At 41.8% G+C, this 284,069-nt stretch overlaps 13 protein-coding genes and 1 long non-coding RNA gene across 33 annotated transcripts; 7 read left to right on the top strand and 7 right to left on the bottom strand.

Annotated features, from left to right (window-relative positions):
• Positions 1-1,333: 1,333 nt before the first annotated feature.
• Positions 1,334-6,656, bottom strand: EIF2B4 (eukaryotic translation initiation factor 2B subunit delta). 4 transcript variants are annotated; one of them, XM_020983820.2, is made up of 13 exons: positions 6,551-6,656; positions 5,976-6,019; positions 5,182-5,317; positions 4,795-5,001; positions 4,490-4,572; positions 4,191-4,282; positions 3,859-3,973; positions 3,576-3,652; positions 3,167-3,269; positions 2,815-2,942; positions 2,435-2,612; positions 1,824-2,004; positions 1,334-1,583 (listed from the first exon to the last, which is right to left on the bottom strand). In XM_020983820.2, the coding sequence occupies exons 1-13, from the start codon at positions 6,552-6,554 to the stop codon at positions 1,384-1,386; spliced, it is 1,548 nt and encodes a 515-aa protein (XP_020839479.1). In that variant the 5' UTR covers positions 6,555-6,656; the 3' UTR covers positions 1,334-1,383. The 4 variants fall into 4 exon arrangements, with proteins under 4 accessions (XP_020839479.1, XP_020839478.1, XP_020839480.1 ...); XM_020983819.2 differs by lacking the exon at positions 6,551-6,656 and adding an exon at positions 6,363-6,541; XM_020983821.2 differs by lacking the exon at positions 6,551-6,656 and adding an exon at positions 5,468-5,585 and having other exon boundaries at positions 5,976-6,001.
• A 73-nt stretch (positions 6,657-6,729) lies between these two features.
• On the top strand, positions 6,730-12,843 carry SNX17 (sorting nexin 17). 2 transcript variants are annotated; one of them, XM_020983823.2, is made up of 15 exons: positions 6,731-6,901; positions 7,394-7,468; positions 8,908-9,025; positions 9,574-9,638; positions 9,895-10,005; positions 10,105-10,195; positions 10,352-10,439; positions 10,651-10,720; positions 10,915-11,007; positions 11,144-11,347; positions 11,529-11,654; positions 11,850-11,927; positions 12,085-12,159; positions 12,243-12,284; positions 12,369-12,843. In XM_020983823.2, exons 1-15 carry the CDS (start codon positions 6,839-6,841, stop codon positions 12,480-12,482), a joined length of 1,413 nt encoding a protein of 470 aa, XP_020839482.1. In that variant the 5' UTR covers positions 6,731-6,838; the 3' UTR covers positions 12,483-12,843. The 2 variants fall into 2 exon arrangements, with proteins under 2 accessions (XP_078005921.1, XP_020839482.1); XM_078149795.1 differs by lacking the exon at positions 9,895-10,005 and having other exon boundaries at positions 6,730-6,901.
• Positions 12,844-12,929: 86 nt separating this feature from the next.
• Positions 12,930-17,607, bottom strand: ZNF513 (zinc finger protein 513). Its single transcript, XM_020983817.2, is given in 5 exon segments — positions 12,930-14,109; positions 14,215-14,802; positions 15,931-16,102; positions 16,104-16,117; positions 16,472-17,607. Coding segments are annotated over 5 exon segments (1,935 nt in total). The 5' UTR covers positions 16,809-17,607; the 3' UTR covers positions 12,930-13,285.
• An 85-nt stretch (positions 17,608-17,692) lies between these two features.
• Positions 17,693-53,631, bottom strand: PPM1G (protein phosphatase, Mg2+/Mn2+ dependent 1G). 2 transcript variants are annotated; one of them, XM_020983816.2, is made up of 11 exons: positions 53,247-53,325; positions 50,773-50,896; positions 24,494-24,563; positions 23,274-23,359; positions 21,888-22,020; positions 20,870-21,285; positions 20,172-20,315; positions 19,552-19,786; positions 19,060-19,189; positions 18,650-18,752; positions 17,693-18,354 (listed from the first exon to the last, which is right to left on the bottom strand). In XM_020983816.2, the coding sequence occupies exons 2-11, from the start codon at positions 50,806-50,808 to the stop codon at positions 18,148-18,150; spliced, it is 1,560 nt and encodes a 519-aa protein (XP_020839475.1). In that variant the 5' UTR covers positions 50,809-50,896; positions 53,247-53,325; the 3' UTR covers positions 17,693-18,147. The 2 variants fall into 2 exon arrangements, with proteins under 2 accessions (XP_020839475.1, XP_020839474.1); XM_020983815.2 differs by lacking the exon at positions 50,773-50,896 and having other exon boundaries at positions 53,247-53,631.
• A 23,140-nt stretch (positions 53,632-76,771) lies between these two features.
• NRBP1 (nuclear receptor binding protein 1) lies at positions 76,772-90,835 on the top strand. 3 transcript variants are annotated; one of them, XM_020983810.2, is made up of 18 exons: positions 76,772-76,927; positions 80,956-81,185; positions 81,508-81,630; positions 81,849-81,950; positions 82,439-82,528; positions 82,712-82,752; positions 83,083-83,177; positions 84,796-84,879; positions 85,058-85,116; positions 85,262-85,360; positions 86,806-86,938; positions 87,231-87,336; positions 87,876-87,926; positions 88,025-88,160; positions 89,607-89,660; positions 89,749-89,812; positions 90,129-90,184; positions 90,270-90,835. In XM_020983810.2, exons 2-18 carry the CDS (start codon positions 80,976-80,978, stop codon positions 90,372-90,374), a joined length of 1,608 nt encoding a protein of 535 aa, XP_020839469.1. In that variant the 5' UTR covers positions 76,772-76,927; positions 80,956-80,975; the 3' UTR covers positions 90,375-90,835. The 3 variants fall into 3 exon arrangements, with proteins under 3 accessions (XP_020839469.1, XP_020839468.1, XP_020839470.1); XM_020983809.2 differs by having other exon boundaries at positions 76,772-76,931; XM_020983811.2 differs by lacking the exon at positions 76,772-76,927 and adding an exon at positions 77,392-77,410.
• Positions 90,836-90,987: 152 nt separating this feature from the next.
• On the top strand, positions 90,988-92,613 carry KRTCAP3 (keratinocyte associated protein 3). Of its 2 annotated transcripts, none has more exons than XM_020983814.2 (7): positions 90,988-91,097; positions 91,212-91,396; positions 91,482-91,541; positions 91,681-91,869; positions 91,969-92,103; positions 92,228-92,334; positions 92,488-92,613. In XM_020983814.2, the coding sequence occupies exons 1-6, from the start codon at positions 91,070-91,072 to the stop codon at positions 92,327-92,329; spliced, it is 699 nt and encodes a 232-aa protein (XP_020839473.1). In that variant the 5' UTR covers positions 90,988-91,069; the 3' UTR covers positions 92,330-92,334; positions 92,488-92,613. The 2 variants fall into 2 exon arrangements, with proteins under 2 accessions (XP_020839473.1, XP_020839471.1); XM_020983812.2 differs by having other exon boundaries at positions 92,485-92,613.
• A 53-nt stretch (positions 92,614-92,666) lies between these two features.
• On the bottom strand, positions 92,667-137,805 carry IFT172 (intraflagellar transport 172). Of its 4 annotated transcripts, none has more exons than XM_020983805.2 (48): positions 137,540-137,801; positions 129,227-129,370; positions 128,885-128,997; positions 128,373-128,412; positions 128,026-128,091; positions 127,461-127,540; positions 126,866-126,953; positions 125,987-126,201; positions 125,198-125,321; positions 124,712-124,807; positions 121,240-121,401; positions 120,753-120,806; positions 120,379-120,482; positions 119,903-119,988; positions 117,398-117,510; positions 116,213-116,380; positions 115,363-115,499; positions 115,060-115,167; positions 114,511-114,595; positions 114,104-114,196; positions 113,707-113,784; positions 113,259-113,507; positions 112,445-112,523; positions 112,132-112,252; positions 111,499-111,643; positions 110,563-110,652; positions 109,805-109,902; positions 107,587-107,722; positions 107,385-107,501; positions 107,006-107,148; positions 104,961-105,054; positions 104,784-104,848; positions 104,399-104,579; positions 104,054-104,163; positions 103,727-103,868; positions 97,600-97,698; positions 97,294-97,403; positions 97,116-97,179; positions 96,943-97,029; positions 96,640-96,756; positions 95,683-95,793; positions 95,414-95,533; positions 94,193-94,288; positions 93,973-94,032; positions 93,773-93,871; positions 93,297-93,450; positions 93,088-93,179; positions 92,667-92,835 (listed from the first exon to the last, which is right to left on the bottom strand). In XM_020983805.2, exons 1-48 carry the CDS (start codon positions 137,576-137,578, stop codon positions 92,746-92,748), a joined length of 5,262 nt encoding a protein of 1,753 aa, XP_020839464.1. In that variant the 5' UTR covers positions 137,579-137,801; the 3' UTR covers positions 92,667-92,745. The 4 variants fall into 4 exon arrangements, with proteins under 4 accessions (XP_020839464.1, XP_020839465.1, XP_078005918.1 ...); XM_020983806.2 differs by having other exon boundaries at positions 116,213-116,314; XM_078149792.1 differs by lacking the exon at positions 120,753-120,806.
• A 3,359-nt stretch (positions 137,806-141,164) lies between these two features.
• On the bottom strand, positions 141,165-144,738 carry FNDC4 (fibronectin type III domain containing 4). Of its 3 annotated transcripts, none has more exons than XM_020983803.2 (7): positions 144,314-144,738; positions 143,950-144,120; positions 143,753-143,868; positions 143,287-143,491; positions 142,717-142,806; positions 142,015-142,136; positions 141,165-141,773 (listed from the first exon to the last, which is right to left on the bottom strand). In XM_020983803.2, exons 2-7 carry the CDS (start codon positions 144,050-144,052, stop codon positions 141,738-141,740), a joined length of 672 nt encoding a protein of 223 aa, XP_020839462.1. In that variant the 5' UTR covers positions 144,053-144,120; positions 144,314-144,738; the 3' UTR covers positions 141,165-141,737. The 3 variants fall into 3 exon arrangements, with proteins under 3 accessions (XP_020839462.1, XP_020839463.1, XP_078005917.1); XM_020983804.2 differs by having other exon boundaries at positions 143,950-144,102; XM_078149791.1 differs by lacking the exon at positions 141,165-141,773 and adding an exon at positions 142,399-142,482.
• Positions 144,135-186,612, top strand: GCKR (glucokinase regulator). The gene is given in 23 exon segments (XM_020984270.2): positions 144,135-144,338; positions 144,612-144,820; positions 157,185-157,299; positions 157,301-157,321; positions 157,866-158,021; positions 158,226-158,294; positions 159,582-159,650; positions 160,028-160,101; positions 160,205-160,268; positions 160,469-160,522; positions 161,216-161,310; positions 164,195-164,300; positions 166,162-166,280; positions 167,195-167,293; positions 167,584-167,681; positions 168,090-168,166; positions 168,810-168,906; positions 169,085-169,133; positions 169,135-169,174; positions 169,269-169,352; positions 177,013-177,162; positions 184,188-184,322; positions 185,718-186,612. Coding segments are annotated over 23 exon segments (2,355 nt in total). The 3' UTR covers positions 185,889-186,612.
• A 4,781-nt stretch (positions 186,613-191,393) lies between these two features.
• LOC144455857 (uncharacterized) lies at positions 191,394-196,829 on the bottom strand. The gene is made up of 2 exons (XR_013484664.1): positions 195,247-196,829; positions 191,394-191,969 (listed from the first exon to the last, which is right to left on the bottom strand). It is a non-coding gene; the product is annotated as an uncharacterized LOC144455857 (long non-coding RNA).
• A 16,462-nt stretch (positions 196,830-213,291) lies between these two features.
• Positions 213,292-223,301, top strand: SPATA31H1 (SPATA31 subfamily H member 1). The gene is made up of 6 exons (XM_078149157.1): positions 213,292-213,432; positions 213,671-213,716; positions 215,274-215,334; positions 215,439-215,534; positions 215,862-222,466; positions 223,264-223,301. The coding sequence occupies exons 1-6, from the start codon at positions 213,292-213,294 to the stop codon at positions 223,299-223,301; spliced, it is 6,987 nt and encodes a 2,328-aa protein (XP_078005283.1).
• ZNF512 (zinc finger protein 512) lies at positions 223,245-251,491 on the top strand. Of its 5 annotated transcripts, none has more exons than XM_020983797.2 (14): positions 223,245-223,345; positions 224,136-224,194; positions 237,931-238,112; positions 238,748-238,843; positions 239,136-239,219; positions 240,322-240,446; positions 240,810-240,896; positions 241,402-241,500; positions 242,104-242,271; positions 242,854-243,048; positions 244,653-244,754; positions 246,622-246,684; positions 247,801-247,899; positions 249,387-251,491. In XM_020983797.2, exons 1-14 carry the CDS (start codon positions 223,316-223,318, stop codon positions 249,705-249,707), a joined length of 1,710 nt encoding a protein of 569 aa, XP_020839456.1. In that variant the 5' UTR covers positions 223,245-223,315; the 3' UTR covers positions 249,708-251,491. The 5 variants fall into 5 exon arrangements, with proteins under 5 accessions (XP_020839456.1, XP_020839457.1, XP_020839455.1 ...); XM_020983798.2 differs by having other exon boundaries at positions 237,928-238,112; positions 238,754-238,843; XM_020983796.2 differs by having other exon boundaries at positions 237,928-238,112.
• A 1,618-nt stretch (positions 251,492-253,109) lies between these two features.
• On the bottom strand, positions 253,110-257,724 carry CCDC121 (coiled-coil domain containing 121). The gene is made up of 2 exons (XM_078149790.1): positions 257,138-257,724; positions 253,110-256,002 (listed from the first exon to the last, which is right to left on the bottom strand). The coding sequence occupies exon 2, from the start codon at positions 255,981-255,983 to the stop codon at positions 255,027-255,029; it is 957 nt and encodes a 318-aa protein (XP_078005916.1). The 5' UTR covers positions 255,984-256,002; positions 257,138-257,724; the 3' UTR covers positions 253,110-255,026.
• Positions 255,624-282,767, top strand: GPN1 (GPN-loop GTPase 1). Of its 3 annotated transcripts, none has more exons than XR_013484663.1 (15): positions 255,624-255,715; positions 257,932-258,080; positions 258,223-258,316; positions 262,697-262,740; positions 263,311-263,373; positions 264,914-264,951; positions 266,777-266,855; positions 267,301-267,395; positions 268,461-268,506; positions 271,055-271,201; positions 273,901-273,983; positions 274,729-274,768; positions 276,674-276,764; positions 280,604-280,686; positions 281,073-281,160. XR_013484663.1 is itself a non-coding variant. In XM_078149788.1 (15 exons), the coding sequence occupies exons 2-15, from the start codon at positions 257,955-257,957 to the stop codon at positions 282,160-282,162; spliced, it is 1,140 nt and encodes a 379-aa protein (XP_078005914.1). In that variant the 5' UTR covers positions 255,624-255,715; positions 257,932-257,954; the 3' UTR covers positions 282,163-282,767. The 3 variants fall into 3 exon arrangements, 2 of the variants coding, with proteins under 2 accessions (XP_078005914.1, XP_078005915.1); XM_078149788.1 differs by lacking the exon at positions 280,604-280,686 and adding an exon at positions 282,077-282,767 and having other exon boundaries at positions 281,073-281,180; XM_078149789.1 differs by lacking the exons at positions 255,624-255,715; positions 257,932-258,080; positions 280,604-280,686 and adding exons at positions 262,342-262,396; positions 282,077-282,767 and having other exon boundaries at positions 258,270-258,316; positions 281,073-281,180.
• Positions 282,768-284,069: the final 1,302 nt, after the last annotated feature.

Raw genomic sequence — 284,069 nt, 5'->3', positions numbered from 1 at the left:
TTGTATATGTGCCTGTGTTCTCTCTCAAAGAACATGAGCTCTATCTGGGCAGAACTGTCTCTTTTTTTGTCTTTGTATCTCAAACACAACACAATTCTAGGCATACAGTGGGGATTAAAAAATGCTGGCTGGTTGACAAGGGATAGTCCCTTTTAGTAACTCCTTACAAATACTTTCTTTTCTTGAAAGAAAATCACGTCAAGGCTGGAGTGAGGGGAGGTGGTTCCCTACTATTTTCAAATCACTTTAGAAAAAAAGCCTGTGGCATTTGAAATTCAAGACTTTCCGGATTGTTTCTAGGATTACTCCAGTGATATTGAAATTTACTAGCATCCCTTGTTTTCACTGGCTTTTTGCCCACTTACTGAGTACACTGCCCTAAACTGGAAAAGTACACCTGAGGCCTGAGTGCCCCTAAATATTTCCACATAATAAAAATTTTTTTTTGGCTAGGCAATGGGGTTAAGTGACTTGCCCAGGGTCACACAGCTAGTAAGTGTTATGTGTCTAAGGCCGCATTTGAACTCAGGTCCTCCTGAATCCAGGGCTGGTGCTCTATCCACTGCGTCACCTAGCTGCCCTCACACATAATAAAAATATTAAGGCACAGAGCTGAGAAGCCCAACATAAAGCTATAAGTACATTATCCCTATAGGGGATGGGGATGATAACAGTAACAGCAAGTTATTTCCCAGATGGTTACAGAGCTCTTCACAGACACTCTATCTTATGTGGTCTTCATAAGCCTATGAGCTAAGAACTGCCAGTATGATCGGCCTCAATTTTACTTTTAGGGGAAAGGGACTGGAGAGGCTGCGACTCACCTAGGGTCACCCAGACAGTAAGGAACAGAGGCAGGAGTCAAGCCTAGTTCCCTTGACTCCCAATCTAGTACCTCTCCCAATACACTCTATGCAATGCTCTCAAGGCTGTGATTCCTTAATGTGTTCACTGGATACATTTAAGATTTAAGCTTATTCAAGATACAGCTTTAAGACTGATCAAGGCTGGAGCAGCTGAGGGATCAGAGTCTGGGTCAAGCCCTATTTGGAAACACAAGCTGCATGAGAAGGAGGTGCAGCTGAAGGTTTACCTCATACAACACTGCCCAAAAAGCTGTTCTGACAAGCAGTGGCCATAACCCAGCTCCAGATTTCAATGGTTTTTGATCCAAAAATAGACTTTTCCCTTTACCTTCAAGGACAGACCAGTGGTACCTAAGAGGCACCTATAATGGTAAAAAAAAAAATTCCCTGGAGTACTTGGACTGACAGGAAACCCCAGTATGAATGGCTGTGAAGGTTACAGAGGAAATACAGAGAAGGAGGCAGAGTTGCTAGGGGGAGAGAGGATATCATTTATTAACCCTAGCCATTCTACACCTCACTGGTCACCACTCTTGACGCGTAAGACAACAGGCACAGAACTGCAAGGAATCATTCCTAGCTCAGTGATCACTAGGTCCACCAACTCTGGAGGTGTCACATCATACACCAGATTCAGCAGACGCAGAGACCGGTGTTTCTGCCAGTTATCCAAAGCCACATGGTCTCCTCGTTCACACAGCAGATCATCAGGATCGTCTGTGTAAGAAGGAGTGTTATCAGACCTTAAGGAATGTTCTCCACTGTACCCCCCCGGAAACCAAGTTGTCAATCTTCATCCTTCCTTCACGCTTCTTCCCCTTTATCAACCAGTCTGCCCCCCAGCACACCCTATACCCCTCCTCACCCAGCATGGAATCTTCTCCAGGGGTGGGGAACCTTCAGCCTTGAGGCCACAGATGCCCCACCCCTTTTCTAGGCTCTTCTCTTCCCTCTTACCAAGCTCATTTGAGACAAAGGCATCAGTTTGTACACGCTCGCAGAACTTGTATGTCTCACAGCAGACCAAGACAGGTACATTATAAGCACGAGCTACCAGGGCCAGCTGTGCCGTCCCAACCCGTGACATCACAGACCCGTTGGCCAGGAGCGCATGAGCCCCTAACAGCACCTTAGACACCTGAAGTAGGAGAGACCATCATGGCAAATGTCAATGAAAAAATGAGGTTCCTAACAGTTCCCCAGGGTAGCAATGCTAAGGCAACAATCAACAAGTCTCCATGACGAGTCTCCTGACGTGAAAACTGTGCCATCCTTGACCCACCAACACTAGAAAGCAATAATAAATTCTGCTGTTTTCATTGTTGATTGTTACTGGTTTCATGTGACGCTATGCCAATAGCTGACTATATTGTGGCGTGTCTTATTCATTTTTGTTACCAATTCCATTACTAAGACCACAGAAGCCTACTAAAGTCATTTCCTGTACAGCTCCTACCTTATTTCTTTCCCAATCTTAGATGATCACCTTAGATGATCATCATCTTAGAGGTTACATGGATTGGTACGTAGTAGCCAGGAATCTGTTCTACCCCTAGCCCTGTCCTTACCTCGGGGAGCACATAGGAAGCTGCAGGAATCATCAAGTAGGAGGCAGGGACCCCAGCGCGGACTAGACAATGTAAAGTACGCCGTCCCTCAAGCCGTGGTCGACTATCCACTACCACCGCCCGAAATCGGCGGCCATGAGCCCAAGCTTCCCGAAGAATGAAGGATACTAGGGATGAACTGGAATAGGGGGAAAGAATTCAACTACAAATGTCATTATGCTAAGGTCAGTTCTTATAAAATCCCAGTTAGCACCATACCATTTTTTAATGAGCAAAAGAGCACTGGGCAAAAGAGCAGACTTTTCCCCAGTACATATCACCACCCTACAAATTCCCTAATGACATGGTCCCTCCCTTTATCACTTGATTTGGAACCATACCATCCATACACCAGGATCACATCCCCATTACTGATCTTCTCATAGGCTGAGCGGGAGATTGCCTGAGCTGCCAACACAATCTTCTCTTGCACATACCGGTCCATGGCTTTTCGGAGTTCTGACTTTGCCTAATCAGAGGGGAAAAGGATGAGGAGGTGAGAATGCACACACTGCCATCTTTGGAATGTTACATTGTTCTTGCAGGTAAGAACCAACTCAAAGGAAACACTGAGGGTTCCAGGAACATAAGCCTGAACCCTTGTCAGGAGCAAGATGGCCTCTGCTGATTTTCCCTGGAAATCCTTAGTTATAATATGCCAAGTCTCATCAAGCCCCAGCCCCTAGTCATTACCTCCTCCTCTCGTTGGGTGCTGCTCATAGCTGTGATCTCTTTTGTAAGGAACTTGATGGCATTGCACATGCTGGCTGAGAGTGGACGACACTGATTCAAGAAGCTGGAGGAACACAGAGGGCACAAATCAGTGGGAGTGGAGAGACCAGATCAGGGAGGTGGAGGGACAGAGGAAGGAAAAAAAGAACGAGAGCCATTAAGAAGGCAAACAGACAAAAGATGGCTGAAATTAGTGCTGGTGTACAGGGAGGTGAGAGACCAAAGACATTCTGGCTGAGAAAGGGACCAGAACCCAGAAAACGAGGAAAGAGAGTGGAGGCAAAGAAGAAACATAGAGAGGAAAAGGGAAAGTAGAAAGTGGCATGAGGTAGGATAGGAGTAAGAGTGAAATGATGCTGCGGGTCATCACCTGATATAGGGTTTGAGCTTATTAACCAGATCTCTGGAGAGTTCTTCATTAGGAGGTGTGGTATAGTCCTGAATCACCTGGGGAGAACACAAGGCCATATGGGAAGTGAAGGGACTTGAGAAACGGGAAGCCCTGGAGACACACTTGAGTCTCTCTGGGTAAGTGTTATGGTAGCTATGGGGGTGTCATCCCCTAGCCCTACCCCACCCTGAGATGGTAAGAGATGAACATGAAATAATGTGAGAAGGGGAGGTGTCTAAGGATGAAGACAAATGAGGCCTACCTGCTGGAAGGCACGAAGTAGGGCGATGCATCTGGCATTGGAGCCACTGATCAGGCCCTGGGAGTACTGCAGGCCAAGTCGCACCACAGCTGGGTGGATCACAGAGGATGGGATGCTGAGAGGATGCGGGTGTCATACACTTTGCAGGGGAGTTTTAGAAAACCCTCCAATTTCTGACTCATAAGACTGACTTATCTTCCTCTGTAGCCCCCCACACCCCCTTCCCCAAATCCCAGACCCTTTCACTTCCACCCAGAATTTTTAGCCACTTTAAAATTAAGCTGCTCTGACTCCTTCTGTTTAGAGTTCTGCTGGTTTCACAGAACACCTACCTCATATACTGGGTTAGAGGAATACGGCGGCTGTACTGGTGCAGATGGGAAAAGAGGCTGACTTTGGAGCCATAATCCTCTCGAGAAGGCACCTGCAGAAAACAATAATGCTCTTTTAAAAGGGAGATTCACACACCATCCAGGAGCAATGGAGGAAATCATGTTGGGGAAGAGGTGTGAAATGATTTTCTGCAGCAAACCACCATGCTCATTCTGCTCCTGATCTGTCCTCTGCCCCAGCCCCTGCTCTACAGGACACCTCCCTGGGTTCTGTCTAGCCTTCTAATTATAATGCTTACCTGTTGCCGCTCAGGTTTCTTAATAAGCCTCCTTAAAGCTATGGTCTCATCCACCTGAACGTGCTCTGGAGGATGTTTTGCTCCTGCAGGAAAAGCAAAAGGGTTTTTGTTTGTTCTTGTTTTTTAAGGACACACAAGTGTTAGGTACATTGTTCCTAATACACAAAGATTATCAAAACACAAAAGTCACTAAGGGGTGAAAAAAAAAACAGTAAAGGCTGTTTTATTCCTAGGAAGCCTAGGATATTGGTGGGTTCTATCAAGAGGAAAGGGAGAAATAGAAATTCTGAGGTAATGAAAAATACCTAAGGGGGTTTCTCCAGCTGTGTTAGGGCGGGACTGAGTAGATGATCCTGTTGGCTCCCCCTTTCGCCCCTGCTTTAGGGCCCGCTCAGCTTCCTGCTTGGCTCTCCGCTCAGCTCGAAGCTCTGCTTTACTCCGGCCACTTGGAATTTTCTCCCCTGAAGATCCCAACTGACTACCAGGGCTTGGAACCTCTCTTGGTGGGCCCACTGGAGCCAAAAGGAAGACACTCAAGAACAGGACAACTGGAATCCCTCCCCAGTCCAGTATTTCTTCACCCCAGATTTTCCTCTCTCATAGTACAACTTCTTCCTAGGCTTCCTTGTCCCATCCTCATTCTTCTTGCTAGCTCAAAATGTACCCTCCCACTAGTCTCATACTGTCCCCACCTTGACACTGGCCAGGGGATACAGTGGGAGCAGACTCAAGTTCTGACCCTTTGTCCTCCTTCCGCTTCTTCTTCTGCTGCTTTTTCTCCTTTCGAAGCTGCAGTTTCTCTTCTTGGGACATTTCCTTACCCCCAGCCTGAGACACAGAATTGAATGCTCACTCTCTCCCTCCACCCAGCCTTTCCCATCCCCTCCATAACCATTCCCACCTACCATAAAAGTTCCCAGGAGGTAGATAAGGTTGGATATAATAATCCAATCCTCTAATTCCCATCTCCTTACTTACCATATGTCAGAGTTCCACAATGACCTCTTCACTACCGTCAAGAAAGGATCCCAGGGCTTTAAAGGTGGTAGGGACCTTAGGGATTATTTAGTCTAAACTCATTCGACAGATGGGGAAACTGAGGTCCACAAAGAAGAGACATCATAAGACTGATTGCTGGAAAGGAACTTAGATGCTATCTGGTCAGGGGTTCTTAACCTAGGATTTCAAGGGATCCAGCAAACTTGGATAGGAAAAAGAATTTATATTAACCTTCACCTGAAATTTAGCATTTCTTTCAATCACTTAAAACCATTCTGAGAAAGTGTCCACCAACTTGCCATGACCCCCCCAAAAGCCCAGCACTCGTGCTCTGGTCCAACCAAACCACATGCCAGAGGATGAATCTAGGGATCAGAAAAGCTTAGGTGCCTTGGCCCGGGTCACCCAGGTGGCGGAGATAGAATTCAAACCCAAGTCTTCTGACTCCCAGCCCCGGGATGCGCCCCGAACCTCCCAGTGGACTTACCCCCGGCTTGCCGGGCGGCTGGGCCGTCATCGTGGACACTGCTCCTGAATCCGAGAAAAGGGCGCACAGTGAGGGTGGGGGGCCGGGCCGGGCCAGCGGGGAACGCTGCCCCGGGCCGGGAGCTGCGGGCGGCGGCGGCCGCCGCATGGGTCTACCCGGGGCCTGGAGTAGGTCTGCGGGGGCGATGCAGGCAGGCGAGCAAAGAGGGAGGGAGGGAGGGAGGGAGGAAGGAACGAACGCGGTCGGCCGGCGTGGGGACGCGACGCCAAGGGATGCGCTGCCAGATCAAAGGCCGGGGCCGGGCTGCGCCGCCCCCAGCCCAGGCCACCCCGGGGGCCAGCTTGGGAACGCTCCCCTTCCCCGCCTACACCTCCCCGCTAAGCTCACCCTCCAGAACCGCCACCGCTGCCATACGCAGCCCGGACTCTGCCACAGCCTCGTCTGGCCAGGAGCTTCAGACCCTAATTCCCTAGACCCCACTCGGCGCCGAGATCACAGCGCCCGCCCAGCTGGAGTTAGGAACAGTACACGGGAGGAGGGCGACTACAACTCCCAGCACACGCTGAAGCCCTTACCCATGGATATCCGAGTCCGGCAGCCACCGCGGCCAACCACTGACTACAATTCCCGGTAGGCATGAAACCTTTGCCTTCCAAGCCTCGGACCCAGTGTGCATCGCGGGCATTCGCAAACTACGATTCCCAGCATGCATCTGGCACCGCCCCGCTCCATTCCCCTCCCCACCTCCCCCTCGGCCGAAAAAATGGCGAGTGTGGCAGCGGGGGCGCGCTGAGCAGCGGAGACGAGCGGAGGAGCAGCGGCACTAGGAGTCCGGAGCCCGGCTGGGCTTCACAGCCGGGAAGATGCACTTCTCCATCCCTGAAACCGAGTCCCGAAGCGGGGACAGCGGCGGCTCCAACTACGTGGTGAGGAGAGGAGGGGCGGGGCGGGGCGGGGTTGGCGAGGAGTAACGGGCCCAGCCCTTCGGTCACCGTGGTACGCAAAGCCCCTCTTTCCTCGCGGGGCCGGAGGCCCCCGGTCCTCTCGGCCGCCGTCCTTCGTTGTGGGGGGGGAAAGGCTGACGCGTCCCATTGCGGCTTCCGTCCGGCGCCCCGAGATTCAGACAGCCTCTCTCGGATGGACTGTGGTCAGACAGTTCATCAGCTGACCCGGCCTTCTTCCTCCGGGTTTGGTCGCCGCCTCCTCCTACGCGATCTTTCGTGCCGCGGTGCACGCCGAGGCTCCCGGCCTGTCAAGGAGACCCCTGGGGCCGGGGGTCCGAGCGCATTTTGGCTCTTTGCCCGCGGGTGACCCGCCGCCCGGGGGGAAGGGTCTGCCAGGGCGTGGCGCCCGGGGAGCGGGGTTGGCGCGGGTCTGTCTCGGGGGCTCAGCGCCGGCACCTGCCTCTGTCTCTGCAGGCCTACAACATCCACGTGAATGGAGTTCTGCACTGCCGGGTGCGCTACAGCCAGCTCCTGGGGCTGCACGAGCAGGTGGGACTTGACACTTGTACTTAGCTGGCCCGCCGCAGCAGCATCTGCCCCTTACCCACCCCTCTGCTTTCTAATGGGCAAGCATCGCGGCTGTGGGCAGTGCCCAGGCCAGTCCCATCTGACCTCCAGCCCACACCTTCCTCTCTTTTCTAGTTGAGCTTTCCTTGTTCCTCTTCCCCCATCATACTCGAGCTTCCTTCTCCTGCCTCAACCCATGTGTAGAAAAATTTCCACCTCCTGACTGTCAGACTTCATTCGTCCCAGCTTACAAATTGCACCTTCAAGCTTAATAATCATCCAGAATCATCCAGACTTTTTCCAACTTCAAAAAAGGATTCATTACCATTCATGGGATTGGGTCGGTGTGCTGTCTGATCAACAAATTATGCCTCAAAACTTAAAGCCACAGGATTATAGAGTTTAGAGGTGAAAGAAACCATACTGGCCACTTTAACATCTTCCTTTTATAGAAAAGACTGTGACCAGGGAGGTTGTGTCTTACTTAAAAGTCACATAGGTAGTAATAATAGCTAACATTTATAAAACATCTACTATGTGCCAGGCACTGTGCTAAGCTTTACAGTTATCTTCTCATTTGATCTTCACAACAACTCTGGGAGGTAGGTGCTATTGTTATTCCTATTTTACAGATGAGAAAACTGAGGCAAACAGGTTAAGTGACTTGCCCAGGGATGCACAGGTATCCACTACATCCTTGCAAGAACTGGAACCAAAATCCTTGGTCTCAAAATTTGGCAGTCTTTATAATGTTAAATTAATTAATCTGTTAAAATCTCTATTTATAACAGTGGAAAAAGCACACAGCATTAGGAGTTGAGCTTTAAAAGGTCCAAATCCCAAATGTTCCACAAATGATGTAACTATGCGCAGGCTATTTTGTCTCTCAGGTTTGAGTTTCGTTATCTACAAAACTATTAAAAAAAATAAACTTGTCTGGAATACCTTTCAGTTTAACTAAACCTCTCTTGTTTGTCAAACTTAACCATTAGGTTGTAAACCCTTTAAATTTAGGGACTGTGTCTGATCACTAATGTGTTCCTCTTAAGTTTTCCTTGCCTGCTGTTATGTACTTTGTTAGGGTTCAGTTAATACTGGATCTTAAGCGACTTAGTTAAGGGACTTTAGACTCTTGTCTTTCCATCCAGCTTCATCTTGAAGGGCTGACTTGTCTGTTATGAGAGCAAAAGATAGGGGTATTTTTTCCTTGGGGCAGACCTGATTCTCTTGAGACATGCTCTTCTAAAGGAAGAAAGGTTTCTTCTCCAAGTAGTCAGGATTTTTTTTTTTATGCAGGGGAACAAGTGACTGGAAAATCAAAGCATGAAAAAATGAGCCTGACTGATTAAAGAGCCCAGTAGAGCCTATCTTACTTGCATCCCTTCACTTCTTTGTGGAATTGCCCTTTTTTCTCCCAACAGCTTCGGAAGGAGTATGGGGCTAATGTTCTCCCTGCATTTCCCCCAAAGAAGCTTTTTACTCTGACACCAGCTGAGGTGGAACAGCGAAGAGAACAGCTAGAGAAATACATGCAGGCTGGTAAGTTGTGAGAAGGAATGTTAGGCTGGCTGGTTGGAGAAAGGTGAGAAACAGCTAGGGCAGGATGGTCAAATAGGGCTGGCTGTCTAGAAGGTTTCTAGTTCACTTCTAAGTCCTTAAAGTCACTTGTTTGCTATGGTATGCAGAACCAAAGAGAATGCTATGTTGAGAAAATAATTTGTTCCTTAACATTTTAAAGAAATACTTAAATAACTCTAAGTGATAATTGATATAAATTGGGAGACAGAGAGGGAAGAGATTTAATTTGTTTCTTACCAGCTTTAGATTAACTCTACTATTGTTTCCATAGCTCTGTAGATTGGACCTAACTAGATGGCAGGACCAGCCAAGGGTGGGGCAGGTGAAGAATTTATGCAAGGAGTGAGTGAGTGAGGTGAGGCCAGCTGAAGGAGTTAGCAGGTTAATTAACATCAGTCCAGGAAATGGAACTAGGGGTGGGACCAATCAGGAACAGAACTGGGATAGCCAAGGGTTGTGGGAGTCAGAACAACTGGTACATAGTTGTAACTTCCTCTACCCCCTTACAGTTCGACAAGACCCATTGCTTGGGGGAAGTGAGACTTTTAACAGTTTCCTTCGTCGGGCACAACAGGTGAGGAGTTGATTGGGACTGAGCTACATGGGAAAGAGCATGATTTAGAGGACTGTCATTTTAGGAGGGTAGGCAGAGGGCAGTCAAAACTAAATACAGATTCTGATCCCATGTTTCTGGGTAATGGTCTGTGCTCTGGGGAGGAGATTAAGGCAGCCTGTGTCTTTCTGTGGGACTAAAGGAAAGCTTGTGAAGTCTTACCCCTAGGGCGGGGTCTGAGCTTTGCAAAGCTATCTAGTCCTGTATTTATGTCCAGGAAACGCAGCAGGTACCTACAGAGGAGGTGTCCCTGGAGGTACTACTAAGCAATGGCCAGAAGGTGCTAGTAACTATTCTGACTTCTGACCAGACTGAAGATGTCCTGGAGGTGAGACCCCTTGCCTCCTCCGTTGTCTCCACTGGACTTGCCTTGAGGATAATGGAAAGCTAGCGTGTAACCACCTGTTATTTTTGTCCCTCTCCCCAGGCAGTAGCTGCAAAGTTGGACCTTCCAGATGACTTGATTGGCTACTTCAGCCTTTTTCTTGTTCGAGAGCAAGAGGATGGGGCCTTCTCCTGTGAGTCATTGGTCATTGCTAATACCTTGTGATAACTAGTCCTGAATACCTCCCTCTGATTCACAAGACCACAATGTTGCATGGTTTCAGGTTTTCTTTTCCTGCCGATCGTCTGCCTTCAGGAGTCTCATGTTTTCCTCTTATTCTCTCCCACAGTTGTGCGGAAGTTGCAGGAGTTTGAGCTGCCTTATGTGTCTGTCACCAGCCTACGGAGTCAAGAGTATAAGATTGTGCTTAGGAAGAGGTCAGGGATGGCCTAGTGCATTGGGGCAGCCTCAGGTGTGGGTTGTTAGGGCATGTAAGGGACTGAACAACCTAGGAAAGGGGTTAGAGCTGGGGCAAGTTTCTTAAGCTTTCTCCTATACCTGTGCCACCCCACTCATCCCAACCGTTTATTGGAATTTCTTTTGCTATGTCTTAGCCCCATTATAATTTTTTTCCCCTTGGCTTCACAGTTATTGGGATTCTGCCTATGATGATGATGTTATGGAGAACCGGGTTGGACTGAATCTACTTTATGCTCAGGTAAACTGAAAACTGTCCAAGAAAATTGCCTTCATGCTCCACATGCTTCCACTTTCCACTTGGAAAGCCCACCTTGATCCCTTTGAAATGAAGTATAAACTGAGACCCATGTGAATGAAGAAGGCAGCTTGTGTCCAAGGCTCTGGCTTACATGATATTTCTCCCCCAACTCTGCACTCTTGTCCCATCTGTAGACGGTTTCTGACATTGAGCATGGCTGGATCCTGGTTACTAAGGAACAGCACCGGCAACTCAAGTCTTTGCAGGAGAAGGTCTCCAAGAAAGAGGTACAGATAGCGTCACTTGTCTCTGCATGCTCCTTAATAACACTCACAAGCTGTCCTCTCCTCACTGTCTCCCTTTAGTGTAATTATCTTGAAGCTCTTGTCTGACCCTTTCTATTGTACTTGTGCTCCATTTCAGTTTCTACGGTTAGCACAGACCCTGAGGCACTATGGTTATCTTCGGTTTGAGCCTTGTGTGGCCGACTTTCCAGAGAAGGGTTGCCCTGTGGTAGTGAGTGCAGGCAACAGTGAGCTGAGCCTTCAGCTTCGTCTGCCTGGTCAGCAGCTTCGTGAGGGCTCCTTCCGGGTCACCCGAATGCGGTGCTGGCGAGTTACTTCCTCTGTGAGTTGGGGTTGAGACACATGAGGGACTTCTTAAAGGTAACTCATATAATATGCTTACTGGAGGGTCTGATAGTTATTGGCTTAGGAAATGAGAATGTTAGGGATAAGATGGGTTAAAATAAAAAGAGGGAAGGGAAATGTATTCCAGGTGAGCTTTGCTCTGTCCTCCACACCACCAGGTGCCGTTGCCCAGTGGGAGCACAAGCAGCCCAGGCCGAGGCCGGGGAGAAGTTCGGCTGGAACTAGCATTTGAGTATCTCATGAGCAAGGATCGGCTGCAGTGGGTCACCATTACTAGCCCACAGGTGTGGACCTCCCCCAGCTTAGCCACAGACCTCCCACGTTATGGCCTTTTGTTATCTATTTTGTGCATCTGGGTCTGGGAAGTCAATATACATGAATATGTTTCACCTTTCCATGTCACAGGTGGTTTTTTTTTTTAGGGTGGCTTGGGTATTTTGTAACCCCTTGTCATTGTTAAACTCTGCTCTTGTCCCTAGGCCATCATGATGAGCATCTGCTTGCAGTCCATGGTGGATGAACTGATGGTGAAAAAATCAGGGGGGAGCATCAGGAAGGTGAGAGGTGAACATATTTGTGACTTGTACCATCTCATTCCTCCTTCCCTTGTGAGGTGTTTCATGGGATTAGTTGGAAGGGGTTGGTACGGTTTCATTCTGCTGTCCAGTCTGTGCATCTGTGTCAATAATTGAACCGTTTATTATTCATCCACAGATGCTACGAAGACGAGCAGGTGGAACCCTAAGACGCTCAGACAGTCAGCAAGCAGTAAAGTCCCCACCACTGCTCGTAAGTATTACCAGCCCTTTAGTTCTCTAGTCTTAAACTAATGTTGCCTTTGTTTAGTAATATTTCTAATTTGGTTTCCCCAGGATTCACCTGATGCTACTCGGGAGTCAATGGTCAAACTCTCAGTGAGTTCCCAGCTCAGGGTGGGGTGAAGTTGATATTTTTGGAGCATCTTCAGCCCTCTGAGCTTCCCCTTATCCTTATTACAGAGCAAGCTGAGTGCTGTGAGCCTTCGAGGGATCAGCAGCCCTAGCCCAGATACCAGCACCAGTGATGTCCACGGCAATTATGCCTTTGAAGGCATTGGAGATGAGGATCTGTAACCTTCCTGCTGCTTGGATGACTCCTCCAGTTCCCATGGAGGAATGTACAGGAACTTGCCCTGTGCCTGTGTCCCCCAGGCTGGGGGCCCCCTTTACTCTCTTTTATCTCCTTGCCTTCCTTATCAAGGCCAGTGGCCTCCTAACCACCTCCTCCCCTGCTCCTAATGCCAAATTAGCATTTAGTATTTTTGCACAAAGCCCTATGGACCGTGGACACTTGTCTGGAGGATGGAGATTCCTATGCCCCTGTGCTGCTTTTAATCCCTGGTGGGGGAAGGGGGGGAGGCAGGAGTTGGAAAGAGCCTCTGTGTATAGTTTGGCCCTGCTGCCCCATTATTAAACTCAGCCTGATTGCTGCCTGCTTTTGGCGTTCCCCTCTTACTTGGCCCTGCTTTCTTCCCCAGAGGAGCTCTTTGTGCCCAGCTCTGCTACCACAGCAGACATGGCTCCGTTAGTGTTTCCTTTATTATAAAGCACTGAAATAAGTTAAATAAAGAGGTGGGAGCTGGGCAGGCCCCCAGCCATTCCCTCAACAGCCCCTAGGCTGACAAAGGAGGTGAGGAGAGGGCCCTCCCCACTGCACTCGAGGAGTGTTGAAGGCAAGGCCTCCTGGTCCATGTGAGGGTCCCCCCTCCATGGGATTCTAGGCTGGTCCATGTAAGGGTCTGGATTAGTCTGTATGGAGCCCCTGGCCAGCGGGGGGGGGGGGGGGAGAGAAAAAAAGGGTTTGGGAGGACAGGCCTCAGCCTCAGTCTGTGTAGAGCTGGTCCATGTGGAGTCCAGTGTTGGGGAGGGGACCTGTTTCACGGTGAATCCGTGTGGAGTCCCCTACCACTGGTGGTGCTCAGAGATGTAGGGCCATGAGGACTGAGGGCAGAAGATGTGCTGTGGGGTGGTGCCCACCCTTCTGAGGCAGGCCCTCCAGCCCCTCCATGGCCATGCACCTTCTGATGGCGCTTGTAGTTGTCCCAGTGGCCTGTAGTATAAGCGCAGGTCCCACATCGAAAGGGCTTCTCTCCTGTGTGCCTGAGCATGTGGCGCTTCAGGTTCATGCTCTGATTACAGCTGTAGTTGCAGAGACTGCAGCGGAAGGGCTTGTCACCCGAGTGGATTCGACCGTGGCGTTTGAGGTTGGCCAGGTTGCCACAGGCATAAGGGCATAGGGGGCACTTGTAGGGCTTCTCCCCCGTGTGTACTCGCTGGTGCCGCTTCAGGTTGTCCAGATGGGCCGAGGCATAGGGGCAGCGGGCACAGCGGAATGGCTTCTCACCACTGTGTGTCTTCATGTGCCGGGCTAGGTGGTTGGGGTAGTGAGTGGCGAAGGGGCAGAGACTGCAGGCAAAGCCCTTATCTCCAGGACCACGGGGGCCCCCACTGCCTCCCCCTCCAGCTTCTCCCCGCATGCAGCGCCCACACATGGCGGCACCCAGGCGGCCTCCCTCACCTTCCCCTTCCTCCAACTCTTGCCCACAGCCTCGACAGGCCCAAGGGAACAGCAGCTCAGGCAATGGCTCTGGTCCAGTACCTCTCAGCCCCTCCCCCTCTCCCCGCAGCTGCCCGCAGTCTGGCAGGAAACTGGCACCACCTGGCGGCACATGGAGGCTCAAATCTGGAAGGAGCACAGCATCTGTGGGGAGAAGGTCAGAACGTGGGCTCCAGGTACTGAAGGACCACTTGCCCTTCTGTCCCAGGTTTCTTGGTCCCTGAGCCACCCTCCCTACCGGCCCATTACCTTCTGGTCGATGGGGCACTGCCCCCTCCTGCTCCGTGGGGCTGGGAGGCCTGGGGGGTCTTGGGGCACAACACCGGAAGCCGCAGGTCGGGCAGGGAGGGCCAGGGGGGCCTGTGTGGGTGCGCTGATGGCGCCTCAGGTTGCCCAGGCTGCTGCAGGCAAAGGGGCAATGGGGACAGCGGTACGGCTTCTCACCAGTGTGGGTGCGGGTGTGGCGTGTCAGATTGACAAGCTGGGCAGAGGCATAGGGGCAGCGACCACAGCGGAATGGCTTTTCCCCACTGTGGGTTTGCATGTGCCGCTTCAAGTGGCTAGAGTAGTGGGACACGAAGGCGCAAAGCCGGCACGAATACAGCAGCCGTGGGGGAAGTGGCGGTCCCCCACCTGGTCCTCCTGCCCCACAGCATGGTCCTTCACAAGCAGGCCCCCCACACAGTTGGCAAGCTGGGCCTGGCCTCTCACCCCCAGCCTCCCCTTGGCCCCTGGCTGGTTCCTCAACCTCACTCTCTGCGCTCAGCGCCCGGCCGCCCCCAGATTCGTCGTCACTCAGTCCATAGGGCAGCCCTGGCCGGGCCCCTAGAGAGTCTCCTGGCAAGACAGACACAGGAGGGGATGTCAAAAGTGGGTGGTGGGAGGCCTGTCCCCTCTTAGTTTTCACTTTCCCGTTTCATCATCCAGGAGAACTCACCTTTATTTCTCTCCTTATAACTCATTTCATCTATTTCTTACTGGGGACAGAGAAGATATTCCCTACTTGTTACCCTATGGTAACCCTTTTGAATTTTCCCTAGAGAATTAAATTCACTGTCAGTGACTATTTGGCAGGTAAATGAAAAAGCCCCCTTTTGGTGTAGAAACCAGCCTTGTCTACTCTGAGCAACAGCTGGGTTGATAAAATGACAGCACTGTTTGGTCCTTTCCACAATAAAACACAAACATAGGTAAAAACATAACAAGGAGAAAAAAGAGGAAATGTATAGAGAGAAAAATCCAAAATGTGATGAGATGCCTACATATGCTCAAGATGAGCATCTAGGAGGAGTCATAAAGGACCAGAAGCTGAAGAATGAATCATTAAAATATAATGAGCTAGGTTCAGTTTGTATCTGAGTTCTACTGTCCTTCAAGTATATATAACTTAAAAAGCAAATTTCAGGATGGCAACAATGCAGTGAAAAGGAGAAATATACCACTTTCCATGTGCACAGAACTTTACCAGAGTCCCTCACTCATTTTCATAATACCTCTGAGAAATAAATAGGGCTATAAAAAGTAGGGTTATAAAATAGGAAAGAAAAAATTAAATAATGGTTAAAGGGCAGGGAAGGTGTAGTAACTGGACCAAAGGTCAGGAGAGAGAAAGATTCTGGTGGTCAGAATTGGCCAGGTGAAAGTGGTATTTAAGGTGCCAATACTGAGGAAAAGGCTTTCAGGCCATGAGCACCCCAAGCCTGGGGCCAGATATCAAGGGGTACAAGCTAGAAGACTAGTTGCATGGAAAGACATATGAACAGACTTAACAAGTGTGGTCAGGGTCTTGCCAAGTAGTGGATCAAGTAAAACATTCTGGCCCGATTAAGTTCTGGACCAGGACAAGATTTTCTTTTCTGCTCGCTGAAGATTAAACCCAAGTCTAAACGTGTCCATTCCTGGTCAGCAGAGCTCTGACCCTCAAACCCTAACCTGAGCAGATGGCCGAGCAACCCTTAAACCCACCTTCGGAGTCCCTCTCGAAGCCCATGAGCTGGTCACTGCTGCCGTCACCTTCACCTTCTTCCTCTTCCTCTTCCTCCTCCTCCTCTTCTTCCTCTTCCTCCTCAAACTCCAGATCCTGGCCTAGCAGCAAGTCACTCTCCAACACCAGGGCCCCCGGCCCTTCCTCCAGGGGGGTCTTCCGTGTCCACTACGGAGAGACACAAAGCTTGCCGGCTCTGCCTCGGGGGCAGAGGGACTAAGGGGGAGCAGGGAATGGGGCATACCCACCTTCACCCAAAGCAAGGGCACCTGCCCCTGCCTGCCACCGTGCCCGGACGGCTGCTCGGGGAGAGGGAGGCCTGAGTTCTGCTAGACTCCAGCACTGCCCACTACACACCGGGCTCCGAGGGTTCGCCCTGTGCTCCTCCCCCCCAAGTCTTCGGGCCCCCCCACCCCTGCTCCACCCCTCCCCCACCCCACGACTGACCCCTCCTCCGCCCCGCCCCAACTCCCCTCCCCCCCGCCCCTGAGCTCCTTCCCCCCTGACCCCTGACCCCCTCACATTTCACGGGCTGTGGGTGGCTTTGCTTCCTTCGGGGCATCGTGACCGGCTCCAGCCCGACGCGCCTCCGGCCCCGAGGCCGCCCCGCGCCCCTGCCTGCCCGCCTTGGCCCGCCCTCACTCCCGCTCAGGACCCGCGGGCCGCCCCCATGCAGCGGCGCGGGCCCCGGGCAGACCCCGGCCCTGGCCCCGGCGCCCAGCTCAGGCCGCTCCCGCCGCCGCCGCCGCCGCTTCCATTCATGGAGCCCCCCAACCCCCCTCCTTTCGGAGACCAGCTGGTACCTCCGTATTCGCTTCCGCTTCCGCTGCCGCGAAGCCCCACGGAATTTGTAGTCCATAGAAAACAAAAATCAGCCACTTCCGCGGCTCAGTTGCTCGGCCCGGAAGTAATTGTGACGAGGTGGTATGAAACTCAATCAGGAGCCGGGTGTCTGATGCTTCCCCACCCCACCCCACCCTCACAACCACTTTAAGAATGTCTGGCGCCCTTACCTCGAGCTTAACTGCCCAGGTTCTCCTTGGCCACGGAAGGTGGGTAGCGAGACTCTGCTTCTGCCCCGCCCCTACCACCACCTCGCGTCCCTAGAGCATGGGCGTGGCTTTCTTCTCCCTTCTTTCGAGACTCCCACCTTCCCGTCCTGTCCGCTGCAGAGCCTGGTACCCTCCTACCCATTTCTCCGCACGGCCCAAACGGAACCCTTCTCTCCTCTCTAGAGCCTCTGATGCCCGGCTCTGCGCTTTCTCCGCTCCCCCTCTCAGGCACCCCGCTGGCTTCCTTCCTGCTCACCACCCCCACCCCCGGGCGCGCCCTCACCTCGGATCACGGCATACAAGCTTTTTGAGTTTTTTTGGCCCATTATAACATTACTGCCCTTAGTACCTTTAACTTTCCAATCAAATTAACTCTTCCCTTCTCCCAAGTGTCCTTTTCCTTTTTGCCTCCATTCATTTGGACCCCTTTTTATCCGTGCATGTAGCACTCCCCCCAGCATCTTAAAATCCTCTTCGAGGTCCAGATCAGGTAGCCCCGGCCCCTCCAGAGCGCCTCATTCCTGCTAACCTCAAGTGACCCCTCACCCCACCGGGGGTGGGGGCTTCCTCCCCTAGTAAGACTGGGCACCGCTCAGTACCCTGCGTAAAGGAGGTGCTCAATGAGTTTGCTGAATTAGGCTGGAGAGGATTCTACCTGGAATTCATTACAGTAAAGAAGGACACCACAGGGCACAGTTGGGTTTTGGCCTTTAGTCTGAAAAAGTGTTGATTGAAAGTGTACAACAGAGTGGGTGGAGGCAGCTGAGGGACCAGGGAGCCGCCAATAAAAAAGGAAGTTCTTAAATAAAGTGTTCACAGAGTAAAAACCAGAACCACCAGTCCTTCCCTCCAACACAACAGCACAGGCACATTAATGGTGCCTTGCACAGGGTCAAGGCCTCCAGCTGGTGCCATGCTCCACCTCTCCCACTGCCCGGTGAGGGGGCCAGTTGGGGGAGAAAGAAGGGGCTCCCGCAGTGTGCTGTGTGGAGGAAGAGCCCTCTTTGGAATGGGCTAAGCAAAGCCACCCCGGATCCCCCTGCACACCTCATTTCCACTGCTAAGGCTAAAGGAAAAAGACAAAACTCAGTCTTAAGTCCGGTGGGCTCAGAAAACAGTCCGGGTGGGCAGGGGACGAGATAGTTGCTATTCCTGTTTGGCTTTCTTGCTGTTGTCACTGCTGCCGTTCTCCCCAGTGGCTTCGGGGGTCACAACCTCCTCTAGTCTTCTCTTGCCACTCTCAGGCAGGGGTGTTGCTGTGCTTCGGGGTTTGAAGCAGATGATTATGCAGGTCATGTTGTCACACCCAGTGCCATCCCCGGAAGTGTCAGGTGCCAGGCACTGATCCAGCAGCTGCAGGAGGAACAGGTTACTTCAGTCATGGGGTGGAAACCAGAGGCAGAACCTAATAGTTGGTAATAGGACTGGCTCTGCTCAGTAGGGATGAAAAGGAGTGGGAAAAGGGCCTCAAGCTTCATGAAAAAGCTGTCACTTGCTGGTCAATTAAGAACTACAGACAGGAAAGAAAAACTTCCACTGGATGGTTTAAAAGTTTTGCATTAATCTCCATGGTTTAGGCTGTAACAGAGACTCAATTTCCATTACATTTAGAGGACCCTCCCACTTCTCTCCAGGGTGCTCAGCTCACCTCTTCTACGATGGAGGAGAGCAGCCGAAGCTCCCCATTTTCATCCCTCTGGCTGATCTTGGCCTGGATAAAGTCCACCACCTCCTGGCTGCTCATCACATTCCTGTGACCAAACACAATGGTCAGAGCACTGCCTAGGACCCACCAAACAGAGTAAAGGACCCAGTTTGGAGAAGGTCCAGTCATGTTACCCCAAGTCATTCAATACTTAAAGAAACTACCACCTCAGCCTCACACTTAGAGGTTTTGACTCATGAAGGCCTATTACCTACAGCAGCTCAGGGAATATAAAACTGCTTAATGCAGGCAATTAAATGACAACACCACAAAAGCATCAGGCCCAGAGCAAGAAGTTAGAGGGAGGTCTATGGCAAAAGACCTCTCTTCAGGGCCTCCCACCCCTTACTCACCAGATGCCATCACAAGCAATGACCATGAATTCGTGGTCCTCATTGAGGGTTAGCACCTTAATGTCAGGCAACGCAGAGATCATCTGCTCTTCAGGTGGCAGGTTCTTATTCCTCTTATAGAAGTGGTCACCTGGTGGGAGGATGAATTAGCAGAAGTGCTGCCATCTGGACAGGGAATTGTATTAAAGGCACATGCTACTCTCAGGCTTTGGGAAGTCACGTGGTACAGAGGAAAGCGCTTTGGGTAAAGAACCAGAGACTAAGGCCTAGTTCCAGCTGCCGTTTAACTGTAATTTAACCTTTCATCCCATTTGGTCATCTATAAAATAAGGATGATAAACCTATCCTTTCAGTTACAAAGAGAAAATTACATACATACTTTTTTATATACAAACTGTTGCCAAATATTAAGAGCACTATACAGATATCACCATAGGCTGTCTTGGAAGGGTGGAAGCCCCAGTATCACTCCCCCCACCCCAAGCCTCTTACCAATGGCTCTAGATAGGTTGAGGCCCCCATTGACTCGTCCATCCATGGTAACTTTGCCACCAGCATTTTTGATTCTTGCTAGCTCCAGTTCATCTTCAGGCTTATGGTCATAGGACATATCTAGGGCTTTACCAGCTTCAGATACCACACATCGGGAATCCCCTGCATTTGCCACGATCAGCTGCTTCCCCCGAATCAGAGCCACCACTGCTGTTGTACCACTGTCTGAGCCAGGCTTATGAGAAGAAAAAGGAAAGGGTCATGAGGACCACCATCATCATGGCCTTTCTCAATGATGTTCATCCAAGAAGTTCCTCCCCAGGCTTCACCCTCTTATCTCCAGCCAAAGAAGATACTGGAGGCTCCTAGGATAGAAACTGTATCCACAGCTTTAATAAATGGAGCCTAGGTGAAAGATCTTTCCAAGGAAGAACAACCTCCTCACTCAAGGTAAGGATTCTACAGATCACCATTTGACTAACAATAGAGACCCTTTGACCAGGGCTCCCATGCTAAGACACAGATGTGATCCCCTCTCCCCAAAATCAAAGCCTTACCACACATGCCTCTGCACAAAAATTTGCTACTCCAGGCCCACTCCCTGCCTCCATCACACACACCTCCTCTTTGCCTTCCATCCCAGGCAGCATCATCTCCTCCTCCTCCTCTTCTTCCTCATCCTCCTCTTCTGCCTCCTCTGTGTCATCTTCATCATCCTCGTTAGCTTCCTCACTGCTGTATCCATCCTCATCTTCACTGCACTCCTGCCACAAGGATGATGCCATAACTGCTGAGATGAGGTTGAATCTTTTCTACCCTAAAGCCCACCCATCTACCACCATCAAATCCTACCTAGCCACACTCTCTCCAACCCCTAAAAAGTTGCTACTTACAGGACTGGGGTGGGGAAATTTCAGGGTGGGAAGGGCATCATCCTGAACTGGGTTTAGCTGTCACGAAATGGGAAACCCCAGGGAAGGCCAGAGATGTCATCCAAAGGTCCTACAGTCACCTCCCCAAAACAGCCAAAAAAAACCCCAACCTCCCCAAAGAGAAGGAAATGCCCTAATACCCCGATTATCATCTACCTTCTTGTTTCCTCTCTGGGAGATGGTTGGGCTTCTGAGGGCCAAGACTGGGTCTATCTCTTATTGCCTCCACCCAGGAAGAGAGTTGATGTTAATTGTGATGGTGGCTCAAGGAGGCTAAACCTTTAGGGGAGTGGGGAGGATGGGAGGGAAAGTTTGAAAAAGTGGGGTGGGGACAAGACAGTCCCTCTGTGCAACTATAGCACCTGTTGGCCCTCACAGGCCCTTACCTCACTGTCTTCCTCTTCCTCCTCTGCCTCATCTGACTCATCCTCACTGTCCTCAAAGAACTTGGACTTAGCAGCACGAGGTGGCTTGGCGGGGGTGGAAGAGCAGGAGGGGCCAGCCTCTCCAGTGGGGGTGATAGGCTCATCGCCCTGGACTGCCTCAGTCCCACGTTCCAAGTTGGAGGAAAGGTCTGTGTGGGCCTCAGCTATGGGGCCATTCTCCTCCACAGGGGATTCCCCTGATGGCTCCTCAGGCCCTGCCTCCCCATTGAGGCCCTGGGACCCTGGTTCCTCACCCAACCCAGTCCCAGCCTTGATGTGGGGAGGGCCCTTGTGACAGTTCTGCCCGTAGCGTGTTAGAAGTTCCTCAATCGTCATGGTGGCCTCTTCATGAAGCAGGGCTGCCTCCTCATTGTCCACTGTGGGGAACAGGCTAAATCAGAGCCCCTTTATGCCATTTTCCTTGTGGAATCATTCCCCACTCTCATTCAACAGACCTGTAGCTTAAGATTCTAACTTTCCTGTCTCAACAGTGTGCCTAAGGCTCCTCTCATTATCTGGTCTCAGAGAGAAGCTCTTTTCCTATATACTACTTGGGAAATGCACTAAAGGCTGGCCTTTCACACCCTCCCCATTATCAATTTATGGTACCCTCAATCGCCCTTTCGATAGAAATACCATGGAGAATGACACCAGTCACCCAGAAAACTAAGATACTGCTCCATGCTTAGGAAACAGTCTTTTAAAACATGCTGGGCTGCCTCAATTCGTGAAAGAGGTAGACAAATCTAGGATGTAAGGACCACCTACTATGAGCCCAGAAGAGTCCACAGGCCACAAAGGACCACTACCCTAACCCACCATAAGCATAACCTAGGGACGGCACATCATAGTGAATGGTGAAGACTTCTTGGGTCCTCAGGAAGCCAACTTCCCAAGCATCTTTCACTAGTATACTATGCACTCAATCGGCATTGATGAATGGCTTTTGAAATAAATGACACCATCAAATTCTACTCACCATCATCCTCATCAGCCACCTTTTCCTTTTCATCCTCATCTTCAGGGGGCCTTCCTGCAATCTGTGCCAGCTCTTTAATGACCTCTTCTGTGGTCAGTTTGGCATCAATAGCCAAGAAGGCATCTTCTAAAGCCTGAATTTAAGAAATGTGAAGAACACAGGGAGATGAAAAAAAATTTGCAAAGCCTAAATCACACGTTCTCAAACTTTTTGATCTCAGCATGCCTTTACACTCTTAAAAACTGAGGATCCCAAAGACCTTTTATTTATATGTAGGTTATAATATCTATCAATATTACCATATTAAACTCACTAAAAAAAATTTAAACTGATGTTTAAAAACAATAAACCCACTGCATGTTAATATAACGTTTTAATAAAAACTGGCAAAACAAAAAAATTTGGTGCTGTCATTGTTTTACACATTTTTGCAGATTTCTTTAATGTTTGGCTTAGTAAAAGACAGCTGGATCTTCATATCTACTTCTGTTTTCAATCTGTTGCAATATGTTTCTTTGGTTGAAATATATGAAGAAAATCTGGCCTCACACAGATATGTAGTTATATTAATAAGCAAACGGTATCCTAGAATTTATTATGAAAAAATAGTTTTGATGTTGTACACCCCCTGAAAGGGTCTAAGGGACCCCTATGGGTCTTAGGACTATACTTTGAGAACTGCTGGCCTAAAGAACTGCCTACAATGCTACAGTACACATATAAACATGACATATTATATTCTCTAGTATCTGGATTAAGGTCCCAGGGCTAGGATTAAATTCAGAACTTTGCAAAAGATCCCGAATAGAGGGGGAAAATAAAGAGGCTAGATTGTAAAAGTCCAGAGGAGAAAATAAAATAACTACAGAACTAGTTCACAGGCAGGAAATAAAGAGGTAAAAAGGAAGGTACCAAGCCTTTATTAAGGACTTATTATGTGCCTGGCACCATGCTAAACCTTTACAAATATCTCATCTGATCCTTGAAACAATCCTGGGAGGTGTTATTACTATCCCCATTTTACTGATGAATAAACTGAGGTAAACACAAAGGTTAAATGACCTGCCCAAGGGCCAAACCCCAAGTAACCACCTACCTGAATGGTCCTGAACACAAAGACAAAAAAAATGTTTAGCATTTATTTAGTGCCTGTTATGAGCCAGGTACTTTACAAATACTATCTTATTTGATCCTCAACAACAACCCTGGGAGATAAGTACTATTATTATTCCCATTTTATAGATGAGGGAATTGAGGCAAAGGTTAAGCGCCCACGGTCACATAGCTAGGAAATGTCTGAGGCTAAATTTGAACTCAGATCTTCCTAACTCTAGGGCCAGTGTAATATCTACTTTGACACTTAAAAACGTACACTGGGGCTCTTACCTTCTGTAGTTTTCCTTCTTTGTATGCCTTCTGATCTTTGATGATCTCAGGGAGATATTTGGCACAGTATAGGGCAACTTCTTCCCCTAGAAGAAAGGTGAAATCACTCAGAGCCTGTTTCATGGCTCTCTTTGAGGTATATCCACATACAGACAGTTCTCACTTTACATAAATGGACCAATCCACAGACCTCTCTGTAAAGAGATTTTTATATAATGTGAATTTGCCCAAAGATGTGGGGAAGAGAAAGAGAGAGGAAGATGACCAGTACAAGGACATGCTGAGGCTGAGGATAGAGAAGTGACAGCAGGAGGAAGAACTCGAAGTGTGAGGGCCAGCCATGTAGGGGCCTGACCAGAACCAAGAGGAAGACCACATTGCGGGCAGATGCGTGGAGGTTGGACAGACAGGAGAGGACAGGCAACACAAAGGAGCCAAGGACAGATGGAAGACAGACATGTGGAGGTTAGACACACATGTGTGGAGCACAGTAAAGGTCTCCTCTCTCAGTGCTGGAGGGCTCAAGCCAAGCCCCCACAATCCTGCCCAGTAGCAACTTTTCCCTTCATCTGTTCTGCTTTCACTTGCAGGGTTTTTGGGTTTTGTGGTGGTGGTGGGGGAATGGGGGGGTTGGGAGGTCACAGGCACTGAGCTGAGGGGCAGGAGCAGAGAGAGCACAGTACTGTAAAGTTAACAAAGGTATTTTTTAGGGATGTGGATTTCTTTCAGAATTCTTTAAATCCAATTTGCAAAATTATGTAAAACAAAATTGTCTGTACTTCTTTTTGTATACCAAAGCCTCAGCCCAGAGAAGGAAGGTAACTTGGAGGAGGCCACCTGAATAAAAACAAGGTCCAGTCAATTTATAGCATACTGAATCATTGAAGAATTGTTAAGAAGAGAGGGCAACAGCAATAGCATGAGCTACACATGAAGGAAAAGATAAAGACAGCTGAAGAGACCATGGAACCTAGGCAGACCACGAGAGGCAGCTCCCTATATGACCTGCTGCCAATGTGAATGAGCAAACTCTAGGTCTGATCACTAGATGCTCAAGAGGATGCACAGCTTTTAGCAAAGAGCTTGGGGCTCTTGTGCCCCAAGAGCACACAGATCTTGTCACTTTGAGAGCTGAGAATCCTAGAGTCATATGGGTCTGTTCTTAACATAGAAAAGTGTCCCAGAATCTTGAATGAGACAATCTGCCAAGTTATGCTTACCTCCATGTCCATCGTAGACTGAAAACATGGCTGTCTCACTGTCCAATTCAGGAATACAGTTGTGGGCATCCTGGGAGAAGAACAAAGTCAGACTAATGTTTCCAAGACAAAAGTTACTTCCCTTAAACTTTCCTCTATCACCTCAGGTCTTGAAGATTTTCCTCAGGGCACAATCTCATGAATAAACCCTTCCCTGGATAATACAGGAAGACTAGGTAGGGTAAGTGGTTGGTTTTTATTTTAATTTTTTAATGGTAGAAAGAAAGAAGAGAAATGAGGTGGCTACCATACTATGCTAGCAACATTAGCCTAGTTACTTTACCCTTGGACATCCCAGTCTTGAACAGAGTTAGAACCACCTCTCGTTGCTGGGCTTCAAAATGAAGCCTTCTGGACTTGGGATTCAAAGAAAAAAAGTACTATCAAGAAATGATGACTCCCATTTAACCCCCTACAGCTTTCCTAAGCCAAAAAAGGGACTTTAGAGACTATTCAATCCAACACTTCACAAATAAGGAAACTAAGGATCAGTAAAGCTAAAAGATTTGTTTAAGGAACCTAGCAAGGGACAGAGATGGGTTACAACCTAGGTCTCCTGAGTTAAAGACTCTTAGGTGTACTTTCAGCCATGTCCATAACAGTCTGATTTCCTACAAGGCTTCCTTCTAGTCATATTCCCATCGTCTCTCCTATCCTTCTGGACCTCCTGTTTAAGACAGAGATAAAACTCTGAACAGGAATTTGGACAAGCACCAGAAAGCTTAACACAAAATAGGCAGAAGAAGCTCTCTATTTTGAATTGATTCAACTTTAAGATTTCTAGAAACTGTTTTCTTCTTAACACATTGCTGAGGTTTTGATAACTGTTTTCCCAAAAGACAGATATATGGGATCCATACAATACCTTTTGATGCCATCCTATTCTATTAATCTCTCTATCCCCAGTGCGTACAAGATAAGCAATACATACACACTGGTAACTCAGCCCTGCTTTCTCCTCCTCAAGCTGCAGTCTTCTCTTTCTATTCAATGCCAAACTTATTCAAAGAAGTTTCTACATTTATTACATTTTCCCATTCATTTCATTCCTCAAAACCTTATAATCCAGCTCCCTGTCCCAACACTCTACTGAAAATATCTTTCCAAGGTTACCAAGTGATCTCTTATTAAAAGATCACGTCCTTTATCTAGGCTGCTAATCTAGTTAGCTTCCCCCAATACCAACTCCTTCCTAGGAACTAGGTCAGGGAACCTTTGGACTTTTGTATGTTGTAGCTTAAATGATGGGATGAAAAACAGATGTTCAGGCCCTCAACAATACAGCTTCTGAAAGTGGCATTCCTATGATATTTGGAGAACTCCAATGAAAGATGGGAGACTGACCCTGGAACTGCATGGGTAAGCCTAATTCCTCTTGGACAATGTAGATTCTGGCAGAGAAAGGACAGGTGAGGATAACAAAGGGACTTTACACACATAGTTGATTGGTGTTAGAAGCTCCAGAACTGTACTCCAGGGAATCTACAGGGGATTAGGTCAAACAGTCTTTACTCAAGAATGTTTACAGCAAGAATGAGAAAATTATTAGAAAGTGATTAGGCCCAATTTAGATCTAAGAGCAGGAAAAAAATGAAGAACCTGAGTGTTAGAATTGGAAATCCAAGTGAGAAGAAAAGAGGATCTAGAATGGAAAGGGTCTTGAAAAGAAGAAAAAGAGAAGCCAGAGGGGAGAATCTTTTCAAAGACCGTTTTAAGGAGACTTCCCAGTATTATTTCCTTTGAAGGAAGCCAAGAGCCTCAAAGGGGAGAATGGATAGTCTCCAAGCCAAGAAATAGGAAAGAAAACCTGGGTGGTTTCTTTGTAACATACCCAACACAGGCAGCTGCAGGTAGAGAGGAAGCTCAGCCAGAAATTGTGGACTAGAGATCACAAGATCAAAATATTCCCAAGCTTCTGTTTATAGAGCCAGCCTAGAAAAAGGCTTTTGATCAGGGAAGGTTTCTCGAATTAAAGCAATTTTCAAGAAAAATGTGACACCCAAAAGGAACTCCAAGGACAACATCATTCTACCTTCTTCAGTTTGAAACAGTGTCCCTAGTGAATTTATATGATGTTCGTTGAAAGCTACAGCACTGGAATGGCTGAGGACAGAGTATCAGCTAGAGAAGGGGGAGCTTGGGTATGACAGAAGTGGTAGCTACAACTATTTGCCAACTAAAGGCAAAATTGAATGCTATAAACCCAGAGGGTTTACAACTCATTTCTCTCCTTCCATTAAGTCTCTTACCACAGGGCAAAATAAAATTAACTATTGTAATCACAACCACATCAAGCCCTGCTCAACAGCTAGAACAGTTATTCCTATGTTGGGCCCCAGGCTGCAAAGGAAGATGTGAAGGATGCTGAAAGTGTAGAAGAGGTACTCAAAGCAAAAAGAAAAATAAAAAACAAAACAACACAAACACAGACCTTAAGTTGTGGGGTAGGAGAACTCGAGTTAATCTCTTTAGATATGCCTTCTAGACCCAGCTGAAAATCTGCCCCTGCCAGACTGCAGCAAGGAAAACTTGAGTCCCCAAAGTCAGAGAACCTCAGCTAGTAACAGGGAAGCCTATGATATGATGGTAAGAGAAGAAACAAACAGTCTGATTTCCCACACACACACAGGATTTTCACTCAGCTGAGAGATATGCCACTGCAAAGCAGTCCAAAGACATTTCTGGAGGGGTTCAGGGGTCCAAGAGTCAGTCACACCCTGCTTTATAAAGCCAAGAAGAAATTCTATTAAGCTCACAACTGAACCCTAATCCTTCAAAGAGACTACTTTTGGAATAAGGGCAGACCCTTCATACCATTAGCCTAATACCACGGCAAGCACAGGGAAAAGATGTGGGGGTACCCCTGGAACAAATAGATAAGGTAATGGCCACAAATTTGAATGGAATATGAAGGGTGTAACCCTGCCTATTCTAAATAAATGAATAAGTCTCAACCTTTCCTGTGAAGTTTCCCCCAAACAGAAGGGACAAAGAGTTCTATCATTAGGGGCCTTCTTCCAAATGAGGATATAACATCTATGTCCAGAGAGGTTATTAACTAAGCCTAGCCCCCAAAAATACACAATCCAGTCACAATAATATACCCCACACTAACTATCCACTTAAGGGAAAAGGTTTCTTTAGGGCCCAAAGTCCAAATTCTAAATTCCAAACAGGCCACTTCTAGGAACAGGATAAGTTCAATTTGAAGAAGTTGAGCCAGATTCAGCCATGTACTTGGGAAGATGCAAAGGGGCCAGGTTTATATACATGAAGTCCCCAAAAGGACTCAGGAAAGGCCCCAACACAAGGAGCCCAAGTAATTCCCTGAGAAGAGGTCTTTATGACTTTGTATAGGAACGGACAGGAATTGATTGTAATCCAGAGATACAGAACAGGAAGAAAGATGGGACTGCCATATCAGTAGCATAAAGCAAGAGTAGAAGGTCACTTTCTCTATCCCTAGAACTCCAGGACTCTGCTTAATCAATGAACATTTATTAAGCACCTACCCTCAAGGAGTTTACACTCTATTGGGGAAGACAACATGCATATATGTGAAAATAAAAGGAATATATACAACCTCAATACAAGGTAATTTAGGAAAAGATCAGAGGAAAAGGACTCTTGGAAAATATGGTATTTGAGTTGAGTTCTGAAGGAAACTGGAGATTCCAAGAGCAGAGAGAACATTCCAAGCAGGGAGAATAGCAAAAAGGCACAGAGATGAAAAACTGACTAAGTAAGAAAACAGCAATTAAGCCAGGATAGTTGGACAGTAGAGTACATGAGGACAGTAAGGTAAAAGAAGTCTGGAAACCTAGGAACAGGTTGTAAATGTCAGATAGAGTAGTTTATATTTTATTCTAGAAGTTTATATTTTATTCTAGAAGTAACAGGGAGCCACTGGGGTTGAATAAGAAGGAAGGTGACCTGGCTAAATAGGCACTTTAAGAAAATCACTTTGCTATGCCCAAAGGGCTATAAAAATGTGCATACCCTTTGACCCAGAAATAGCACTTCTAGGGCTATATCCCAAAGAGACCATACAAATGGGAAAAGGATCCACATGTACAAAGTATTTACAGCAGCTCTTTTTGTAGTGGCAAAGAATTGGAAATTGAGAGGATGCCCATCAATTGGGGAATGGCTGAACAAGTTGTGGCATATGAATGTAATGGAATACTATTGTGCTATAAGAAATGATGAACAACAGGCTGATTTCAGAAAAACCTGGAAAGACTTATATGGTCTGATGAGGTGAGCAGAACCAAGAGAACATTGTACACAATAACCCCCACATTGTGTGATGACTAATATTGATAAACTTAACCCTTCCAGAAATACAAGGATCTAAGACATCTCCAAAGGCCTCCTGATGGAAAATGCTATCCACATCCAAAGAAAGAACTATGGAATTTGAATGCAGATTGAAGCATACTATTTGCTATTTTTTCTCTTCTGTTGAGTTTTGTTTCCTCTTTCTGGTGGTTCCTCCTATTGGTTCTAATTCTTTCTTACAACATCACTAAGGTGTAAGTATGTTTAATGGGAATGTATATGTATAGCCTGTATCAGATTGTGTGCCATCTTGGGGAGGGTGGTGGGGAGGAAGGGGGAGAAAAATTTTAAACTCAAAAGCATATGGAAGTGATTGTTGATAAATCAAAATAAATTATTTTTTAAAAGGAAAGAAAATCACTTTGGCAGCTGTGTGAAGTACTGACTGGAACAGAGGGGACATGAGGTAGGGAAAACAAGTAGGGGACTGATGACTCCAGATGAGAGCAAAGTCAATGAATCTACAGTTGTAAAATTAAGTTGTTCCTATCTGGAAGGTTTTTTTTTTAGATGAAATAAAATGTCCTACTTAACATGTGAAGTAACACTACTAGAATTACTCTAACAATCTCTGTTCTGGTCAGGAGGGAGCATAGCTTATTGGAAAGAGCAATGAAATAGGAACCTGGAGATCCAAGTTCAGTCCTGCCTCTGACACTTCCATGTGACTTTGAACAAGTTAAAAGTTCCTTAAATCTCAGTTTTCTTACCTATAAAATGGAGGGAACAGGGGAGAGAGGAGGGAGAGAAGGTGGGAACTAAATGATCTCTGAGGCCTTTTCCAGCATTTCATTAATTTCCCTGACCTTATTTCACATCAAGGAGAGGAAAAGCAGCTTGAAAAACCTCCTGCTTTCTAGAATGAAAGAAAGGTAAGAGCACAGGCACTTGAGAAAAAAAGTTTGACTCGTACACTAGTAGCAGTAAACAAATGGATAATCAGTCAGTCAAGAAACATTTATTAAGTGCCTACTATGTGCCACGCACTGTGCTAAGTGCTGGGGATACAAAGAAAAGCAAAAGATAATCTCTACTCTCAGAGGAGTTACCAATCTAATAGTGGAGGTAAGCAACTCTGTACAAACAAGCTACCATGTACGGGATAAACAGAAAAGAATTAACTGAGTGAAGGTACTTGAATAAAGACAGACTGAGAAAGAAAGGCTTCCTGTAGAAGGTGGGATTTTAGTTGAACTGTAAAGGAAGCCAGCAAAGATGCTGAAAGGAAGGATGGCAAACGTGAGAAGGAATGGAGGAGAGCCAAAAGCCTGCAGCCCAGAGATGGAGTGTCTTGTTCATGGAGGACAGTGTCACTAGATTGAAGAGTATGAGGTGGAAGAAAACTGGAAGGAGGGGTGGGAATGTTATTAAGGGCTTTGAATACCTAATGCTTTGTATTTGATTCTGGAGGTGACAAGAGAGCCACAGGAGTTTACTGAGTAGGGAGATTACTTGATTGGACCTGTGCTTTAAGAAATTACTAAATGGGCTTAAAGATTCTTAAAATCTAGCCACAGGCTCAGATTCTTATAATCTAGTCAATAGCTCACTAAAGTTCAGACTCCTTAAGAATCTGCCCAATATGAAGGATGTTCTAATAAACCTTGTCTTTGGCTGAAAGAAGGCTTAGGTTGAATTCTTTCAGACAGAACACTCGTGTTCTAATTTGGGGATCCCAGCACCCCTAAACCTCATTATTTTGGTGGTCCATACAGGGAAACTGCCTAACCCCAAGTTCTTCTCCATCCAAGACTGGAAGGCATGTAAGCTTCTCTCCTCCCCCTCCTTTCCTGCTCTGCAGTTAGGGTTGCTCTCCAAGCACCAAGGCTTGGAGGTGCTTTTTAGGCAGACAGTTATGAGGCTGTCTCACACGGTTCAAGGCCATGGATCTGGGTACACCATCCATAAAGGACAAGGACGGATGACCTATCTGGAAGTGTATGCCTAATTCTGTCAATTCTCTCGGTGCTAGGGAACTGGGGAAAACTGTAGTTGCTTTTTGGTTCCCTGAGGCTTTCTTATTCCCTTTCTGCTACACCCCTGAATCCTCCTTCATGGAGGTTACAGGGAAAAGTTAGAGCAGCTAAAAATATCTTGGCAGATTCTGGAGGTTTTGTGATTGATCATTAAGGAGTTTTGAAACATCTCCTTACAACTTTGGTTACTCCCTTCCCTGTCATAGGAGAAGAGAGTTTCCCCCTTTCCCCTTCACCTTTGATTTCACCCTCCCCACCAGGGGAAAAGGAGGGGGCAGCAGCTACTGCATGGGCCCCACTGCAATGGCCTTGGGGCCTAGGGCAACCTCTGCCTGGAAGCATCACCCAGGTTCAGCACATCTGCAAGGTAAAGAAGCTAGGCTCCAAATTTGGGTAAGTATGCTCTTTTAAAGTTGTAGTTTTAACTGTTAATGCTGAGATATTGATTCTCTGTGTAAAGTAATTTGGAAATGCATTTAACAAAACTGAAGTCACCAGTTGGTAATGAGTTTGTTTCATGTTTCAAATTGGTGAACTTTTTGTATCAGTCATGTCAAGCAACTTTTCATAATTTGGTTACCACTAAAATAATCTGGCTATTGTTGGTCATTGTTTTAATGTGTAAACTTGCCAAAAAGCTTGTTTGGGTTTTGTCTTGCTAAGAATTTGCAATTATATAGGAATAATCTCTAATGATTGGCTTTTTATACCAGGACAAATTTAAATTTGAGATGTAAATCCTGGAAAAGTTTTTCCTAAACTGTGATTAGTAAAACTTGCTGTTTGAGTAAAAGCTCATGGGATTTTATTTTGAGTTGTCTGATGGGTTCACAATCCATCAATAACCAGTAATCCACCATCTGAGAGAAATGCCACAAGCTACTCAGAGAATGTGAGTGATACTGGTGGGAAGTCAGCATTGGGGAAAGCTGAGAAGACAATTTTAGCTTCAGTCTAAGATGGGATCCTCCTGGCTCAGTTTCCTCATTATGTTCCTTTGAAAGGGAATATTACCCACCTGGCTATTCCTGAGTCTAGCTGTGAGGTGGATTTGATACTACACAGTTGGAAAACTGAATTATCTGAATCCAAAGAGTTAAGGATGTTTTATCCTCTCAAAATTGGGCCCTAAATCTAGTCCCTGCTTTATATCTGGGCTCTGCAGTCTTTTCTGTCAGATTTGTACCTTCCAAACTACAGTCCATTCACCTACAGCTGGTAGCAAACAGCAGGCTTGGGAGAAAGCCAATGTTTCCCCATCGTTCCTTGGATGCAACCTGTGCTCAGTTCTGTCAACCTCCTCTTTGGGACCCCCTCGAAGCAGGGACAGCTTTATGCCCCTTACCAGCAGGAAGCAGTTTCAGAAGCCAAGACCTTCGCCCTTTACACCAAAAGAATTTGGGTCCCGTTTGTTTGAGGGGGGAATGATGAGGATGGGAGCTAGACCCCAAAAAGGAAAAGCCCTGGACTTTTCCACAGGGGCCAAATCTCTGGCATTTGCCTGAGACTACAATCCCATCAACTGGCCTTTCATGGTGGCTGCACCCAATCTCCCAATTCTGTTACCCTTAACCTAGCCTAAGCCTACCTCCCTATCCCCCCCCCCATTTTCCACCCTTAATCCTAGCTAGGCTCCATTCTCCCTTGGCCACATGGTCCAGGTCCCCAGTGTTCTGTTCACCTCAACTTACTGGCCACTCCCATCCAGATCTTCTTTAGACCCCTCCTCCAGTCACCCCAAAACTACTTGGCCACTCCTAGATCCCTCCCACAGTCTTTCTGTATATAAGGTCCATCTTGTCTCCCATTAAGGTAATTAGATTCTTAAAATCTAGCCACTATTCAGATTCTTACAATCTAGCCAATAGCTCACTAATGTTCAGACTCCTTAAGAGTCTGCCCAATATGACAGTTGTCCTAATAAACCTTGTCTTTGGCTTGAAAAAAAAAAAGAAATTACCAAATGGAGGATAGATTGCAATGGGGAGAGACTTAAGACAGGCAGACCCATCAGCAGGCTATTGCGATAAGCAAGGTGTGAGGTGATGAAGGCCTACACCAGGGCTGTGGCAATAAAAGAAAGGGGCATATTCATGAGATGTTGCAAAGGTGAAATCAAAAGACCTTGTAACATACTGAATACGGGCCGGGGTGGGGGGGCAAACCGGAGTGTTAGAGATACGGAGGAATCAAGAATGATTCCTAGGATGCAAGCCAGGGGGGCTAGGAGGATGGTGGTGCTCTCAACAGTAATGAGGAAGTTTGGAAGGAGGAATAATGCAGGGGGAAAGTTCCATTTTGAATATTCTGAGTTTAAGATGTTGAGTAAATAACATCCAGTTCAAGATGTCTGAAAGGCAGCTGGAGACGCAACACTAAAGGTCAACAGAAAAGTTAAGGCTCAATATTGTAGAAGGAATTAGTACTTAACTACAAGTTATACTAAATGACTTACGATATCCTTTCTAAGGATGATCCTGTAGATTCTATGGTGTTGATAGGGGAAGAGGCAATCCACTGTCCTTTTGATAATGATGTCCAGTATTAGATCTTATCACATTCAAAAGCAATGCTTTCAGTGATCCAAAACAGCTATGAAAACCCATTATCAACATCAATATTTTCTTGTGGTTTTATATACTTGTGGTTTTGAAATCACAAATATCATGCCCTTAGAATAAAAACTGCAGATGACCCAAAGGGCAACTGAAAGACACATACCAAATGTAAGTAGGTGGCAGCAAATTACAAATAATGGCCTGCACATGAGAAGTTTTAGGCTTAAAAAACCTCAATGATGTAATTAGGAAAAAGGAGAAAGGTCACTTAGTGAAAGTGAAAGAAAACATAACCCAAGTACTACACTGGTATCCATGAAATATTAAAAGAATCAGAAGAAGCATTACTCAAGTACACTGAGTATAACCTTTTGAAGGTTTTCATGGACATAGATAACCCTGAGAAATGATGAATGAAGAAAACAAATAATTACAAGAAGACATATGAAATGATGCAGACTCAAAAAGCAAGACCAAAAGAACAATGTATTTACTTGACTCCAGCACTGTACTAGAAGATAATATCAAGCAGCAGCAAAACTACTGACAAACAAGTACAATGGACAGAATGGTACCACACCTTTTAAGTAAAATTTTTATTGATAATATTTGTTTTCACATTGACTAAATTTCTCCTTATATCCCCCCTCCATTCTCCTACTAGAGAAGCACCCCACATAACAAAGAAATTTTTAAAAGAAAAAACCCAGCATAATTCATCAACAAATTTAAAAAACCATTGAAAATACATGCAATTTTCCACATCCATAGTAGCCTTTTGTTAAGGTTACAATATACAATCCTCATTTCTTTTGTCAACTAATACGTAACTGAAGAGTATGGCTAACAAACCAGATGAAGGAATTGGGATTCAAAAATATTTTTACAAGCTAGAACATTGGGCCAAATCTTGAAATTTAACCAGGATAAATGTAAAGTTTTCAACTTGACTTTTTAAAAAAATTAACTTTACAAATATAAAATGGAGGTGATACAGCTAGCTAGCAGTTCATTTGAAAAATATCTGGAAGTATTAGTAGACTACAAGCTGAAACAAGTCAGGCGTAATATGATGTCCAAGAAGGGAAATGCAGATTATATTAAAAGGTATATTGTTTAGGATTAGATTACATTAAAAGACAGTGTTTCAGACTAGTGAGGTTAACAGTTTCACTGTACTTTGCACCCATGATCACACATTCAGAATACTGTGCTATTGTGTTTCTGATTTGGCACTGTATTTTGGAATGACGTTGATAAACTGAAGAGTATCCTCTAGATAGGACATCACCAGGACAGTAAAGCCTGCTTTTCATGCAGTAAGAGGATTGGTTGAAAGAAATGGGGATGTTTTTGGTAGATAACTTCAAGTATTTTGAAGGGCTATCATGTAGAAAAGGGATTAAACATGTTCTGCCTGGCAGAGAAGGGGGGGGGGGAATGAAACACTGTAACAGCCCTGAAAGACAAATAGAATAAATGTTGCCAAGTTCTAGGAGAGATGTTGGCAGTATGGCTCAGTAATTAGCCAGCCTTAGAATCAGGAAGGCCTGGGCTGAAGTCCTGACTGACACACTAGTTGTTTTGGCCCTGGTCAAGTCACTTAACTTCTCAATGCTCTCAGGCAACTCTCAGTTATAAATGAGTTACCAAGTTACTGTGTGGGACAAGTGAAAGTTTCTCATGTGAAATGTAAGCTGTGCTCCAAAAATGTAGTAAGGCTTCAGCATGAGCTGGGGCTAAGTCTCACTTTCATTTTTGGGGAATGGGGTTGTGCACCAGGTGCCCACCCCCTCCCTTGTTTTGTAACCACCCCCTCTTTTGTTTTGGACCTTATCTTCACCAAACAAATCAATCCTCTAGCTCCCAAGCTTGTTTTGAGTAAAATGTATCTCTTGGGTTCTAAACAGAGACTGTGAGGTCTCTTGCCTCAACAGATGAGGATAAAGTGATTGAGACAAACAAGTGGGGAGAGGGGTTTCTTGGAGTGATTTGTCTAAGACTATATATACTGTTTGCTGCTGTTTGTGCTGGGCCTCACTACTCCAGTCAGCCCTGGGTAGGTGATGCCCAACTCTGGAGCGAGACTTACTAGAATAAAACTTTTGTTTTCTACCTGGAGATACTTCTGAGTTTTGGGGAAGTGGTCTAAATCCCACTCATTACTGACTGATCTTCACAGGAGGGGGCAAGGCTGAGGAAGGTTAAGTTTCTATAACATGAGCTTCCTACACATGTGAAATCCCAGACAAAAAAAGTTTTAGAAGTGATCATGAACACTTGTAATTTTGGTGGGAATGTTCTAATCAAAGAATTTTCTTTTGTGAAAGCTGGTGAACTAAGTATCAGGAAGAATTATTCTCCACCCCCTCCCAACAACCACCACCACCATAAAAAAAAAACACCACCACAAAAAAACAGAGGGCTTTCCCCTTATTACTCTTCTTGGAGTTAACTCTGACAACACTGGAATGTGGACCAATCATCCAAAGCCCACCAGTAATCAGGAAGCTTCCTAATTGACTCAGTAAGACCAAATTATGAAATAGGTGAATGAGTTTGGTTCAGAGCACCCAAGGTGGGCAGAATTCTAAACTGGCAGGTGGTGTTTTTAGGTAAGGGTTAAAATTCTTTTTATGAACCTTGTAGGAGTGGGAGTAGAGTAGCAGCATGCTGAGGCTTGGGTTTATGGCTAGCAAGAACAGCTAGCAAGACTTCAGAAAAACCTGGAAAGACTTATATGGTCTGATGCTGAATGAAGTGAGCAGAAACCAGAGGACTTTGTACACAATAACAACCACGTTATGCAATGACTAAGAATGTTAAACTGAACCCTTCTCAGCATTACGAGGATCTAAGACACATCTCCAGAGGCCTTGGGGATGGAAAATGCTGTCCACATCCAAAGAAAGAACTATGGAAGTCGAATCGCTATCACTTATTTTTACCTTCTGTTGAGTTTTGTTTCCTCTTTCTGATAGTTCCTCCTATTGGTTTTAATTTTTACTTACAACTTCACTAATGTTAAAATATGTTTAATAGGAATGTAAATGTAAAGCCTATACCAGATTGTGTACCATCTTGTGAAGGGTGGGGGGGAGGAAGGGGGGAGAAAAATTTTCAACTCAAAAACATATGGAAGTGATTGTTGATAAATCAAAATAAATTAATTTTTAAAAAAAAGAACAGCTAGCAAGCTAAGACTAGTCTAGGCAGAAATTTTTTTAATACATATTTCTAATTACTTGGCATATTATTTCTGAATTGAAATTGTATTTTCCCTTGTAAATAAATACCCCTCAGCAAAGAATTGGAAATTGAGGAGACATCCATCAACTGGGGAATAAATGAACAAGTTGTGGTATAAGATTGTAATGGAATACTATTGTGCTATAAGAAATGATAAGCAGGATGATTTCAGAAAAACCTGTAAAGACTCACATGAACTGATGTAGTGAAGTGAGCAGACCCAGGAGAACACTGTACAAAGTAGCAGCAATACTATATGATGATCAACTCCGAATGAGTCAGCTATTCTCAGCAAGACAAGTCTGAATGCAGATCAAAGCATACTATTTTTCACTTTATTTTTTTGTGTGGGTTTTTCTTTCATTTGTGTTTTCATTCACAGCATGACTAATATGGAAATATGTTTCACATGACTGCATATATATAATCTTTATCAAATTGCTCTCTGAGGAAGGAAGGGAGAGAGGGAGGGAGAGAATGTGGAACTAAAAATTTTAAAAAACAAATGTTAAAGGGAACACTGAAATTAGAGGCTGGATGCAGCAAATCTTTGAATCCAGGGGCCTAATGAGGCCCAAGCATCAAGATCAAGACACTTGATATCTAGAGCCAGGGGTTTAACTATTGGTGACTGTTTAGAAGTTAGTAAAGAAAAACCCTGGGATGAAAAACAATTGTCTCCTAGATTCCTAGTCAGGGAAGGGAATAAACATTTATATAGGACCTACTGTGTGCTAAGGGGCTAGACAACTATTGCATTTGATTCTTACATCTCTGCAGAGGTAGATGCTGTTATTATGCCCACTGTACAGTTGAGCAAATTGAGGCAAACAAAGACTGACTTGCCATGGGGCACACAGCAAGGAAGTGTCTGAGGCTGAATTTGAACTTGGGTTTTCCTGACTCTAGGCCCAGCACTCTATCCACTGCACTACACCTATGGGAGATGATTAGTTCAGGAAACTGATATGATATTAAAAAAAAAAATCTAAGGCTCAAAGGCGAATCCTCAACATCTCTTTAACATCTAATCCAGTGGCATTTTCTCAGTCTTCATTCTTAGATTTGTTTGACCACCTTCTGACACTACAGTATCCACTTGAAGACTGTTCTTCGGCTTTCCTTTTTCCTTCTGTCCCCTAAATGTAGGCATATCTCCAGATTCAGTCTTCAGCCCTCTACTCTTTATATACTACCCTTTTTCCATTACAAATCTTATCCCCCAACTGCTCTGCGAATTACCTCCAAGTCTACAATTCCAACACAAGCTTCATCCCTGAACTTCTGTCCCATAGTATTCGCGAAGTCTTTGGAAATCTCAACCTGGGAGCTTCCATTATGACCTTGGATTAAACTTTTCCTCAAAATTAGATTCTATTTTGATGGTCAGAAACAGAAATATCCATTTTTCCACTCACCAAGACATGAAAGCTCCAGAATAATTTTTGAATCCTTCCTTATTCTTTCTCTCTTCCTACTTTCAATCAATGTGAATCCTCTTCCCTCTCGTGTTCAGTGGTACTATTTTTTTCTCTTCTGGTTCTCCTCCATGTTAACCATTTCAAAGGGTCTCTTTTACCAGTTCATTATCCTCCTCCCACCTCCTCAGTATGGGTGACCTCTCTTCTCTCTATAAACCTTCTGTAACCTTATTCATTTCCCTATCTTCAATGATCACCTATATGCAAATTATCCCAATCTTCATCTCCTGCCCCCATCTCTTTCAGTCCCCACTGTTTGCATGACATCCACACCTGAATATCCTATTGGTACTGATATGTCAAGTCCAAAACTTAATTAATCATCTCCTACAACTTCCACATTTCTGTTGATAACATCATTTTCCTTGCCACCCAGACTAAAAATTATCAGCTTTTATTACTCTGTTCCCTCAAACCCCACAGTCAATTACCAAATCTTTTAAATTCTACCCTCACATCTGCTCACAGACCCACCCCCATATTTCCAATCCTACTGCCACCACATTTGATGAGGCCCCCATCACTATTCACCTGGAGTACTGTTAACAGTCTTCTAATTCATCTACCTGCCTTCGGATTCCCCTTTTTCTAATCCAATCTTCACACAGCTGCCAAAACAACTTTCCTAAAGAACAGGTTATTTTCTTGTTCAAAAATCTCCTTATTGCCTATTATAGGATAAATATAAACTCACAGTATCACAGAATCTCAGGACTGAAAGGGATCTCAGAAGCCCATATCTTTTCTGAAACTATCTATCCAACCATATCTTTTCTGAAACTATCCAATCATGGGAGTGGGTAGGTGTTTCATTCTGAGTTTGTCTTTCATTCCTCCTTGAACAAACTTCCAGGCCACAGAATGTTAAATCTGTGAGGGACTATGTGGTCCGCTCACTTTACAGGCATGGAAACTGAGGCTCAGACAAAAGCAGTATAGGTAGATAGACACAGTAATGGACTTGGGAGTCAGGAAGATGGATTTCTATCCTGCTTCTGACACTAACTGCTTATGCTAGCATATAAGGCTAGCTTCAACCTACCTTTCACATTACTCCTACATATACTCAACATTTACGGTCAAACTAGACTACAACTGTTCCTGGATTAAACCAGTCTCCCACCTCACACTTCAGGATCTTTTTCTTCCTTCAAGATTCACGTTGGCTGACACCTCCAATCTGGAACATTACCTAATCCAGGAGGTGGGAACCTCTGGCCTCAAGGTCACTTGTAGCCCTCTAGGTCCTCAAGTGCCATGCCCTGACTGAATCCAAACCTCACAGAACAAATCCCCTTAATAAAAGGATTTGTTCTGTAGAACTTGGATTCAGTGAAAAAAGGCCACATCCAAGGACCTAGAAGCCCACAGGTCCCCCACCCCTGAATTCCCTTCAGCTGAAAGTATCTTGGCCCTCAAATTTTTCTATAATATTTTGAAATTCTTCTCTGCCCTCTCATATTCTACTTATTATATATTTATCTATATACACGTCATTTCCCACCCATCTGCCCCAGCAGATTTTAAGCTACTTGAGAACAGGGATCACATCATTATTAATCACTGAATCCCCAGTGCCTAATACGTAGGTGTTTGCTTATTAAAAATTTGTTGATGTTAATTCTTCCTTTGTAACCTCTTACATACTTCCCTCTCCTCCTTTCCATTCCCAATACCATCACCTTTGTTTAGGCATTCATTAGCTAACAATAATATTGCTGCAATAGTTTAACTCGGCTTCCAGTTTCCAGTCTCTCTAATCCATCCTACATATAATCAACACATTAACCTTCCTAAAACACCCATTCAAAACACTTTCCCATCCCCTTACTCATGGCTCCCTACTCTCAATATCAAACACCCTGAACTATCATTCAAGGCCTTCCACAATCTAACACCTACCTACCTCAACTCATCCTAATTTCCTATTCAAACTTTTCACTCATTTCCTTTTTTTTTTTTTGGAGGGGGGAGCCCCTAAGCAATGGGGTTAAGTGACTTGCCTAGGGTTACACAGCTAGTAAGTGTCTGAGGCTGCATTTGAACTCAGGTCCTTCTGACTCCAGAGACAGTGCTCTATCCAGTGTGCCACTTAGCTGTACTTGTATTGTTATTTTTTAAAAGTAAAACTGCTATATAGGAAGCAAGGTAGACAATAAATGAAAATCATTCTATCTCTATATTTCCAATCCTAGACACTTTCATTACACTACAGTACCTCCAAGACTATTTGCCCTTGGAATACACATACAGAAAAGAAACCCCAAATAACAAAAACAAAAACAGCAGGAGAGTCAGGGCTTTTCAGAAATATCATACTGGATGAGATCTACATGACTATAATATTCAGTGCAGTAGAAAATAGTTTTACTCCCTCAATCAAAATTCAAAAAGTTAGGGAATATTTTCCCCAAACATCTCATTTTCCCCATCAAACGATTCATTATAGATTTACCATTCTTGCATTTATCTAAACTTTTTTTCTGAATATAGTTGTATTTTCATTCTGAATTTCCCCTTCTGATAATACATTTTATAAACTTACTACCTGATATAATAGGTCAGGTAGTACGACTTCCTTACATTTGTATTAAGGCTATCCTCTTTTAAACCTCAAAGGCTGTTTTCTTTATGATATCAAACAGTATTCATTCTAGCCATAACGAGACATGCTAAAGGTTGTTTGAGAGGACAGAAAAATTCTGGGGAAAAACATTACATTTTATTTTCCTAGGGACTTTTTGTTGTCATTAAACACATTCACATAATATCAACAATGCCCTAAAAAATGTAGGATTAAAAAAATCTTTTAAAATCATAAATATGTTTCAAATGTGATATCTACATACTCTAAATTATTTCTAAAAGATTTTTTGGTAAAATATTGCATAGCTATACAGTTAATGCATCTTTATCTGACTATGTCCACCGATCAAACATTTTTTATCAAGTGAGCCTGAAAATTTCCTACTTACAAGCATAGAGGTAAAATGAAAGACTTCATTAAGAAATTGCAAGAATGTTGTCAGCCAACTTCTATTACTATAAATCTTAACTCTAAAGTCTTTGGACTCTGCAGATTCAAAAGTAAAAATGTAAATGATGCTAGCTCTGCTACTGAAGTAGAATACACAAGCAACTTGCAATTGGAAAGGTCTTTTCAAACATGTTAGGAGAATAGAGAACATAAAATCAAAGTCTGACAGGACCTCACACACCATCCAGTTTAGATGCCAACAAGAATCTTCTCTACAACACACCAAAAAACTGATCACACAGCCATTGCTTGAAGACCTCTAGTAAAGAGGAATATACTCTTCTGAGGTGGCCCATTCCAGGATAGTTGTAATGGTTAAGAAGTTTTTCCTTACATCAAGCCTAAATCTGCTTCTTTGCAACCTCTACCCATACTGAACATCTTTGAAACCACTAGATTTTCCTAACTAAGAAAGTAGTCATGAAAACCAGGTCATAAAATATCTTGAGTACATAATTCACATGCTCCTAGTTCTGCCTGCCATTTAAGACTTTTCTAACATATCCCAGGAAGCTAATTATTGGGATAACTTCATCATCATGCAAAATCCCTCTGCCTCTCATTGAAAGGGGTGGGGGATAGGGGTGTTTGAACTCCAAATCTCCATTTAAGGAGATATCTCAGCTCAGACATCTCTCCTCATTTCTCACCTGGCTGCATTATTTTGGGATTTCTCTGACTGACTTCTCCACATGCACCCAAGTCAGATACCTCCTCCCTTGGTGGTCATATCACACTGTTGATTCATGTTGATCAAGCTTGCAATATCCACTAAAACTTCCAGATCTTTTTCTGATGAATTACTGTCTAATAATGCCTTCCCCATTTTATATGTAAAATGTTTTTTTTTTACTCAAATGTATTCAGCTAATTAGATTTGGCCAGTGGACCAGAACACTTTTTTTTTCCATTTCTGACTCTGTCATGTAATATTCTAATCTAGGTAATCTAGATGAGGTCCTTTCCAGCTCTGTAACAACTGCAAATCTGATAAGCACATGCTGATAAAAAGTCACCAAGGATTGAATCAAGCAGAGCTGTGGCAGTTTCCACACTTCTCAACCCACAAATGCCAAAGACAACTTAGAAAGTCAGTAGGAAAAGTGAGTGATTTCGATGAGAGAGAAGCTCGGTCCCAGCCCCGAAGCTGTGGCTGTGGCTGGGTCTGGAGCTCTGGGTCCACCAACTGAGGGGGAATCGAGTGGCTGAACAGAGGGGGATATCAGGGATATCTTTGCTGCTGCTGAGGCAGGATTCTCTTGCTTTGCCCGTGCTTCAATCTGGATCACAGTTCTGGGTGGTGGTCCTGAGGAGAGGAGGAGCACTGGCACGGTGGAGCTTGTAGTGGCAGTAGAGAGAGAAACCTCCTCACAATTCCAAGGCAGAAAAGACCACTTGTGGTCACTCACAGACCACAGCACAGGCCAGGAAAGGAGTAAAAACACTTTGCCCTTGATCATACCACCTTGGAAGAACTGAAAATTTACAGGTCCCTAGAAGTATCTCTGAAAACAGATGCACCCCTGAAGCCTGGGACAGTACATTCTACACACTGGAAGCAGACCTCTACCTTAAAGAGTTTATAGCTCAAGTAATTAGCTGGGATCATGAAAAAGTCACCAATAAAAAAAAATGTTAAAAACAGCACAAGACCAAGGACAAAACTCTGGGGGACAGGCCACTGGAGACCTTCAACGCTGACAGTCAAGTGGTGGTCTGGCCATTCGGTAAGTCCTAAATTTATTTTATTGTTATTTAGTCCACATCTCTATTGTCCATAAGAAGAGCATAAAAGACTTAAATCAAATGCTTTGCTAAATCTAGGTAAATTATATCTACCAGCATTTCCCTAATCTGCCTAATAAACATATCCAAAAAAGGAAATACTTAATATGACTTGTTCTTGATAAAGCCAACATGAACTTTGTCATGATTGCTTCTTTTTCTAGATGTTCACTATCGCTTCAATAATACATTCTATAATTGTGTCAAGGATCAATGAAGTTTACTGGCCTGTAGTTTTCCAACTCTACCTTGTTCCCCTCCAATATGGTTTGGTTTTGTTTTTCAACTGGGAAAAGGTGAGACTTTCTTCAATTTTGCTGTACTTCTTTTCTCCAGTATCTTTCAAAGTTTACAGACAAAATCTCAGTAATAATATTCATCAATTCTTGCAGTCCCCTGAAATGCATGTTATCTGATCAACCTGAATTCTTCAAAGGCAAAGTCAAGCATGTTCTTATTTTCTCCCCATTTGTTTTGGGGATCAATTCCCTGCATTTCTTCTGTTCTTTCCAAAGATGCTTTGCACATAGTTGACACCTAATATTTGTTGAACTGAATTATTAAAGTAAATCTTCAGGCACTGAAATCTAGCTCAGGATACTAGCAAGTACATGACTCCTACTATACTGTAGCAGGGCTTCTGCATGGCAGTTTCTGATTCCTCCTGCTTCTTGCCTTCTTCAGATTTCTCCATCATAGGTCATATTTGGAAATATACCAGATCAAGAAATAAGCATGTGAAAAACCCAAGAGCTGTGTCACAATTTGGGAAAACTTTAAAATTATGTTTGTGAAAATGATAAAAATAAAGCATCAGAAGATGGTCAGAAAAATAAACTGATTAGGCAAAGTTGCATGAGGCAAGATAAGCTTCCCCTTTCTCACACTATTTTTTCTTTAAAAAAGTTATGGCTGGGGCAGCTAGGTAGCACAGTGGATAGAGCTCTAGCCTTGGAGTCAGGAGGACCCGAGTTCAAATTCGGCCTCAGACACTTGACACTTACTACCTGTGTGACCCTGGACAAGTCATTTAACCAACTGCCTCACCAAAAAAAGCTTACAAACTCTATGTGCAGCCTATTACAAGACTGTGTGCCATCTTGGGGAGGGAGGGGGAGAAAAATTTAACTTAAAAGCTTATAAAAGTCACTGCTGATAAATCAAAATAAATTAACATAAAAAAGTTATGGTCTGTGTCAGTTTCACTAAATCTGGAAAATATTATCTTGTTTCACTATGATGTTAATGGTTTATTCTGTTCAAGTTTTGCTTGCCTTTTCCCCCCAGATCTGAGATTTTATTTAGATAGGAAGCAACAGGTGTGGAAATGCTATCTATGCAAGTTAGCAATTAACTTGTAAATTACAATTTTATTAATTTATTTTGATTTATCAACAATCGCTTCCATAAGCTTTTGAGTTTTAAATTTTCTCCCCCTCCCTTCAAACCTCCCTCCCCAGTGCACTAAATTACAATTCTAGAGAACTGCTTGGGAGCACTGAGAGATTAAATAATTAGCCCACTGCCATATTAACCAATATGTATCAGAGACAAGCCTTTGAACCAAGGTCTTCTTGACTCCAAAGCTAGACCCTCTATACACTCACTATGCCAGACTGCCTCTGATTTTCAAACTGGCAAAAATTAAGACATGCTAGATTCCATCAAAATCCTACTTTGAAGGGGCAGCTAGGTGGCACAGTGGACAGAGCACCAGTTCTAGAGGAGTCAAGTTCAAATCCGGCCTCAGACACTTGGCTGTGTGACCTTGGGCAAGTCACTTAACCCCAATTGCCTCAAAAAAAAAATCCTTAAAAAAAAACAACCCTACTTTGATGTCCCATCATGGGGTGATCCCAGTTCGTTATGATAGAAGAATACAAGAGCTAACAGATCCAGGAAGCCTCAAATATAGGTCAGTGACAGACTAGGTCTGAAGATATCAGTCTAGACATTCAAATGCTGAGGCCTATCACCAGAAGTTTGGTCACTAAGAATGTTATTTTTTTGTCAACCCATGAAACAAGGAAAGTACAAAATATTCTTCATCGTGCAATCCCTTTCCTTTTTGTAGTAATAACAGCAAAGGAAAAAAGGGGGGGGGGAAGACCCAGAGGCTGTTAAGAATCCATTTTTAGATCTTCCAAAAGAATTAATTTGAGGTATCTACCACTGAGTATTATTAATTATATAAATTAAGGTGATGGAAACAAAGGCTATCAACAAAACTGTTTAAAGTAAATTCTACTATAAACTTTGTAATAAATATTTAAATAATTATTCTTTTAAGTTTAAGAGACAAAACACATTTTTATAAACAAACCAAGTTACATGCAATAGTTTTACTGTTCCTAAAGAAACAAATTACCTAGAGGAGAAAAAGAGAAAGCAAAAAAGAAACTTTAGAAAGGGACCACCAGTACACCTGGTAAGATAATGGTGATGATATGGCCACACCATATCCCTAATTAAGATAGCCTATCAGTGCCTCCTGGACTGTTATCCCGGCTTCTTAGTCTAGGCCTCGTAGCCATCACTGAGGGAAGTAGTTACTACGGAAAAGGGACCCATTTTTCTAACCCTGAAATATCAACCTATGACTAACTACTACCAATGGACACATCAATCCAAGAGGCCCAGGAATTGCAGCCTCTCCTAGAACAGTAGTCCTGCTTCCAGCCCAGCCCTCTTAGACATCATTCCCATAAGCAACTCCTGTGGAGATATGACCTGACAACTCCTTTGGTGAGCACTGAAGCCTCTTCAGGGGTCATTTCTACTGAACACCTGGAGAAGAAAGTTCTTGACACCGAAGTCCTTGGCACTGTTAAAATGTTCAATATCAGAAACATACGATTTTGTCAATAGGAATAACATTAAAGAAGATGCAATACTATTTGCTTTGCCACTGTACCACGAGACCTTTCCATCTGACTTTTGGCTGAAATCCCTTACATATGTTGTTTCCATTAGAAAGTGAGTTCCTTGAGAAGAAAACATCTTGCTTTTCTATTTGTATACCCAGTATTTAGCACACAATGCTTTGTACTTAATAAATGCTTTTCATTCACTCACTCAGTAACAACTACTTTGCCCATAGTGTTTAATAAATGCTTCTTCATTAATAAGTAACTATTGCGTGCAAATCACTAATATTAAGATTTTACAAATATAAAAGACATGCTCTCTTGCCTACAAAAAAACTGTATCACTGCTTCTAAATAAAATGTTAAGACATTATGGTAGTTGAGTATGATGGAGTACCTGTGTGCTGTAAGAAATGATGAAGGGATGGTTTCAGAAATACCTAAGAAGATTTATGTGAACTGATGCCAAGTGAAGTGAGCAAATCCAAGATAACAATCTACACAGTAATAGCAATATTGTAAAGACAATCAACTAAGTGAAAGACTTAGTGACTTTGATCAACACAATGACCCACCACAACTCCAAAAGACTCACAATATAAAATGCTGGCCACCTCCAGATAGAGAACTGATGGATTCAGAGTGCAGACTGAAGCATATATTTTCTTCCCTTTTTCTCCCAGAATATGGCGAATGCAGAAATATGTTTTGCATATATACTGTAAGGATGATCAACTGTGAATGACTTGGAATATTTTATTGATCAGAATAGCTAAGACAATTCCAAAGGACTACCTCTAGAGAGAGAACTGATAGTTTCAGTAGACTGAAGCATACTTTTTTTCACTTTTTCTTTCCTTTTTTTTTTTGCAACATGGCTAATATGGAAATATGTTTTGCATTATTTCACATGTAAAATGTTTTGTGTGACTATATATAAATTATATAATATATAATATTATTATACATAATATTATAATGTATAGTGTGTGTGTATACATATATATACATATATAAATAAAATGTATATTGTATTTCTTGCCTTCTCAGGGTGAGGAAAGGGGTGGAGGGAGGGAGATAATATAAAATGGAAAAAAAATTAATGAAATATTTTTATTACTGCATTTCAACATAAATGAATAAATGAATGATGAAATGTTGAGAACTCTTCTTAGGACAACAGTGAGAATGGAAATGTCAAGACCACAACTGAAAACCCTGCAGAGTCAACACCTAATGTAATAGCTCACTGGGCAAGGAACTATGCTCTCTATGAGATGCCATCATGTCAATACAACCCAATCACTGTCTTCCCTGATGCCTCCTCAGCTCACCCAACCATTCTTAAAAGTGACTATTAAAACCTCCGTGAAGAAAGTTCTTATATTCTGAGAGTCTTCAGATCTGCCTGTTTGCCAAAAACTGAGGCTACCCCTGAACGCTCCATCTGCACTGTCTTCCGATTACCTGTGGTTCTAGCCCCACCCCTCTAGTCCCTACCTCTACCTTTCACCTTCACCTAGCAACACTATAACTCTTCAATCCAAAATATTAATATTTAAAGGTGAAACACGACAATTTCTAATGACATAGCAAACACCATGATTTAACATTTTCAGAAAGTGTTAAATATTCAATAGGTCACAGAAGGCAAAGTTTACAGAAGCAGCTAGATGGGCCAGAGAAAGCACTGGATTTAGAGTTAGGAAGACCCAAGTTCAAATCCAGTCCAAGGCACTTAACTAGCTGTGTGACTCTGGGCAAGTCACTTAATAGCTCTCTGCCTCAGTTTCCTCAAGCGTAAAATGGGGATAATAACAGCACCTTCCTCCCAGGGTTACTGTGAGGATCAAATGAGATAATATTTGTAAAGCACTTGGTACACAGTAGCACCTAACTGCTTACTAAATGTTTATTTACTTACTTCCTTCCCCCCCCCAGAGGATCTTTTATAGGTTACAAGAATATAGACTTTATATGTCTAGCAAAAGCAAATAAAGTCATCCATTAAATAGGAATCAATGTTCAGTTGGAAAGTTCTACTTAGCAATGACATTTAAGCTTGGTTCCATGGATTTGTGCCTCTAGAGACAACATGCTTGTTAAAAGTAGCATGTGGGGGCAGGTAGGTGGCACAGTGGATAGAGCACCAGCCCTGAAGTCAGGACGACCTGAGGTCAAATCTGGCCTCAGACCAAATATTGACACTTACTAGCTGTGTGACCCTGGGCAAGTCACTTAACCCCAACTGCCTAAAAAAAAAAATAAAATAAAAGTAGCATGTGGAAATGGGAGATAACAGACCTGGAGCTTCTGTCTCTCTGCAAGTTTGTGCACACAAATCTAAGTCCTTCAGGACCTCTAAAAGTACAAAAGATAAAAGTTACCTTAATATAACTAAATACAGAGAGTTGTGAGAGGCAAGGGAAGGATTAAGAGTCTGGAAATAAATTGTCCAAGATGTCTCAGAAGTCTGAAGGATTCCAAGTACAGTTTTCAGTGGTCTGAAAGATCATGAGGAAAAGATACAGTAAAAAGAAAAGGTCTCTTAAAATTTTCTAAAAGTTTTAGACCCATCTCTCTCTGAAATATGGGGAATACAGGAATCTATTACAGGTTATAACAAAAATGCACTGTTACATTTTAAAAGTTGGTTTGATTCTTCCAGACTAATTATATAAATTGAATGCGGTGTAGGTAAAGAGTGGGTTCCAGTATGGTTCAGCAAAAGTAGGTGCTGCTCTAAAAATTTCAGCTTCCAATGCCCCAAGGGGCTCTTTTAGTTATCCACAGTATCCCTTTTGCTATCACACATGAATGTCACAATATCAGAAACTGCTGTTGTTGTTACTGTTCAGTTGTGTCCAATTCTCCATGACTTCATGGAACATATCATGACATGGGGTTTTCTTGGCAAAGATACTGGTTTGCCATTTCCCTCTCTAGTGGATTAAGGCAAACAGAGGTTAAGTGACTTGTCCAGGGTCACACAGCTAGTATGTGTCTGAGACTGGATTTGAACTCACATATTTCTGATTCCAAGCTCAGCACTCTATCCACTGAGCCACCAAGCTGCCTATTAGGTACCTAAAATTTTCCACCATCAGGACTCACACATTTTTCTATCAAATCCTAGAGTCATATCTCATATAATACACTGCACATCTGAAATTAACTCTTGCACCAAAGTTAATGGTTCAACTATTCCAAACCTTCCATTCTAAGGACAAAGTGTTCTCAGTGTAAAAGAAATCATGTTGAACCCTATAAGATACAGAATCAGAGAATTCTGAGCATCATTTCTAGGAAATCCCAAAAACATCAGGTCTATAATTTTACTAGAAGGCACAGTGTCCTGCAATCAAGACCACTCCAATTTTAATCACATCATAAAAAACTGTTAGCCAAAAAAATCCTAGAGCAGTTGTAATATTTTCCAATCTTACTCCAACAGACTACTAATGAGAGCCCTCAAAATGCTTTGAAAAAATTAGGCATGTGATAATAAGCCCAATTATCTTCCACTCCTGATTACAAAGTTCTACTCAAACCTATATGGTAAGTGGTTGAGGAAGAAGGAAATGGAGAAAGAAGCACTTGGCTCATTTTCCTTGAGCTAATGAAGAGATGACTTCAGTATTTTCAGAGAAAATTTTGAAAACTGTCTTTCAATGACTTTTGTCCATTTTAAGTTGAACATTGAGGCCATTTCTTTAAAAACTCTCATACAAAACTATTCCAGCTTAGTTTTAGAGGGAACCTGAAACCTGCAAAGAAAATACCACATCTGTCATATCCTCAAGTCAAACTAGATCCCAGGCTACTCTGTCTCCTATCAGCCAGTTATTACCACTGCCCTGTCTAAAAAACTACATCCACGTAGGGTTCTAGGATTTTCAATTCAACAAACATTTATTAAGAGCCTACTCTATGCATTGTACTGCTGTAAATTAGAGAGACAAAGACGAAAAACCAGTTTCTGCCTTCAAAAAGATCATAATGCTACAGATGAGAAACTAAGGTACAGGGTATACAGGGTATATAAAAGGCAGAATTATGAGCCTAAAGCCCAGAACCATCCTTCCCCAAGTATAGAAGATTTCTTCCTTTCCTCATTTTGTCCAAATCTCTCAAATTCAAGGTTCTGGAATGTGAAGTACTTTGTACTACAATTCAGAAGCCTCCTAACTCCCAGGACAATGCTCTAACACGCCACTGTCTCTCCCAAAACTAAGTCCAATGCTTTCTGGCTGGTCATGCTTTTTAAAGCCTCAGGAAAGTCATTTTCCACAACCAATCATTTTAAACAGTTTCTATTCATCTGCCTGTAGGACCTGACACACCTTTCCCCAAGTCAGGGTAAACTAAGACATCCACTGTACCAAACGATTCTAAAACTTCATCTTGCAATAAATGTCTTCTCCAACCCCATCACATCTCCACCAAAAATATACAAGTCCTTAAAGATCTTATCATTTCAAAAGCACAGATTTGGAGCTTCATAGCTTTTTCCTCTCTTAGTTTTAGAGATTTTAAAGGGGGGGGGGAAAGCCAGTTCAATTATACTATCCAAGGTTCTATAGTTCCTTCTCCACAAGTCCTTTGGAAAACCTCAACTTTTGTTTTAGAAAGCCTTAAACCTGTTTTAAAATCACTACATCACAAATATAACAGATATCTACAGAGATATTAGAAAGATAAAGATTCCTGGGCCAAAAATCATGAAAAGAATAAAGAATGTAAAAGCACCCACAGACTCACCATTAAAACTTGCTTTTAACACCAAAGGTCAAGACATTCAGAGCCATCTTTGAAAGCAATATCTATCCAATGATCTTTAGTCCATCAGAAGTTACAAAATCTAGGCTACCCATCCATCCACTCCCTACCTCCCAACCAGCCACCCTTTTCCCCGACCACCAAATTCACACTCTGCTCCCACACACCTCAACCAGCTTGGTCTCAGGCTCCCTCCAAAGCATGATGAGACAAGGGAGGGGGAACTCCCTGTTTGTTGTGTCTGGATTACACCTCCTCAGTCAAGGCACCTTGGTACCACAGTGAAAGAGGCTAGAGAAAGGCAGGGAGAATAAAATGTGAAGGTGAGTGTGACAGTTGCCACCCCTAACTCAAGAGAAAAAGGTACAGTAGCACATCCTGTCACACTGGGCCTATACAACAAGGATTTACCAAATGTTGTAAAGTTTATTAGGCTAATAAACTTCCCAAATCTAAACCAACAGGACCAAGCAGGTTAAGTAGGGACTTTTATTAATTGGAGGTGTTAAGTCATGGAGATGTAAGCTTTAAAGTACAAAAAATGTAAAATTCTTTTTAGCAATAATGTACTAGGGTCTTACAGAGTATATATCCAATACAGAAGGCAATTTAGGAAGAGTTTCATTAAAGATATCCACGCATGTGAAGGAGGAGAGTTTGGGGGGGTTTTTTAAAGCATATTAGAAAATTCAAACACCTTCAGCAGTCAGTCTCTCAGAGGGAAAATTAAATCATGGGCATTTTAGCTAAAAATCACTGCATGATACACAGACTTTTGCTGATCAGCCTCTGGCTATACCATAACTCATGGACAAAATGAAAAGGTCTAGTAGGAATACTGAACAATGTTGGCTTAGATGGAGGAAGTAGATCTAGATCCAGACAATTCAGTTAAAATAAGAAACTAGAAATATTATTGCCAAAGAATGGCAGCAACTAAAATAGAAAGAAAAGCTGAAGGAAAAGACCACTTCACATATTTAACACAGAGAGAAAATGTATGGAATGAGGAACCCTGGAGGAAAAGTCTTGCCATACTGCATATATATCTCAAATAGATTATAAAACCATAACAAAGACTCTCAATGGAAAAAATGTAGAAATGAAAGGAACCTCCCCAAATCACCCAACCCACACCTTCCTTAAGGCAGGGCTGACCTTTAAACCACCCCAAAGTTCCAACTTGTGCATCCACCATACCCACTACACTGTGCACTGTGGGGACTTACACAAAAATAGAGACACTGTCCCCGACCTTAAGGGACTTATATTACTGGAGGAAAGAAACAGTACAAAGATGCCAGCCCATTCAGTCCCCTTTAGCAACCTGGTCACACAATTTATCAAGACTGTTAGTTATAACAGCCAAAGATACTATTCTACTACAGAATCTGAACCTAAAAACAAAAACTGTTTAATTCCATGCTGCCATTCTAGAGCTAAATCGGGGGAAGGTGTGGGGCAGGGAGAATCCCTAAGAGTAATACCTACAGAACATGTCTTGACAGATAAAAAACACCGGTTTTAACCCCTGTTGCCTTAATCCATTGTCTCATTCCAGTCTTTCATTTAAACATACTCCCTTCTTCCCCCCTTCCACCCAAACCTCTCTTCTTGAACTAGGAGATAAGTCATTAAAGAAGGCAGAAGTGCTAAAGAGCAATCTATCTTTATTCTCGTCCTTTCTTTAGTACCAATATCTGATACCCTTCTCTGTGTTTTCAAACATAACTCCAACTAAACTTTTTCTTTGCTATGTCCATTGTCCTAAAGGAAGTAAAAAAGGGTTCCTTACAAAAATACAAGAGAAGAAAATGCTCAAGTATAAGTCACAGAAAAGAAAGTTGATGAAAGCAACTAAAGTTTGTTAAGAAAGGCACAAATGACAGCAAGTAAATGCACTATAAGCAGTTGACCACTTCAAAGTTAGCAGCTGACCACGACAAAGCTAATTTTTGAGGAGTTTAAGAAAGAAGAAACACTGAGCTGGAAGGAAAGAGATCAAGACAGTTAACTTGAGTATGTTAAAAGACTGAAAAAAAATTTCCCTGGAAAAGATCTCTCTCTCACAAGGTTCACTCTTAACGACAGATTCTGGAAGACAAGCTTGGGGCCTTGGAATTAACACCATAGAGTGCCAAGCAACAGCAACTTGGGAGTTTGAAAAATCCAAAACAGAATGCTTGCTCAGCATTCCATTTAGGCGGCCTCCCCACCCAAACTAGGCCTTCTCATTTTGTATGTACGTACGTCTGAACACACACACATGGACACACAATGTATAGTACATGTCAACGCCGTCGGGGTAGGGGGGAGTCACCTTTTCCTCCCTTCCCTTCACCCCTCAAGGGAAGCCAGGCGGGAGAGAAGGGCTGATAAAACTCGAGTTCACGCGGCTCACGCCCAAAGTGCGGCCGGCCGGCCCTGCAAAGCCCAGGAGGGACGGGAGCGAGCTGGGGGTGGGGGGAGGCATGAGGCACGCCTCCGTGAAGCCCCAGGGCCTGCCCCCCCCCCGGAACTCTGGGGACCCAGAATGTGCCTCTTCTACTCCACGTGAGGTCAGCACCCGCACTCCGCCTCCCATCTCCCAGCGGTTGCCCAGCCGGCAGAGTCTGCCTCCCTCCCTCCCTCCCGCAATTACCTCCATCGAGACTCGCCAGCCTTGCATGGCCGAGAAGCCGTAGGGCAGCGGCAGGCGCGGGGCGCCGTGTCCCCCCGGGCCCGCGGTGCCCTCCCCATCCCCAGAGCTCTTCACCGTGTTGGGCTGGGAGAGATACGCGCCCATCGCGAGGTCTGAAGGCCCGGCAGATGGGCAGGGCGGGCGAGAGAAGCCGTGACCCGTCCCGGCGCAAGAACTCCGGGGGCACACGCTGCAGGAAGCGGATAGAAAAGAAGGCGTGTCCAAGGCGACGTGCCGGCGAGAAGCGCGAAGCCTGCGAGTGACGACGCGGCCGGGAGCTGGAGGAGGCGGCGGCCGCGGTAACGGGACCAAGGGATCTAAGGGGGAGCGGAACCGGAAATAGCGCCGGGAGGAGACCCCGCCCAACCAGACGGGGCGGTGCTTAAGAGTCATTTCCTTAGCAACTGTGCCCCGCTCCCCCGCCAGGGACAACAGCCCCGCCAACGGAATTTCCCGCGAGACTCCCTCTGCCGACCACGCCCTCTAACGGCCGCAGGTTCCCAAGAGGCGGGGCCAAGGCGGGCTGAGGGCTCAGGGTTTGGCTGACGAGCCTTCGTTGGGCGGAGCCGTGGGCTGCGGTCACTTCCGCAGCGGGCTCGCCTCGCGCCTGTCTCCTGCCCTCTGTTTCCCTCCCTTCCCCCTCTCTCCCAGAGGGACAATAGCCCGACTGGTCGTACGACTCACTTCCGCTTGACTCTACTAGACTGGAGTTTAGACTTAAGGAATGCAAACTCCCCGAGGGCAGATTCCTCCTTTTTTGGGGGGTGAGGGGGAGCTTCTTTGTTTCTTTCCCCCCACTGCCCCGCATCTAACACAGTGCTAGGCATGCGGCAGGCATGGGAAGTCAAACGATCTAAAGTCTTATGTTAAGCCCCTTACATCACCTGAAGAAGAATCCTGGAAGATCTGAGTTTAAGTCCCATTCCTCACACACTCTAGCTTTGTGACCCTGGACAAGTAACTTCTTAGGGCTCCGGGAACCCGCTAAGACAGGGGTCTGTAACCGAAGATCCACTGTCAAAGAGGTCCATGGATAGATTTCAGGGTGGTGGTGTTTTTTTTCCACTAACCTTTTATTTTAGGCGCTTAATAAACATCCTGAGAAGGGATGCATAGGCTTCAACAGACTTTCAAAGGGGTCAGCAATGCAAAAGGTTAAGAACCCCTGCTTTAAGATTATAAATTGCGAAAGTGTTGCAGAGGAGCTTCGGTAGCAGAGTTTCCTCTTCGGGGATTCCCTGCATCAATTAAATCTCCAGCCCAGGCTACCGCACATACACAAAAATTCCGACATTATGAATGGATGCAGATGCAAGCACTCGAGTAGCTCCGAGGGAGAGCAGGACAGGAGTACAGAAAAGCTGAAACCAAACAGGCAAAGGAGAAGTAGGTCTAGAAAATGAGTCAAGGGAAAAAGAAGGAAACTAAGAAATGATATCACAGATTAGGGAGATGGAGACAATGAAGAGAGATTATGGAAAGAAGGATAATGATAATAGATGGGAATGCATTGTGATATACTCCACTCACTGGAAGGTCCTTGACGTCAGGAATACTATTGTAGTAAATTAGCTGTATTTTATGAGGCAGCTAGATGGTGTCCTGGTTCTAAGGCTGGACCCAAAATTGAGAAGATCCGAGTTCAAATTCTAGCTCAGACATTTACTATCTGTGGTGCAATGAATAGAATGACGGGCCTGAAATCAGGAATACTCATCTCCCAGAGCTCAAATCTAGCTTCAGATACTTACTGTGTGACCCTGGGAGAGTCATTTAATCCTATTTGCCTCAGTTCCTCATCTATAAAATGAGCAGGAACAAAGAAAACCCTAAATGGGATCACAAAGAAATGGCCATAACTGAACAAAACAACCATGGACAAATCATTTAATCTCTGTTCTACTTCAATTTCCTCCTCTAAAAATGAGTTTAAAAAAATTTCAATATAAAAGTTATTATGATATAACCTGTGGCCCAGAACTTTAAGCTCCTTCCCCTGGCAAGTGGGGGGAAGACAGTGAACCCTAGGAGTATAAGGTGGGCTCCTTAGTGCCAGCTCAGATGTATGGTAGAGAGGCAGGGTGTCCCTGCGACTCCCTCAGGAGTGTTACCTTCTCAACCCTCTCTCCCAGGCTAAGGAAGTAGGTGCGATTGCCTAGAAGGCTTTGCTCAGTCCTAGGCAACAGCTTATAGTTTAGCAGAGATGTCAAAACTCCCAAGTCCTGCCAAAGCCACACTGAAATGTAATTGGGAAATATTTAACAAAAAAATAAATAAATAAATTACAACATAAGATAATGTTAATTTGTGGTTTTCTAAGTCAATGTGATGCCTTCAGGGATTCTTTTCTATTGAGTTTGACACTGCTTTAAGGCAGCAATTGTCAAAGTGTAGACCCTATGGGTGTCTCTGATTCCCTATCAGGGGAGTCTTCAAGGTTAAAACTATTTACATAATACTACTAACTATTAAAATTACTATTTACACAATAGTACTATTAAAATGTTCTTCCCTTTCCCTGCTATGTATCTGTGTGAGGCTGTATTTCCTTCATATATTTCAAAACAACATTTTACTACAGACTGAATGCAGAAGCAGATATGAGAATCCAGTTATCTTTTGTTAAGGCAGACATTAGATTTGCAAGAATACATAAAACAATGCTACTCTTCTTTTTTTTTTTGTTTTGGAAAATATAGTTATTTTATGTATTAACATGTAATGGGTTTATTATTTTTAATGAATAAATATTTTAAGATTTTATCCATTTTAATTTTAAATATTGTAAATATTGATAGATATAATCTACATAAAAGCTCTTTGGGGTCCTCAATAATTTTTAAATTTAAATTTAAAATAGTCCTGAAACCAAAAGATTTAGAGTTGGGAATCAGTAGAAGCTGAAGAGAAAGAAAGACACATGGAAAGGGAAACAGCACAGTTTTTATTAGCAATACTCACAGATAGGGAAGTCATAGGGTTGTCCGTATGATGTGTTTCTGAAACTGGGCTCAGGCACAGACAATCTTGAAGACCCCTGTTATATGTATTGTTTTAACTAGGTCAAGCAGAACCTTGAATTTCTCTGAGAGAGAGAGAGAGATAATGACTGAGAGGCCCACAAGTGAGGTGTGATTGCTTGCCTTGAGGTCTTTCAGTCTGTTTAAGATGAATTAGTGTTCTGGAGGTTAGCATCCAAGAGCAGGGATAATCAAGGGTCCTCATATATATGTACTTAGTACTCTGGGTTTACTATACCAGAACCAGGCCAGTTACCTCTCTACCCTCAGGGTTCTGGGTGTATCCGTGAGGCTTTGGAGGGTTTCTTCAGTCCCAGTCTTACGCCTCTGTCAATCTTGGGAAGTAGATACAGCTGCCTAGAAGCTTGAAACAAACACCCCCCTACCCCATTCCAAGTATTTTCCCACTACTTGTTAGCCACCTGTTGTTAGCACTATACTTTCATTTAACCAATTAACATCAATTTGCTTTTACAAAGGGATATTTATTTGGAAACATATTAAGAACAGAAGTACAAATATCCTTACTTCCCAAATGTGCTGGGGGAAGAAGGCGGAAGGAGAGACATACTCTCCCAAATAGGTGTCTGGGGAAAATGGATTCAGACTTAATACAGTTTCTACATAGCATTGGTCACACCAAATGTAGTATCACTGCCAAAATGAGGCCTCATTTCAACTAATTCAGGGGCAAAGGGGGTGTGGAGCAATGATTCTAAAGGTCACTGCTCAATCCTTTTTAGGCTGGCTGCAAAACTTCAAATGGACTAGACTCCTAGACCTTGAGTGACTCACTCTCCTGATCTTTTGAAACTCAGAAGGTTGGGAACCTCTAAATTAATCTTCTTTACCTAAAATGAAATGTCATCTCAAAGGGAGAGGGCCTTGTGTCTCTTGTTTCACTGAAACACCAATAACCAGGAAGAAGTCAACCAAAGAGAAAGTCAAACCAAGAGCAAGTAAGGACTGACTGACTAATGCCTTTTCAGTGATGCTCTTTTCCCTCCCCTATCCCAGTTCTGGCTCTACAGTCACAGCCAAACAAGAGGCTCTTTCTCTTGATGTGGTTAGCGGACCAGAACCAGTTACAGAACATTTATACATATTATGGTCTCTCCAAGTTACTTCCATTATACATCATCAACATTCTCCAAGAAATAGGCACCCCAGCCTCTTCCATGTGGGGAATTGCATTAACAGCACTTTGTTCATGGCCGATATTCCCTTACTCATACACTAGTACTAGATTCAATCTTGGAGACCACCCTCAAAATATCAACAACTTTTTTTGCCTCACAAAATTACAGCTGAGCTATTTAAAACCCTAAAAGATGATACTGTTTGAGTGTTTGTTGCATTCAATATGCCAGCAAATTTGGAAAATTCAACAATGGCCACTGACTTGGAAAAGGTCAGTTTACATCCCAATCCTAAAGAAGGACAATGCTAAAGAATGTTCAAACTACTGAACAATTATACTCCTTTCACACACCAGCAAGGTTGTGCTTAAGATTCTGAAAGCTAGGCTTCAGCAACTGATAAATACCAAATGAGCAGGCTGGCTTTCGAAGAGGCAGAAGAACTAGAGACCAAATTGCCAGCATTGGCTAGATTATTGAGAAAACAAGGGAGTTCCAGAAAAAACATATACTTTTCTTTCATTGACTATACTAAAAGCCTTTGTGTGGATCACAACAAAATGTGTCAAGTCCTTAAAGAGATGGGAGTACTAAATCATCTTATTTGTCTCCTGAGGAGCTTGTATATGGGTCAAGAAGCAACAGAACCAAATATGGAACAACTGATTTGTTCAAGATAGGAAAATTAGTACAACAAGACTGTATGTTGTCACCTTATTTATTTAATTTATATGCAGATTACATCATTCAAAATGTCAGACTAGATGAATCAAAAGCTGGAATTAAGGTTGTGGTAAGAAATATCAACAGTCTCAGTTATGCAGATGATACCACTCTGATGGCAGAAAAAGAAGAATTAAGTCTCTTAATAAGTGTGAAAAAGGAGAGTGTAAAAGTTAGCTTGAACCTTAACATTAAATAAAGAAACTAAGATCATGGCCTCTGTCCCCATCACTTCCTGGCAAATTGAGGGAGAAGAAGTGGAAACACTGTCAGATTTTATCTTCTTGGGCTCAAAGATCACTGCAGATGGTGATTGCAGCCATACAATTAAAAGACACTTTCTCTTTGGAAGCAAAGCTATGGCAAATCTGCACAGCGTACTAAAAAGCAAAGACATCACCTTGCCAACAAAGGTCCATGTAGTCAAAGCTATAGCTTTCCTCTAGTTCTAATAGATCTAAGCAATTTTCATTTATGATTTCTTGACATATAGAATTCAGACTTCTTTTAAAAAATCATGGTTTTCAGGGAGTCCAATGACTCTCCTTGACCTATTTTCCACGTCAGTTGTTTTTGATAGAAGATTTTATATTTTTTTTCTATTTTTTCAATCTTTTATTTGTTCTACTATTTCTTACTGTATCATAGTGCTCACTCCTTTCCTCTCTGGCCTGTGCCCCTGACTCTTTGAATTTCCTTCTTCCTCATGATCCAACAATGTTTTCACCTTGGAAGATTATTCTGTTCCTGGGTTCCCTTCTTCTGACCAGTCAGTTCTTCCCAGAACTTTGATTTTAAAGGAAGTGCCTAAGACAGACATATTTACATCTTTATTCCATTCTGGGCTCCATTCCTAACTCTCTGTACTTCTTGTATTTTTTTTAATTCAAATTTTATTTTATTTTCAGGTCTACATTCTCTCCCTTCCACTTTCCTCCCTCCCCACTGAGAAAGCAAGAAAAACAAAACCTATTACAAACATGTATAATCAAGTAAAACAAATTCCCTCATTGACTCTGTCCAAAATACACACACACACACACACACACACACACACACACACACACACACACACACACACACATATATACACACCCCACTCAGAACACTGGCCATCACTATTTTATCTGGAAGTGGATAGCATGTTTCATAACAAGTTCTCTGAAATCGTAGTTGGTCACCATGTTGATCAGAGTTCTTGAGTCTTTCAGAGTTGTCGTTACAATATTGTTGTTATTGTATAGATTGTTCTTCTGATTCTGCTCATTTTACTTTGCATCTGTTCATATAAATTTTCTTAGGTTTGTCTGACACCATTTTATTCATCATTTCTTATAGCTTGATAGCCTTCCATCACATATATACGCCATAACATGTTTAGCCATTCTTCAATTGATGAGCACACCCTCAGTTTCCAATTCTTTGCCACCACAAAAAAGAGCTGCTATAAATATATTTGTACAGATCCGTTTGTATAAGTCCCTTTCCTTTTTCTTTGATCTGTTTGGTGTATAGACTTACTAGTGGTATTGCTGGATCAAAAGATATGCATAATTTAATGGTTTGGGGGCATAGTTTCAAATTGCTTTCTAGAATAGTTGGACTGATTCACAACTCCATCTACTTTTTATTAATGTACCTGTTTTCCTACAATCCCTCCAGCATTTGTCATTTTCCCTTTTTTGTCAACTTTGCCCATCTGATGGGTATAAGATGTTTTTAATGTGCATTTCTTTAATTATTAGTGATTAAGAGCATTTTTCATGTATGTTTTGATAGCTTGGACTTATTCTTCTGAAAACTACCTAATCACGTCCTTTGCCCATTCAATTAGAAAATGGCTCCTATTCTTATAAATTTGAATCAGTTCCACAAATAGCTGGAATCTTTGGGCTTATAAAATATTAGGCTACTGTGCTTGTTTGCTTTTGTATATTGTGTACATAATTTGTTCCACTGATCAACTTCTTTATTTCTTACCCAGTATCAAATTATATTAATGATTATAGGTTTGAGCTTAAGTACTTTTAGGCTCTCTTCCTTCCCACTTTTTTCATTAATCTCTTGATATTCTTGACCTTTAATTCTTTCAGATGAATTTTAAAACTATTTTTTTCTAGTTCTGTAAAGTCATTCTTTAGTAGTTTGATTGGTGTGCTGTTAAATGAATAAATTAATTTAGCTGATATTTTCAACATATTGATTTGGCTCACCCATGAGCAATTAACATTTCTTCAACTCTTTAGATCTGCCTTTATCTGTGTAAAGAATGTTTTGTAATTGTGTTCATATGTTACATGTCAGTAAAAAATGTCCCAATAATTTAAGCTGTCCAAAAATGGAATTATTTGCTTTGGGAGACTTGTATATCATGTTACATGTCAGTAAAAATTTCCCAAAAATCTGAGCTGTCCAAAAATGGAATTATTTGCTTTGGGAGACTTCTCCCAGTATGAATATTCATGGTAACAACTTCTTAGGGATCTTATAAAGGGCATTCCTTTCATGTTTGGGATGGACTAAGTGACCTCTAAAGTCCCTTCCACCTCTGATCTATGATCCTCTAATGAAGAAAGAGATTAAGGACAAAACCTCCTAATACCTATATTGAAAGACTGGAAAAATGAGTCAACAAAGAGGCCGACAAGGAGCGGTTAGAGTTACAGGAACTGAATTAGAAGAGTATGATGTCTCAGAAGCCAGAGGAGGAGAGAATATCCAGAAAAAGAAGATGGTCAGTGAGTCAAGAAGGATTTATTAAAGGCCTACTTTGTGTCCTTGAAACATACAACTATGTACAACAATCTATGTAAAGGATAACTTGGAGAAAACCAATGAAAGGACAGCACTAGCATTAAGGGGGATCCAGAAAGGCTTCTTGTGGAAGGTAGGACTTTAGCTGAGACTTGAAGAAAGCCAGAGAAGCTAGGAGGAGGAAATGGTGGGGAAAAGAGTTCCATGTTTAGGGGACATCAAGTGAAAATGTCCAGAATCAGGTAATTGAGTGTCTAGTTTAAGGATCCCCAAAGAGGCCAGTGCCATTAGATCCCAGAGTATGTAGGGGAGGGGATAAGTGTAAAGTATGAGACTGGAAAGGCCAAAGGAGGTAAGATCATGGAGGATTTTAAATCCAAACAAAGGATTTTATGTTTGATTCTGTAGACAATAGGGAGCTATTGGAATTGATTGAATGGATGAGTGACATGATTGAACCTTCATTTTAGGAATACTAATTTGACTTTTGACTTGAGAATGGACTGGAATGGGGAGAGACTTGAGGCAGCGACACCAACTAGCACTGTGTTAAATTCTGGAGATTAAAAGAAAGACAAAAGATAGTCCCTCCACTCAAAGGGCATTCAAATCTAACGGGGAAGCAATATACAAACAACTATGTGCAAACAGGCTGTGTAAAGGATAAATTGGAGGAAACCAACAGAGGGACAGCAGTAGCACAGGTCTGTTAACTATACTATTTTAAAAATAATTGTAATGGGAGCCTGTCCTATAAGAGTCTAGCCCTTATGAGCATGCACAGAGTGGTCAGCTTGATGCAATGCCCCCATTGGACTTCAGAGAATATTTAAGTATTCTGAGTGTTTATGACCTACTCATTGTACGGTGAAGCAAAGTTGTTCTATTAGCTTCTGAGCTGGTCCTAAGTATATCTACAAAAGGGCCCCATGATTCAGTCTTGTTCTCTTCCCTTCCTGGCTGCATTTTTGTGAAGACACAATAATTGGTGCAAGCCTGGGTCAATATAAGCCATGACTATATGGCCCAGCTGTGGCTTATGTCCCTGTTACATGTATTACAAATGGAACAGACTAGGCTGTAACCTTGTAATCTTGGAAAGGTTGTGAGAACATCAAGGGTCCAGGAACTGAATTTATGCCAAAATTTGTGGGTGGTTGTCAGAGGACCACAGTTTTCAGAATCTAGCTTCCCTTACTTACCTGATAGCCCCAGCTTTCCTGACAAAACTTCCTGGTCTGGGACCATAAAAGATCCCAGCTAAGGGAGGCCATTTGGGGCCTTTCAGATTTGATGGATGCCTGAGATCTTGTGAGTTATTATGTCCTGATGACTTAATGACCAGAAGAGGGCCATGTCCAGAGAGACCAAGTGTCACTGTATCCTTCTTGCAAAGTCTGGCTGCAACAGGGCAAAATAAACCTCCTTTGTTAAATGTTCAGTGATTTTCAAGTACCACATTTCATCCCAACATTGAACCTGAACTAAGAAGATGGTGGAGTAAAAGCAGTGTCTTGCTTAAGCTGTCCCCCAAACCCCTCCAAATACTCATAAAAAATGGCTCTAAGCAAATTCTAAAGCAGCAGAACCTACAAAAAGACAGAGTGAAACAAATTTCTAGCCCAAGACAACCTGGATGATTGATCAGAAAGGTATATCGCGCTGGGCTGGGCAAGGAGTGCAGTGCAGTGTGGGCCCTCAGACCTCAACCTGGAACAGACCTCAGAGGACTGAATCTCGGGCAGCTATGGCGGTTCCCAGACTCCTCAATCCACGAATGCCAAAGACAACTTAGAAAGTCAGTGGGAAAAGTCTGTTTCTGCAGTGCTGAAAGAGGAATGCAGGGTCTCAGATCCAGTTCCCCAAGAGCATGGCCCTGGGTGGACAGCTGCCTCCTGAGCTTCCAGTCCACAGACTGAGGGGGAGTCCAGTGGTTGATCAGAAAGGGATTGCAGGGATCTCTTTGCCAGTGCTGAGGCAGGAATCTCTTGCTTTGCCTGTGTTTAGATCTGGGTCCCAGTTTTGGGCGGTGGTCCTGGGGTGAGGAGGAGCGCTGGCATGGTAGAGTTTGTAGTGGCTGTGGAAAGCAAACCCTCCTCACAGTTACAGGACAGAAAGGGGTACTTGTGGTCACAGGCCAGGAAAGGAATAAACACCTCGCCCCTTATCATACCACCTTGGAAGAACTGAAAATTTACAGGTCCCTACAAGTATCTCTGAAAACAGCTGCACAAACCCCCGAAGCTTGGGACAGTACATTCTCCACATTGGAAGCAGACTCTTACCTTAACAAAGAGTTTAAAACTCAAGTAATTGGCCAGGATCGTGAGCAGGCAGTGCAAAAAGAGTCAGACTATATTATCTTACTTTGGTGAAAAAGAAGATCAAAATATACAACCAGAAGAAGACAACAAAGTCAAAGCCCCTACATCCAAAGCCTCCAAGAAAAATATGAATTGGTCCCAGGCCTTGGAAGAGCTCAAAAGGGATTTTGAGAAGCAAGTAAGGGAAGTAGAGGAAAAACTGGGAAGAGAAATGAGAGTGATGCAAGAAAATCATGAAAAACAAGTCAACAGCTTGCTAAAGGAGACCCAAAAAAATACTGAAGAAAATAACACCTTAAAAAATAGCCTAACCCAAATGGCAAAAGAGGTCCAAAAAGCCAATGAGGAGAAAAATGCCCTAAAAAGAAAAATTGGCCAAATGGAAAAGGAAGTCCAAAAGATTACTGAAGAAAATACTTCCTTAAAAATTAGAATAGAGCAATTGGAAGCTAGTGACTTTATGAGAAATCAAAACACTAAAACAAATCCAAAAGAATGAAAAATTAGAAAACAATGTGAAATATCTCACTGGAAAAACAATTGACCTGGAAAATAGATCCAGGAGAGAGAATTTAAAAATTATTGGACTATCTGAAAGCCATGATCAAAAAAAGAGCCTAGACATCATCTTTCAAGAAATTATCAAGGAAAACTGCCCTGATATATTAGAACCAGAGGGCAAAATAGAAAATGAAAGAATCCACAGATCTCCTCCTGAAAGAGATCCCCAAAGGAAAACTCCTAGGAGTATCATAGCCAAATTCCAGAGTTCCAAGGTCAAGGAGAAAATATTACAAGCTGCCAGAAAGAAACAATTCAAGCACTGTGGAAACACAATTAGGATAACACAAGATTTAACAGCTTCTACATTAAAGGACCACAGGGCATGGAATATAATATTCCAGAGGGCAAAGAAGATAGGATTACAACCAAGGATCACCTACCCAGCAAAACTGAGTATAATTCTTCAGGGGAAAAAATTGTCATTCCGTGAAATAGAGGACTTTCAAGCATTCCTGATGGGAAGACCAGAGGTGAAGAGACAATTTGACTTTCAAATACAGGACTCAAGTGGAACATGAAGAGGTAAACAGGAAAGAGAACTCATAAGAGAAGTATTAAGGTTGAACTGTTTATATTCCTGCATGGAAAGATGATGTTTACAACTCATGACCCTTTGTCAGTATTAGGGTAGTTGGAGGGAAAAAATTATACGTATGTAGATGATAGATCGATAGATGGAGGGCACAGGGTGAGTTGAAGATGAAGGGGTCATATCTGGAGAATAAAATTAAGGGATGAGAGAGGATTATACTCAGAGAAGAAGAAAGGGAGAGGTAGAATGGGGTAAATTTTCTCACACACACACAAAAAAAGCAACAGAAAAGAACCTGAACTAAGAGGGTGCTGACATTAGATACATGCCTACAGCAGCAGCCGAGCCCAGTGAGGAATGAAGCCCTGAGTTACCTGTTACACCCACTCCAGTCGAGGATAAACACTGAAATGTTGTTTTTTGTAAACAAGAGGGACTCTTGTCCATCAGCTATACTGGACTGGGAAATAAACTAAGTGGGGGCTTTGTGGTGACCAGTTTAAGTTTGAACCCAATTCACTATCCTTAGGGGCTGAGATGGAATAGGAGAGAGTATGTCCCTGGAGTTGGGGTTGGGGGGAGGGGAGAATATGTTTTGTACTTCTTGCTATATGTTCTCAGTAAATATATATTTATAAAAGCTAATTAATGTTGACTGGTTAAAATTATATGGAGCAGAAGGGTAAAGAAGCAGGAAGAACTACAGAGAGCTTCCCATCAAAACTTCTCCAAGCAGATCTAAAAAATACACCAGACTGAATTCTGCTTGGGAAATCCAAGGAAAAAATCAAAGTGAGTAACTTTTCCAGAGCAAGTTGTCAAAGCGAGACAGAGAGGTCTGTGGATATTGGGGATGGGGTCTAGCCAGTAGTGCTTCATTGCAGGGAGAGGCTGCCTATGTATCCAGGCAAGAGGTAGTCTAAACCCAAGCAGCTGCCAACTGGCAGCTTTGTTATTTTCTACCCAGGTTGAGGTCACGGATTCAGGGTGGACTGAGGAAAAGATCTACATCCTGGAGAAGCATGCCAGGATGAGAGCTGTTTTGGACCCTAGCTTGTGTGCTGAGAAAGGAAGTTTGGAAAAAAGCATCAGCAATGTGGCTCTGACTCCAGGAGTGAGGTACCGCACAGTGAGAGGCCTAAAGTTTTCCAACTTGTGGCCCCATGAAAGTGAGTATTGCCCCAGTGTTTGCTTTTGTATTTTAAGTAAACGAGATTTATCTAGTGGCTTCAACCTTGTGAGTTTTGAAAGGTCAGAAGAACAAGCCATCTGGGCATCTGGGAAACAGGGAGTTTGGGGAGTCTAGGAATTGAGTCCATGCCAAGTTTTCCAACCAGCTTAACATTGACTCATCCCCGCAGTAACTGAGGATGAGCCCTTTATCTAGCAGTGATAAATTTGGATGTGAATTTAGTGGGACTGTGCTAAGTCTGAGCTCACTCTCCCCCGAGACTGAGATGGTATAGAGGGGAGTATACCCCAAGGTATCAGAGAAGGAATGTTAGTACTTTAGTTGTTGCTACATCTTCAGAGTAAACATCTTTCCTTTGTAAAAGCTAATTGATGTTAATTGGTTCAGGGGTTTGGGGTTCTAGTCATCCTCTTGGTCAATAGTTGGGGAACAAAACTGATGGGAGCCTGAGCCAATTGTATTAGAGAAGAGACATTGCAAACCCTTCAGGATACCCCTAGAACCCTGAGGGGGAGATGTAGCCATCCTGATTCTGGTATGGTGAGCCCAGAGTATATATCAAGAAAAGAAAGTATGCTTCTATGAAGATTTCACAAAAAGAATCATCCTTTGTCAAAGCATGTGTTCTGATTCTTAATTCAGAAAATACAATCAGTGCAACTAGGCTGAGGAATCAATTCTGGTTGTCTGAACTGCCTCCTCTTTTTGCTAAATAGTCTCCAGTTCTTTTAATCTTTCTTGTTTTCATTACATTATGTTTGTTTTTCTAAGATGGATAACTTTTCTTAGCTCTGCAAAGGTCTGAAGGACACCTTAGCATAGGTATATTTTTCTGATGAGTAGTCCATTTAGGCAACCATATGATAAAATTGGAAGGTCATTTATTGAGTACATAATCAATTCAACAAACATATTAGAGGGTATTATGTCTGGAGCACTGTGTTAGGCGCTAGAAGAAATTAAAAATTTTAAATTCCATCACCTGATAGACATTCTATTTTCTCTGCCTGGAGTATTCTCCCTCCATACCACTTTGAACCACTGGCTTCCCTTGAGATTCAGCTAATGTAATGTCTGAGTGTTGTTGCAAGAATTTTCAGAGTCCTTGCCAGCCACTTCATGAATAAGTTAGCATAGGTTACATATTGACAGGTACACTGTAGTTTATTTATCCACCCAAAAGTGTGACACACACCCTCAGTAGGTGATAGACATGTGTGTCTCACAACTCCACACATGGCCTATGTAGAGAGTATCTCCTCCTGATCTACCATGACCCAGAGAGTTTGGGTCACATCAGGTAGGTCCCATAGGAAGACTTAGAAAAAAGTTCTGCGTAAGATAAGGTAGGACACATAGGAAAAAGTACATTTTTAGGGGGGAAAGTATGCTTAAATTGTTACAAATGCCTTTAGCATAGCTATTTATACTTTACCAAAGAAAACAGTATCTTCTTCATCAGTCAGTTCATTAGCATTTTAAGCTCCTACTATGAGCCTTATTAGATAGGATAAAGACAAAGGAACTATTCAAAGTCCTATGAGTTTTCTTTTGTAACTGTAAAGTGATTGAGCGAAGGGAAGTACAGAAGTTGTTCAGTCATTTTTCAGTTGTACCTGACTTTTTTTTTTTTGGCTAGGCAATGGGGTTAAGTGACTTGCCCAGGGTCACACAGCTAGTAAGTGTTATGTGTCTGAGTTTAGATTTGAACTCAGGTCCTCCTGAATCCAGGGCCGGTGCTCTCTCCACTATGCCACCTAGCTGCCCCTATACCTGACTCTTCATGACCCCTTTTGGAGTTTTCTTGGCAAAGGTACTGGAGTGGTTTGCCATGTCCTTCTCTAGCTCATTTTACAGATGAAGAAACTGAGGCAAACAGGGTAAACTGAGGCCAGATTTGAGTCAATCAGGGCAAGCCTAGGTACACCCCCCAGGTATCCTGGTTCTGATAAGATTTCAATACAGGGATTGCTGTAAGATAACCCCACACTCCAGAGAGAATGAGAGAAAAAACAGAAATAAAAGGAGACCCCACCGGGAAGGAATTGACAAAAGGCAAGAAAACAGTGCTCAGAGAGGAGGCCTGGGCAGTTTCTGTGAGACATAGTTGGGAGCAGGGTCAAGGTAAGTAGAGGGGGAGGGGGTGGGCAGGGCTTTGGAGAAGCCTAGGTAATGCCATCAGACCTAGAGCCTTAGTATTCAGAATGAGGCTCTCAACTGAAAGCACTCAGAACCAAAGTTGTTTTGTGTTGTAATGAAGCTACAACCAAAAGCAGGGCTAGTACTAGTCTTGTTCATTCATTCAACAAACATTAAGCTTTGCTAATATTTGTAAAGCCTTAGCATAGTGCCTGGAACACAGCAGATGCTTAATAAATTCCTCTCCCCTCTAAGCACCTCGTAGGGCCAAGCATTATACTAGGTGCTAGAGAGACAAAGAAAAATGACACAGACTTCTAGAATTGTTACAGTAGAAATTTCCTAAGGATTTTGTCCTGAGATCCACATGGCTCACTATATCTAGGTGGTGATTGATTTTAGGCCCTGAAATGCCCAGAGACCTCCAAGGTTAGTAGAAGCAAAGGTGACCAAGGTATCCCCCTCGTGGTGGGAGAATTTTCATTTTCATATCATGATTCTCCTTGCCCTCTCTGACTCTCCCTACCCCTTCTGTCAGGATATGAGGACCATACAATGCTGGATTACATTGTATCCAAAGACCCTAGACTCACTCATTACCAGCACAGAGTCAGCATGGACTACTGACCGTTAGGAAAAAGATTAGGAGAGGCAGAGACAGTACATGCTCTGCACATTTGCAGATAGTAGGACTAAGAAAAATTCACAGGAACTTAGGTTTGGTAACATTCTAGCATCAAGGAAAACTCTTGCTTGTCCTGACAGTTGATTAAATCCAAGGAGTGGGGTTATCTTAATAAGGGGAAAGGAACTTTGAATTCACCACTCTTACAGACGGCTAATCTTACCCACTTTGTATTGAATCTTTTAGTATCAATTTGAATGGAGATATTTTCTGATGTCCCTTATTCTGATGGGTATATCCTGTTCAGGGTTTGCATCACTATATCCACATGCAGAATTGGGGGCTGATTCCAAAGGCTGGTGAAGTGAACAGACTCTCCTTCCTATTCCCAAACATTTAGTAGGTAATGGTCTCTAAATGAAAAGTTATGGGGACATCTTACCCCTGTACTATTGAAAGGTGAAAGCAGGGCAGCTAGGTGACGCAGTGGATAGAGCTCTGGCCTTGGAGTCAGGAGGATCAGAGTTTAAATCTGGACTCAGATGCTTGACACTTACTAGCTGTGTGACCCTGGGCAAGTCACTTAACCCCATTGTCTAGCCAAAAAGCAAAAAAAAAAAAAAGTGAAAGCAAGATAGAATGAGTGCATATTCTGATGAGATTTTTTGGGAAGAATATGAATTATTGCTTATTTTGTGAAGAAGCTTCTCTTCTGGCTTTGATCCTTGTCAAGGAAGTCTTTTTTTGTTTGTTTTTGTTTGTTTGTTTTTTATTAGTTTATCAACAATTACTTCCATAAGCTTTTGAGTTTTAAATTTTTCTCACCCTCCCACCTCCCTCCCCAAGACAGTGCACAATCTAATATAGGCTATACATATATATTCCTATTAAATATATTTTCACATTAGTGATGTTGTAAGTAAGAATTAGAACCAATAGAAGGAACCACCAGAAAGAGGAAACAAAACAAAACAGAAGAAAAAAAATAGCAAATAGTATGCTTCAATCTCCATTCAAACTCCATAGTTCTTTCTTTGGATGTGGATAGCATTTTCCATCATGAGACCTTTGGATGTTTGTTTGTTTTTGAGTATTTTCTTTTTCCCCAGTTACATGTGAAAACAATTTTAGCATTCATTTCTAAAACTCTGAGTTCCAAATTCTCTCCTTTCCTGCCTCCCCACCCCACTCACCATGAAAAGGCAAGCAATTCAATATAGGTTGTACATGTGTAGTCATGCAAAACACTTCCATAATAATCATGTTGTGAAAGACTAACTGTATTTCCCTCCATCCTATTCCCTGTTTATTCTATTCTCTCTCTCCTTTCACCCTGTCCCTCCTCAAAAGTGTTTTGCTTTTGACTACTCCCTCCCCTCATCTGTCCCCCCTTCTATCACCTCCCCCTTCTCTTATCCCCTTCCCCCCTACTTTCTCTTAGGGTAAGATAGGTTTCTATACCCAATTGAGTGTGTATGTTATTCCCTCTTTGAGCCAATTCTGATGAGATTCCTCCTCACCTCTCCCCTCTTCCCCTCCACTGTAAAAGCTTTTTCTTCCCTCTTTTATATGAGATAATTTAACCCATTCTATCTCTCCCTTTCTCTTTATCCCAGTACATTCTTCTCTCTCACCCCTTAATTTTATTTTTCAGATATCATCCCTTCATATTCCACTCACATGTGTGCCCTCTGTCTATATATACTCCTTCTAACTATCCTAATAATAAGAAAGGTTTTATGAGTTACAAATATCATCTTTCCATGTAGTAAACAGTTTAACTTTAATAAGTCCCTTATGATTTCTCTTTCCTGTTTACTTTGTCATGCTTCTCTTGAATCTTGTATTTGAAAGTTAAATTTTCTATTTAGCTCTGGTCTTTTCTCAAGAATGCTTGAATTTTTCTATCTCATTGAATGTCCATTTTCCCCCCCTCATGGATTATACTCAGTTTTGCTGGGTAGGTGATTCTTGATTGTAATCCTAGCTCCTTTGGCCTCTGGAATATCATATTCTAAGCCCTTTAATCCTTGAATGCAGAAACTGCTAAATCTTGTGTTATCCTGATTGCAGGCCAACCATACTTGAATTGTTTCTTTCTGGCTGCTTGCAATATTTCCTCTTTGACCTGGGAACTCTGGAATTTGGCTATAATATTCCTGGAATTTTTCATTTTGGGATCTTATTCAGGAGGTGATCAGTGAATTCTTTCCATTTCTATTTTAGTCTCCTGTTCTAGAATATCAGGGCAGTTTTTCTTGATAATTTCTTGAAAGATGATGTCTAGGCTCTTTTTTTTTTTTATCATGGCTTTCAGGTAGTCCAATAATTTTAAAATTATCTCTCCTGGATCTATTTTCCAGGTAGTTGTTTTTCCAATGAGATATTTCACATTGTCTTCTATTTTTTCATTCTTTTGATGTTGTTTTATGATTTCTTGAGTTCTCATAGAGTCATTAGCTTCCATTTGCTCCATTCTAATTTTTAAGGAATTATTTTCTTTACTGAGCTTTTGGACCTCCTTTTCCATTTGGTCAGTTCTGCTTTTTAAGGCATTCTTCTCCTCATTGGCTTTTTGGACCTCTTTTATCATTTGGCATAGTCTGTTTTTTAAAGTGTTATTTTCTTCAGTATTTTTTTGTGTCTCCTTTAACAAGTTGTTGACTCGTTTTTCCCATGATTTTCTTACATTACTCATTTCTCTTCCCAATTTTTCCTCTACTTCTCTTATTTGATTTTCAAAATCCTTTTTGAGGTCTTCCATGGCATAAGACCAATTCGTATTTTTCTTGGAGACTTTGGATGTAGGAGCTTTGACTTTGTTGTCTTCTTCTGAGTGTGTTTTGATCTTCCTTGTCACCAAAGTAAGTTTCTATAGTCAGAGGGGTTTTTTCCCATTGTTTGCTCATTTCCCCAGCCAATTACTTGACTTTTTAACGCTTTGTTAAGGTAGGGGTCTGCTTCCAGTGTGGAGAATGTACTATTCCAAACTTCAGGGGTTTTGTGCAGCTGTTTTCAGAGATACTTCTAGGGACCTGTAAGTTTTCAGTTCTTCCAAGGTGGTACGATCTAAGGAGAGGTGTCTGGTCTGTGAGTGACCACAAGCACTCTTTTCTGCCCTTGGACTATGAGGAGGAATCTCCCCTTCACTGTGGCTGCAAGCTCTGTTATGATAGTGCCCCCTCCTTGCTCCAGGACTGCCACCCAGGACTGCAACCCAGATCCAAGTATGGGCAAAACAACAGAGTCCTCTGCTTCAGTGCTAGCAAAGAGACCCCTGTAATCTCCTTCTGACCAGTTGTTCCCTTACTATCTGTGGGCTGAAAGCTCTGGAAGCAGCTGCTGCTGTTCCTTATTCAATCACTCCCAAGGCTTGCTGGAGCCAGGGCTGTGCTGGTGTAGGCTGGACTGGGCTCCTTTCTCACCCAGGTCTGACAGACCTTTCCTGCTGACCTTCTAAATTATCTTTGGTATCTGTGAGCTGAGAATTCTGGAAACTGACACTGCTGCCAGTGACTCAGTCCCCTGAGGCCTGCTCTGGCTTTGCTGGAGCCCAGTCTGTGCTGGACTGTGCTCCCCTCTCAGCCTAGTGCAACAAACCTTTCCTGTCTACCTTCCAGGTTGTCTTGGGCTGGAAATTTGTTTCACTCTGTCTTTTTGTGGGTTCTGCTGCTCTAAACTTTGCTTAGAGTCATTTTTTAAAGGTATTTGGAGGGGTTTGGGGGAGAGCTCAGGTGAGTCCCTGCCTTTTTCTGGAGTCTTTAATCTTCAAATGTTCTTGAATATTGAAAAGAGTTAATTGGTCAGGTGGCCTATGCCTGAGCTAGTGTACAGTTTCTTCCTGAGTGCTAATTGGTCAGAGCACAGAAGCCTAGCTCTTGGACAATTTTTTCCATATTCATGCTTAGTTTTTTAAATTAATTTTAACAAGCATTTATTATCCCTCCCTCCAACTACTGCCTCTGAATTGATAGCAAATATATATATATATATGTAGTCTAGCTTAACAAATTCCCAAATTGACCATGTCCAAAAATGTATATGGGGCAGCTTGGTGGTGCAATGGATAAAAGTACTGGGCCTGAAGTCTTTGGAAGACTCATCTCAGTTCAAATTTGGTCTCAGATACTTACTAGCTATGTGACCCTGGGCAAGTCACTTAACCCTGTTTGCCTCAGTTCCTCATGTGTAAAATGAGCTGGAGAAGGAAATAGCAAACCACTCCAGTATCTTTGCCAAGAAAACCCCAAATGGGGTCAAGTGTAGTGGGACACAACTGAAACAACAAAACACCACCAATAAATAAATGTATTTGTCCTATTTTCTGTATTTTAAGTCCATTACCTCTCTGGCAGGAATTAGATGGTATGCTTCATCTTTAGTACTCTGGGATCTCAGTTAGTCATTGTTTTGATCAGAGTTCTAAGTTTTTCAAAGTTGTTTGTTTTTGTGGTGTTATCATTATTGCATAAATGGTTCCAGTTCTGTTCACTTCACTCTGTATAAGTTCATAGAGATTTTTCCAGGCTCTTCTGAAACTGTTAATTTCATCATTTCTTAGGGTTCAATAACATGTCATTACATTCATATATTATAATTTGTTTAGCCATTCTCCAATAGGCCCAGGAGGACATTAGCATAGCAAGAAGAACAAAGTTGAACTTGAAATCAGAAGACTTGGGTTTAGGAACTTATTTTTGTGATTGCAGGCAGGTGACAACCTTTGGAGACCTCAGTTTCTTCATTTACATAATGGGGATAATACTTTCATTGTCTAGTACCACAGGGTTGTGATGAAAGCACTTTTAAAGTCATAAAGCTCTACATACACATGAGCTATTATTATATGGATTTTGTACTGTATATTTTGTGGGGAGGGATGGAAATTGATGACATTTGGGCAGACTAAGGACAATTTAACAAACATTTACTGAGGACATAGTATTTCAAGGCCATATTGTGTGGGGGGGGGCACTCTCATGGTCCTCTGATCAAATTGGTGAGTTTCTTAAGCAACCTGATGAAATTGTAAGGAGTACAGCCATTGTTTGCTTTTCTGTGCTGAAAGGAGAAATATTCCTGCCTAGGAACTATTGACTCCTGACACGTTTCTGTTTCAGTTCAGAAACATCCCTGCATTAATACAGGTGCATTGAGCAAATAAGCCAAAGGAAGAAAATTGACCTTTTTGGGTCAAGCCTTTGGGATCAGATCAAGTTTGTGTGACACCAGGGTCTTTGGCTGTGGTTCCTGAACCACAAAGTTACACAAAGACAAAAATCAAACAGTCCTTGCCCTCAAGGATTTTCCAATCTACTTAGTAGGGCACCTGAATTTCTCTTAATTACTTCTTTTTAAAAATTGATAGAATGTTTTTATATCACCTTAATTTCTGAGTGTCTCCCCACACCCAATGAGCCATCCCCTATATCAAAGCCTGTTTTTAAAAAGAAGAAAAGGCAGTTCAGCAAAAACTTTTCATATACAAATGGAATCCAACAGTATATTAAATTTTTTATTACCCATAGTCTCTCACTATGGTGGCAAAGAAGAAGGGTGGTACATTTTCTCAATTCCAAATAAAGCTAGTTCATTATAATTACAGAATGTTCAATTTCATTTTTTGGTTCTTTTTTATTTCCATTGTTGTTGTCATTGTGTATGTATTTTCCTAGTTCTTCTAACTTCAGTGTAAGTCAGTTCATTCATCTTTTCATGCTGCTGAATTTTTCATTTTTTTATAGCACAGCAACATTCCATTACATTCCTGTACCACAAATTGTTTAGTCATTCCCAGGTGAAGGCCATCTACTTTGTTTCTAGTTCTTTGCTATCACAAGAAGTGCTGCCACGGATATTTTGGTATATGTGGTACCTTGGCTTCAATTACTTCTTGTATTATTTTCTCATGATGAATTATTAATTTTATATCCTTGTTTGAAATTTGTGATGTGAAAATAACACAGGAATTAAAACATTCTGTTGTGTGTAGGATTAGGATTATGGGCTCATGCATGGGTGTCATTAATAAGTTCCATCTATCTAGAAGATTGAAGGATTATAGATTTAGAGTTGTCAAACTATTAGATCCAACCTGCTCATTTTGCAAATGGAGAAGAAACTAAGGTCCAGGAATTCAAAATGATTTGCTTAGGTTCCCATAGCTTAGGTTTCCCTCATTTCAACTCTATTCACTCTCTACTCACTGTGCCACTTAACACTACTCTTGCTAAGTAGATGCTAAATTCACTCATTTCTATACTATAGAAGGCATGTATATACTGTCAACATGAAAATATAACTAATTTAGAATGTATTCAGTCTCTGGGAATCATTATTTTACATTTCTGTACTCCTCCCCCAACCCTCCCCTTCATTTCTGTGTCTCCTTGTCCCACTCTAGTTATAACTCTTGCCCTTACTGACCTCTAAACTAGTGACTCAATTAGGGATTGTTTCCTCCCCTCTTCTGCAGCTTAGAACTATCACGGTGTTTTGGAATGCACTTCCTTGCTCCCTAGGTGGGGGTCAGAGCATGTCACCCATCCCTACTCAATAAACTCCAGTGGTTTCCTCCAGGATCAAATATACAATCCTTTGCTTGGCTTTTAAAGCCCTTCATAACCTAGTCCCTTTCCTTCTAGTCTTCTTACACTTTATTCCCCTCTACATGCTTCACAAAGCTAGTGACACTGGCCTCCTTGCTATTCCTCACACAAGATACTCCATCTTTAAACTCAGTGAAATTTTTTTTTTGGTGAGGCAATTGAGGTTAAGTGACTTGCCCAGGGTCACACAGTGTCAAGAGTCTGAGGTCAAATTTGAACACAAGTCCTCTTGACTCCAAGGCCAGAGCTCTATCTGCCACCCAGCTGCCCCTGAACTCAGTGAATTTTCATTGGCTATTCCCCATGCCCGAATGCTCTCCCTCTTCACTTCTGCCTCCTGGCTCCCTTCAGGTATTAGCTGCAGTCCTACCTTTTTCAAGAAGGCTTTCCTGGTACCTTCCTTCACATACACGTAAATCCTTAATAAATAACAATAAATGCTTAATAAATGCTTGTTGACTTGATTTAGACATCCTGTTTCAATGGTGGGGTTTGGTGACTGAAAGTCTTCTGACTCTTGATAAAAGATGTGGTGGAGTATTAGTTTTTCAAAATTAATATTGCTGGGGCAGCTAGGTGGCTCAGTGGATAGAGCACTGGCCCTGGAGTCAGGAGGACCTGAATTCAAATCCAAACATAACACTTGCTAGCTGTGTGACTCCGGACAAGTCACTTAACCCCAATTGTCTCATGCAAAAAAAAAAAATAGTGCTGTTAACAATTAGTTCCCAGCCTTTACTAATCGTGCCTAGTTTCCTCAGATGCAACAGTTTGTGCAGAGCTGATCATACCATTCCTCTCGTTACATTTTCTTTCCTCTTTCGAGACAGTGTAAGTTTCTGTTAGACACATTTTCTCCATTCACATTTTTCTCCAAAGTGTTTACTCCTGTAACCTGTGCTTTACTCACCTACACAGTCTGTGTACACTAACTGGTCCTGTCCTGGGTTTGTGTACCCGGGTAAATGCTGTAAACTTCCTGTGCCTTAGGTTTTGGGTTGGTTTTTTGTTTGTTTGTTTGTTTGTTTTGGGGGAGGGGCTCTTTTATTTGCACTTCTTTACATATGTTGTCTATTACAGGCTGGTTTGTAGGCATATCTCTAGTCCTGCTGTTTACCAATGTTTATCTTGCATTTATTAATCAAGACACATTAAGCGCTTACAAAGTGCCAAGCTCTGTGCTAAATGATATAGATACAACGACGAAAATGAAACAGTTCGTGCCTTTAAGAAATTTACTGTAATATCCTCTAATCCTTGACAGACCGCAGACCCCCTCAACGGCTTCCCTGTCAGAGGAGTTTAAGGCAACCTTGGAGGTCATCTGGTTCAATTTACCTTATTTTAACAAGTGAGGAAACTGAGGAAAGCGAGAAAAGGAAAGGCTAAAAGCCGAAGGTCACCCGTAAAGCAAGAAGCAGGGGCGGGATTCGAATTTAAATCCTCTTACTCCAAATCCTCTTCCTCTACACCGCGCGGTCCTATTGGTTGCGTCCAATTTCTTTTGTCTGCCTACCTCTTGCCACATCGCCCCCCGAAGGAAGTAAACAGTCTTCCTGCGGTGGAATCCGACACCAGCTGACACTCGGCGAGGGGCGGAGAGAGGGAGGAGCAGGCAAGGCAGGGCGGGGGGGGAGGGGCAGGCCGCCGGTCCAGACGGACCAGACCAAAAGGCTAACTTCTTTGACTGGAGCGCGGAGGGGAGAGGAGGAGGGGAAACCTCTCTGACGTGAAAAGGAGGGGAGGTGGGACGAAACTGCCTACGCCTCACACTGACTGGCTAGGAGGGGCACCTCCCCTCCCACTGTCGTCCACTTAGACCAATAGAATTGCAGCGTCGGCTCAGCGCCGCTAGCCAATTGGTTCGGATGAAGAGGGCGGGGCCCAGAGTTCGGTTGAGCTGTGGAGAGCTACTGTGAGAGAGCTGCGCCTAGTCTAGCTGAGCCCAACTGAGCAGAGCCTCCGGAACCGGAGCCAGAACCGGAGCCGGACCTGCAGCGGAGGCTGAGGGGACCGAAGCCCGTACGTGAGTGAGCCTGAGGAGGGGCGAGAAGGGCGTGAGGGGGAGTGCGGTGGGGGAGCTGGAGAGGAGGTGGAGGGGCCAGGCTAGCTGTCCGGCCCCAGTGTGTGGCCCCCGGGCTTTTGGGCCTTCTCCCTGGCTCCGACGTAGCGGAGCGGCCCGTCCCCAGGCCCGGGAGGGGCAGCTCGTCTTGTAGGGAGGGCCAGCGGCTGCAACGGTTGGTCCGCGGCTGTAACTGGCCTACGGGGCTTCGGGGACTGAGGCCTCGAACCATTGGTTGACCGTGGGCGTGGCCTCCTGCCCGCTGACAGCCCCGCGTGACGTGGGACGGACGCCCCGGGCCGCCCAGCCCCGCAGTCTCGCCGTCCCGCGGCCGTTGAAGTGGCAGCGGGCCAGTCCCGAGACCCGCCGGTTCGTCCCCTCACTTCGGGGCCACCAGTTCCGCATGTGTTGGGGGCCAGCTTTGCCGTGCGCACCCCGGTGAGGTCAGCTCCGGACGAGGGGCTCTTGGTGGCAAGGGGCCTCCGGGCTTTTGTTGGAGAGGAGAACTCGGACCTGCCCTAGCTTTGCTCTCTTGGCGCCCAGCCGGCAACACTCACCTAAACAGTGGCTGTCCAACGCCATAGAGTTGTGCTAAGATTTTTCGGTAGCAATCTCTCCATTAATAAGCATTTATTAAGCGCCTACGTTGTGTCAGAAGCTTGGGGATTTACGATGCAGGCACTCTGGTAGAATTTTGCAGCGGTTCTTTTCCACTCCTGATCTCCACCGCCACTCCCCCTCCACCCTGTTTTGGTGAGGATGTGGGTAGAGGGCAGTATTGAGGTAGAAGTCTATTCTTCCTTCCTTGGCCCGGCTGGGCTTCTTTGTGGGGGCCATCTGCAGTCGTCCTGATCTATATAGCTTGCCACTGGACCCAGATGGCCCCGGAGGAGATAATGAGGCTGGTGACTTTGCACAGCCCCTCCCTAACTTAAGTCCAGTTCACTTGCAAGTCGTGGCATCACCTTCCTATCGTGGCCCTCTTAGAGAAGGAAGGACAAACAACAACAACCTGGCAGGGGTTCTTTGTATAGTAGGTCAAGGCCATGACCTGGGTCCCCTTTCCGGTACAGGTATTCTTAAGTGACTCCCTGGAGGAGGATCTCAGATCCTCATCCCAGCTGTTCATGCTCTCCCCCTCTTACCTCCCTCCCCACTTTTCTTTGCACTTAATTTTTATATATTTTCTGTGTGTATTTATAGTTTCCCAAAGAGATTATAAACTCATTAAGGAAAGACTCAGTTCCTTTTTGTCTTTGTTATCACTATAACAGATGTTTTAATAAATGCTTGTTGAATGGATTGATATTGATACTAGAATCTTGGATACCACATCTAGAAAGAAAAAATCTATAAGAGCATGGTTATCATTACTGAGGCATTGGCTATGACTTTTCATTCTGTCTTGCTTTACTGTGTTAAGCCGGAGGAATCTACTTATATCCTCATTGTCTCTGTGGGTTTCTGGCATGTGAATTCTGTAGGCAAAGAGTCCTTTTGATACCTACCTGAAAATCATACTTTTCTACCATTACTCCTCAAGCAGTAACTTAACTGTTTTGCTTTTCTAGAAGTAACTGGCCCTTGAAAACTTCATAGTAACCAATCATGTTTATTGCTAAGAATGATTTTAGAGCTCATTTCTAGAAAAAGATTCAGGCTTAACAGAGTAGAGTAGGTCTAACTAAGCCAAGGATTTGAGAAGTAAATTTATCAAATTTTGCTAATTAATAACCCCACTGGAAGGTGAAGATAAGTTGTTTCCTATATCCTGAGAGATAAGATCACTTATAAGAATGACTCATAAGGCTTTCCTTATCTTAATCTTTTCAAAGGTGAAAGTGGGAGAACGTGTTCATTTTTAAAGTTTCATTTCAGAGAAAGAGGAAAGAGAATGATCCTTCATGCCCAAACCCCTGAAGAAATCAGTCACTTGGGGTAAACTAGACAGAAAAATTATACAGTCCCTAATAATCCTGACAATGCTCAGCTTCTGAAAATTCTTCCTTATTTCACCTTAAAGGAATGATAGACAAAGAACTAAATAATGGTATTAGGAAGAGTATCTTTGTTTTACTGCCATTTTTGTTAGTTTGTGATATTAAAAAGAAAGGATATCAGATTGGGATTGAATATATATTCATAGTGGTCTGCTTTCTAAAAAGATGTGGAATAGATTCAGTCTAGGCTTTTAAAAATTCATAACCATTATAAGCAGTAGCATATTTGCTTTGTGGATAGCACTTTCAGTCTGTACAAGTTCTGTGTCATCACTCTGGGTCTACGTTCTTTTCAATGTTTAATTTCAAGGGTATGGAATCTATTTAATAGTGACTATTTTCTCTGGAAAAGTTGAAGTTTAGAAGTTAGGAATCTTTTTACTGAATAAGTCACTTTCCTGTAATTTAAAGTTAGGTATCATTCATATTTTTTTTAGGCTATTGGGGTTAAGTGACTTGCCCGGGGTCACACAGCTAGTAAGTGTTTAAGTGTTTGGTCTGAGGCTGGATTTTGAACTCAGGTCCTCCTGACTTCAGGGCCAGCGCTGTATCTATCCACTGCACCACCTAGCAGCCCCTAGTCATTCATTTAACAATTATTTTTATTAAAACACTTAACTGTGTGCTACTTTTAGCACTGGGGATTACAAAGACAAAAACAAAACAATCCTATCCCTCAAGGAACTTACATTCTATTTGGGGGAAACAATATGTAGACAGAAAAGTAAATTATACTATCCTACTGCTGGTGCACATAGGAACTAGGCCACTATGAATTTTGAAGCATCGTATGAATTTCAAAGAGAAACCTCCATATCTCATTCAGGGATTCAGAGGATATTGATAGTTGGAATTTGTTGAAGCATTTAGAATGGAGACTTATGAACATCCCCATGTACCAAAAAACTGGAGACCATATGCTTTGGGGTGGAACACTAATGAATAGTCAAATCTTTACAAGGTATTTTGAATAGACAGGAAATAGATTTAGCTCTACACCTAGATCCTGAGGTCCCTGAGTAGGCTGTTCCTGGCCAGATGTACTGCCTGAGGTTGACATCTCATTGGATATGTGAATGATGTGATGTTTTTGAGCAACACCCATGTATGCCACACTGACATCACAGGACAAGGTGAGGTCATCAGGGATGAGATCATTGAACTACCAGTCACCTGGCTTTATGGATGAGTTTCTTCATGAACTGGCTGTACTAGTCCTTTGAGTGGGAGACATATTTAATGAGAGGACCAGCCCTAGTTCTAGAATACTAATATTATTCCTATCTAGAGAGTTGGAATAGGGTGTCCCAGGTCTGTCCTTACTTAGGGCAGGGTGAGTGGAGTTTGAATGGGAGCATTATATTGCTGGATCTCTCTATACACAATGGATATCACCTAGGGTGCACCTCCAGCCTCACTCATGAGACTACACTCTAATTGCCCATGAGACAGTAGGGCTTGTTGCCTGGAACCATCATCCCACCTAGGCTAAGTAGAGTGTGAGTGACTGTAACTAGTAAGGTTGATCAGTCCTGTCTTTCCCATGAAATCTCATTAGTGAGCACAAATAAGTAGAGGTGAGGGTGGTAAAGAAAGTTCCAGAAGATTTTATTGCTCTTGAGAAGAACTCAAACCCTACCATTCTGTCACTTGATTTGGTTTGAGGAGTCACTGATTGAGTGTGGAAGATAAAGCTGCTATAATCCTTTGTGTATTGCTCTCTGGATCCCCATCCAAATTCAGCTGCAGTGACAGCTCCTAGCTTTTCTTTTCTAGTGTTATAAGAACACTTAAATGGCTTAGAAAAAAAGGAGCTTGAATACATTATGGAGTAGGATTGGTTTTAACTTTGGAATTAGAGTTGGGAAAATTAGGGAGGACTATGTGGAAGTATCTGCTTTTTTCCTTGATTTATGGGGGAATTGGGATTTGTGGAATAAGGTGTCTGTGGATCTATTCTTAGAGTTCCCACTTCACAATCTTTGCAGACCTAAGTGTTCATTCCAGCATGTCAGAGGGGGAGACCCAAACAGCACCCAGCAGTGGTTCAGATCCAAAGGCAGAATCCTCATCTTCAGCCCCAGGGTTGACTTCTGTGTCACCTCCAGTGACCTCCACAGCTTCAGCTGTTTCTCCAGAGGAAGAGGAAGAGAGTGAAGATGAGTCTGAGATCCTGGAAGAGTCACCTTGTGGGCGTTGGCAGAAGAGGAGAGAAGAGGTGAACTCATAAGGGTGTTTTGGAGAATGGTGAAGGGAGGATAATAGCAAAAAAGCTGGGTAAAGGAGTCTCATAGGACTTGACTAAATAGGTAGGATAGATAGTTAGCTTACCATAAGTGGAAGGAGATGGATGTGTAGGTTGAATGTGATATACATCTTTCCCCCTGTGTGGATGAACACTAATAAACAAATGATAGCTCGAATATGTATAAGTGCTGTGAGGTTGCAAAACTTTTTACTGCTTTCCCAACTGGAGAAGGTATGTTTAGGTTGGTGTGAAGCTATTTTAACTTCTTCTCATTTGGAGTTGTCATCACCAGGTGAACCAGCGGAATGTTCCAGGCATTGATAGTGCTTACCTAGCAATGGATACAGAGGAGGGTGTGGAAGTTGTATGGAATGAAGTGCAATTCTCTGAGCGAAAGAACTACAAACTTCAGGAGGTGCGTGATAGTGAACAGAATTGAGAAGAAAGAGGGCTTGAAGGAAAGTGTCTTAGCATCTGTGGAATTGGTGTTGGGGAGCTGGCTGTGGGGAGAGGGGATAGCTTTGGAATTAGGACAATCTGAGGAAGAGGGTGTGAAAAGTGAAGAAAAGAGGTAGAGTGTAATAATCTATAAGATGGTTTCCTGAATTACACTGTACTGTCCCCTGCCTGCAGGAAAAAGTTCGTGCTGTATTTGATAATTTGATTCAGCTGGAACATCTCAACATTGTTAAATTCCACAAGTATTGGGCTGACGTTAAGGAGAACAAGGCCAGGGTAAGAAATCTGTTCCTGAATTCTCCTAACCCTAGTAGTGCAAGAAGATGAGCAGTTCCTGTCTCTTTTTCTACCTCTACAGATGAGAACAAGATAGCTTGGAAACAGAACTGGGATCAGTAGGTGTGAAGGTGGGGAGGGATTGAAAGTGAGGAGCAGTTCTGTGGAGTGGGAAGCAGGGCCATGACCTCCTTACCTATTATTTGTATAAAGATGAGGGCTTTTCCAAGGCCAATAGTTGTCACTTTTGCTCCCTATCCTCCCTCCCACCCCCAACACAAAAAAAGACTTACTTCTCTGCAATCTTTAATTGCTCTTCCAAACCAAAGGAGCAAAAACTCAACAAATGATTTAACAAAGATAAGTGATTTTATTTTATTTTTTACCTGGATTGCCTTCCCGTAACTGATTTGTAGACCACAAAATAGTGAGGAATTCTTCCTCTCATAAGTTTTCACTGTGCTTTTTTTAAAAAAATTACCCCTCAGGTGATTTTTATCACAGAATACATGTCATCTGGGAGTCTGAAGCAGTTTCTGAAGAAGACAAAGAAGAACCATAAGACCATGAATGAAAAGGTGTGGGCAGAAAGTAGGCAGAGAGCTGGGATGGGTTTGAAGTTTGGAGAATGTTATATTGACCCTGGTGTTGGTGGGGGGTGAGACATTAAGTATGGAGGGGAGAGAGAAAGGTCCCTGGTTTGAGTTATTAGGGATAAATTATTGGGTTACTTCTTATACCTGGTCTGTCCTGTCTTCTAGGCTTGGAAGCGGTGGTGTACACAGATTCTCTCTGCTCTTAGGTAAGTTGTTCCTTGTTAGTTTCAACTTGTAGATTGCAAGGCATTGTTCTTTGCCTTTTCCCACTTCCCATTAGCTATGTAATCCTATGTCTGGATGATAGTGGGTCATCCTTAACAAATTATTTTTAGTTCTCCAGGCATAACACCATCTCCTACCTCTTTTATAGTACTTTTCCAATTACCTAAAGCATTTGGCATGGTGAAAAACCCAGAGTGTGGGGGCACCTTGTATAATAACCAGCAGGGCTTTTCATGCTAGGTCCTTTATTCCCTGGGTTGCCCTTTCCCTAGTTTTCTAGTAGCCCCTCTAACAGCCCAGTGCCCCCACAGCTACCTGCACTCCTGTGACCCCCCAATCATCCATGGGAACCTGACCTGTGACACCATCTTCATCCAGCACAATGGACTCATCAAGATTGGCTCTGGTGAGGGGGAGGCTGAGGTTCAGGTCAGGGGAGTGGCAGGGGAACATGGGAATTATGGGCTAAGGTGAAAAATAGGAAGAGAGCAAAGAAAACTCTTGAAATGGGGGAAAAAGGTACAAATTAAGCTGGAAGGTAGATCATGGGTAGGATAAGCAGAGAGAGAGTCCATTTAAGGGAGAATCATAATGTAATTTTGAGCTAGAGCTTTTTTTGGCGGAATTAGAGCCTCAGCTTGGGTGGGTGGAATTTAACAGACAGTTTGGGAAAGACTAGGTAATGAGGGTGGTATCTGTTTAGAATGGGGAGGGGCTGGTATATACCTAGACAGTGGGGCCTTGCAAGCCCTGCCAGAAGAGGTTCCAGACTGTGCCTGCTGTGAGTGCTGTCCACGTGCTATGTATTTGTGTGCAGTGTATTGCATTTCTGTGTGCCGTGTTGGTGTGCTGTTTGTGTGTCCATTCGTCTGGGGCTTGGCCGCTCCATCGCTCATGACTTCTCTCTGTTTTCCTCCCTCCCGCTTACGGGCTGCTCTGTTCCCAACAGTCTTTCATAGGATTTTTGCTAATGGTGAGAGCTCTCTCTGCCCCACCTGGGGTCTGTCTGTGCTCCCCTTGCTCCCTTTGGGGCTGGTGACCCAAAGCATGCAGTGATGGAGCAAGCACCTATTCCCTACTACCCTTATGCCTGCTTAGTTACTTCGCCCGCATTAGTCATGTATTTGCTTACCCTATTCATAACTTGCTTATTCCCTGTGGACTTTGTGTGGCTGGCCACCTACCCCTTACATTCCTCAGACCCCCTCATCAGGTTGGTCCCTTCTAAACCATGCTGTGCTCCCCAGCTTCTCTGTGACTTGTGGCCATTGTCTTCTGACCTGAGTGACTCCAAAAATGGGCCCAGCCCTGGTTCCTCACTCAGTCCTGTGGCAGGCAGGATCTTGGGAAATTGGGGGAAGGGTGAAGGGCAGAGGGATACTTTTGGGGGCCGGAGTATAAGAAATAGGCTAGGTTAAAGGTGGGATCATTATTCAAGGTTGTCAGCTCGCTTCTGGACTTCAGTTTCTTTGGAGTGTCAGCTGAGGGGGAGTAAGAAGAAAGCTATACACTTTGTCATGCATTGGCATTTCCTGCCTTTTTTTTTTCAGCAAAACTCTCAAGGTCCCCACATTGACACAAAGGGAGCAAAATGGGCTTCCTACTCTCCCATGTTGGCAGCTTAAGCTAGAAACTACAGAACAGTGGAGTGGGTGGGAGGAAGAAATCAAGGCACAATCAACACCAGACTTAGAGAACATTGAGATTTGGGGGTGGGGTGGACATAGGCAAGTTAGCCTATTATTTTAGGGAGGTGGGAGGGCCCTTGGTAGAAGGCTTTTCCTTAGAAGACCTGACCACTGACCAACCCAAGGTCTCATATGGCTGTGATGCCTTTGTGTCTATATTGTCAGTGGGGACAGGACCAGTAGGACTGAGAGAAGGGGATATACCTGTGTGATAGTTCAGGGTAGGTAGGTAAGTGGACTGGGAGTGGGACTCAAAAGTGAACGCTGGGATTTGTCTGGGTTGGAGCTGTGCATTCTTGATGACCACCAAATTGAAGATGCATTTCCCACTCCCAGTGGCTCCTGACACCATTAACAATCATGTGAAGACTTGTCGGGAAGAACAGAAGAATCTACACTTCTTTGCCCCCGAGTACGGAGGTGAGGGATCTTATTCCCTTGTACTTCCAGCCCCTAACTTCCTATCCCAGAAGCCCTTTTCCATTTGACTTATTGGCATACAAGAAGTAAGATTTCTAGTCCTAGTCCACATAGAGAACAAATTCGGGTTTCCTTTATCCTTCTATTTTATCCATGCTGAGCTTTGTCTCTTTCTCAGAAGTCACTAATGTGACAACAGCAGTGGACATCTACTCCTTCGGCATGTGTGCATTGGAGGTGAGGATTCCATAAGGGATAAGATGAGGGAAAATGGGAGGAGAAAATGGATGAGGGTCAGGCAGTCTCCTGAGGCCTGTGGGTAATATTGTAACATGTAGGTCTTTAGGCAGCATCTTTTTTCTGTTTTGTTACACTACCCCAGATGGCAGTGCTGGAGATTCAGGGAAATGGAGAGTCGTCTTATGTGCCACAGGAGGCCATCAGTAGTGCCATCCAGCTCCTGGAGGACCCACTTCAGAGGGTGAGCAACTTCAAGATCATTACTCTTAATCCGTTTTCTGCCCCAGTCATGGGCATAGCTTTATAGCTAGAAGAGGCCATTTCATGTGACTCTCTCATTTTACATATAAGGAAACTGAGAACACTGGTAAATTGACTTGCCTAAATTCACATAGGTAGTAGGCATCAGAGACAGGATTTAAACCAGGTTCTCTGACTCCAGAGACATTGTGTTCTTTGATAATAACTACTAATAGCAGTCTTTTCACATAAGCACATTTATGAAGTGCTTTAACTTGTATCTCATTTGATCCTCAAAACTAAGAGGTAGATACTGTTCTTATCCCCATTTTACATATGGGGAAGCTGAGGCTGAGACAGATTAGGTGACTTTCCCAGGGTCTTCCACCTAGGTAAATGTCTGAGGTTAGACTAGAACTCAAGTTTTTCTTACTCCAAGTCTATCACTCTAGCCACTGTACCACCTACTGTCAGCTTCCTATTTCCAGAATTCCTTCCCATAATTCTGCTATTTAGTGTACCTACCCACTTGGATAGATCTCACACTGTCTTAGAGTTTAATAGGAAGGGTGTGCTTTGGTAGATGGAGAGGAATAATGGCAGAGATGAGGTGTGGAGGTGGACTAGAAAGGAGCAGACATAGAGGAAGGCCAACCATGAGGAATTCAGTAGGTGAATGGTATATAGAAACCAGAGATGAGGAATATAAGGATAGACTGATGTGATATGATGTGATATGATTGATAGATTAGAATGTGGATCAGATAGAGAACCAGGGATAATTTCAGTGTTGAATAGTGGCATTGGAATGAGGATGTTCAGTTCAGCCAACACAGGCAAGGCAGTGCCTGCCAGAGATTTAAAAAGAAGTTTGCCTTTTAGAGGAAGTCTATATAAGGAATAGCATGGGATTTGATTAATGGAATTTTAGGACAAAAAATATTGATGTTAATTCAAGGTCTCAAGATTGGAAAATAGGATTGGTGTCTGACCAATATAGAGAAGTTGGGTAGGGAAACTACTGAAGAAGACAGGCTTTTGTCTCATAATCTATTTCTTTTTCTAACCTTTACCAACGTCAGTTTCAGTTAGATAGATGGATCAACTATAAATAGACCTTTGAACTTGGTGCTAAAAAGATGATTGGAGATCTTAAAGAAGATAAGTTTTCTATAAAAGGTGAAAACCAGCTAAGTGTAGATCAAGAAGGGATCTAGGAGAGGAACATGAAATAGCAAGAACATTTCTAAGAATTTGAAAGGTGAGATTCATAGAATTTGGGAGTCAACTAAGAAGAATGAGTTTATTGAGGGATGGTGGAGGAATGAGCTTTTGAGACTTGACTGCAAAGGGATATAAGAAATGGAACTTGTTGAGAAATCTTGGGGCTGGAAACCAGAAAAGAAGGGAGCGTGAACAGACAGCCTAACTCCCTCCGTTCTTCAGGAGTTCATTCAGAAATGCCTGCAACCTGAGCCTGCTCGTCGACCTACAGCCAGAGAACTACTTTTCCACCCTGCACTGTTTGAGGTGCCCTCACTCAAACTGCTTGCTGCGCACTGCATTGTGGGACATCAACGTAAGTTTTGCTTCGTTTCCTTTTACTTTAGTGCCTCTATAGCTGTGCCACTATGACATCATCATGACTTTCTCTTCTTCCCCCAAGGGATTGTTTTGTTCCACACAACTCCTCATCTCTACCCATAGCATTATGGGGTCCCAGTATGTGACAATTTAATACCACCTTCTTGCTCTCCCCCCAAGTTTGTTATCCTTATGACTCTTTTGGGGAAGAAAAGCCTTTTTTGATGTCTTTGCTTCTTATACCTCCTATAACTTTCCACTCTGACTTACCTGTCCATGTCCTTCAGACCTCATACCAGAAAATGCTCTGGAGGAGATCACCAAGAACATGGACACCAATGCTGTCCTGGCAGAAATCCCTCCAGGACCTGGGAGGGAACTTTATCGAACCCTGTGAGTAACTAAGGTGTTGAAAGTAGTTTAGCACCAAGATGTAAGATGCTGTGTAGTGCTGTGGTTACAAAGATCAGTACAACAATTTCAGACAATGGAATTTCCAGTCTAATGAAACAAGAGAGGAGAGACATATACAAAAAGATTTAACTGAAATGAGAGAATAGAAAGGACTAGGTCCATGTAAAGGCACAATGAAAGATTTGAAGAGAGAGAAATCATTTTCACCTCTGGGTGGGTATGAGAGAGAAAACTTCACGGAGGAAGGTAGCAGCTGGCTTGGGCCTTGATAGAAGGGGCCTCAGAGGCACAGAAGATTGCAAGGAAGGAATTCATTCCAGGTGTGGGGGATAGTGGGAGTGCATGGTAAATAGGCATTCTATTTTGCCTACAAGCTGTCTGAATGTCTCTAAATTGTCTAGTTGGGTTTAGGTGTGGAGGCTAAAAAAGGGATTTTCTAAGTATCATGAAATGTTTCACAAAAATAGTTGTATTTGAGTGAATAACTTTGCCTTTCCCTTTTTTCCTTTTTTCTCAAGGTATTCTCAGTCACCAGCTCTGGAACTGGATAAGTTCCTTGAAGATGTAAGGTGAGTGGGGAAAAGACAGTATCTCTGGGGAAGCAGGGCCATGGGGAGCCAGTCAGACCTTCTGGAATCCTTGTTTAATATACTTAATCTCACTCTAGAAATGGGATCTATCCTCTAACGGCCTTTGGGCTACCTCGGCCCCAGCAGCCCCAACAAGAGGAGGTGACTTCACCTGTAGTGCCCCCATCTGTGAAGACTCCAACACCTGAGCCAGCTGAAGTAGAGACTCGAAAAGTGAGGAACAGCCAAGAGTACATGTGTGGTATAGTCCAGGGCTTCTTAAACTTTTTTCCACTCGAGACCCCTTTAGCAATTCTTAAACTGTAGGTCTTTTTTACATAAATATATATATATATGTATATATATATATATATATATATATATATATATATATAAAATTTATTTATTTTGAATTATTAACAATCACTTCCATAAGCTCTTGAGTTTAAAATTTTTCTCCCCCTCCCTCTTTACCTCCCGCCCCAAGACAGCTATATATATGATATAGGCTATACGTATATATTCCTGTTAAACATATTTTCACATTAGTGATGTTGTACGTAAGAATTAGAACCAATAGGAGGAAACAAAACACAACAGAAGAAAAAAATAGCAAATAGTATGCTTCAATCTGCATTCAAACTCCATAGTTCTTTCTTTGGATGTGGATAGAATTTTCCATCATGAGGCCTTTGGAGATGTCTTAGATCCTTGTATTGCTGAGAAGGGTTAAGTCTATCAACATTAGTTATCTCACAACGTGGCTGTTACTGTGTACAGTGTTCTCCTGGTTCTGTTCATTTCACTCAGCATCAGACTATACAAGTCTTTCCAGGTTTTTCTGAAGTCAGCCTGTTCATCATTTCTTATAATAAAATAGTATTCCATTTCATAGTATTCCAGTTCATATACCACAGCTGGTTCAGCCATTCCTCAATTGATGGGCATCCTCTCAATTTCCAATTCTTTGCCACCACAAAAAGAGCTGCTATAAATATTTTTGTACATGTGGGTCCATTTGTGTGATCTCTCTTGGATATAGCCCAAGGAGTGCTTATTGCTGGGTCAAAGGGTATGCACATTTTTATAGCCCTTTGGGCATATAAACTGTAGGTCTTGACCCCATATGGGGTTGAGATGGTCCAGCCATTGGATTTAGAGTTACAAGTTCTAGGTTTTAAATCTGGCTTTGCCACTTATTGTGACTTTGGGCATGTCACTTCATCTCTATGAAACCTCAGTTTCCTCATCTCACAGAATGGTTTTTATAAGACTCAAATGACATTTAGGTAAAGTATTATATGAATGTCAGCTCTTCTATCTGGAAGGTAAAGGTGATTTGTGAAATAGAAATATCTTTGTATTTTATAAGAAATTAGAGAATCTCAATTGACATGTTAGAATTACAGATTTTCCGTTGTAAGGTACTTCACAGCTCATGTAGTCTAACTCCAAAGCCCATTTTGGATGGCTCTATAATCATTAGGAAGTTGGCAAGCTGTAACACCCCTTCTTCCTAGGTCTGCCCTTTTGAGGTTTTGACATTTTTATGTATGACAGCCCTTCACATACTAAAAGACAGATGGCCTATCTCCCCTGGAGTAAGTCATATGTCCCGGGTAAGGTCCCAGAGAGAGGCTTTCAGAGATAAAGAGGCTGTCTTAACACTTCTCCCTTCAGGTGGTGCTGATGCAGTGCAACATTGAATCAGTAGAGGAAGGAGTCAAACACCATGTGAGTCCCAGGGGACAGAGCTGCTGGGGACTAGGGTAGGATGAGGGGCATTGGGCTTCTTCCCTTTCCTGACTTTGCTGTATTTCAGCTGACACTCCTGCTCAAACTTGAGGACAAATTGAATCGGCATTTGAGTTGTGATTTGCTGCCGAGTGAGTATGGCTTCCTTTTCCATCCATACCTATCTTCTCCCAGACTCAGGAAATGGAGCTGTCATCTTTGCCTTTTGAGAGATTCAATCCTGGGTGGGAAAGGTGGCAAGGTTCATTCTGGGTAAATGGGAAATACTACAAAGGCATCTTTAGCCTCTTATTGGGATTATGGGAGGAAGGATAACTTTCTCCCCAGCCAGTTTAACCAGTCTTATGCTTGAGAAATTTTAGGGTTGCATGTTCTTTGGCCCTCATAGACATGTTTTCAGTTCACCTCCATAATAATGTCTTAACATTTTTTCTCTGCCACTAATAGATGAAAACATCCCAGAATTGGCTGCAGAGCTAGTGCAGTTGGGCTTCATCAGTGAGGTGAGGTTTTCTTGCCTTTTTCCTGGAGTCATTTTGACCTATCACCCCCTTACTTCAGACCTCACCTTGGCTTCTCCCTCTTCAGGCTGACCAGAGTCGACTGACCTCTCTGCTGGAGGAGACTCTAAACAAGTTCAATTTTGCCAGGAACAGCACCCTCAACTCAGCTGCTGTCACCGTCTCTTCCTAGTGCTTACTCTTATGCCCTGGGCTGTGACTGTCATCAGACCTGCTGCAGCCCCTTCTTGCCCCCCCTCCCCTCTGGGAGTCAGTATTACCCAGTGGAGCTCCCTCTCCCCTTATTATTTAAGAGGGAGGTGGAAGGCTCTGGTTTTGAGCATCATCACTCCCCTTCCCTTTTTCTTCCTCTTCCCCTGCACTTTGTTTACTTGTTTTGCACAGAACTGAGCCGGGGGTACTCAGCTGCTCTTGCGCCTTGAGGGGGGCATTAGAGTGGCTGATTTGCCTTCAGGCATTTCGCCAGCTTCCCTGAGCCTGCCCAGCCTGTGCTGGAAAGACGTTGGGGCAGAGGAAGCTGATTACACAATCCCGCTAGGGAGGACTGGTTTGGAGAGGTGGGAGGGTGCTGCAGTGTGGCCCCTTGGGGCTGTGTGACTCAGTTGCTGCTGTAATAAAGTCTACTTTTGCTAATGTCTGCGCCTCTTTCTTCGCGCCTTCTCCTAGAGGGGGCGCTGTAGGCCCTCAGAGAGCAAGGGGCGTGGCTGGGGCGCGGGTAGAGAGAGGGGCGGGACCAGAGAGCAGGGGGCGTGTCGGGCGCAGGTAGAGGGGCGGGACTAGAGAGCGCCGGGCGGGGCGGGGCGAGGCGGGGCCAGGCCAGGCTCAGGTGTACAGGAAGGCTGACTGGCCGGCGGCGCTCCAAGCAGGATGTGCTGTGGCCGCCGCTGCCAATTCGGTAACTTCCTCAGGGAGGGGTGGTGTGCTTCCTCGGCTCGTGGGCTGCCGATTGAGCTCCCTCTCATCTTGGGGCCCTTCTGTACCCCCCCCGCTCCTGGACTGTCCTTTGCAGATGCGGCCCAGGGTCCTCGCCGGCTCATGCGCACCGGCCTTGCCTTGATCCTGGTGGGCCACGTGAACTTGTTGGTGGGAGCAGTGCTTCACGGCACCGTCCTGCGGCACGTGGCGAACCCCGGCGGAGGCATCACGCCCGAGTACACCACGGCAAACATCGTCTCCGTGGGCTCGGGCCTTCTGGTGAGCCGCGAGCCGGGCGGGCCAGGCCGGGCTGGTGGGGCCGGCCGGCATCCCGAGCTCACCTCCGAGCCCTTTGTCTCCCCAGAGCGTGGCCGCGGGACTCGTGGCGCTACTGGCCTCCAGGAACCTCTTCCTGGCTAAGCTGGTGAGGCCGAGCGGGAGAGGCGGGGCGGGGCTGGGGGCTGCCCGAGGCCGAATCGGTGCCGGGCCCCATTCTAGCGGCGGCCGACTGGCCGCCCCGTGTGGGTGGGGGGAGAGCCATTAACTGTCTGCCCCGCCCCCAGCACTGGGCCTTGCTGGCCGTGTCCTTGCTGAACCTGCTCCTGTCTGCCGCCTGTTCCCTGGGACTGCTCCTGGCGTTCTCGATGACTGTGGCCAACGGAGGCCGACGCCTTCTTGCCCAGTGCTACCAGAGTCTCTCCGACCCATTGGCAGCCGCTGACGACTGCCCTTTCGACCCCACCCGAATTTACGTAAGCGTCTTCCAAAGTCTGAATCCATCCTTCCATTCTTTTCCCAATGCCCAGCTCAGAACGCTTCTCTGGCCGTTCCCCCTCCCCTCTGCCTTCTAGGAGACAGCTCTGGCTCTCTGGCTCCCGTCTATGCTCATGGCTGCAGCCGAGGCTGCTTTGTCTGGATACTGCTGTGGGGCTGCACTAGCCCTTCGGGGATTCCAGCCCTGTGGGGAGGAAGGACTACTGCAACAGGTAAAAAAAAAAAAAAAAAAGGAGGAAGGAGCTGCCAAGAAAGGGCAGGCAGGGGCGTTTCTGAACTCAGGAGTTGATTCAGAACTTGGGCCTAGGCCAAGGCCCTAACCCTACTATTTTATAGCTTCAGGAACTAGAAGAACCTGAATTCCCCAAAGGGAGAAGGCAAGAAAGTGAACAGCTTTTGGAGCAAGAAATCCAGACATCGAGGAAAGTCTGGGTTTAGGACAGGTAAGGAAAAAATAAACTCGGGGCTGAGTCTCGGTAGAATTATATATGTATACACTTTAGGCCACCCTTGTTTTTTTCTACCTCCCATTCTGTTTTTGATTTTTTCACCCCACCACCCCTTTACCAACATTAGTTTTCCTCTTTCTCCAGCAGTTTGTGTGATTGAAGCTAACAAGCCCGGGGTGACAATTATCTTTCCTTCCTAAAACCACAGGAAAACTAACCCAGAATGTGATGTAAATAATTGTAATAAAGGACCTGCTTTCCACTTGCACTTAATTAATGATTTGTCTTTGGTTGCGTAAGGATGATCCTAGGTCAAAAAACAGTGATCCAGATTACTCTCAGAACTTTAATGTAGAAGAAGAGTAGGGCAACACACAGCCTTCATGCTTTCTCCATTGCTTCAGATCACTGAAAGGAGAAGCTGGTGCTGGGTAACCCTCCACACCACTGGCTAATGAACTTGAGGACATCTTGGCATACTGGGCTGTGGGAGGTCTGTGGGGAAGAGTAAAGGAAAACTCGGTGAAGAGAATGTCTTGGGATTCCTGGTAGAGGGGAAGGGATTTGGCAAGAAGTGATCCTATCTAACCCCAGACACAATGAGTAAATTACAGCATTCTTTCCACCCTCCCCTAATGCCCTCATCTTGTTTACTATATATCTAGACCACCCAACCAGAGTTTCTGACATAATTCTAAGCTTTTGTTCTCCCCACCCTCATCCACATTTCTAGTCTCTCCCACAGACCTTGATGGCCATAAGAAACTTATTCCAGTTGTCCTTGTTGGCTGCTTTGCCTGGTCGTTTAAATTCAATCTTGTTCCTCAGGATTGGATACCCTGGGGTGAGATAAAGAGCAGTTGGTTTTTCACTACCTGTTTTCTATACCCATCAGAAACAAGAGCACAGTGGAGGTGCCTTTCCTGTTCTTCTCCCATACAAAGGTGGTTCTGTACCTGTAATAAGGCAGGGCAATGCCCGGACGCCAGTACTTGCTGCCACCAGGGAAGCCTCATAGGCACCTCGTTCATCTCGAGGTAGAACCTGCTGTAGCCGCTGGTCCATTGAGACTGTGAGCACCCAATCCCGAACTTCTTCCCTTTGGGCTTCCTGGAAAGAACAGAACTTTTCACATAGGAAGGGCATGGGAGGCAGAACTCAACTCAGATTACATAATGGCACAGCAGGCCATATTCTGGCTACAAATCAGGGGTCTTTGCACAGCTTTCCCTTTCTCCTGATCACACTTCCACTTAGGGAAATTAAGGAAGCTCTCAAAGCAAAATTCCTATTTCCCCTATGCTTTCTGTCCTCTCTTGGCAAAGGGGAAATATGTTAACATTTACCTGCTCATAAAAGAAGTGGAAAGCTCTTCTCTCCCCAGCTGAACTCTCACCTGACCAATCAGGCTTTTCCAAGCCTGAGCCCTTACCGGCACATGTTGCTTCGCTGGTAGTGGCACCTCAAAGGGGATGTCTGTATCCTGGAAATCTGAGTGGTCAAGGGCATCCAGAGTGCCTTCCTCTATTGCCTGAAGAAGTCACAGGAGGAAAGTGGTGAGACTAACCCAGCACTGTGAGCTCTCTGCGCATGGTCACCTACTCCCCTGGGCACAGCTGCCTCTTGACTTACATCTGTCAGATCCAAGAATCGGTTCAGGAAGATGAATGCCATGTTCTCCCAGCCTACTGCCTGGGTAGGAAGTAATAAAGGTAAGGAGAATTTAGTAACCAGTTTCCGGTTACTAGGAGCTTTTACCCCTCAGTTTTCCTATTTACCCCATGTCCCTTTGCCTTACTCTACACTCCTAAGCTCCTGATACTTTGGCCACATTACTCACTTCATCACTCACCTTGGCAGCTGTGCCTGCCTCATAGAAAGCCTTGTCTGCAGGAATTAGTTGAGTGTGGCGTAAGAGGGACACGGAAAGCCGGGCAGCCACTGTCTCCTATGAATTACGATTTAAAAAGCAGTGAATTAAACCAAGGGTGCGGGCTTTTACCAGGGAGGCAGCTTCAGGGAGATGAGTGACACAGAAAACACAACTCTATGGAAACATTTAATATTTAACTTCTCTGGACCAGTTTTTTCTCCATAATGAACAGGTTGGACAAGGTTCTTCTAAGTTACCTTTAAGTTCTAACATTCTGTGATCTGTAAGGTCCCTTTCAGTTTTATGAGCCTATGATTCTAAGTACATAAAGACAATGTGTTGACAAATATACGATGTATAGTGTGAGATGAAGAGTGACAGATCATAGGAACTGCATATTTGGATACAACATAGCTGGAGAAAACATCAAAGAGACCATTACAAGAATAGGAGAGCTAGACCGTGAGTAGAGACACTGGGGATGTGTTAAAACTGTCTTCAAATGTCTGAAGAGTTGGCAGGTAGAAAGAGGGAGAAGACTTATTCTGGGCAGATAGAGGACAGAATCAGTACCAATGGGTGCCTATTTGGCAGATTAAAACTTAATTATGAACTTTCTAAAACTTAGAAGAGGCAGTATTATGGAGCAGAAAGAGGCCTAGCTTTGCACTGATAGATCTCAATTCTAACCTAGGTGTGGACATTGACTAGCTGTGGATTCAAGGGTTTACCTGATACCTGACTTCTGGGAGACTCAGTGCCCTCAGCCACCTAGCTACATTGTTATAGTACTGTAAACATTAAAGTGCTATATAAATGTGATTTACTACTTAATCACTAACAATTAGAGGTGTCCAAAACTGGAATTGTGTGCCTCAGGAAGTAATGGGTTCCCCATGACAGAAAGTATGCAAGTAGAGGCAGGCCCTTCTGAAGGAATGGAGGTAGATGCAATGACCTCTGAGGGCCTCTCTAATTCTAAGACTCCATAAGGTAGTAACACTAGTCCAAGGCCAAAAAAGACCCGAGACATTCACATTCAGTTATCCAGAGTACTCCTTTGTCACGGTGGCTGCCAGGCAACAATGCTTCCTGTATAAATCTAAGAAGGTGCTACGGCAAGAGCTTGAAACCTGCTTGCATTCTGATGAAGCCTTGAACATGACTTCTTGAAAGGAGCATTATGCCCCTCCACCTCACCAGCTGCTTGATGCTTTGGGCTGCAGAACGAGTGGCATAGTAATGAGCAATCAGAAGCATTGTCTCGAATTCTTCATGGGCTGCTGAGTTTGCTTCACTGGACTTCACTAGGTTTTCACACTGGGGAAAGAATGAAAATAAGTGATATCCCAGCCGAGTTTGGAGGCCGAAAGAATACAAAGGGATGAATGATATGAACGCCGAGAAGAGGATGGAGTAGTTCTGTGATGAAAATGTGGCTCTGTAAATGAAGGCCCTGGCTCCCTCACCAAGTTGAAGAGGACATCCCGAAGGTCAGCCCAGCTGTGATAGGCCTCGGCACTATTGGTTCCAGGGGAGCTCACCATGTCTGTGAAGATCCTTTTGTAAATGTTGAAGTTCTGGAGATTATTGGGGTGGGAAAGAAAGAAAGGAATCTTATTAAGAAGTAAAAGATTGGAATTGGAGAAGAGATTTATTGTTTGGGAGGGGGGCACTAAATGAGGAACAGGGTGTATATGTGTGTATATAGGGAGAGAATGGTTTTTCAGGGGCAAAGGAATATAGAAGAGGGAAAAAGAAATGTTGATAATAGAATGATAATACTATGAACTCATGTTTTTATAGCATTTTGTGGCTTACAAAGCACTTGCCTCACAACCTAGTGCAAGTATTATTATCCCTATTTCACAAATGAAAAACTGAAACCCAGAGACTAAATGATTTGCCCAGCTAGAAAGTATCTAAGCTGGGCCTGGAACTCTGGTTTGCTGACTCCAAATCCTGCCTCTGAAACCAGATGTGGGTTAGTCTCTGCACAGCCATAAGCTTCTGGAGAATATATGTGCTGACTCTAGTGAACTGAGATAAGACAAAGGAGAAGAGGGAGTGGGTATGATGTTTATTTCTTTGGGGAGAAGTTAATAAGACTTTGGGGATGTTTCCAGTAGCAATATTAGCCTCTGAAACAATGTTCCTGATGGATCAGCAAAGATTCGATGTTAAAAGTTTAAAGGATTTCCCAAAATATGGGTGGGTTTCAGCAAAGGATGCCTTTCTAAGGGAAGTACCATTTCTTCTAGAATATGGTAGATTCTAGGCAGGTGTAGGACACTCTTGGGTGAAAGGAGGTTCTGAGAAGACAGTGTGGGTTATCTATGGGATAGTTATTATCCCCCTGCTGAGTGGGAAGGGTCCACAGGAAGAAAGAGGGTTTCTGTAAGGTTTCCCCCAGGAAGAGGCAGTACCTGTGGGTTGGCAGGTGCTCCGTGCTGCACATAGAGGGCTAGCGCCTGGGCACAGCCACCCTCTCGGATCAAGTGGGTCGAATACAATGCCACGTACTTGTGCAGGATCTTGTAGTTCTGCCCAGAGAGGAAGATGGTGGGGAGAGGTTTGGGACCAGAAAGATTTGGGAGGAAGAACATGGGTGTATTTAGGGGAAACAAGGCAAGTGTGGATCAGCTGTAAACACTGAAGCTTTGCAGGCAAACGGAATTGGGGGAAAATGGAAGCAGAGGGCTAGGGATGGGGTGATGGAACAAGTTTACCTGCTTGGTGGCTGTGTCAATGCACTTCTCCCATTGACCCTGCTCCACATACAAGTCCAGAGCAGCCACAACATCCACACCTACAAGCTATTGGCAAATTGAAGAGAAATTTTTCAATGGGATATGAATTCTGTCTCCTACCCCACCAATTTTGGCATTTTCTGGCAACTCACTGAGTCCACTTTGCCCTGGTTCTTCAGGAACTCTTTATATTGCTGGTCCACATAGTCCTCATACCTAGGGAGATGTGTTTCAGTTAGCCTTTGGATTGCTGGAAGCCACACCCCATTCCATTCTCATCCTTAAAGAAAGTGAAAGGTTTCTAAGTAAAGGGTGAGGTTTTGCATTTACCGGGGGTCTAATTCTTTGGCCACCCGCTTGGCCTTGTTCCATTCTTCACCTTCCATGAAAGCATCAATTGCTTCCTTAACTAGGTCTAGGTTCAAGTAGAGCTCTGCAGCCTACAAAGGTAAAAATTACATATTAGAGATTATCTGTCATCTCTACTCTTAAGTAATATATATTCCCTTCTTTCCCAGAGTCATATCACTAGCCCATCATTTTCTTAAGCTCAGGCATCTCCACCTGTGCTCTATCCCTAACCCAATGCAACCCCTTTTCTTTGTACTCCTCTCTGTTTCCCAGCACTCTGCTCACCGCATTGTGCTTCCCAATTCCGATCAACTGGGGTCCTACAGCCCGAACAACTTCTAGACTACGTTGTGGGGGCAGGAACTTGATGGAGAGTTCAGCTGCCTGGAGGAAAAAATGAAAGAGGGAAGCAGGTAAAAGAGAGCCAGATTCTGGTACAGCTCCCACCAAGTTTATTTCATAGACTATAAACAGACTATTCCTATAATTCTAGACACACAAATGCTCCATCTAAGCCATTTCTCCTAAGTTCCTCTGATGCGCTCCCTTCCATGATGCTCTTTAAAGCCTACCCACTGATTCATAATAACCTTCAAATGACCCAATGAACCACCTGTTTTTCTAAACTCATCCCAACTTTCTTCTCTCATTAAGAATCTTCCACTTTGGACCTCCAACCATCAGTCAACAAGTACAAAGAAAAGGCAAAACTCCCTGTCCTCAAGGAATAATAACTGTGTAGGTACAAGATATGGGAGTTTTGGGAAAGGCCTCTTACAGAGGTGAGATCATGATGTGAGCCTTGATGGACACCAGGAGGTAGAGGTGAAGTAGGAGAGTATTTCAGGTGTGGGGGACAGCTAGTCAAAAAGCAAGGAGTTGGGAATGGAGAGGAAGAACTGCAAGATCTGTATTTCTGGATTGTAGAGTATATGGTAGAGAATAAAGGGAAAGACTAGAAAGGGAGGAGGGAGCTGACTGTGAAAGGCTTTACAAGCCAATTAGAGGTTTTATATTTGATTCTGAAGGTAATAGGGAGCCACTGGAGTTTACTGAAGTGGGGGAAGGTGACACGGTCAGACCCCTGCCAGCAGGGAACAAGGAAGTTCACTTCAAGATATCTTGATATTTTTGGGCTGCAGAAAGGACAGGACAAACTAAATAATAAAAGTTCATGCTTTCATGTATAAACATTTGTGTATTTGAATGTTGGGTCTGTTAATGATCTTTTAGTTTATAATAACTTTTTAAATGAAAGTTTGGACTAGACTATCTTCAGTAACTTCAGGGCCTCCACCAATCCAATCCATTCTCCTTCATCCCTTCATAAGCCACAGCTGCCACTCTTCACTTCTAGGCAGTCTAATTAAGTCACTGTCGAATGAAATTGACCAATCAAGAAGCATTTACTTGGTACCGGCACTCTGCTTGCTGCTGGGTATGCAAAGACAGACTCTGCCCCATTTCCCTCACTCCATATACACATATAGAACCTTGTAGCAAGGAGCTTACAACCTAACAGTTAAAGACAAGTATGTTAATAACTAGAACACCAGGGAGATGTGGTAAGTATAAAAGGAGAGAGGTCCAGGCACAATACTATGAAGAAATCCGAGGAGGAAGAAACCATTTTGAGTTTCAGGGCAGAGCAAGAAAGGAGTCATGGAACCTGAACTGGGTCTTAAAGGAAGGGGCCCTCAGAAGGCTGAGGGAGCTGAGGTGGGGAACCCATTTCAGGCATGAGGAACTGCAAAAGTAAAAGCAGAGGTAAGAGAGAACAACAATGTGGGATGGAAAGTAGCCAAGTTAGGCTAGACTGCAGGAGTACTTGACTACAGGATTTTATTTAGTAGGCAATGGGTTTTTTGAAGTAGAGGGATGAATGATGTCAGAAGGTAAAGAAATTCATCTGGAGGAACAAAAGGTCAAGAATGTCATTCACTGGAAATAATGAAAAAAAGTGGAAAGGAAGGGAGCCTATTAATACCAGATATAAAAATATACTACAAAGCTGTAATCATCAGAACTCCTTGGTAATCGTTAAAAATAGAGAGGTTGATCAATGGAACATATGAAGTACTTAATATATAGAGGCAAATAAACATAGAGGCATAGTGATGAATAAACCCCCAAACCCCAACTACTGAAGTAAAAGCTCACTACTCAGCAAAAACTGCTGAGATAACTGGAAAACAACCTGGCAGATACAGATTTAGATAATGGGTTCTTAACATGGTATCTAGACTGTGGACAAATTTCGTGGGATGCTATAAATTTGAATAGGAAAAAAATCACATCTTTTTTCACTAACCTCAATTTTAGAATTTCTTTCAGTTATGGAGAAGGGAAGGGAATAAGCCCTTATAATGCCTATATGCCAAGTGGTTTTTACAGATATCTCATTTGATCCTCATAACAACCCTGCAAGGTTAAATACTGTTTTCCCCATGTGACAGCTGAGGAACCTGAGACATATATTGGTATAATGTTTTGTCCAGGGTCACATAGCTACTAAGTATTTGAAGACATATTTGAATTTAGGTTTTCCTGACTCCAGGCCCAACACTCTGTGCACTATGGCACCACCTAGCAGCCTCATGTTTAAAAACATTATTCTGAGAAGGGTAGTTACACAGGCTTTACTGGATTGCCAAAGGGGTCTGTGATATACACACAAAGTTAAGCCTAGTTTAGACCAGTATTTCCCCCATATGTCTAGAAAAATTTCAAATGCATACAAGACTTCAATATAGAAGGTCACATCATAAATTGGAGGAGAAAAGGAAGAAAATACCTAGGGCAACGATGGGCAAGGGAAGAGTTTATCACCAAATGGCAGAGAATGGATCACAGAAGATAAAACAGCCAATTTTGATTACATAAAACTCAAAAGCTTTTGCCCAAACCCAACCAATGCAATTAAAATTTGAAGGGAAACTGTTAGCTGGGGAAAAAAATCTTAGTATCAAGTTTCTCCGTTAAAGGTTTCATATCTAAGATACATATAAAGAACAGATTCAAATATATAAGAATAAGAACCATTTCCCCAATATGGTCAAAGGATATGAACAGGCAGTTATGAAAGAAAGAAATCCAAAGGGGCAGCTAGGTGGTGCAGTGGATAGAGCTCCGGCCTTGGAGACAGGAGGACCTGAGTTCAAATCCAACCTCAGACACTTGACATTAACTAGCTGTGTGACCCCGGGCAAGTCACTTAACCCCAACTGCCTCATTAAAAAACAAACAAACAAAAGAAGAAATCCAAGCTATTAAAAGCTCTCTAAAAAATGTTCCAACTCAATAATAATTAAATGTAAGTTAAAGCAGTTCTGAGATTTCTTTCTCAGTTACCCAATTGACAAAATCGACAAAACCAGAAAATGACCATTTTTGTAGGGGCTGCATGAAAACTGGCACACTGTTGATGGAGCTTGTGAATTAGTCTATTTTGAAGACAATTTGGAACTATGTCCCAAAAGCTATTAAACTGATATCCATACTAGTCTTATACCCCGAAAGGGACCTACATGTGCAAAAATATTTATAGCAGCTCTTTTTGTAGTGGCAAAGAACTGGAAATTAAGAGAATTCTCATCAACTGTGCAATGGCTGAACAAGTTATGGTCTATGAATATAATGTATTGACTTAAGAAATAACAAGATAATTTCAGAGAAACTTGGTAAGATTTGTATGAAATACTGCAAAGTGAGTTAAGAAGAACCAAGAGAAGCATTTAGACACTAATAACATCGTAAAGACAGATAACTTTGAAAGACTTGAGAATCAATATAATGACCAACCAACCATCATTTAAAAGGACCCACGGTGAAGCACGCTATTTGTCTCCTGACAGAGAAGTGATGGATAAAAGGTACAGAACAAGACACATGCATTTTTGGACATGGCCAATGGGGGAATTTGTTAGAATGTTTGTTTTCCTCCAATTTGGTGGTAGAGGGAAGGGAGCTGGGATGAAGAGGAAGGGCTGTTGAAAAATGAGGAGGACATAAAAAAGTACCATTAAAGCATTTTAAAATAAAATGAACAGAAGGAAAGCCAGAAAGAAACAGGAATTTTCAAAGTTACATGTTGCATTTATTATAAACTTAAAATGCAAAGCATGCTAAATATAATATGTATGGTTTTATGTACAGTCCTCTTTTTCTGTTCTACTTTGTAAATGGAATGCCCATTTTACTTGGTTTGAATGATGGATCAGACTGAAGATAGGTTAGAAACAGAAAGATGGATTAGGAGTCAGTTACAGTAATCTAGTGACACGATGAAGGCAGGAACCAGGGTAGTTGTAATGGCAGTGTAGAAAGACTGTCAGAACAAGAATGGACAGAACTTGACAACTGAGGAGTTGAAGGGAATGGGAAGAGTCAAAGATGACTCTAAACTTAAGAGCTTGAGTAACTGAAAGGACAACTGAATCCTATTATCAGGGCAAGAAGATTTGGAGAGGAAGAAAAAGATTAGTTTGGTGTAAGTGAGACTGAGTTGCTACCAGGGCCTCTTGGTAGAGCTATTAAGAAAGAGCTCTGAGGAGAGCTTGGGGGCTGAACTACAGATTCGGGTATCATCTGCATAGAGGTGATATCCAAAGCCAAGGGAAAATATGATATCACTAAAGGAGAGAGCATAAAGTTGAAAAGAAGAGGGCTTGGGCAGGTACATGTTAGTCCTCTCAGGTCCATCACCATCTCTCACCCAGCTTGTTTTCATACCTACAACAAGCTCCCTCCCTCTCCTGCCTGCCAATCCCAATCTATTGCTTCCATTTTTCAAAGTTTAAGGCAATATTCTTCCAGGAAGCCATGCTCTAAGTTAAATCTACATACAAATGGACAAGAATACTTTCCCAGTGTAGTAAAACTCTCTCTTGTGTATCTTCTATTTGCCAGTTTAGGAATGAAGGTTATCAGAGCTGACCGGAGGGAACATTATAATCGGGGTAAAGTTTGTCCCTTAGCTTTCCTTTTAATCATTCTTTTCCCTCTCAGGGATATACCCCTCTCACTCCTTCAGGTTCTCGGTGTCCTGCCTGCTTCCTCACATCACTGCTCCTCCCCTCATCTTATCAAACAAAAAATTATTTTGTAGTAATTTTGCAATTGTTGATAGATTTCTTGTTGGAACTTGCTTCCAGGCAACTGCATTTTTAACATTTTATTTTTAACTATGGCATGAAAGGCTTTGCCCCAGCTGAGGACACTTAGGGCAAGCATAGTAGTATAGTGGAAAGAATTGGGGATTAGAATCAAAGGACTTGGGTTCAAATTTAGCCTATGCCGTTAAAACTACCTATATAACCTTGGGCAAGTCATCTAGCCTTTCTGGGCCTCAGTTTCTTCATCTGTAAAATATATGAGTCAGACCAGCTTATCTCTAAAGTTCTTTCCAAATCTCAGTGTATATGGTACTATGATCCTAATAATTTCAGGCATCAGAGAGCAGGTGGGGAAAGTATTTTGGAAGGCAGGAGCACAGAACCTCAGAATTGGAAAAGACCAATCTCCAAAGTCCAATCTCCTCAGTAATGTAAGTGACACAAAGAAGGCAGAAACCAGGGTGGCTGCAATGATAATGCAGAAAGTAGTTAATGGAGCCAGAAACAGAATAGACAAGGCTTGGCAATTGAGGAGTTCAAGGGAATGGGAAGAATCAAAGACGGTTCTGAAATGAAGAGCCTGAGTAACTGAAAAAACAGATGAAGGCAAGGAGCAGACTTGGAAAGGAAAAGGAAGAGGAATAGATATTTTATATGTAAGGACATTAAGGCCCAAAGTGGTGAAATGCCACTGGTTATACAGCAAGGATTCAAACCCAGGTCCTTCAGTTCCCAGTCCAGTGTCCTTTCTATTATACTTCCTGTTACTTCTCAAACCACAGCCAAGCCACATGTATAGTACTAGATTTACTCTTTTTATAGTGAGTGCTTGGCAAGAAAGAGAAGCCAGAAGAGAAGGTTTGCTGTCCTTTCAGGTGACCCCCTGACCCTCTAGAAAGAGCCAAGAACTGCCTGAAAACCTATTCCCAGAAACTATTTAGGAACAGTCTGTGTTCTGCCATCACCAGATCCTTCCCGTAATTAGCTCTCAAATCTTTGTTTAAAGGATTTGAATTAAGAGGAGTGCTCCTACAGTACACAGAGTCTATCATGTTGTAAGTTAGCACTTAGTTATATATCCTGCTTGCTCCATGTCTGAGTTTGTTAGTCTCATAACTCCAAATGGTCTGTGAGTTCCTTGAGAGTAAAGGCCATGTTTTTTATTCTGAGTCCTTTCCAGTGTGTGCCACAGTAAATATTTTCTGGAGAACAGGGGGAGAAATGAGGCCTCCATGGAAATACCCTAGGGGTAGCTAAAGGAAGAATGGGGAGGGAAGGGAGGGTCTGGAGTCCCTTACCTTCATCCAGCACTTCTCTACAAGGTTACTGGCTCCACTGGCACCTCCAGAGTCACGCACTTTGAGATAACAGTCAACAGCACGGCTGTACTCACCAGCCTGCTCCCACTGCCGGGCCTGCTCCACCAGTCCCTCCATACCCCTACAGAAGGGAAAAAGGAGTCCATAGATAAAGAAAGGACATGCATGAAAGGGGTAGGAGTGACAGACAATGTGAGGATAGGGTGGCTGAATATCTAAAACCCACAATTGCCATAGCTTCCTGCACACCTCTAGGTTCCTTCCCACCCTGGCCTTCCATTTTCTGGTTTCCTTAATGGTGTATACCTGGTGCCCTTCTTGGTGGCTTCCCGTTCATACTCCTCCTGCAGTGCCTCCAGCTGCCCAGGTACATAATCCTTACAAATTCGAAGAGCATCACTCCAGAGCCCAGCCTCCTGTTAACAGTGTGTTCATGGGGGTTTCACGATATTTTAGAAGATAGGAAGCCAGTTACAACTGCCTTGCATCCCAACACTCAAAGCTCCTTCCTACCCACCTGATTTGTTGTCCCAAGTCTCTTGGTCTCTCTCCTCTCATTGCTCCTGTTTCCAGGCTTTCTCTGAAGTCACTGAGTATCTAGGCCTTTCTACCCTCCACCCTCTCTCTTTGGCTTTCTCTCAAGTTCTGTACCTTGTAGTAGTTGAGGGCCAGTCCAGGTCTCTGGGCTCGAAGCAGCAGCACTTCAGCTTTCTGAAAATCTTTTTCCTCTAAGGCTCCCCGGGCCTGACCGACTAGCACCTCAGAGACACTGTCAGGGTCATGAGCCTCAGCTACCCGTTGAGCTGCCTCCCAGTCCTGGTTGTGGACAAACCTGTGGACAAACTCAATATTATGAGTTTAAAAAAGAAAAAAGTACAGGGTAGCATCATTTGAAAAGATGGGGTATGTGGAAAGAGGTGTGTGAAGGGCATTGAGTTTAATGATATTAGGTATGAATGATGATCATGGTGAAGGAAAAGATCTTGGGGGTGGTTTCTGGTGGGAAATGTGAAGAAGTCCCATGGGAGTTACTTACATGAGGACTGCCTCTTTGGGCTTCCCTGCTCGGATGAACTCCGCTTCTGCCTCTTCAAACTTACCCTGCTCAGGGAGAGGAGAGGCCACACCAGTAAGAAGCTTCTAAGGGTCAGAGTCTTCCATTGATATTAACTTAAGGATGCAGAAGAAAGACTCTGGGACCAGGGGACCATACCTCATCTTCCAGATACATGGCATATCTTAGGTGAATCTCAGGGGTTTTGTGCTTGAGGGCAAGTCGAGCAAGTTCAAAAGCAAAGTCAAACGAGCTAGAACAAAGATGAAAATAAAATTTGCCTATTTCAATACTTACATTTGCCAAAGAAAAACAAAAACTGAAAAATAATGGTGAGTGAGATAAATTTAAAAGTAAAGATTGAGAAAAAGATAAACAGTTGGGACAAACACAAGAGAAAGGAGAAGTGAGGTCTTTGGCATTTTTGACTTTCCAGAGAGCCCTTTGCTCCCCAGGAGGAGACAGAGGTGCACAGGCATTTCTACCAGATAAAGTGTGCTGTGCCTAAAGGACTGGAACGAAGAGGAAGAACCAAAAAAGTGGATAAGAGAGTATATATGAGAAAGGCTGGTTAGGAGAGGGATCATCACACCCGATTCTTTTCTTCCCTTTTTTTCCTCCAAAAACGCACTTGATTTATTTAGCATTAGTTTATATAATCAATGTTTTTACTGGGATGACCTCAGTAAACTAATGCAGACTCTCACTCTGTTATCTCCTGAGGCCCATCAATATTACCATGAAACATGACCTGCCTTAAATCAAGTGACCTAGAAATGAATCAAATAGCCTGGCATTCTGACAGCTTCAGTTTATATTAGTGTTATTCTCACTTGCCGAAGAAAATCTCACTTCAGATCCAATGGAGACAAATTTTAGGGTCCCAGAAGACTTAGTATAGAGCTGACCTTGAAGGCTGATCCTCATCATTAAATGGCTTCCTTCATTGATTCCTCACCCTACCACAAAAGGATGTGCACTTCATTTGTGTCAGAATTATTAATGCTATCCCATGCCAGTATCAAATTTAGTTCTAAGACAGACACAGAGAGGTACCTGGAGTGATAGAAACCCATGCTTGCATCTACACTAAACTTCTTCCCTTCCCTTAGAAACAAAGTTCCTTTAGGGAGGAAAAAGGAAAGAAAGCAGGGATAGTTTTACTGTGCTGCAAAAATCCAAGGTCCTGTGGTTTGGAGGAGACACGATGGAAACACTATCCATTTTACCTGGCCAATCCTGAGACGCTCCTTCTATTTGTACTTTTTGGCTACCATTACACAAATGGGGTCCCTTCCTTCTCCCTTCTCGGTTACCTGTCCATTGTCCCTCACCTCAGCCCAACTCTGCCTGGTACAAATATAGGACTCTATAAGAACATGTCTTGAACATGTCTTTCACAATGTACAGGGAAAGATCACTGAAAGAAAGCTAAATTCTGAGTAACTGAAAGACCAAAAAGGATCCTGGAAAACAGAAAATGAAATATACACCTCCCTCCTCCCAGCAGAAATGAGTGAGATACTACTTGGGCGGAATGTTGTATTTGTTGTCATACAAGGTCCCTGTATCAGCTGTTTTTGCATAACTGTTTTTCTTTGTTACAAAGGAGGATTCAGTTTCAGGGGGCAGGGGCAATTTTCAGAAATTACTATGATGTAAAAATAAAATGTATTTTAAAAAAACCTTACTTTTAAGGCTGAGGATAGACTTTTCCCCATCCCCAACCCATCCTTAGGCCAATAATGGGTTGGAAGAAGTTGACTGAATTTTGATTTGAACCCCACAAAATGAGAAGAGAAAATACTCGCTTTCTTCCTGCTCCTCCTAGAATTCACTCCAAAGACCTCTTCTATACTCATTTCTTCAAATCTAGGTTCCAAACTTCTTTTTCAGATTCATGGACAGTTTTTGTTTTTATTAATTATTATTATAATTAACAATGATAATAATAGCTAACATTTATTTATAGAGTTCTTTAAGGTTTACAAAATGTTTTATAAATATCTCATTTTACCCTCACAACTACCCTGGGAAGGAAGGGACTATTATTATCCCCATTTTACAGGTGAGGAAACTTTTATAGCTGGTGGTATCCTAAGGAAATTGTGTCATACCCTTGAGGCAGGAATGGGAAGGGGATGCTCCTATGGTATATAAGACCACTTCCAATGAGAGATGTGAGAAAAGGTATAGGGTCTCACCAGTTATCAGCAGCATGGTCAACGGCAGCTTCTAGGAGTCCTAGTTTGTTGAGTAGCCGAACAGCAGCCTCTCCCCCAAGACCTTTTGCCCACAGATAGGCCACATGCTTGTGGGCATTAGCCCCTCCATGTGCTTTTGCCACCTGAAAGGAAGAGCTACCCAGTGATCCTCCAATCCAAAGGCATGTGGCTGCTCTATAGTATCTGATCCTCACCCCATGTACCAGTGACATTCCTTCCCTGTCCCATCCTCTGATTCCTAATCTCAGATCTGCCTCTGATTTAGGATACAGATCCTTAGGCAAGAATCAGAAGAAATTAAGCTATTTATGAAGCTGACAATTACTGGATGGTGAGGAGAAGCAAATCTGCTCCTTACCCGGTAAGCTTCCTCCCAAAGCCCACTAGAACGGTACATATTCACAGTTGCCTTCCACTCCTGGGCTTCTAAATAGTGATATTCAGCCTCCTGTAGCCGTCCCTCAGCCTCCAGCTCCTGGGGAACGATAAGCCAATGTAGAGAGAAAGGGAGATAGGTAGAGTTTAAGGGAAAGATGGATCAGGATGGGGAAATGTCTCACCTTGCCCAGATGCAGATGGGTGTCACTCAACAGGTCTGGATGGTGCTTCCCTACAAGGCGGATCATGTCATCATACAATTTGTGCTTTTTGAACATAGTAATGGCAAGATCTGGCTCCTCCACTGTCACGTATAGCCTACGGGTAGTGAAAACATTCTTTACCCCAGATACTTTCCCTTAGAACCATCCCCAAGAGATGAGCAATAATAATACAGCACTTTTACATAGCATTTTCTAGTTTACAAAATATATTCATAATCAACAATGAGGTAAACATTCCCACTTTATAGATAAGGGAGAGAAGCAGAAATAGCAGACATAAGAAGTAAAGGGTAAAATCAGTTTAAAGAAAGCTTGACAAACTAATTAAGTAAAGTCATTCCAAAGACACTCAAGGATGAAAATGGAAAGAGGACAGAAACAGAAAAAAAAATAGAAAAGATCTGCAAAAAACATTACAACTGTTCTCTCCATCAAGGATAGTGGAACCCCATACTTGGACCCAAACCTCCCTGAGGTGCTGACAGAGAAAATGCAAATGGTACAAAAGATAGAATAGCAACTGAATTGGATCAAATATAAAAAGGATATAATATATACAAATAGATATAAATATACATGGATCTGTGTGATAAAATCATGAGGGCATTGAGGGGCAAATTTACAAGGTAACTAAAGGAAGGGAAGGTGTGGAAAAAAATCTAGGGCCTTAAACTGATACCAAAAAATAAATGAAAAGATCAATTACTACCATGCCTGATCTTCCATCTAAGGACATTCTTAATAAGGGTATTAGTAGGGAACAAGCAGGCTCTGGTGAATATTTAACAGTGCAGCATATATCTAATATCTCATAATTGACTGAAAAAGTATTAACTCAGAAGAACCAAACACTTTTAGGCTCTTTTACAACAAAATATCTCCCACCCACCTATCAAGATGGTTCCATGGAAGATGTAACAATAAGATAACCCTGTTAAAGACCCTCTGATAAAAAAATGTCAGGTAAAGCACAGAAGAAGGAGATGCATGCTCTGTAATGGAGGAGGGAGCCCCAGCAGATGCTGAGGTCCTCTAGATGCTGTGTGGGATGATACTGTATTGACTGCATAAAGTCCTAGGATGTAGATATGTAATCACTCAAAGGAGTTTGGCCTATCCATCCATATATAAAAGGACCAAATGGATGAAGAATAAAAATCCTATTGAGCTTGTCCCACAGTGTGTATCTAGGAGGGCAGTCCAGATGGACAAAGAGCTGGGCCCAGAGTTGAAGAGGAGGAGGAGAGTGGGCTAGGTTGCTATGGAGACACTGCAAAGCACTTTTATTGACCTCAAGTTTCCAATAACAGTAAAGGCCCATCTTTCCAACACGAACATTTTACTTGTATTTCTACATGTAAACAAGACCTGGAATACCACTGCCATTAAAGATGGGTATCACACAGAGGGCAATAGAAAGGTATGTGATAGGTGTGAATAGGCTGTAATACATAACCAGGGAGGAACTTTGCAGACTAGGAGTAAAGGATGCCATCAAAAAATGATGAAAGAGATGATGAAGCGGGTCATATGGCAGGAGTGAGGGCTGAGCAGCCTCCTGGTGTGGGGAGAGAGCAAGGAAGGCCTCCACTATGCTGAGTATACTCCTTGTGGCAAACTTTTGGAAGGAGATGGATGAGTCACATAGTATGGTTAGGCATGGACAGGATGTGGTCTGGACTGTGAAAGGGGACTCCAGAATCACTGAGATCATGGATCTATCCAAGGATTTGAGTAGAGATGGGAACTGAGGCACAATGAGGTGACGCTGACTTGCCCATTGTTACAGGGATATTAAATGTTGGAGGCTGGAATCAAGCTTAGGTCTTTGACTATATCCTGTTGCCTCCCCTGAGATGGGACACTAGACTTTTTCTCCTTAATGCCTCCTTCCTTTCTTTTCCTTGAGAAAAGCGTAAGATGGAAAGCTAGACTCTGAATCAGGAGACCTGGGATCAGATGCCTCCTCAGACACTTCTCTGTTGAATGACCATGGGGAAGTCACTTAACTTCTTGCCTCAGTTGTCTCTTATCTCATATGGGGACAATGATATCTGTACTGCCTATCCCAGAGGAATGTTGTGAGGGAAGGCTTTAAAAAGCTTAAAGAGCTACATAAATGTGACTTGTTACTGTTATAATAATTTCCTAGTCTTGTCTTTCTTTCCCCCCTTACCTCTCCGCCTCTCGGTACTTCCCTTGCTTCTCCATCTCCTGAGCTTGGGTAATGTACAGCACGGACACATCCTCCGGCCTCATGCATTTCATTGCCAACTGTTCAGAGACACAGAGCCATAAGTAGTCCCTTAAGCCAAAAGGAGCCATCTGACTGGCATGCTCCCCCTTGCTACTTGGGGACAAGGTAGACTAAAAGGTATATGGAAGAGATGAGAAGTGAGGCCTGGCTTCTGTGACTCCCCAATTCACAGAAGAGGGATGACAGCCCTTCCCTAAAACCATTACAGGTTTGCTGAAATCCTAATGCTACTGTCATATGGAAGACTATTTCAAGGAAGATTATTTCAACCTTTACCTCTGGACTATAAAGACTAGAAACTCTTCAAGAGTGAAGAAAGAGAATAGAAATTTCCTTTTTCTTCTGCAGATTGGTTCAGAGATTCCCTGCATCACTGGGGAGTGTGTGTTCATTCTCTACACCTTTGAGATTGGAGCAAAGTTGAGCAAAGTCACCCATTGGAACTTGGGATTTCAGGAGGGGGAAGCCAACCCCTACAGCTCCCATGGCTTTTCTATCTTTTCCCTTCAAGGTAATAAGGACAGGAAGCCAAGCTGGTTTCTTTACTTAATCTTCTCCCTGCTGGAGACTAGATGATAACCTTGACCTAACACATAGAGTACTCTCAAACTAACAAGGGGCACTGTCACATGCCCAGAGCAACCTGACCACAATGGCAGTCCACCCCTATTCTTCACCTTGTATGCTTGCTCCCAGCGTCCAGCCTGGGTATACATGTCAATGGCATCCTTTGTCCGATCTCCTTTGGTGTATAACTCCTCTGCAATCTGGAAAGGAAAAGAGAGGAAAACATAAACAGTCAGGGCAAAGATTTGGAAATAGCTGATGGGAAGAGAAAACTGAGCTAAGAGGGTATGGAATATAAGCTAGGCTTAGGGTGGGAAACTACTAGGAGAGACTGAAGTTTTCTTACATGATACTTTTAGTGGAGGTAGAAAGACAAGAAGAGGTTACAAGGAGGTTACAATTGTGTATGTGTGTAGCACAGAAGAGCACTAAACAACATGAAGAGAAGTACAAGGGGAATTCCCCTTATATTTCTGTAGTGTAAAGCAATACCCTCTCATTTGCAGGGGAAGGGGGCTAAAGTCTCACTTTATATTTCTTGAGGGACTGTAGAATTCAGCTTAAATAAAAAGAAAGTATGGAAAGAACTGGACTTGGGAGTCAGAAAACATATACCTAGACACTGATTCTACCACTTATAAGACCTTAGGCAATCTACTTAACTCCTCTGGGCTTGTTTTCTCATCTGTGAAATGTCTCACAGAGTTATGTAAGGATCAAATGAGATAACACACAAAGCACATTGTAAGGAATCACAAAGTGCTACATAAACATCTTGGTATCATTATGATGACTATGGGTTCACTATTGATTGACTGTTCCTCTAAGGCTAATAATAATAGTTCATTTCTACAAAGCTCTCAGGTCATGGTGTGGGGGTTTTTGTTTTTTTTTTTCTGAGAGGAGTTTTCTGAGCTGGACCTCCAAATAAGCAGCACAGGTTGAGTAAGGACAGAGTGGCACCATTGCCTCTCAGAAGTACTGTACTTTGTGAGAGGTTCTAGACTGTGCTGCTGGCCTTGTAATGGTAGGGGCTGACTCCTCACCTCATACTCCTGGAGGGATGCATAGTGTTGGGCCACGCGAGGATAGTACTTGGATGCAGTAGCCTGGTCCTGCAGATCTAAGATATAAATTGCCTTCTTCCACTGACGGGCACCAAGAGCAGCTTCAATTGCCTTGATGGAGCACCTGACATTTAGGAAAAAAGAGATGCTATCAGATGAGGTGAAGAAAACATGTTCAGATATGAAGATAGACATAAGAGAGATAGTCAAGGACTCTTCACCATCTAAACTGCCACTATGTGTGGAAAGAGGCTATCAATAGACTGTTCTGTGACTTCTCAAACCAAAACATCTTTCTTGGCTACGCTTTTCTATAAATCTGATTTCCCTCAATAAAAATGTGAATTCCTTGAGGGTAAAGAATTGTCTTACTTTTGTGCTTGTATTACCAGAATTTAGTATTTCTATTACCAGTAGGTGCTTAATAAATGCTTTTTCATTCATTTATTCAGGTTGAGGATAGAACTGTATGCTGACAAGCACAGAAAGAAATATTCCAACCTGTGCTTTTTCTTGTTCTGCGACCTCAGCACTGTGATGTCCAATTTAGTTGCCCCTGCAGAGCTCCTATCTCCCACCTGCAGCCCTACCCTCTTGGCTTCTTCTTCATACCTGGCTTCAATATAGTGATTGATGGCAGCATCAAGCTGCTTCTGTTGCACCAAATGATCCCCCCAACCTTCTTCTAGCCGCACAACCTCAGCTGGGAATGCCATGCGGGCCAACTCCACCGCTGCCAGAGACAAAGACAAGAACCCAGCTTAGACTTTCAGGGTTCAGGCCATAAAACAGAAGAAGAAAATGAGGGCTAGGGGAGGATGGTGAGAAGTGGAAGAATGGGGGAGGACTGTACACAGAGTCAATCCAAAGAAGAAAATATGGGGGCCCAGTACATGAGCAGTTATATAGTGGAGGGCACTGTTACCTTTCATGAATGCATTGCCCTTACAGTAGCACTCAAGGGCCCTCTGTGGATTCCGGATCTTCTCAAATAGATCTCCTGCCTATTAACATATACAATGTTACAGGGATTCAGTCCATGTATTGGAAGAGGCAGCATGAGGAATGAAGGATTCTGTGACTACATTCTAGTGATCCAAGATCTTATCCCAACTCTGGCATTGCCCTGGTGTGTGACCTGAAGTAAGTCATTCAGGCTAAGTTCCATCTTGTGTGATATTTAATATTTATTTGCTGTCTCTCACAGGGTTATGAAGACACATGGGATAATACTGATAAAAGCAGGTGTAGCTGGTGGTGTGATGGATAGCGTTGGGCCTACAGTCAGGAAGACCTGAGTTCAAATCCAGCCTCAGACACTCACTAGCTGTTTAACTTTGACCTCTGTTTAAAAAGTCTCAGTTTTCTCAACTGTAAAATAGGGCTAATAATAGCACCTATCTCCCAGAGTTATTGTGAGAATCAAATAAGATAATGTTTGTAAGATGCTTAATACACTATCTGGCACATAGTAGGCACCATATAAATGCTTATTATTATTATTATTACTAGGAACATGTTAAGATGAAATACCAAAGCTATTATTGTTAAAAAAAAAATTACCTCCCCCATCACAAACATCAGGATAGAGAGTAAAAGAATCAGGACAAGGAGGACTTGGGCTATCTATTATAGAGCTCTTTGGTGAGTGCAGGAGCATTGGGCCCCAGGAACCTAGTGTTGATTACACTAGGTCTAATAAGGTGTCAGACAAATAGGGACTAGGAAGTCTGTCTTACCCTCTCAAACAACTCTCCTTTGATAAGAGCTGAGGTGATGTGTTCCACTAGTTCAGTGTTTGCCAGCAGTTCCTCTCGAGCTAGAATCAACCGAGCAGCTTTGGCAGGGAGTCCAGCCTTCAGGTAGAGGCTGATGGCAGCCAGCCCATCTCCCTGGTTTTCCTGTAATTCACCAGCCCTTTCTTCCTGCTGTGTATCCATCAACCACTGATAATAACCCCGGCGTAGCTTCTCCAGGGCAGGGTGACCCTGCATGTAGAAGAGAGAAATGGTGAAAATTGGTACACGTTTCTGCCCTCATGATCCGGGATGCTGCAGATCTCTATCAATCTCATTAGGTTCAACCACACCTCTACTTTCTGGTCTTGTCTACAAAAGGAGAAAGTTTCTGAAGTGAAGTAAAAAGGGAAATTTACCTCTAAAGAGCTGTGGGAAGAGAAATTTGTACCTTGGCCTCAGCCACAGCAATGCATTCATCCCAACGATGCAGTTCTTGATACATGGCCATAGCTTCCTCAACAGCATTCTGAGAGATTCCAGAGGGAGAGGAAATGGGAATATGAAGAAGGTATGAGGATAACTGACCAATCACCTGACCCTCTTCAGCTGGACTGGCCCAAGAGTTGTCACAAGCAAAGGTAATTAACTTGGACTTTCTATCACACACATTTACAAAGCCAGCATTAACCACACATTTTCCCAAAACTCATTCCTTCCAACCTTTAGGTGAAAGCAGTTTGTTACTGTTGCTTTTACTTCTCTACCACTATTTCCTCACCACATGTGAGTTTTCCCCCCATCTCTCTAAATTGTTTGTCCACATCCATGCAAATCCATTCTATTACCTGTTCCAGAAAGATCATTTCTGCCAATTTGTAGTTCTTCTCCAGCATGGCCAGACGTGCTCGGACCTGATAGAAGTCAGTTCCTTCCCCACCCTGCCAAAGAAAAAGGAGACTCTAACCACAAGTGTGTGCAAAGAGGAAGCATGGAAGAGGAAGGAGAGTGTAACTGGATGGCAAAGAGAAGGGCTACAGGGTATTGGACGCTAAGGGATCAGGGTACTGAAAATTGTGAAAACTTTGAGGCTTAAGGGCCAAGAGGGCTGAGGAGCTACCCAAAATAACTGGTTGTCTCTTAATGAGGGGGTGGTAAAAAGTAAAGAGATGACCAGAAAGCTACAAATCACAAAGTTAAAAAATTGAAGAATCACAATTGAAAGACTGAAAGAATCAGAAGGCTGATAACTTACATATTCTCTGGACACCTGGTCTGCAATCTCATTGGTCTCATGTAGAAACCGAGCTTTTGCTACATGGCCCAAAGCAGAGAAGCACCTGGAAGGGGGAGTGTGGTAAGGTGTAAATCTGGGTGGGGATGACAAGGGCTGCAGAGCTAGTGAACAATTAAGGAATGCAAAAATGTAATAGCAGGAATGGTTCCTACCCTCAAGAAATTTATAATCTTAGTCTGCCAGGATCCTAGGAGGGGATGCACCAAGAAAAGACTTTAAGGAAGGACTCAGGAAGGCAGGATTGGAACGCAATTGTACCTACTTTGGTCACCTACTGCCCCAGTCAAAACTTTCAGTATCTCAATCCAACACTCTGACTTACCTTTCTTCTTTTTTTTTTTTTTACATTTTTTTTCTTTTTTAGGCAATTGGGGTTAAGTGACTTGCCCAGGGTCACACAGCTAGTAAGTATCAAGCTTGGTTTGGTCTGAGGCCAGATTTGAACTCAAGTCCTCCTGGCTTCAGGGCTGGCACTCTATCTACTGCGCCACCTAGCTGCCCCCTTACCTTTCTGCAATATGTAGTTGTCTCACTTCCAGTGCCAGTTTGCTTAATGTTTTCCACATTGCCTCTGTTTCTGGGGTCATTTCCAGAGTCTCCAAGAAAGCGGCTGCCCTAGAAGTGGCATGAGGAATGACCACAGGATTAGAAAACACAGGACACTGGAATACCAGAGCAGGAAAATTGGCCCTTGATGGCCTTCCCTCTCCCTGAGCCACTCTTCCTCAGGTTTAGCAGTACCCAAATCCGGTTCTTCTTTCTGCTCTGGTTTCAACCCCTGCCTCCCCGTGCCCTTTCCCATCCCCTTACCGGGTATAGTTGCCATCATCAATGGCGGTCCCAAATTCGATAAGCCCTTCATCCAGTGTATAGGCAACAGTCGTCACACCTTCAGTTACCATCACCTCTGTCTTTCCCCCACTCCGTTCCAGATTCACGACATCACCCTGTGGATTCCCCCCAAGCCAGGTTCTGGATTAGTATCTCTTTTTTGGATTAATCTCCTATTAAGAGACTAGGCCCACCCTTGCCCACTCCCATTTTTTTTTCACTCTTGAGCGAATGATACAGTAATATGATTTTTCTGGGTCTATCCCAAGGCACAGTATTTCAATATCTATTATGTGCTATTAAGTCCTTGGGCTAAAGTAGGATCCAGTAGGCAAAACTGGACTGATGCCTAACAGTAATTGTGCCAATCAGCTCTACTAGATTTCAAAGTATAAGCCAGGATATTCTCTACTCTGTACACCTAAGCTAATTTAGAACTCTTCCAAGATTTATAATTAGGGAGGTGGGCAGTGCTGAGGGAAAAGGGATCTGAGATAGCCTGGACCAAACTAGTATTCCACCAAATGAATCAGAACATATATGGAGGTAGATCTGGATATAATTTACCTAGGTAGGGTTCTTCTAAACTACAAGTAGACTCTCCAAATTGGCTTTGTCAGTCTGAGGAGCATGCTGCAGTGGCTTGTAGTGAGGCACAGACTACTATGTGCGCCATACTAAGGACCCTTGCTGCTTCCCTAAGGCTCTCTCCATACCTCAGCTGAAAATCATGAAAACTATAACTAATGTGTATCAAAATCTGAATTAACACAATACTAGGTTGTCCCTGTCAAGCACTGTGGTTGAAATTTTCCAGGCCCCACCATACCCTAATAGAAGACATGGTGACCCTTTCAGGTGCTTCAATGTTGTACCACACACACAAGCTATTCCGGTTCTGAGCTACTAGCACATCACTTCCTGGAACCCACTGCACATAGGAACAGAAATTCAGGATCATAGTCTTGGAGCTGCTTTCGATGTCATACAAGTGCAACTGAGGAAAGGATGGGTAGAAGAAAGAGAATCAGTAGGAGATACAGTGAAGGTCTCCCCTAGTGGGAACAATAGTTGGTAAATAATTGAAGATTTTTTTGTGAACCTGTGATTGTCAGAGGTAAGGGTGCATCTAGTCAGGTACATACCATCCCTCAACTCCCTCAAGCGGCATCCCTTTTCATCCATTCTGATATGAAATATTCTGGTTCTGGGAAACCAGGGAGCCAGAAAGGCATGCAGTATGCATGCCTTTTAACACAGCACAGGCCTCTTATGAGCACGGACCCGCTCTATGGAAGCCAATGCTGACAATAGGCTAGACTGACACTTCCAGATCAGCCCCAGAAACCTGATGGCTCTAGAATCACAACAGGTTCTGAGCTGTAGGCTGAGGGACATGTCAAAAGATCTGACCTTTATGATTTGTCTTTCACTTCACTGAAACACTGTCAGACTCTTTTTTTTTGCTCTCTATGTAGAACTCTGACATCATGATGTTATGCCGCACTGAGAGTCATCAAAATAACCTTTAATGTGTGAGTTCATAAATTAATGGGGGAACAAAAGGGGAATTGTCCTAACAGTTACTTTCGCTATTGCATCAATGTTGAGGCAGGGATAGATGAAAATCAGGCAAACAGATTAGGATCTAGAAGGGTAGGAAGTTCCCCAAATCCTAAGAGAGCTGTATGCAGTACATGTACATGTATTCCCCCTTTCCCACACCTCCCTTTTGCTGCTACAATATAGTGCTACAATAATGGCAATAGAAGCATGGTACTGATCACTCAGGCACTAAGCCATCCATTGCTGAGTGGTTAGTTTATAGAAGAAGCAAGAAGTAGTCATCACCAGGTAGCAGCAACGGCAGCAGCAGTAGGAGGAATTCAATGGCCCTGCCTGCCTTGCTAGACCCTCCCAATTCAAGTATTTCTAGCAACATCTGCACCACGCCCCCTATAAACGTGCCTGTGGCCACTGCCAAAGTGACCAGTCCTGGAGCCCAGTGTCTTACACGAAGTTTCCGGTCCCTGAAGAGCAACTTGTGTCCAGTCTCATTGAGCTCCAACCAGTCCACACGGCTGTCATGGCTGATGGTACCAATGTTGTAGCCACCAACCAAATCCACTGCAGAATGGAGATAAGGGGTCATGAAGGGCTTAGTGATACCATGGGACCAACCGCTGAGTACCAAAACAGTTTGGAAAAGGCTTCAAAAGCATAAGGTGGCCTCAGGAATTTTGCATTTTCCCAAAGTATATCACATGGTGATGTGACATTATTTTGATGGATGCTTAACATGCTGACGCTGTTCTGGAATTTAGGAGTCCAGTTCAGGTCTTTAGTAGACCCAAAGGGTTCAGACTAGTCCAAAGAATATAATTCATATCTGGGATTCTTGGAGGTTTAGAGGAAGGGAGAATTTTTTGTACATCTGGCCTCACTCAGAACTCTAAATCAGAAGAGGGCTGAACCAGGAGGAGCTCAAAAGAGATCAGCAAGCATGACATATGGTGACTATAACTTCAAAGGTGCTGGAAGACCTCACTGAGACAAACTAAGAGAAACCTCAGGAACATAATCTCAACTTAGTAGTCACCTCATTGATAAACAATTTATAAACGAAATGTTCTTCAAGTTTATGTTCATATGAAATATTTGCTTGATCAATAAGCTGAATTGTATTGTTATATGAGGATTCAAAGAAGCATAAATAGATGTAAGGAAGAAGGGAGAAAAACATTAGGACAAGAAAAACCAGGTGGGACCACTTATGCATTGTGTAATCAGTGGCAAGTCACTTGGCCTCAACAGTCCTTAGTCTCTTCGTTTATAAGGTGAGCATACTAAAACTTCCACCGTTTCCATCGTGGGGTTGTTGTGCAGGAAGCACTTACAAACTTTACAGTAAAACAGGAAACATTTTTGCTTTAGTGCAGCTAATACAATCATGTCTGACTGTCCCATCAAGGAACAAAACAGAGGTGTGCTGTCTTACCATAGTAGAAGCAATAGAGATAATGGCATAAACTGACCCTGAAAGTCTCAGAAGAAAACTAGGGACCTGCCCAGACATAATGTCAAGAAAATATAACATTCCCTCATCTCTCACCATCTCCCTACACATCCATTTGTAAGGATTCTGTGGTCCTTTTTCCTCAGGATGAATTTAGTGCTGGGTTCTTTAGTCCCCAGATATGAAATTAGCTCTTGTCACTCTGACTGCATTCAAACCTCTCAGAGTTTCAAAATGTGAAATTAGATGGGTGGACTAAATGATTTGTAAGACTCATCCAGCTCTAAAAATCACTCAAAATTAGATCTGTCCCACAGTGAAATAGGCTGTCTTGGGAGGTGGTAGGTTCCCCTGTACTTGAGGTCTTCAGGCAAAAGCCAGAGGAGCACTTGTCAGGTATGTTGTGGAGGGGAGCATAGGTTAGATTAGATCTCCCTTCCAACTCTAAAATTGAGTGATTCTATGAAACCTTAGCTAAAGATAAACTGGCAGCATGGAGCATAAGTATGGTCAATCAGGGTTTGGAGGTGATCAGGAAGGCCATGGCATTTAGATCAGGCAAGTTAGATGGCAAATTGCTTTTCAGGGTTGTTAAGACTCCCTTAATAGAGTCCCAATTACATGACTTCTCCTTATATACCATTAGTTCCTGCCTTTTATTAAATGTTTAGGCTAAAGACCAATTAATGACTAATGGAGACAAAAGGACTAAAAAATAATGAAGTATCCTTCTTTGTATACTTTACTTGAAGGCCAGCTAGCTGGTACAGTGGATAGAGTGCTGGGCCTGGAGTCAAGGAAAACTCATTTTCATGAGTTCAAATCTGCCCACAGACACTTCCTAGCTGTATGACCCCTAGGCAAGTCACTTAACCCTGACTGCCTCATTTTTCTCATCTGTAAAATGATCTGAAGAAGAAAATAGTAAACCACTCCAGTATCTCTGCCAAAAAACCCCCCAAAACCAACAAACAAAAAACCCAAAACACAAATGGGGTAATGAAGAGTCAAACAAGACTGAACAACATACTTTACTGAAGCGGGGGGGGGGGGGGCGTCAGGGGTTGGTTCTAGACTTGTAATTTCCTCAGTAGAGGGAAATTAATGGTGAAGAAGCTATCTCTAGGAATGCAGATGGGCACATTTCAGCAACTTATATTCTAACCTAAATTGCTTAAGGTCACTGAGAGGTTAAAGTAACAGCCAATATGGATTAGAGTTGGACTTTGAACCCAGGTCTTCCTGATTTTGAGGCTGGTTCTCTATCCATTATATCATGATGCCTGAGATACAGATGTGTATAAGTAAATATTACACTAGAACAGACTATGATAATAAGAATAATTCACACTGACTTAAGTGATTAGAGAGTTTTAAGGTTTGCAAGATAGATAATGCAAAGTATTATTATCCCCATTTTACAGATAAAGACACTGGGGTCCTGAGCAGTTAAGCACAAAGTGGGTGTACAGTAGGTCTATTTGAATTGTGGAATGCTCTTACCGATTGAAATAGTCTTAATGTCTATGAGATAAGCCAGCTTCTTGTTCTCTTCCATTCCCCGCTGACGTCTCTCATTGATACGGACACTTCAAGAAAAGTATTAGGGTACAAACAAGATTTATGTTCTTGGCATCTTAATATTGATTTTTATTTTTTGTTCAGATCTGTGATTTCAGTGGGGTAGGAACTCCTTTTTCAATGAAGATCTATACCTTCTTAGCAATATACAATCAAATGGAGTTACCTGGGACACTGAGAGGTTAAGTAATTTGCCCAGAATCACAAAGCCAGTATGTATTACATTTAGAAGAACTTGGAACTAAGGTCCTGCTCACTCTAAGGTCAGCTCTTTAACCAAAACCCCAAATGCTCTCTATCATTATCTCTCTAAGTTTTTGAAGGCAGGGTATGTCTGGGTGTTGGTCTCACTTGAAGGGATAAGAGTCACAAGTCAGAGTGAAAGGCATGTGTGACACCTGATGAGGTGGGGGTTCATGAACTCAGTCCGCACAGAACCCAGGATGTCATTATTCCCATATTCCACCAGAGTCAGCTCCCCAGCATTGAAGATCATGCAGACCTGGAAAAGAGTGAAACTAACATATTAATCAAGATTTCATTTCAGAAAGAAAAAAAGTGGTGGAACGTAGCATCTTAGAACACTGATTCTCCCACTAAGAAGCTCATGATTTTCTCTTTGCTTCACTCCTCTACTTAATCAGCTCCCTCTCCTACTATTATCTTCTCTATTCACCACCAGGTTTCTTGAGAAGGAAGTGAGAGAATGGAAAAGACTGGGATAGTCAATGGACTGGTAAGCCAGGTGGGCCATAAATTCAGCTCCACTCACATTCTCATTTTCAAAGAAATACTTCTCATTGCCGCCAGATCCCTGCCAAGCCACCTGCAATAGGGGAAGATAAGAAGACTAATCAAGATATGAATCCAAGAGGCTTGGGGTGGGGGGTGAAGGGAAAAATGTTAGAAGAGACAGAAGGAGACCAGTAGTGGGCATTACACAATGAGGCTCTAGTGGACGATCTGGTTCTGGTTATCTTGGTTTCCCTCTCTTCTACCCTACCCATGTCCCTAAGGAGTTCAATACAGTAACAGTATCATGCTTTTCAGAGATCTCTCTGTCCCAGCTCCCTGAGCTCCCTGGGTCCCTTTGTGCCAGACCTTTAACACTGAAATGATTAAAACCAGATGACCTAGAACCAAATGTCTACAGTGCCTAAAGACTTTTCCCCACCTCCTATTCCTCAGGCATTCTGAGGAACTGGATTCCTATTAGCCATCCAAGACAGCCTCACAACTCTTACATCCTTGGTTCCTACCTCACTGAGCCGATTGGTGTTCAGGTCCCCTAGCAGCAGTGTGTCAGAGGTATGGGCCACCAGATATCTCTCCTTGCCCAAAATCTTCACCTCCTCTACCTCATACCCATAATGAGACTTGAGGACCACACGAGTGCCTGATGAAAGATTCTTCACAATCACCTGGGTAGAAGGCAATGCACAGAGAACCACTACATAGAATGTTAAGAGCTCAAGAGGTCTTAGAGATTATCTAGTTTAACTCCCTCATTTTATGGATGGGGAAACTAAGCCCCATAGGGGTGAAGTGACTTATTTAAGATCACACAGGTACTAAGTAGCAGAGCTGGAATTTGAACCCAGGTTTTCCATTTGTTTTAGATCAGTACTCTTCTAATCACACCACATTCCCTCACTCTTAAACATTTCGTCCTAGGACAGGAGTCCGCATCCTGAACCCTACCCATCTTCTCACCTATCCTGGCTTTTCCATAAGCACAGGTCAGGGGCTAGTACTGATTTAATGGGGAATTGGGAGTAAAATGGGTAGAGGAGAATGTGAAGGAAACAAAGGGCTGATGGCTCAACATAACAACTTGCATAAATATCAACTTCCTTTCTTTTTACCTTCTTAACTCTCTACAATTTGACTTCCAAACATCGTTCAAGTAAAACTGTCTTCAAAGTTACTAATAATTTCTTAACTGCCAAATCTAATGGCCTTTTCTTGACCCTAATCTTTCTTAAACTCTATGTATTTTTTTTGACACTGTTGATCACTCCCTCCTCCTTGATATTCTCTTCTCTCTAGGTTTTTGGGACACCACTCTTTCCTGGTTCTGCTCCTACTTGTCTGGTAGTTTCTCCTCTGTCTCCTTTGCTGGATCTTCATCCAGGTCATACTCACTAACAGTGAGTTGCCCATAGGGCACTCTTCTTTTCTCCCTCTATACTGTTTCTATACTTGTGATCTTATCAGCTCTCATGGAGTCAATAATCATTTCTATGCTGATGATTCTCAAATCTACTTATTCAGCCCTAACCTTTCTGCTGACCTTTCTGTCTCACATCTCCAACTGCCTATTAGACATCCTCAACTAGATTTCCCAAAGACACTTTAAACTCAACATGTCTAAAACAGAACTCGTTATTTTCCCCTCAAAATCCTTCCCCTCTTCCAAATTCCTCTATTATGTTACACCAATTATACCAATTAAATCACAGGTTGGCAAACAAACAAATAAACAACAAAAACCCAAAACCCAATAACAACAACAAAACAAAAACCTGGAAACAAAATGCCAACTAATAATTAGGGAATGGCTAAACAAAATGTGGTACAAAAATATAATGGAACATTACTATGCCATAATAAATGGAGATTATGAAGAGTTTTGAGAAACATAGGGAAATTTCTATGAACTGATGCAGAATACGGTGAGCAGAACTAGGAAAACAATATACATAATGACTATAATAATATAAATGAATACACAAAAAACCCCCAAAACTGTATAATGATAATGAACAAGTTTGACCCTACAAATTCACCTCTCTCCCTTCTTTGCATAGGTGGGGGACTTTGAATATGGAACATTGCATATACTGTCAGACAAGACTGATGTGTGAGTTGGTTTTGCTGAACTTTCATGCTTTAATATTTTGTTATAAGGGATGGCTCATTGGATAAGAAGGGAAAAGAAATAACATATGGAAATGAAGCTGACAGCCCAGAGGCTGCTGAGGGTGGCACAGAACATGTAACCTGTAGCTCTCCTTGGGCTCAAGGCTTGCCTGCTTGCTTGCTTATCTGCTTATCCCTAGGGGAAATAGAGTAAGAGCCTGGAGGTTCTGCCTAGTCTTGGGCCCTGGCACTCTTTTAGCCCTTCTGACTGCTGTAGGAGAGAGTGTCTGATAGGTAAGTCCCTCCCAGAGAATCAAGGCTTGCCTGACTGCTTTTGTGCTTCTTGGAAGGCATTAAGAGCCTTAAGGTTCTATCTGGTGCTAGACCAGCTAGGGGAGCTCCCTGAGCCTAGCTCTAAGACCTGCCCTTGAGCTCTGGACATGCCCATAAGATATCACTCTCACCCCAAAGTGGACATTGGCCTTTAACCTGAAATGAGCCTCTAGTCCTGGCCATCTGGCCTTCAGGGACTTGAGTAGAGGAAAGAAGAAAAGGCTAGTAAGGGAAAGGCCCTCCCTATAGGTGATGGGCCAGTCCTACAGATTGGAGGTGGGGAAAGGAAAGAGTCTGGCTGGGGAAAAAGGAAACAAGATCTCCAGTTTCTTCCTGGTCCTAGGCCTTGGCCCTCTCACCCTGGGTCTGCTGAAAGACTGAGAGCCTGGATCCTGGGCTACCCCTTCTTTGGGTTCAGGGCCATCCATGCCTGCCTGTTCTTGGCTCTCAGCCCTCTGCATTTCTGGTCTTTGGCCTACTTTGGCCTACCTGGCCACCTTGGCCAGAGTCAAGTGCCGTGGAGACATGGTATAGGAAAGAAATGTGGCCCTCCCCAATCCTCCTATTCCCCTCTCCTAACTTGGTCTCTCCACCCACAAGGAAAGGGAATCAATCCCAATGAATCTGAGTGCAGGTTTCATCTCAGGATTGTTATAAAGAAAAAATGAGATAGATAATATTTATAAAGTACTTTACAAACCTCAAAGTACTATATATATGCTAGCTATTTATAAATCAACTACTAGCAAAAGGAAGATAATCATTAAAAAATAAGATTTAAAAGGCATTATAGTATAATTTATACAGAACTAGCCTTGGAGTCAGAAAGTCCTAGGTTCAAATACTGCCGTTGATATGTGTGTGCCCCTGAGGAAGTATCTTAACTTTTCAGTGCCCCAGGTAACTCTCCAACTCCATAAGTTGCAGAATATGTACTTACCAGCATTGGTAAAAGGAACTTCCTTACCAGAAGTTCCCAATACTAATGAAATCACAGGTCTAGTCCAAAAAAAATGATTTTAAAAATCAGCAAACTCTACTGCAACATGGTAGAGTGGGAGCAGAGCTGGATTAGGTATCAGGGAACCTACAGTTGAATTCTAGCTTCGTGGCCATGGGCACTTCATTTAAATCTGTGTCATCTTAATAAGGGAATACTAGTTGCACTATTTCTCTTACAGAGGTGTGAGGAAAATGCTTACAAACCTTGAAGTAGCATGTAAGCATGAATTATTCTTCCTCTCTAAATTCACAATCAAGACAATTTCAGACTAGAAAAGGTTTGAGAGTCAGTCTCTAGAACCCAGTTTAAAAGATCTGATGTCTGCCAGTCTCCTCTCTAAAAAGAAGGAAGTGTTGTGGCTTGAAGGAAGAGAACTACCCTGATATGACCTGCTCTTCAATGAAGCTCTGCCTCCAGTGTGATGAAAATAGTTATCCCTGGATATAATAGTGATATGCCCTGGGGAGAAAGGAAATAGTACAAAGTTAGGTACTCATGGTAAAACCTGGTTGGGTGGACTATGTCCTACTTACCTGGCTGGGTCCTACATATGTCAACTCAAATTTGTTCTTGTAAATACTTCTTCGGAGGCAGCAGTCAAACTGTTCCACCCCGCCACACAATGTACCCTATGAGAAAAAATGGCAGCATTTGGAAGCCACTAGAAAGTGTTGAGGCAGAATTATTAACCAGGAGAAGCAGCTGGGGACACAGAATATTTGGAAGAGAGCTGGCAATAAGCATTACAAAAGCAAAAGATGGTAGAAACAGGGCATCACAAACTGGTGAGACATTGGTGAAGCACCAGACCTTTATACATGTCTCTTTGCATCTTCTCAGTGACCTCTAAACAGAGAAGATTTAATTTCTCCTTCTTACTTCCAGTCCCTGGATTAGTAGAATGGGGCCAAAAGAAAGTAGGGCTGCTAGTAGGGTCAGGTAAACATCCTTAGGAAAAGAGAGGATTTTCCTAGGAAAGGGAAAAGTTCTTGTCAGAAAGGGGTTCTAGGTAAACATACTGCACAAAGTCGGGAACCATCCCGCTTCCAGGCTAAGGCAGTGACTGTGTATAGGTTGGCAATCTCTTTGGGCTTTGCCTCCTCCCAGATGCTTCGTCGAGGGCTCCAGTTCAGCACCCGAAGCCTAGGGATTTAAGGACACAAAGCATATGGCTTATAGAAGGAATGGAGGCTTAAGCAAATGGTGTAGAAGAAGGAGAAAGAGTAGGGGTGTGGTACTGATGGGAAAAAATGTTTTCCCTTCATTGGTGAGGAAAAGGGTCAATAAGAGATAGTGGGGAGAGAAATCTAGTGGGAGAGAGAACGAAGACTTTGAGGTGACTTGGGAAGGGGACAAAAGGGTGACGGTTAAGGAATCTGTGGAAAAGAAGTAGTGAAGTGAGCTCTTAAAGATAAGGAAATAGGCAAAAGCTGAAGAAAAGGAAGACAGAAGAAGTCATTTAGGAAAGAGACACAAAGGGATAAAAAAAGACAGAAATATAGAAAAGACAAAAATAGTAAGTCTAGGGGCAGCTCGGTGGCACAGTGGATAGAGCACCGGCCCTGGAGTCATGAGGACCCGAGTTCAAATCCAGCCTCAGACATTTGACACTCACTACCTGTGTGACTCTGGCCAAGTCACTTAACCCCAACTGCCTCACCAAAAAAAAAAAAAAAAGGAAGTCTGAGGATGAGGATGTTAAAGAAGAGAGAATGAGAAGAGACTAAAAGGGAGCAGAGATGGATGGGACAAGACTACGGAATGACTCTCAATGTTTCTGCTGACTGTCAACCATTTTCCTGTCCCACCTGTCATAACTTCCCAGGACAACAGCTTGGCCTCCAGGACTGGCTGCAGCTGTGGTGAACTCATGCTCCTGAGGGTCATGGCTATAATCAAACGTTTGCAATACATGGCCTTCTTTTCCATAAGCCACAATTCTTCGGTCACAACCAGCAGCCACAATGCTATTAGATGCCCAAGCCAAAGCATACGGTGGACATGGATGACTGACCAGTTTCCCCTAGAACAGGAATGGAGGAAGTCTGGCAAGCAGCCACATTGATGTTGTTTCCATTTTAAAAAAAATCCCTTCTTTTCACCACTTCCTCCACACTTATTTTGACCATGTTCTCCCTACAGAAATTATAACTTTAACACAAGAGATATCCTACTTTTACAAACCAAATCTCTTTTAGGAAGACAAAACAAAACACACACACACACACACACACACACACACACACACACACAAACTGACCAGTGTCCAAGAGGCAATTACCCTCAATACACACAATAACTAGCATGAGGGAGGCCTAGTCTTACAAACTGATATCAAATAAAATTAGTTTGTAAGTCCTACCAGTGAGATCACACACACCAATCAACATGCAGTGAGCAGACCCACAGCCATTCAATCCACTTTTCCCAGAGTCCTTATTTCATTCTAGCCTCAAGCTCTCTTAAGGTACCATCCTCAAAAAACCCTCAACTTCTATTATCCTTATTCCTATTTCTCCCAGGAATTTTTAGCCTTAGGATTTCCATCCCCTCTCCTAAGATTCTAGCCCTCTTGATTTCCCAAGTCCAAACATCTAAGTCTTCTGATCTTCCCATGAAGCTCCAAGCCATTACTCACCTTTACTCTTCAAACATCTTGATTTACAAGGATCCCTTAACATACATACCTGTGATTCCCCAGAGCCCTCATCATCAAAGAAATATCGGACAACGGTGCCATCAGCATGACCAGAAAGAATTCCTTTCCCAGAGCCACTGGAAAGTCAAGAGAAAAAGTAGATATTGAGAAAATAAAGTAATAATAATTGACATTTATAGAGTATTTTAAAGGTTTATAAAGCACTCTATCTATATCCATTATCTCATTTGAACTTAATAACAACCTTATAAGATAGGTGCAACACCAATTTTTTTATTGTTGTTGGTTAGGCAATTGGGGTTAAATGACTTGCCCAGAGTCACACAACATCAATTTTTATCCCCTTTTACAAAGGAGAAAACAGCCTTGGGGATTATAGCTCATAAATGTCACAGCCAGGATTCAAACCCAAGTCTTATCTGACTCCAAAGTATTTTCCCCCCACTACACTGCCTCTCCTAAGGCACTCAATCCCAGCAATCAAGTGCCCTTTCACTCTCAAGCTCTATCCCAACCTGTGACTCCCTCTATCCCTCATACACAGCCCCTCAAAAGCCATCCATCCACCCACTCCCAATATCCTTATGTCCTTCCCACCCCCAGCAGCACTCTCTTTTACTTACTTTGATGTTAGTGACACAACATAAGAATCTGTTCCATAGATGGTAGATGATTTATTGGTTTTAGTATTTGCTAAACGGACCTGAAAGAGAGAGAGAGAGTAAAAAGCCAGATGAACTCTTTCTTCACCTTGACCCTGAAAAAAGGCAACAAAAAGAGACCAGACTCTGCACATGCTCAAGACTCAAGAAGAAGAGGGACAGCTAACTTATTCCTTTTTTTTTTTAGGCAATGTGACTTGCCCAGGGTCTCACAGCTAGTAAGTGACAAATGTTTGGTCTGAAGCCAGATTTGAACTCGGGTCCTCCACATTGCAGGGCCAGTGCTCTATCCACTGCACCACCCAGCTGCCCCAAGAAGCGGAACAGCTAAGACTAAAATAGCCTAACCCCTATTTCCCTCCAGTAAAATTAAACTCAGGTGTTGGGAATATAAAAGCTTTTCTCAGTTCCACTGTCATTTGGTGTGAATTTAGTGTGAATAAGGTCAATCACCTTACCTTTATAAAATAAATACTAACACTATATAGAGATATGATCCTAAGAGATCTGTGTTTCCTTCCTTTACCTTCCCTTCTGCCAGTCCGAAAACAATGATGTATTCTGCAGGCCATTGTAAACAAGTAACAGCACTCTATAGGGAAGAAAAAGAAAAAAAAAGTTTTGTGGAATTAGCACTGCTTATAACTATCAGAGCCAATCAATATAGAAGCACTACCCTGATCTTTTGCATGGGAAAACACAACTGAGCTCAAAAGAGAAAGCATATAAGGATGAGTACCGAGACTGTTACCTTCTTGGCAATGGAAAGAGTTAGCACCAGATGTCAGACTAAGGCCCTCTTAGAGAGTCAGATACCCTGATAAAAATCTGTATGTTCTAATAAAATCATCCTGAGAGAGTATAATACTTTACCGTTTGGATGAATTTGTTGCAGATCACTTTCTTGTCACCCCTGCCCCAAAAAAGGGGAAAAAAAGGTATCAAAAGCAGAATCAATTTGTTTAAATTAAATCTTAAGTATTAAGAGAAGCCTTAGGTAAGGAGCAGCAAGGGAAAATGCCACTGAACTACCTCTTTAGGCCCATTTGGATTTCCATCCACAGAGGCTCCATGGAAACATTAGGTGGAAGCCTATGTGGCATTCTGAGTGGCCATGGCTTTGTGAACAATACCAAGTTTCAGTGACATGGTCCATACCTCAGTTAGTAAGCAGAGATACAGTGCTGCTGCTTTATTTATGTGACACTAACAGTCCTAGGAATGGGACTGGGAAACCACAATGACAGAAGCACCAATATCATGGTAAATGCCTCCATATTTTGAGCAGGTCTTAATAGCTCATCCTTAGCCCCTTCTCCCCAGGGCGTCATTTCCCTTTCACTCCTCATACCCAAGCCACTCACTTTCACTATCTCTAGCCTTACCAATCTTCGCCAATCTTGTATACATAGATGATGTTGTCAGTCTGTCCTATGGCAATCTTAGTGGAGTCAGGAGAGAAAGCCATGCCCTTCACCACATAGCTCTTCCTACCATACTAAGGGTGAGACAAAGGAATGCAAGTATATTAGGAGAAAGAACGAAAAAAAAAGGTTTGCATGATTGTACTGAAATTAAGGGTAATGTGGAAGGGAAAAGGGAAGTGGATGGAATAAGAGAGTGATATGCCATTTCTTGTGACTTAAGACTAGAGAAAGTGCTGAAAAGTTTCCATTGTCCTCGGGACCCCTGGTAGAGGTCAAGGCAGAAGCAATCTCTCTCTTCACCTTCATGTCAGCTGGTTTGGTGGAGAATTTATCTCTCCGTTCCCCATGCTCATCATACAGTAAAACCACACGGTCCACTGTACAGACAGCAAACTTGGCGTTGTTCTGGGACCATGCCATGCAGGTCACCTTTGCAGCCCCATCCTGTTGGGGGAAAAGGTAAATTTTTTAAATTAAAAAGAAAATTTTACTTTAGCTTTTACTAAGAAGTAATAGCATTCAAGTATACAAACAAAAGCATAAGAAAATAAGAAACATGAGCATGTAAGATGGACCAAATGATTTTGAATTTATTTTCTATGTCTTTATTGTGACCACATATATCCTCAGTAGAATATAATGTATCTGGGAGCAGGGACCACGTCGCTTCTGAATTTGTATTCTCAGCACTTAGCATAGTCCCTAGCTCACAGAAGGCTAAATGGTTGTTGACTTTTTTATACGTTTCTTATAGGACCTTCCCATTTTCATACTGCAGTCTGTGTTCAAATTATTGCTGTAGAGAACCTTATGTCCCCATATTGCTGCTCCCCACCTTTTTTAAACTAGATCTATTTCACTGGTGTAGGAAACCCACTCTGTTCATGCCATTCAATACGTTATCATGTTAGAGTTGCACTTAGATGTTAAGTGACAAGGCCAGTATCAGTCAGAGGCAGAATGTATACACAGAACTTCTTGACTCAGAGACATGCGGCTCTCCATCTGCTAAGTCAAACTCCTTTCCTGATCTCACTGCTGAACTGTCAGCTCCCTGAAGACAGTAACTGTGCATTGTTCTTAGTAGCTCCTGAGAGAGTCACTAGATAGACTGCTGGACTTGGAATCAGGAAGACTTGGATACTTTACTAACTGTATTACCTTGAGCAAGTCACTTACCCTCCACACCTCAGGCAAAGAACTCTCTAAAGTGATAAGTTATAGACAGGTTGCCATTTACTCCAAAGGAGAAAGTTCCCACACCAATCTCATCACAGGTCATTGACATTTTAGGGAACCAACACAAAATCTTGCATATACTAAATGCTTAATAAGTATCTGTTGAATTAAATGGAGAATCCTGTAAATTATCTTTTACCAAATTATCTGCTTTTCCCTGTACCCAGAACTGGATAAGAAGAAAAGACTAGGATGGACTGCATTTAGGAAACTGCATAGTACTTTCAGTAATTCTAAGCTGTTTATTGTTGCAAAAGCCTGTTGTTTTTTTTTAAACTCCAATACTCTCCTGATGATTTGGGGTGGGGGTGGGGGAGGAGTGGGAGGAGGGGCCAGGGTATAAGTTAAGCTATAGCTTATTATCAGAGATGACTTGTATGCCACTGAAATTCTACTCTGAGGCTCCAAAGGAGTATGAAAATGATCCTGGGTTCTCAAAAGCTGTGCAAGAAGGGTGCAAGCTCTATGAGATTCTAACAAGCTAGAAAGTTGCCAAGTATAAGCCTGGTGATAGAGATGAACTGATATAATAAGGATGAACTTGATGAATTCAAGTTACTTGGCTCAGATGAACTAGGGTCTTTCAGTACCTTTGGGTACTGAAAGAATTGGCAGATGTTATTGCTGAATCCCTATCGATAATATTTGAAAGATTATGAAAAACAGGAGAGACACAACAAGATGGGAGAAGAGTAAATGTTGTCCTGATTCTCAGAAAGAGGAGCCAACAAGTTATTTCCTAACCCCCCCCCCCTTGGCTGAGAACCTCATACTTCACTGAAAAAAGTGAGAAGCTCTCTCTTCTCTTTTTCATCTCACACCATTCAGATATCTTCCCCCCATCTCCTCCTTCCCTGCTCCCCATCTCACAGGAAGAGATGACCCTTTTTTGTTGCCCAGCAAACCCCTCTACACGTACCCTTAATCCCCAATGCCTCCCATCTTCTACAGCAGATTGCCCCAACTATTGATCCAACTCCTTCTGTACATTCATTCTGTCCCTATCTACTGTCTCTTTCCTTGTTGACTATAAACATGGCTATGTCTCCCCCATCTTTGAAAAAAAAATTCCTTAACCAAACCATCCCCACTCACTATCATCCTATCTTTCTCCTTTCCTTTCTATCTACACTTCTTGAGAAAGCTATCTACATTTGATGTCTTCACTTTCTCTCCTCTTGCTTGCTTCTAAAATCTGCAATCTGGCTTCCAATCTCCTTATTCAACTGAAATTTCCCTCCCAAGTTACCAATGATCTCTTACTTGCCAAATCTAATGGCCTTTCCTTAATCCTCATCCTTTTTGACCTCACTGAAATCACTGACACTGTCCATCACTCTCTTCTGGATACTCCCTCCTCTACAGGTTTTTGTGACACTGCTTTCTCCTGGCTTTCTTTTTACCTGCCTGACTGCGCCTTCTCAGTCTTCTAAGCTAGATCTTCCTCCAGGTCATAGCCACTATTGAGGATTTCCCCTAAGGCTTTGTCCTGGTCCCTCATTTCTTCTCCTTCCATACTATCTCACTGGGTGATCTTATCAGCTCCCATAGGCTCAGTTATGCAAATAAAAAAAATATATCCAGCCCAAATCCTTCTCCTGAGCTCTATGGCTTTACATCAATGATTTACCTTTTGGACACAGCAATATACTACACAAGTATCTCAAACTAATCATGTCCAGAACACAAATCATTATCTTTCCTCCAAAACCTCTTCTTCCCAACTTTCCTATTACTGTCAATGGCACTCTCACTTTTCCAGTCACCCAGGTTCACACACTTGGCCTCACCCTCAGCTCTGGCATATCCAAACCTACTGTCAAATCTTGTCATTCCTACCTTCAAAATCTCTCTATATATACCCCCTTCCTTCCATTCACAGCCACCACTCTAGTTCAGGCCCTCTCCCCTGGACTACAATAGCCTTTTCATTGATCTCCCCACCCCTGTCTCTCCCCACTTCAAGCCATCCTCCACTTAGCTTGCAAATCGATTTTCTTAAGTACAGATCTGATCATGTCACTGCTCCTATTCAATTAACTTCAGTGGCTCCTTATTGCCTCAGAATCAAATATAAAATCCTCAGTTTGTTACTTTTTATTCCTCACACATAACACTCTGGTTCCTAACTCTATGACTTTTCACTGGATGTCTCTCATGCTCTCCCTTCCTTACCTCTGTCTCCTGACTTCCCTCAAGATTCCTTCAAGATTCATCCCATCCTAAATCCCATTTTCTGCAGAAGGCCTTCCCCAGCACATTTCTCCTCCTCCTCTGCTCCTCCTTTCCCTCCCAAGCACATTCCGAGATTACATCCCATTTATTCTGTTTACATCTTGTATTACATAGTTATATATGCTTTTTATATGCTGTTTCCCCTATGAGAATGGTAGGTCCTTGAGGACAGGAATCATGTTTTTGTATTTCTTTGTATTCCCAGCACTTAACACAGTGTCTGACTTGTAATAAGCCCTTAATATATGCTTTTTAACTAAGGGAATGACTGAAGAGTCTGCAAACAATAGCCTATGAGCTTGATTTTGATTCCTGAGAAAATTTTACAATGGATCATTAAAGAGACAGTGAACATCTAGACAGGGAAGTAGTGAATACAAAGAGCCAGAAGCAAGGTTTCATCAAGAAAAGGGCTCATGTTAGAATAACCTCATGTCCTTTTTTGACAGGAATACCAAACTAGTTAAATGAAGGGAATGCTTTGGATATAGTTTACTTAGATTTTGTGAAAACTTTTGGTCATATATGTCATACTATTTTTGTGGCAAAGATGGAAAGATATTTAGACAACATACAATCAGATGGATTCAGAACTGGTTAAATGGCTGGACTCAAACCAAAGTTAATGGTTCAATGTCAATGTGGCAAGAGGTCTCCAGTGGAGCATCCCAGGGATCTGTGCTTGGTCCTGTGTTGTTTAATATTTTTTATCAAAGCCCAAAGGTAAAGGCATAGATGGCATGAGCGTAAGATTTGCAGATGACACAAAGCTGAGAGGGATAGCTCTCAGAACCTTTCTTGAATGACTAAGGCTCTAAAAGCCTCTAAAAAAAAACTTAACAAGTTAGAATACTGGGTGAATATAATAAGATGAAATTCAGAGAGACTTTTGGAGGCAGAGCCAAGATGGCAGAATAGAAGAAACACTCAGCGAAGCTCTCCCAACATACCCCTCCAAACAACTTTAAAATAACACCTCAAATCAAATTGTGGAGTGGTAGCACCAACAAAAGGTCAGGGTAAGACTTAGGAGGTTGGAAGGGGTTGTGACACGGGGTTGAGGGCTGACCGGGAGCCCATGTGGATGTAACTCCAGTGGTGGGACTGGCTGATGGTGACAGAAGCAGCAGCAGCTTTGAGGATTTGGAAGCCAGAGATGGTAAGGAGACTTGGCAACTGGTCAGAAAGACATTACAGGGGATCCCTGTGCTAGGACTGGATGCAGGACCAAATGTTTGGCAGTACCACCAATGGGTTACAGTTTGAGGGTAAAAAGAAGTGACTTTTGGTCAAGAGGGAGCTGGGGTCCTAAGGAGCAGTATAACTTGTAATCCCAAGGGATCAGGGGCCCTGCCTGGATAAGGACAAGAGTACAGACTAGGAGAATACTGACCACAGTGACCACAGTCACAAAGGTGACCACACTTTTCCCAGATCACACCACTTAGAAGCATTGAAAATTTCCAAATCCTCAGAATTAGTTCTGAAAACAGCAGAACAAAAAAGTTTGAAGCTAGGAACAGTGACACTCCTCCTCACCTCACACCAGGAACAGAGTCCAACTTTAAGTTCAAGGTAAAGAATAGGCTGGAAAAGTGAGTAACAAAAAAAGAATCTGACCATAAAAAACTACTATGGTGACAGGGAAGATCAAGACACAGACTCAGAAGATGACAATAATGACAAATAATGACAAAACAGCTACAAGAAAACCTTTAAAGAAAAATGTGAATTACGCATAAGCCCCAAAAGAATTCTTGGAAAAGCTAAAAAATTATTTTCCAAATCAAATAAGACTGGTAAAGGAAAACTTAGGTAAAGAAATTAGGGCAATGGAAGAAAATTGTGGAAAAAAAAATTAAAAGCTTAGTAAAAGAGGCACAACAAAGAAAATAACTTAAAGAACTATTAAAAAAACTATAAAAAACTATAAAAAAAAACTTAAAAAAACAGAGGTACAAAATTTTACTGATGAAATTAGCTCCTTAAGAAGCAGAATTGGAAAACTGGAAAAAGAGGTACAAAATCTCACTGAAGAAAATAATTCCTTAGAACTTAGAACTGGGCAAATGGAAGCTAATGACTCCATGAGACATCACAAAACAATAAAACAAAGTCAAAAGAATGAAAAAGTAGAATAAAATGTGAAATACCTCATCAGAATAACAACTGACCTGGAAAATAGACTGAGGAGAGATAATTTAAGAATTATTGGACCTTTTGAAAGCCATGATCAAAGAAAGCCTAAACATCATATTTCAAGGAATTATCCAGGAAAATTGTCCCAATATCCTAGAACCAAAGTGTAAAATAGAAATTGAAAGAATCCACTGATTACCACTCGAAAGAGATCTTCAAATGAAAACTCCCAGGAATATTATAGCCAAATTCAAGAGCTCCCAGGTCAAAGAGAAAATACTTCAAGCAGTCAGAAAGATGAAATTCAATAGGGATAAATATAAAAATGTTGCAACTTGGGTACAAAAAAATCAACTTCACAAACACAAGCAGAGGGAGGCATAATGAGATAGCAACTGTTCTGAAAAAGACTAAGGGATTTTAATGGACTGCAAAATGAATATGTTCAATAGTCTGATATGATAGCAAGAAAGCTAATTCAATATTGAGCTACATGAAGAGAGGCATGATATCCAGGAATAAGAAGGTAATAGTTCCTAGGTACTCTGCCCTAATCAGTCCTCATCTAGAATATTGCGTTCATTTTTAGGCATCATTGTTTAAAAAGAGCACTGATAAGACAGAGTGAAGAAAGCAGGGTATCCAGGATGTGAAGGGCTTTGAGTCTGTGACACATGAGAAATGGTTAAAGGAACTGGACACATTTTGTTTTGAGAAGAGAAGGGGCACATGATATCTTCAAATATCTAAAAGTCCGTCATGTGGAAGAGCCACTACACTTTTTCTGTTTCATCCTAGAAGGCAGACTCAGGAGGAATAGTGGAAGTTGCAAAAAGGCCAATTTAGGTTTGATGTGAGCAAAACCTTGCTAATTATGAGTCAAAGTGGGCTGAGCTGCCTTTAGGAAATCCTTGGGAGCTCTTCACGAAGAGGCTGAATGACCACATGTCAAGTACATTCCAGTGGAGATTCCTTTGGTATATTAAACTAGAGTTAAACTAGAGGGTTGCTGAGGTCCCTTCCAACTTTCAAATTCTATGATTCTAAGAATTAGCCTAGCTAAATTCAGATGGTCACAGCAATTCTTGATGACAACCTAAGTTACAGAGGGATTGTGATCAGTCTTGGTTGTGGGAACACCCTCGCCAGGGAAATTACAAATCTCTGAAGTATTCAAGACTAACAAACCAGAAGTAGCATAAAAAGACATCACAAAGGAATGTATAATTGGAAAAAGAAGTAGGCTAGTTATGTAGCAAGAATAAGGGATAAGAAATAAACAACCTAAGTGCTTCATTACATATCAAAAGAACCAAAAGCAGGCCTCATGCATTTTGGGTAGATCCTCTATGGAAAGAGACAAAGAGCGTGGTGATGATGATGATGATGATGATGATGATGATGATGATGATGATGATGATAGCTAGAATAGTACCTATTATGTGCCAGGTACTGTGCTAAGCATTTCACAAATATTATCTCATGTGATCTCATGTGATCCTCACAACAACCCTGGAAAGTAGGTGCTACCATTATTCACATTTTATAGTTGAAGAAACTGAAGCCTGGAGAAGGGAAAAGTGGAGCTGCCCAAGGTTATACTAGTAGTAAGTGGCAGAGCCTGGATCTGAACCTGGGTCTTCCTGACTCCAGGCCCAATGCGGCTCTATCGACTTCACTATCTCATTGCCTAGATCACAGTGAAGAGAGTGCCCAAGACCAATGAAGCATTAAAGTAGCTACTCTCCCCACCCACCACTAGCCCTATTCAGATCTGTCACCAAGGATTTCCCTTAACTGAGGTCAGAATCATCCTTTGTAAACCTAACCCAAGCTAATCTATAAGGTTGGTTACCTACTTAAGATTCTTTGCCCTACAGTCTTCCTCTCAAAAAAACAAACAAACAAACAAACAAAAACCTTACTAAGACTAACTACCCAGAGCAACCTCCCTGAGCCAGAACCAGTAGTCACACACTACTAAAACCATCAACATCAGTCTCCAGTTCTTGCTTCTGTTAGGCTGAAAGAAGGGGCTGAAGGCACTGTCCTGGACTCAACTCTCACAGAACCACAGAAATAGAGTTAAAAGGAATGGAAACAGCCATCTACTCAAAGGGGGCACATACTATCTTCTGAGGCAGCCTGTACTTTCGGATGATCCTAATTAGTAAGCATGTCCTGGCATCAAGCCTTCATCTTCCACTTAGCAAGTTCCAACCACTGATCCTAACCCCTTTCCTATACTTGAAGACAGCTAGCATGTCCCCTCTCAGACTTCTCCATCCCACCCCCTTGGACAGATCCCCTGTAAACTCAACAATTTTCTGAGATCACGTAGATAGAATACTAAATCTGGAGTAAGGAAAACCTCAGTTCAAATCCCGCCTGTCATTAGCTGCCATATAAAATGCTAGTTGTCACAATTATGGTTATTGTTATATCACGTAACCTCTTTCTGCCTCAGTTGCCTCATCTGTAAACTGGGGACAACAATACCACCTTACTTCACAGGATGATTGTTATGAGGATCAAATAAGCTTATGTAAAGCACTACGCAAACCTTAAAACTTTAGCTACTATTAATATTATCACAGGAACCGAGGTTTAGAGCTGAAATTCAATTCAACAAGCAGACTGATGGTGCAGTGGAAAGAAGCCCAGGTCTAGAGTCGGAGGCCCAGGATCCAAATCCGGGTTCTGCCACTCACTACCTGTGTGACCTTGGTCAGGTCACTTCTGTCTAACGGCGGAGTTGGACGAGACCCCTCCCATCTCCAGCTCTCGGGGGCTACGGTTGTTATTGAGGTGACCCCCGCAGGAATCAGGGCTGCTTAGACGCCTCCGGCCACTGGCCGCGGGGAAGGAGGGAGGGAGGCCCCACAGGCATCCCCGGACGCTCTCCCTTCAGGAAGAGCCCCCATCAGTGCCCCGCTGCCCCCGAGCCTCGAGTAACGTAAAGGGGGCGGCGGGCGGCCGGAAGGGCCCGCGGCAGCTCACCTGAGGGCTCAGTAGCGTCCTCAAGTGCTTCAACTGCATGGAGACCCAGCACCAGGCTCCCGCACCGTCCGCAACAAACTCCCGCGGTTACCCGGGCAACCGGCCTTCTCTCACACACACAGCGGACTCGGCCGCGTCGCGCTCACGTAGGCCCAGCGCGTCAGCCCGGCGCGCGGCGACGGCGCAAGCGCAAGCGAGACGGGGAAGCTGAGGGGAAGGGGCAGGAGGGAGGCGGGGGAGAAGGGAGAGAAGACGGGGAAAGAGAAAGGGAGGAGAGAGGAAGAGAGGAGAGAAAGAAGGAGGGGGAGGAAGGAAACCGGATGTGGGAAGCTGTTGGGTATAGAGGATGTTCTTTTCCGTTGGACCATACCCAGCTTCCCGGTTTAGATCAATTTCTGAGCCTGAGCCCAGGCCGGAGATAGCTAGCTGCTGCGTCCACACCCCCGAGATTCACCTCTGAGCCATTGCTCAAAGGCCTCTGTCTCTAACGGGGTCAGGGCCCGTTGGAGGGCACGGGTAGGAGTGATGGGGGAAGGGGGAAAGACCCTTAGAGTAGGAGCCGTTTAGGGACCAGGCTGCAGTAGAAAGAGCACTGGATTTGAATTTAGAGGACCTGAGTCCAAAGCCCAGCTCTGCCACTTGTGACCTTGGTCAGGTCTTAGTATCATAGACCTAGAGCTGGAAGGGACCTCGGTGGTCATCTCATCCAACCACTCTCATTTTTCAGCGGAGGAAACCAGGGTGACTTACACAGGTCACAGCAGTGGTACATGTGCCAGAGCCAGATTCAGGCCCTGTGATGACTGTAGTTCATCACTGCTCTTTCTACTACACCTCTCTTGCCCACCTCTGCCACTTGTTACTTTAGGCAAGTCAGAGAATCAGATTTAAAACTGGAAGCACAGGTTCAGTAGTGATCTAGAAAAAGCTCCTCACCTTACAGTTGAGGAGACCAAGCCCTGACAGTTTGTGTCACTGGTTCAAAGTCAAGGCATTTAAATGGCAGAGTGGGGATTTGAACCTGGGCCCTCCAGCTCAAAATCCAGATGGTCACAACCTGTCTAGGTTTCAGTTTCCTATTTTGGAATCTTAGGTGATTTCTAAGACTATAGAACTTATAGAAATAGGAATCTTGACTCAGGCTAAGTAGAGGAGATAGATGCTTGCCTCATGGTCACAGGATAAAAAGGGAAAAGGCCCTTAGAGATTGATTCATCTGAAGTCTGACATTTACAAATAAGGAGATTGTGACCCAAGAAGATAAAGTAGCTTTCCCAGTACTCCACAGGTAGCAAAACCAAACCGTTTTAGAAGTCTTTCCCTCTACTCCTTTCTATGTTTCAACTAGTTTTTTTCCAAGTTGCTAGTTTAATTAAGTCTTAGCTTAACCTCAGAGGATTGTAATCTCTGTGTCTGATTTCTTTTCCTAGTTCTATTTAACACACTATTTTTTTTTTAGTTTGTTTAGTTTTGGCATGTAGCCCTGTGGAGGGGAGGAGACAGGGTGATAGGTATAGTACAAAGAACACTGGACATGGAGTCAGAGGACCTGGGTTCATAATCTATCTCTGCCTGTGTGACCATGGGCAAGTCACTTAACCTCCTTGTAAAATGAAGGGATGGGACCAGATAACCCCTGAGGTCACTTCCAATTCTAGATCTGTTAGCTAAAGACTCCAGTGCCCTTTCCACCTATTCTTGTGTTCTGGAATTCTTGTTTCTTACCCAGAGTTAGCAACAGAAATGGGGAAAGGTGATTACAAAAGTCACCTCTGTGGGAATTAGAAGGCTCTGAAGCTTCCAGAAGGAAGAGAATGAGGCTGGGAGGGGCAGAAATTCTCAGGGCAGAAGTCTGCATCTTAGAAACTTTCAGCCTCTGGGTTAGTTTGCTAGTAGAGCAGCTATCCAGGATTTCTCTCATTTTCATGGGAAGAAACAAGGAGGGTACAGAGCACAGCCATGATTTTCACAGAAAATTAGGCCCAGAAAGAAAATAACCTAGATCAGGGTCACATTGTTTCACTGGGCAAAAATAACCCATGGCCTTAGTTCTGCTTCCAGGACCTTGTTCCAGACAGAATCTGAACATGACTCCATTTAAGTTTTTCTTTATTAATGAGTCTTGAACATTTGAGCACTAAACCTGTACAGACTCCATACAGAAAGTATTATCCTTGCCTGAGTCCCGCTAGAGGCAAGGAGGTAAATGTTTAGAAAGGGGTGAACAGATTCTGGGATAGTCCCACTTCTATTGAAGAGATGATCAAGGATCATTAGGGAGGACTGACCAACATAACTTTGCTGAGACCTGTCCCTGTGCAGCAGGGGTATCACAAGAGGCAAAAGTGGACAGTTCTCATTTAGACTGTGGGCAGGGAAGATATAAAAGGTATTATTGGTAATAGTATGAACCCTCCTCCTCCGTCCTACCCTATTGAGGACAGGGGCAGTTTCATTTTTGTCATCAGGTACAGTGCCTGCCACATAGTAGAGACTTTTTTTTTTTGAGTAATGTTAATTGATGTGTTATAACTACCCTGTTTTGACCATAATCAGGAGAATTTAGGTCTTTTCCAAGTTTCATTCATGTGTCTCCTATTAGATCTTTCCAACTGAATGTCCCACAGGTATCTCAATTCGCAATATTAAAAACAAAACTCATTCTCTTTCTCCCTAAACCCTCCTCTCTTCCTAAAGTCCATTTCTATGGAAGGCAAATCCTTCCAGTCACCCAGATTCCCAACCCCAGTCATTCTCTACTCTTCCTATCACTGTTTCCAATTAACAGGCAAGTTTTGTTGATTCAACTTTCATAGTATCTTTTGATGCCATTCTTTCCACTTTTACAGCCACAACATTCATTCAGGCTCTCATCCATCTCTCTCTGGAACTATTGCAATAGAATCCTAAGTGGTTTCCCTCAAACTGAAATTCCAAAACATAGGTCTGACCACATCCCTCCCACACTCGAGCAGGAAAAGTCCAATAGCTTCTGTTGTCTCTAGGATAAAATAAAATCTCCAGTGTTCACAGTCTGGCTCCTGCATACCTTTTCAGGTCCTTATGCAGCTAAACCAACCTACTTGCTATTCCCTGTGTATATAGGGCATTCTATCACTGAGTCCCTATGCCTAAACTCACCTTTTTCTATTACAATCACTAGCTTCCTTCTAGGCTCAATTCAAGTCCCATCACCATCTTTTTCTTAAAACCTATGCTGATACCACTCTTCCTCCCCACACACACACTTGCCAATTTTGCTAGTGCCCTGCCTCAACCCCCAGAAATTTTATTTTTATCCTATGTTTTGTATATACTTCTGTGGGCACATTGTTTCTCCCCAGATTTTTGGCATTGTCTTTGTATCTCCAGCACCTAGCAGAGTACCAAACTCATAGTAAGATACAAAGTGCTCAATAAAATGCTTGAATTTAAAACAACTGGAGCTAGGGACTCCCTATACCCATTCCTCCTGTATTTTCTCCACCCTTTTCCAGCTCGTGGTAAAGAAATAGAACATTTGATACAGGAAGCCTGGGAGCCAGTATGATGGGGGGGCAGTCTTGAATTAGGATGTCATATAGAAAAAGGTGGGGAAATTCCAGTAGTCACATAGAAAACTTACTTTGTTCAAAGAACCTTTTATTGTAAAAACGCCCAAGGGTGTGATCACCAGCAGCTCTTGGAGGCTGCCTGATGAAGCAATGAAGCTCCTCAGGCTTCATGGAAGACATTAGATTAGTGCAGCATGGTATCTGATCCGTGGGCCCCAACAGTCCCTCCCCCCTGCCCAGAGCCCACAGAAAGACCCCCATTTGAGTCCTGGGGACAGAGGCTGGGTTTAGAGGCAGCTAAAGATGTTGACAGTCCTGATGCAGGTGAAGTAGGTCATTTGCTTTCTTGGTCTTCATGAGATAAATTTAGACAAGTCACTTCTCTCAGGACCTGGAACACTGGGGACTTCTCTCACTTTTCACTCACTCTCCAGGTCTAGGAAAGCTTTCCCTACCAAGCCTTCATGACCCAGCTTACAGTGAGAAAGGGGAATAGGAGGCAGGTTTGAGTGTGTAGGAATGCTAGTTATCCCCTCTGGTTCAGCTGTAAGGAAGTGGGTAGGATCCTTCTGTCTTGGATGGATGATCATCTGAGTATTTTATTATCATTCCCAATCCATCTCTCTCTTTTAGCTCCATTTCTTTCAGACGTCAATGGTATTAATGGATGGTGACTTTTTCTGTAATGGAAAATTATGCTTGAGGCTCTGAAATCATTCAAGAATCTTAGGGATACAGTTCCTTTTCTCTCTTTTCCTACTCCATGTACCTACTTCCCTTCCACTCTTCCAAGCCATTCCATTCTCTCTCTGTTGTCTTTGGTTTCCCCTTCACTTATCTGGGTCTTGCTGGCTACTTGAGGAGATCTTTGCTAAAGCACCCACCCTTCCAACCTTCTTCAGTTCCTAACTCCCACATCACCTGTCTGGCCCCCATTGGCCGACTTTGAGGGCTCTGCTCTGGCCCCTTTCCCTTCTCCTTGGGATTGTTGGAGTCGTTATCCTTGATGATGTCATACTGACGACAGAATAGTCCGATCACAGCTGTAATAACATCAAGATACTTTACTCTTTCCATAATCCCAATTTTGGATCCTTCTATCCACCATTACTATGTGTGCACATGCATACACACACACACACACACACACACATACACACAAAACTTCTATAAATCCCAGGTAGTCTGATCTTTTCCTCTTTGCCTCCTTCTTACAAAGTCCTCCCCCCTTGATTTTTTTCAATAAACTCTCATTAGCATCCCCTCCCTAACTTCAAGTTATTTCCAGATTCCCTTCCACCCTACCTAAATTCACCAACCCTCATTCTTTTTCCCTTGCTTGTGACCTTGGACAAGTGACTTCACCTCTAAGAGTTTCAGTTTCTTCATCTGTAAAAGGGTGACAATATTATTTTCACCACCTACCTTATGGGTTTGTTGTGAGGGAAGTGCTTTGAAAATCTCAATGTGCTCTAGAAATTCAAGTAATTATTGTTGTCCCCCTTCTCCCAGTGCTATTTACCACCCCCCCATCTTCTCTCCCCCTCTCTCTTTAATTGCCACCCCACCCTAAAGTAGTTCTCAATCAACCCTGACCCTTTTTCTTCCAAACCTCTTGCTCACCTGCCCACATGAGCAACACCACCACGATAATGACCACTTCCCCTGTCTGCAAGGTACGCTCTCCATCCAGACCCTTTACTGTGATGTCACCTGAGGAGGACATACAGGGCCTAAAGGATTACCAAGGAGATAGCTAGGAAGCTTTATTTTAAAAGGCACTTAAGGAAAGCACAGCTGGGAAATAGAATGAGGGATAGATTCACAGCCACTGAGCTCAAATTGTAGGTCATCCTCTCCCCAAGGATGGCTGATTTGTGGACAGAGAGATTGGAAAGTCAGGGAATCAAGGCATCAGACAGTTGAGGTGGGGCAAAAAGTCAGGTTTTTACTTGGGATGGAAGCTTTGTGGGCTGGAGGTCAGGTTAAGGTTGCCTTGCAAAAATCGCTCTTCCAAATTACCAGCCCTTTCTTTTTTCCCTCCCTCCCAGTCTGCCTTCCCTTAGAGATACAGTGGTAGCATAATTAGTTCAATCACCCTTCTTTCTATTTATCTAGGATAGTTACTTGCCTTGGGTAAGTTGAGTGGTTAGGTAAGGGTCAGAGCATCTTGAGTACAGGTCAGGCTCTTACCTGGGCTTGAACTGTTTGAGGGCAGTCGGTCCGAGCCCTTGAGAGTTCGAAAGTGGACCCGAGGCCCAGGGGGGCTCTCCCCCCGAAGACCAATGCTCCTGACCTGTATGGTGTAGTCACTATCTTCAGCCAAACCCCAAAGGGCACAGGCTCGAGTTGTCGTATTCACCTCTCGGATTACCCGCTGTCCAGGTCCATTCTGTCTCTGTGGTGGCAGAAAAGAGTGGTAGATCATAGGACCCTGAACACAGGACACTTCCTGGTTCTGGTTATAATATTCCCCTCAGGGATCATATACAGCCTGTATTGGGAGAATGATATATAAATGGGGGGAAAGTGTTGGAGTTCTCATTAAAGGAGGCTTGTTATGGGAGATACCTACTCCAGTATTTCCCCAACTTGGGGAGAGCCTGAGGGGGATGCAGGGGAATCTGAAGAAAGGAGGGGCCAGAGGGCTGATTCATACTTGCTGGGAGATGGCGTAGCCAATGACAATGTTGCCCTCTGGAACATCCCAGGACACTGTGGCTGAATTGGCTTTGAGCTGAGTGATAGTCACATTCACGGGGGAAGGAGGCCGATCTGTGCCAACAAAATGACAAGTAAATATGACAACCTATAGAGTAGGTTCTAGTTGACCCTTCCCATCCTCACTCAACTTACCTGCTCGGACAAACCCCAGGTCACAGCTGACCAGCAGTAGGACTGTAGGGCTTAGATATGGGGTCAGTGGAATCAGTGAAACCATTGCCCCCACAGAGTCCATTTTGGGGGCACTGGGTCATCATCTGCTCAATCCAGCCAGTTTAGGGGCTCCTGCAGGTGTCAGAAGTCCTGGGTATCAAAGAATGCCCGCAAATAGGATCAGCAGTCAATGTCCAAGATGCGACCCAACCTCCCCTCTGAAGGCTCCCCAATGCTATGTCCACCACAACCCCCGAGAGCCCCCAGGTAAGCTCCGCCCACACCCACATAGCAGCTCCACTAACTACACCTCTGAACACGCCTCTGCCCTGCCCACACCCACCTGCTGGGCCCCAGAGTCTCCGACGGTCAGGCCGCTCTGAGCCTACGGGGCCGCTCTATGCCTAGGGAGCGGCCCATCTCTCAGCTCCGTTGCGCTGCCCCTACCCCATGCCAGCCCAGGCCCGGCAAGGAAGGCGGTGCAGGGCCCGGTCCGTGGAGCTAAGGGCTTGATGCAAAGCCCTTGTCTTTGAAAGCTGGGCTTTGGTCCGGTGGGCTCTCAGAGGACTCCACTCTCTCGCTCTCCCGTTCTTTCGCTTCCTTCCTTCCCTGCGGGTCCTGATGCTGGCTCTGCTCCCCAGTGCGGAGCGCGATGCCGAGATGCCACGCTCCGCCGCTCCCTGCAGCAGGATGTGACCCTCCAGACTGAGACCGCGGACTGGGGTTCTGCAGCGCGCTGGCTCTGCCGCCGCAGCTGGGACGTGTGGACCAGCCCCGCCCCCCGCCGCCGCCCAGGGCTCTGGCCTCCCTTCTTTCTCTGCCCCGCCCCGCCCTCGACTGTCCCTCCCCTGTAGGCTTTCTTCCTCCTGCTTCTCTCTGTTTCCCCCCTTCTTTCCCATATATATATATGTATATATATATATATATATATATATATATATATATATATATATATATATATGTATATATAAGAACAAGAACAGATTACGCAGTGGTCCAGTAAGGGATGGATGTTGTCTGGAGATGAGAAGTGCTAGTAGGGCCTTTCTTAGCATTGAGTCTCTAACCCAACCAGCCAGGCCCTCCCCAAACCCATTCTCCTGCTAACTCCAAGTCTCAAATCCCATGATTTTAAGAGGGAGAAAACAAAAACAAAAACAAACGAAAATGGAATAGTTTAGGTGTGAAACTTAAGGAAACAACAGCATTCTACAAGAATTAAATTCGACAAATACTTCTTAAACTACTATATTCAGGGTAATGTGCTAGGTACTGTAGACTTAAAGACAAAAAAAAAACAGTACTTACCCTCAAAGAGCCTACATTTTATTGGAGAAATACAGTACACAAGGACATACACATTGTATGTCCTTACATATGTATATGATTACTTTTAAGTATATACAAAGTAATACAAAATAATTTCAAGAAGAATCTGAACAGTGCTTTGAAGGAAATTAGAAATTTTGTAAGGTAGGGATGAGGAAAGTGCATTCCACATATGGAAGACCACCTGAAGAAAGTTATGGAGGTAAGAAATGGAATGGTATGTACACGGAAGAGCTAGCAGATCAGTTTGACAGAGACAGAGAATAAACAAAGGGCAGCTAGATGACAAAGTGGATAGAGCACAGGGCCTGGGGTCAGGAAGATTTATCTTCCTAAGTTCAAATTTGGTCTCAGACACTTACCACCTGTGTGATCCTGGGCAAATCACTTCGCTCTGTTTGCCTTCGTTTCTTCATCTGTAAAATGAGTTGGAGAAGGAAATGGCAAAACACTCTAGTATCTTTGCCAAGAAGACCCCAGATGGGATCACAGTGTCAGACATGACTAAACAACAACAAAAATATGAAATTATTGGAAAGGTAAGTGGAAGCTAGATTGCAGAGGACCTTAACTGTTTTGAGGGTTTTTATGTTTTATTCTAACAAAAATTGGGAGCCACTGAAGATTTCTGAGCAGGAATGACATGGTTTAGGAATATCAGTTTGGGATATATGAGGAGGACAGATTGTAGAGGGAAGAGGCTAGAAGTAAGGAGACCAACAGACGGTAATAGGATGATTTCAAGGTATTGCAAACTCCTCAAAATGTCATTTAAAGTTCTTCACAGTCTGACTTCATCCTACCTTAATAAACTTATCACACATTACTCTCTTTTATACTCTATACTCTCCTGCCAACCTGACCTACTTGCTGTTTCCTGTCCTTGGCATTCCATCTCCTATGAGGTTACCCTCTATTCCTAGAATATACTCCCTCCACCTCTGCCTCTTAGAGATCTTAAAGTTACAGCTCAGGGTGTTACCTCCAATAAGAAGCCTTAACCTCCTCTTTTCCTTCCTCCCCTTAGCTATTTGTGATTCTCCTTTCTCAAGTTATCCTGCATTTATGTAAAGAGTGTGTTTTATAGGTCTTTATTTCCCACAATACTTAGGGGTGAGAGCATCTTCCAAAAGTTGCCTGGAGTACACAGAATGGTGATATCACATGAGCACTATGACTGGTGAGGAAGAACTATGAAGTGGGAGGCCAGTAGACCCAACAGGACGTGTATAAAGTGCATACAGAGGACATGTATAAAGTGATATAGAATGAAATGTATATAGAATTCTTGCAAATGGAAGAAAACAATTTACTATGCCACAATAATATGAAGGAAAACTACTTTGAAGGATTATAGAACTCCAACCAATACCAATCATAATTTGAGAAGATTGGTGCAGAATGAGAGCATATATTTTCACACATGGTCAATGTATTGAATTATTTGGCTCAACCAAACTTATTTATTGTAAGAGTAGCACATAGATATTCTGTGGTTACTCTTTCAACTCACACATTGGCAGGCATCATGTTACATCTTAACTCACATGATACTACATTTCCCCACAGGGGAGGGGTAGCTCTGAGAGGCTGGGGAGATGTATTTCAATTCAATAGTTCACAAGCCCACACTGGTGTGCTTCTTCCCAAGGTATCTACTGATATCAGTTAGTCAGCCAGACAATTGACTTTTAGAAAAATATATTTATTAAGATGGTATAGTTGTTGCAAAAAGTGCTGATGATGGACTGATGCTGAGTGAAGTGAGCAGAACCAGGAGAATGTTGTACACAGTAACAGCCACATTGTGCGATGACTGACTTTGATAGACTTAGCTCTTCTCAGCAATGCAAGGGTCTAAGACATCTCCAAAAGTCTCATGATAGAAAATGCTATCCAAATTCAGAGAAAGATCTGTGGAGTTGGAATGTGATTTTAAGCATACTATTTGCTCCTTTTTCTTCTTCTGTTTTGTTTTGTTTCTTCTTTCTTGTGGTTCCTCCTATTGGTTTTAATTCTTTACAATATGACTAATGTGAAAATGTTTGATAGGAATATATATGTAGAGCCTATATCAGATTGCATGCCTTCTTGGGGAGGGAGGGGGAAAAATTTAAAACTCAAAAGCTTATGGAAGTGATTGTTGAAAACTAAACATTAATTAATTAATTAATTAATTGAAACAAGTGCTGCTATAAATATTATGTATATGATGACTTTCTTCTTAAAGATCTCCTGGGGGTAGTAATGGAATCTCTGGGTCAAAGGGCATGGGCATTTTAGTGATTTTATTTGCATAATTCACAATTACTTTCCAAAATGGATGTACTGATTCACAGTTCTACCTACAATGGCAGAGCCTATCTTCCCACAACTCTTCCAGTATTGACTATTCTCATCTCTTGTCATCTTTTTTTTTTTTTAGGCAATTGGGGTTAAGTGACTTGCCCAGGGTCACACACCTAGTGTCAAGTGTTTTGTCTGAGGCTGGATTTGAACTCAGGTCCTTCTGACTTCAGGGCTGGGGCTGTATCCACTGCACCACCTAGCTGCCCCTCTTGTCATCTCTTGCCAACTTTCTTTGCCAAGGGTGAGAAGTAAAACCTCAGGGTTGCTTTGATTTGCATGTATAAAAGTATATTATGCATCTTATGCCCATCACTTCTGTATAGGTGATGTAGTATGTAATTTAATAAACATTTCTTAAGCACTTAGCAGGTGCCTGGCATTATGCTATGCACTGAGGATACAAAGGAAGGCAAAAGATAGTCCCTGTCCTTCAGAAGCTCACAGTCTAGTGCAATAGATAGAGAGGTTGTCCTAGAGTCAGGAAGACCTGAATACAAATCTGGTCTCAGATACTTACTAGCCATGTGGTCTTGGACAAGCTACTTAACCTCTGTCTGCCTCAGTTTTCTCAACTATAAAATGGAGATAATAATTGTTTGTTCATTTGTTTGTCTTTTCCTGGAGGCAATCTGTGGGTTCTTTCAATTGGCACCTTTGTTTTCTGTGTTCAGTTCTGGTCAGTTTTCTTGTATTATTTCTTACACTATGATGTTCAGATTGTTTTGACTTGTCATGTTCTTCTAGTTAAGTTATTGCTACACATTTTGACTTCAAACTAATATGTTTTGCTTGTAATATCCTGTTTGACTTTTTAATTTTCTTCTTCTATAGTATCCTTTACTTCTGTATATTTGTATTCCCAACCACTTGTTTTCTCTTTTGTGTCTTTGAAGAGATTCACCACTGTGGATTCAAGTTTTTCTATTCTGCAAATTGTTTCTGCTATGTAGGACATAAATTCTGCTTTCATGATTTTTATTTTTCTCTTGAATCATTTAAGAACATCCTGCTGTGTCTAAATTCTGTCTCGGGAATCCAAAGAGTCCTCTGCCTCATCAGATGTTGATTCATTTTACTTTGTCTTGCAATATTTTTTAGAGATGTTTGGACTGTTTAGATTTTTAGATGTTCTGAAGGACATTCCTTTCTGCTTTAATATCTTTTCTGTTGGCTTTAATCTGCTCATACTCAAGATTTCTCTGTTTTCTTCCTCCTGAGATCTTTGGCAATTTGAGTTCTTTTTTCCTCGTATTTTCCTCTCACTCACTTTCCAATTTCCTCCCCTTTGATGATGGATCCCTCAAAGGCTGGATTTTACAGCTGTATCAGCCTCTTCCCTGGGGAAGAATGAATTCTAGAAATTCATTTTTCGCTGGCTTCAGTCGCTGTCCCAAGTGATTTTTGAGGGGCAGAATTGGCCTCAGCTTGGTGTTGATCCCTGTACTTCAGGGTTGGTGGAACCCCACAACACACTGGTGCCCTCCCCCAGTTCTCGATATTCATTAGTTCTCTGCCTGAGCACTGCAGCAATGCAATGTGCTTGTGCTGCTGCCCCAGCAGAGCGTGCTTCTATTTTCTATACTTCTGCATCCTCCATACAGAAAATGGGGTGGGGAAGGGCAAGGACAGGGTTAAGTTCTATTTCTTGTTGCCACAGAATGCTCTAGTGAGGGCAGGAGCAGGGAATATGCTGGCTTAGAATGCAGCAGCAGCAAAGAAAGTGTAGTGTGGATCTCTTAGCACCATCCCTAGGTCTCGTTGTGCAGCCCTGCCAAAGCATGGGAGCTAGTATAAAAATTGGTGCTGACTCAACACAGAAGTCTAGCCCAATGATTCTCAAATTATCTGCCTTTGATTTGTTTTACACATCAGATGTTTTTTTTATGTAGGATACCTTACATTTTCTTCTATTTTTTTCAATCTTTTGACTTTGTCTCAATATTTCTCATTATCTTGTAGAGTCACTAACTTCTTTTTGGGCCATTCTAATTTCCAAAGAGTCTGTTACTTGGGTATGGTTTTATACGTTTTGTGCTTAACTGTTCATTCTCTTTCCAAGTCTTTCTTTCAAAGCTCTCATTTATTTTCCAATTCTTTCCTCTATCACTCTTATTCCATTTTATGTTATCATTTTTCTCTTATTTTAAACATTTGCTTCATTTCTTCTAAGAATTTTCATTGATTTTTATGGCCAAGCTGTGTTGTTTTTTTTTTTTGTTTGGGGTTTTTTGGGGGGTGGGGTATTTGCTTTTAGGTGTTTTGGAGATATTTACCTCTTTTGGATTTGTGTCTTAGATATCCCTAGCATCATAAAAATTATTTTATCTTTTTTTGTTTACTCCTTCTTCCAGCTTTATTTCCCAGATTTGGACTTTATATTGAGACCAGAATCTGTACACTTCTAGTGGGACTGTTGTAGCCTTGTATGATCCTAGTTCATCATATTTGGGATTCTGCCACTCTGGTCTTTGGCTATTGAATGCTGTGTTCTTCAAGTGTTATAGAGGCAGATTGACCAAGGAAACTGTAGACTTTCAGCAGGCCCTATGCAGTCAGATCAAGATCATCTCTCCATTTCACTCCTCCAGGGCTTTGCATGCTCCACATGGGAGCTGGTGTAGAGGCAACAAAGCTACAGATTTGTACCTGGTTCATTCTCTAGTAAAAAATTATTGGTCCCATCCCCTGACAGCTAGTTAAAAGGCTCAGCAGGTTCAGAACAACTGTGTTTCTTACCTAGCCCTCTTCTGGGTCTGGGATGGAGTTCTTGATTTTTCTCTGGGCTATAGGGACTGCTGGCCTAGCCTTGTTCAGAGATCTAGAAAGTCCTCAAAAGAGCCCTCTAGGAGACCCTGCTGCTGGCCTGGGTCCAGAGCTAAGTTGGCTATGCTGCTGACCCAGCCCTGTTCTGCACCCTAGGGACTAAATAGGGATACCAGTGGGTATCTGGCATTTGCTCTGGGTGACCCAGGCTGCTGACTCTTCATGGCCTGGGACTGAGTCCTGGGTCATTCTGGGAGATCCCAGCATTGTTGCCTATTTGAAGTCTCGGGGACTAAATTCTTGATTTCATCTCCTTTGGGAGACTTCATGCTCCTTGTCTGGAACTGGGAATATGTCCACAATCCTGGCCCATCCCTATTCCATGGTTCTTTCCCTGGTCACTTGCCTATATATCAAATTTGTGATTTGAACTAGAATTATGCCTCATTGTGGTTTCTCCTTAGATTCCCCAATCACTACTGGTCTGGTGGTCTTCTTAGATCTTTGTGGGAGTAGTTGTGAGGGGAATTGTGATATATTGCTTTCTCTTATACAACCATCTTGGCTGATTTCTTGATTTACTGATTTCTGCTTGGTTTATTCTAGTTTGAAAGAAATCCTTTTCTTAGGTAGGGTTTATTACTTTCTCCTCTAAGCTATTTATTTTCCTTCCAGTTCTTTCCTCTAACACTTGTATTTCATTTCTTATCTCTTGCTTCATTTCTTTTAGATACTCATGCAGTTCTTATAGAAAATTTATTTTTTCCTTTGAGTCTCTGCTTATAGTTATTATGCAATTAATCTCTTCTTTTTGGAGGATCTTTAGCTTTTCAATAATTTTTTATACTGGTTGATGTTTTCTTCAATTTATTCATTTCTCCAGCTTTAGTTCCTAAACTGGGACTTTGTGCTACAGCCAGGCTCTACCCTCTGCTCCACTTTTTGGTGGATTATTGGCTGTACTTGATTTTTCTCTGGGTCTCCTGGGTTCCTGTGTTCACTTGTCAAATACTTCCAGTATTTAGACTCCAAGGATCTTTGAGGTTCAGAGTGATGGATCTTCAGGGACTTCTCTGGCATCTAAGGACAGATTGTTAGGGATCTCAGAGCCCCTGGGCCTAAGCTGTCCTGGTCTAAATTGTTGCTGTCCTATACTCTGGTTGTTGTCATGGCCTGTTTGCTGTTGCTCCTCAGGGTTTCCAAGGTCCTCATCTGACTACCCTGAGGCCCCCCACTCTTACAGCCTCCTTATACAGAGCCTTGCAATCTACATGTGTCCCTGGCCATCTCTGGTGAGACTGGGAAAAAAGTGGGAGCCTATTTTCCTGTCATGCTCAATCACCCTCCTGTTGCCCTCTGGCTTCTGGCTGGATTTTTGTATAGTTCTGGGGTAGAAGAAGTCACTTGCTATAGTTTCCTATTGTATTTCTCATTCGTTATTTGTTCTGGTGCAAATTTCAGGGTTTTACTGGAATACTTTTGTGGGAGCTGGGCAGTTTGCCTTTGTTTAGACACCCATCTTGACTTGAAGTCTAAATATTATTTAACAAAGACAATGAGGAAATCTCTTTCTCCAGTAGTAGTCGCTCATACACAATTTATTAACAAATTAAATCTATGATAAAGCAAAGACATAGACAACTTCACAATATTTTGACTGAGCTAGCATCACCTCAAACTCTCCACATAAGAGTAGATGACTCCACTTCCAGAAACACAATTTAACAATTTAGTTCATTCCAAATACTGATTATAGTCTTCATAATTTTCTTCATATTTTCCCCTCAAGATAAGAATTAAATCCAGTCTCTCAGGGGATAAGCTAAGTAAATCTTTTTTCTTTGTTCTCTCTTTAGTCATCACAGGAAGTAGTCTTTCCAGAATATATTGTATTTGCCAGCTCCTCACTGACTCTTTATAAAGTTCCCTTACACCAAAAATAAAACCTCCACACTCCCCCTCACTCCATAGGAAGAAGTACCTCACATCAAGACATTTTTCAACTGTCATGCAAAGTATTATTCCCATAACATTTCATTTGATTCTTAATGATATAGTAACAATATCTGTAGTTTCTGTGGGAAAGTCAAATGAAACAAATGTTAGTTTCATATCCTCTACCTTTCCCAATGTATCTGTCCCCACATTCCCTATCCTAGAAATCCATCATTCATGAAAATTAATTTAAAAAAATAGGAGAGAAAATCTGGTTTAGCAAAACTAACTAACATATTGAAAAATTTTGACATAATATATGCTTCATATCCATAGACCCCTACCTCTGTAAAGAATTGATAGTAAGGTAGAAGGGAAGAGGTACCTTCTTATTTCTCTTATTTGAGGTCAAGCTAAGAAATTCTAATTTCTCAACATTCCATTCTGATTGTTTTATTGTTATATTTTCTATTTACATTATTATAGTCATTATTGTATATTGTTTTCCTGATTTTGCTTATTTCACTTTGAATTAGTTCACAAAAGTCTTCCAATGATGCCCTATATTCATCATGTTTATTTTTCCTCATAGAAAGGTAATATTATATTGTGATCATGTGACACAATTTGTTTAGCCATTCACCAATCAATGGGCATATAATTTGTTTCCAGTTCTTCCTATTAGAAAAAGGTACAGATAATGTTTTACTGTTTGATTGCCTTTCTTGTTATTTATGGTTTTAATATCATCTGATTTCCTAATGCCTGGCAGATGCCTTTCTGAGCAAGGCTTGCCTTCTGCCTTGATTTATGTCCAGGTAGAAGAGGAAAGCCTTAACCTTCACCAATTATAGAGAAAAGCAGCATGGTTGGGAAAGATCATGATGCTCTCCCTAAGTATTCACCAAAGTTTTGCTCAGTCCCTTCATCCAGATCATATGCTAGCCCTCTAGTCGATATGTTTAAACCACCAAGCAACCATCACAAACACTTCAAAAAGGTTTCAGAGGATCCCAGCTTACAATTATCTATTTTTTTTTAGTGAGGCAATTGGGGTTAAATGACTTGCCCAGAGTCACACAGCTAGGAAGTATTATGTATCTGAGGCCAGATTTGAACTCAGGTCCTCCTGAATCCAGGGCCAGTGCTCTATCCACTGCTCTACCTAGCTGCCCCTACAATTATCTATTTCTGTGGCAGTGGGTTCAAACATGATTAAAAGGCAGAAAGTAAAAACAATCTTTCCACATACTGCTGAAAGTCACCAAATATTACTTAACATTGCACAGGGAGATATTATCACTTTGCTTATCTCTGAGGAAAATGATGACTGGTTTTATCGAGAACATGATGAAACTAAAGTGAAGAGTTGGTCTCCATCATTGTATATGAAGTTACTAGAAGAAAATGAAGAAGAAACATTAAATATGCCGGTTCCATGCCCTGTACCCATTAAAAGCATCAGTAGAGTGTATTTATCAGTTAAAAAAAAAGTAGGATTATCATCCTGCCCCCAGATTATCTGGCATATTTGTCTGGAGGATTTCCTACAGACAAAAGAGTAGATGTTTTTTGAAAAGTTTGACATTAAACCATCAGGGCCCAAATCTTCTAAGTTAGATACAGATGTAACAAAAAGTCTTCTTTTCAAAAGGGAGAAAATCCTTTCTCTACTGTGAAGCTGACCAACAGTGACAAATGATAGATCGGTACCAAAAACTGATTGAATAAAAGTCAAAAAAGTAATGCCCAGTATTCTTTCCCTGTGTAAACCACAGGTTCACTATTATGATTATCTTGCTTAACATCTGCTGTCATTGTACAGGAATGAAACATTGCAAAAGTTTTCCAATTTTCAATGGATCTGTCTCTGTAAAACTGAGGGAATTATAACTGCCAATTTATAAGATTTGAGAGTGAGTTTAAAGAAACTGACATAATATATTTTAATATACATCATAATTAATAATAAACATTTTCTTCCTCTTCTGTTTAGAAAACCAATAGACTATTCCATTGTTTCTCTTTAGGGGATGGCAGAGTCCCATATTTTTAAAAATATGACATTTTATAGAAATGAGATACTGAATAAGGTATTGATTTTGCTTTTATGTTCTAACTCACTGTATTGAAATGCAAAATGATTATTTTGTTTTAAGACTAAGTATGTATTGTTCTAAATAAGCAACAGAACTGTAGTATTCAATGGTTTTACATCATGCATAAATCATAAATCACTTATATTGTTTTAGATTATCAAGGTACCATTTCTAATTGTAAAGTCAAATTTTTGGTTTTTTAAATCAAGGCATATAAACTCCAAATGTGGAACTGTGACAGGGAATGCACTTCCCATCCCAATCCGGTTATTTCAAAGTTAGGAGAAATCATCCACATCACATGTAATTTTTAGAACTTTGCTTCCTAAAAATGACACATAAACTATTGAATTTTGGTTTGTACTCCAAATTAACAAATAAAACTTCAAGATTAAGAAAAAACTTTGGAAAACTGATACTTTTAATGGCCCTAATTGGCTCCCTGAAACAAAGAGTCATTACCTTCAACACACACACACCCCAATAGTCTTCCAGTGATGTAATATGGCTGTGTCATGGAATGTCACAATCTTTGAATGTTTAAAGTTGAGGGTCATTCATAGAAGAACATGAGAGGAACATGATGACATTGAGCAGGTTGCAACCCATCACTAAGCAAGAACTGTACAAGAGAAGTATCATAAAAGATATCATTAGGGAGATGTGTGACCGGAAGCAAAAGTGATCCAATAATGTGTTGAGAGCAAGAAATACCTGATGGAAGAAGTGGCATGCCCCATTGGTATTCACACTATGTCAAGAGATCTAAGGCACTCAGCACTTCTGGTGAACTCTTCATGGAAGACTTATGGGGGGACATGAACAAGAATCATCTAGGATGAGGGGGGATAGATGAGTTGTGATCTTATCACTGAAGGACCCACATCAGTGATCATCCAGGAGAATGTAAGCTCCTTGAAGACAAGGGCAATTTTTTGGGTTTTGTCTGTGTAGCTGTAGTGCCTAGCTTAGTGCTTTGCCCCTAACAGGCACTTAGTAGGTGTTTGTTGAATTGAATTGAATCAAATTAACCACCTTCTCCAAACTTTCCAGGTTTTTATCCAGTGTAAAATCCTGACCCTAGGTGCCAGGACAAAGATTATCTCTCTCTGTTGAAGAATCTTTTCCAACAAGTACTTAATGATTCTCAGTCTTTGCGCAATTCCTCTCCCACCTTTCAATACGATGCGCTTGCAGATATACACAATGCCAACAGATATTCTTTCTCTTCCTAACACCTCACCTCAATGGTCATATCCAGGAAGCCTTCTCTGATTAACATTATCTTCCCGAAGTTTATGTACTATATTTCATTTGCACTTTAAAAATTTGCTCTGGCTCATTATGGCCCCATCCTAAGGTTTCAGGAAAAATCTCTATAACAAGACTTGTCCCTTTTAGAAAAGGTTCTCAGTATTTAAAATATTGATCACATATAATAGACCTATTTACTTCATCTGTCACAAAAAGAACACCTAAAACATAAAAAACTCAGAACCGGTTCTCCATTATATTTAACACATAAAACAATACACACAATGCCAATTATACTCTTCAGAGAAGTAAAGACAATTTTGCAGTGGTATGGAGCAATATATAATATTCACCTCAAATCTGATCCTAGTCCTTTCACCTACAAAATTCTCATGGTAGTGGTGTTTCTTCTCCACTGAGAAGCATTATAGTTGTAGGAATTGCCTCCTGTTGGGTAGTCAGGTAATTTCTCTCTCCTCTTGGTGGAAGTCCATGGGATAGGTTCTCTGAGTCTCAAGCAATATACTAAAAAGAGGGAAAGGTGTATAGCCCTTATACTATAGCTTTCTGTAGCCCTTATAGCCTTCTCAGAGGACAGCTCCTGGCTCATCTGGCAACCATCTTTGTCATAACATCCCCAGCCATGGGGATCAAGGGGCCACCCAGGATTGCATGTCCTTTATAAAAGGGCCAGAATGTGTCTCACTGGGAAGGGGCAGAAGCAATGCCTAGATCCATGGGAAATGCCCCAGTATAATCCTTCTTAGATACTTATTTACATATTACTCTGTACGTTTCCTTAAATCATTTAGGATGAATGTTCATGATCCCTAACCTGACTGTAGCTACAGCAGAGACTTGGACTTCTATTTCTTAGTACAGTATATTTAGTTTATATTTTTCCATGTCTATTGTCATAGTTTGTCCACATTTGAAGTTCTCTCTTTAACCTTTATTTTTCTTCTCTGGAGAAGTGTATGCTATGGAAAGGGGGGGGGAGCTGAGTTGAAGAGGATCATGTAATGTGAACATGTGATACAGTTATGACCCATGGGTTCATTCAACCTCTGATCTTTAACATCCCACAGGACCCTGATCTCTGATCTCTGATTTCCAAGAGAATCCTGGTTTCGGATGTCTCCTAGTCCAGGGCTGACTTTTCCCAGGATGCTTCCCTCTCTTTAAATCTATAGCCCTGTCCTCACTTCCAGGAAAAGATATGGTGCCCACTGAGCCACTATAGTTAGACATTGACCCTAGAATGGCAGGTGGCAAACAAACAGATTAAGGTGTAGGGAGAAGGGAAGAGGAGGGAGGGGAAATGTTAGGAGAAGGTCCAGGGGGTCTCTCTTCCAAGGTGTTTCTCAGGTTTAGAAGAATGCTGGGGTTTGAAGGGAAAAGTTGCCCAGAGGGAGGTACACAAGGCTAGGGGAAGCTGATTAATCATCAGTGGAGCTCTGATAAGCCTCTGCCAGCTGGACATAGGATCAACATAGGCAGAGATGAAAGGTTTTGTGAAGCCAGAGGATCAGTCAAGACAGTGTGGCTGAAGCTTGAGACCATACCTGGGACAAAACGACTTCAACATGTGATCGAGACCCCCTGAGCCAGGCAAATGGGAGGTGAAAGCCCTTCTCTGTATTTACATCCTTCCCCAAAACCCCTCCCTTGGGTTAGCTTCTGTTGCTCTTCATCCTTTGTCCTATTCCTCCCATTCTATTTTTACTCCCTTATCCATTCTAGTTCTTCTTCACTCCCTTCTTTCCCCAGTGGGATAAGGATACCAAAAAGGGATCTAGTGCTTGAGTCTGTGTATGTCCATCCCCTGTATACCCTTGTGCCTGCCAATACTCCTCAACTAAATGGGCATGGCATGGGACCATGGGTATGTTCTCCAATTCCTGAAAGCCCAGGTTGGTGCCACTTTATATTAGAGGCCTTACCTGATTCTCTCAGGTATTGATTGTAATGTATTGAAGCCTCTCCCCCTGAATTCACTTTATTTGTATATGTACTGTATTTACTTATCATGAACATATGGTTTCCTACCCAGTAGAAAGTAAGTTCCTTGAGGGCAGGGATTGTCTTACTTTTGTGTTTCTACCCTAGCTCCTATGCCTGGCACCTAGTGATAAATTCCTGTTGTTGATTGTGTCTCCCTTTTAGTTGTCTGGGTTTGAAGCATCCTTGCCGGTTACAGAAAAGTCGAATTCTCTGACCCAGGATTTAGATAAGGCAAGTGCTGAACAAATTGTACAGCTCCTGGGGCAGTGTGATGCTGAGATCTTCCAGAAGGAAGGACAAATAGCGCCTGTCTACCAGGTAACTTCTCAACAGCCTTACATATGTCAGATCTGTATACTCCAGAGCTAATCTCTGCCTTGACACCTCTTTCCCCCTATTCTTGACAACGGTCTCTGCCCCTGGATCCCAGTCCCCAATCCTTCAAATCCAGGAATAACAACATGAGGGAACTTTGGCCTGGGCCCTCTTCTCTGGATCTCACCTCAATTTGGTCTCTGACAGCGGCTCTACAGTGAATCAGTCTTAACAACTGTGGTCCATGTGGCTGGAAAAGTTCAGGAAGTACTAAAGGTACTAATACTTATCAATCCCTCTGTCTAAATAATCTAATATCTCCAGGTCCCCATATCTTCTGTTGTCCTATCCCTTTCTCTCTTTTCCTCTCTTACCTTTTCTAATCCAGATGAATATTATATTTTTCCTTCTCCCCCTCCTTTTCTACCACCTGTCATTATGTTCTCCTATTTTGCTTAGCTCCACCTCATGAAACCTTGGCTCTACTTTCAGGACTTCCTAACTTCAATCCTTGACCCTCCAATTTACTCTTTTTTTTCCCTTCAGTCTAGGCTTGTGTTGTCATGGGTATAAGGAAACAATAACCAGAGGAGTCTATGGTCCTCCTCTACAGGGCCTGTCTCTTCTTAACATAACTCAAGTATGCTTAAGGTTTAAACTGCACTTAATTCTATTTAAAACTGGTTTCTGAAATTCCAGTAGACTTATTGATGCTGCAAAGTTACCATCCCACTTTCCTCATCCTGAGTAAGCCCTCCTGGTTGATTTTTAGAACCCCTCTCCTCTTTTGCTACTGTTCCATGCTCCCTGATCCTATCACTACAGCATTGCATGGCATGACAGCTGACAGCAGACTGCTATGCAAACCTGGGCATCCAGCCACTCAATGCCTTTGAATACAAGCAAAGAGCATGTCCTACTACTTGTTCTGAGGTGGTAAGGGAGACCCCATGTGACTATTCTTGATTGAATTATCATTCCCTCCTCTGCTTGGTGGTATCAAAAACCATTCTAACCCATTCCAGGGCCATTGTTTACCGCTGCCCTAAATTCCACCCTCATGACAGAGAGGCAGGCTGTGTACTGGAAAAATGTGTGTTCTGAGGACTTGGCTGGTTTAAATCATGCCTCTGCCAGTGATCACCTGTATGACCCCAATTGGGCAGCATCATTAACCTTTCTGGACCTCAGTTACCTCATCTGCAAAATGAGGAGTTGGACTAATTGGTCCAAAGAACTAGTGTGGAAATTTTCTCCATCAATGCAGATTTAGCAAGTCATTTGTAACTGATAGTTGTAGAGCTTTGCTGGGGAGGGAAGTGGATTGAGAAGTAGCTTGTTCATGGTCACACAGCTAGTATGTGTAGCATAACTCAAGTTTTCCTGACTCCAAGGTCAACCCTTTGTGCTCTATACCCTACTGCTTCTCATTTGTATTTCTCATTTATATATAGGGATGAGAGGAGAGGCAAAGGGTTCTTCTCTTTACTAACAAAGGGAGGGATGTCCATTTCCTCTTTTAAACCAGATCTTGCTAATAGTTATGGGTATATTACTTCTTAGGATCCTGAAGGGGGGCTTATTGTTCTAAGTGGAGGGGGAACTTCAGGCCGGATGGCGTTTCTTATATCGGTGAGTGCTCTGATCCCAATGATGCCGCTGACTCCATATCCACTGTCACTGCCCAGAGCCTAGAAGCCCACCTTATCTGAACCCCCAAGAACCATCATCCTGATCATGGTTCCTGCCCAGTTCCCCTCCCCCAACCTCTATCTTCCATGGTATTCAGTTTTCTTTGATCGCATCCTAGACATCTGCTAACACTCTAGCTATCTTATTTTTCCAATTTACCCTATGAAAAAGCATTTAATTGTGTAAGTCCTTGTGAGGCTGAGTTAAGTCTCATACAAAAAGAATTACCCAGTGTCTAAGATCTCTAAGAGTTAAAATTCAAGACAATTTTCTTTTCTTCACTATTATTATTTTCTTACATCCTTTTCCCCTGACAGGTTTCCTTTAACCAACTAATGAAAGGCTTGGGACAGAAACCTCTCTATACCTACCTCCTTGCAGGGGGTGACAGGTAAGGGGACTTATGGCCTTTGTAGGGTTCTCAACCTATCCTTCCTGTACTATAGGCTTTTTATGTCCTAGGAGGACCACTGACCATGAGTTTGTCCTCTTAGGTCTGTGGTGGCCTCTAGGGAGGGAACTGAAGACAGTGCCTCCCATGGGACTGAGGAACTGAAGGTTAGAGACAGCTAACCTCAGACCCCTTAGATGGACAAAAGCTCTTGACTGTTTCCAGTTGATCCCTCATCACCTTCCCTAGTTTGTGTCCCTTCTCCCAGAAGGATCTTGTGCCCTGTGAACCTCCAAGATCCTCCTTATCCAAGGCAGGGTTCTCCTCCAAGTGCCCCAGAGCCCAAGAGCCCCTCTGTCTCTTCTAGGTTGCTGCAGGAAAGAAACGAGTGATTGTCATTGGCATTTCTGTTGGACTCTCTGTGAGTATGAATACAGAGGCGGGATGGAAAGATGTTGTAAGGAGGATGGGGGTGGGGAGAGAATGAGGAAGAGGATAGATCTGAGGTCTAGAAGAAGATAATAGACAGCATTAACATGATCTTGAGACTTCAGAAGCAGTATGGTGGATAAGATGCTTAACTAGGAGTCAGGAAAGGCCTAGGTTCAAATCCTATCTTTGGTTCTGAGCCTTAGGTTAATTTGCTAAGACCATAAGTATGCAGAATACTTTACAACTGTTATCTCATTTAATATTATTATTATTATCCACATTTTGCATATGAGGAAACTAAGGTTAAGAGAAATTAAGCGCTCTGAAGTAAAATTTGAACTCAGATCTTTAATGTTGTTTAGCTGTTTAATGATTTGCATGTGGTAGAGAAGGTTCCCACACCTGTGAAATCCCACTAATTCTGTCCCACTTCTGTGAATGCGAGCACAGGGCATGTGTTATCATTGCAACAACTGCATTATTCTGTAGGTTTTGATTTGGTGCTCACTTTGTTACCTGTACTAAGCTAGACACTATAGGGGATATAGAAGCACACACACACACACACACACACACACACACACACACACATATTAGTCTATTTTTATATATACTGTTTAATTGAAATTTTTTTTCTTTCTCCTCTTTATTTATTTCCCCTCATTCTCTTGCCTTATCTCAGGCTCCTTTTGTGGCTGGTCAGATGGATTTCTGTATGAATAACCCAGACATCTTCTTGCCTATTCTGGTAGGGTTCAATCCAGTAAACGTGGCTAGGTGAGTCTTCCAAATAGAAATATCAGGAATCTTCCACCTTGGAAAGGTGAAAGCTGACTGGGGAGGCATTTCCTTGAATGAATTGAGGGAAGATGGGCTAATTAGGTCTTCAGGTCCTTCCGGTCTGTTATCTGTCTTGGTAGATGGCGAAGATCTCAGCTGGTTATTATGAGTTGTCTGCTAGGATAGTGACCTCTCTATTTTTATAAGTATTCTGAGGCTGGATGATTAGTCATCAGGTACAATGGAGAAGAGATTCCTGAATTGGTCAGGCCTAGTAGGTTGTCCCTTCCAACTCTAAAATACTCCAGTCTAGTCTAATTCACATTTGAGTGTAAATGAGTGATACTTTTAACCTTCCCAGGGGTGCCCATATTTTAAAAGACATTTATTAACACAAATTAATCTTAAATTGATTGAATTTAGGCAGTGTGACGGAGGGAAATTTAAAATGTCAACTGGTATTTATGGGCAAAGTTTACCATGTAGGCTTTCCTTTATAAAACTGGGTGCTTGCATCCCCTGAAGTTTGAAGCTTAATCTGTTAGTCATTTGAACAAGCATTTATTTAAATGTCTACTATGTTCCCAGCACTGTACTAACTAAGTACTGGGGATACAATGAAAGGCAAAAGACAGAACCTGCTCTCAAGGAATTCACAGTCTAATGGGGAAGACAAAATGTATGTAGAAATAAGCTATATATGGGAAAGATGGGGAGTAATCAGTAGAGGGAAGGCATTAGAATTAAGGGAGATTAGGAAAGGCTTTCTGTAGAAGGTGGGGATTTTAGCTGGCACTCAAAAGAAGCCAGGAGGAGATGAGGAGGGTCTAGGTATGGGGTATAGCTAATGAAAATGCCCAGAATTGGGAGATGGAGTGTCTTGTCTGAGAAAGAGCAAAGAGGCCAGTGTCACTGGATCTCAAGGGCATGTGGGGGTGGGATATGGTGTAAGGTATAAGAAGACTGAAAAGGTGGTGCCGGTGGAACAGGCTATGAGAGACTTTGGATGCCAGAGGATTTTATATTTGATCCTAAAAGTGATAGGGAGCCACTGGTGTTTATTAAAGAGGGGGATAACATGCTCAGACCTGTGCTCTAGGAAGCACTTTGGCAGCTGAGTGGAGGATGGATTGACTGGGGAGAGACTTGGGGCCGGGAGACCAAACCAGCAGGCTATTGCAATGGTCCGGCATCACGGTAATGAGCGCCTGTACCAAGATGGTGACAGTGTCAGAGCAGAGCAAGGGACATATCTGAGAAATGTTACAAAGGTAAAATTGGCTGGCCTTGGCAACAAAATATTCAGGTAGCTATTTGCAGGAAATACTATTTAACATAGCAGGTAGCAAATCCATGAATGTGGAAAATATAACTTCAAGAAAGGCTGAAATAAATTAATGGATAATAGAACTAATAAGTGATTGAATGGAAGTTAGGGGCTCTGGGTACATAGTTAATCTTTTTTTTTGAGATAATGTAATAGAAGGTGATTATTATTTTTCTTTCACGGTTTCAATTAATACTTACTAAGGAATATTTATTATGTGTCAACTGAACCTTCATATAACTATCAGATAGATGCAATAAATCTTTTCAATTCAGTTCAATAATTGATACCCACATAGCCAAAGCTTTCTTCATTCATTCATTCATTCACTCACTCATTTGCTTATTTATTCATGTATTTACTAACAAACATTTATTTAGACACACATATTCCATACCTCTTAACACCTTATAATTTGCTCCCAGGTTAACTGAATGAAGGAAGATGTGTCTATCCACAAGTATACTTTAGTACTCTCAGATTTCTCTCTTTATAATATATGCTGTGATGTAGAGAGCTTCTTGTATTGGTCTGGATGGGCCTGACGCAGTGTAGTATTTCTAATATCTAATAGTATTTCTAATATTCTTATGGTCCTGATCCTGCTGGAGCCATCCAGAGGATATGGGCTAGCACAGTCACAGCATTGGCAGTAAATACAAGGAGCAGAGTGATCTTTGGGACTGGAAACTCAAATATATCATTAGATTGGTAGTGATCGTAGTAGCAACATTTATAATAACTCATATTACAAATCACTTTACATGCCTTATCTCTGATCCTCAAAATGACTCTATGAGTAGGATGATGCAAGTATTAATGTCTCAATTTTACAGGTCAAGAAACTCAGATCTCCGGAAGTTAAATTACTTCAATTGATTTCAATTAAGCAAATATTTTCAGGTGCTTACTAAATTCAAGACACTCTATTAGGAGCTAGATTTATGAAAATTTCCATCAAGATTACACAGCAAGCTATTGTGGGCATTGCCTTTCCACTACGTGAGTGTACTTTTGAACCTCAGTAGCTGAGCATTTCAGTGTAATGCCCCTGTGGGCTCCCTCCTCTCAACTTAATTCTTGAAAGTTGGATTCCTTGGGGAAAAACTGCTCTAGGTTCAAAGTACTCTGTGGGTCCATATTCCTAAAACTATAGTTTTCCAGCTTCCAGCAATGGGTTTACCTTTGATAGTCAACCAGTGGCTATAATTAGCTCAAAGCAAAGGCATTTACTGAAATGTTACAGAGTGAATAGTAGTAACAAAATGTTCCCTTCATAAACCTGGGGGCTCACTCTCCCACAAATGTACACAGTGTTAGTAGGAGTGAATACACACATAGAGTACACATGTAGCCAAGGCATCTCAATGCCTCCAGCTCTGTAGGGCCACCCATGCCTTTTTGATTGTTATGATGGCTCCCCAGTGGATTAAATGCCAGAGAGGCTTGGGAACATAGTGCTGCCACCAATTCAGGAAAGTTAAAGCATAAACCTGATCGCTGACCCCAATCATTCACTTCCACCTCTCAAACCTCTGTCTTTCTGGGACCCAGAAATGATCCCATTGAGGACTGGAATTCCACTTTCCGTGAAATTGCGCAACGGATGCAGAAGCTGCAAGAGAAACAGGAAGCATTTGTGCTCAACCCTGTAACTGGGGTAAGCTATTCCCATCTTCTTTTTCCCCCTGTCTTTGCCCCCAACCCCATCTCAGCCATCTTACCCCTCTTAGGCTTGCTATCTGCCTTCCTAAACTTTCTGCTTTTACGTTGACCTGTACACTCTTCAAGCTTTGCTCTCAAATGTTGGCAATTGGAAGACAGTGATTCCTCACTTTATGAAAAACTTGAGCATCAACTGATCATTGAAAAAACAAATTTTGCTTTACAGTCACTCCCATTTTAACTTTATAGATGCTTTTTTTTTTGAGGCAATTGGGGTTAAGTGACTTGCCCAGAGTCACATAGCTAGTGAGTGTTATGTGTCTGAGGCCGGATTTGAACTCAGGTCCTCCTGACTCTGGGGCTGGTGCTCTATCTACTGTGCCACCTAGCTGCCTCTGATGCTTTATCTTTATTTCTGATTTTCAGTTAGATTATTGTGTTTAATCATGTCTGATTCTTCGTAACCCCATTTGGGGTTTTCTTGGCAAGGATTGTCATTTCCTTCTCCAGCTCATTTTACAGATGAGGAAACAAAGGTAAGCAGGGTTAAGTGACTTGTCCAGGGTCATGTAGCTAGTAAGTGTCTTAGGCAGGATTTGAACTCGGGTCTTTCTGACTCTCAGGCCTGACACTGCACCACCTAATTGCCTTTTCAATTAGCAGCCAATACATAATACTTTAGCTCTAGGTTTCACTTCTCCCAAGTCCTCACCCTTTAAATTTTTCTGTTAATGATTGTTATTAGTATAACACTGACTTCCCTGACCCTATTGCCTGAAGACCAGGTATGTTACCTTTCACTCCTATAATAATCAGTCTCCACCAATGGAAAGAGTATTATGCAAATGTTAAACCATAGGTTACATTAGGAAAACATCTAATGAAACTTTAAAAAAAAATGTTTGTGAGGCATACAAAAAAATCAGCTAATGTAATATAAATAATCACTAAGCCAGACAGTGGCTAGAGAGATGGCCTCAGTCAGGAAGATCTCGGTTCAAGTCACATCTCTGACCCATACTACAAGTGTGACGCTGGGCAATTCACTTAACCTCTCAGTTCCTCAGGCAACTCTCCAAAGCTTCAAATTGCAAAGCAAGTTCAGCCTCTTCTGAAGTTACCTGTACCAGTGAAATCACAAGTTCAGTCCAAAAATATGAATCTGCCTTATAAGTTTGGGTCTGCACATAAATGTTTTGGTGTTTTTTAAAAATAGTGAAAACTCTTTCTACTCCCCTCCACCAAGCTGCAGAAAGGCGTTCTCAAGCCTCCTGGGCTCCCTGACGTCTCTTCTCTGATGCTTCTTGGATTTTTTCTAACTTGTACCTTGCCACCATCCATCTCTTCACTTTTGTCTCAACCTAGATTTCTCCCTACATGTATCTCTGTGCTATTTGCTATGTTTGCTAAATGTATGGAGCAATCATTGATGTGATATCATTGTCGCTGTTGTTAGTCCTTTGTTCTCAAAGAGGACCACGACATCAGGAAGGTGCTGTCATGACCTACCAGACGCATGTGAAACAACAATTTTTAGATAGGGAAAAAAGAAGAAAAACAAGGGCCAGGGAGGAGAGGGGATCCCTGAAAAGTGTTTTAGTGTGAAAGCCACCCACCTCCAGCATAATTCTTTACCTCCAGGGTCCAGGTGCACCATTTTCAACAAAAAGTACTGAAGATGATCTACTCCCTTTCTCACCTCACCTCCCACTCCCATGCTTTCTGGTTCTTTCGCTTCAGATCGTCTTGACATCTATCTCCCCTAAAAGAAGAGCACCTTTAATATCACCTGGCCAATTTTATTTCTGATTGTTTTTTACGCTCTCCCAATCTTTTTCCTGTCCTGTTCACCTCAGCCTGAAGGGCTCAGTGATTCCTCTAGAATGAAGGGTGGAAGTGCCACCAAGATCCTGCTGGAAACTCTGCTGCTGGCAGCACACAAGACTGTGGACAGAGGCATTGAAGCCTCTCAGAGGTAGGAAGCCAAGGGTAAAGGGAGGGAGGGGTCAAAAAAAAAGGGACCAGGAGTAGAACACTGCATTCCAGAGCAGAGTGGACGATGGAGAAAAAGTGGGAGAGGAAAGAAATAGAGAGGAGCTAGGACAAAGACAGTTCCATCATCCCTGAGGGTAGGGTGGTAGAGTTAGGAGAGCTGGGGCAGTTGAACAGGAAAGGAAGATAGGTTGGCAGGTGAATATGCAGTTCAATTCAATAAGCATTTATTCAATGTCTACTATATGCCAGGTACTGTACTAGGCATTAAGGATACAAAGACAAATCAGTCCCTGCCCTCATGGAGCTTACGTTCTATTGAACTGAATAATGCTCTCTCTGTGTAACTACGGAATCTGATTTGGTTCCAAAGGCCCCAGGATTCCTAGCGATCCTAACCCAAACCATGGGGCCTATTTAAGGGAAACAGGAACCCATGGAGTATCCAGAACCAATTTGATTTCTGGGGAAAACTTTTGACCTAGAGTGACTCAAGACCAAGACCAGAGTAGTTTTGTACTATATCTCCCTACTTCAAAGGGTATCTTAGAGGTGCTAAGGGTGGCATCAGCATCACCTCAGCATCAAATGACGAATTCTTTACAGGTCTCTGCAATCTTCCCCATAGCCCTCCCAGGAAGACCTTATCATGCCCTTTTTGTTACCTATTAATCTATCAAGCCCTCTTTTGCCTCTCATGGTATCAGCCTGACTGACCACTTTACTTCATTAAGGTCTAGCTACTTTGATCCATTTAGGAATAGTGCTTCCCTTGGGGGAAAATCCCCTTCTCAAAGAGGGATCTATTTGAAAGAGCTGTTGTAGGGACAAGGCAGAGCTTAGGAACTTTCTGGGTGTTCTAGAGCTGGAAGGGAAGTGTCTTTCACTTCTTCATAGCTGTCTCCTGGAGATCTTGAGAACATTTGAACGAGCACACAAAGTCACCTGCATCCAAAGCCCCAAGATTGCAGCGCTGATGAAGCAGGCAAGCACCAGGTAATGAGGGGACAGGTTTAAAGTAGTGTGAGCCAGGTCTGGGTAGGGGACAACAAAGATTTAAGGGAAACACTTGTGAATCTAGAATAGGGTGACTAAGGGGAGGTGGGTGTTATAAAAGTCCTTCCTTGTTGTCTTCCTGGATGATGTTAATCTGTTCCCATTGGGAAGCCTTGGTTGTTTCTTTGTGCTTGGCTAGCTCTCTCTTTCTGAATTTTTCTCTGGTAATATCTGTTCTCAAATCCTCTAACTTTTGAACTGACTCTACTGATCTCTGACCCTGTTCCCAGTCTGCAGAAGAATGGCCGAGTGTACCTGGTTGGTTGGCAGACTCTAGGTATTATTGCCATCATGGATGGAGTGGAGTGCATACACACCTTTGGTGCAGGTGGGAACCCAGTCCAGCCTGCCACTCTGATCTACATTGCTAACCTCATCTGCCTCCTCACCCCAACACTTCTCTATCCCCAACACAGTGGGCTCCTTACCCAACATTTCTCTTAACCCAAACTAACCTGAAGCCCTTATCCTATGGCACTCTCTTAATCCAATGCAATTCCCTAACCCTATTAATCCTTTGTTAATCAGTCCAAGATTCAAGTACCCTTAGGTATCTTTCCATATCACCCCATGTTCTTCACAGCTTGAACGCCCTCCTTTCTAATCCTCTTCCAACCCCAAGACCTCAGATCTTGGTGAAGTCTGCTCCCTTCCCCATGTCCATACGCGTTCATGCTCCTAAAAGATAGCTTTTAAAATCTGACATAAGTACCTGTTTATCTCCTAAACTTACTAGATTTCCAAGATGTTCCAGGCTTCCTAATTGGTGATCATAGTGACATATTTAATCAGAAGGAAGAAATTGTTGCCCAGGTTGGAAGCTGATGGGAAGGATGAAACTTGGGGAGATAGATGGGCTGGAGAAGAGAATGGGGACTAGCCCCAAAGACCAAAGCTATACTGTGTGGAGGGGGTGGAAGGAAGGTTCATGGGAAGGCATTAGAATTTGCTAAGGGTTGTTAGGCAAGGCAAGGCAAGAAGCCTGTATTAAGCATTTACAATGAGATAGTACTGTGCTAAGTACTAGGGATACAAATGCAACACCCCCCCCAAAAAAAAAGACAGTCCATGGCCTTATGTTCTAATGAAATTTACATTCTAATGGAAGCAAACAACACACAAAATGAAACTGAAAAGCTGGAGTTGGGGGTGTGTGGACTATGAAGATATACAAGGTGGGGAGTGGTTTTGAAGTCTGAAAAGTCAGGAGAGTTGGGAGAGGAATGAAGGTCAACTGGCCTGAGTCCCTCCAAAATATGGAGGCCTCAGGAGGAACTCACCAATGGGAGGACAGGGAGGTATATTCTAGGGTGACAAGGCCACAGAGATAACTGGAAGTGGTTAGGGACAGGAGGATATTAGCTCAGTGTATGAAGAAGGGAAATAGGAGCAAGGAATCTTAAAGGTTTAGGGGAAGGAGTGGTTGAATTTCTTCTCTCTTTTCCTCCTACCTGAGGGTCCACAGTTCTCCTTCTCCAAAGAAGATTTCCTCACTTCTATCCTACCATCCCTCACTGAAATTGACACTGTGCTCTTCATCTTCACCCTGGATGGTGAGAGGGGATATAGATGAGGTGGTTGTAGGGAGGAAAGAGTGGGAAGGGTGGTGGTTCCCCCTCCACACAGTATAGCTTTGGTCTTTGGGGGTAGTCCCCAAGTTCATCTACAATTTGATCATTTGCTTCTTCCCAAAGAGAATTTCAGCTTTGGTCCCTTCTCCCTCCATTCCAGACAACCTCACAGAAGTGGAAACATTGGTGGAGCAAGTGAAGAAGAAGACTCCAAGCCCTGGCTCACAGCACAGTGGGGCAATACTTACCAGTGAGAAACAGCAAGAATGGAAAGGGGGATGATGGGAAGTGCATGGGTGCAGTTTCATATGTCATATTTCTTTTGTTTCCATTTCTATCTTCAGTCCCCACTGAAGAAGCTCTTTCTATCCATCATCAGCATCACCTGGCCCCTGCTTTTCTTTGAATATGAAGGGAACTTCATCCAGGTAAAACTACAACTCATATTCATATATTACTTGAAGTGAGTATTTTCCTCAAACAACTCTGTGAAGCAGTTGGTAAAATATTTTTATTCTCACTTTACAGTTAAGGAAACTAAGATTTAGAGAGGTTAAATGACTTGCCCATGATCCCTCTGTTAGTAAAAAGTACAGTGGAAAGGGCAATAGTTTAGAGTCAGTGAGTCCAGATTCAAATCCCACTTGTGTGACCCTGTAGGCAAGACACTTAACCTCTTTATCTCATTTTTTTTTCAACTGTAAAGTGAAGGGATTGGAGTAGGTGGCCTGTGGGCCACCTTTTGGCTTACCTCTATGATCTTAAGTATATTAGAGTTCAGGATCTGAGTTCAGGTCTGTAGACATTCTTTCCACTACACCAAACTGTGGTGTTCTCAGTGAAAGAAATGTAGAGAAAAAAACTACTCAAGGAGGGAGGCTAAAAGCTAATAATTTTTTTAAAATTTAAATTATTTTTAAAGTATCACAGTCATTCCTTCTTTACCCTTCATCTCCTCACATTGACTCTTCTGTTGTAACAAAAAAAATTAAGCAAAACCAATCATTTAGCTCATTTTGTATAGTTCTTTAAAGTTTGCAAAGTGTTTTAAATATATGTATTATATCTCATTCAGTCTTGAGAATAAGCCTGTGATGTAGGTATTATTATTTCCATTTTATAACTGCAGGAACTGAGGTTTAGGGAGGTTAAGTGACTTACCTGATATCACATAGCTAGCTAATGACACATGTGGCAGTCTTCACAGCTCCCAGACTGGTGCTTTATCCACACTACTTGACGTGTCATATTCGAACTTCCCCCACAGCTACCTGGTGTGACAATGAAATCCATATCTGTAGAAAGCTGGTGATTTAATATTACCCTGTCCCACTTCTGTGAATGTGACAATGGGGCAGGCTGGGTAAATTCTTTTTTCACTAGGTCACAAGGCAGAGTGAATTTCAAAGGCAGTAGGTCATTGGGACACAGGTGTGAGCTATGCATTGAAGAGAACTGCTACAGTATTAACATCAAATATATGTGTTTATTGAACACCAGCTTTCTGTAGAGCTCTTTACTAAAGTCATCCTTTGACGTCTCATCATGGTGTGCAGATGACACTGGGTTCTTGAAGATCCCATCAGTGGAGCACAAACTCTGGCAGGTCCTACCGTAGGAAATACAGGTCTAGAACTAGAAGAAACGTTAGAAGTCACTTCTCTGTACCTTTGGGTACAGAGAAGGTAGGTGATTTGTACGATGACACAAAGGTAGTAAGCTGAAGATCTGGGATTTGAACACAGGTCTTGTGACTACAAGTTTGGCACTCTTTCTTGGACATGCATTATCTCCCATACCTACCTACTTACCTCTCAATCTCCTAAAGTGTACTGGTTTGGAGTACAGCCTAAAGTGTGATGGATTGTGTATCTTTTTTTTCTACTTTTTAATTTTTTGTTCATTTCTTGTTAACAACATATTGGATTCTGTTTCTAATCCATTCTACTATCCTCTTCCATTTTATATGTGAGTTCATCTCACTAACATTCACAGTTATGACTGTGAATTGTAACTTTTCTTCCATTCGTTTTTCTGACACTTTTTCTTCTCTTTAATCTGCCCTCCCTCTTATTCTACCCCTGCCTTTCCTAAGCCCTTTTCCTTTCTGTTTCCCTCATGAGTGAAATGTATTTCTATTTCAACTGTATGTGCATGTATACTCTTCCCTCCTTTGACCAGTTCAGATGAGATGCTCTTTCCTCTTTGTTGTGTAGATTCTACTTATGCTCCCCATTAATATGAGAAAATTTTCCCCATTTTCCTCTCCCCATCTCATCCCCAGTCCCTTATGTATCCCCCTTTCCCTCCTTTTTCATTCATTTTTTAAAGATCATCAAAATGTTATAATCACTCCTAGGCCTTCTGTGTAAGTAGACTCCCTCACTGACTCTTGATGAGTTCTGAGGGAATGCATGTTTTATCTCTCTACATAAGAATGTAAACAATTTAACCTTGTTTAGTTGTTTATACTTACCTTTTTTATACTTCTCTTGACTCCTTCATTTGTATATCAAATTCTGTACTCAGCTTTGATCTTTTCATCAAAAATGCTTCTAATCCTCTATTTTATTATAGTTCTATTTTCCCCCCATAGGGTTGTACTCAGTTTTGCTGAGTAAGTTATCCTTGATTGTTAGCCTAGATCAAGGGTGGGGAAACTGCGGCCTCAGGTTACCCACCCCTGGACTAGTGGATTCTTTCAATTTATACATTTTCTCTCTGATTCTAAGAGATCTGGGCATTTTTTCTTTTATGGTTTCTTAAAGATGTCTAGTCTAATTTTTGTTTTTTTTTGTTTTGTTTTGATTTTAGTCATGGCTTTCAGGTAGTCCAATGATTCTTAATTTTTTTTCTCCTTGATCTGTTTTCCAGGTCAGTTGTTTTTGTTAAGAGATAGTTTACATTTTCTTCTATTTATTCAATCTTTTGACTTTGTTTTAATATTTCTTGATGACTCATAGAATTATTAGCTTTTATTTGGTCAATCCTAATTTTCAGGGATTTATTTTCCTGGGTAAGGTTTTATACCCCTTGTTCCAAGCTGTTGATTCCTTTATCATATCTTTCATCTGTGGGTCTCATTTCTTTTCCCATTTTTCCCTCTACTGTTCTCTCTTTTTTTAAAATTAATTTTTTTGCTCTTAAACAAACAAACAAACAAACAAACAAACTCTTGCTTTATCTCTTCCAGGAATTCTGATTGGTCTTGTGTCCAAGCTGCCACTGAGCCTTTGAGCCTTTGCTTGTAGTTGTTTTCAAATCATTTTCTTCTTCTGAATTTCTCTCTTAAACTTCTCTATCACCATAATAGCTCTTTATGGTGGGATTATTTTTTTTTGTTTGCTCATTTTTCCAGCCTACTTCTTGACTTTGGACTTTATGTTAAGCTGGGGCTCTGCATACTTTCTGAGGAAAATGTCTGGGTAAGCTTCTATTTTTTTGGGTCCTTCTGCTGCTTTCTTGGGGTTTTGAGCATAGTGTTTTTCTAGGATCTTAGGGACAGCTCAGGCTAGGGACCTGCAAGCTTTCAGTGTTCACAAAGTGATGTGAGCTGAACAAAGTTTGCTTATTGCTGTTTGTTTGAACTCTGCAAGTTCCTGAACCAAGTTTTGATCAGAGCAAGACCTCTATTAGCTTGTCTCTGGTTGAAAGTTTCAACAGACTTCTGGTGGATTCAGCCACTGTTAGATCCTGAGAGACTTTCTTTGTAGGTTCAGAGTAACCAAAGTGCAGGTCTGGTATTCTGACACTGCTTATTCCACTGTAATCTTTAGCCTGATCTGGAGGCTCGAATTGAGTCCTGCTGTGATTCTGGGATCACAGCCACACAGCTACTATTTGCTTCTGAACTTGTTCTTATCTCAGGGCACAGTGAGGGTCCAAATGTGACCACTCCTTTCCTAGGCACAGGTCTCTCCCTCAACCCATCTTGGATTAGTGACCCAGAACTGGGTAGTGAGTGACAGAGCTGCCAGATAGCACTTATTTCTGAACTCTACATTATTTCAGGGACTCCTCAACACCTCTTCCTAATCCTATACTTCCTACCCTCATGCCCACTCTCAACCTTTTTTTAGTACCTGGGGAATGCCCTGCATTACCCTACGTTCCTGGCCAAACTCCATCTCCACTGTCCTCAGACCTCCCTGCCTGTCTCCCTAAACTGATCCGTGTTGGAAAAATTATTCACTGTGATTTTTTTTCTTGGATTTCTTGATCAGGATTAGGTCTAGTGTATTTTCTAGATCTTTTTGGAGGAGATGTGATAGGGGAGCTAGGCTGTACTTCTTCCTACTATACTGCTATATTGACCTTGTGTATCTGGAAGATTAACTTCACTAAATGCCAAGAGTCTTATTGTCAGATTGAGTGATACATTTTTGGCCATAGCAACTCTAGATGTAGCAGAGGGGTTGTGATTTATGTTGGTGGAAGGCGTACCTACACGAAGTAAGAATTGATTTCAGAGTACTGTTTTATGAGTTGTGGGAAAATGTCAGAGGAAGCAGAGATCTTCTCTCCTCTCACGAGGCACTTAACATCTAGCTAGGGAGACACCCCCCCCCAACCATTTAAGAGCAATTATGAAACAAAGTATCAAAAAGTACAAACAGATATAGTGGGTGTCTACAAAGCCATTTCATTCCTACAGGAGAAGAGAGAGGCTCCTGGAAACTCCCAAAGAGGAAACACCTTCCAGATGCTTGTTGCATTGAAAATATACAGGAGGACAACGTTGTAAGAGAGTGATCTGGGAGAGACAGGATTAAACAGAGGAGTTAGGTAATCTTGGAGTTAGTCCTCCTGGAGTGGAGGAGTTCGGGACAGGAGCTTTTTATTGTGCTTTATTGATAAATCTTAATGGTAGCCTGCCTTGAGGACCAAAAAAAGCTGTACAGAACACTGCATATCTCGATAATAGTCTATGCAGTCACCCATTTTGGTAAGTTACCATTTGGTAAAAGAGAAGAAACTTTTAAAAGGTAGCACCAATTCTATGCTTGCAGTACTGATTTCTTCACTTTGTATCACTCTTCAGAAGTCTCATATTTCTTTGAATATTTCATATTTGTCATTCTTTACAGCACAGTTATATTCAATTTCATTCATATACCCCAAGTTATTTCCAATTTCTTATTTTTACAAATAGTACTATTATAAATATAAGGACATATTATATCTATGGGGCAGCTAGGTGGCAGAGTGGATAGAGTGCTGACCCTGGAGTCAGGATGACTCTGAGTTCAAATGTGGCCTCAGACAGTTACTAGTTCTGTGATCCTTAACTCTGTTTGCCTCAGTTTCCTCATCTGTAAAATGAGTTGGGATAGGACATGGCAAACCACTCAAGTATCTTTGCAAAAAACAAAAAACAAAAAAAACCAAAACCCCAAAACAAAAACCCTAAATGGGGTCATGAAGAATCAAACATGACTGAAAATGATTGAAAAGCTTGACAAAATGCTATTATAAATACTTCTGTAAAGTTTTCCTCTCTCATTATAGCTTCCTTGATGTATAAGCCTAGTGATGGGATCATATAATTCCGCATGGTTTTCCCAAATGGCTAAACAAAATTACATCTTCACCAACAGTGAGCATTCCTGTTTTTCTGTATCCTTTTAAGTAATATTTTTTATTTTTCCTAATTTAATAGTAAAATGATACTGCAGAGTTGTTTTAATTTGTATTTCTCTGTTTATTAATAACCCTGAGTGCTTTTTAAAAAGCTGATTATACCCTTTGAACCACATTTCTACTAGGAAATGATTGAGTCACATCTTGTAGTAGAACAAGGATCATTAAATCAAAGATTTAGAGCTAGAAAATATTCTTGAGATTATCATCATTTTATAGTTGAGGAGACTGAGGTTCAGATGTGTTAAGTGACTTGTTTAAAGTTGTATAGACAGTAAGTTTGCAAAGCCAGGATTTGAACCCAGGTATGCTTCTTGTTGTTGCTGTTTTTGTGTTGTGTCATTTTTCAGTCGTGTCCAACTCTTTGTGACCCCATTTGGGGTTTTCTTGGAAAAGATACTGGAGTAGTTTGCCGTTTTCTTCTCCAGCTCCTCACAGATAAGGAAAGTGAAACAAGCAGGGTTAAATGACTTGCCTAGGGTCACACAGCTAATAAGTGTCTGAGGCCAGATTTGAACTCATGAAGAAGAATCTTCCTGACTTCAGACCCTGTACTCTGTCCATTATGCCATCTAGCTGCCTGTATCAGAGGGTAGATAGCCTGTTTCAAAATGAGTCATCTGGAACTGTGGTTGGTCATTATATTAATCAGACTTCCTAAGACTTTTGAAGTTGACTGTCTTTACAAATTGTTATTATATAAATTGTTCTGTTTCTTCTCACTTCCATTCTCCTTCAGTTCATACAAGCCTTCCCAGGTTCCTTTGAAATAATCCATTCATTTCTGACAGCACAATAGTATTTCCTCATATTCATGTACCATAACTTCTTCAGCCATTCACCAATTGATGGACATCCCCTTAGTTTCTAGTTCTTTGCCACTACAAAGTAAACTGCTAATATAATTTTGCGCATTTCCTTTTCCTTTTTTTAAAAAAAATCTCTTTAAGTTATAGACTTAGTAGTGGTATCAATTCTGTAGCTACTCCCAGCTTCAAATGCGTTGCTTCCTCCTTTTCTTGTCTTTGCTATCAATGAATTCAAAGGATAAAATTTCTTCCCCGTACCAATATGATATTTCCAACTCAGGCAACTAGTGAAGATTAGATTATGAGCTCTATATTTATATTCTTTTGAAAAAATGTTAAAAGGGAAAGAACACTGGACTACAAGTCAGTAGACCCAAATTCTGGTTCACTGTGTTCCTTTGATAAATTATGTAATATCCTTCTTTTACTCTGTCTATATAAAGGAAGATAATAATAGTTGACCTTCTTACTTCATGAGCTGCTAACAACTCTCTCCACCTCCAAAATCACCTTGTATATACTATATTTTATGTGGCATAGTAGATCAAGATTTTGGCCTCAGATCCAGGAAGACCTGGGTTCAAGTCATTCTTCCAACACTTACTGGCTATGTGACTGGGCAAATCACTTAATTTTTCATTGCTGTGTACAACATATATACATGTGGTCTCTCATGGCTAGCCTAGCTCACAGAAGGTAAGAGCTTTTTGAATTTTTGTTTTTGTATCCCTAATGCTGGCCATAATGCCTGGCACATAGTAGGTGTTTTTATAAATACTTATTGTTGATTGATTATTGCTGATCAAATAATGTTCAAGTGCTTTGAAAAATTTGATTGCTATAGAATAATATTCCAAGGAATAATAATTCACCAGAGTATTGCTATACCATGATCCTCTATCATGAGGAATTTGAAAAAAGGCAGGATTTACTATCAAAAGAACCTAGTTATAATGGGCAATCTTATAGGTGACATGAAAACTGAGGTTGATATGCCAAACTTCAATGTCTTTGGATTTATCCTATATTCACATAAAATCCCATTACAACAACATCTAAGTGACTAACTGAGTTCTTTGGTTATTCTAGATTGTTATGTCTGATGCTTGGATCTTTAGTTGTATACAGTTTTGGGGGGTTATAGGGACAATGTAATACAGTAGAAAGAATGCTGGATTTGGAGTCAATAAACCTGTGCTCAAATCTGGGCTCTACTAGTTACTTTATGACATTGGATAAGTCAATTAAGCGCTTTGGGCCTCAACCTACATGTATTTACAAGTATTTGGTGGTACCTTTATATTATAAACTTCTACATAATTTTTCACCTTTGTAACTTTGGTGCTTAATCCATTTGAATTGAAATGAATTGAATTACTAGTATTCCCTACTAGGGGACAGTAGCATTGGTTCTATCTTACCTAACAAAGACCAGGGGTCAGATGTTGAGTAAGAGGTCAAGGTATCAAGGTTAAAAGGAGGGAACAAAAGTTTAGTTTTTTATAAGGGTGTCTTGAATCAGCTAAATTCTTTTGCTAAAGGACTCAAGTAGACTGCTGTCTACTTTCTTTTGATTGTAGGGCTTGGTTCACCTGCTTCTACTAGTGTAAACTTCCTCCTTTGTGTCTCTTTTGTGTAGAAGTTCCAACGTGAGTTGAGCACCAAGTGGGTGCTGAACACAGTGAGCACTGGGGCCCATGTCCTTCGTGGGAAGATCTTGCTTAACCATATGTTGGACCTAAGATTGTGCAACTCCAAGCTCTTCTGGCGGGGCTTGGCCATGCTGCAGGTAAGGGAATGACTGGATATCCTGTGAGAGTGGGTATCGGAAGGTATTCTTCATGAGCATAAAACGTGTTGAGGGGTAAGGCTGCTTTCATACTTCTTATCCTGTTTCTGCTCTTCACTTTCCTCACCTTACCCTATATAGACTGTTGGGAAAATATTAACTATTAATAACTATTAATTAACTATTAATAACTATTAAACGTGTGTGTGTGTGTGTGTGTGTGTGTGTGTGTGTGTGTGTGTGTACCTGTATTAGGAGAAAGGAGAAACCATCTGTCATAGAGGAAGTTAAAGAAATCAATCATTCAAAGAGTGTTTGTTGATAAAAAAAAAAAAATTTGCCCCAAAGGGCAGAACAAGGGGCAATGGGTAGAATTTCCAAAGAGGTAGATTTGAATTTGATATCAGGAAATACTTCTCAGCAATTAGAAGTATCCAACATGGAATGAGCTGTCTTGGGAGGTGGTGGGTTCCCCCTTATTTGAACATCTCTAAGTGAAGGCTGGATGACCAAGTCAAGTTGACAAGTATTTATTTTTATTTTTTTCACATTTGTTTTTAAAACTTTGAGTTCCAAATTCTCTCCCTTTCTCCTTCTCCCCCCCCCATTGAGAAGGCAAGCAATTCCATATAGGTTATATATGTGTAGTCATGTAAAACATATCCATAATAGTCATGTTATGAAAGAAAACAGACAAAAAACTCAAGAAAAATAAAGTGAAACAAACAAACAAACAAACAAAGTTGCTTCAATCTGTGTTCAGTGACCATCAGTTCTTTCTCTGGGGATGGATAGTATTTTTCATCCTAAGTCCTTCAGAGTTGTCATGGATCATTGTATTGCTGAGAATAGTTAAGTCATTCACAGCTGATCATCTTACAATATTGCTGTTACTTTGTCCCCAGTACATTTCATTTTGTATCAACCCATGTAAGTCATTCTAGGTTTTTCTGAGAGCATCCTGCTCATCATTTGTTATAGTACAATAGTATTCCATCATAATTACATACCACAACTTATTCAACCACTCTCCAATTGATGTGCATCCTCCCAATTTCTAATTCTTTATCCCCAGAAAAGATCTGCTATAAATATTTTTGTACACATAGATCCTTTTCCTTTTTGTTTTTTATCTCTTTTGGGATACAGACCTAGTAGTGGTATTGCTATGTCAGAGAGTATGCATGGTTTTATAGCCCTTTGGGCATAGTTCCAAATTGCTCTATAGAATAGTTTAATCAATTCACAACTCTGACAACAGTACATTAATGTCTCATTTTTCCCACATCCCCTCCAACATTTGTCATTTACATTTTCTGTCCTATTATCTAATCTAATAGGTATGAAGTAGTACCTGAGAATTGTTTAAGGCTAGCATTTTTCCAATCAATAGTGAGTTAGAATATTTTTTCATATGACTATAGATAGCTTTAATTATTTCATCTGAAAACTGATTATATCTTTTGATCATTTATCAATTGGGGAATGGCTCTTATTCTTATAAATTTGACATAATTCTCTATATGTTAGAGACATGAGGTCTTTATCAGAAAGTTACTTCAAAATTTTTTTCACAGTTACTGTTGCTACCTGTGTTTCCCTCCATCCTTTTCCCCTACCCCCGTTTATTCTATTCTCTCTCTCCTTTTACCCTGTCCCTCCTCAAAAGTGTTTTGCTTCTGATAACCCCTTCCCCCAATCTACCCTCCCTTCTATCACTGCCCCCCCTTTTCTTATCCCCTCCACCTTCTATTTTCCTGTAGGGTAAGATAAATTTCTATACTCCATTGCCTGTGTATCTTATTTCCCAGTTACATGTAAAAACAATTTTTAATATTTGTTTCTAAAACTTTGAGTTCCAAATTCTCTCCCTTCCTCCTTCCCCACCCACCTTCATTGTGAAGGCAAGCAATTTGATAAAGGTTATACATGTATAGTCATGCAAAACACTTCCATAATAGTCATGTTGTGAAAGACTAACTATTTTTGCCTCCATCCTATCCCACCCCCCATTTCTTCTATTCTCTCCTTTCACTCTGTTCCTCCTCAAAAGTGTTTGCTTCTGATTACCCCCTCCCCCCAATCTGCCCTCCCTTACTCAACCCCATCCGCTTTCCCCTATTTTCCTATAGGGTAAGATAGATTTCCATGCCCAGTTAAGCATATTATTCCCTCCTTAAGTCAATTCTGATGAGAGTAAGCTTCACTCATTCTCTCTCCCCTCCCCCCTGTGTTTCCCTCCACTGTAAAAGCTTTTTCTTGTCTCTTTTATGTGAGATAATTTACCACATTCTATCTCTCCCTTTCTCCTTCTCCCAGTACATTCCTCTCTCACCCCTTAATTTTGTTTTTTAGATATAGTCCCTTCGTATTCAATTCACCTTGTGCCCTCTGTCTATATATATATATATATATATATATCTATCTATATATATATCTATATCTATATATATATATATATATATATATATTCCCTCCAACTACCCTAATAATGAGAAAGGTCTCATGAGTTACAAATGTCATCTTTCCATGTAGTAATGTAACCAGTTTAACTTTAATAAATACCTTATGATTCCTCTTTCCTGTTGACCTTTTCATTCTTTTCAAGTCTTTTATTTGAAAGTTAGTTTTTCTATTTAGCTCTGTTTTTTTCCCTCCAGAATGCATTACATTCCTCTATGTCATTGAATATCAATTTTTCCCCCTCATGGATTATACTCAGTTTTGCTGGGTAGGTGATTCTTGGTTGTAATCCTAGCTCCTTTGACCTCTGGAATATCATATTCCAAGCCCTCTGATCCCTTAATGTAGAAGCTGCTAAATCTTGTGTTATCCTGATTGTGGTTCCACAATACTTGAATTGTTTCCTTCTGACTACTTGCAATATTTCCTCCTTGACCTGGAAACTCTGGAATTTGACTATAATATTCCTGGGAGTTTTCCTTTTGGGATCTCTTTCAGGAGATGATTGGTGGATTCTTTCAGTTTCTATTTTACCCTCTGTTTCTAGAATATCATGGTAGTCTTCCTTGATAATTTCTTGAAAGATGAACTCTAGGATCTTTTTTTGATCATGGCTCCATAGTCCATAGTCCAATAATTTTAAAATAATTTAAAATTTAAAATAATTTAAAAATTATCTCTCCTGGATCTATTTTCCAGGTCAGTTGTTTTTCCAATGAGATATTTCACATGGTCTTCTATTTTTTTTTTTCACTTTTTTGGTTCTGTTTTTTAATTTCTTGATTTTTCATAAAATCATTAGTTTCCATTTGCTCCAATCTAATTTTTAAGGAATTATTTTCTTCAGTGAGCTTTTGGATCTCCTTTTCCATTTGGCCAATTCTGATTTTTAAGGTGTTCTTCTCCTCGTTGGCTTTTTGGACCTCTTTTGACATTTGGTCTAGGCTATTTTTTAAGGTGTTATTTTCTTCAGTATTTTTTTGGGTCTCCTTTACTTTAGCAAGCCATTGGACTAGTTTTTCATGATTTTCTAGCATCATTCTCATTTCTCTTTCCAATTTTTCCTCTACTTCTCTTTTTGCTTTTCAAAATCCTTTTTGAGCTCTTCCATGGCCTGAGACCAATTCATATTTTTCTTGGAGGCTTTGGATGTAGGAGCTTTGACTTTGTTGTCTTCTTCTGAGTGTATATTTTGATCTTCCTTGTCACCAAAATAAGTTTCTATAGTGAGTTTTTTTTCCATTGTCTGGTCATTTTCCCAGCCAATTACTTGACTTTTTGACTCTTTGTTAAGACAGGGCTCTGCTTCCAGTGTGGAGAATGTACTGTCCCAAGCTTTAGGGGTATTTTGCAGCTGTTTTCAGAGATACTTTCAGAGATACTTTTAAGTTTTCAGTTCTATCAAGGTGGTATGATCTAAGGAGAGGTGTTTACCCCTCTCTTGGCCTATGCTCTGGTCTGTGAGTGACCACAAGCACTCTTTTCTGCCCTGGAACTATGAGGAGTATTCCTCTTCACTACTGCCACAAGCTCTGCTATGCCAGGGCTCCTCCTTGTCCCAGGACTGCCACCTAGGATTGGGACCCAGATCCAAGCATGGGCAAAGCAAGAGAATACTGCCTCAGTCCCAGCAAAGAGACCCCTGTACTCTCCTTCTGACCAGTTGTTCAACCTCCCCCTCCCCCTCTGTGGGCTGAGAGCTGCAGACGCAGCCACTGTCATTTCCACTGCCACTGTCCAAGCACTTATTTTAAAAAAATATTTAATTTTAATTTTCAGTTCCAAATTTTTCCCATCCTCCATCCTCTCCCCCAACTATTGAGAAACTAAGAAAGATGATATCCATTATACATATAAAATCATGGGAAACATTTTCACATTAGCCATGTTGGGGGAAAAAGGCAAGAAAAATAAAGAAAGTTTAAAAAATGTTTCAATCTGCATTCAGATTCACTAGTTCTCTCTCTGGAAGTGAATACAAACACATTTATTAAGCACCATCTGAGTAAAATTCAACAAAGGTAGCCTGAGGCACATTTTCTCTGAGCAAGGTAACATTTATTAATAGGGGTACAACTTGTCAATAGAATGGATCTGCCTCAGTTAGCCAAGGACCCCAAGATGACTAATTTTTATAAGGTTAGAACAAAGACCAGAAAAGGGTAGGTGATATCATAGGGTTGAGGGCAACATAATTGGTTACTTAGCTGTGGTGAGGGACAATCTGTGGTGTGGAAGTAAGGAATGAGAGACTAGCAACAACCCCCTCCTTACCCCTCGTGATTAAGAAACATTCACTGTTTGAGTCCAGCCTACAAGGTCAGAGATAGTGGCCCAGGCTTCTTTGGATAGCAAATCAGACATCCTCGAAGGATAGCTTGGTGACATAAAGATACTAGACCAGATTCCATGGGATCCACCTGCATTTCTCGAGGATAGTAGATTTCTTTGAGGCAAGAATAGAACTTAGCAGGACAATTGGATTTCAAAACTTAACTCCTTACAATCCAACTGAATTTTTGAACTAAGCTCAGAGACAAAGAACCATGATTTAGGCAGTTACAGGAGAAAATCAATTAGTTATAAACAGGATCAATAAAAATGATAAAAAATCAATTGAATCTTCTCAGCACCTACTATATGCCAGCTATTGTACTAAGTATTGGATAATCATAACTATCATTTATATAGCGTTTTAAGGTTTGCAAAGCACTTTGCAAATATCTCATTTTATTCTCACAACAACCCTGGGAGGTAGGTGCTTTTATTATCCCTATTTTACAGATGAGGAAACTGAGGTAGATTGAGGTTAAATGACTTGCCCAGGGTCACACAGTTGGTATCTAAAACTGTATTTTAGTTCAGGTCTCGCTGACTCCAAGTTCAGCATTCTACCACTGTTCCATTTAGCTGCCCTTTGCAGGGTGTTTTGCAGAGGATTTTTTTTTCAGGCATAGGATAGACTGGAGGTAGGCTACATTAAAAAGAGGGGCTAAGAGTGACATCATGTCACCCTTGAATAGAGAATCTCATCTCTATACCCAGACCACCCCCAGCTTTGGACAATCTAGTCAAAGAATTTATCCTTACCCAAACCTGAGTAGAACACAATGGGCTTCCCCACCTTAGATTAAATTCCTTGTAAGGTTGGATGCTGTATGACCAAGATTGAGAGGAGTTAATTCAATCTCATTACTATCATGTACTATCTCCCCAAATTATTGGTTATTAATAATCATTTCTCTCAGTTTCTAACCTGGATCCTGGAAGAAATGTAGACCTAATGGAAGTGGTGTAGTTGGGAGGGAATGTCAATTTATAGGGTGGAGACAAGGGTGAATTCAGTATTATACATGTTAAGTTTGAGGAAATGGCAGGATGTCCCAGTGGAAAGTTCTGTAGGTAAATAAGAATAAAGCAATGAGGCAGAAAGATGAGGACTGGGGACTTAATTTTAGAGTCACCCACATAGAGGTGACAATTGAAAGCATAAGTGGACTTCATGGGAAGTGAATAAGGAAAGAAAAATATAGAGACAGACAGACAGACCCTTGAAGGATGCTCATAGACAAGAAAATAGGAAATAATGATTATCATGTTCCTAGACACAGGTAAGGCAGGAATGTAAAGATGGAAGAACTATCTAGAATAGGGAGCAACAAATTATATTTTAGTAGAGCTAAGTAATACTCCTAGTTATCTGATGTATCACTGAAAGACCTAAGACATAGGTAGGAGAGGAGAAAAGGAGGAAAGGGACAGGAAAGATAAAAGTAGTGAGAAGGGACTGAGAGAAAAGCAAGAAAAAGGGAAAAAAGTGGTGTATATGATGATGAGTAGTAGAAATTCATCAGAAGTTGCCTTAGGCCCTACCCACTGGCACTTGGGCCATAAGTTACTTATCCCTGACCTACACCATGGCCAAAATATTTCTACTTCATCTTTGATTTTAGAATTTGTGTTAGTAGAAATCATTTCTGAATGGGCAAGTGCTCCTCCATGGGTAACCCAAATGGTGATGCTGAATGTAGATGTACTGTATTGATTATGAATGGGGCTGAGAAGATTCAAGACTCAGAAACTTATTGATGGGAAGATGCCAGCAAGAGCCATGGAGGCTGGTTACCAGTAACCTTTTTGTGAGCAAATGACTGCCTGTTGGTGAATTAGAAGTAACTGGGTAGAGAATCCTTTAAAAAAAATCTCATTAATTAAAATCACAATTGCTAACAATTTATGTAGGATTTTAAGGATAGCTAACCTCTTTTCACATATTACCTTATTTGATCTCCAGAGTAGAGCATGGCACTTAGGTATTTTTGCAATTGGAAAGCCCCCATGTGAATGTTTTGCTGGTTTGAATCCACTATTTCAAGTCACTGCTTAATGCTACTTTTGTTTACATGGGGTTATGCTTAAGTTCCTTCTAAGAGAGGGGCTTAATTCATGGAGAATTCTGGAATCTCAACCTATTTCTCTTGTCACTTTTCCCTACTCAACTTCCCTTCTTGGTTCCTTTGGTCTTCCTTCCCAATTCTAATATTTCTCCCTTCCTCTTGCAGCGGTTTTCAGGACAGCCCAAGGCTCAGTGCATTGAGAGCCTACTCAAGGCCATCCATTTCCCTCAAGAAGTGTCAGAGGAGATCCAGGCAGCACCTATTTCCCACCACATTCAGATTGCAAATGAGAAGGAACAGGTATCAGACTCTTGTCTTTCTCCCTAGTACACTTCTGCCCCTAATTTGCCTTATCTCCTGTGTAAGAGGGTTGATTATGGAGCCCTTGGTCAATTTGATGAATCTCCCAATCAGCTTGATAAGATCACAAGGCCTTGACTTTTGTTAGATGCATACCTCCCTTACAAGTACATGTGGCCCTACCAGGGGTGAGGAACCTGTGGCCTCGTGGCCATGTATGGCCCTCTAGGTCCTCAAGTGGGACCCTTTGACTGAATCCAAACTTCACAGAACAAATACCCTTAATAAAAGGATTTGTTCAGTCAAAAGGCTGGACCCAAGGACCTAGAAGGCCACATGTGACCTTGAGGCCAAAGGTTCCCCACCCCTGCAGCCGTTTGCTGAGAGGACATAGGGACTAGTGACTGTATGTGTATGTGTGTGTAAATAAACTCTTGTCTTTTTCTGAAATCTGTAAGAGAGAGCTATGAAATGTCTCCCCCCTGCCCTTTTCTTTTCCTTTTGCATTCTTTCCCATGGACTTCCAGACCAAAGAGCAGCAAGGGAAAGGGGGAGGAGGGGATTTTTCCTTCTTCTTGCTCACTTGGAAGTGGAAAATGTCCCAGGAGAAGTACATGGCTATTGGCCTATGTTGCCCAGGCAAGCTTGTGAAGAGAGCTCTGGGCTGCCTTCTGCCTTTCTGTTTCCTTTTTTTTAAAATTAATTTATTTTGATTTATCAACAATCACTTCCATAAGCTTTTGAGTTTTAAATTTTTCTCCCCCTCCTTCCCCCTCCCTCTCCCCAAGAGAGAGCACAATATGATATAGGCTATTTACTTTTTGAAGGACACTATAGTTCCAGAGAATGAACTTTCCTTTCCTGGAGGGGAAGAGATCACCTCTCATGCATCCCCTTTCCTTCCCCCTAACCAAGCCACAATCTGGTTTGGCAATCCAAGGGAGTGAGAATGCAGAAGGAGAAGAAAAGGGAGAGAGCCATTTTATAGCTTGCTCTTGTAGACTACAGGGAAAGGCAGGAGTTCACCTACTCAATCCCCACTCTCAGATGCTAGCCTTCCTGGAGGCAGCCCCATTCTCTAGGGGCTAATCAGAAGAGTTCTCAGCATGGGATCACTCATGCATTTGTACCTCCGTGGAAGGGTATTATTTCCATAAAGATCCATGCCCTGTAAGTCTCAACCCATTGTTTGGGGCTACTCATCAGATGGATCTAATTAAACTCCTATTAAATTAGTTTTTATTATTTACTGTATCTGGTAGCTACTACCAGTGTTATCTTGCTTCCCGACTTGCTGTTCCCAAGCCCACCATCATCCTCTGGTTTTTGATCCTCCTGGTGAACCCCTGGACTGTATCTTCTCAAATCTCAGACTTTTGCTCCTCTTCCCCACAGGTGATCCCCATCGCACTACTGACCCTCCTCTTTGGATATTCCATCCCTGAGGCTGAGGCCCAGCTTGCTGCTGCCCCCTCCGTCTGTGGGGCCATCAGGAATGCTCTTCTCCGGGTTGGTCGGAAGCGCAGTGCTGACTCAATTGATACGCTCAAGTCTACCGTTGGCTAGTTCAGCAGATGAGAAGGGAACCTAGTTTATGAAGTGGGGGAATATCACACAAGGAGTGGAAAAGAGAGCAAAATACCTTAAAGTTTGGAGTGACAGAGCCCCTGGAGGGAGGTACTTCTAGGTGTGTCCCACCTCATATTTGGGAGAAATGTCTCTTCTGTTACTCCCCTTGGTTCCCTTCTCTGGAAAATGTGGCAGTTGGGCTGGAATCTGGCTCAATCATCTAGCTGCTAGGTGATCTTTGCTTTTTATGCTCTAGCTCTCCAATTCTGTGACGTTGTGACCAGGAAATTCCTGACCACTTAATATGTGTGCCTGATCTTTGCAGTCCATTCTTATTTCAGAAATGAAACTTCTGCTTTTTGTCTCATCAACTTCTCTCTGAGAATCCAGATGGGGAGAATTGGAGGTAGGGAGGAGGGGTAGCAAGGTTGGTCTTAGAAATTATGGCATCTAGTTTTAAAAACGAATATAAAAGATGTTTTTACATGTAACTGTACTAAATAAAAAAGTTAAGAGCCAAAAAAAAAGAAAGAAAAAAAGAAATTATGGCATCTAGGGCAAAACAAATTAGCCTATTATAAGTAAGTGAGGAAACCCTTATATATGCTACCTAATGGTTTAACTTTTTGTTTCCTAGTGGTGTAGTGGATAGAGCCTGGACTTTGAATCAGGTGGACCAGAGTTCAAATACTACCTTAGACACTTAACACCTGTTTGACCCTGACTTATTACCTCTCTTATGTTCACTTTTTCCATCTGGAAAAATTAACATCTGTAATAGTCTATTGTGAAGATCAAATGACATATGTACAAAGTGCTTTGTAAACCTTCAAGTGCTATATAAGTATTAGTTTATTATTATTATTCCTTTTTAAGAGAGAACAAACCACTCAGGCCCACTTACTTACACCCAGCCCTCCCTCTTACTCCACCCTAAACATAGATACCAAACAATGGTTATTAACCGCAAATTATAAGAGATTCAACAATCAGTATTAAGTGTTAGTGGAACGAAAGGACACAAAAATGGAACCACGCCAAGATCCTAAATCCCACTGGTTATCCTCCTGGAGCTTAAAGCTATAGTAAGACCTAAAAGGTTGACTTACATTATTTACAGAGGTGCTTTCATTATGACTTCAAGTAGCTTTACAAGTATGGGCAGCTAGGTGGGGTGGTGCAGTGTATAGAGCACTGGACTTGGAGTCAAGAAGACCGGAGTGCAAATTTGACCTCAGACACTTACTAGCTGAGTGATTCTGTGCAAGTCACTTAGCCCTGTTTGACTCAGTTTCCTCATCTGTAAAATGAGCTGGAGAAGGAAATGGCAAAGTACTCCAGGATCTTTGCCAAGAAAACCCCTCATGGGGTCACTAACAGTTGGATACAACTGAAATGCCTGAACAATAACAAAGAATTACAACTGCTATATTTCTACTCTTAGAACCATCTTTAGTATGGTAAGTATGTTCTGATTTTCTCTCCTAGAACCAGATTGGCTATATCTCTTTCTTGGGGCCCAGTGTCTCTTCTCTAGTATAATTTGTCCACTGCCATTGTACCCTACCAGCTGTGTTCCCTCTATTAACAGGGGCCAATGACCAACCAGCTCCCATTTCCATTTAATCAATTAACATCATCTAGCTTTTATAAATTATATTTATTTTAAAGGATATAGCAACAACCAAGTACAAATATCCCCCCCCCCCACCTCAATCTCCATCCTGTAGATGAAGCTAAATTAGTTGACCTTGGTGTTTTATACTGGTGTTGGTGGTGAGAAGAATTGACATAGGTCCCTCCAATAAGGGTTTCAATGACGACTTTTGTTGCTATATTTCCACTTGGACCACTCATCAGGTTGGACAGAATATGATTCTTCTAGTTCTTTAGTCAAGGCAGCGTGAACCTGCATATGGAAAACTTTGACACATTTCATTAGCGACTCACAAGAACTCAAGACACCATTATCAATCAGTTGTAGGTCAGATAATTGGCTGCAGATAATTAAAATCTCAGGTAGACAAAGTCCAATTTTTCCTGAAGGCAAAGGAGATCACAACTATGAAGGTTATGGGTATAACATCTGGCCATTTAAAATAGTACAAATTTTAGTTTTTTTAATAAATTCCATTTCATCATTCTACAGCTCCTGTAGACTCAGGGTGATAGGGGCAATGAAAATATTGAATCTACTGCTCCTTTAGCATCTATCCTGAATGTTTGTCATCTGTATCACATTTGATAATCAAAGGGATATCAAATATAGAGATGAATTCTTATAAGAATCTTGAGACTGTATCTGCTGCTTACAAAAATAGGTTTCCACCCATGCTGAAAACATACATGTCACAACAAATAATACATACTTTAAAAAATAACATTTCAACATTTGAATAAAACCAACCTATATTATTTCTAAAGTTCCCATGATGGTTGAGTTAGCTTCTTCCCCTTTGTTGGCTTTCCCATATATAGGCTTTGCAACTGGAACAGCTGGAAAACATTGGTGAGCCAAAGAAGAATTTTTTTTTTTTACTGCACTATAGTATGAAATGATGGAAAAGATGGAGTTTCACAGAAACCTGGGAGGACTTGTATGAAGTGGTACAGAGTGAATTAAGCAGAACCAGGAGAACAGTTTATACTATTAACAAGGGAAGTCAGGAGAAAGGTTAGGACTGGATAGTAGACCTGAGAATCATAAGCACAGAGATGATAATTTTATCTATGGGAGCTGAGATCACCAAGTGAAATAACATAGAGGGGTAAGAGAAGAGAGTTCAGGACAGAGACTCTGAGCACAGCAATGATCAATCATGGTTCCAGAGGACTGGTAATGATGAATGATGAGAGATGATAGACTAAATATGCAAAATGAAACACATTTTTGGATGGACAATATGAACATTTGTTTTGCTTGACTATGCATGTTTATTACAAGAGTTTGGTTGTTTTTGTTTCATTTTTCTAACAGAACAGAGGAGGAAAGAGAAAAAATAAATACCTGATGATTAGAAAAAATAAAATTTAGCAAACAAAAAAAACACAAAAAGAATGATACAGCAAATTAACAAAATAAAAAAGGCAAAGGCAAAGTAAAAAACAGAAAAAAATTTTACAAAGATGATAAGATCTATTATATACAGACATATGCCAACAAAGCTGAGCATTCAAAAAAATAGAAGATTATCTAAAAAATATAAACTAGTCAAATTAACAAAACACCAAAGAATGACATTAAATAATCCATCTTCAGAAAAGGCAATTGAATAAGCTATAAATAAACTACAAAAGGGAAAAAAAAACTATTTCCTGATCCAGATGGATTTACAGGAGAATGCTATCAGACTTTTAAAAAACAATATCTATGCTACTCAAATTATTCTGAAAAAGTATGAAAGAAAGCACTCTATCATTCTCATTTTATGAGACGAATATAAACCTAATACCTAAACTAGAGAAAGATAAAGCAAAGAAAAAGAACTGTAGACCAATATTGCTAATAAATATCAATTCAATAATTATAAATGAAATCCTGGCAAAAAAGTTATATCAATGTATCCAAAAAATCAATCACTATGATCAAATTGGAATTGTATCAGGATACAAGGATGGTTCAGCATTAGGAAAACTATTAATATAATTAATCATATGAAAAACCCAAAACAAACACCCAAAACCACACAGTTGCTTCAGTAATATAGAAAAAGCATTCAACAAAGTACAATACTTATTTATGCTTTTAAAAACTCTACAAAGTATAGTCATAGAGGGATTTTTAGTAGGATAATATGTCTATTTAAAGTCAAAAGCTAGTATATATGCAATAGGTAAACACTAGTAGTTTTCTCAGTAAATATAAGCATAAAGAAGGATGCTCCCTTTCCTCCCTGTTCTTTGATATGATTTTAATAATGCTAGCAATAGCAATAATACAAGCTAAATAATTTAAACCATATTCCACAACAAATTTCAAATGGATACATGACCTGATATTAAGACCATACCATAAACAAATTAGAGTTGCAGATTATAAACTTTCCACAGCTACGGGTAGGACATGTATTCTTAACGAAACAAAGGATAGAGACAATTACAAAAAATTAAATAGGGAACTTTGAGTATAATAAATTGAAAAGCCTCTACAAAAACAAAATTAATACATCTAGAATAAAAAGAAAAGCATTTGAATGGAAAAAAATCTTTATGTCAAATTTCTCAGATACAGCATTGGCAGACTTTTAAAGTCCTTCCCAATTTGGTTCCTTCCTGTCTTTCCAGTTTTCTTAGACTTTATTCCCCGTCTACAAATTCTGCAATCCATTGATACTGACCTTCTTGACCCACATGACAATCTTCCTACTCTGTTCCTTGCTGAGGGCTGTCCCCCATACTTAGTATGCTCTCCCTGCTCACCTCTGCCTCCTGGCTTGCTCTATGGCTTAATTCAAATCTCATCTCCTACGAGAGGTCTTTTCCTGGTCAGGCTGGTGCCTTTCCTCTGAGACCATCTCCGATTTCCTCTGTATATGTCTTTTATGTGCATAGTTGTTTGCATGTTGTCTTCCCTATTAGAATATAAACTCTTTGAGGGCAGGGACCGTGTTTTTGCCTTCTTTGTATCCTCAGTGCTTAATACAATGACTAGTGCATAGCAAGCATTTAATTAATGCTTGTTTGCTGATTGGCTAAGAAGTGAAGTAGTCAACTGCAGAAATTTTTTTTTTCAGCAGTATTCTTATTGATTATCCTTCTTATGCTATAACTAAGGAAACCTTTTGTTAACCATTGGGCAATTTATTAAATGTTTCATTTCATTCTAGTATTGTACTGGGCTGAGTCAAGCCCACCTTCTACATCATGTATTTTTCCTTTTTAAACAAATTTGGGTATTCATTTTTGCATTGGAGACCCCTGACTTGGTAGTCCTATTTTAAGGACACTTTTATCTAGGTGGCACAGCTGATGGATAACTGGGCTTGGAATTAGAAAGGTTTATCTTCATGTGTTCAAATCCAGCCTCAGATACTTACTAGCTATGTGACCCTGGGCAAGTCACTTAACTCTGTTTGCCTTAGTTCCTCATCTGTAAAATGAGTTGGGGAAGGAAGTGGCAAGCCACTCCAGTATCTTTTTCAAGAAAACCCCAAATGGGGTCATGAAGAGTCAGGCATGATTGAAAAACAACTGAACAATAATAATTTTATCTAGATTAAAAGCTCCTTCCCTAGGAAATAGTTTAATTGGATCATCTCTGGAATACCAAAAGTAAGGTTTGCGATCATAGTGTCTACATACATAATATGTAGGTGTCCGTTTTTCCTAGGGGTTGGTAAAACTTTTGATCTTTTAGCTTTATCTCAATTTTCATGGAAACGAAAGAAGGGCAAGGTAGTTGCTATGATTCACACAGGCATAACAATTTGGGCCACACACATTAATAAGGAGAACTCAATTCACACTAAAGAGAAAAACACCCTGAAACTATTCCTTCCAAAATTCAATTCACATAGGATGGCTTTATTTAAAAAAAAAAAAGGAAGAAAGGATTCATTTCAACAATTTTCAGCTTTTCCAGTAAGATCAGATCTCAACTTACTCAAGGATATACATTTGCTAACATTGTAAATTTGGCAGATTTGCCAACAAAAAGGTCAACTTTGTGTAAATTGGAGTGAGAATCTGGCAGGTAAAGACAGTTTCTTCCCTTACATCCATATAAAGTTTCAGAAGGTCTCTTACATCTTAAGTGGTATGCTAGGATTGATTTGAGAGCAATCTCAGCTGAAAATTAGTCAGGAATGCCGCACCAAAATTGTTGAAGAAGCAAGCCTCACATTGTGTTTGGGATCAGCTCTATCAAAGTCACTTTTATTTATATATTTATATCTAGCCAGGTTTCAAGCCTGGAGTATTTTGCATAAGTATCTCCTAACTGCTGGGGAGGATGATGATTCAATTCTGTATGCCCACATGAGGGGCAGAGTTGGTGAGAGCTTTATAGAAGAGAGACATTCTTGATTTCTTCTTCAAGCAATACATACTTGTAGTTCCAGTCTGTGGGAAGATCTTGGCCTAGGGGAGAGAGAGAAATCTTCGTAAAGTGGCAGTCACACAGTCAATATATAGCACTGATTTGCAGCTTGCCTTCTTAGAAACTGTGGTAAATTTTGCCTTGGATGAGATCAAGATTTCTCTTGGTTGAATAAGATCTCTGCTCACCTTCATATACGGAGCTTTTCACTCATGTATTTTTGACTCTGTAGAATTTTTACAGTTTCTGTGGGCTATCTGCTTGAATAAATGTTACTCAGTATTCACTATTTGTGAATACTAGCATTTGGTGGGTTATAAGCTTGGGAATACTCTTCCCATTTAAGAGATAGTGGCCAGGAAAGTGGCTTAACCTTTAAAAAAAAATCACACCCCTAGACCAGCATTATTTAGCGAATCAGAAAGGTGGAATTCTAGTCCAGTATTGCCTCTTGGAAAAGAACAGAGCAGCCAATCTCTTGGACCTTTCTCCTGCTCCCTTTTAGAAACGAATTAAAGTCTCCTTTAGAGAGGCATGGGTCAGATTTCAGAGATACCTCTCCATGTCTCCCAGCAAGCCACATTTAGTCAACCCATATGGACATAAACAAAACATACATCTTACAATTAAGCAGTCTTCAGGGAGAATTCTTAAGTTTGGCATTCTTTTTAAAAAATTTTTATTTATTTTTAAATACTCTTTTATTTTTCCCCTAGTTACATGTAAAGACAATGTGTAACATTCATTTTTTAAAAAAATTTTGAGGGGCAGCTAGGTGGTGCAGTGGATAAAGTTCTAGCCTTGGAGTCAGGAGGACCTGAGTTCAAATATGGCCTCAGACACATGATACTCACTAGCTGGGTGACCCTGGGTAAGTCACTTAACCCCAATTGCCTTGAAGGAAAAAAAAAGAAAAAAAATTGAGTTCCAAATTTTCTTTCTTCCTCCCTCACCTACCCCCTCTCTGAGACAGTAAGCAATTTGTTATGTTATACATGTTCATTCATGTAAAATATATTACCATATTAGCCATCTTGTGAAAGAAGACATAGACTCAAAGAGGAAAAAAAGGATTTTTCATCATAAGTCCTTTGGAATTGTCTTGAATCATTGTATTGCTAAGAAGAACTAAATCATTCACAGTTGATCATCATATTGTATTGTTATTATGTACAATATTCTCCTGGTTCTGCTCATTTCACTTTGCATCAGTTCATATAAATATTTCCAGGTTTTTCTGAAATCTGCCTGCTCATCATTTCTTACAGCACAGTAATATTCCATTATAATCATCTACCACAACTTATTCAGCCATTCCCCAGTTGATGGGCATCTCAATTTCTAATTCTTTGCCACTACAAAAAGAGCTGATATAAATATTTTAGTACAAATAGGTCTTCCCCCCCCTTTTTTTTTTATCTTTTTGGGATACAGACCTAGTAGTGGTATTGCTGGGTCAAAGGTATGCACAGTTTTATAGCCCTTTAGGTTCCAAATTGTTCTCAGAATGGCTGGATCAGTAACAACAATGAGTATATTAGTGTCCCAATTTTTCCACATCCACTCCAACATTTATTATTTTCCTTTTCTATCATATTAGCCAATCTGATAGGTATGAGATAGTAGTTCAGAGCTGTTTTAATTTGCATTTCTCTAATCAATAGTGATTTAGAACATTTTTCAATATGACTATAGATAAGCTTTGATTTCTTCATCTGAAAACTGCCTGTTCATATCCTTTGACCATTTATCAATTGGGGAATACCTTGTATTTTTATAAATTTGAACCGATTCTTTATGTATTTGAGAAATGAAACATTTATCAGCCACACTTGCTGTAAAAATTGTTTCCCAGCTTTCTGTTTTCCTTCTAATCCTGGTTGCATTGGTTTTGTTTGTTAACCTTGGCATTCTTTAGAACTCTGAGATGCAGTAAAAATAGAACAGCTTATAAGTCAAATTACTCTTTGGGGTTACTTTCTGTTAAGTATTTGCATGAGGAAATGATACAGATAGAATATAATTAGTTACAGTAGTTATATTTAAGGGATCTTCTGGTTATTTAAAGAACAAGATATGGCACATCATCTCAAGGTTCCCCAGCTGCACGATTTTAATTGCTGTAACTTTAGAACAAACAGTGTTTGATTCCTGGATGAATAAGCTGCTCTCCTCTTACCTCCATCACATGTACAGACTTTAGCTGGTAATGTTTAAAGCCTGCTAAAATTCACATCTATGGATTTTTCAAACTACAGAATATATAGATGTCACTGTTAGCTCTTACAACATCCCAGTGGTAGGGACTGATATGGAAATGTTCTTTGTTTTAGTATAGCTCTATTTCGGTCTGTCTGGTCTTGTAAACATGTTACTTCTTTAGTAAAGACAAGTTAGATTGCTGTTCAAAAGATTATTACAGATCATTTAGTTATATCTTTCAAGGACAAAACTAATTTACTGTGCAGAAGGGGTAGGAAAAACACCTATAGGGACTTAAAGTAGATTGTGTTCTGCCAGTAAAACACAATGTGCTAAGTTTAGATCTGAAAACTGCAGTCTGAATTTGCACAATTTTTCTGGGTCTAGTTTCTTTTAATACTGGGAAGAGTTTCGTTTCAGGACTGTCACTTATGAAATATGTATAAGGGTCCAAATATTTTCCTCTCTGTGAGAGCCTTTCATGGGCACTAGTGGAAAAGCAAGTGGGCAGGCAGGAATAACTATATCCCTATATAAAGCACCAGGTGGTATTCTAAACTTGAGCTGCTCCAATTCCCATGTGCTTTTTGGCTCCTCTAACACACGTCCCAGACATGGACTCCTGAGTCCCTTGGGCTTCCACTTCAAGTGGAAGTAGTGTAGTGGCATGAACAGCCAGGCCTGGATTTTCCTGCAGATCTCAGTGGCCCTGGCCTAGGTTCTAGCTTATCTCATTTATAAAAAAAATACAAAAATCATATAATATTTCATAGCTTTATTTAAAAAAAATGACTCTGTCCCCATCCTATTAAGATACTTACATCCATACTACTCAACTTCAAGTGAACTAGAGGACTATATATTCCCATTATAACTTAAAGTACATTTACTGAATGGAATTGAAATAAAAAGATAATAACATTAAAGTCCACAGCCATTCCAATAAAGGTCTGAAATCTCCATTCTCCAGCAGTTGGCAATTGTTCCTATTAAGGCATAAGTTGTCAACTTCACTTTCACCAAGGTTACAGATGCATTGACTCCATTTGTAGAGGGAGGCTATCAGGCACTCTTCCAATATCAAAGTCATAAAGAGTGGAAAGGGAATAATCTTACCATTTTGGGGAAGGTGATTCTATCCTCCTCCATTCCACCCCAATTCATAGCAACAGCCACTTCCTGGTGGATCATCAGTTGAAACCTGGAGTTTGAAGATTCCACTGCTAGTCACAGAAGTTTCCACTGATGTCTCTGACATCATCCCTAGGCTCCTGCCAAGCTCAGGGTCCTGATGAATTTATGTGGCAAGCTCACTTTTCTTGCTGCATGCTTTAGTGTTCTTGTATGATTCCTAGATCTAGGCAGCTGCAGCCTCATGAAAGTTTGAATACTGCCAGCTCTGATCTGAGGATTCCCAGGAGTAAAATAGAAAGGTCACTAATTTAGCAGGCAGAACAGTACTCCCCACCTTGTACCACATAGCAAACAGCTCATGCTGCAACAGGCTGACATTGAGTAAGTGGTTCTTTGCTTTTAAGAGACAGCTAGATGGTGCAATAAATAGAATGCTATATTTGAATTAAGCAAAACCAGAGTTTAAATCCTGCCTCAAATGCTTATTATGCATGAACTTGGGGAAGTCATTTAGCATTCAATGTCATTTATCCTCAGCCTCAGTTTCTTTATCTATAAGAAGGGGATAAAAGTAGCAATTATTTCACAGAGTGTAAGGATCAAATGAGATAACATAATTAAAGTGTTTTGAAAACCTTGAAGTGATTGATTAAATATCCCTATATACTATGACATTATACAACCTTCTTGGCAACTCCATCTTGAAGAAAATATTCATGATATGAAAACATGAAGCTTACAAGTCTTTAACCTTTCTCATTTTCTCCTCCTAACCCATGCTTTTGGATTTATCTCTTACCATACTCACTTATTCCAACCTTTGCATTGAAGTTATTAAGGATCAAAGAATCAAAGAGTCTTATAAATTCATAATTTTTCTCTATTTCTTCATTTTATGGTATCCATGTTGGAGCCCAAGTTGCATATGGTGGTCTTTGCAAATATTTATCATGAACTTTACAATAAGTGATGACCAACTGTCTCATGAAATTATGTTTCTTGTTGTATTGAGGGCACATGATGGAACCCACTCTACTAACTCCATATGTAAAATAAAGGCATTGGACTAGCCAGCCCTTAAGGGCTCTTCCAGCTTTAATCCGTGATTCCATGTAATGGATTCCCTAAGCTTCCCTACATTCCAAGCAGACAGACATTGGAAAACCTCCAGTTACTCTTATCAACCACCCTGCAATCATTTCTTTGCCTGTCCAAGGGATACCTGTGAGCTACTCTTCCATTTTGCTGGAACTTCTTTCCTTCTCCTGGTTTAGTTTATATATTGAGCATGTCACTGTTTATATGGTCCAGCTCTGACAGTTAACATGAATGAATGAATAAAGTACTTATTGAATGTTTACTACATGAAAAGAAGCTAGATGGCTCAGTGGATGGAGCACTGGGCCTGGAGTCTGGAAAATCTGAGTTCAAATCCATCCTCAGATACTCACTAGCTGTGTGACCTGGGCAAGTCACTTACCTCTGTTTGCCTAATCCACTGGAGAAGGAAATGGCAAACCATTCCAGTACCTTTGCCAAGAAAACCCCATGTGAGGTCATGAAGAATCAGAAACAACTGAACAAGAATAACATGCAGGGGCAGCTAGGTAGTGCAGTGGATAGAGCACCGGCCCTCGATTCAGGAGGACCTGAGTTCAAATCTGCCCTGAGACACATATCACTTACTAGCTGTGTGACCCATTGCCTAGCCAAAAAAAAAAAAAAAAAAGAACAACATGCAAAGCATTGTGCTAAGCTCTTGGAGATACAAACAGAAAAAACAAGGCAGTCTCTGATCTCAGGGAGTTCATATTCTAATAGGGGGAAACAATACATACTGATGTTTCAACTGCAAGTCAGATAGTAAAGCCCAAAGGTCTTTAGGGTACAGTGGCAAAATAGATGGTAATGCACCTTTTTTAAATGTCATTTCCATTGATAAAACCATTTCTGTTTCTGATGTTGAGCCATCTGACAGTGTCAAGGACTTCAGTGATGAGAATTTTCTTTTCTGGATCTTCAGGATCTGTGGCTAATGAGTAGGCACTGAGTGAAGCACTTGTAGAGGCACTTGCCAGGTCTTACCTCCATAAGGGTGACTCCCCTATACAAGGGCTATAAGAGCTGGGCTGAAGCATGGCTGGTGGTGTGGGAGCACTGTTATTCCTATGGTTCTTGGGCTTACCTACCCAGTAAGAAACAGTAGTTGGTCAACAGTTGATGTTGATGGTAGTGTAGATGAAGAACCCCTTTTCTAGAAGGTTTGATCCCCTCCATGACAGCTATAAGGAACAAGCTGGAAACAGAGCTAATGGGCGGTGTGAGATGAAGTACTATTCCTGGGGTCCTTGGGACCAGAGTCCTGAGCTGTCTCTACAGTATGTCCATTTGATGGTCAATGAACAAAATTCACATTTAGGGTACCAAGAGCTAAGTTGAAATTTATAGACAGACTAAAACCTGTGTGATTCATAGCATATGAATCAGCCTCCTTTTCCACTACTCTGTCATAGGTACTGCAGAAGCAGGAGGTGGCCACAGAGGACTGAGGGCCATTTTGTATTTTTCTGTTTTATGAGTTGCCATGGCCAAAGAATTCACCACAAGTGGTCTGCTTGATGGTGATGGACCTCTCTGCACCTAGCTAGACTGGTCCTTGGAAAACAGAATTGGCTATTTCTGGAGGGCAGCTTTTGGGTGCAGCTCTCCAGATGACAAGATGAGATAGCAGTAAGGAGTAGGGAGGCTCATCTCTGCCTTGACAGAATGGGAGGGGAGAGGGAAGAGGAGCTGAGGGCTGCTGCTCCCCATGTAAAATGTGGACACAACTAGCTGGGTTTTTACCTGGAGCACCTCAGTGCCTTGCTTTGTGAATATGAAAGAAAAGAAAGAAGTCCTGCTAATGGTTGTAAGAAGGGCAGCATGTATCTGAGCAACTGTGGTGGCAGCAACATTACCAGGATCAGGCTTATGTTGACAAAACATGAACGTTGAAGACAGAGACCACTGGAAAGATCAAGTTTTGGCTATTTGATAAGACACTGCCCTGTGTGTAGGCAAAACGTGAAGTGACTAATTTGTAGCCTTGCAAACCCTTTAATGTCCTTATAACAATATTAGTCCCTCAGCTGACTGAACCAGTAGTTACAATGGAAGGAGAAATGAGGTGTGTGTGGAAGGCAATGCTTAAATTTCACACTCATCAGAATTGGTTCAAAGAGGGCAGACCATATAGACACACTCAGTTGTGTACAGAAATGTAACTTACCTAATAGGGAAATGGGGGAAGGGGTTAAGAGAAAGAGCTATTTCCCAATTGAAAAATGGTCAAAGGATATAAACAGGCAGTTTTCAGAAGAAGAAATCAAAATTATGTATGGTCATATGAAAAAAATGCTCTAAATCACTATTGATTAGAGAAATGCAAGTTAAAACAACTCAGGTACCACCTCACATCTATCAGAAATGACAAATGGTGGAGGAGATGAGGGAAAAATAGGTACATTAATGAACTGCTGGTGCTGTACTGTACTGGTCCAATCATTCTGGAGAACATTTTGGAGCTATACCTAAAGGGCTATAAAACTGTGCATACCTTTTGGCCCAACAATAACACTACTAGGTCTGTATTCCAAAGAGATAAAAGAAAAAGGAAAAGGACTTATATACACAATAATATTTCTAGCAGTTTTTTTGTGGTGGCAAAGAACTGGAAATCGAGGAGATGCTCATCAACTGGGGAACGGCTGAATAAGTTGTGACATATGATTGTGTTAGAGTGTTGTCATTCAGTTGTTACAGTCATGTCCAACTCTTCGTGACTCTATTTGAGGTTTTCTTGGCAAAAGATACTGAAGTAGTTTGCCATTTCCTTCTCCAGCTTATTTTACAGATGAAGGAACTGAGGCAAGCAGGGTTAAGTGACTTGCCCAAGATCATATAACTAGTAAGTGTCTGAGGCCAGATTTGAACTCAGGAAGATGAGACTTCCAGGTCAGTCACTTTAGCCACCGTGCCACCTACCTGCCCCCAGTGATAGAGTGATGGAATACTATTGTGCTATAAGAAATGACATGGGGAGAGTGCAGGCTGCAGCAAACCTGGAGAAGGCCTCAGAGGACTGAATCTCGAGCAGCTGTGGAGGTTTCCAGACTCCTCAATCCACCAATGCCAAAGACAAATTAGAAGGTCAGTGGGAAAAGTCTGTTTCTGTCGGTGCCTGAGAAAGGAAGGCGGGGTTTCAGCTCCATTCCCCAAGAGCGTGGCCCTGTGGGGGGGCAGCTGCTTCCCGAGCTTCTGGCCCATAGACTGAGGGGTAATCCAGTGGCTGATCAGAGAAGGACTGCAGGGATCTCTTTGCCAGTGCTGAGGCAGGAATCTCTTGCTTTGCCCGTGTTTGGATCTGGGCCACAGTTCTGGGCAGCGGTGCTGGGGGTAGGAGGAGCGCTGGCTTGGTGGAGCTTGTAGTGGTTGTGGAGAGGAGCCCCTCATCACAGTTACAGGACAGAAAGGAGTACTTGTAGTCGCAGGCCAGGAAAGGAGTAAACACCTCACCCCTTATCATACCACCTTGGAAGAACTGAAAATTTACAGGTCCCTACAAGTATCTCTGAAAACAGCTGTACAAACCCCCGAAGCTTGGGACAGTACATTCTCCACATTGGAAGCAGATTCGTACCTTAACAAAGAGTTTAAAACTCAAGTAATTGGCTGGGATCATGAGCAAGCAGCGCAAAAAGAGTCAGACTATTACTTTGGTGAAAAAGAAGACCAAAATATACAACCAGAAGAAGACAACAAAGTCAAAGCCCCTACATCCAAAGCCTCCAAGAAAAATATGAATTGGTCCCAGGCCATGGAAGAGCTCAAAAGATTTTGAGAAGCAAGTTGAGAAGTAGAGGAAAAACTGAGAGTGATGCTAAAGGAGACCCAAAAAAATACTGAAGAAAATAACACCTTAAAAAATAGCCTAACCCAAATGGCAAAAGAGGTCCAAAAAGCCAATGAGGAGAAAAATGCCCTAAAAAGCAAAATTGGCCAGATGGAAAAGGAAGTCCAAAAGCTTACTGAAGAAAATACTTCCTTAAAAATTAGAATAGAGCAATTGGAAGATAGTGACTTTATGAGAAATCAAGACACAGTAGAACAAATCGAAAAGAATGAAAAATTAGAAAACAATGTGAAATATCTCAATGGAAAAACAACTGACCTGGAAAATAAATCCAGGAGACAGAATTTAAAAATTATTGGACTATCTGAAAGCCATGATCAAAAGAAGAGCCTAGACATCATCTTTCAAGAAATTATCAAGGAAAACTGCCCTGATATAGTAGAACCAGAGGGCAAAATAGAAATTGAAAGAATCCACAGATCTCCTCCTGAAAGAGATCCCCAAAGGAAAACTCCTAGGAATATTGTAGCCAAATTCCAGAGTTCCTGGGTCAAGGAGAAAATATTACAAGCTTCCAGAAGGAAACAGTTAAAGTACTGTGGGAACACAATCAGGATAACACAAGATTTAGCAGCTTCTACATTAAAGGACCACAGGGCATGGAATATAATATTCAAGAGGGCAAAGGAGATAGGATTACAACCAAGAATCACCTACCCAGCAAAACTGAGTATAATCCTTCAGGGGAAAAAATGGTCATTCAGTGAAATAGAGGACTTTCAAGCATTCTTGATGAAAAGACCAGAGCTGAATAGAAAATTTGACTTTCAAATACAGGACTCAAGTGGAACATGAAGAGGTAAACAGGAAAGAGAAATCATAAGAGACTTATTAAGATTGAACTGTTTACATTCCTGCATGGAAAGATGATATTTATAACTCATGAGACCTTTGTCAGTATCAGGGTAGTTGGAGGAAAAAAAATTATATGTATGTATATGTAGATAGATAGATGGCACAGGGTGAGCTGAAGATTTAGGGATCATATCTGGAGAATTAAATTAAGGGATGAGAGAGGATTATACTCAGAGAAGAAGAAAGGGAGAGGTAGAATGGGGTAAATTATCTCACAAAAAAAAAAGAAAAGTCTCTTACAGTAGAAGGGGAAACAGGGGAAGGTGAGAGGGAATGAGGGAATCTTATTCTCATAGGATTTGGCTTAAGGAGGGAATAACATACACATTCAATTGGGTATGGAAATCTGTCTTACCCTACAGGAAAATAGGGGGGAAAGGGGACAAGAGAGCAGGGGGATGATAGAGAGGAGGGCAGATTGGGAAAGGGGGTAATCAGAAGTAAATACTTCTGAGGAGAGACAGGGTCAAAAGAAAGAATAGAATAAATGGGAGGGCAGGATAGGATTAAGGGAAATAGAGTTAGTTTTTCACAACATGTCTACTATGGACGTGTTTTGCATAACTGCACATGTACAACTTATATTGAGTTGCTTGCCTTTTCAATGAGGGTGGGTGGGGAGGGAGGAAGAGAGAAAATTTGAAACCTAAAGTTTTAAAAACATATGTTTAAAAAAATGTTTTCACATGCTACTGGGAAATAAATATAGGAAATGGGGTACAGAAGTCTATCCTGCCCTACAGGAAAATAGAAGGGGAAGGGGATAAAAGAAGGGGAGAGAGACAGAAGAGAGAACAGAGCAGGGGAAGGGATATTCAGAATGCATGACATCTTGGGGTGGGGGGAGGGGAGATGGGGTGAAAATTTAGAACTCAAAAACTTGTGGAAGGGAATGTTGAAAACTAAAAATAAATAAATTTATAAAAAAAAAAAAGAAATGACAGATGGTTTTAGAAAAACCGGGGGGAAAAAAAAAAGAAATGAGATGGGGAGTTGTTTCAGAAAAACATGCTAAAAGCTATGTGAACTGATACAAAGTGAAAAGAACCAGGAGATGCATAGTAACAGCAACATTGTAATGATGATCAACTGTGAAAGACTCAGCTATTCTAATCAATACGATGATCTAGGACAATTCCAAAGGATTCATGATAAAAAAAAAATGCTATCCACTTCCAGAGACAGAACAATGAACTCTTGAGTGCAAACTGAAATATAATTTTCTCACTTTATTTTTTTTAACTTTTTTTTGGTGATATGGCTAACATGGAAATACGTTTTACATTATTTCACACATATAATTGATATCATATTGCTTGCCTTCTCAGTGGGTGTGAGAGAGGGAGAACTTGGAACTCAAAATTTAAATAGAAAAGCATGTTAAAGAATAAATAATAGGGGCAACTAGGTGGTGCAGTGGATAGAGTACCAGCCCTGGAGTCAGGAGGACCTAAGTTCAAATCCGGCCCCAGACACATAACACTCAGCAGTTGTGTGACTCTGGGCAAGTCACCTAACCCCAATTGCCCCCCCAAACAAACCCCCCCCCCAAAAAATTATTATGTTTAAAAAAAAACAGATAGCATGAAGGCTCTCAGACTGGGGAGAGAGACTCATATATAGGTAGGAGTAAAAAGAAATGTAAAAAGCCTCCATCTCTAAAGAATATAAATCACTTGTGATCATGGAAGCATATTAAAACCTTTTTAGTTCAACTGAAAATATAAAGAAATAATATTTTCTCCAGCCTAAGACACTTTCTAGATTTTTCCCTTTAAGAAAATAGGTAGAGCAAAAGCTAAGGCCTTCCAGACTTATCTCTTGTCTTGTTTAGATCTTTGCCTTCTCCATCCTCTGATGAGATCAGCTTGTGAGGGAAGTGCCCCCTTCTGGTATTCAGAAAGGATATCAATATTGATCACAGAGAGAAGGCCCTGTGAAGCTTCCGGAGGGGAATGAATGGCCAAGGAAGGAATTAAATATTGCTCTGCAATGTTAACCCAAAATTGTATTTTAATAAATTATGATCTTTTCCTTGCTAGAGATTCCTCTATTAAATTGTCTTGGGGTTAGTGCAATATGACTGAGGAATTGGGAGGAAGGAGAACTATGTCAGTCTGGACATTTCTCTGAGCCAGAAATTCTTGGTAAATCCAATAATGTTAAGCTTGTGCCTAAAATGCAAAATACAGCATTAATTATTTTTTTCAACATGATGCAATAGGAGGAATACTGATTTAAATTCTGGCTCAATTACTACTTGTATGACTTGGGCAAGTCACTTAGCTTCTCCTGTTTAAAATGATGGATCTTCTAGGGTAAATTAAATAGAATAAGTTTTTCACAAAGCACTTTACATATTATATTATATATTTATAATAACAAATGGATTTAGTACATTAGCTGGCACATGGTAATGCTTGATAAATGTTGATTCACTGCTTAATGGATCTCTATAGTTTTCTAAGTACAACATCTTATTATTTCCAAAGAAGGATACTTTTTTTCCCTCTTAACTAATATTTGTATCTTCAGTCTCTTTCTCTTGCCTATTATTATACCTAGTATTTCTAGTACTGAGGGCAATCTCTAGTTGCCCTGATCTATATCTTGCCACTGGACCAGACAGCTTGGGAGAAGAAAGTGAGGCTAGTGACTTTGCAAAGCCCTCCTTCACTTAAATCCAATTCACTTGCATGTCATGGCATCATCTCTCTGATATTTGTCCTTCATTCTTGAAGAGGCCCATTGACAGCAACACCAATAATAATTGCTAATATTATGATGAATAATACTAGGAAAAGGCAGCACCAGTGCTTTACCCCTGCATTTACTGAGAAAGTTTCCATTGTTTCTCTTTTGCAAATAATATATTTTTTATTTTTCTTATTAATTTATTTTGATATATCAACAACTTCCATAAGCTTTTGAGTTTTAAATTTTTCTTCCCTTCCTCCCTCCATTCCTCCCCCCCCAAGATGGCTCACAATCTGATACAGACTATACATATACCTTCCTATTAAACATATTTTCATATTAGTGATGTTGTAAGGAAGAATTAGAACCAATAGGAGGAAACAAAACAGAAGTAAAAAATAACAAATACTATGCTTCAATCTGCATTCAAACTCTCTTTTGCAAATAATATTGCCTAGGTTTTAGATATGTTCTTTTGATTATATTAAAGATGGGCCTACTCTCACCTCTGTTTTCTAGGGTTTTTAACATAAATGTGAGCTATACTTTGCTAAAGGTTTTTCCTGAATTTTTTGAGGTAATTATGATGTTTGTGATTTTTCTGTTATTTATATGATAAAATATCCTACTTTCCCCCATGTTGAATCATTCTTGCATCACTGTTATAATTGAACTTGGTTATAATGAATAATTTTTTGGATATGTTGTGGTAGTCTCTGCTAAAATTAAATTTAAAAGTTTTGCATCACACTTTGGTTTCCTGTTTGAGATTGCAGTCTTCTTTATTATTGAGAACAATTTTTCTAGCATTAATATTTGAGAGAATACAATTGTAGATCCAGCTGACCCTAATCCATATTGGCTTGCTGGATTTCTCCTTATGATATTGGGTTGTCTAAGTTATATAATTTTCATTTTATAAGTTTTATATTGTGGCAGATAATTATTCATTTCCTTTAAATTCTCCTTTAACTGACACCTAATTATGTAGAATAGTTTGTGATAATTCTCTTTATTTCTTCACTACTTGTTACGAATTTACCTTTTTCATTTTTTTTACTTTGACAATTTTACTTTTTTTAAAAATCAATTTAGCTGTTTTATTGGTTTTGTTAGCTTTTTCAAAAAACTCAGATTGTTTTATCATGTCAACGTTCCTTTTGTTCTCAATTTTCTCTTTTGATCTTCAAGATTTTTAACATTATTTTTGGGAAGTTATTATTTATTGAGTTCCTAGTTTTAAAAATTGCATGCTCAGTTCATTAATCCTCTTTTTCTATTTTCTTAATACATATTTTCAGAGATATAAATATTCCTTTGAAGACTGCTTTAGCTGAACCCAATAAAATTTTCTTTGTCTAAGTGTTATCATTCTCTCTAACATAGTTGTCTATTGCTCCTTATGATCTCTTCTTTTAACTCAAAATTATTTAGGATGTTATTATTTAAACTCCATTTGGGTCTGTATTGTTTTTTCATGTCCTTTATTGATTACTATTTTTTTTTATTGAGTTTTGGTCTATAAAGTATATGTTACTATTTCTGGCTTTTATCATTTATATATCTTTTGCTTATGGCCCAGAACATGATACTGAGAAGCAGAGACACCCCTAGAATGTTCAGGGCCCCTGTTTATATAATTTGATTTTTAAAAGTATTACAAAATTCATTAATCCATGTTAAGTATGCTAAGTTATCAGTGAAGATTAAGAATAAGGAGTAGAAAAGAGATATTTATGTTGTTTACTGTCCAATCAGTGCAAGTAAAGATATTTCACAGTGTCTAGGTGAAGTAGATGGGGCTTCAGGCTGCTCGGACTGGGCACTGGTAAATGTCAACAGGGTGGCAGGTGGTGGGATTAGTTGCTGCTTAGTTTCAGGTCTGCTTGTACAGGTCCCAGCTGCAGTGTCAAGATCCCAGAGTTAGTGTCAGCAAATGGTCAGGTCTACAAGTTCACGCAGAATGCAGGGGCCATTCCACCCATTACCCTTCTCCTTTAGTAATCTCAGTCGAGTGAGAGCTGAGTGCATCTAGAGAGAACTCCCTTGAGGCAGGGCTCAAGAAAGTGTGGAAGTCAACATGGGCTCGGGAGGCAGTAACTGAGGCATTTCTCTAAGGTTCAAGCCTAAAGCCTCAAGGTGACCAGGGCATCTAGGGTCCTCTTTTCTCAGCTACTAATGGGGACTGGGTTCTGGGCTAAGATTAAGAACAGGGCAAATTCTAATGGTGATCTCCTAGGCGCATACAGGTGGGGCTGATTGATGGTAGGGATATGAGTGATTTTCAGGTCAGGAGTCATTGAGACTCTTAAGAAGCTGCTCTGGGACATGAGAATTGATTCAAAAAACCTGGGGGTTAGGTTCAGTGTTCTATGGCAGATGTTGGGTAGGTTTCTAAGTGGAGGAAGAGGGGGGAGAGAAGGGATGGACAAAGGGATGTGGGATGCCAAATTAATGTTCAAGTCAGCTACTATGGGGTCCTAGGTGGGTGGGCATGACACTTTACTGCCAAGGAGGAGCCTGCATTAGGTCTCCACACTAACTGGCTCGGTTTTGAGCTCTTTAAGGGGGCCCAGGTCAGTCTGAGCAAAGTAGTAGGTAGTATGAGTGGCTGCTGCATGATCTCAGATACTTTCAATAGGTAGGAAAGTCTCCCGGTTTGGTGTCAGCCACGTTTGGTGTCGGCAGGTGGTCAGCTCTCCAGCAGGCTCGGCCTGGCTGTCAAGGTTTGTGGCAGCCAGCGGGCGGTGCTCAGAAGCTGCATTCCCTCTCCCCATGTTCCTTTTGTCCCCTTCCCCAATCTCAAGTGGTCTTGATGCAGCCAGGAGACCCTGACCCTGACCCTACTGGGAGCTTTCCTAGGGCCCAGTAAAGGTGGTGGAAGCCAGTGAGAACCCTGTAGGTAGATAGTGTAGCCATCCTCCAGAGTACAAACCAAAAGCCCCAGAGTGACCAGCGTGTCTAGGATCCTTTTCTCTCAGCCACCTGATAGGCATTGAGAGCACTGGGCTCCAGGCTAAGGTCAAGGGAACAAACAACTCTAAAATAAGGGGTTGATAGTGATGTCTTTGTCTCATGTTGGGTGTGTCTTTGCGTGACTGAAGGTCCAAGTCATTGGGACCCTTAGAAGCTGCTGCTGCTGTCCTCCAAAGCTTGGGGCCCTTTGAGGCTCTGGACCTGGGACAGAGGCTGGCTTCCCTGGGTCTAAGGTTGGTACTGTTGAGATACACACACACACATATGCATATATATGTGTGTGTGTGTGTGTATATATATATATATATGTTTCTTAATGGTCCCATTCAGAAATAGTCATAAATCCTTCAAAACTAATTTTTCCCTATGAAAGGGGCTATAGAATTTATCCAGCACAGAAAGAGGAATATATTATCTCCTATGATTACAGTGTTATTATCAATAACTTATTTGCAACTTGTTTAACTTTCCCTTTAAAAACTTAAATGCTATGCCATTTGGTGCATGTACATTTAATAATAATATAGTTTCATTATCTATGGTATCTTTAAATATAATGTAGTTTCCCTATATATCCCTTTTGATTTCATTAATTTTTATCATTGTCTTATGTGAAATCATGATTACAACTCTGGCTTTTTTTTTTAACTGCTTGAAGGATAACAAATTTTGTTACAATTCGTTTTCACTCCTAAAGTAGTTCTGATTATGTCACCTATCCTATGAAATAAATTCCAGTGGCTTCTTATTACCCCCAGGATCAAATATAACATCCTTTGTTTAGCATTTAAAGCTCTTCACACCTTGATCCCTTCCTACATATTCTGTCTTCTTATATTTACTTTACTTTGATCCACGCATTGTATGATCCAGCTATAATGTCCTGCCCGCTGTTTCTTGAGCATGACTCTCCATCTCTTGTCTCCACACCTTTGAACTAACTTATCCCCTATCCTCGGAATATTCTCCTTCAAACCTCTGTCTCTTGGAATCTCTCATTTCTTTCAAGAATCAGCTCAAATGACAGCTTCTGCAGGCTTTTTTTTGGTCCTCCCAACTGATAAAGTCTCTTTTCTATATGTACTTTGTACATAATTATTTCTTTACTGTCTCCTCCATTAGAATGAAAGATCCTCAGGGGACTTTTGTTATATGTCCCCAGAACTTAGTACAGTACCTGGCACACAGTAAGTGCTTAATACTTGTTGATTAATGGACTAATTTTCTATATGTTTCAAATGTGCTTCTTATATGAGAAGGCAGGTATATGCCATGGGTAAGGGGATTTGCTTATACTGTTACAGTAAATTTTCCTCTGTACCGATACACCTACACTGTATGTCAGTATTAGGGGAGGAAAGATAGGTGAGCAATATACAAGTACCAGGACATAGTCTAGAATAGTTATTTAGAGTATAATTTCTTTTGGTGCCATACCCAGATGTAGGCAGTTAGTTACTGTGCTAAGTGACAGAGATACAAAGAAAGGCAAAAACATGGTCCCTGCCTTCAAGATTTCACATTCTAATGGAGGAAACAAGTGAACAGCTATGCACACACAAGATATGTACAAAAGCTTAGTTTAGACCTCGTGGTCAGGGATGCAGAACTTTGTATGCACTGGGAAGGCCACCTCTTCTCAATTTCCTCTGAGCACCTGCTCAAATAAATACCTCTTGGTTCAATCTAGGATTTAAAATGTAAAATCATTTGCATATAAATTTCATAAATTTATCAAAATTGGCCCATGCCCTGATATCACAGTAAAATTTTTATTTCCTTCCCAACTTTATGTAACTCAAAGGAAAACATACTTGTGTCATAGACTACTTTTACTATGTGAAATGGGAATTTAAAAGATATGTTATTAAAACTCATAGCAGCTGTGGTCCCACCATTCCTGGCAATTCATAATTTCACTTTCACAAAGGAGACAGTCACTCTTAGAGGCTTTTATTTTTTTTTGGCAGAGTATTATTAGGCATTCTCTCCTCAGTATCACAGTGGGAAAGTATACAGTAGAAAAGTGGGGGGAAGTTGCCTTACCATGTGATAGAGAATATGCCCTATCCCAAAGGTACTTAATCTAGGGACCCCCAGGGGGTCTATGGATAGATTTTAGGGGGTACTTGAACTTGGATGAGGAAAAAATTACATCTTTATTTTCATCAACCTCTAAATAAATTACTTGAATTATATTTTTAAAAATGATTCTAAGAAGAGGTCCATAGCTTTGCTAGACTGCCAAAGGAATTCATGACACAAAAGAAGGTTAAGAACCTCTGGCCTAATCCTGACTCTTAAAGATGCTCTTAGCATAGTGGATGACAGAATCAGGACCCAAAAAGGATCTTTGAAAGCTAGAGCACTGGTCTGAATCCAGTAAGGTGAAATTCAGTAGGGACTGCTGTTAAGTCTTGCACTGGAATATTAAAAAATCAGCTTCACCAGTGCAAGATGGGAAAAGTATGCATAGACAGAAGCTGTGTAGAAAAGACCTTGGGGTCTTAGAGGACTACTGTAGTTCAGTAAGAATTAGCATTGTGATGTGGCAGCCAGGTAAAGCCAAGAAGCATTTATTAAGTAGTTACTTTATGCCAGTCACTATGCTAAATGTTGGGGATACAAAGAAAGGCAAAAACAGTCTCTGCCCTCAAGAAGCTCACATTCTAGTGGTGGAGAGAACACGCAAACAACTAGTAATGTACAGAATAGATACAGGACCAAAAAAGCAAACGCATTCTTCAGCTGAATTAAGTGAGACATAGATTTCCGGAAGAGGAGGGTGATAGTTGCACTGTACTCTGCCTCATCAGCTTTCATTTGGAGTATTATGTTCAGTTCTGGGCACCATGTATTAATAAAGGCATTGATAAGCTGGAGAGTGACAAGAGGAAGGCAACCAGGATAGTGAAGGATCTTGAGTCCAGGACATATGAGGATTGGTGGAAGGAACAAGAGATGCTTAGCCTAGAAAATAGGGACTTGGGGTGGGGGCAGAAGCAGGAATAATGAGTGGAGATTGCAAAGAGACCAATTTAGGCTTGAGGTCAATAAAAACTTCTTACAAGTAGAATGTCTGAGACCCAGAAAGAATACGCACAAAAGAGGTAACCCAAACTCAGGCTCTGGCTTGCCCAGGCAAGATATGTACTTTTGGATAGAGCTCTGGGCCTGAAGTCGGGAAGACTTGAATTCAAATCCTGCTCAAGGCACTTACTAGCTGTGTGATCCTGGGAAAGTCACTTACCCCATTTGCCTCAGTATCCTCATCTGTAAAATGAGCTGAAGAAGGAAATGGCAAATCACTCCAGTATCTTTGCCAAGAAAACTCCAAATACCATCATAAAGAGTTGAACACAACAGAACAGCAACAAATACAGCAACTATCTTCCAGGATTGTTGTGAGGAACAAACGAGGTACAATTTGTAAAACAAGTTGTAAATCTTACATCTTAAAGTGCTGTTAAATGCTAATCATCATCATCATCACGTTTATGGATACATGTAGGCCAGGGTGTGGGATAATGGCAAACTGCCCTTCCCCTCTTCCCTCTTAGGAAGTAACTAGAAACAGTCCTGATTGTTCTCAGACAGAAAGGAAGAGAGATTAAGAGGGAACAGTCCCCTTTCTTTTGCACATCCACTGAGTCATCAGCTCCTCTGGTTATAGTCAATAAGGAGACTCTTCATTTGCAAGTGAAGGGTCTTTTAACCCTGAGCCGTTATGTGGCTGAGAGAAGACCGCAAAGTTCCTATTGGCTGACTGCAACCAGAAACAGTAACTTTAAGCACGCTCCATGGGAATGCCCCTGCAAGCCAACTGAACCTTGCTACAAAGAGATTTCCTATTATAATTGATGCCCATGTTACAGTCCTCATAGCAGGTCTATTCTGCACCATCATTCCGGGTCCAAGAGTGGTGACCCTTTATAGATAAAGGTAAGGAGAGTGGAGATTTTTCACTGGGTGCCATATTTTCTTTTCTTTCTTACCAGGAAGCTTGCAACTTTCTTTCCTTTGCAGAGGATTTAGAAAGCACTTGAAGGAGAAGGAAAGCAGGAAGAGGATATAAGAGGGTGGCAAGATTTTTGAATCAGGGCATGCACTGATTGGGCATGCACTGGTTGGTCCTACCTCCTTGATTTGCTTCTGCCTGCTGATTTTGCCCTCCAGAGACTCCTGGGGGTCCCATTCCAGTTTATGCAGTACAGGGAGCAGAGAGAAACAATGGGCAGACAACAGTGAGCTTAGAAGGTTCAGCTCCCATATTGCCAGTAACTGGTTACGAACAACACTGGACTGGCAATTCAATACTTGAGAATACAATACTAGGAAATACTGTTCCCTCTCAATCTCTCTTCCTATTTGTGAACAATCAGGACTGTTTCTAGCTATTTCCCAAGAAGGAAGAAGGGAAGGGCAATTTGCCATTATCCCACACCCTGGCCTACATGCAGTCATAAATGTGATGATGATGATGATGATGATGATGATGATGATGATGATGATGATGATGATGATGATAGCATTTAATAGTACCTCAAGATTTACAACTTGTTTCACTCCAAAGCAAAAAAGTTCACTATGGAGGCAGTGGCTAAGGTATGAAGTGATTAGGACTTATGCCAAGGTCAGCATTGCAGAAGCTAAGGAAGAGTAGGAGACAGGGCCAGATAGAAAATACCAGAGTCTGTCAACCACAATGAAACATGGAGAAGGGATGACCTACTACCAGGGAACCGATCTGTTTAAACGTTGAAATCCATAGATGGGACCCTACACACATTCTCATATTCTCTCTCTCTTCTTCTTTTCTCTCTAAGACAGATGAACGAATATGAATGGGAGATACCTTTTTAGAGAAGAAACTTTGGGACTGTCTCTCAGGTAAACCAAAAAAGCAAAAGAATATGCAAGAGGAAGTTGAGCAAACTACTTCCTGAAAATAGAATACTTAACAGTTTCTCTTGCCTAAATTCAATACACCAGATGATCACAGAAAAGCATATTGCCTATATCATATAAATACAGAGGACTGGACTGTTAGGAAATTTTCCAGAATAAGCCGGTGTATAGCCAGTGAATTTCCTATAATTCTCCAATAATTTGGAGTCATATTTCCATTATCCCTAGATCTATGGTCGAACTTGAGACAGGGAGAGTTTTAAATTCCTAACAAGATGTCTGAAGCAGAAATTTGATGGAGTGACCAGAGGGAACTAGAAGACAGTGGGTTAATGATCCTCAGAACTGGGGAATGGAAAAAGGAACTGAGGGAGTTTATATTGGATGGCTTCAACCTTAGTGAAATAGGAGGCTAGAACATTTGTTTTAAGTATGGGAGATAATGCTGACATTTATTTGGCACTTTAAGTAGAATGTAAGCTCCTCGAGAGGAAAAATTGTGTGTGGTTTTTTTTGTCCTTATATTCCTAGTATTGTATGTGATATCTTTCACGTAGTATGTGCTTAATGAGCATTTGTTGCATTAGAGACTTGAAAGCACTTGATAGACATTATATCTCATTTGATGTGCAAAACAACCTTGTGAAGTGGGTACTCATGTACATATTGTTCCTTTTCACCGGTAAGGAAGCTGTACCTCACAGAGGCGAATGATTGGCTCTTTGTCAAATCACTGCTGATAATAGCTACTGCTTTGAATCTCCAAGCAACAATAGCCAGACCCCAATGGTGGTCACACCACGAATAAGAATTTGAAATGAGGCCTCTCCTGAGTCCAAGTCCAGCTGTTTTCAACTATAATGCATTTAGTAGCAAGAGGAGTAAGGAAAAGGTTTGGAACAGTTATTACCGGAGAATTTTGAGGTTATGTACCGTTTGAAGTGGACGAAATCAACAATGTCCAAATCCTATAGATATTCTCTCAGGAAATATCCCTCGTCTGGGATTGCTGCTCAGAAGGAACTTTTCCCAAAGTTGACTTAAAAAGCTACAGGGACATTCTACAGTTCTGCTTTAAAAAAATTTTTTTTTAATGTGGGTTTAAAAAAAGTTTTGTTGATGTCTTTTATTTTGCCTCATAATCATTTCCAAATATACCCTCTCACTTCCCCCAGTGAATCTTCTCATGTAACAAAGAAAAAGTTCTTTAAAACTGACACAGTGATCTAGGCTGTATCATTCCATACTTACAGTTCCCCATCTATCTAATGAAAGGAGGGGAGTGCTTTTCCCCATTTCTTCTTCAGGAAGAGACTGGTCATTAGAATTATATAGTATTCAGAAGTACTGCTTTTTTGAAATATTGTCCCCTGACACTTTGTTCTATTAATTGCCCAGCCTGCTTCGAGGAAGACTGGCAATAAGACTAAGAATGCCTGTATTTTCCTGGCCTTTGGCAAGCATTTTGGTCATTGTAGGGGAGACAGTAGCTGATGACCTGAGAGTTAACAAATAGCGGAAAGGCAAGAACCAAGTTTGCATTCTACTCCAAATTGGAATACTCATTATGATGTCATGTGAGGTCACTACATTGCAAGCTGTGGATCTTTGACTGAAAGGAGGCATGGGGTGGTGGGGTGATGGAGCTGATCCTGGGGCCTGGCCCGCCCCTGCCACCACCTTTCAGCCTTTTTCTATTACTTGGTCTTCTTGTCATTGGAGTCTGGTCATTGCTACCTGGGGATCAAAGGTGGGAGCTGTTGCCAGCCAAGATCAATGAGGTACGTGGAATTACAAAACCTGCTCCCTCCCTGGGCCAGGGCAAAAGTATGGGGAAGGAGGGTATCTTATGGGTAGAAGACTTGCTCTAGCTCTTTGACTCTCTGGGACTCTTCTATTTCTTTCTCTGTTTACCTTTCAGTCTTTCTCAACTTAAGATATGATATACTGGGGCTAGGGTCTCTCACCCTCTCTTTGGAGTACCCACTGATGTGACTCTGTCTTTTTGTATTCTTCCAGACTTCAAGGCAGCAAAAAGTACCAGGGAACCAAAAACTCAGAAAAGGTACCTAGATCCTTACTATCTCATCTGGAAGAGCTGGACATTGAATGACAGCTAAATTCATTGGGGACCTCAGGGGTGGGGAAATGGGTGAGGAGAAGCTGGAAGGGGATAGTAATTGTGGTAGCAGGTTAAGAGGGGAAGGAAGCATCAATTCTATGCTTTTGGTAGCTTTACTTTTATAGCCAAATGAAAATATCCCTCCATCTGAGTGAGTGCAAACAGCTTCTTCATTCTTTCCACTTTCTTCCCCTCTCTTTTCCACTTAAAGACCAAAGTAATTAAGTGGGAAAAGAAGAAAACCATTACATTTTCCCTTTTCTCCCCACTTCAAGCCCTTACTCTCATCTCTTATGGCTTAGGCAGTAACTGAGGGTGTGTGTGTGTGTGTTGGGGAATTTCCTTCCAACTCATGATGGCTCCTTTTCACTGTGTTATTAAGGGAAAAAGGAGGCAATGGGAAACAGTACTTGACTGGAACCAGTTCAAATCAATAATGATTTATGCCTGCTTATGCCTACTCTGTCATGCTCTCTACTAGGTACATTACTGGCATACAATATGTACACAGTTATGATGTAGAATAAATACAAAGTAATTTGGGGGTCGGGCATGGGCACTAATGATTGGGTGAGTTAGAAAAGGCCTCTTAGAGAATTAGAGCATTTGATCTGAGCCATGAAGGAAGCTAGGAAGAAGATAGCATTCTCAGCATGGATCTAGGTCTAAGGGCTAAGTCATCACAGGGGCAGGAAGGCAGAAGGTGGGATACTTGCAGCATGGCAAGAGGGCCAGTTTGACTGTTATGCAGAGCAGAGGTGTCAAACATGGGGCCCACTGGATGCAAGCAGCCCAACCCAGACTAAAATGTAATTGGGAAATATTTAACAAAATAAATAAAAATATAATAAATTATAGATAACATTACATTTTAAAAATGAATCAATATGCAGCCTGCAGGGATCCTTAGCTATGGCAGTTTAATAGCCCCTCTTTCTATGAGTTTGATACCGCTGATGTAGAATATTTGAGAGGAATCATGTGAAATCAGTTTGGAAAGACAGGCTGGAGTTAGATTGTCAAACACTTTAAATGCCTTTATCTTAGAAGTAACAGGGAGCACTGAAACTTCATAAATGGGAGAGTAACACTGTCTACCTGGGTTCTATTCCTAGCTCTTCTTACTAAGTAGCTATGTGACCTTGAATAAATCACTTAACCTTTGAGTGTTAGTGTCCTTAGTTGTAAAACGGGGATGATAATACATGCAATATCTATCTCACAGGGTTGCTACAAGGATCAAATGAAATTATATACAGGGTGTCCCAAAAATCTTAGTGTAATTTTAAGCTTTAGTAACTTAAAGCTGAACTAAGACTTTTGAGACACCCTGCACATAAAGTGCTTTACAAACTTTAAAGCTCTATATAAATGCCATCTATTATTATAATCTCTGAAACGGTGTTGGATTACATGAGCTTTCAAGTTTCTCAGAGCTTAAAAGTTTGAAATTCTAAAGGTACCTGGCCTCTTATGAACATTGTCCTCCATTATTTCTAGTTCCATCTCCACGTTGGGAGGACAATCTTCAGATGGGATGTACAGGAGCTGACCTGGCCCGGTGAGGAAAGGCTTCCTACCCTCCCCATTAAGTTACAGTATTGATACTAGTTGCCACCATTTTTATCCTTTCAGTTTTACTAACTGGTACCCCATTTCATCCAGTTTTTCAGGGCTCCCTGTGGGCTGGGCCCAAAATTATACTCTCCGGTCAATGGATAAGAACCTCCAGCATATTTACCAGTGCCTGGACATAGCAAGGTTAGGCACTACAAACCTGGGGTAAATACCTATAGGGTTGGGGGAGGGGATGTTAAAGAGCACATGGAATTACCAGATCCTTGTCAGTGTTCTCATCAAAGGAAGCATAGGAACTACCATGGTTGTCATCTCCCTGAGTGGATAAGAAAAGCAGTCTTTCATTTCTTGGGAGAGGAATGAGCCTCATAGATAATTGAAATGTAGGAAGGGCAGTCTTCCTTTCGCTTTCTACAACTAGAAAGAAAGGACTCTGTGTAATGTCCATCCCAACCTTTCCCTTTTCTACTCCACAGCAGATAACTATCTGTCTCTCTCTCTCCCTCTCAGATCCAGCCTCATGAACTTGTCCTCGTCTTCACAAGAGACCTCAACTTCTTCCTCCAGCTCTTCTACTACTGGGCCTGAGGACTTACAAACCCTGACATGCTATCAGTGCCACAGCCCAGGGTTTTCTAGAGTCCAGAGAACTTCTTCACTTCACACCAATCTCAGTGCAACTCAATCCCTTGCCTATATTTTTAGAGAGAACCTACGACACCAGAGCCATAGTCTACCTAATCCCTCCAAAAATTATTCTGGACAAGCACGGGTGCTCTCTCTGCCTCCTTTCCTGCTTCCTCAAGCTAAAAAAGATAACACAGGGAAGAATATCTTTTTGGAAAACTGTACCTGTAACTTCATTCAAAGGCTCTATGAGACCAAAGCATCGAAGGAAGAGAATGACAGCTGGGTCCCCAAAGAGATCAGGAATTCCTTGGAGATCCACATAAGGAGAAAGATTGCCCAACGTTTGACACGTCCTCCAATTTTCAGAACCATAAAGCTTTCTGTAAGTCCATATCCTTTGGCCTATACTCCTATCCGAAAGAAGAAGACAACAAAAAAGAGGGAAGGAAATAGAGTTCTTAAAGATTCAAATCGTCCTCCACCTACAAATCTTTGTGAGAGACCCCGGCTCCCATGCTGGGCTCCAATTCAACTTTCACATTCAGCCCGGTGGGTGCTAGAGGGGCACATGGCCTGGAAAGTGTGTACACTGAGGGCCCGGAGGGTACCCACAGCTGTGAAGCAGTCATGGGCAATGCTGAACCATGTCATTAAAGTGCAGAATGAAGGCCATAAACCTCAAAACACTGTAAAGGATACCAACAAAAAATCTCCATATGTTTCATGTTGTCTACTTTCCATGGATTTGGAAATTGACCAGATAAGACCAACAACTCCAAAATCATCGCAAGCAGACAGCCAGCTCCAGCTAAGACCCCCATTTGTTACACAGAATGCCTTTTCCTCAGGAGTGGATGTCATCCTAAGGGAAACCACCTTTCTGAAAGAGGATGTGAAAAAGAGGTTGGAACTTTGTATTAAGAAGAAAGTCAATGGTCTTCTAAAGAAGGCCATAGGGCAACAAAAGGAGGCCCCAAAGAAGAATGAAGAATTGAGCACTGGGGTAGGCACTATGAGATTGCCTCAAACTGTGGGATCTGAGCCATTGAGCCCAACGCCCCAGGTTCAAGTCAAAGATTCTAAAGGATTGACTCCAGAGTCACATGGTCAAACTACAGATTCTTTGGGGCTGAACTCAGGGCCACAGGTTCAAAAGCCACAGATTCAAGATACTGATGAGATGGAGCTAACTCCAGTGCCACAGAAGCAAGATGTAGATTCTTTGGAGCTCAAAGGTTCAAGTTCAAAGGTTCAAGATATGGATTCTGTAGCAACAACTCCTGCGCCAGTGAAATATGATGCACATTTCGTGGAGCTGAATCTAGGATCACCAGTTCAAGATACGGATTCCATGGGGCCAACCCCAGGGCGACAGATTAAAAATGTGGATTCTGGAGGGCTGATCCTAGGGTCACAGGTCAAACCAACAGATTCCAAGGGGCTAATACCAAGATCACAGGTCAAACTCTCAGACTCCAAGGAGCTGACCTCAGGGTCACAGGTCAAACGAACAGATTTCAAGGGGCTGACCCCAAGATCACAGGTCAAACTCACAGATTCTAAGGAGCTGACCTCAGGGTCACAGGTCAAACTCACAGATTTCAAGGGCCTAATCCCAGGGTCACAGGTCAAACTCACAGATTCCAAGGGGCTGATCCCAGGGTCACAGTTCAAATCCACAGATTCCAAGGAAATGATCCCAGGGTCACAGGTCAAACTCACTGATTCCAAGGAGATGATCCCAGAGTCACAGGTCAAACTCACAGATTCCAAGGGGCTGATCCCAGGGTCACAGTTCAAATTCACAGATTCCAAAGGGCTGATCCCAGGGACAAAAGTCAAACTCACAGATTCCAAGGGGCTGATCCCAGGGTCAGAGGTCAAACTGACAGATTCTAAGCAGCTGATTCCAGGGTTACAGTTCAAACTCACAGATTCCAAGGGGCTAGCCCAAGGGTCACAGGTCAAATTCACAGATTCCAAGGAGGTGATCTCAGGGTCACAGGTAAAACTCACAGATTCCAAGGGGCTGGCCCAGGGGTCACAGGTCAAAGTTATAGATTCCAAGGGGCTGATCCCAGACACACAGGTCAAACTCACAAATTCCAAGGGGCTGGCCAAGGGATCACAGGTCAAACTCACAGGTTCCAAAGGGCTGATCCCAGAGTCACAGGTCAAACTCACAGATTCCAAGGGGCTGATCCCAGAGTCACAGGTCAAACTCAGAGATTCCAAGGGGCTGGCCCAGGGGTCACAGGTCAAAGTCATAGATTCTAAGGGGCTGATCCCAGAGTCACAGCTCAAACTCACAGATTCCAAGGGGCTGACCCAGAGGTCACAGGTCAAACTCACAGACTCCAAGGGGCTGGCCCAAGAGTTGCAGGTCAAACTCAGAGATTCCAAGGGGCTGATCCCAGAGTCACAGGTCAAAGTCACAGATTCCAAGGGGCTAGCCCAAGGGTCACAGGTCAAAATCACAGATTCTAAGGGGCTGGCCCAGGGGTCACAGGTCAAACTCAGAGATTCCAAGGGGTTGGCCCAGGGGTCACAGGTCAAAGTCAAAGATTCCAAGGGGCTGGCCCAGGGGTCACAGGTCAAAGTCAAAGATTCCAAGGGGCTGGCCCAGGGGTCACAGGTCAAAGTCACAGATTCCAAGAGACTAATCCTAGAGTCACAGGTCAAACTCTCAGACTCCAAGGGGCTAGCCCAGGAGTCACAGGTCAAACTCACAGATTCCAAGGAGCTGATCCCAGAGTCACAGGTCAAACTCACAGACTCCAAGGGGCTAGCCCAGGAGTCACAGGTCAAACTCACAGATTCCAAGGACCTGATCCCAGAGTCACAGGTCAAACTCACAGACTCCAAGGGGTTGGCCCAGAGATCACAGGTCAAACTCACAGATTCCAAGGGGCTAATCCCAGAGTCACAGGTCAAACTCACAGATGCCAAGGAGCATGCCCTGGGGTCACAGGTCAAATTCACAGATTCCAAGGGGCTGATCTCAGAGTCACAGGTCAAATCCACAGATTCCAAAGGGCTGATCCCTGGGTCACAGGTCAAACTCACAGATCCTAAGGGGCTGATCCCAGAGTCACAGGTCAAACTCACACATTCCAAGGGGCTGGCCCAGGGGTCGCAGATCAAATTCACAGATTCCAAGGGGCTGGCCCAGAAGTCACAGGTCAAACTCACAGATCCTAAGGGGCTGATCCCAGAGTCACAGGCCAAACTCACGGACTCCAAGGGGCTGGCCCAGGGGTCGCAGATCAAATTCACAGATTCCAAGGGGCTGGCCCAGGAGTCACAGGTCAAACTCACAGATCCTAAGGGGCTAATCCCAGAGTCACATGTCAAACTCACACATTCCAAGGGTGTGGTCCTGGGGTCACAGGTCAAACTCAGAGATTCCAAGGGGCTGATCCCAGAGTCACAGGTCAAACCCACAGATTCCAAGGGGCTGATTCCAGGGTCACAGGTCAAACTCACAGATTCCAAGAGGGTAGTCCTGGGGTCACAGGTCAAACTCAGAGATTCCAAGGGGCTGATCCCAGAGTCACAGGTCAAACCCACAGATTCCAAGGGGCTGATTCCAGGGTCACAGGTCAAACTCACAAATTCCAAGGGGGTGGCCCAGGGGTCACAGGTCAAACTCACAGATTCCAAGGGGCTTGCCCTGGGGTCACAGGTCAAACTCACAGATTCCAAGAGGCTGATCCCTGGGTCACAGGTCAAACTTACAGATTCCAAGGGGCTAGCCCAGGGGTCACAGGTCAAACCTACAGATTCCAAGGGGCTGGCCCAGGGGTCACAGATCAAACTCAGAGATTCCAAGGGGCTGATCCCAGAGTCACAGGTCAAACTCACACATTCCAAGGGGTTGGCCCAGGGGTTACAGGTCAAAGTCACAGATTCCAACAGGCTGGCCCAGGGGTCACAAGTTAAACTCACAGATTCCAAGAGGTTGATCCCTGGGTCACAGGTCAAACTCACAAATTCCCAGGGGCTGGCCCAGGAGTCACAGGTCAAACTCACAGATTCCAAGGGGCTGGCCCAGGGGTCACAGATTAAATTCAAAGATTCTAAGGTGCTGAGCCTAAATCCACATGTTCAAGTCATAGATTCTTTAGAGCTGACCCCATTGCCACAAACTGAAGTTGTAGACTCTGTGGAATTGACCTCAAAGCCTAAGTTTCAAGTCACAGATCCTAAGCAACTGTCTCCAGAGTTGCAGTCACCAACTGGGGAGTCTTTCTATCTCATCCAGGGCTCCACACCTCTATACATTTTAGGTTCTAGTAGGATTGCCGCTAAGCTGAAACAAGGCCTTCATGGCTCTAACACACAGGAAATTCTGAGATCAATGTTAGGAGACTTGAATGAGAATATAGTCATTCTAAAGCCCTTTATTTTAAGAAGGCCTAGCAAATTTTCCCAGACGGCACAACCTTCCTCTCTTCCTAGGCCTCTTTCTGTACAGCCCTCACATTCCTTACAGCAATGGGAGCGGAGTCTTCAGTGCCTATTCCATGATCCTTCACTCCCACCTTCGAAATCAGAGAATAGTTTCTCCCAAAAAAGATTAAGGACCCCGAGAGCTCTAAAACAGTCTGTTTCAAACAGGCAAGTGAAGGCTCAGGAGCAGCAAATTTCAAAGGGAAGAGTGGCAAAGAGAAAATCATCCTCTAGTACTTCCACGCTAAGGAAGAACTTGGGGGCTAAGATGCGGCAAGCACATGATATCCAGGAGGCCCATGTCCAAAGACCACCTCCAATTCCCTCTCCATATGCCCCAAATGGGCATTTTGTTCTACCAAGACAAACAATGGTTTCTCAGAGCTATCAAGGGAAGATTATTGATATCCTATGCCAACTCTGTAGGAAGAATTTGCCCTTCAAAAAACAGCTAGAGGATTCTAGGCCCAGTACATCTCGGGACTCTCCTAACCTGACCACAAAAGAAGCCCAAGGCAGCCATGAACCTATGGAGGAAAGGAAGGAAAGGGAACAAGTCCCCTCAGAGTTAAGTGAGTTACCTCTGAGTACAAGTACACAACTGCCTTCCTCCCACAAGATACCTAGTACTGAGCAGAACCCTGTTTCAGTGGAGCAGAATGAAACACCAGACGCCAGCTCACAGATAAGAACTTCTGAATCTCAGCCTATACCTCTGTCAATAACTTCTTCCCATGAACAGACCCAGCTACTACAGGACCTGCAGCTGAAAATAACAGAAGAGCTCCTAAAGAATCAACTGTCTCCCCATTTCACTCCATCCCAAACTACAGGTATGGTTCTACAGTACCCTATCTGTCTGCAGTGTGGCAGATGTTCAGGCCCCAGTTGCCCCCACAAGTTCCATGACTCTGTTGGGCCTTGGCTTGTTATCTATCCACAGCTCCGCCTTTTTCGTAACTCTGAGGGACATGGGGAGTTTCGGGTTCACCTTGGCTTTAGGTTGAGAACCCGAAGCCAAACCCAAACTCCAAAGCAGCAAAGAGAAGTAGGGCCTTTGGTGTCAATGGGACATGCACCATCACAGTCTGACCCATCAGAGAAGAGAAAGGACAAAGTCTGTACCTGTCATGTCACAAAGAAAAATTTTACTCTATGCCCCTGCCCTAATACAGATTTAGGACCTAAGCCTTTCCAAAATCCTGAGCGTTCCCAAAACCCTGAACCTATTCAAGTTCATATCAAAAGAAATTTACCTGGCAGGCGAGTAGAGGTTGCAAAAGCAGAAAGTGGAGAGCCTGAGCAATATGACTTTACAATACATTCTTTACTGGACACTGATATCAAAGATAGCTGGGCTAGCAGTGAAGCTAAACGGATCCTTGACTTAGAACAAGTGAAGACCCCCAAGGAGAACAGAACTAAAACTCAGAAAATTGAAAGAGTGCCGAGAAAGAGCACCCCCAAGGATAGAAAGATACAACCAGAGGAAAGGACTATGGAGGCCCAGGAAGTAGCTCCTCCAAGCACTCATTCTGAGAAGTCCACAGGACTTATGCAATGGCTCTGCCTCAGTATAAAGAGAGCGCTTGGTATGGCTTATCCACCAAAGCCTTCATTCCAACAGATGCATGCTCCTAGGGCAAGGCCATCCAGGCAACAAGGCTCAGTTTTCCTTGAACAATCTCATGTACAACATGGTTCCAAAAATGAGGGGAAGCAGTGGGTCAAGCCTCTGAATACAACTAAAATGGAAAGGAAGCCAGAGAGAGATGGCAAGGAAACAGAAGCATTCAAACCACTTAATAGGGCTCCAAAGAATAAGACGATTAACCCATCTAGATCATTTCTTGACTCCACACCCAAATCTAGACCATCCCACAGGTCCACATCCCCAGTTCCAAAGTGCTGCGATGGATCTATAAAAAAATCTGACAAAACTGAACAAACTAGCCAGAGGCACAAAGGCATTCTAGGAGGACCAGCGTCAAAACAGAAGATTCAACAGCAAAATGCTCAGCGTGGTGGGACAGGTAAGGTGTCTCAGAATGTCAGGATTTGAGAGCAGGCTCAGTTCCCAGCCCTGAGGCAAAGAAGATTCAGGAGAGCTACAGAAGAAGAATCTACTCCAAGTACTCATTTTGTTCTTCTCCATGCTAATCTACTAGCTTTCCCTTCACTGCACTCCATCACCCTACTTGCATGATCCCTAAGCATGTGTCTAAGGAAATTATCTGCAGGGGGGGTCTGTAACTTCTCTCCAATAAAAGAACTAAATACAGAATGTGTTAATCTGTATGACTATGTAGCAACCACTAGGGCAGCGAGCTGGCGCAATGGATAGATTTAGCCTCTGACACTACCTATGTGACGCTGGGCAAGTCACTTAACCCTGTTTGCCTCAGTTTCCTCATCCGTAAAATGAGCTGGAGAAGGAAATGGCAAACCACTCCAGTAAACCCCCAATGGGGTCACGAAGAGTTGGGCACGACTGAACAACTAGCAATCACCAGCCACCAGCCTCGGTCCTGAGCTCAAGTGCGGACTTAGATTCAAATCTTGACTATACTGCTCACTCTAGAATCAATTTCTCTCTTTAATCCTCAGTTTCCCAATCTGCAAAAAAAAAACAAAGGGTGGGCGGGGGAGGCGATTGCACTTCAAGGTCTCTAAAGACTCTTCCTTCCGCCACTTTGTAATATCTACAAACAGGTTAAAATCCTTACGAATGATACAGAAAGAAAAGCGGAACATCACCACGTGACACCCTGGATTCCGGCGCGAGCGGACGGGTGAGGAGCGGACGTGACGTTACCCCCTTTCCTCTCAGCCCCTTTGGGTCGCGGCGTGATGACGTTTCTGAAGTAAAGGTGGAGGGGGCGATGCCTTCCGGACGCTCTGCGGTAGCTTCTGTGAGTAGACTGGTTTGGGGGGCCCCTTTTCCGGAGCCTTGAACCCCTGATTTTTTCACTGCGATCCCGGGCCCGTTCCCACTGACATTCCAGTTCCCCGTCTGCTTCTCAGGCCGTCAGGGCCGGGGGGAGATAGCGCGCTTCGGCCGCTCCAGGTTCTTGGTCCCCGGGCCGGAGCCTCTTCGTGGGTAGCGCCGCCCCACATCCTCCCTTCCTCCTCCTCCTCCGACTGCCCTCGGCCCCGCTACAGAGCCCCGAGGCGGCCTTCCTTTCCGCCCCCACACTCTAGTTCCGAGGCAGGCGTAGAGACGGTGGGTCTAGCACAGCTAGCAGGGCTTCAGGCCAGCGCGGGGCCGGGACGGGGAGGACGCTCTGCTGCGTTCCCAGAGGCTGGAGGGACGCGATGCCAGCCAGCCTCGTGTGCCGAGGTGGACGTTTTCCTCGGAAAGCGTGGCTTCCTTTGTGAGCAGAGGGTTTTCTCTTCGTGGGGGCATATTCTATTCCGAGGTCGCTGGGTAGTAAGTTGCATATGAGTTTATTGGTGTAGGGACCTCTTGGTGTGAAAAACTCCTTCAAGTAATGCCACCGGACCTCTGTTCCACAACTTGGTCTTAAGAGTTGTCTAGGGGCACTGAAAGGTTAAGTGACTTCCTTCCCCAGGATCACCGAGCCTGTCTGTGTTAGAGAAGGCACATAACGTTAGGGCTTACTCTTGTGAGGTTGTCGTTCTGTCCCCTTCACAGCGCTGCCTCTCCGTATAGTAGTAACTTCCATGTTTGTGATTTGCTAGGCCCCCGGACCCACACACTTCAGGCAGCAGAAGAACAAGAGGAGTGTGGAAGCCAAGAAGTAAGTGAGGTTTCCTGGAATTGGTGTAATTGTGTGGTAAAGCAGGTTATCAAGCTCAGGACGTGAAAACAAATTAGCCTGCAGAAAAAGAGTGGATTACAATAAAAGTTGAAAATATGACCCACATCATATTTGTACTGTATTTCTTAAGGCTTTTGATGGTCAGTGCCATCAGATACTTTGTCACTGACACTGATGAAAATAATTTGAACTGATACTCTTTTCAGTTTTAGAAATATTTCTCTGTAAGACTGGTTAATTATTAAGTTTTTGCCTGGAGGGTGCTGAGGTTTATAAACTTCCTTCAAAAGATAGCCTTTGCCCTTCAGAAATTTTTGTTTTGAAAGAATGACATGGACAGTCACATACAATAGTTTTTTCATGAGACCTTGATATTTCAACTGAGAAAGAGGGATTGAAGATGAAGCATTAAAACTTTATCACATTAGGAGACCAGAAAGGAGTTGGAGAGGTAGGTATTTTCTGTTTGAGATCAGAGGCAGAGCATGAAAAGTAGTCAACAGTTATGACTATAAACTCATTAAATGCTGCTGCATTTAAAATAATTATTTTGCTTTTGTTCAGTTAGGTTTCTGTGTTACTTGGGGAAGGAAGTTTGGGACTGATTATATTTAAATATAGTTGCATGTGTGCTTCATAGAATATAAAGGCAGAGAAGAAATTTGCCTTGAGAATTGCTGTAGATAAACCTCGTATCAGAAGCAAAAATCAAAGGCTTTTTAGTCTCTTCTTTGTTTTTTTTCTTTTGGTAGCTATTCTGCCAAAAGATGTTTCACTAAAGAGTTCTTAGCACCATTTGGCTTTGGAAGCTCCTCCTGAAATTATCTTAGAAGGGTTAGGTTAGATGAAAATTTTCTTGTTTTATTACTGTACCCACCTCCGGGATTGAATGGACTTTTTGTTTCACTGTTGAGTTGAAGGTAGGAGAAAGTTCAGTTCATGTGTTAATCAGAAAGAGCTGTGGACTAATTTGCCCAAGAAAAATCATGTAGGACTTTGAAATTTAAGGTGAAAAGAAAGTTTTTACTGGGCATTTCTTTTCTAGCAGTTTTTTTAAAGTCACTTTGAACTTTGCCTGTTGTTTCAGGCATAGTCCCATCCTTTTTAAAGTAATTATAGTTTCTAATTTCACAAAATTTTAAAGTTGGAAAGGACATCAGAAATCAGGAGTCCAACTTTTTATTAATTACTTGCTGTGTGCAAAGCACTGATAATATTGAATATCCCTTTCCCTCTATGAGATTACATTCATCTGGAGGAAACAACATGTTCAGAGATAAGTTGGAGGCTGTCTAAAGGAGAGTAACCAAGACAGGGATGAGCTTTAAGATCATGCTGTATGGTAATTAGTTGAAGGAAAAGACTTGGCAGGGATGAGGGCACATGATAGCTGACCAGAGAGCAGAATTAAGTCTCATGTAGGAAATGTTGCCTGAGTTGGGCCTTGAAGGACACTAGAGATTACAAGAGGTAGACAGGAGAGAGAGCATTCCAAACATGAGGAGTAGCTTGTGCAGAGATACCAAGTTAGGAGATGGAATGTTGAATTTGGGAAACAGCAAATTGGCTGGAACATAGAGGGTGTGAGAGGGAATAACTTGAAATCAGTCTAGAAAGATAGGCTGGAGCTAGATTGTAAAGGGTTTTAAATGCCTAAGAGTTTATATTTTGTCCTAGAGAAAATAGGGATCCACCAAAACTTCTTTAGTAGGGAAATGGCGTGGTCAGACCTAGCTTTAGGATTGTTTATTCAGGATGGTTTGAAGTGGGGCTAGATTCAAGGAGACCAGTTAGGCTTTTGTCATAGTGTAGGCAAGAGGTAATAAAGGACTGAACTAGGGAGGTAGGGAAAATAGTGAGAAATGTGAAATCAGAATTGACCAGATTTGGTAACTGATTGAATATGAGAGGTAAGATGAAAGGAAGAGTAGAGAATGACCATGAGGTTTAGAACTGGAGGACTAGAAGGACAGTAAGGTTTGCCACAGAAATAGGGATTTAGGAAGAGGGATTTGAGTGGAAAGATAGAAGTTACCTTTAGGGCACATTGAATTTGAGGTATCTGTGGGATACATAGAGATGTCTAGTAGGAGATGTTGCTTAATCCTTTTTATGAGGAGAACTCTGCAAAACTCTGTAGGAAATAACGGAATTATAATAATGAATTGGCAAAAGTAGTTAGAAGCTGCAAAACTCAGCCCTGGTGTAGTTTTGAAAAACAGGTACTTTTTTTGTTGGTGAAATTGCAAACTTGTAGAATCTTTTTTGGAGAGTGATCTGACGGTATATAGTAAAAGTTACAAAAATAATCATGCCCTTTGACCCGGTAAATCCACTGTTGAGCTATGCTCTAAAGTGTTTTAAAAAACAAAAAAAGTATCCCATTCAAGTAGCTTGTATATATTTACAAAAAAACTGGAAGCAACTGAAATACCCAATAGAAGAATGGTTAAATAATTATACATTAATGGCATGGAATCATTAATGCAAGTAAGACATTATGAAGAATAAAAAGAAATCTGGAATGATTTCTATGAAATAATGCAAGGTGGAAAAAGCAGAATTAGAGGGATGGGAGTGTATATATTAGGAAAAGCAAAATTGAAAAAAAAATGACCAAGAACAAACTAGGAAAAGCAAAATTGAAAAAAAAATGACCAAGAACAAACAGACAAAGAGTTCTAATAGGAACTTGGAATGGTATTATGCATTGAATCGGATTAATCTGTATGTAAATAGTTACTAAGCAAGTGCAATTATTTGTACGTTTGTATTAATGTTCAACATTGGCTTTTTAATAAATTGTTTAAGGGAAAAAACTGAAAGAGAATGTGTAGAAAGGGTAGAGAAGGGCGTAAGACAGTTCCTGAGGTATACTTATACATAAGGGACTGGTGATCAGGATGGTGATCAGGAAAAATGGTGATGCTTCTTTAAAATCCAGGGAGACCTGAGCATGGTAAAGAGAATGGTGAACACTGATGCATGCAAAGGGCTCAAGAAGGCTTAGAGCTGAAAAAAAGCCAGAACAATTCATAATTTTAGAATTTCTTTTCAGATCTGTTTCCTTAGTTCTGAGTAATCTTGTTTCATCATGGATCTATAAGCATTGATTAAGTTCCTGCTATGTGCCAGGTCCTATTCTAGGTGCTGAGGACACAGATAGGAAAGTGAGCTCACCCTACTCTCAAGGAATTTCCATTCTACCAGGGGAGCACATTATATTTATTACAGATAAATATACAGGAGACACATGTGATTTGTGGTGTTGTGGTGCTAACAACTGGGGAAATCAGGAAAGGCCTCTTGAAGGAATTGGCCCTGGAACTTAGCCTTTTAGGAAGCTAAGTGTTCCAAGAAGGAGAGCACTCCAGGCATGTGGGATTAGGAACCATTAAAGCTTTTAGAACAAGGAAGTGACATGGTCAGATATGGTGCTTTAATAATATCCATTTATTTGCTATGTGGAAGATGGATTGGAGAATTTAGAGATTTAAAGCGGGGAGACCAAGTCTCCCTAACTATAGTCTAGGCCAGGAGTGGGGAACCTGTACCCCTTAAGGCCACCACATGTGTGGCCTTTTAGGTCCTTGGGTATGGCCTTTTGATTGAGTCCAAGTTTTATAGAACAAATCCTTTTATTGAGGGGATTTGTTCTGTGAAGTTTGGATTCAAAGGGCTGCACTTGAGGATCTAGAGGGCACATGAGGCCTCAAGGCCCCAAGTTCCCCACCCCTAGTCTAGGCACAGGTGATGAGGGCTTAGTTATGGTATGAGTAGAGAGAAAGATACTGATATAAAAGGTATTGAAAGGGTTGAATCATTAAGACTTAATACTGTGGAATGAGGGAAAGTGAACAATCAATAATGATTCCTAGGTTATGAATCTGAGTTGTTAGAAAAATGGTGGTACCATTCTTTATATATGTCTGAATCTATCTCCATTTTTCTAGATCATCGTCCATGACCGTCCCCCTGTGTATAGGTGTATCTCAGGATTGTCTTAGGTCTATCTCTTGTCTTTCTATACATTCTCTTTCAGTTTCTTTTTTTCTTAAATTGTGCCACCAAATTGTGATAGTCAATAATAATAGGAATGTTAGGAGATTTAATAGGTTTAAAAGAAAAGATGAGTTCCATTTTAGACTTAATGAATTTGAAATGTCTATGGAGCATCTAAATGGAGATAATATTTAGCAGGCAGTTGGAGATGTGGGCCTATAGTTTAGGAGAGAGATCAGGTCTAGATACATAAATTATGGAACCGACTACACAGAATTGATCATTGAAACCAAGGGAGCTGATGAGATCCCAGAGAGAGGTATAGAACAGGAGTTCTTAACCTGAGATCCATAGACATACAAAGTATCTTGTAGATGGATTTCAGAGGTGTCTGAGGTTGGAAAGGAAAAAAATAATTACATCTTTATAGCAATATAATTGACTTCTTTTGTAATCCTATGTGTTTTATACATTTTAAAACATTCTGAGAAGGGATACATTGGCTTCACCATACTGTTAAAGGTGGTCCATAAAGGTTAAGAATTTATTGTGTAGAGAGAAAACGAGATGATGCAGGATAGAGCTTGGGTGTACCCATTCATAGGTTTACTTCCTATCTTTTCAGTTCTTCCTTTTCCTGTCTCTTAGCCTTACGTAGATTGGAAATAGTTTCATATTCTGCTTTTGGTACTTTTTTTTTTTAGCAATTCTGCTTTCATCTCTGTTTCTTACTTAGAAGGTGATAGATTGACCTCCCCAGTTTTTAGAGACCCAGTCTTCAATGGTTGAGCCTGGGGGTCTATTGACCTAAGCAGAGAAGCCCAAGGCTCATAAAGTTAATATACTATAAATGAAAGAGAACAGGTGATTGGGTTCAATTTTCCTGGTTGGTCGTCTCCAAAAAACATAGCCTTATTGCTTCAGAGGTTTAAAAACATGCAGACTAAAGCTTTGTGGAGAACAGAACTTCATGAAGATAGTGGAATTTTGAGGGAAAATATGAGGCATCTTTGCAAGTGGGAAGAAAGCTTTTAATTTCAGTAATAACTGACATTTATTTAGTGCTTTAAGATTTTTTGTTGAATTTATGCAATGATTTTTATTATTAAAAATGATAAATATTCTTTAATCACCTTTGTTTCCAAATATATCTCTCCCTGAGAGCCATCCCTTATTAAAAAAAGAAGAAAAGCACTTCAGCAAAAACTAACTGACCTGTCAACCTAGGCCAACAGTGTATATAGTTTTCTACATCCAGAGTCTCCTACTTCTGTAAAGAAGGGCAAATGAATTCTCATATCTCTTCTTTGGGTCATAATTTTTTTAAGACTATTTACCCCCTAACCCCCTCCCAATCAAGGAGCATTGTTGTATTAAGTTATCCTCAAAAGACAGGAATGGTTGTTGTAATTAATATTTAACTTTGATTTTTTTTGTTGTGTATATTTTTCCTGGTTCAACTTCATTTTGCATCAGTTCATATATGTCTTCTCATGCTTTGTATTTTTTATGTATTTATGGTTTCTTAGCAGTGCAGTAACATTCCATTTCATTCCTGTACAACAATTTGTTTTGCTGTTCTCCAGTCAATGGACATCTACATTGTTTCCAGTTCTTCCCACCACAGAAATTGCTGCTGTAAATATCTTGGTGCATATATAAGGCCTTTTCCCTAACCCCTAATCTTTTTTTTTTTTAACGAGGCATTTGTGGTTAAGTGACTTGCCCAGGGCCACACAGCTAGTAAGTCTCAAGTGTCTGAGGCCGGATATGAACTCAGGTCTTCCTGACTCCAAGGCCAGTACCCTATCCACTTCACCACCTAGCTGCCCCTCTGACCCCCAGTCTTTTATCTCCTTGGAGTATATGCGTAACAGTGGGATCTTTGGATTAGAACTATATGGACATTTTAATCACTTTCTTAGCATAATTACAAGCTAGTTATTGCTAAGATCTGTACATATGTTATTTTATCTTCTTTATAGTCAGCATGTCCCTATGAGATGAGGGCTATAGCTACTATCTCCATTTTAGAGATAAGGAGACTGAGACAGTGGGAGGCCAAGTGACTTCCTGAGGTAGAATTTGAATGAACCATGAGGGCTTTCTGACTCCCTAGACTAACGGTATCCATTAGACTACCTGGTTGCCTTCCTTGAATTGTGTACAAAGAACAGAGGGGAATTCCTAGAAGGTTGCTTTGAATAGGAGGTATGGATAGAAAGGTATGAATTTGGCTTAAGATGAGGAGGGAAAGACTGATAGAGGGCATCTGAATTAGTGAGTGCAAGCCACTGTAGTGTAGTAGAAAACCTGTTAAGAGTTGGCCTTTTAGGAAGTCTTGGTTTCTGTTCAGCTCCCATGGATAGTCAAATTATTATTATTGTTATTGTTGTTGTTATTATTATTATACTTTGCTTTTTGGTGAGGCAGTTGGGGTTAAGTGACTTGCCCAGGGTCACACAGCTAGTGTCAAGTGTCTAAGTCGGGTTTGAACTCAGGTCCTCCTAACTCCAAGGCCAGTCCTCTACCCACTGCGCCACTTGCCGCTTAGCTGCTCCTGATGGTCAAATTATTTAACCTCTTTGGCCTGCAGTTTCCATGTGTGATATGGGACTATAACAATTCCACTACCTCACAGGCTAGGTATAGGTATAAATGTTATTGTTTGTTGCTGTCTAGTCATTTTTCAGTTGTGTCCGACTCTTTGTGACCCCATTTGAGGTTTTCTTGGCAAAGATACTAGAGTGGTTTGCCATTTTCTTCTCCAGCTTATTTTACATATGAGGAAACTGAGGCAAACAGGGTTAAGTGACCTACCCAGGGTCACACAGGTAGTAAGTTTGAATGCAAGAAGTTGAGTCTTCTGACTCCAGGCCCAGCACTCTATCCATTGTGCCACCCAGCTGCCCCAATGTCATTGTTGTTATTAGTGTAAAATCATAGGAGTTGAAAGGGGCCTGAGTGACCTTTTAGCCTAGCACATTTAGGTACTTAGGAGGAAATTAAGATTCAGGGACATTAAATAACTTGTCCCAAATTAAACAGTGATAGAGCTGGGACTGTAACACAGATCTCCTTATTGTCAGTACTCTTTTGCTTGCAATATATTTACTCTGTGGTTGATCTGGTTTCTGGGGAAGGCTTTAAAGTTCTTCATTTGACCCGCTATTAAACCCTCTACTGTGTGTGTTGCATCTATGAGGTATGGGGGTAGAGAGATACAAAGGTAAATTAGGCTTGTTACCCACTCCCAAAGAACTTTTAATCAAATAGGAGTGGTAATTGCAACTCTTTCTTAAGAGAAATATGAAGTACCATAAGTTCACTTCTAGCTGGGATAGTTTAGGGAAGATGGAAAGACTTCACAATGTCAGTAGTATTTGAGCTGGTCTTTGAAGGATTAATAGAAATTTGGATAGAATGTAAATGGGAGGGAAAGCTATCGTGTCATGTCATGTCATGCTATGCTACTACTCTGGGTATAGTTCATGCTAAGCTGTAGGCAGGCAAAAAGGAAAGAGAGAGGGGCTTCAGAATACTGACAAAAGGGAAATGACATCTTGGTCTGTGGGAGGGGAAAAGGGAAAGAGCAAGGAGCCCTTGATAAAATTTCAAAGGGTAAAGTTTGTCTTTGGTATTTTCCTGTTGCTCTCATCTGTTTTCCTAAACTCTCTCATCTATCTACTCCACTGGAATCTAGTAGCTTCTGTTGTATTCCCTCAGTGAATCTTAATTACGTCAAAGGGTAAATAACTGATAGCTTCTCCCTTAACCTTCCCAAGGATTTTTGCTAATGAAAACACATTAACAAAAGCATTTTATCATGTTTGTTGTTTAATTCATTTGGCTCTACTTTCTGAAATACTAAGGATATTGTGTAAGATTTTGTTCCTTATTTTGTATATTTTACTAAGTTGACAATAAAAAATTTGTTAAATGCAAGAACCCCCACTTTCAGCTCTTAGTTGGTGGAATTTCAGGCTGTGTGGGAAGGAAAATGTTGAATTGGAGCTTTCCCTTAAATCATACCTACTGAGTCAGAAACCCTGGAATTTTTGTGTAGGTGGAGGGGAGTAGCACAGAGGAGAGGAGGAATATTCATCATGGTTTGTAGCCATTTTTAAGCAGGTAGAAGGAAGTAGAATGGATCTAGGTCAAATAGGAAGCTTTTCTGAGACCTTAAGACCACTGAATCAGTAAGCTTAAAGAGCCAAGGTAGTTGCATCTCCCTTCTTGTCGGGAATATCCAGGACCTGAATATTCAGATAGCCCTTGACTTACATATATATTCCTGGCTTTAGTTTTGGGGGTCAAAGACAGGATAGATACTTGGTTCTTAGAGGTAGTTTGGTTTAGAACATGGTAATGCTTTTCTTTCTGTTGTGAGAGTTGTCCACAAATTCCTATTTTACTTCCTCATCATAGCATAGAGGTGGCTTGGGTTCTAGGTACCTATAGTGGAGTGTAAACTTTGGCAGATTCTGCCAACCTGGGAGTGTTGAGGTCTGAGAGGTTGATACCCCACAAAGACTGAAGTACAGCATGGGGTGGTCTGGAATGAATTCACAGACTCAAGCAATCTTTAAGTCAAGTTGGCAAAAAGTTTATTGTTATGCTTTACAGCGGGCAAAGATTCTTAAGGAACCCTTTAGAGGGTTTTAAGGAACCGACTTTAGAGAGGTACAATTAAAGTTTACATAGGATAAAATACAATAAAACATGTGTCAAATATGCTAACTAGGTGATTCAGGGCAGGATCAGGGAGTGGTCAGTTCCTAAAGGAACATGCCCTTTTTGTATCTACTGTGTAGGTATTGTACCCTGAGTTCACTAGGAAAAGCCCACTGCGGGGGGGGGGGGGGGGGGGGGGCGGGGCACATGGAGGTGTGGTTTTAGGCCTGCTACGTCACTAAGTTAACTAGAGGTCAGGGGTAACAGAGTGTTGTCCAGTCTGCCACCAGTCAATGTCTTGTTTGACGAGATAGATGTAGGGAGTATACATATGTCTTAGGTCTAGAATACAGATAATGAGGAATCCAGGATGTAGATAATGAGGTAGGGCAGCAGTTTAGATAGTCCAGTGGGTAAGAATATCTTTATGACCCAATGCAAAGCCAGTTCAAACTAATAATTCCTTCAGGTGCTGTTTATAACTGCACCAGAGAGAGACAAGGGTCTTGCTGGGGCCCACTCATGAGTAATTGCTAGACACAGTGTCCTTGGGCTGGGGAGAAACTGCTAGAGACAAGTGTTTCTGAGGCTAGGAAGAAATTGGGTTCCAAGCACCCCATCAGGAGGACTTGAAGGTTAGTTTGAGCAATAGGCAATTTGTTTTACAAGGACTAGCCATTGGATTAGGTGATTGGTGATGAATTCTTTGATCATGGCAACCCATGCAGCAAACTATTAAATAGTAAAATATCATTTAGTCCTATGGGCCTGTTCACCTTCTCCAGTGATAGTGGTAGATGAGCAGAAAAGGGGGCACAGGATGCTAAGAATCACATATTTTAGACTGTTTAAGAACATTATTGTAATTCTTGGTACTGTAAATGTGAGGTCCTCAGTGACCAAGTAGACATGACTGCTAGTGGAAGTGAATTATATTCACTTGACATTCTCACTATACATAAAATCAGAAGATACAGAAATTTACAACTGAATGGAAGAATGAGTCACAGGTTCTCCTTGGATAGAGTTGGTGCATTTTTTTTTAATCAGTGTCCAGAAGGAACAAGAAACATTTCGTGGGTACTTAGTCGTCTTGTCTGGTGGTGTTCAAAATAAGTATTTGCAAAAAACCACTGTAAAGATAATTACGCTTCTATGGTGCTGCAGTGTTTTGTTGGGGATAAAGAGGTAAAGCAGTTCTATGAAGAACATAATAAGATCTTCCAAATTAATAATAATAATAATAGTTAGCATTTATGTAGCACCTATTATATGCCAGGCACTGTGCTAACTGCTTTATAAATATCTCATTTAATCCTCACAACCACCTTGGGAAGTAGGTACTATTATTATCATCCCTATTTTACAGTTGAGGAAACTGAGGAAAACAGGTTAAGTGACCTGCTCAAAGTCATACAGCTAATAAGTCCCTGAGGCTGGATTTGAACTCCAGGCCCAGTTCTGTATCCACAGCACCATCTAGCTGCCTCTAGGCAACATGTCCTTCAATATACAGTGACTTTAATTCAACAAGCATCAAAGCCCTACTACTAAGCACTAAGTACTGGAGATTAAAAAGATAAAATTGAAATACTTCTTCCTTTCCAAGAGTTTACAGTTCACTGGGAAGATCATTACATGTATGTAGATAAGTAAATACAAAGTAATTTGAAGAGGGAGCTTGGTCCTAATAACTGGAGGCAAATGGAGGAATAAGAAGAGGTTTTACATAGGAGACATAAATGAAAAAAGATGGGCATGGGAAGGATGGGGGAAAGTACATTGGAAACCAAAGTTGAGAAGTAAGAGATGAGAAACCAAAGACTTGTAGATTATATAGGAGTCTCACGTTGGCATGTCATGAAGACTTTTAAAAGGGAGTCAGAAAATGCTCAATATGACAAACTCCAAATAGCATAGAAGTAAAATTGCTTCTATTTTAACAGACAGCAAACGGCTAGTTGCTGATATGGAAGACATTTAAGAATTAGCTCTCTGTGAATGAGACAGACCATAAGCTTGTTAAAACAAATATCAGAATCAATAGCAGTTTAGAAAAAAGAGTAAGAGAGAAAATTTGGCATGCAATTAAGGCACCTTCAACCTGACAAACTGTTGGTGCCAAAAAATGGGAAATGAATAAAAGTAAAGAAATTGACACGTACCTTTACTCTTTCCTAAGGAAGCTTAACTGTTACAAATCATTCGACACAAGGAAACCAAAAGAACTTACCACTCACTGTCTCAGCCGTGAAGTATTCAGTCCCCTTGCCAAGTGGAGAGATATGAAAGCCAAGGACAATATCAATTAAAACATAATTTGAAAATTTTGAAAATTTTTTGGAGGAAAATGATAGAAGATTATGAATAGCATTACCTCATAAAAGAGGAAGAAGCAATGAAGAGAAAAACAAGTTTACAGAAAAGTTGGCAAGAGAGCCAACATTCCAAAGGCATTTAAAGAGGAGGAAGTTGACAGATGAAAAATGGAAAAGATCCCTGAAGATTTCTGTAACAAACTCCTTTTGCCATCAGCGATGGAGCTGCTACATTTAAATTCCAATATCACACTCCCTGATAGGCTTCAGGAGGAAAGAAAAATGGAACTAAAGCAAACAAAGAGGGGAAAAGCACCTGGATTAGGCCATGTCTGTGCAGCAGAAATCCATGTTGGAGGTAACAAAATTCTGAAGGCTTTGCAGAGTGGATTCTCAAGATATGTGAAAGAGAGGAATATACCAAATGGTTGGAAAAATCAAGGACTTTTAAAGTTACCCAAAAAAAAAGATGACTTGAGAAAATATCACTGGCTCACACATCTACTTTTTCATATCTGTAGAATCTTTGTGAGAATAATCTGCAAACTCATCAAGGGTATCCTTGATGGAAGTATGAGAAGGAAACAGGATGATTTTTGCAGATTGTTTGTAGGAAACTACATCTTCAGTCACACAACTGATTGAAAGGAACAAGATCCAACTGTGCTTAAATTTGGTGACTATTAAAAAGCATTTGATTTTTTTACAGCAAATTGCCCCTTAATACCTCTTCTCCGAAAAGAGCTCTTATACAGATGTTCAGATTGCTTAAAAGTGGTTAACAATGGAGATAACTTTCTTTTTTCCCTCTGATTATTAGAATCAGATGTTGCATAAAATGAGACACATTTGCCATCATGTAGATGTACAGTGCACAGTTCAAATTGAAGAGGGATTCCCTATCAATGTCCTTTAAGTGCTTCTGTGGTTACAGTTGTTGACATTGTACTGATTGTATCAATCCTGGAAACATTAAAGAACCTCCTAAGTTAGGATTAGACCCATAAGCACTTGGAAGAGTTCAGCCTAACTGCTCACATAGGAAAAGCCAAGTGGATGAAGTATGTTTGTTATTCATTCAGACTTTCATTCATTCATTCATTCAGACATATGTAGTTGGATAGATGACCCATAAAACATATATCTTGAATACACACTGCATGTGAATCATTCATGAGCTGGGCCCAAAGGTTAACCAGAAGGAGAATAAGCCGGGTTGTCTGGAAAATCATGTAGTGCTTTTAATGACACTAAGCTCTTCTGGGAAACAAAGGATCATATATTTAACATCCATATTTTTTCCACGGTGACATACAGCTGTGAGCAATGGAATATTTGTCTCTGAGGAGCTAAATTTGCAGATCACTCAAAGGGTAATGGAGAAGCACATGATAGGTGTCAGTTAGCTTCATTAAGCACCTACTCTGTGCCAGGCACTATGCTAAGCATTGAGAATACAAAGAAAGGCAAAAACAGATCCTTCTGTCAAGGATCTCATGGTCTAATGGAGGAGACAACATGCAAACAGCTATATAAAAACAGGATATATACAGGCTAAGTTGGGGATTATCTCAGAGGGGAGGTACTAACAGTGAGGAGATTAAGAAAGGCTTCCTGTAGAAGGTAGGATGTTAGCTGAGTTTTGAAAGAAGCCAGGGAAGCTGGCTACCAGTAAAGGAAACTGAGAAAGAATGGTAGGAGAAACAGGAGAGCATTAGAGCAGTGTCATGAAAACCTAGAGAGAAGAAGTTGACAGTGTCAGAAGCTGCATAAAGGTCAAGAAGGAAATGACATAGTACAGTAACTAGCAGGAATGGATGCATAAATTTTTGGAGGGTGGAGGAGACATGGTTGTGTGTATAGGCAAACAGCCTGTACACATAGGCTATACACAGTAGGGAAACAGCCAGTGGACTGGGAGAGATTGAAGATTAATGAGAAAGTAAGGATGATAGGGCAGATAGTCTGTTAGAAAAGATGGAATGGGAACACTTCTGCATGTAAGCCAGTGAAGAATTACTCAGGTGAAACAATGTAAAAAAAATGTCATCAGAGATCCATGACCAGAAAACGAGGTTGGTTGGTCATGTAGGGAAAGAAAGAGGTAACTAACTGATGGACAGCCTGTGTGTTCCATTGGTATTTGAACAGTGTAGGAGATCTAGAGAAGGGCTCTAAGCACTGTCTAGACTGAGGACGATTTATGAGTGGACATAGTCCCATGCCAGATGAGAAGAAATGGATGCATTACATTCAGCACAATGGGAGGATGAGATCACACATGCTTCTGAGTGTGATAATACCTTCTCTGCTCTCTCACCTGTGGCTACTCCTCAGTTTTCTCCTTACTTCTCTTGGATTCTGGTTCTGAGATCTTTAGATGGAGCTTAAGGTAGCTTCCTATTCTACCCATTTTCAGTGACCTTCACCTAATCCCAGAAATTCTTGGTTTGAACTTTATAAGTAATAATAATTACAGCCATTGATATAATTTGCTTTCCATTTCCTGCTATCTTGTATCCCAACTGTGATTGTATATCATTAAATTCATCATTTTGTTTTAAGGTTTATTTGATGGACATTGAAACATGTTTCCTTGATGCTCTGGCTTTCATAGCCTTTTGCTTTAGGAACATGTTCATTGTCTTTATAATTAAAAACAAAAAAATTAGAAAAATTGCTTTTTGGCGTCCACCTTTCTTTGTATTGTGTTATTAGCAGGACCTATTGTGCCACAGGGGATAGCAGCTTTCAGGCCACTTCACCTGGCCATGACTCCCAAAGTGAAGCATTCTCTGCCTCTTCCCGAAAGTTGGTGAATGGTGATCATACATCTATCCGAAAGCCGACTTATTGGTTGGAAATGAGAGGAATTAAAGCAGCTTCTCATCCCCAAGGTGAAGGTATGAACCATGTACGCCTTATAGTTACATTTCTGCCTCCTGGGATAGGGTGTTGGCTCTCTAGTTAATAAATGCAAATTCATATAAAAATAAAAATGCCAAACTGTATTTCTTAGGCATAACAAAATCATAGGGCTTTATGTCATCTTAGATTGACAACACTTTGTTCTTCCTGCCTACAGAACTTTTATTTTGGCTATCTCAGCCTTAATCTGAAAGTTTCTGGTACCAGGTTACGACCTCAGGGTACCATGGTAATAATAAAACTTTCTACCCAGCAACTCCTGATCCTCCCTGGTGCTTCAGTGATTAGATTTAACTGGTATTGTCTCTCTGTTAGTTCCTGACTAACAAGCTATTCTTTATGTTGGCTTATAGCTATGCCTGTGTAGCATTCTTTAACCTCTGTTCTTTCCGATGTGAAGGAAGGAAAGATAGGGACACAGTGGATCTTCATATAAGAGCTATATATATACATTTACTTAGAAACATACATATATATCCTTGTGAGGATTCTGGTTTTTGAGGACCTTTCCCTTGGATTTTGTGTTGACTACACGAAAACATAATGGATGTCTTGGTAGCAGAGCTAGGCATTCAGCTTCAAGCTGAGCTGCCATCTGTTCTTTCCTAAGTTACAGGTGGAGTGCCAGGCAAAGGGAAGAGGAAGACTAGTGGGGAAGAAGATGAAGATTATGAAGAATTTCCTCAGAAGAAGCAAAAGCTTTCTGGTAAGAGAAATGATGTTTTCTTTCCTTCACAGGGTTGGCTAGGTTTGAGTTGTCCATAGGTAAAAAGACGTAGGCCTTGGTACTGGTTTTAAAATCTTTGTCCTTGTCTAACCTTCTAGCACTTGGAATCTCTTCCGTTCTAAGAAACTGAAAAGACCTTTGGACTGCCTTACTATATCTCCGGGTTCTTCCATGACTTGAAAGGGAGTTAGCTTTCTAGAGTGATAAAAGGTTTTTGGTGTTAGAGGCCAGCAAAACTGATGTTTTGGGTTTCAACTGTTTCTTGCAATAGGAAAGAAACAGCGGCCTAGAGCTCAGCATAGCCCCAGAACCCAGAGCCGTTATATCCGGAAGGATCCACCAAGTTATCCAGCAGGTATGTGTGTCACTAAAAGCTTTTGGTAGTCTGGATAAATCAGTGAATGAATGAATGAATGAGCATTTATTAAGCATTTACTATGTGTGAAGCATTGTGCTGACTGCTGGGCATACAGATAGAATAATCCTATGATCCTTAGGTCATAGCCACAATAAGGTTGGTAATACATATTCTTTAATTCATTTTCACTGAAAAAATGTTACTTGTTTTCTATTTTTAGCTATTAAATAATGCCAAGGAATTTGTTGGCAAGAACTTTCTTTAGCAGCCATAGCTACAAAGAAGGCAAGGGTTGTAGTACCTGCAGAAGTAGTTGCCAGGGTCCATCTACAAAGGGATTGTATCTGTGGACAGTAGCTATGGGGTTAGGCTGGAAGCAGGACCAACGGTCTGGGGAGCACTGTATACATTACATATGTCTCAGTCTCTTCCTTCCCAGTATACTTGTAGTGAGGCTAAGAGTATTGGGAGTTACTCACTTCTGTGTTGGTTGAATTGCCATTCCTCCACTAAAGACCTTCAGTGTCTGATCTTGGTATGGAGGTCGCCCAGTGTTCTCAGAGGCTGTGGCAGGGAAGTGCAAGCTCTGGCAGAATCTACCAAACTGGAAGAGCTTTGAGTATGGGCCCAATGATGGATACTTCTCTGAAGATTAGCTGAGCTAAATTTGGAAAATGTTATCACCAAAAGGTTGGCCACCAGATAGTTAACATTTTCTGCCCCAGCAGTTCATGAAAGTATAGATGAATCAGTAGAAGGGGCAATCCCACTGGTGAAAAAAACGAGGCTTTGAAGTATTGAACTTACTCTGTTCTCAGAGTCTTTGATAGGTTTGTTGTTTCTTTTGGAGGCAAATCTTTTCCCCTTAGCACTCATTTCACTCTAATGTCGGCTCCCCAAAGAGATGTGACTGAAGTAACTATTCCCTGAGGATGTTGAGGACATGACTCCTGATGTTCACAACCCTGTGAGGACACATAAGCACCTTGTTGTGTCCTCACAGGTGAGGTAATCCTCAGAGAATGCCTTTCTCTAGCAGACATGCTCTTTTGGGGGACTGTTCATTGATGTGTGAAATCCTTTCTTCTTTCCTCTGCAGGCAGTGTGGAGGAGCAGTGGTATTTGGAGATCCTGGATAAAGGCAGAGTTTCTTGTCCAACCTGTCGGGCAGTGGTGAGAAAGACAGTAGAGGGTCTAAAGAAGCACATGGGAAACTGCAGACAGGTGAGAATGGGTATGTGAAGTGGTTGCACTTATGTTCCCAGGCCTCTGGCTCTAAATACTATTAGGCAGTTCAGATTAACTTAGCAAGTGTTTATTAAGTACCTGCTATGGACCAGGCCAAGTGTGAAGCACTGGAGATACAAAAACAAGATAGTCCCTGCCCTCAAGGAGCTTATATTTCACAGTAGATACATGTAGACACATATATGGGTAGTTTGGATTGTGTGTACTTGGGTTAGAGGGATGGCGTACATGCAGATTTGAACAGATTGTGTGGCTTATGTGTCCCTCTGGTTCTCTGTTGATCATTCTTACTAGCTTTTGTTTACTTATGGCACTGAGGGACTCTTTTTAATCCTTCAGGAGATGTATACCTGTCACCACTGTGGGAAGCAACTTCGGTCATTGGCAGGGATGAAATACCACGTCATGGCAGACCATAATAATTTGGTAAGAAAGCTTCATGTTTTCTTCTGGGAAAGCACATAGTGTCTAGACACTTCTCTGGATTGGTAAAAAGGTCCCAGAGGAAATACTTGAGGCTGAGGCAGCAACATGAGCTGATGGACTCCTTTAATCAGAGGATGCTGAACACTGAAATCTGAGATTGAATCTACAGGTAGTTCAGCCAGAGTGGCTGTGTTACTTATTGTAGATTAACCATGCCCATGATGGTCCAGGGTGAAGATAGGACTCAGAGATCATGTTCTCCTTGAAGTTAAAGTTCCATCTGGCTAGGAGGATAAAGAAAAGTTTAGGGAGTTCAGGCAACTTATTCCTTTAGGCACATACTGCCTCGCCTTTCCCCCTTTTTTCTGTTCTCTGACTAAGAAGGAGATAATTTATAAAGTGCTTTGCAATCCTTAAAGCCCTGTGTAAATGCAAGCTGTTGTTGTTGTTTAGCTGTTATTAATTAATATTTGCCCATTTTCCTGTCTTTCCTGTTCCTTTTCAGCCCATCCTGAAAGATGGAGGAGAGCTAGATGAGCCAAATGAACGAGAGAGACTCCGGAAGGTCCTAAAGAGGATGGGGAAGCTTAAGTGCACGAGGGAGGTAGGGGCTTTCCCTGAATTAGGGTCTCTTGATCCCCGTGCTTCACCTGCAAGGACAGCTTCTCTTGGCCTGAGTGTTGAGGATACATCCCTCCCCTCCCCTCAAGGATATTTCCTGTTGCTCTTAGTTTTTGTAAGCCTAATGAAGTTCTTGCTCCCATAGCCCCTGCTCATTAGTGTGACCCCCTTGCAAGATAGCTTTTTTCTTTCATTTCCCTTCCCCTCCAAATATTTTTTCTCCCACCCCAAACTTCAGGGATGGCTGGCTTATTCTTATTGAAATGAGTGGAGAAGATCCAAAACATAAGCTTCTTAGGAAGTCTGGGCTGAGGTTTTTGTGTGTGGGTATTTTGATGTTTGACTTAGGCTGGATCACTACAGAGCTATAGTCTTTAGTCAAGACAACAAGTTCTCTTTTAGTTGTAGCTGCTCTGGGGCTTAGGTTGGAAGTTGAACTGGGAGTGAGAAAGGAGTGTGTCAGATAGGGGATGTTGGAAAGGCATTTTCATGTTATAATGTCAGGAGGAGGTAATGAGACTGTGGAATTTGGGGAAGTGTGTCAAAGGGAATAAGATTAGATTTTAGACCTCCTTCTCATGTTTAGAGTTGCTCTGGCAGCTTCACAAGCATCATGGGCTACTTGTATCACATCCGAAAATGTGGCAAAGAAGCTGCAGAGCTGGAGAAGATGACATTGAAATGTCACCATTGTGGGAAGGCTTATGGATCAAAGGCTGGACTTATGTATCACCTGCGGTCAGAGCATGGACCTGTGAGTACTAACTGCCTGCCAGATTCTGTCAGAAGATAACCTAATAATTCCCCTTTCTTCTTTCTTATTGACTCTGGCATGTCTTTTTTTATACTCTGGAATATTTTCATCTCTGGAATATTAGTAAATCAGAAAAGCCAGAGCTAACAACATTTTTAGTAAGTTGATATGGTCTTCTTAGAGACCAAAAGTTTCTTGTAATTGAGAGAGATAAATATATGTATGTGTGTGTATATATATATATATATATATATGTGTGTGTGTGTGTGTGTGTGCGTGTGCGTGTAAATGTGTGTATACACATTTGTGGGCATTGTTCCAGAGCAAATCAGAGAAGTTACCAATCTACCATAATATATCTCGGTCTTTGGTACAGAATGTTTACTGACTTAAGAACCAACTCCTTTTTGTTTTGGATTGTAGATTTTGCACTAGTAAAGTTGGGCTAGCCTTGCTCAGCAATTAACAAACCAAAGCTGCTAAGTTCTGTTGGATGTTGAGAATATTGTAATCTTTTTTTTTTTCTGGCTCTGTCTGAGATTGCTCATCAGACCTGGTTTTCCCTGTGACTCCTACCTACAGATGCCCTTCTTTCCAGAGTCAGGGCGACCAGAGGGCTTAAGAGAGCTGAGTTTGGAGACTGGTACTGGGGGTCGTGTGCAGAGGCGTTCAGCCAAAGTGGCTGTATACTACCTGCAGGAACTAGCCAATGCCGAACTGGCCAAAGAGTGGCCTAAGAAGAAGGTGCTTCAAGACCTGGTTCCTGATGACCGGAAGGTGACGTTGAAGCCCAAACTCATCTTGGGGAATGCCGTGCTCACTATGGCAAAATGACTTCACTTTGGCAAGTCTTTGCCATACAGTGCTATGATTAGTATTCTGGAATTAGCCCAGTTCTAGATGTATCAACTTGGAGTGGGTGCTAGATAATCTGTTTTATTTCCCTCAGATGTTGTCTTAAATCTGGACTAATTCTAATAAGGACATTAAGTCCACTGTATGGATTGGCCTTTTGCTTAGTGTTTGCTCTGTTGTATTACTTGTTTACTGGCTATATATAGAAGAGTTAGGGTATTGTTGCTACACGGAGTGTTTAGATCACCTAGGAAAGGAGCATGATCTAGATAGGAGGCAAGGATAATATATGGTAGAAGAGGAGATGATTTCATGAATGAACAGTTTGAATAGGGGATGGGTCAGAACTTAGGTTTGTCCAAGATTCTAATGAAGGGCAATGGCTTAGGTCTGGTCTAGGGTTTTGAGCTCCATAAAAGCACTTTAATGAAAGGGTCATACCACAGAAGTTCATACGTACTTTTCCTTTGGTCTAAAAACCAATACAATTTCTTATCTTAATAGTGTCTAGGAATTTGTCTCAAGTTCTTGAATTGAAAATAAGTACTATTTTGGAAACTTAAGTAAAAGATTGAATTAATTTCTCATACTTGTTTCTGTTCTAACCAGAATAAAGTATATATTTATGTACCTTCCTAATAAATCCCCTTAAAGGTCCTATCTTTAAATCCATGATCCTAGCATGATAAATCCTACTATCTATCACAAGACATGTTATACACACAGAATACAGAAGTCTTTTCTAAAGGAGGAGTTCCTGAGAGCTCACTGCTCTGTTGTGTATTTATTTTGATAGTCTATTAATTAAAAGTCATAGGATCATAAATCGGAAAATAATAAATCATAAGTTGGAAAAGCCCTTAGAGGTCATTTAATCTGACTTCATTTTACCAAGGAGGAAACTGAGAGTCTAGAGAGATTAAGGAATAAATTTGATTTCAGGTTCAATGCAGTTCAGCAGTTCAGTTCAGCAAACATTTGCCAAGCACTTACTCTGTTCAAGATACAAATGAAGTTTAGAGTTTAAATTCTTCTTACTTTGTAATTTTATAAATTCATTTTTATAATAATCATTCTAAAACTTAGTTTCATGAATGTCAGTTTCAAAACTACACTTAAGGAACTTAGGGATTTTTTCATATCAAGGCACTTAGGTCACATAGTAGGTAGAGTGCTAGGCCTGAAGTCAGGAAGACCTGAGTTCAAATCTGGCCTCACTTATCAGGTGTGTGACCCTGCACAAGTCTCCAAACCTCTCTCTGTGTTAGTTTCCTCACTTGTAAAATGGCTATAATAAAATAGCACCTATTTCCCAGGGTTGTGAGGATCAAATGTCTTGGCATATGTAAATCATCTTGTATACTTTTAAGCATGATGTAAAACATTCTTATTATCATTATTATTATTATTATTTCATGCAGGACTCTGGAATTCCATACTTATCAAAATGAGAGACTTGGGGTAGTATTAGGAGTATATTAGGCAGGGTCTGGGTTTTTCTGACAAGCTATATTCTTGACCTGTAGCTGAAATATACTCGTCCTGGATTACCTACCTTCAGCCAGGAAGTGCTCTACAAATGGAAGTCAGAGATCAAGATGTATCATCGCGTCCATTGTCCCAACCAGGTGATTTATTCTTTTCTATTTATTTAGTGAGAATTTATTAAGAGTCTACTGTGTGTGTATAGTATTTTTTGGGATTGCAGGAGAGGACACAGAAGACATAGATAACATAGTTGTATGCTCTTCATTTAAAAATAACCTATTTTCTACATGCCATGGTGAGAACCTAGCTTAAGCATTTTTAATTTCTTAGCTGCATTGCAAAATACTTGTGTAATCCCAAGTAACATCTTTATTACTTGGATTTTCAAGAGAAAATTAGAAATCACGAGATCTGTGAACTCTGGTTCTACTCTTTAAAAAAAAAAAGGTATAGTCATATAAATTTAGAGAACTTTTGTATTTCCATTTAATGACCATTTTCTCTAAACTCTTTTTTCTGTTTGGTCATTGATGCCAGGGAAAAAAATAAATTGTCTTTTTACAGGTACTTGTGTAGTTGAGTTGTTACCATCAATAGTGGCACCTAAGGTCAAGTTCATTTTTCAAATTGCCATGTCACGCTATTGACTTCCATTTGACCCTCTCAGCTGAGAACCTTGTCTCATATTTTATAGGAAAAAAATGAGGCTTTTCACCTTAAGCCGAGTCTTCTCCCTTCTTCATCTCCTTTCCAGTGACACTGGCCTCCTGGATGTTCCATGAACAGGACACTCCATCTCTCAGCTCTAGGCATTCTCTCTGGCTGTCTGTCCCCTGTGCTGTCCAACCTTCTACAGGAAGCTTTCCCTAATCCTCTTAATTCTAGTGCCTTCCCTATGTTAATTATTTCCTGTTTATGCTGTATGTACCTTGTTTGTATATTTTATTTGCATGTTGCCTCCCCCGTTAGATTGTAAGCTTCTTGAGGGCAAGGACTGTCTTTTGCCTTCTTTTGTGTCCTTTAGCTCTTAGCACAGTACTGCCACATAGAAGGTACTTAATAGATGTTTATTGATTGATTGATAGGGACTGATGGTCATACTTGGTCCCAGTCAGATTACGTTGTGAGTATTTTTTTTCAGGTCCAGATACAACCTTTTAGGAAGGAGATAAGCTGTAAGTGTGTCCAGAGGAGGGTGACCAGCATGGTGAGGGGACTAGAGACCATATCATATAACAAAAATAACTGACATGTATGTAACCCTTCAAGTTTGCAGGCCACTTTATGTACATTTTCTCATTTGAGCCTCACAACAACCCTATGAGGTAGGTAGTATAAGTATTCCTATTATAAAGATGAGGAAACTGAGGCTTAGAGGAGTGAAGTGTTTTTCACATTGTTGCATAACTTTATAAGTATCAGAGATAGGATTTGAACCTCTGTCTTGCTAATTCCAAGGCCATTGCTATGTGTACTCCACTGTATTGCCATCCACTATATCCCATGGCTTTTAGGAAGTTTGGTTGAAGGACTCAGAGGAGAGAATACATGGGAGACATAATGGCTGTCTTCAATTTTTTGAAGAGCTATAATGTGGAAGGGGGTTTAAACTTGTTTCATTTGGTCTCAGAGAGACAAGGAAAACTTTTCAATGATGAGAATTGGCTAGGATAGAATGGGCTCTATTGGGAAGTAGCAAGTTCCCTATCCCTATGCATCTTCAGAAGCATTTTGTATTTGTCAGTGTTATAGACAAAATTCTTCACCAGAATTGGGTTGGACCAGGTGACCTGTGAGATCCTTTCTAACACTTGAGATTCAGTGATTCTCTGCTTCCCCTCTTTCTCCCCCCCTTTCCTACTTTTCTTTCTCACTTTTGCATGATGTGCTGTTTATTAGTCTCCATGTTACTCCCTTCAATGTTGGACTCCAAAGAACTTGATCAGGCTGTTGGGAAAGAATGTTATTTTGAGTGGTATTAACGCTGTTTCCTCTTTTATTCTTCAGGGCTGTGAGTCTGTCTACAGTAGTGTGTCTGGTCTCAAGGCTCACCTGGGCACTTGCACATTGGTTTGTAACTTTATTTTACTTCCTTAATTTGTACCCTCCTGTTGCCCAAATACCTTTGTCTGAAATCATCTGATATGGAAGAAAATTCATTTTAGGTGAAGATGTGTTTGTCAGTCATCCTGGCACCTTCAGAAGCTGATTTGGGTTGGTTCTCGTTTGGTCTCAGGGTTCCAGGTGTGATTTGGGTTTGGGGAAGTTAACTGTAGTCGGAGATGTTCCTGAAAGGTCCAGCCTAGCCACAAATCATCTCCATTTTGGAAAAATTTGGAGAAGGTTAGTTCTGAGCCCAATTCAAGGATCCAGTTTTGCTAGAATAGGCTGAGGCCTAGACTGAACCTGAACTGCCACGTTGGCCTGAAACCTTGTTGACCAATGTGTCCTACAACTCAACAGCCATGTGTTGTATGGGTTCCATCATGGAAAGGTATTTCTTTCCAGTCCCATTCAGAAGCAACTTGTCACATAAAATGAGCATCATGGAAACCTGAAGCTTCAGGAAGGGAGAGAAGTCTCAGTCCAGAGTTGGGAATTAGAGGCCTCCAAGCAAGATCTGTCCAAGAATGGTTAGAAGTTTATCACCTTGGTCTTAGTTCCAAAGACTCTTTATACTAGGTGTTGTGGATAGTACTCTTTTGTCAGGCACTCATAGTAGCCAAGGAGATGTAGTGAATGACAGGGTGGACCTTTCCAACTGCTTTGCTTTTTTAATGGAAAGAATAGCGAATTATTGTCTCTAGAGTTGAGATTAGGGACCTGTAATAAATATGACCCTTTTTGGAAACAGGGAAACTTGGGTGTGAAAGTGGGAAGAAACCTGGGAATATAGGAACACTTTGATGTTTATGTGGCAAAGACAGAAGAACAGGTCATATAGAGGGCAGGATTAGGGTTTGGTGCAGAACTGCTCTAAGGTATGTGTGTCCTTGGTAGTGTGAAAGCAGAGCCAGTCCTTTGACATAAATCCTTTACATGATGTTTTACCCTTCTGTCCTTTGCTAAGGTCAGCTTCCTCTTCCCTTACTTTTATCCCTCGGGATTCCTAGACCTACTGCTAAGTTCTTGGATTTACCAAGAAGCTACTGGTCTCCTTTTTTTTCCTCTCTCTCATGGAGACAGGGAGACTTTGTGGCTGGAAAATATAAGTGCCTCTTGTGTGAGAAGGAGTTCGTGTCAGAGAGTGGTGTCAAATACCACATCAACTCCGTCCATGCTGAGGTGAGATTTCAGTTTTATATATGTAGTTTTTGTATTTTGTGACCCTTGGTGTTTGAAGCATGAGAGTTTGTCTTCCTTTGTATGTTCAGAAGAGGCACTGATGTCTTTCAATAAATTGTTATTGATTGCTTTTGTTTTTACATCACCTAAATTTCTTCCTATATCCTTACTTCTCCATCAAGTCGAGATCCATCCCATATGTCAAAGATTTTTTTTTTGATAAAAAGAAAGGGAAAAAAAATCAGCAAAGCCAATCAGTACATTGGAAAAAGACTGAAAATGTTTACAGTCAGTGCCATACCCGTAGACTGCCCACCTCTGCAAAAGAGTGAATGGAGGTTTTTACTAATCTTTTTTTTTTAGCCATCCTTGTTCTTTGTAATTTTGCAATATTTACTTTCAGTTGTTTTGTTATACTTCATTTATATTGTTGTGGTTATTATATTGATTGTTTTTTTTGGCTGTGCTTACCACACTTGGCGTCAGTTCATGCCAGCTTTTCCATGTTTCTTTGTATTTGTTACATTCATTGTTTCTTATAGGAGAGCAATATTCCACTACATTCATGTACCACAATTTTCTTTAGCTGTTCCTCACTTGATGGGCAGCAATTTTATTTCCAGTTTTTTGCAACCACAAAAAAAATGATACTGTAAATATTTTGGTGTTTATAGACACTCTATCAGTGACCTTTGAGGTATGTGCTTAGTATTGGACTCTCTTGGCATTTTAATCACTTTATTTGTATAATTCCAAATTGTTTTCCTAAAAGTTGTGCTGATTTACAACTCCACCAAATATAGCATTAATGTACCTGTCTTCCCACAACCTCTACAACATTGACTGTTCTCATCTTTTGTCATCTTTGTCAATTTGTTAGGTGTGATATGAAACTTCGGGGTTTTTTTTTAAATTTGCGTTTCTCTTATTAGTGGTTTAGATCATTCTTTCATATGGTTATTAATGGTTTGCAGTTCTTTTTTTTCTCTTTTTTTTTTTTGCAAGGCAGTTGTGGTTAAGTGACTTGCCCAGGGTCACACAGCTAGTAAGTGTCAAGTGTCTGAGGCCAGATTTGAACTCAGGTCCTTCTGGCTGCAGAGCTGGTGCTCTATCCATTGCACCACCTAGTTGCCCCCAAAGTCTTTTTTTTTTAAGTGATTGTTTGTCTTGGAACTGGCAAAACTATTTACCAGATCAGGAGCAGCTCCTAGCAACTTAGTTTCTGTATAGAAAATTTAATCACCTATCTCCAGCTGCCTCTACTTAGAGTCATACTTTTTTTTTTAAGTTACCATGTGGTAAGAAAACTTTTCTTACTCAATTCCTGTCTTTCTTCTGATCTGTGATTCTCTTTAGATAGTTGTACCCTTTTCTTGCTTCCCTGGCTTGCCTTCCCCCAGTACCTGTTTTCTCTGTGTCCCTACGTTCCTCCTTCTGTGTCCCCCCACTTGTCTTGAACTGATATCCTTTCTTTTCTGAATCCCTAGGATTGGTTCATGGTGAACACCACAACAACCAAAAGCTTTGAGAAGCTGATGAAGATGCAGCATCAGCAGGAGGAGCAAAGGCGGTGGCAGCAGCAGCACAAGAAAAGGATGTCGCCGAGGGCCGGTAGAAAACAGCCTCGGCCACCAGAGGCTGTGCCGGACAAGAAAGAGTCAGATCGTCGGGGAGGGAAGGGCCTGGCAGGCTCAGCCTCTGGCGAGAACCCTGAGGGAGAGGAGCTAGAGCCAGAACAAGTGCCCGTGCCAGTGTGCTTCCAGACAGTGAAGCTCTCGAAGACCAGCCATAAACGTGGAAGGAAATAACAGGCCAGTGCAAGAGCATCTCTGTGTGAAGGGATGGGGCACTGTTGGCCCAGAGGCCCTGGAACTGGGGAGTCCTCTCAGCCCCTTTCTCTTTAGTAATTTTCTCAAGTCATTCCTACTCGTCCTCTTCCTCTTTGGACTTCTGGGCTCCCTCTCTCCAGAATGTCCTGTCTCCCCAACTCTTGTACGCCTTAAAGTTCCACTGTCATCTTTACCATGCTGATGTCATCTTCTTTCCCTCAACAAAAGTGGGAAACTCTTGGCTGTTGGATTTTCCTCTTTGAGGTGAAGTGGCCATAGTTAGCATATTAAAAGCTGAGGTTTAGGGTTTGGGATTAGGAAAATTTTTATCTGCCTTTCCTTCCCCAACTCTTCCACTTGCTACTAAAACCCACCATCTAATCTGTAAAACAGCGCAACTGCTGTTCACCACATACAGTTTATAATATTATGCTTCGTATATAACTAGTCTAGATGCCTCTATTTGGTGCTGACATCTGTCAGGCATTTCTTTCTGTTAGCCCAGTTGCTCCTCCTGGTGGCATGACCTTGATGGAGCAAGATTAGATGTAGGTAGCCCAGTTGAACATGAACTCAGAGTGAGTCAGAAGACTGGTCTTGCACTTTGGGTGTTACTGGGAAATGCTTTTTTTTACTGGATTCATAGTCATGAAAAACATAGGCTCTACAGAAATACATGAATAGCTGTAAAATGACTAGAAAGGAGAGGGCAACGTGAGCATTATTGTCCAGCATGAGCTTTCCTGGTGTTTGGGGTCACATCTGTTGCTGAGATCAGCTCCTAAAAGTTTGTACTGCACTTCCTTAGTTTTAATTGTTAAGAGGCATCTCACTAGGTATACTTGATGTCCTGCTGTTCCTAGTGATGCCATATGTGTCAGCAGCTTAAGTGCACATTCCCTTTCCCTTGAGCTTCTGTTTAGACACGGTGAACTTTTTAGTAGCCATTCTCCACAGTCTAAACCCTTACCTCTCCCTCCAGTCATTGTGCTGCCTCTTCTCTGAATTCTCCCTGGGTTATTACCCTCTTGCAGAGTGGTGACTATGAAAGGGCCCTCTCTTGGGAGGCCCCTTAGTCTAGGATCCTGAGACTTCAGGACTGGATGTAAGTAAGCACTTAGCCAGAGCTGGAAAAAAAGAGACTTTCCCTCTTTACCCTCTCGCATACCCAGCCATCCCTATTAGGATGTTTATTTCTGAGACTGATTTTCTTTGGGGTGTCATTTGTATCAGCTTCTCATTATTCTTGGTCTCACCACCTTCTTACCCCAAAATGCAGGTCCCATAGCCTTGCTTCCATTTGTTTCATGTGCTATATATATAGTACATGAAAAACCTGATCCTTGTCCCTGGCACATGTCATAAATAGTGGCAAGTGGCAAGAATCACTTTTGGATTCTGTAAAACTGTAATTCTTCCAGTTTTCTGTCCTCAAAAAAAAAAAAGACAAAACAGGAGTTTGGAGAGATGTGAAGTTAGCTCTACCAGTTGATCTTACCTCAGAAGAGCACCTTACAAGAAGTGCTATTTCTAGTAAGTGAGAAGTAAAACCTGGCCTCTTTGCTGCCAGGAGCAGCAGATGGGAAGAGACTCCTGTGTTACTTTTATTTTTTCTTGCACGACTATGCCCTGAAATCCAGGCTGTAAAGTGAATAGGGACTGCCTGGGAGGGGCGATGGAAGAGTGATATACGTACATCCTATAAAGTTAAAACTTGGGGTGTAGGTGATAACACTGAAGGAAATAAACGTCCATTTACTAGACTGATGTCTCTAGCTGTTCTTTGACTCCTGTTTGTTGTCTGACTACTGAGCCAACATTTAACTAAGACCAGCATACTGATCAGAATGGTGATACTGAATCTGAAATAAAAGTGAAAAGATTCTACAACCCTACATCGGGTGCTTTGGGGGTGATTTGTCTTTGCCTTTCCTTGGGCCATAGTATTGAAAATAATTTAAATTATTCTCTTTAAGGCAGATATTTGTCATTTTGAATGTCTCACTCCCTGCTGTCTCTCTCCTATCATAAGGTAAGAATTCAGCCTATGCCAGGGAGCAGGAAGAAGTAAACTCATTGTTGACAAAATAATTACTTTAGAATTTAATTTATTTTCCTAAGTTAATTCCTTAAATTCCCTCAGAGGTAATTCAACACCTTGGCTTGCCATAGGGGCTATGGCCAGGCTATTGAAGAACAAATATCTAGGTAGAATTATTTTTTAACTAGAAGTATTTTCTGTCCTTATTGTCTGGAAATTAACCTAGGCCTGTGAGAAGAAATAATGGGATGAGATGAGTTGCCCATCCATTTGGGAGTTATTTGGACTCCCAGCAAGACAGTCTTCAGATTGCATCATGTTCTCCTTCATAATCTACTCTCTTTGCCCAGAACCCATGCATGTTCCTTAGTGATGGAGAGAAGACTGCAACTCCAGCATTATCAGCAAGGTGATAACTGGTTATTGATGTCATCCTATTCAGGTCAAATTCATAACAAACTCTTTCAGCCTGGTCTTATAGCTCTGTGCCTTCCCCAATTCCAATACCCGCTCTGAATTTGCATTTGTATATGTGGATCATGTATGTATTTGTGCATGTTTATGGGTCTAAGTAAGTACACACGTGAGGAACACTGTCGACTAGGAAAAAAGGTATGGGAATAGGCCTACCCAGGAATAATAACTAGAATGGACACCAAACTATGCGTTATAGTGTTGTTGTTGTTGTTTTTTAGATTGGTCTTAATAATAAAAAAGAATGATGAATTCATCCTAGGTTTGCAGCTAGAAATCATAGAGAGGAAAAAAGGATCCGGAGGTAAGAGGTACGTGCAAGCTGATTGCATGCCACCAAAAGTTCTATAGCAAGTTGTGGTTTCTGTATAAAGAATGGAATTTTCTGACTTACGAAGAGTATGAACTAACCAATAGGTATTAATGAGGAGGCATTGTGGTATGTTGGAAAACATACTAGATTGGGCCATTGATAAGTAAAATCAGGTCAGTGAATAAATTGTAGTTCACTGGCTTTTATGCAGTAATTGGGGATGGGGGGCTAGGAAATGTCTTTTCAGGAATAGAGAACTCCCAAGTGAGAAAACTTGCTATACCAATGCAAGATGATACCGTCTCTGCAATTTACAGTTTTAGACAGTTAACTAAGAGCACTGAGAGATTATATGACTTGCCCAGAGCTACACACGCCTCATGGGTAGGACTTAAATGTTTTTTGCTATCTACAACATGCTGGTACTCCTAACATACAAAAAGATTGCCAGTTCCAAGTGTTGATGGCACAGTGAAGAAATCTTTAATTTCTTGATCTTTATTTTACACTAGATTCTCCTTATTCATAAAGAAGACTCCCAAAATTCAGAAGATAAACATTTGAACAATTTATTCAATAAGAATTGCACATATATATATATAGCATCTGAACCACTGGGCTTTTGCTGAAAACCACATCATAAAAAGGATTTTATTTTCTCCTTTGAAAAACGTTAGAATTTGAAGACTCTGATCCTGAGCAAGCCATCAAGTATACCATACATATGACTGAAAATATAAGCAAAGATAAGTACTATAAAACCACAATAACCCAAAACAGTAAAACTATGCTTTTCATCCTAAAAGATGGGAATGTATTCTAAAACATATCTAGATGAGAGCCCTAATACACTATAAATATACACATGATGTAAAAATATGCTATACCAATAAATACATATGACTGAAAATGTTATGAACAAAGATAACCACCATGAAACTACAATAATCTGAAATAATAAAACTATGCTCCTATTCCTAAAAATGAGAATGAGTTCTAAAACATCTAGATGAGGGCCCCAGTACACTATAAATATACATGTGACATGTGAAAATATAATTCTATACCAACGAATACAAAAGACCAAAAACGTTACGAACAAAGATAACTACCATAAAACCACAATAGTCGGAAATAGTAAAACTATGCTCCTAGTCCTAAAAAATGGGAATGTGTTCTAAGACATCTAGATGAAGGCCCCAATATACTATAAATGTACATATGACGCATGAAAATACAATTCTATACCAATAAATTGGATTAAAATTTATCTTATAATAACTTTGGAATTCAGAAGGGTGGAGAGTGAGGGATGATTTAGAATGGTGCTTTTCTCTTTCAACAGTTGTCTAAGGGAAATCTGAACTAAAACAGCTGCTTTTTCTTTCAGATGTCCTTGTAGAATAGGTATCCTAAATTATTCCATGGACTAGGGTGCCACAATGATGATAATTATTTCTTCCACTGCAAAGCTTTGTTAAAAATTAGACAAATCCTTACGTATATTTTCACCTACCATTCTCAGTTAAATTCAAAACTAAACCTAAGTTACTTAGTATCAAATCAAAACAATGCTACCAGGAAATAGGGAATTCTGTTAGGTCATTTTCTTGTCCTTCACTACCACAGGGCCCCCCTGACATATTTACAAGAGTACTTCATGCTTCATTGGAACACCAAGACAAACCAAAAGCAAAAAGGCAATTACTAGGTCTTTGGCATGTGAGTTTAATATCCTTTTCCCCTAACCTGAAGTCTCAGATTTGCTAACAGCACTTTGAGGCCTGTACTTCCCTGTTTGTGTTGGAATGGTTCAAACAAATGGGTGTAAAGAGCAAGGCAACAAAAATTAGAAATAACAGGTGGACACCTACCTGTATTGGCTTAACCTGAGATTTTTGGAATGTCTATGCTAGCACTGTGCAGTCAACATAAATGGTTGCCATCAAAAAGAGAAGTTTATCCTTTGAAGAAAGATAACATTGAGGCCAAAAGAAAATGTGAACATCCATAGCTTGACTTGCTCCTCTTCTGGTCCACTGTAGAGAGTGTCTGGTAAGTAGCCAGAGAAGCCCACTCAGTTAAGTGTTGAGATACAGGAAGATGTTGAGATGGTTTCAATCATCAGAGGATAAGGTGAGGGAGGGAGGTATAGATAACTCCAGGAATTAAATATTAAACAGTACTACAGAGGAAGAGCTAAGTGACCTCTCCTAATTATTTCAATAAGCTATTACCATAAGTTATTTTCAACAGAGATTTTACCAAAAAAGGATTTTTAAATATGAACTTTTTCTACTGTTGTGTTTCATCCCTCTTTCTACAGTCTGACAGCCTGCTATTTAAATTCATTTTATTTTTTTCCCCATTTTAAATTATAAGATCTTAGAGGGCAGGGATCACTTAACCTGCTTTGTATAGCAACTAACAACATCTGCTTAGGTGGGCATTTAATAAATATTCTCACTAATTAGGATGAGTTCATCCTTGGTTTGGTACCTGGGAAAGGGGCCAGTGTGGTCTTCGCACTGCTTTGTCCTTTCTGGCAGGGAATTAGTAGTTTACGCCGCCTCCCTTCTTTGATGCTCTCCAGGCAACACTGCTGTAGTTGCAGCTGCTGTTTCTGCCTTCGGAGCCTAGTCCGTTGGGCCTCTAGCTGTTGGGCTTCTTGAATGAGGTGCCCCATTTCCTTATGTAATTGTTTGTTCTCATTTTGCAGTTGCCAGGTGAAATTAAGGATAGATTTGTCTGCCGCATGCTCCAGGACATGGTTGTGCTTTCCCATCATAATTTTCCCCAGCAAAATCTCTACATCAGACAGCTGATGCCTTAGCACTCTCCATTCTTTAACAAGATCATTTTGTGCATTCTGAAGGTGTGCTTTTGCCTCCTTCTGGATTCTTGGTTTTTCCATTTGCAGTGATTTGATATGCTCCTCCTGAGTAATCTGCACTGTCCTCCTAGCATTTAATGTGTGAATCTTCTTTTTCAGTTGGGCTTTGATCTCTTCTTGTCGAAGCAGCTCCTCCCGGAGTGATGATGTATGGAACTCATAACTGGAGATCAGTTCCTGCCTTTGCCACTGTATCTGCTCCAACTGCTGTGTCTGTTGATCCCATACCTTAATTGGTGCTACCTGTTTTGGCTTGGTTGGATCAGGTACATATCCCATTAGGAGAGGACTGTCACCTGAGAATGGTTGGATTTCAGCTTGCATGTGACAGTGATCTTCTATGAGCTGCTTCCTCTGGGCTCGTGTTTTCATCAGTTCTCTATTTAGCTGGATCATTTCCTGCTCTACTTGTGCCTTTGTAGCCAGCTCTTTCTGCATCTTTTTCTCCAACTCCTCCTGTGACTTTAACAACTGCTGTAGCTTTTTGCTACCCATTAGGGAGCAAACATTACGATTCAGATTCTGACATATCATTCTAGGACCCTGAGAAAACCTAAGGGGAAAAGCAGCAGAAACAAATTATTTGCCCATTACACCTTCATGATTACTTGTGAGCTATTATTATTACCTTAGTGTCACTTATAATATCTTCCATGACAATGTGTTATTCTTCATTGCCTCAAGCAACCAACCTTATTCTTTCACCTCTCCTAAGGAACTCTCAAAAATTCAGAGGACAATGTGAGCTGTTATGTTCAAAAGATAACATGGTTTTATTGTATGTTCTCCTTTTATTGACACAGACTGCAACTCCTAATGTGCCTTTCTTTGTAAATTGTTTTATGCATTGCTGTGGCCAAAAAATTCATCATTTGGTAGCCAAACTCTAGGTAATGAAGTTTTTTGATCTTAGCTAGGCTGGTCTTTGGGTGACAATATTGCTCAACCAATCTACTTTTTCCAGCTTGTTAGCATCTGTCACAGCCTTTGGCCTCTGGGTATTGCCAAAACCCAAGGAGGTAGGGGAGGTTACAGAAGAGGTGTACAAAAGTATGCCATTGTTTTGTAAGAATAGATTTAGTGATGGTAAAACTCAGGATGTTCTGAGGTTGACAAGAAAATTTAAGGACAAAAAGTTTTTAAAACCTTATTTGCATTTTTGTCTCCAGCTCCTTATCGAAATATCTGATAGGTGCTTAATAAATGCTTGTTGATTGATTGGAAGATTCCCTCTCTCTGGAAGTCCTCTAGCAAAGGCTATTTATTATTTTTGGCATGTTGTGGAAGGGATTTTTTTTTTTTTGGTAAGGCAGTTGGGGTTAAGTGACTTGCTTAGAGTCACACAGCTGAGTGTTATGTGCCTGAAACGTAATTTGAATTCAGATCCTCCTGACTTCAGGGCCAGTGTTCTATCCACTGCCACCTAGCTGCCCTAGTGTGGAGGGGATTTTTGTCTCACGTGTGGGTTGCACTACAAAGTCTCTGAGGTCCCTTCCGGCTCCTTACCTGAGGCAAATGCTCTGTCCGGTGCAGAAGAACTGGGAGAAAAGTTGGGAGAATCTTTTTTTAGCTATTGACTTTTGCCACCTTTTGCTAGCTAACCTTCCCCCCGCCCTCATCCCCTCCTTGGTCTCTGTTTTGGAAAGGGTTTTTCCTCGTTTGCTCTCTCTGACCCTTTTTGAGCTCACCTGTTACGTGTACTCAAGTGTTGATCCCAAAAGTGCTGGACATTGTGTATAGGGGTGGTGGGAGTGGAGGCCAGGGAAGGAAATCCACGCGAAAGACAGAGTTCCTCCCCGTGGAAACTTCTGGGCACCCAACAAGTGTCGATGTGCAGTGCTACAGGAAGACCAAGGTCCCGTAGCCCATTTTGAACGTTCCCGGGGCCAGAGTACGGAGAATTCTTGTCCTGGTCTGGGGTCTTGGGCACTGTACAGAGGACACAATACTCGCCTTTGCCCAGTTCTTTTCTGCCTGTGGCAGGCACAGTGTCGGAGCTCAGGGTGTCGTCGCTCTCCTCCCGACAGCTTTCTTCTCTGGAGGACTTTGGACTCTCGTTCAATTCACAGCCCTTCCCCAATTGGGTCGAGTCCAACTTTTCACCATTTTTGTAGCCCGGTCTCCCCTCCACCTCTTCACCTGTGCTTTCTTTTTGCTTCTGATCAAGGATATTCTTGATCCACTCCAGCCTCAGAACCTCTTTAAAACCAGCCTAGGGATGGTAGCCAAACTGTGCGACTTTGCTTCAGATTCCACCCCAATCCCAGGTCCCTGTGCAGGCTCCGCCCCCTCTTCTGGCCCCGCCTCCGATTCTACTCTACTCAAATCCCTGTGCTGGTTCCGCCCTTGGCCCCGCCTCCTCCTGGGTCCCTGGCCCTGTCTCCAGACCCGCCCGAAGCTCTGACCCCGCCCCACTCTGCCTGCTGGCTGTGCGAACCGGACTCAGTCTCATTAAAGTTATTTCCGGTATCGCTGTGCGCAGGCGCCGTCTTATTCCGTGGGAAGATGGATTCCTCCGTGGGAGCAGCGGCTCCGGAGGCGGAGGCTCCTCAGTCCCGGCCTCGGTCCCGACCTCCAGTGTGTCTCCTGGTGCTGGGGATGGCGGGGTCTGGGAAGACGACCTTCGTACAGGTGAGGCGCGGAAGCGAGAGCTGGGGAGAGGCTCTTGCTGGAGGGGCCCGGGCTGGGGCTGGTCCGGGGTGGCGGTGGTGGGATGGCGGGACCACCTCCACTACCACCTTCATCTCCTTGTCTCCCGCGGTTACTCCCGCAGAGGCTCACGGGATACCTTCACGGCCTGGGCTCGCCCCCCTACGTGATCAACCTGGACCCTGCGGTGCACGAGGTCCCCTTCCCAGCCAACATCGGTGAGTCGGCTCGAGCATGGGTCCGGCATGTCGAGGAGCCCTAAGAAATTGCTGGTCGAGCACTGAATGCCTGTTGAGTTATTGCCAACTCGACCACTTTTATACAGCCTCCAGCGTCCCAACCTTGTGCTGTCCCTCCCTCTCTTCCTCCTGTCCGGCTGCCCTGTTTGCCCAGCTGGGGATGTTATGACGTTATTTGCCAAGATTTGGGAAATTGAAGTGACAAAAGGTTCGCTCTCCAACAGTCAGTCAAGAAGCATTTTTTTTTAAGGCAATTGGGGTTAAGTGACTCGCCCAGGGTCACACAGCTAGTAAGTGTCAAGTGTTTGGTCTGAGGTCAGATCAGAACTCTGGTCCACCTGACTTCAGGGTCGGTGCTGTATCCACTGCGCCACCTAGCTGCCCCCTCAATAAGCATTTATTAAGTACCTTCTGTGTGCCAGGCACTGTTCTAAGTGCTGGGGATACAAGGAAAAAAAAAAGATAAAAGCTTCTACTCAAAAGGAGCTCACTGTCTTAAAAGGGGAGACAACATGAAAAAAAAAGTGCAAATAAGCTGTGTATGGGATAAATTTGAAACTGAGGAAGACATTTAACTCAGCAATAGACATTGAGATATTTTAAGAGGCTCAAATTTTACTTAGAGTTGGAAGAAACCTGGGGCAGCCTAGCATATTGAGGGGAATTGCAGCTTTCTTTTATGTGTGGGAATGCTTAAGCTTATTGATTGATCTAATCCTACAATGAACCAACATCTGACAACTAAACAAGTCATTCAGTGTACACGGGAAGCACAAGTGCCAGCTGTAATATCCCTGACAAGAGTTCGATCGTGATGACTGCCTGGGATTAGGAATCTGCCCCTGTCCATAGTACCTCATTCCATTTTTGTACAGCTTAATTGTTCCCATTTAAATAATTAGAGTTTCTTCTAGATGATGACTTACTCTTCCTCCTTTAAATCTGTGACCCTGAGTTATTGACTCCTAGTGTCACTTAGGCTTGTTGTGTTTTAGGGCTTCCTGATTCCCAAGCCATAGTTTTATTCTACTTCTCATCCTTTTGGGTAACCTAAAATCATGTTGTCTTTGATCATAAGATGCCTGTAAATTGGAATGGAATTTTTAAGCCAGGATACTAATTTTAGTTTGTGGAAGTGTTGAAGATTTGGACTGAAAGGTTGTTTCATTCTCTGTATCCAAGATTCATTTGTTAAGTAAATGGTTTGCTACAGCACAGGCAAAGTGGAGTTAAGTAGATGGAAGGCCAGCCTTGACTAGGAAGATCTGAATTCAGTGCTCTAGGCAACTCTAATGTAGTTGCAAAGGTGCTTCATTTATACAGGGAATTTCCTCATCTGAGAGTTTTCCATACCAATGAAATTATAGGTCCAATCCCTATTTCTGTTCTTATTCTTGTGCTAGGTACCTGGAATACAAAACAGAATATTCTCTGTCCTTAAGGAACTTGTGCATATAGCTTTTAAGTTACTTCCAGAGGCAGACTAGTAAAATGAGTGTGCTGTTTCTAAAAAAGAATACTTCTCATGAAATAAGGGCCAAGTGAAAATGGGGTCACAATTACTTGAAAATATACCTAATCGTACAAATTTATATGCATTTTAGTTCAGAAAAACTTTCTAGCTTTTTAAGCTGGCTCATGCCTTAAAGTTATTTTTTCAAGTTCTTCTATCAAAAGTGCTTAGTGAAAGGTTCATTCATAATTTGTGTTGATTCTGCTTAGAATGGGTCATATTGTATCTGGAGTATGGTAGGCAGCTCTGAGTTCCACCTTTTGAGAAGATCATTGACAGACTAGAGTACATATGTAGAGAAGGGCAAACTGAATGAGGAAGGAGCTTTGGAGATGCTAAATGAGGGTCATTTGCAGGAAGTAGAGATGTTTAGCTTGGGGGAAACTATATCACATGGAAGAAATATTAGGCCTTGGAAGTCAGTAACATAACTCAGATTTATTTGGTGTGTTAAGGTTTACATATAGCTTTCTTTACAATACCCCACAGGCAGTGTGGCATAGTGGATAAGGCAATGACTTGGAATCATGAAATCCTGAGTTCAAATCCTGTCTCAGAAACTTTATAGTTGTCTGACTCTGGGCAGGTCACTTAATAACCTCTGTGTGACCCAGTTCCTTCATCAGCAAAATGAGGGGGTTGAACTTGATGGTCCCTAAGGCCCCTTCCAGGTCTAACTGTATGATCTTTTGATCCTCTTGTACTGTGTACATGGTAAAAGTATTGTGTGTATTTTACAGATGAAGCTTAGAGAAATTCTTTCCCAGAGTTATAGCTAAGAAGTATCAGAACCTAGTTCAAACCAGGTCTTTTTGACTTCAAGTCTAATGGAAAGCCATTAATGTCATGCTGCTTCTTCAACATAGAGCAATGAGTGGAAGTTTCAGAACAGTAAAGTTTTGACTTAACATAATTCATTTCAAGTGAGCAAGCATTTATTTAATGCTGTCTGTGTGCCAGGTACTGTGCTAAGTGCTAGGAATACAAATATGAATAGGAAGAAAGAAAGTAGTCCCTGCCCTCAAGGAGCTTACATTCTGATGTGGAAAGATGATATATAAAAAGAAGCTGAGGGGTTGTGAGAAGGAAAGGAAAGCTGAGGGCATGGTTTAGAAAAATTTTTAGAGAGTCAGGATTGGATAAGAGTGAAGGAGTGAACATGGTTGGCCTGGACACTTCCTTAAAATGAGGTTCCACTCTGTTAAGGTTTACAAATAGCTTTTCTATAACACCCTAGAGGCAACATGGTATTGTAAATAAAGCACTGAACTTGGAGTCAGAAAATTCTGGATTCCAGTCCTGCCTTGGGTACTTTCTAGCTGTGTGACCATGGGTGAATCATCTATAAAATGAGGGATTGGACTTGGTCCCTCCAAGTTCCCTTAAGGAAAAACGACCTAACAATCAGAGCTTGTCCTGAAGTGGGATTGGCTGTTTTGGGACCCTGTAGGTTTGTAGGTGGAGGCAGTGTGACCACTCACTCAGGGATTTTAAGGAGGAGATTCCTGTTCAGGAGTTCAAGATTAGATGAGTTTTGAGGTTCCTTTCAGCTCTGTGTTATGGGAGGATATCTCTTGGAAAGTCTAGTTATAGATCACATGAGAAATTCATTCTTTCATGATCCCCCCCCCCCCATTATGTTATGAGCTCCTGGAGGGCAGGGACTGTCTTTTGCCTTTTTTTGTATTCTTAGTGCTTAGCATGGTGCCTCGCACATGGGCACTTAATGTTTAACATCTATTGACCACCGTGACCCACTTAACATGCTACCTTCTTCAAGAAGTCTTACCCTTTTCCTTGATCTTCTCCCCACCCTCAACCTGAAAGTTTTATCTCCTTTCTTGTATTTCTTTTAGACCTTTGTGTAGACCCTTCCTTTGTCATACCAAATTTTGTTATCATGCCTGTGTTTGTGTGTATATGTGTTAACCCCCTCTAGATTATAACTACTTAAAAACAAGGTCATCTTTGCATTCCCAATACATAATATAGTGCTTTCTTTTTTTAAGTAAACGTTTAAAAAATTGTTGCTGAGTTGAATTGATACCTTCATTACTTAGAGTTAATTGGGAAGGTGGGAAACAGAATGAAATTTATAAGTTATTTCTGTGTGTCATGTTCATATTTGGATGGTGTGTCTTTGAATTATGGCCCTCAAAGAAAAATTTTGTATGTTTTGTACATTTCCTGACTCTACTCCAGCCCATCATTTCATGAGAACATCACTGCCATGTAACTGGAAATTCCCCTCTCTCCTGTGAGCTTCCAGGTTACTGTATGAACTATTTTGATGATTATGCCTTTGTACCCAAGGAGAACCAGTGTGAAAAGTTGGTCTAAGAGAAAATTGTCTAGAATAGCTTAGAAGTCTGACTGCTAGTGCCTACTGGGGGAAAGGGGGAATAATGTCAATAAGGGTTAATAGGCTGAAATTACCCTTTCTGTTCTTCCTTCATGTAGCACTGTTTCTCTACCCATTCTGTTTCCACAGTCTTACTATCTGATGTGGAACACGTAGGAGACAGACATAAGGACACATTCTGATGGTGAGGAAGAAATTCTGCACTTGAGAGGAAATAGAGGGGCAGCTAGGTGGTGCAGTGGATAGAGTACTGGCCATGGAATCAGGAAGACCTGAGTTCAAATCCAGCCTGAGACACTTAACACTTTCTAGCTGTGTGACCCTGGGCAAGTCACTTAACTCTGATTGCCTCACCAAAAAAAAATAAAAAAGGAAATTACTTCATTGCCCAACACTTTTGAGACCATTGATATAATGCTCTAAAATGGTGTTCTGAAGTCTCCCAAATGTTGGTCTGATTATTATTATTATTTTTATTTTTTAGATATTCGGGACACAGTGAAATATAAGGAAGTCATGAAACAATATCCTTTTCCATATCTACTTTAGTGTTTTCTAACTCCCATTTGTTTTTTTTCTGGCTATGTTTATAAATTTAGAAGACTTTGCATTATATTTCATACTTCATGACAAATACTAGCCCAAACATGTGATTGTAATAAAGTAACTAATTTTAAAGGGGAAAAATGGAGGGTGGGTCTGGAAAATATATTATAGCTAATCTAGAAGCCTTTCTTAAATGGTTTCAGCCTCCTTGACATAAACCCAAATTTGTAATAAATTTGTAAATGGGTAATAAATTACAACATGAACTTATAAAATTTGAAGATTTTTCATTTCATTTAAAGTCCTTCATTTCTCCTATCCTTATGAAGTGAGGACTAAAAGAAGACCTTGTACCTTCAATTGTCACATAGAACTTTTGTGAGGAGGTTTAGTTTTTTGTTAAATGTGTTAATTTGGAATTAGGTTTGCAGTTTCTCAAAGCCTAGCTCCATCACATTAATGTCAGTGATGTTTGCATCTGTGTTACACTGGATATGAATTCTATTAGATTGCTTGTAAGCATTTGAATTCCTAAACTTTGTATCTAGATATGGACTTGGACCCAATGGTGGCATAGTGACCTCCCTTAATCTCTTTGCTACCAGGTTTGATCAGGTATGCATGTCTCCTCTTCTGTAGTACAATAAGAGTGTGGCTCTTATTTGCTTTGTTTGCTTGTTTGACCACTTTATGAGGAAAAGGTCTGGATAAATCTGAATATAAATGTAGGAAATGTCAGCACAGATGCCGTTTTAGTTAGGATGCCTTAATTGAGTAAAAAGCTGCAAGGAAAGATTACTATGATAGAGTGGAAAGAACCTTGGACTCAGGAGTTAGGAGACTTGGTTCTAATATCATCTCTGCCTCTTTCTAGCTAGGTAGTCTTGGGTAACTCACTTAACCTTTCTGTGTGTGCTGATCTGTAAAATAATAATAATAAAATAATAATAATAATAATATCTATCCTTTATACCTCATGGGGTTATTGTGTTGATAAAATGAATTTATGTGTGTGAAAGCACTTTGGAAAAAAGTCTAAAATATGAAACATCTCAATTATTGCTATTATTTTACATTTAATAATATTTATAGCCATAAAGCCGGAAGTCCAGGGTTGTATTTCTGTTCTACTGACTTGCATTCTGATCTTTCCTTGGTAGGCACATTGTGGATGGAGGATAGGTGTTTATTAATAGAAAGTGTAATTTTTTTTAATCATTTAGCCTTTTTATATCACTCTCTACAGAAAATTATTACAACTTTATGATCACTAATCTATTAATAGTTCTGTCATTGTTGTGAGACTTTTAATTTTTCTGTTTTACATATTGGTAACAGAAGGCTCAGATAACTTGACCAAAGTCAGTCGTGGATGAGATTTATGATCTGGGTTTCTCAGCTTTAAATCCAGATCATTGTATTGTACCCCCACCCATGTTGCTACCTTATAGTAGCATAGTAGATAGACCTCTGGATTTCCTGTCAAGAAGACCTGAGTTCAAATCTTGCCTTAGCCACATACTAGCTGTGTGATTGTTAGTTAACCTCTCTCAACCTCAGTTTCCTCATCTGTAAAATGGGGGTGGTAATATTCCCTAGCTCACAAAATAGTTACGAGTCTCAGATGAACTAACATATGAAAATGACTTTGCACACTTTCAAGTACTGTATAAATGTTGGCTGTTATTTTTATTTAAATACTGATCTTGGGAAGTATGGTACAGAAAAAGAGCTCTTGGCTGGGTGTTAGACTTAGTTTCAAGTCCTGCCTTTGATACCAGTTATGTAATGCTGGGTAAGTCATTCCATCTTTTGAGATTCAAAATCCTGTAAAATAATAATAATAATAATAATAATAATAATGCCTGTGTCTGTCTTTTAGGTTTGTCATGAGGACCAAATGTAACCAAATAAAAACTGCTTTATAAAGCTGAAAGTGTTATTTTTTTTTTCAAAGTCAGTTGGATCTGTGTATGATCTGTTTTGAAAACAGGAGGACGTGAAATGGGAGGAGTTTCTAAAGTGCATAGCATCCTGAAATAATTCATATACTTCCCAACTTGGAGTCTTCTTATGTGCTGCTGCTTTCACGGGAGGGTCTCTTGACCTATAGATGTCCCAAAGATCTTCAAGAGCCATTTCTCTTTCCTTTTAGGTCATGAAGTTTATTGAGAAGTCCCAGAACATGTCCCAGTGAGTAACTTTAAATTAGCAGTTAGTTTTTTGAACACCTTATATGTACCTAATAGGTTTGCTTACTGTACTGAGCACTGTGGAACATACAAAAGAAAGCTATGGTTTGGTTCCTGCCTTTTCTTTTGAGTCAGATAAGAGTTACACACATGAAACAAATAGAAATGAACAATTAGAGAGCTGCATAAAACCATATGCAATAAATTTGTTCAACTGAATATCCTCAGATAATTCTTAAATCCTTTAAGAGAGTCTTTAGAATGGGAATTTTGCCTGGCTTAAGTCATTTGCTTCCTACTCTACTCTTAGGAAGCCTTCTCTGCCTTCTGAGCACCATTGCTTCTGTCCTTTTTACTTACTTGTCTTTTTTGAGGCACTCTTTCCATTTAAATTTACATAAATTAAACTCACACTGCTCAAAGAGAGAGAATGCTAATTTTATTAAGTACTTTCTGGGTGATTATTTTGCTCAGAAAGGGAAGGAGGATAGTTTTGTATAATCTTTTTATTCAGTATTATCTGATAGTTGCTTATCTACAATGCTTATCTGACCTGGGGGAACTAATGGTCTAAACCGCTGGTGTCAGAGTTAAATAGAAATGGAATATTTACTTAGAAAATCACAAATTAACATTATCTAGGTTTTATTGTATTTCTTCACTGAGAGTTTTGTAGCAGGCTGGGAGTTCACCACCTCTGGTCTAAAAATCTGTTCACATTTGCAGTTAAGCAGTGTGCCTTAGTGTTTAATATTTAAACTCCAGGCAGGAAAGTGGAGATTAACATCTGCTCTATCTTTCTACTTATACCCTGACTTCAGATTTAGAGGCATTTACTTAAGATTATTAAAGGAACCTACATAGAAACTATCAAGTCATAGTTGGTAAATTAACACCTGGTTATAAAGTTATTTTTAAATCTTAGTCCTACTTTTCTGACCATTTGGAGATTAACCAGTTCTAAGACTGGTTAACTCTGGATGTGTCTGACATAGAATAATCTTCGTGTGTGTGTGTGTGTGTGTGTGTGTGTGTGTGTGTGTGTGTGTGTGTGTGTGTGTATGTGTGTTTTGGAATCTGTTTAAAGAATTTGTTTATGTCCTTGAAATATCTCTTTTATCCACTCTCTCAAACATCCATTTCCAAAGACAATGAGTTTTTACATTGTGGCCCTAGGTTTGTGAAAGAATCTATTATATTTAGATGATTACACATTAATATCTTTGTTCACAAAGGTGACCTTGAGAATATGTTTTTGTGTACTTAGTGAAGGGGAGTTGGGGTTATTCATCCATAATCTAATAGTTTGGTGCTATATTAAATTGCTGGGTTTCAGATTTTAGGAGTTGACAATATTGTATGGTGGGATAGCTTAGTATTTTTAGTTATCTGTACAGTGGCTGTTGTAAATCCCTCGTCTAGAATTTTTTTTGGTGGCTTTTTTTTTCTTAATTAATTTATTTTGAACTATCAGAAATCACTTCCATAAGCTTTTGAGTTTTAAATTTTTCTTCCCTTCCCTCCCCACCTCCCTCCCCAAGACAGCGCATAATCTGATATAGGCTGTACATATACATTACTATTAAACATATTTCCACATTAGTGATGTTGTAAGTAAGAATTAGAACTAAGGAGGAACCACCAGAAAGAGGAAACAAAACACAACAGAATTAAAAAAATAGCAAATAGTATGCTTCGATCTGCATTCAAACTCCACAGTTCTTTCTTTCGATGTGGGTAGCATTTTCCATCATGAGGTCTTTGGAAATGTCTTCAGAATATTTTATTACATAGTTGTAATACTTATTTATTTGTCCATAAAACAGGTATGTCTTGATTGATACACCTGGACAGATTGAGGTGTTCACTTGGTCAGCTTCTGGTACAATTATCACTGAAGCCCTGGTGAGTCTTGTTTTTGCCCTATGATTGAGAGGTCACTGTCGGGGAGTGATTAGAGTGATAAATCCACATTTTCATTTCATTTGAACAAACATTATGCTCCACTTAAAAGCCGGACACTGTGCTTAAACAAGGAAGACACGAAAACAAGAGTCTCTTGTGGGCACAAGTTGTTTACATCTGTTGAGGGCAAGGATGGAACAGAGCATATGCATAGATAAGTTATTAAAGGGATTTTGAGGAGGGAAGATCACTAAACCCTTGGGGTGGGGAGTATCAAGGAAGGCTTCATGGAGGAGGTGGCACACCAGCTGTTTCATATCCATAGCCCATCATTTTTAAGCTTGGGAACCAGAGCAGGGCATCTTTTGCTTGGGAAAGTAGCAGAGTGATTTGGAGTCAAGTAGTCACCACTCTGACGAGGATGTGCCTCACATTGTTTCTTCAGGCTTCCTCATTTCCAACAATTGTCATTTATATAATGGATACATCTAGAAGCACCAACCCTGTTACCTTCATGTCCAACATGTTGTATGCATGCAGGTAAGGCTTCTTGGAAGGTAGGGCCCACCACTGCACATACCTTTCCATTTTAATCCTTATTGATTTTAAGAAGATTGTTGCAGATTCTTGCCCCTGGGAATTCCCTCACTTGAGCTCCCCAGCTTGGTAATTGTGTAACACATAGGGCCCCATTGCGCTCATCAGAGAGGGAATGTGAACGTGACCTTCTGTACAGCTTCACTCTACTGAATGGCATGGAAGTCAAAGTGGACGGTACCATTGAGTCTGAGGGCTGTTATACAGTGCAAAGCTAATAATGGGGAGGGCAGCTGGGCATAGTTACTACTCTAACTAAATGCAAACAGAAACATTAGAAAAGGAAAGGCCTTGGCCAGAAAGAACTTTATAAATATCAGAGGATTGGTGTCTGGGAGCTCTTGGGACTGTCAGTTTTCTTGTTTGATAGTGGTGTAGCAAGTCCAACTGGTTGACCTAGAAACTTTGTTACCAGGAGGAGTGGAATTTTAAAAAAGTGACTGGTGTGTTTTTTTTAATTCCATAGCCCTTTCCCAGTGAGCCCCATCCCCCACTGCCACCTGGTGCTTTTCTTTTAATCCTCATCTGCCTATCATAAGAAAAAACATTAATCAGAACTAGCAGATCTAACAGTTGTATCTGACAGCGGATGGGATATCGCATGCCCTTGATAAATAATGCTTGTTGATTGTTTAAATGTGGCATTCTGCATCCATAGTTTACCACTTCTGTCAAGAGGAGGGAATAAAAATGATCCCTCCTCTGCAGCTAATTTTGGTCATTCTAGCAGTGATATTTTCACCTCTATACTAGGCGTGTGAAATAACTTCTTGATATGAGCAGTAACTAATAACTTTACACTCAGTTGCAAATTAACAGCATTAAAATTTGTCATTGCCAGTATATTGAGATATATGGGATTTTTGTGGTTGTTTCTGTGGGGGAGGGAGTTAATTTTCCTCCTGGAGGGGCGTCATTCTAAACTAACAATAGTACTTGGGTGCTGATCATATGCTTTGCTTTGCCTGGATGCTGCTTGTTACTAATTGTTGCTTGATTCTTTTTCAGTATCCTGTATAAAACCAAGTTGCCTTTCATTGTGGTCATGAACAAGGTAGGTGTCCTTCAGCATCATGTGGACCGGGCACTGGACTGAAAGGTAGTAAATATGAGCTCTAGGACCAACTGTCCTCCTGTCTGTGTGACCTTGGACAAATCATTTAACCTCTTTGGACTTCAGTCTCCTCATCTGGCAGAATACTAGGTGATTTCTAAAGTCCTATGAAACTGTAAAAATTAATGATGATATTCAGTGTCTAAGCTGTCGTGGGTATGATCTTCTCTTCTTAATGCTTTCTTGTTGTGGGGAGATTTGGTGGTTAAGGAGGATGGCTGTAGGTGAGAGAGCTGGTAGATTGAGGCTTTTGTTTTGCCAGAAGAGGAGAATAGGCTATGAGATCTCTCTCTCTAGAAAAAGTATCAGTCTGTCTAAGCAGTCGCCACAGAAGCTCCTCTGGATGGAGCAGATCATATGCATATTAGGGAGAAGGAACTACTGTTTGTAGTAAGATACCCTCATGTTAGGAGATGGGATAGGTAGGGAGACTCAAGGGATTACTTAACTAGACAAACTGGAATCATCTTTGTAAGCTGGGAATAGAAGTTATTTAGCTGTGGATCCAGAAGCTATTTGCTGTTGCCAAGGGGACCGAGGAAATATTTATTCAACAACTACCAGTTGTGGTGCAGTAATGCTTCATTTAGGTCATCTGTTGGTCTGGTAGGGAGGGTTAGGGAAGAGGAAAGAAGAATATGAATGGCTCATTGTATGCTGAGATAACTTTTAAAAAGAAAAAACTTAATGATTGCTAATGTTTACTGGTCTTGAATATATATGTTAGCCGCTGGGGATGTTAGCATTTATATTGGTAAATTCTTGGTTCTCTGTGTCTATTTGTAACTTTCCCTGCTTCTAATTGAGGCCAAAAAAAGTAAAAATTTAAAGGCAAAGTATACAATAATTGCATACAATAAGTACTCAGAAGAAGGAAGAGATCATTTTAGCTTGGATTATTTAGGGACATCTTCGGTTCAACAAACATTTGTTAAGATTCTGTTACCTACCGGGAACTATGTTGACAATAGAGGTGAGATCAGAGTTGAGTGTTAAGGGATGGATGTGATATGAGAACAAAATATATCCTTTCATTCTAGGTAAAAGGAGCTATGGTAAGGAGCCAGGAATGCAAAGGACTTTTTACATTGACTAGAATGAGTGAGACTAGAATGTCTCACTCAGAAGTTTCACATAAAGGAATAGTAGGAGTTTCATTGAGGCCATTTATGAAGGTCCTTGAATATCAGGAAATGTTTTCAGTTGATCCTGTAAGAAGCTGGGACCTGTTAAAAGTTGTTGAGTATGAAGTAAAAAGCCTTTTTAGGTTTTTTGAGCAGGGAGGTAATGTGAATGAATATAAAATAATTTATTAAGCATTTGCCACATGCTAGGCACTGTGCTGAATTTGAGGGCTATGAAAACAAGGAGCAAGACAGTCTCTGCCCTCAAGGAGCTTTCATTTAAATAGGGGAAGACCAAAGATATGAGGGAGTGGTGGCCAGGGGAGTCACCGAGGTGCCAATAACATCCCCAGGAATTGGGAGGTTGATGTAATTAATTACTCTTTCCAGAGTGAGTAGGGGGAAAGGGTTTTAGGAGGTTTGTGGCTGGATAGAAATGATGAAGTCTCACCCAGCCCAGTGAGGGGGATGAAGTGCTTGGTTATAGGTAAAAGTACATGTTTAGAGGACTCTTCTCCTGCCAGAGGGGCAAGGTCTTGGTCTTTCTATTTAATTTTCTTAATTATTTTTTTTTTACAAGAGAAAATTCAGAGTCTAGGAGGTGGAAGAGGCGGGTTTCCAGAAATGATTGTGATAGAAGGCATAAATAAAACCTATATTAAAAGAATAAATTAATATTTTAGGTCTATCTATCCAGGGTAGGTTAGAGTAGTAGAGAGACTGGAGGTAGGGTGAGCAATTATAAGCAATTCTGGTAGCTGAGTTGTGAGGTAATAAGGGCCCAGACTTAGGGTGGTAGCCATGAAAATGGACAAGGGATAGATTTGAAACATTTAAAAGGGGGGCAGGGCAGGTAGGTGGCGAAGTGGATAGAGCACCAGCTCTGAAGTCGGGAGGACCTAAGTTCAAATCTGTGCTCAGACCAAACACTTGACACTAGCTGTGTGACCCTGGGCAAGTCACTTAACCCCAATTGCCTTAAAAAAAAACATTTAAAAGAAAAATCCACAGTAGGTTGTGGCTGAATATCTAAGAAAAGGCAGTGGAGGGGTCATCACACAATATTCTCTTGCCTGGTTTCCTGAAGAAATATGGAAGTCAGGCAAAATCTTTCAACAGATGGCTGTTGAACTTGGTTTTACATATACTGAGTTTGAATTGATAACAGTTTAATTCCCTGGCAAACTTTTTCCAGCCTAATGCTTATCATGATATTTAGGTATAGGATTTTAATTTCCTTAACTATATTACTTTGCTTTTGTGCTCATGTGACCCATTGCATTTGTTCTTGTCATTTTCCATTCACTTATTATATGAACAATGTCCTCAGTTCTGAAACTTATTCTATTTTCTGTCTGATGCAGACTGACATCATTGATCACAGCTTTGCAGTGGAATGGATGCAGGATTTTGAGACCTTCCAAGATGCCTTAAATCAAGAAACTACATATGTCAGTAATCTGACTCGTTCTATGAGTCTAGTGTTGGATGAGTTTTATAGTTCACTCAGGGTAAGTTTCACCTCCACTCTCTTTCATCTTTGAAATGACTGGGATTATCAGTAAAGGACCATTTTTGATTGAAGTCTTGGATAGAAGAGAGCAAAAACTTTAGTGGTTCAGCTGTTTTCTTTGATTGAATAGGTCAAGTAAGTAGGCATCTTTGGAAAAGATTAGGTTGTAAGCTAAATCCTTGCTTTTATTTGTTAAATAAAACTGTTAAAATGAGAACATGAATTATTTAACATTTTACAATAGAAAGCAAAAGAATACAATATTCAATTTAGAACAAAATTTAAAAGAATATAAACATATTGCTGTCCATATATGCAGCTGTTTTTGTCAGTTGCTTAACAAAACCTTGGCTTTCCATTCTACTTTGAGGAAGATTTAAACTTTATGCTCAGCATGTTACCTTAGATTTTATCATAGTAACTGATCTGAAATGCTTCCTTAGCCTTTTTTAAAAAATTTTTTATTAGTTTATTTTGATTTATCAACAATCACTTCTATATGCTTTTGAGTTTAAAATTTTTCTTCCCCTTCCTCCCCAAGACAGTGCACAATCTGATATAGGCTATACATTTACATTCCTGTTAAACATATTTTCACATTAGTGAAGTTATAAGTAAAAATTAAAACCAATAGGAGGAACTATCAGAAAGAGGAAACAAAACTCAACAGAAGTGAAAAAAAATGATAGCGATTTCCTTAGTCTTTTAAATAGCCATCCTGATCAATCAATAAACAAACAGATTAAGCTCAATGAAGATAGATAAAAGTGAAACAGGGCCTGCCCTTAAGAAGCTTAGGTTCTTTCAGAGAGGTAACATAAGTGTGTAAAGGAAAAATAAATTCAAGGTGATTTTTTTTTTTTAGGAAAAGCCACTAGCAGCTGGGGGGAACAGGAAAATTTTTATGCAAAAGGTAGTGCTTGAGTTGAATAGTGGAGGACTCAAGAGACTAGTAGAGATTCTGAGAGTCAGAGATGAGGAGGAAGTGCATTCCAGGTGTGGGGGATAGCCATTGCAGAGACGCACATGTGGTGGCCTATGTGTGGAATAGTGACTAAGCCAGTTTGGACCATAGAGCTTATGAAGGGAAGTAATGTGTAATAAGACTGGAAGGGTAAGTTGGAGCCAAGTTTTTGAAGAACTTATTTTATCTTAGAGGTAATAGAGTGCCATGTATTTAGGTAATTAATTAGGTATTTAAGGATAGTTAGGTGGCTCGGTAGATAGAACAGTAGGCCTGAAGTCAGGAAGACCTGAGTTTACATCTGGCCTCAGACATTTTCTAGCTGTTTGACCCTGTTCAACTCACTTAACCCTTGTCTGCTTTAGTTTCATCAAATATGAAATGGGTATAATATCTCCCAGGGTTATTGTGAAGATCAGACGAAATAATATCTTTAAAACTCTTAGCATAGTGCCTGGCACATAGTAGGCACTTAATAAATGCTTGTTCACTTCCCTTCCCTTCCTCTTTCTCCCCAATGGAGTTTGAGTAAGGAATGATATGGTTAGACGTTGGTAGCTACATGAAGGATGAAAAGGAGAGAGGCCTCGGGCAGAGACCAATATCACAGTATTCCAGGCTTTGTGCAGCTTGTAAATTCCACTTCCCAACTCTGTTTCTTTCTTGCTTTCTCTTCCCTTGTGGACAAAGAAGAGAGAACAAAAGCATGCAACTTGTTTGATTTTGTTCATTAAAAATATATTTAAAACATTTTTACTTTAGATCTGCTAGAGCCACTATTTTTATCTTTCTCTGTCCTGGGAGAGAAGAAGGTCATTTCCCTATTTATATCTTCTTGGTAACACAAATCTCTGTTGAGCCACAGGAAGAATTAGGATTGTTGGGTTTTTTTTTTTCATTTTTGTGTCACCCCTGCTTAATGCAGTGCCTTGCCCATAATAAGCACTTAGTAAATGTTGAATGCATTAATAATTTAAGTTATATTGCTTGGACAGATATTTCTTTCCACAAATATGATTGAGTACCTGCAAGTACAAGTCAATAAAGTAGGACCTAGGGGAAATACAATGACTACAATATAGGTCGTGCTGTTAACAACGTAAAATCTAGGCTTGTGAAGTGCTGTGAAAGAGGAACAGAGTACTATTAGAATTTATAGGAGGGAGTGATTACTTTCTGGTGGGCTGGGGTGGGGAGGGAAATCAGAGAACCTGCCTGAGGCAGTTGAATGTCACCTGAGCTTAGAAGAATGGGTCTGCTTGATAGGTAGAGATTTGGGGGGAAAGGACAGGAGGAGCAACATAAGGCAGAACACTGAACACTGTAGAATACTAAAACAAAAAACAAACAAACAAACAAAAACTATTTGAATAAAACAGAACGTAGAGGACATTTTTAAAATTTGCAATTTTAAGAAATTATCAAGCATCTTTTTCTCCCTCCCATTTACCCTGCCTTCCCCTCCACCCAGTGGGAAAAAAAATCCTTGTAACATGTGCATATCAAGCAAAACAAATTCTCCTATTAGCTGTGTTCGAAAATGTGTATCTCATTCTGCACATTGAGACTGTTCCCTCTCAGGAAGGGAGCAGTGTTTCACCATCAGTCTTCTGGGGTCACAGTTGCTTGTTTTGTTAATCAGAGTTCTTAAGTCTTTCAAAATGAGAAGATATAAATTTTAAATCCAAGTTTTTCAGTGATTTACTCATAGGATTCTGGGGTGCTTTTGGCAGGTGGTGGGGGTGTCTGCTGTCCTGGGCACAGGCTTAGAAGAACTCTTTGTGCAAGTCACTAGTGCCACAGAAGAATATGAAAGGTAAGAAGTGAAGGAGGTAATTGATAGCCACATTGGGATTCACTTCTGGGATGAGGGAGGTGTTTTTTTTTAGGCCAGGCATTCAGGTTTTCTCCATTTATGCATTTGATTCATATTACACACATGTACTCCTTTCCCACCTCCCACCCCCATTTACTGGGTGACATTTGACCTTTTTATAGAAGTAGGTCATCAACAACATGTTTACTTCACAGAAAAACTCTTTTCCATACACTTTTCTTCTCTTCCTTCCCCCAACACCTGTATGTGTCTGCTTCTGACCTCACTAGCACTGATCTTCATCTTTGGTTATGTTTGCTTCTGGGTCACTAATAGTTGTCAGGCATGTTGATTCTTCAGACAAGGATTTTTCATCCCATCCAACTTGCTGATTATTGTCTAGGTGCATCACAGTTCCATGTCAAGATTTCTGAACCCAGTAGACAGCCTTCACTCACTTTAAGCTTCCATCCAATGTTCACCTCTCCAACCAAGCAAATCTTTTAGACAAGAATTATTTGCATTTCCTAGTTTCATGGGCAGGTTAGTCACTTTGGAGCTTTGCTTATTTCGTAGTAGTATCTCACTGACCTGTTGGGACTCAGTAACCTTAGGTTTAGACAGATCCCTTTATTTTAACTATGTTTGCTTATTTTCTTCCCTTTAGTGATGGGAGTTCTAGCTGGTTGGCCTAGAACAGATTGCTCTTGAGGCAAGGCATTTAAAAAGAATTTTTTCTTTCTAGGGAGTATCGTCCTGAATATGAGCGTCTGAAGAAAACATTGGTAAGAAAGGAACTGGCTATTCTTTTAGTGCCCCAGAAGTCACAGGCTTGTTTTCATGGATATCAAGGCACTTTGCAGATTCCTGTTCTTTTCATTTAAATTTGTATATTCACCATCTTGTCATAGTTCTTCGTCACTCAGAAATAATAATAGCTCACAGTTAAGGTCATCTTACAGTTTTCAAAGCAGTTTCTTCCCAGCCAGGCTGTGGGAGGTGGTGAAAGTGTCTGTTCATCTTACTGAGAGGTTGATGGCCTTTGCTGAGGTCACAAAGCCACTCCTGGTCTTCAGGTTCCACAGCCAGCTCTTCTCTTGCTTACATCATGCCACCTCAGGTTCTGATTTCTTAAATTCACATTTGAAAATTGGGTTTCTTTGTGACATTTTAAACAACAAATTCAGTTGAATAAACATTTGAGCACCTGCTATATGCAAGGCACTGTTGGGATTATAAAGATGAAAATTAAATAGCCCCTGTCCTCACAGACCTTACATCCTACTTGGGGGATAGTAAATATACAAAGGTGACTGTTACAAGGTATAGGGAGTAAAGAGGACGGGGGCAGGGGGGGGAGACAAAAGAGACATCAGACAAAATGTTCTAGGAATATTTGAAGAGGGAAAGTTTGAGGATTTTAAGGGAAGGCTTCATGGAGGAAGTGGCCCCTGTATTGTGTCTTGAAGGACAATAAAGCATCTGAAAAAGGGGTATCTGACGAGGCAGAATAGAACAGTGGATAGAGTGCTTGAATTCTGCTGTATTGAACTACTGTGTGACCCTGAGTCACTTAACCTTTTTTCAGCCTTAGTTTTATCATCTGCAAAATGGGGTGTTCTAGGAATATTTGAAGAGGGAAAGTTTGAGGATTTTAAGGGAAGGCTTCATGGAGGAAGTGGCCCCTGTATTGTGTCTTGAAGGACAATAAAGCATCTGAAAAAGGGGTATCTGACGAGGCAGAATAGAACAGTGGATAGAGTGCTTGAATTCTGCTTTATTGAACTACTGTGTGACCCTGAGTCACTTAACCTTTTTTCAGCCTTAGTTTTATCATCTGCAAAATGGGGATAATAATAGCACCTACAACAACATAACACTTTGTTGTGAAGATCAAAATAATGATTAATGTGAGCTGTTATTTTAATAAGAAGATCCATACGTTCCAAGCATAGAGGTGGTCTGTATGGATGCCCACAGGTGGGAGATGGTATATAAGGTTTGGGGAGCAAAAGGTATTTCAATATGGCTGAATGTAGAGAAGTATGAAATAAAGCTGGGGAGGTGGGTTGTCAACAGGTTAATTGTAGAGAGTTCCTGCTTTTCCTTTTTGAGCATATAACTTGTCGTCTTCCACTCTGAAGTTTACTTTCCTGACTGTGAGGTTATAGCTTAGGCTGTAGAATCTCCTTTCTTAGGAATCTGTTAGAATAGGAAAAGCACCAACAGGAATGAAGGGAAAGGCACTTGATGACCTTAAGAGACCCTTGGCAGAGCTAAGATTACTCAGTATATGTGCCCAACACATAGTATATGCAGACAGGGATGCCAGTCACTACCCTTAACCCACATGACTTGCTCTTAAAGCAAGATTCTGGATTGAACCTAAAACTAGTATCTCCAGATTGGTCCATTGTAATTAAACTTTCTACCACGTGTATTTGACAGGAATTTCATTTACCTGCCTGTGCCATGTATCTATTTTACTTAGTTTCAGTTGTAGCCCTTACTTCACTTCATGAACCCCTCTTTTTTTCGGTCCCTTTTACCTTTCATTCAAACCCTTTCTTCCTTAATGTCCAGACAGCCCTCTGAATCTTTCCATTGCTGTTAACCTCTCTTTGGAAGACTAAGAGTTTCCTCTCACCTCAGGGATTTTCTTTTCTGTGATTTTTTCCTCCTTTCTACAGGCCCATGCACAGAGCCAGCAGCAAAAAGAGCAACTGGACCGTCTTCGAAAAGACATGGGGACTGTGGCCTTGGATCCTGGGGCAGCCACAGGTACCTGAGGGTCTGTTGAAGTTGGGGAATACAGCACTTTCCCTCATTAGGAAGGAATACAGCAAAGATTCGAGGGAGGAAAAGGGAATCTCTGTATAGATGACAGATTTACAGAGCATCACCTTCAGTTAGTTGCTGTCCCATGTTGGTAATCTTGGGGTCCTCATTCAGACTGGGGGGTTTATTGGCATAGTGACCTTGGAATCAGCTTGAAGTTATTGCCCTTTCCTGTGGCTTTGTGTTGGTGGCAGACGATTGAGGTTCAGTGCACTGCTGAAGCTACACTGGATTAAAGCTTAGAAAGAATCTTTATATGTTTCTACGTCACCCTGCAATTGCTGCCCTTCTCTCGTTCATCATATCCTTTGGCACAGTGGCTGTAGCTTTGGTTTTTTTCTCTCCCACTTCATGAGTTTGCTTATTTTGAAGTGGAGAGGGTTTCACATTCTTCCCTTTTCTGTCTTGTTCATGGTCCTATTGTACTACTGTTGCCCTTGCAACTCAATTTCCAATCTATTCAGGTGAAATTTAAATAGTTTTTGTCTATTCCTTGAGCCTACATTTATTTTCTAGGGATAGTTTCACTTCAGCAAACATTTTGATTCAGCGAGCTGTTAGTGTTATGAAGGAGAGAGAAGCAGTGTGGTATGCTGGGTAGAGAACTAGCTTGGGACTCAGAAAGACCCAGGTTCAAGTCCTACCTCTGACATGTACTGCCTGACAAGTCACTTACCTCTGAGTGCTGAAGACAACTCTGTGAGGCAATAGCTTGCAGAGAAGGGACTGATGCACTCTGGTGTAGAGGAAGGCCTGCATTGGGAGGTCCCTGCAACAATGAAATCGTAGTCTAGTCCCTCCCAAAATGTCTGAGGAACCTACTAGTCAGAGTACAAATCCAGACTGAAGGCTATAAGAATACTTGAAGATGGAGAAATCTCTTTTAGCTGAGGGCAAAACCAGAGTTCCTTTGTATCCTACTTTTTTGGTAAGCAAGGAATATATGTACCATTGACTTCATTTTTTTCTCCCAAAGATGGATATGGATAATGTTACAATAAAATGTTAAAAAACAATCTAATTTGCAAACCAAATAATTTTCTTCTAGTTATTAAATAAAATTTCTTAAAGCTGATATTTAAATATATTTGTGGTCAACCTTTGAACATTTGGTTACTCCCCCCAAGTTGTTTTTAGCCCATTTCCCTTTTTTACTTTTATACACAAATTCTATTCATTAACATTTTTATTGTTTAATAAGAATTGGTTTTTATCAGTGTCTTTTGTTTTACATGAGGGAGTCATTTCAAGATATAACCTGTATCCCTTCTCTCACATAACCTTCTCTTATAACTAAGAAGAACAATTAGACAAAAACTGACCCTATAGAACAATTACATTTGACAGCACATGTAATGTTCTTCTTTTATAAATCTCCCACTTGCCTATTAAGAAGGGGAAGTTTGCTTCATCATCTGTCTTTTTTTTTTTTCCAACTTAACAGTATTTTATTTTTTCCTATCACATGTAAAGATAGTTTTCAGCATTCACTTTTATAACATTTTGAGTTCCAGATTTTTTTCTCTTTCCCTCTCCACCCCCCTCCTCAAGATGGCAAGCAGTCTAATATAGGCTATACATGTACAATCATATTAAACATATTTCCACATTAGTCATGTTGTAAAGGAAGAATCAGAACAAAAGGGAAAAATCATGAGACGGGAAAAAAGAGAAAATAGTGTACTTCAATCTGCATTCAGACTCCATTGTCTTGTTGAGAAGAGCTAAGTCTATCAAAGTTGGTCATTGCACAATGTGTGGCTGTTACTGTGTACCATCATCTGTCTTACAGACACAGAATTGGTCACCTGAATTTAATTTGAGCTCAGGTATCTTACTGCTGGTTTTCATTTCAGTATTGAAGTTATTGTGTGTATCCTTCTAGTTCATATAAGTTTTTGAATGCTTTCATATATTCATCAAATTTTGTGGTGAAATAATATTCCATTGTATTGATATACCACAGTTTGTTGATTCCCCTGCCAGTGGTCACTTCCTTTGTTTCCAGTCTTTTTGCTTCCACAGAAAGTATTGCTATGAACATTTTGGTGTTTTAGGGACCTTTCGGTCTTTGACCTCTTTGGGGTGGAGTATATTCCCAATGGTAGGACCTCTGGGTTAAAGGTCATGAACAATTTAGTGATTTTCTCAGATAATTCCAGATTGTTTTCCAGATGGCTTAGACAAATTCTCAGCATCATCACATAGTGCATTATTATGCTCATCTTTTAACTGCCACACCAACAGTGACCATTTCAGGCTTTTATCCTCTTTACCAATTTTATGGGTGGGAGTTGAAATTTGTCTTTTATTGACTTTTCACATTTCCTGTATAATTGATGTCAAAGTCTAAAAGGTTCCCTTTAGGTTTCCATCAAGATTGACTGCTGGATTCTCATCCTGAAATATGGCCTTGGCCAGCTCTCTAGGCTAAAGCAGTGATTGCTTAGGTTGGGGACAGGAGGGTGAAAGGTTATTTACTAAATGAGAAATAACTAATAATCCCTTGGGTTTTTTTTTCCACAGTTAAAGTGCTTTCTGTACTGTTTCTATCCCTGAAGCAGTTGGCAGTTTAGTCCCTCCCCTCCCTTTACTATCAAGGACTTCATTTAGTCTTTCTTTTTTTTATCCCCTATTCACTTATTCTCTCTCACCTTCCCCCAATTCCCCTCCACTATAAAAGCCTTTTCTTGTCTGTTTTATGTAAGATAATTTACCCCATTCTACCTCTCCCTTTCTCCTTCTCCCAGTATAATCCTCTCTCACCCCTTAATTTTATTCTCCAGATATCACCCCTTCATCTTCATCTTACCCTGTGCCCTCTCTATCTATCTATCTATGTATACATATTTTTCCCCTCCAACTACTGTAATACTGACAAAGGTCTCATGAGTTACAAATATCATCTTTCCATGCAAGAATGTAAACAGTTCAACCTTAATAAGTCCCTCATGATTTCTCTTTTCTGTTTACCTCTTCATGTTTCTCTTGAGTCTTGTATTTGAAAGTCATATTTTCTATTCAGCGCTGGTCTTTTCATCAAAGACTGCTTGAAAGTCCTCTATTTCACTGAATGACCATTTTTTTCCCCTGAAGGATTATACTCAGTTTTGCTGGGTAGGTGATTCTTGGTTATAATCCTATCTCCTTTGTCCTCCAGAGTATTATATTCCATGCCCTGCAGTCCCTTAATATAGAAGCTGCTAAATCTTGTCTTATCAATCCTGATTGTGTTTCCGCAATACTTGAATTGTTTCATTTTGGCTGCTTGCAATATTTTCTCCTTGACCCGGGAACTCCGGAATTTGGCTACAATATTCCTAGGAGTTTTCCTTTGGGAATCTCTTTCAAGAGGTGATCAGTGGATTCTTTCAATTTCTATTTTGCCCTCTAGTTCTAAAATATCAGGGCAGTTTTCCTTGAAACCGCCACAACTGCCCATGATTTAGTCCTCTGAGGGCTGCTCCAGGTTCGCTGAGGCCTGTTTTGCCCGCTTGCCCATGCCAAACTGCATTCCTGTCCCCGCCCAGAGCGATACACCCTTCTGATCAACCATCCAGGTTGTCTTGGGCTGAAAATTTGTTTCACTCTGTCTTTTTGTGGGTTCTGCTGCTTTATAATTTGTTTAGAGCCATTTTTTACAAGTATTTGGAAGGGTTTGGGGGAGAGCTTAAGCAAGTCACTGCTTTTACTCTGCCATCTTGGCTCCACCCCCATTTAGTCTTTCTTAATGGAGTGGATTACCACTTGAGGTCTTCTCAAATTAATTATTTTTTCTTTAGGAAGCTACTGAACAATTACACCATCTGTGAAATGCCTAGGGGGAGTTTTCTCTGGCAGTATGGCTTAGGAAGAATTTTCAAAGGTGACCTTTCCTTCACTGGAGAGTCCTCATTGCTCCATTTTGTAGTTGTCTGCTGTGGGAAGATAGTTGCTATCTTTTCAAAAGACATTTCCTCATCCCTTGTTATATCAAAATAAGTGTCTAGTCTTCATTTAGACAGTTCCAAAGTTCAGTATAAACCCCACCAAACCTCTACTACACAGTTCCCTGGTCACCCTGGGTATCAGGATTTTAGAGTCTTTGAGGATTCTTGAGGCAGGTCCCAAGGCTGCCTTTGTATATGATGCCGTGATCTTGTTGCTCTGCTGCTCTCTCCTCTCAAGGGATAGGGGTGGGTGCTTCATTGATCACTATTTAGGAAGTGAAGTTGTTTTTGCTGCAAGTTAATAGTTGTGTTTCTTTTATAGACAATTCGGCTTCTGCAGTGACTCCTTCTGATCTGATTCTAACCCGAGGTATAGCAGATGAGGAAGAGGATGAAGAAGATAGTGATACAGATGATATTGACCATAAAGGTGAGGGAGAAAACAGTTGCATGGAAGATAGCAAACTGGAATGACTTTGTAGAGATAGAGAGCTGTTTCACTGGGAGTTGGTGACCCAAGAGACTCATATTTTGAAATTATTTTGGAGTAAAATTCCCAGTCTCTAAAGCATGTCATCTGTAGCCATGGAGATGAAAGATGGTAAAGGGTATAGTAACAGGAAATTGCTTCCCGGAGGCTTTCTTTTGCCCTTGGATAGTCACAAACATTTTCAGGCTCTTCGTTGTCCCATGATTCTCTTTAGACTTCAAGATATTTTTAGAGCCTAATGTCATTTTGAGGCCCCTAGAACTGCTTTGAAGACACATGGAAAGATCCTGAGGGACTTATTTTGGTTCATGGCTGGGTTATTCACAAAGTAGAAGTCTAAGAGAATCGGGATATGGAGATATGGGGCAGCTAGGTGGCACGGTAGATAGAGCACTGGCCTTGGAGTCAGGAGGACCTGAGTTCAAATCCAGTCTCAGACCAGACACTTGACACTCACTAGCTGTGTGACCCTGGGCAAGTCACTTAATCCCAATTGTCTTGCCAAAAACAAGAACAAAAACAATAAAACCCTTGAGGGTCTAACTTGGTTAGGGGCAGTTCTGTGAGTTGTGAACCAAATCTACCTTTCTGCCTAACTCCTGCAGTATTAGGGTGCTGTCCTGACATCCCCAAACTTCAGCAGTACCAGCTGGCAAAACCTCTCAAGTGTTTTGGGCTACACGTGGTCATAAAGGTCTCAGAGAGCTTCCTGGTTGAATAAAGGGAACAGTCAGATTTTATTGGAACAAAATATCTTTCCTGAGGAGTGGAAGGAGAACAATTCCCACCCACCTGGATAATTGGAAAGTAATTTTCACTACTTCTTCCCTTTTCAGTTACAGAAGAAAGCCATGAAGAACCTGCTTTCAAGAATTTTATGCAGGAATCAGTGACATGGTACAGGAACAGAAGCAATGAATAAATAAATAATTAGGGGAGAGAGACATTAGGAAGCTGTATTTAGGTTACTTGAAATGCTGAGTTCAGGAGTTCTGCATGAAGGAACTATTGTTGTCTTCCACTGGTTTTGGTCATGAAGAGAACTTTTGGCTTGGAAGTCAGTATTAGAGAGATTCGGTGACCAAGCAGAACCAGAAGAGAGAAGCTGGATTCCTCTTCAGCTTTCCTAAGCCCTCTGGATAGAAGCTCATACTGTTGCGGCCCTGAGGTTATCTTACTGTTTTATCATGTTAAACTCAAATATCTTTGCTGCTGGCAAGTAGAAATTGAGAGCTCACTCTTGGTAGTCTTATTCATCTCTTTTGGGAGGCTGGTTTTACAGCCAACACTTCTCCCTGTCTTTTCTACGCCCTTGGCTGTATGTGCCCCTTTCCCTGTGTGACAAATGGTGCTGAGAGTGAGTCTTCACAAGCCAGGAATGTCAGCAGCTTTCTGCTCATTTTGTCAGTATCAGTGCTAGAACTTGTTCTTTATTATGTTGTTTATAGGACCTCAAGCTTGTTGGAGGGAAACAGGAACGCTGTACTTTGTGTTGGAACTTGGATAAATAATTTATTAACTTTGTGAGCCTACGTGTCATGATTTGAAATTAGTGAGAAATTACTTAAGTTTCAAGTCTCCCCTCATTCAAAATGAAGAATTGAAGTCACATGTCTAATCTGGTCTTTAGGTATTGCTTCCTGAAATTTACCACATAAAGATAAGGGGTCCTTTTCTGCTCATAGAGACTTAGAGAATTTACAATATAGAGGCCACATAGAAGTTTTGAGTCAAGGTCCAAATTCTTTTGGAGACTAGCATATATCCCACTTCCCCACCCCTTCCCACTCTAAGGTAGGGACTCATTTATTTAATATATACATATGCAAGGATATATTTGCCCTGTTTCTTAATTCATAGCAACATCCTAGAACACATGAGATCAAATGTATATACTTTTTCTTTGTCCAACTCAAACCACTAGGCTTTATCAGTATAGTGTCAGACCAAATGAAATTTTTGAATTCAACACATTATTTAAGAGCTGGTCTCTGTTATGTTTTAATGATTATATCTATTAGAACTATATTTGTTAATATTTTAGACCACTGTACAGAGCATTTTTGACTGGCTTGGAATCCCTACGCTTTCCAAAAATGCAGTGACATTAGACTGAGTTTTATGCCTTACCAAGGGGATTCTACAGAGGTTCTAAATGGTGATCTCTATACAGCTAGGTACATTACAAAGTTGCAAATGAGAACAGTATGTTTATCTAATGGAAAGAGAATTCAAAGATCCATTTGTGGTGTTAAATCATGACAAATCTGTAACATAGTCTCCAGGACTCCAGAGTGAGATACAAAAAGTCCTAAATCACCAGCACAGGAAACTTATTTTTGTAACATTGTCACAATTTTCTAGTCATTTGGCATAGACTTAACATGAGTTCTACAACTTCTGTCCTAAATTAGTGCCTTAAATTTTCTTACATTTACTTAATATGGCATACTGTGTTCGATTTTGAGCACCACCTTTGAGGAAGGACATTAATAAAAGATCTTCCTGGGATACTGGTTAAGTGACTGCCAGTTTTTGTCAGGGGGAAATTTAACCCAGGTATTCCTGATTGAGGCCATCCTTCTATCTACCATATCATTAATAAGGATTAAGACTCAGAAGGGGCTATTAGATTGTGCAATTAAGAGCTCTTTGGTAATCTTGGCAAGATTGGTTTCAGTTAGTAAGGTCAAAAGATAGATTGGGTAGAAGTGTTAAGAAATGAGTGAAAAATCTTTAATGGCCTATAGCTTTGACCATACCACTATTAGGTCTGTTTCCCAAGAGGATTAGGGAAAATGGAAAAGAACCTATATATTCTAAAATATT

The sequence above is a fragment of the Phascolarctos cinereus genome, unplaced genomic scaffold (genome assembly GCF_003287225.1).
Source record: "Phascolarctos cinereus isolate Bilbo 61053 unplaced genomic scaffold, phaCin_HiC Scaffold_2;HRSCAF=192, whole genome shotgun sequence".
Lineage (NCBI taxonomy): Eukaryota > Metazoa > Chordata > Mammalia > Diprotodontia > Phascolarctidae > Phascolarctos > Phascolarctos cinereus.
This window is presented reverse-complemented; position numbering and strand designations above follow the sequence as displayed.

Bases quoted from the DNA above. Each gene is read 5' to 3' on its own strand.
- EIF2B4 (XM_020983819.2), bottom strand. From the start codon at position 6,387: ATGGCAGCGGTGGCGGTTCTGGAGG. The intron at 3,653-3,858 runs GTAGGCCTCATT...TGTTCTCCCCAG, and splicing joins TACTTCGTGCCTTCCAGCAG to GTGATTCAGGACTATACCAC. The intron at 1,584-1,823 runs GTAAGAGGGAAG...CTTCTTACACAG, and splicing joins CTTTGTCTCAAATGAGCTTG to ACGATCCTGATGATCTGCTG.
- SNX17 (XM_020983823.2), top strand. From the start codon at position 6,839: ATGCACTTCTCCATCCCTGAAACCGAGTCCCGAAGCGGGGACAGCGGC. The intron at 10,006-10,104 runs GTGAGACCCCTT...CCCTCTCCCCAG, and splicing joins AGACTGAAGATGTCCTGGAG to GCAGTAGCTGCAAAGTTGGA. The intron at 10,440-10,650 runs GTCAGGGATGGC...TTGGCTTCACAG, and splicing joins AAGATTGTGCTTAGGAAGAG to TTATTGGGATTCTGCCTATG.
- PPM1G (XM_020983815.2), bottom strand. From the start codon at position 53,390: ATGGGCGCGTATCTCTCCCAGCCCAACACGGTGAAGAGCTCTGGGGAT. The intron at 18,753-19,059 runs GTGAGTAAGGGG...GTTTGGTCACAG, and splicing joins ATTGCTTGTGATGGCATCTG to GAATGTGATGAGCAGCCAGG. The intron at 18,355-18,649 runs GTGAGCTGAGCA...TTCCTCCTGCAG, and splicing joins TCTCCTCCATCGTAGAAGAG to CTGCTGGATCAGTGCCTGGC.
- NRBP1 (XM_020983810.2), top strand. From the start codon at position 80,976: ATGTCAGAGGGGGAGACCCAAACAGCACCCAGCAGTGGTTCAGATCCA. The intron at 86,939-87,230 runs GTAAGTTTTGCT...CATGTCCTTCAG, and splicing joins CTGCATTGTGGGACATCAAC to ACCTCATACCAGAAAATGCT. The intron at 89,813-90,128 runs GTGAGTATGGCT...TGCCACTAATAG, and splicing joins GAGTTGTGATTTGCTGCCGA to ATGAAAACATCCCAGAATTG.
- KRTCAP3 (XM_020983814.2), top strand. From the start codon at position 91,070: ATGTGCTGTGGCCGCCGCTGCCAATTCG. The intron at 91,098-91,211 runs GTAACTTCCTCA...TGTCCTTTGCAG, and splicing joins TGGCCGCCGCTGCCAATTCG to ATGCGGCCCAGGGTCCTCGC. The intron at 91,542-91,680 runs GTGAGGCCGAGC...CCCCGCCCCCAG, and splicing joins ACCTCTTCCTGGCTAAGCTG to CACTGGGCCTTGCTGGCCGT.
- IFT172 (XM_020983805.2), bottom strand. From the start codon at position 137,578: ATGCAGTTGAAGCACTTGAGGACGCTACTGAGCCCTCAG. The intron at 126,954-127,460 runs GTAAGTAAAAGA...TTGACTTTCCAG, and splicing joins GTTGTGTCACTAACATCAAA to TGGCTCTGGGAAAGGAATTC. The intron at 93,872-93,972 runs GTAAGTCAAGAG...TGACTTCTTCAG, and splicing joins GATTCTTGGATCTGACAGAT to GCAATAGAGGAAGGCACTCT.
- FNDC4 (XM_020983803.2), bottom strand. From the start codon at position 144,052: ATGGACTCTGTGGGGGCAATGGTTTCACTGATTCCACTGACCCCATAT. The intron at 142,137-142,716 runs GTGAGCAAGAGG...ATGTTATTACAG, and splicing joins GGTGTTGCTCATGTGGGCAG to CTGTGATCGGACTATTCTGT. The intron at 141,774-142,014 runs GTGATGTGGGAG...TTTCCATTACAG, and splicing joins GGCCAATGGGGGCCAGACAG to AAAAAGTCACCATCCATTAA.
- SPATA31H1 (XM_078149157.1), top strand. From the start codon at position 213,292: ATGGAGCTGATCCTGGGGCCTGGCCCGCCCCTGCCACCACCTTTCAGC. The intron at 215,335-215,438 runs GTGAGGAAAGGC...CATTTCATCCAG, and splicing joins ACAGGAGCTGACCTGGCCCG to TTTTTCAGGGCTCCCTGTGG. The intron at 215,535-215,861 runs GTTAGGCACTAC...TCTCCCTCTCAG, and splicing joins CAGTGCCTGGACATAGCAAG to ATCCAGCCTCATGAACTTGT.
- ZNF512 (XM_020983796.2), top strand. From the start codon at position 223,316: ATGCCTTCCGGACGCTCTGCGGTAGCTTCT. The intron at 238,113-238,747 runs GTATGAACCATG...TTCTTTCCTAAG, and splicing joins TTCTCATCCCCAAGGTGAAG to TTACAGGTGGAGTGCCAGGC. The intron at 244,755-246,621 runs GTGATTTATTCT...TTTATTCTTCAG, and splicing joins GCGTCCATTGTCCCAACCAG to GGCTGTGAGTCTGTCTACAG.
- CCDC121 (XM_078149790.1), bottom strand. From the start codon at position 255,983: ATGATATGTCAGAATCTGAATCGTAATGTTTGCTCCCTAATGGGTAGC.
- GPN1 (XM_078149788.1), top strand. From the start codon at position 257,955: ATGGATTCCTCCGTGGGAGCAGCGGCTCCGGAGGCGGAGGCTCCTCAG. The intron at 268,507-271,054 runs GTAGGTGTCCTT...TGTCTGATGCAG, and splicing joins TCATTGTGGTCATGAACAAG to ACTGACATCATTGATCACAG. The intron at 273,984-274,728 runs GTAAGAAGTGAA...TTTTCTTTCTAG, and splicing joins GCCACAGAAGAATATGAAAG to GGAGTATCGTCCTGAATATG.